We start from the raw sequence: 288,358 nt of genomic DNA, 5'->3' as shown, positions 1-288,358 counted from the left end.
GCCTCACTGCACCTTTGTGCAAGTTAATGCCGTGGGCCTTAGTCAAATGCTGTTATGTAAGAGGTAACGAGGCATCATCTAAAAAGCCTTTGACCCAAAGCAGGTCATTCGAGCCTGACGCATGCATAATGCTCTTCTCACATAGCAGACATTTACAGACATAATAGGATAGTAAATACTGGGGTAACAGCTCTAAACAATCTTGAGGGAAATATTCTGTGAATAGAAAGGACTAGATGAGGTGTTTACAGCAGCTCTTCCTATTTTGAAACCTTGGGAAACCAGTTAAGGTTCATTGTTGGGTTTCTTTGCCATAGGAAGCAGAGCCCTGCATGGTCCTGTGGCATGGCTTGTGTTTTCTAAGAACACCGCTAGAAAGCGCAACAGGGGAGAGAAGTACCTTTCTCCCCATTTTGCACAAAAGGCTGGTAGAAGAAGTTTCAGCACATTCTCCTTATGCAATAGCCCAGGTTGAAAGACCCCCTTTTCCTCTGGGGATACCCCTGACGAAGGGAAGGGGGAAGCTGTGAGACCTTGCTCCCTGTACAGAAGAAAGTGGTGACTGGGAACGGACAGAGGATGGGAGTGGGCTGTGCGGTTAGTTACATGCCTTCAGCTGAGTTGTGGTCTCTGTTCAGGGTTCCCAGGCCGTGGAGATCCCAACAGGAATAAGGATACATGCCTAGAGGTGCTTTGGCATGATAGGATCAACCCATTAGGAACACGCTGCCTCCCCTTGCACTGTGCTGCTGAACTGTGACTGTATCTGTGACTTCTGGACAGATGTGCTAACTTAGGCAACGCTACTGAGGCTGGGCAACTCTAAATCACCTTAATCCTCCCCCAGTAAATATCTGCTTGGGTGGTCTGCTGGGAATGAGCATCCGACATTCTTGGTTTATTTCTGTGCTGCGCCTGCCTGCCACAGGATGCCCCATGCCCTGCTCGGTGCTGGCTGTTGCAAAATAAGGGTTTAACTCCCAGTTGCCTTCTTCTCCAGGCTCTCTGCACATGCCTGCAGCAGTCTTGTTCACTGTTTTCCTGGCATGCCTCTGGCATAGCCTTTGTGCTTCTGGAGCCTTGAATCGGAGCTTGTTCCACCTCTAGGGAAGATGGGCAGGATTCCTTTGTTGACTCTTGCTCTTTTCTCCCTTTGTGTGATAAAGAGTGTTTGGCTTGGCCACACGTTTGAGCTTTTTGTTGCCCACATTCAGCTCCTTTCGGTAACAGTTGCTGATATTACTGTGCCTGCTTAGAAAAGGAAACACTGACAGGGGGGTGTTGTTGTTCTTGGTTTATTTCATCGGTACCCAACTTCGCAGGTTGCCAGGAAGTGGGGTATTTCACAGCGTCATTTAGTATAATCAAGATAGGGACTTTAGGTACATAATACTCTTGATTTAGGGTAAAGGAAATTGTGTTTGCCACCACGAAAGGTCATCTGTTCTGTGCTGGCCTTCTCTCCCTGAAGCAATGCAGTTGTAGGGGTTTTGTAGGCCAAGGCCCTTTCCCAGACAGCACATGGTGCACACAGCAGTTGTGTCATAATGTAACAACTACCATCAAATGACATTAATTGAAACTAGCAGGGAACAAAACAGAGTTACTGAGAGAAACAGGCTACTAAGCCTAGTTTCAGCCTTTTCTTTATACTTGCCATGTTTCTGTCTCTAGGGTCTTGTTAAGATTTACTTTGTTTCAAAAAGAAAAGAATGTGGGGTCACATCAGGACTACTTCCAAACAGTACTTTGATACATAGGGTACATTTGATTCAGACATCTACTTCAGCCAGGCTTCATGCTTTTAATGAATTCTAATTCATTAATTTTAATTAATGAAGGATTTTCTATGAGGACTAGATATAACTCACTTGTCATTGTTGTAAGCAAGGGAAGTGGGGCAAGGTATGTTTATCCAGACAGCGATGCTGTAACAGAGCTTAAAATAAAGTGGTGTCCTCTTACATGTGTTAGGAACAGTGGGTTCTGAGGAGGGGGTGAGAAATATTTCATGTGCTGTCTCTAATATAAATCTTGTATTAGTTCTTATGAGCGTAAAATATGCTGTAATGCCAGAGAATCAAACATACATCTTTTGACTCCTTAGCCCATGCTTTGTCTGTGTCTTGAAGGTCTCCCTGAAATGGGAAAGCCATCTTATCTCTTTACTCTGGATCCTGCAGGGAAGGTCTGGCAGAGGGTTTTGGGAGGGAAAGTCCCGTGTCATCAGAACTCCCGCAGGGTCACAAGATGAGTTGCATGAAATGCCAGAGTGAGCTGGGCTGTAAGACTAAGTGGTGTAATTGCTCTCTGAGGTTTGCTCAGTAGTTTTGAAGGATGTAACTGAAGAAGTAACTGAATTGGAGAGTAACATCTAAATGGAGGTATAAAGGAGGTTCTTGGAAACCTCCCTATGGAGTTGCCCATATGGGAATTCATTATTAAACAGGATCTAAAATGCCAAAGCATCTCTCTTCTGCTCATTTGAGATGATAAAGACATTATTTTTATTTTTCACTTTTACAGAATTGCAAGTGTCCCAGAGAAGAATAATTTTCATCAGCCCAATGGTCATCAAGGTTATGAACTCTGCTGGTTTTATCTAGATGGATGACAAGGTTAACAGCCCAGAAGGGGAGCTCCTTTGGTTTTCATGATGGCAGCAGCTAGTGGGGAAAGCCAGCTACAGCGGATTATCAGAGATTTGCAAGGTACAGTGCCCTGCTGACAGATTCATTCTGTAGGCTTGACTGTGTCCTCCATGTTTTAGATAGCAGAGAGTAGCAGTTGGGTTTTTGGTCATGTAACACTTGTGTGCAGCAGTTGTAGCAACATTGTTCGAGGTGTGTAATGTGCTCAGCAGAGAAGTGATTCATGGTTTTTGTGAGAGATGTGGTGTACCTTCTGCATGACCCCGAATTCTTAAATGCTGTGCATTTAAACATACAAAATGAGAAATGAGTTTTACCCAAAAAAACTGTCTGTGGGGTGTGTGATGTGAGCTGTGTTGGCATGAATAGAATTATGCTGTTACAAGATTCCATGGGAGAGAAGAAGTTCTGATTTTTAGACCCTCCCTTGATGGCAGGTTGGTGTGAAGTTGGTGCTAATGTGGAAACAGAAAGCAGCAGGAGATCAAATTGTGAATGGAAACCCAGAAGACTACTGGAAAATTGTATTCTGCTGTTCTGGCTGCAGTGGATCATGCTTTCTGTGCACCTAACTTGTCCTCCACTAGCAGTAGCCAACCTCATTTACCACAACTCTTTTGCAAGCAAAATTGGCAGCAGTTTCATAACTGATTTCCTGCTCTGTCCTAATCAGTGGCCTATACCAAGATCAAGATATTTTGCCTTTTAAACAGAGTTTAAACTTTGACTTGAGATTTCATCACTGACTGTGGATGTAGGTTTTAGGGAAGAGGAGTTGCTCTACGTTTATTTTTATGTAAATTATTTTTCCCATTTGTGTTTGTAACCAGCACAAGCTGAACCTTCCTGAATAAAGCACAGAGAAGATAAATGTGCTGACTGAACGACCATTCTCGTGTTACTGATCCCCTTTAGCAGATTACATGCTTTGTCCTTTCTAATCAGAATACTATTTGTCCTGTGGCAATACCTTGATGTGCACATGAGACAGCAAAAAATTATGTCCCTTTCCTCTGCTGAAGAACCAGTTAGCAACTGTCTGTCACCAGTTTTGCCAAGTGTCACAAGGAGGTTTTGATCTTTTTAGGGAGAAGACATCACTTGAACTCCAGTTTTTTTGTAGGTGGTCTTAAATTGCAAGTGTGTCACTAAGCTATTTGCAATTTCATTAAGACATTTTCACTGAAATAAACTAAATACACATGCCCGATGTCCAGGCAGAAACCCCATTTATTTAGTTGCTTATGGTTGCAGTGCTATATATCACTTGCAGGAGTGAACCATTTTGGTGTCTTGTTTTAAAGATGCTGTGGCTGAATTAAGTAAAGAATTTAAAGAAGGAGGGGAACCAATCACAGATGACAGTGTCAACTTGCAAAAATTCTCCTACAAGCTTGAGTACCTTCTACAGGTAAGATGTGATGTGTGTCATTTGTAATCCTCCAACACAGCTAGGCCTTTTTATTCTCCTATTGCCTCTTCAGTATGTGGGGCTTAACTGAAGCAGTCATAAATATCCATTGGAGTCTCTTTTTTTTTAGTAAGTGGACTGAAATATGTGCTGCTTATTGTACTTATTTCAAATGAAACTGACTAAACGTAATCAAAAGACAGTAAGACAGTGCTGGCAGGTTGGGTTTTTTAAGAATGTAAGGCTTTCTTTTTTCTTTCTACTGATCTGAAAGATTTGAGCTTGATTTTAAAGCTATATCCTGCTAAATTATCTCAGAAAAACTCTGGTAATGGGATCTTGACAACATTTTAGTGCAAAATAAATAGCAGTAAGCTGTTCACGATGCAAATACGATGGTGTGAGTAATTAACTGAATTTTTAATAATTTAATGTTGGAAATTAATTTTTATTGTATGTAAGGCTTAATGCAAAAGGCTGATTTTTCTATTTTAATCTGGAATGCTGCTTTTTGTCCATACTCAAAATTTAAGTAAAAGGCCAAACTGCTGGTCAAACTGAAATTCAGTTTGCGTAGTCTTGTGTCTACACACACTGTAATCGTGTCACTGACGGCAACGAAGACATACTAATCTAATCTTAATCTAGGCAAGGGAGTTTTAATTGGGTTGCAGAGGCTTCATCTGAAGAATCCTTTGGGATTGGAGCCGTCCAAGATGCATTGTGTAGGTGATTTTGCTAGAGCAGGTTTTTCTGGTACACACATGCGGTACACTTGATTGCAGGTCTCAGCAACTGGCTGTTAATTCTTTGCTCTTGAACAGCTGCTGAATCTGCTGTAAATCTTTATTTCAGCAGTTTTGAATGGATGTCTGGATTTTAATGAGACCCTGAACATTATTACTCTGTTACTCTTTGTAACTGCTGGATTGCATCACTGCAGTACAACGTCTCTTTCCTTTGTGAATATATTTAGCCAATACATTGGCTAAAACTAAGAGAAGTCATGAAAGCACAGGTTGCTCAGAGAGGAATAGAATTGCAAGTAGTTATGTAGAAGTATATTTGTATTTAGGTTACATGTAAGAGTATATTAAAGTCATATGTAAGTGTATTTATACTTAAGTTGTTCTCATTGCATTTTGTTTTCCTTGTTTAAGTTTGACCAGAAAGAAAAAAGCACATTGCTGGGGAACAGAAAAGATTACTGGGATTATTTCTGTGACTGTCTGGCAAAAGTCAAAGGAGCTAATGATGGAATCCGCTTTGTCAAGTCTATTACGGAAGTAAGTATATCAGCTAAGCATCATAATACATGGTTTATGTTTTGGTGTGTCTTTTCAGACAGCAAGGGAAACCAAAAGAAAATACACTGCTATTAACATACAGGGGGAAAAAATGTTGGGAATTTTAATTTTTAATTCTCATGTAAAGTATAAAATTATACTTTTACTGAGACACTAAATTATACAGGATTTGATAGGTTGAATCTTACTTGCTTTGAAGAGCATTTTCACAAGCGAATGGTCCTCATTGTCTATGGTTGTCCCCTGCCTTTTTGTAAACTTCGTGCCATTTTCTCTGAAAAGGAATGAAAAGTTAAGGGTAGAGCCTGCCATCTTTGGCACAGCTTCCAGCAGGACTTGCCTCCAAGTGTAAGAGGAAAGTATAACTGCATTTGACGTTTCCTAAGACTTTTTTCAGCTCGCCAGTAGAGTTGAAAAAAACTTACTGAGAGCAGCATTTAATCTTCTGTCTCAGCTTTGTTCCTTTGGGTGACCTGGCATGAACAGGACAAAAAGCTGTATTTTACTAGATATAGTAATAGAAGCTTAACCTTGTAACATCCATGTTATTCCTTCACCTCAATGAGTGTCTGAAATAAGTGCTGTGAGAAGCTCTCTGTGCTGATCCTGTCTGAGCCTATAGAATCATTTGAAGAAGAGCTTCCCTTGTAAAAGAGGTGGTGGTGTGGACCGGGTTGTCCTGGTGCTCAGTTCTTTTGTCTGTGAGCAGTGTTAACTGTATTGGCAAGTTACCATTTACAGCACATTTTCCAGTTCTCTTGACAATTCCTCCATAGCAGCTTTAGATAATGTGGGTTTGGTCCATCTGAAAGAGAACACTGATGCTCTGGCAGAGACAGGCTCTGTGTTCCCTACCTCACTTTCTTCTCTCAGCAACTTAGGCAGTTCCAAGGCAAACAATCCTCCAGATTGTTTTAACACTAGGAAGGGAAACAGAGGAGAGCCATGGTTTGACTTTCTCATGACTTCCAGGAAACCTGGAGAAGTAAGGACAGTGACTGCCCCTACAGAAAAGGTCCTCTGACTGCTGATACTGGCCCCTAAATTCTCAGTAGCAGTAGCCAATCTGATTACTTTGCAAAAGTGACTGTGCCATAACCTTCCAACAGTCTGTTGCCTATGGTATCACCTATATATGATAAAGGCTGCTCTGCTTTTTCATCCTTCTTCGGAACCTCTGGCAGTTTAATGGTTAACATGATATCCAAGATTATTGTTTGCAAGATCGGTATTTTCTAGTTCAGTTTACATTTAGCCATAGAAATTTAGCTTCTTTTAGCTGTATTACCTTGTGGTTTAGGAATATGAACTCTTAAAGTAATATTCAGTCAGCTGTTTCAGGTAACTGAGCTAGCAGGCACAGGTCCAGAAATGAAATGGGAGATGACAGAAAAACATGTTGGTTACTCCCTTTCATTAAGGTGGAAATCAGCAGCCAGTTTTTGAACCTGGCTGGGTAGAACACAAAGGTTTCCAAATGTCATTTGTCTGCTCACTGAATGGTACTTGTTGACTTTCAAAGATGGAACAAGGAGGAAAGAGTAATAGCAGTTGCTTTTTAAGAATGGATAAACATTTAACAGCATGCCTTCTCTTCTGCTTTGCCTGTAGCGCTTCTAATTTTAGGGTGCATGATATGCTAGAAAGGTGGAGCAAGGAACAAGTAGAAGTACCTTGGAAACTGCCCTGCTGTTAGTTTAACAGTGAGGCTTGTCCTTGATGGCACTGAGTGAGCAGGGAATTCTGGTAGTTCCCTTCTGGAAAAGCGATTACACTGAACACATGTCTTTACAAGTCTCATTCCTCTCACTTCATGGCAGTGGGAACACTGATTAAGGAAAAAAGCTTCTGTGTTCTTTGAGCCTTCTTTCATACTAACTGTTCAAGGAAAATGTGCAGTGACCTACTAACCTGAGCCTCATCCCCTCTCATATATTTTCCTTAGCCTCCATTTTAAAATTATTAATGTATTTGTTACATTAATTGGACGCACACTTTGGTTAGGAGTGTGGCTGACTATTGAGAATTTCTTCTCATTATTTACATTTTTCATTCCAAAATTGATTACTGACTTTGATGGTATGGTGGCATGACCCTGGCTGGAGGCCAGACGCCCACCAAAACTGCTTTATCGCTCCCCTTTCCAGTTGGACAGGGGAGTAAATACATATTGAGAGGCTCAGGAGTCGAGATAAGGACAGGGAGAGATCATTCTGCAATTACCGTCACGGGCAAAACAGACTCTACATGGATTAAAATGCATCTAATTTATTGCCAAATAAAAACAGAGTAGGATGATGAGAAATAAAACCAAATCTTAAGACATCTCCCCGCTTCCCTCCCTTCTTCCTGGGCTCAACCTTATTCCTGAATTCTCTACCTCCCCCACCCCACAAGAGGCACAGGAGACAAAGAATGGGGGTTTGGGTCTGTTCATCACTAGTTGCCTTTGCTGCTCCTTGAGTGGGGTTTTTTCCTTCTTAAATATGTTATCCCAGAGGCGCTATGACCATCGCTGATTGGCTCGGCCTTGGTCAGCAGTGAGTCTGTCCTTGAGCCAGCTGACATTGGCTCTGTCTGACCTGCTCCCCCTGCAGCCCCACCAGCACTACCAACACCTTGCCAGGAAAACCCAAAACAGATGGAAAGGAGAAATGAAACACTACTGTATAGAGCTTCACCATTTTGCAGGACAGCAAATAGTAGCTATTACAAAATGTAGTGCTGAGTTTTGTCATCTAACTCATATTGATTTATTTAACACCTGTCTTCATAAAAAGATCCGTTAATTTTGGTCCGAGAGAGGCCAAAGAGAGGTGGTCTGAAGCAAGAATTAGATTTTTATCAATTTAATGCCTAAGTATTAAGAAAGGCTTTTTGCATCTTCTAGGGTTACTGTGTTGGTGAGGATGTGTATTTGTATATGTGCACATCTTTGTCCTCTGACTTGTTCTGCCCTAAAGCTCTTCCAGCTGTGGCCAGGCACATCTTAAGTAACCTAAGCAGTTGCTTTGCTGAGCACGCTGAGATTTCGCCTTATATTGGGATTGTCCTTAGCATAGTCTGTGCTTATGTGCTCAGTATATGAGGTGATTCATTGGTCCTGTGTTGCCTTTTATATTATTATAAAGTTGACAGTAGCCAGCTGTAGATACAAGTTTGCCATTCAGAAAAGATTCTGTCCAATGACACTCTTGGGAGAAGATAATCTCCCAGTGCCAGTTCTCACTACTTCCTTTACAACTAGTGGCTTATTGTGAGGGTGTGTGGGGATTTTTTTTTGTCAGCATGTAGACTGTCCTGGCCATGTCTCTTCATGATTACAAATTATATTTAGAATTTTCTTTTCTTGTGGTTTCTCCCTTCCAGCTACGGACATCACTTGGAAAAGGAAGAGCATTTCTTCGTTACTCCCTGGTTCACCAAAGGCTAGCAGACACCTTGCAGCAGTGTTTTATGAACACAAAGGTGACCAGGTAAATAACAAAGTACCTTGTTAACTAATGGGTGTTTGCTCAGTGTGATCAAGCAACATCACTTAGTATCTATTGAAAGAAATTGAAACCCTTCCAAATGGTTGGCTTAGAGAGCTGGTAATAGGATAGGAAGGATAATAGACCTTTTGGCCTGGGTCACTGGTTCATACCTATCTTAGGCTGATAAAGATTGAAAGTTGTTAGAGCTAAATGTGTGTGGAGTGGGTGGTGCTGGTGCATTTGTATGTTCATTTCAAAGGTGACATTTCTATAAGCATTGAAAATTCTGGGTTTGATCTTCTGTGCAGTGCATCATAAGGGAGGAATAATTTGGATGCGTTGCACGAAGCCCCAGCAGGCGTTTCCATTTTTCTCTGGATTGTCACATAGAGGAACAGCTTGCCCCTGGCTAAGGAACACCAAAGATAGTTTGTAGTTGGTTGGAGAGGCACTGGTAGGGCTTTTAGGAAAAGCCAACTGTTTGCAGAGTGTATTTAACTGGCTGCCGATTTCTGCCTCTCATTTTTGATGTATCCAATGTACAGCAAATGTTTCATCTTGCCATGTTTTGCCCAAGCACCAGAGCAAAACTATACTTTGTGCAGGGGGTTCTCTAAAGCTTTCTGCATGGAATTTATGGAAGTGGTTTAACTTCATTCACATCAAAGGATGGGATGCTGGTTGGTGGGTCTGGCTGTTTTTCAGTTGGCATTTAGAATAGTATGTCATAATTTTTCTGAAGAGGGGATGAATAACAATCTTTTGGTTTTGGTGGTTTTTGCAAGTGAAACTGCTGATTCCTTTTTTTACTTACGAATGAGCGTTGCTATTTTTTTGTTTGTTATGTTTTCAAGTGACTGGTACTATGCAAGAAGTCCATTTCTGAATTCCAAACTGAGTTCTGACATTGTGGGTCAACTCTATGAGCTCACTGACATTCAGTTTGACTTGGCATCAAGAGGCTATGATTTAGATGCTGCTTGGCCAGCATTTGCCAGGTAAGATAGAACCACTTTGTCATTTTGTATTAACAGGGCCATAAAATGCCTGCTTGTTAGAGAATCTGTAAAAGCTTCTGCTTTTGAAGGCAGGAATACCTGTGTTGGAGCAGGTATACACTTCATCCATGTAGTTAGTCTGTGACCAAATGGGCCTTTTTTCTCTTCAGTATCCTGTGTACAAGAGGCCAGAGTTGATGTTCTGTGATGGAGTACTTCCAGTAACTGCAGTTTAAGGCCAAATCCCGAGCTGTTCTTCACAGGCACAAGAAGAAATGTTCTTAACTCCTTCTGTTGAAAGAGCTGAGATCTGTAGTGACTGAACAGCCAAGCAGGGTGCTTCACTTGCAGCAATGGTAGAGAAGACAGTATGCAGTCACTACAGCCTGATCCCACCTCGAAGGGCGCAATAACAAAAGCTACTGGGTCTGATCCAGATCCATTTCTGTCAGTGGGAGTTTCCCGGGGCTGCATGCTACTACTGTGTGGTTGAGCTGCCGTCACACAGCAATACAATTTTGTGGAGCAAATCTCCATTGGTTCTTGTGGGTGTGAGAAGTCAGGGCTACCAACCCCATAATCTTTACAGCTACCTTTGATATCCCTATTTTGTTTTCCATCAACTTCTGTGGTTGTTGTCCCAGACAGCAAGTGTAGTTAAGTCCTCCCCTATGAGGTAGTTACAACTAGATAAAGCTTACATGTAGGAGTAGAAAGACATGTATGTATATGCTTAGACTTCTTTTACTTATTGTTTCTCTGTCAACAGGAGGACCCTCTCCTCACTTGGGTCTTCAGCATATTTATGGAAGCCCCCAAGTCGCAGTTCCAGCATGAGCAGTTTAGTCAGCAATTATTTGCAGGTAAGCAAATTACAAATAAATGTTTATCTGGCATGGTAGATCTCTGATTAATGGCACAGTTCCAGAGAGCTCAGTAATTTCAGAGTGATTGTGACTCTTATAATGGTAAACTACAAAATGAGTTCTTAATTAAAAGCAAAGGGAATTGTCCAGTGGCTGATTGGACTGAACATGCAAATCTTGTAGAAAAAAACAAAAATATATTCAGAATTCTGCCTGCAAATAGGTGTGCTTTCATTTAATATTTTGTGAGAACAGGCCCCATTTCCTGTATCTTGTAGTACAGTAAATGCAGTGCACAACGTCACTGTGTGTTAAGGGCCTGAACTTGCTCTCGTTCGAGCACAACATTTAAATACATGTTTAACACTTCTTGAACTTTTTGGTTTTCCCCTTCTGTTCATTTAGGCCCAAGAGTTTCCCTCCAGCCCGGATGCAAATAACTCACTAAACGTTGAACACTTTGAGGGCTTTGAAGAGATGCGTGTAGAACTCGACCAGGCGGAGCTGAGGCAGAGGGAGCTTCAAGATCGTATTCACCAACTAGAAAAGGAAAATCAGGAGCTCCAAGCAGCTGTCAGCCTTCAGAAAGAACAAGTACAGGTGGAAAAGGAGAGGAGCAGTAACTACAGTGAGGAAAACTCCCGGTTGACGAAAATGATCACAGAGTTACAGAAGCAGTGTGAAGTCTCACAGTCCACTCAGAGCACTGTTCATGACCTGCAGAAGTGTCTGCATTCTCTGGAACTGAATGCAGTGGAGCAGCAGAAGGAATATTCAACAAAGCTGGAGCAGCTGGTGACCAGCAAGGAAGACTGTGCTTCAAAACTACAGGTATTGAATCAGGAGCTGGAGGCCTCTAGGGCTTTGGTTGCTATGAAGGATCTTTGCATTGATGAGCTCAAAGCCAAGCTGAATTCCACAGAACAGAAGAACCTCAACCTCCTTGCAAAAGTTGATTCTGCCTTAGAGGAAAAGGGACAGCAAGCTGCAGCACACTGTGACTCTGCCCTACAGATACGGGCCCTGTTAGAGAAGCTTCAGGAGACAGAGAAGGAAAAGGCAGATATACAGAGAATAAATGAAGAACATGTGTCTCAGCTGAAAGCAGTAAGGGAGGAGCTGTGCCTGAAAGAAGAGGCATGGAAGGAACTGGAATCCAGATACAATCACCTCACTGCTGACTCCAAAGAAGAGAGTGAAAAGCTGCTTGGGAGCCTGGAAACCATGGCAAAGGAAAGGGATGCACTTCAGAAGGCCCTGACCCTGAAAGGAAAAGAGATGACTGAGCTCCAGACCCAGGTAACGGGGTCACTGGCTCAGGTGGGGTCCCTGGAAAAAAATCTTGAGGAAGCAAGGAAAGAAAAAGAGAGACTTGAGGAGGAGTATGGTAGGAAGGAAGGAGCACTGAAGCAGGAAGCCCAGTCACAAGCAGAGCAACTTGAACTACAGGAGGGTCGCTTAACAAAGGTGAGTCAGACTGTGCGTAGCCTTGAGGAGCAGAACCAGAAACTCTTGTCTGAGAAAGAGCATCTCAGCCAGAAAGTCAAGGAGCTGGAGGAGCAGATGGAGCAGCAAAACTCTGCAGTGAGCGAAATGGGTGAAGAGAGCATGAAGCTGAAAGCAGAGAATGCAAATTTGCAGCAGTCCAAGAAGAAGATGGAAGAGAAGCTGAATAATTTGGAAGCTTCTAAAGCTTCCTTGGAAGCCGAGATGTCCAGGCTGAGAGCCTCTGAGAAACAGCTTCAGAGTGAGATAGATGATGCCCTGGTGTCGGTTGATGAAAAAGAGAAGAAGCTCCGGGATGAAAACAAACAGCTGGATGAAGACTTGCAGAATGCCAGGAGGCAAAGCCAAACTCTGGAGGAGAGGTTACAGGCTCTGCATGCAGACTATGAAGAACTAAAGCAGAGAGAAGAGACCACCAAGGAGTCTTACGCCTCACTTGAAGGACAGCTGAAGAGTGTCAAACAGTACAGTTTACAAATGGAAAAAAACTTAGGCACCTTGAAGGAAAGCAAAGAGTCTCTCCAGTCACAGCTCACTGAGAAGGAAATGGAACTACAAGGCATGGAGAGCCAATGTGAGCAGCTGAGAGCAGAGGCTGAAAGACATAGAAAGAAAGCAGAGACTCTTGAGGTAGAAAAGCTCAGTGTTGAAAAGACATGCCTTCATCAGACAAAGCTCATTGAATCCCTCACATCAGAAAAGGAATCAGTGGAAAAACACCAACTCCAGCAGGCAGCTTCTCTGGAGAAAGAGGCAAAAGAGCTGGCCTCTAGACTGACCATGAGTGAAGAGCAGTTGGAGGTCAACCGAGGTGAAGCGTCTAGGCTGCAGGCAGAAGTTCTTGACCTGCGAGTCAAGCTTCAGCAGACCACTGATGAGAGAGAGCAGATGAGAGGTGAGCTGGCAATCACAGAGACTGTCTTGGGTGAGCAGAAGGCACTTGTCCAGCAGCTGAAAGAGCAAAGTGAATTACTCAACAGAAACCATGTGCAAGAACTGGTGCAATGTAAGGAGAAAGAAGAAGCGCTGAAAAAGGAGCGGGATGCAGCAGCCCATCAAAAAGCTGAGCTGGAAAATAATTTGCTGAGCCTGAAGGAAGAGCTATCCAAGGTTAAGCAGTACTTGGAAGTTGCTAGAATGGAAAATGAAGAAAACAAAGATCTCCTCCACAGGACCAACACAGATATGGCTGAACTTGGTATTCAGATTTGTGCCTTAACCTCTGAAAAGGTGGATGGAGAAGAGAGGCTAGCCCAGGCCACAGAAAGACTCAAAGAAGTGGAAGAACAGGCAGCAGAGCAACAGGAGAAGCTGAAGCTTGACATCTCTGATCTCAGACAGGAGAACAAGAGCTTGCAAGAGAAATTAGAGGAGGTTCAAATATGTGCTGCATCTGTCCCAAGTCTGCAGTTGCAGCTGGAGACTGTAAAAAAACAGGCAAAGAGTTTCCAGGAGACCAGCCAAGAAGAGCTGTCTGCACTAAAATTTCAAATGAGCACAGAGATTCTAAATTATCAGACAAAATTCAAGGTAAATGAATGTGATTATTGTAGGTGAGGGAGCTGTGCAGGCTTTCCCCTGCTTTACCAGCTGTTGGAGCAGTTCCTGGGTGAAATCCTGAGGCTTGCGTGGTCAAGCTCTGTGACTAGCACACCACTTGCCTTAGACTGGGAATCTGAAAATGTCTCTACACTCATGACCTCGGTCTATGTGAGGCATGATAACTCTCCAGAGTTTTTGGGAGATGTATAGTGTGACCATCTGAGCACGTGGAGAGGCCACATGATACGGTGAAGCCAGCCAGCAATGGAGAGGGCAATGATTTCTTATGTTGGGTCTTCTGTAACTTCTGGTCACAGCTGTGATTTTTTTTTTCTGTTTTACCAGGAATATTCCAAGACCTGTTCCCCATACCCATAACACTACTTCTCCTTAAAACTGATTTTGACAAAAGCAAACTCAGACTGAGACCAGACATTTCTGCACTTAATTCCTTCATGTTTTTTTCCTTTTGACTGCTCAAGGTAGCAGCTGAGAAGATCAAAGTTTTGCTTCCAGAAAAATATGAGCCAGCCCTGTATATATATGAAACAACACACCTAAATGCTGATGTTTTGCATTTCTGAGATCATGACTAAGACTGGCAGTTGACCAGAGGCTTATGCCACTGGTGGTATCCAGAAATCCCATGAGTTTGAGAAAATAGCATACATCCACTTATGTTTTGTTTTCATAAAGGCTTCTTAAACCTCAGTGTGATCTCACTCATTTGAGCCAAAGCATTTTGCAACTTGGGCCTTCTTTTTCTTGAGAACTGTAATAGCCCACAGCGAGTAACAGTAAAACAGAGCTGGTCTGCCACCACAGAGGGGGCTTTCCTTGGATCCATGAGCTGGGTGGCTCTTTAGCTGTCTTCCCAGAGCCTGACAGTGGTGCTGTGTTTATCCCATACCTGGTAGTGAGAACGCTTGTGATTCACAATGGGGGGTTTGTGGATGGAGGGATGGCTGTTAGAGGAATCCTAACTCCTGGCTCAATCTCTCTGCTAGGCTGTCAGTGAAGAGTGTGGGAAGGTAAGAGAGCAACTTGAGGAGCAGAAGCGACAACAGCGTGCTGCAGAGGAAGAGATTGCAGAGTTACAAGTAGGTGCTTGATCTCATTGAAAGACAGAGGTGTTTGTGTCAGCGGGCATTAGTGTTATAACTGAGAAGGCAGTCAGCATTTCTGATGACTGGCTGTGAGTCTGAGGATGCCCTTGAATAACTAGAGGTGCTGCAGGCATTAATATTCAGCAGCTGAAAACAAGCCACTGAAACAGAGTTTATGAAAAGCACAGTGGCATTTAGGCTTTGTCCTGCTTTGAAAACTAGTCAGGCTTTAGGTAAGACATGTGCACTTCTTAAATGGGGGTGCAGGTTTAAAAGATGTCTGTCTTGGGCCCTGCATGCCCACTGCACACAGCCACACATGGGGATCCAGCTGTTTGCAGGCTGCAAAATCTGGCTGAGAAATAATCCATCCGGGAAAAAAAAGGATTTCTGCAAGGCATTTATTGAGCAGTTGGGTTAGGAGGGTCATACTGAGGCATAAGGAGTCCAGGAAGAAGAAAGTTACGCTTATTAAACCTGGCCCTGCCTGCTAGCAGAAGTAGGTACACCTTTAGATGTGGTAAGTTATGTTCCCTGAGGACTTCCAAGTTTGGCAGACTTCTCCTGAGAGGCCAGCCCTGAAAGTAGTTTTTGATTCCATTGTCCTTCATGTTCCATATAGCTTTTATAAACAGCATTTTCATATTTTTTTTTTCTTTTGGAACTTTTAGGTGGTAAAAAACTTCTAGGGCATATTCTTTTGCCATTGTCTTGGAGAGATCTTCCTTGATAAGGAGGCAAAAGCTCGACTGACATGAACAGGCTTAATACTATTGTACTTTAGAGTCTATCCCTTATTCAGTGTGACAGAAGTAATCAATCACTAGTACACAACTAATTAGTGTCTGCTTATACAATAATATCTTAATTGGTGGCTTGGCTTTGATTCTTTTAAAGCATTGTTTAGGTGTCTTGGTGATTGTCCAGTGTTTGATAAAGTGTTGGGTTTGTGTGTAAGGAAATGCTGCAGTTAATTTATTTCACTAGGCTGCAAACACGAGTTTGTCTAGAAAGCTGGATGAAACAAGAGACCAGCTGTCTGAATCAGAATCTGCTCGGCTGCAGAAGGAAGAAGAGGTGACATCTCTGAGAGAACTCTTGGAAAGGTAGGACTTTGGGTTCTGTTCACAAGCAGTTCATTGCAGACCAAGCAGGGGACCATTAACCAACTCATTTTGAAAAAGCTGTGGTTTATGAATTAAAATACACCATGGGGCTTGCACAGGGCAAAGAGCAAGTGAGCACTGACGGAGAAGAGCAGGTTGACATTTCAGATGAAAAATAAGTAAATTACACAGCATACATGAATGCAGGATTTGGGTTTTATTGCGTTGTTAATTTAAATGATGTAAAGTCATTGCATGTCTTCCTTTATGAATCTGCAAGACATTTTATAACCTCCCTTTACCTTATGGGTTAATCACAAAATCAAAACACCAATATTGCCCCACCCTTTTTTTTCCCCCCATAAGGAATGGAAACATTTTGCTTTATGACATTTTTTTTTCTCTTCTGTCCATGAAGTTTTGGGGAATCTATAAGAATTATTTGAATGGAACCAGATCCTGCATCTCTTTGTCTGGTTTTTTATCAGCTTAGGGTATCTGATGCAGGCTATGTTTCCAAGGTCTGCAATATGGATCTGTGTGATCTGGATTATCTGGCAGTCCGAAATAGATCTTCATGAGGCATGGGCTCACAGAAAGCCCATGCATTAACCAAAGCCAATGTATTTTTGCATTTTTGTGCTGGTATAATCTGTCTTTATAGGAAGACTGATGGCTGTTGATCTGTGCTGGAGGTTGTCAGCACATAATCTAACTCATCAAAATGTTTGAATTGACTAAGTGAGTTCAGACCAGCTCAGGCCTTTGTGTTGCATCACTGTAGAATTTTTGATCTGTTCCTAGGACTCACAGTGCTGAAATTGGCATACTGTCAAGCCAAGACTTAAATTCTTGGAAGCTCCCTGGGGACACTTCTTTCCATTGACTGCACAGTCTGTTAACCTTGAAGCATCCAAAGCCAGGTTGGATGGGGCTTTGGGCAACCTGGTCTTGTGGAGGGTGTCTGTGCCCGTGGCAGGGGATTGGAACTGTATGATTTAAAGTCCCTTCCAACCCAAACCAGTCTGTGATTCTATGAACCTTTGGGTTTTGAATTGAATCTGTGTTAGAAAAATAGCGCAAGGCTGGTTTGCTTCCCTTCTGTGAACATGAAGGTGTTAAGTGACACCTCTGTGTGCAGCCTGCAAATGTGGCAGCCTGTGGCTACAGGACTTTCCCCACTCAGCTCAGTTTGCAGCTGCTGCTGATTTCAGCTTCCTAGTGTGGTAGCCATCGTAAGCTTCGATGTAAGCAGGGTATCCAAGAATTGCTAGTTGCTGACTTGTGTTCACCAGGTAACGGATCTGTGTGCACTTTCAGTGATGCAGAAAACGAGAGAGATTCTATCTAGCTATTGGAAATCTGCACATTGAGAACAATCTCACTGAAACTACCTGTTCACCAGGGTGGAAGACCCCGTTCTTCCATGGGGAAGATTTGAATGCACATGAGCTAAAAACAGTTCTTAATTTTCTTTGTATTTGATCAGAATCCAAAAAGAAGCTGATGAAGCAAAAGATAAGGTCCTGGATTACAGCGAGAAGCTCAGCAAGGTGGCAGCAGACAAAGACAGCAGTGACCAGAAGTTATTTGCTGAACTGGATGACCTGACAAGAACAAAACAGTTCCTTGAAGAACGCTTGATAGAACTTATCAGGTTGGCATCAAAATGAACAGCAAGCAGAAATTAAAATCCTGTCTTAGGATGTTAAGAGATACTCCCTAGACGGTTCAGTCTTGTATTCCTGAATTGAACGTATAAGTGATGGTCAAGTTCATCAAAAGTAGAAATTTTACATTTCCATACTGCAGTCAAAAAAACATCACCCAATATTATCTCCTCCTTAGTTTGTTGTCTGTTTTGCAAAAATAAGTAGTTCTCTGTATGGCATGTATTCCTCTCCCCTCACCCCTTCCCAAGAGCTTCGGTAGGTTTCTTGGTCTATCTTTATTCCTGAAAGCTGCTCAGAAGTTACAGCAAAGCAGATTTTACCATGAAGCTTTTACCAGCATTCAAACTGAGGTTGGTTAACACTAGACCAGTACTGATATTTTCTAAGTGTTTTTTCTTTCCTTTAACTGTGTCTTTGCAGAGATAAGGATGCTCTGTGGCAAAAATCAGATGCTCTGGAGTTCCAGCAGAAGCTTAGTGCAGAGCAAAGGTGGCTAGGGGACACTGAGGTTAATCACTGCCTGGACTGCCAGAGAGAGTTCTCATGGATGGTGCGCCGACACCACTGCAGGTCAGTTTGTTGAACCCTGTTACACTGTTCAAAGGCATCATTATTTAAATCATGATATACTTCTTAATATTCATAGTTCATTGGTCAAAATTGTTTATCAAGGGTGTTGTAGAAGCTGAAAGAAGACACGAGCTCACTAGGAGATAAGAAACATTAATGGAAAGGTCCCTTGACATCTGTAAAGGCAGAGATCTGGATGCAAGTCGGACTTGGGGAGCCTGTCATTTTCTCATTCTGGAAACAAAGACACCCTACATAGTGTGTTTCTCTGAAGGACATAATATTCAATGAGATGGTTTGACTATTGTGATAGAAGTATTTCAAACAAATACAACATGTTGTGTAGTTATAAATTTGGTTACTAATGCTAGAAATGTTCAGAGATAATTACAGATTGCAGAGTAATGTTTTTAAATGGTTAATATTCCATTACTTCCTATACAATTGGTTTACTTGGAGTTATTATGGTCTTGGTGATATGTCTGTTTTGGCTTTTACTGTTCTTCATCCTCACAACCCAATTCATCATTAAGTCACCCCTGCTTTTTCTCATTAAAATCTTAACATAGAGTCATTGAGCTATACAGTGGTTTGGGTTGGAAGGGACCTTAAAGGCCATCTAGTCCCAACCCCCTGCCATGGGCAGGGACACCCTCCACTAGACCAGGCTGCCCAAAGCCCCATTCAACCTGGCCTTGGACACTGCCAGGGAGGGTGCAGCCACAGCTTCTCCAGGCAGCTTGTGCCAGTGCCACACCATCCTCACAAGGAAGAATTTCTTCCTAATATCTAATCTAAGTCTACTGTCCCTCAATTTAAAGCCATTATCCCTTGTCCTCTCACTCCATGCCCTTCTAAACAGTCCCTTGCCCGCCAGCTTTCTTGCAGGCCCACTTTAGGTACCAGAAGGCTGCTATAAGGTCTCCCCAGAGTCTTCTCCAGGCTGAACAAGCCCAACTCTCTCAGCCTGTCTTCACAGGAGAGGTGCTCCATCTTGGTGGCCCTCCTCTGGACTCACTCCAACATGTCCATGTCCTATGTTGGGGACCCTAGAGCTGGACACAGTACTCTGGATGGGGTCTCACCAGAGCAGAGCAGAGGCACAGAATCACCTCCCTTGACCTGCTGGCCACACTTCTTTTGATGCAGCCCAGGGTACGGGTGGGCATATATTCATTAAAAAGTAGTTGACAGGTTTAATACTGAGAAACTCCAGAGCAGAGAGGGTGGGAGGGATGAGTGTACATGTATGTATCTGGTAGTGTTTCTTCTTTCACTTCTGAAAATGAGCAGGGTGATTACTAAGAGAAGACATACAGACATGTTCTTACTGTCCTTACAATTAAATAGAATTTTGCTCCAAGATATTATTAAGTACCTTTGCTTCATATGTACTTAATATATATTATTTATTTGTATTGCATATTTGGGAGTATTGCTTTATGTAGTTATAGTTAAATATTCTTAAAGTATTTTTATGGGGGGTTTCTGTTTTTCCTATTTATTAAGGTAGCAAAATATGAATGTGCATTTTTGCATCCTGCTTTGTCAAGAAAACTTGCTTCACCTCAGAAGACAGCACAGTCTTGTACTATGATTTCTGTCACGGATGTAGTGTTTGGGCTTTTGCAGAGAACAAGACCATTATGACAAAGCCCCAGACTCTCTCATGTAGGTATGTTCCATGTGTATGTGGTGATATTCTAACACCTTTGGTTTCATATCTTTTCTAGAATGTGTGGTCGCATTTTCTGCTACTACTGCTGCAATAACTACATGGTGACAAAGCCTGGTGGAAAAAAAGAGCGTTGCTGCAGAGCTTGCTTTAATAAGCCCAGAGTCACTGTGGACAATACAGATGACTCTGGATCCAGTGCCAACCAAGAAGGATCACCAGCGTCATTGGAATCACCTGTGTTACCATCTGAGAGGGCTTTGGGTTAGTACATTGTTTGCTTGCTGTGGAGAAATAAGTAGGGCTCCGAGGCATTCTCTGGGAAATGATATGGTTACCTTCTGTGCCAAGGCCATGACATGTTTCCGGGGTGGGATTGGCCCCATTTTTGAATTTAATTGGTGTTACAGATATTTGCATGTGTGGTAAATGAATGTCTGTCACTCTGAGGTTTCCAGTTGGTTCTAGTAGTTGCCTAATGCTTCTGTAAGGGTAGAGGAATGGCCATAGGAATGGCCCAGTCTTCCCCCTTAAGGGTTTTGCTTGTTTGTTTTCCAAACAACCAGCTAATGTTGCTAATGTTTCTTTCCCTGTCTTTTTATGATGCAGTGTCAAGTGAAGCTTCTAAACCACCAGATGATGCAGCATTTGATATAATCACTGATGAGGAGCTGTGCCAAGTACAGGAATCAGACTCTCTCCACAATGAGAGTCAGATGGAGGGAGAGTCTCTGGGTCAAAGCGTGACAGATCTGTGAGTAAACACTGCTTCATGCAGAGGGAACTCTTCTGGGGTTTGTTCGGGGTGCTGTGTGGGGCTTTTTTTCCATTCAGTTGGGATAGCTAACATTTCCATAAAGAGAAGACACTTCTGTTCCCAGCCATGTGTTCAGTAGACCAACACAAAATAATTTGGGCCCATTTGCACAGTCAGCATCAAATCTAGTAACTCCAAACCTCTCCATCGACTCCCTCCACCTGCTGCATCACAGCACAGAGGGGTAGTTCCAGTTCTTATGCTGTCATCAGACCAGCTGTCACCATTAAAATCATCCTGCAGGCCACAGTGGATCACTTGTCATTCACCCTTAACTTCTAATAGGAGCTAAGCAATAACTCCCTGACCGAGTCACTATTACTTAATATCAAGATAGCAAAGGGGTGGGAAAAAGATAAGGAAAGATTTAGTCTTTTTATGACAGGTTTGATTGGCCTGAGTGTGACATGGCCTGTGACTTTAGGGCACCTCACTGCTTCATAGATACCAGCTTACAGAAAAGAAAAAAGAACAGGAATTACCTAGCTATATCTGGCATATGTTTGTTCTTTTTTCTAAAGAAAGTGAGAGTGAATGAAGGTTTCAGTCATTGTTTTACATCAGTTTCTATGTAAATCTGCAATAAAGAGGATCTAGGGCCGTCTAAATATCCAACCACTTGGTTTGCAAACTATGTTGTAGTATTGTAGTTATCTGTGTTTATACAAAATACTGTTTTACTATTGTTCAAATGCTTTCCAGAAATTCTGTTCTGTAAAATATATTGTCTTTAAAATCTTATTTATATTTGAGAATAATAATAAATAAAAAAAAGTACTTGCTTTGCTTCTGAGCAGAGAAGATCAGTTTCCAGCGTAAACCACATAAACCACAGTGACTTACAAAGTTGTTCATTTGGAAAACAGCCTTTTCAAAATTCTACTTTTTTGGTTCATGTTCCACGTATCCAACCTAGACACTGAGGCTGTATTCATGTTTATCATGCATTGGGCAGACATGAATGAACCGAGCTTTACAATGCTCTTTTGAAAGTAGCATTGCTTTTGTTGTGGAAAGAGACAGTTTGCAATGGGGGATTTTTGTTTGGGGTTTTTTATTTGTTTAAAGAAATAAAAAAAAGTCTGAAGTACTATGCCTTTAACTTCAAGCTGTCTGCAGGGGGGATATCACCTGTGGGTTAACATATAGCCAGGAGAAAATAAGTAAGTGTGTGTCACCGTTTGGGGTTTTTTTCAATTTCGGATTGGGCTGGATTCATCATTCATTGGAACCTGCTTTGGCAGGGGGTGTGGGACTCGATGATCTCTTGAGGTCCCTTCCAACCCCTACAATCCTGTGATTCTGTGAGCTTGTCCCATAAAGCATTCAGGCTGGGAGGAAGGGTTGTTGCTGATGACTGATGATACTATTCTCAAAGGGCACCCATGCGACACTTGTGGGTAAACTTCTATAGGCTGCCTGTAAACCCTTGTTTACAGGTTGCAGTCAGGAAAGACTGGAAACAGTGGTTTATCTGCTGTTGCTCTTGGTTATTAGAGTTACTAGCAGGGGGAGAGACCCACTGTGATCATACCCTGAGATATACTTTTGCAGAGAACGCAGACCACACCTGCCCTTCCCCATGAGAATTGTACTGTTTGAAACGTCTCACTGGCCTCAGCGCTGGAGGGGAGTGCAGGAGAGCAGCCACCTGTATTGCTCCAGTTTGCAGGGACTGGAACGTGCAGTTTGTCTCAGTCTGTCTTGGAAGATAATAGAACCTGCAGGGTTTGTTTTGTGGACTGGCTCTCACCTCACAAGGGGCTTGATCCTTCAAGCATCCGTGGGGTGGTGGACTAGAGCCCCTGTCCTTCAAAGACTGTAAAGGGTGTGTAGTATCTTGATCTCAAAGCTGCCACTCTGAGAAACCAGATGTTATGCTTAGGCAGGGTCTTCATTTGATAAACCATCTGGACACTGTCCGTGCAAGGGCAGACACTCAGTCAGCAGCCACCCTGATAAACAGGATCCTGCCCCTATCTGATAAGGAACAGTGACATGCAAGTGAGGCCCTGTGGAGGCAGAGTGCCTTCTTGCTAAAATCCTGTGTAAGGCCACTGAACGGGGTCATTGCTCCATCAGTCCAGTCAGGGGGTTGGGGGGTGTCAAATGACAACCTGGGAGCCCCATTCCCCACCGACTCATTCTCAGAACACTCTACAACTGAACACTGAATCTGTGCAAGATATGCTTGGCCTCCCTGATGGGTGGGCACAGGGACCATGAAAGATGCAGATTCAGACATCTGCACGTGCCCACCATCCAAGGACTACAACTTTATGACAATACACGCTGGATCCCTGGGTGGATCCCTGGGTGTATCTTCTTATTTCTCTCTCAATCTCTCTCTCTCTCAACTTCTAACCTTATTCTGGGCACAGGTAGTAAGAGTGTTTCCAGTTTTGCTAAATTCTACTCATGTAATCCATTGCTCCGACTATAGAGTGTGGTGTAGTTTTGTTTGCAAGCTTTATAATCATACTTGCTTTTAAGTAGAGTTGTGCTTTGCTTGGACCTCTTGGGTAATTGTTGTTACTCCTGAGTAGGGGGCAGAGGATCATAGAAGCTCATCTCAGTGGTGTGGTTGTTGAAAGAGATTAGCTAAGAGAGGTTTAACTTAGCCCCTGGGGCAGGTAGAAAAGGTTAACTCTACATGTACCCATCTGCTGGGACAGGACAGACAGGTCCAACAGATGGGTTAGATCCAGCTGCTCTCCTAGACTCCTCTCTGAGAAGTTTAGAAAGCAAGGGGCCCTGGTCTGCATCTCCCTGGTTTGCCTGCCTGGTGGGACGTGACACAGCTTCAGACGGTGGATCACTTGAGCATTTGTGTGGTTTTGTGCTTTGAGAGAGATGCAGAAACCAATACATGAGTTAGAAGATGGTGTCCCACCTGTGGTATGTGCTGAAAAAAGAAGGCAGAGCACAGTGTTGACAATGACAGCAGGCATTTTCTCACGTGTCTGTGGTGAGCAGGCATACCCAAAGCCCCTGTGGTAGCGCAGCGCACGAGCCGATAGTGCAGCACGTGACCCCGCGGGTGTTTGAGGGTAAACGTGCCGGAACTGATTAGCTGTGAGCGAAGATTCTACTAACCCTCTGTCCCCTTCCTTGACAGCAGCCCATAGCAGATGATCTGATAGGTTTCTAATGTATCTTCACTCTGCGTTTCAGGGACTTTTTGAGCTACTCTTCTCACTGCTGCACATTTCTTGGCCTTACTGGACTGGGGGACCACCTTGACTTCATATAGACCTTTAATATAATTTTTTTTTAGTTTTTTTTTAAAGTGCCTCATTCCTGTTTGGAGACTTCAGGTAGTCTTGAAGTATACACAGTAATCTAATGGCAACCCAGTTATGTTCTCTTTGCATGGAATCAAATATATCAGGTAGAATTTGCTTTTGTATTGTGCTGGGGGAAGACAGAAAGGATCCAAGATTGTGTTTTCTAGATGCATGTCTGAGGAATGCTTACAAATAAGTCTGTTTTCAGACCAGACTTCTTTACTGGGATTCTGCTGGAAATAGTCCCAGCTATTTATTTTTTGCCCACGATTTGAAGTAGTTGGTGCAGTTCTAAAACAGAGGGAGAAAAGTAGCCAAGAAAGGGAAGAGAAGGGATGCTGGCTGGTCCAAATAGAGATCTGCAATAGGCATGCTATGTTGACGGAGTTTCTTGTGGCCTGACTTTGAGTGTCTGGATGAGGTTTTCATACTGGCCTTACTTTACTCTGGGTGTCAGTCCTTGCTGGACAGGAAATGGGAGCTACCACTGGAAGCAGTGAAGTCTCTTAAAGCACATTTTCTTTTCTACTTGTCCCTTTGTGGGACTGTTACTATGTTTTTTCACTTGTTCTCTTTACTTAACTCTACCCCTGTAGGGTTTTTTTCTTCCTTGAAGGGGGGTGGAATGACTACAACAGCATTACTTTGTAACATCAGCCTTTTGAGACACTGCCTTTATTGGTACAGCTCAGAACAAAATAAAACTTATCTTGGTTATGAGCTGCACAGGGGTGTGGCAAGGTAAGATGGATGTGGTACCAACACAGCTCTGACCTTGAAAGAGCTCTTTCATTACGGTTAGGATTAAGCAGCGGTTGTTTCATGCTTTCAGGTCTGTTCTGTGAGTTTGGAACAATCTGATTGAAATTCTAATGTGAGAAGCCGAGGCAAAATGTGCAACTTCAAGGCTCATGGGTTCTCTTTGGAAACATTGTGTTTTTAAACTTTAGAAATAAAAGCATTCATGTTTGTAGACTGCTTAGCACAAAGGTCAGAATATTGCATAGCAGTGGGTCAAAGTCCCCAGGGTACTGTATTTCTGTTTTAATATTTCATAGAAATTACATGCCTGCTATAAATGTTACAGCAGCAGAAGCAAGTTCATAGACAGCAGAAGTGTTTAAAAAATAAAAAAAAAATTAATGAAATTAAATTTAAAAAAAAACCCACACCAAACCACTACCCTGGTATGGAAACAAAGAATTTGTTCACACCTTTTGATACTGCTTTCAGTATCAAAGGACATCTTGGCCTTGTCTACAGGATGGTTGCTTTGTTTTGTCTTCTTTTTTTCTTAATGTCTCATAACACTGTTTCCTGACCTCATTACAGCTCATGTCAGTGTACCAGCATAGCTAAAACCAGCAGCTGCAGGAGGTCTGAAGCATTTGCTGCCCTGCACAAAACCAGCTTGGGGGAGGAGCGATGGGGGACAGGAGCACCTCTCGACACCCCCTGCTAGCAAAGCCTCCCTTGTAGCTGTGTGTTGGGATAGCAGCTTTGCTTGTCACACCAACATGAAGGCACAGCACGTTCCTTCTAGTTTTATTTTTAAGGATATTGCACCATTTCATTAGGAGAGAAAGGAGATTGTGTAGTAAGGGAAGAATTGCCTAAGCAGCTGTTTCAGAGGTGAAAAAGGTGACATGGACACAGTGGTGCCAATACAGGCCAGCTGTATTTCTGAGCTGCAGTGATCTGGTAGGAAGGATTCAGTGGTAATGTGGAGAAAAGGAATATCCAAAGTGAGTGGAGTTATTGCCAGAGTGGTTTGAAACAGGTTAAATCTGGTATTTCAGAGCAGTCATGCAAGGACATTCAACCTTTGGGCCAGACCCAGCCCTGTCTTTATTTATCATAGGCAGCCCACAGCTGCATAAAGCCCTCCCTCCACTCCTCTCCAACATCCTTTCTTTCTTTTCTGTAGTCCAGTTTCCACCCCTGTTCTGCTACTCTCTGCAAGAGATTTTGCATCCTTTCTGCCCCAGTCTGTGCTGCCCCTGGGCACGTTTTTGCCTCCCACTGTGAAGTAATAAGACCAGAGGTGGAAAGGAGGGACTGCAGGAACAAGGGAGGAAAACAACTGAGGAATCCAGAGTTTCATGGCAAAGCAACCAGGGTGTCAAGGGGATGCCAGGAAAAGCAGACTGGAAAGATGTCACGGTGCAAAAGATGTGTGAGAATTATGGTGTGAGAGTTTGTGTGTCAGAGTAAGCACTGATCAAGTTTTTGTGGCTATGCTTCGTGTGATATTCCATCTGTTGACAGGGAGTCTAATAATCTGGCAACACGAGCTCTGTTATCAGAGAAAGACACAATGATGTGTATGGGAAACTCAGACCACAAACCTTTTATTAGATAGAAGGCAAATGAAAATACTGCTGTATTACAGCAATTTTAGGTGAATGCTAAAGGATTGTGTGTAGAGACCTTTCCCAAATAGAAAAATTTAAAAAACCCACAAAAACCCCCAACCACACAAGACCCACCATGAAGATTGAAATGTGTATGTTTTAAATCCAGGAATTCTCATTAAATGAATGAGCTGAACTAAACTCTTTAATATCTTTGAAGCAAAACTCATAAATGTTTTTGTTAACAAACACCTTTCATGGAAAACCAGCAGGCCAGAGGTTTGGTGGATGTCTCCAGAGGGGCTGGAGTCATGAAGTCCAGGTTAGCTTTATGTCCTGAAGAAGGGAGTTTTATCTCATTGCTTCTTACATGTTTTGAAGATCTTCTGCACAGTTAACTCTTACCAGTTTGTGGTGGTTTAGGACTGGCTGGAGGTCAGATGCCCACCAAAGTCAATCTATCACTCCCCTTTTTAGTTGGGCAGGGGGGAAAATATATTTTGAGAGGCTTAGAAGTCAAGGTAAGGACAGGAAGAGATCATCCTGTCATCAACAACATGAGCAAAACAGACTCAACACAGAGTGAAGGAAAGAAAACTAATTTATGACACTACACTACACACACAGTTAAACCAGATTCGGATAGCGAGGAGCGCAACCAGATCCTAAAACAATGCGACCAGATCTTAAAGCACCTTCCCCCACCCCTCCATTCTTAGCAGACTTTAGTCAGGATTTTACTCCCTTCTTCCCTCCCGCTGTGGCACAGGGCAGGGTAGGGATTGGGGAAGTGGGGTTCTCGGTCACTTCTTCATGAGCTGTTTACCATTTCCAGGTCTTAAAACACCTCTACCTCTCCCCCCCAACTCCCTTCTTAGCAGACTTCACTCTAGTCATGATTTCACTCCCTTCTTCCCCCCCACCATTGTGGCACAGGGAGGGGCAGGGACTGGGAAAATGGGGGCTTCAGTCAGTTCCTTGCAAGTTGGTTTCCTTCTTGGCTGGGGGTGGGGGGCCATTCATTACACACACACACACACACACACTGCTGCACTGTGGGGTCCCACCCACAGGAGACAGTCCTCCACGAACTTCTCCAACGTGAGTCTTTTCCCACAGGGAAAAGTGACCGTGGGTCACTGCTATGGTGGGCAGTAAAAAATCACAATGTCTCTCAGTCCCAGTCCTCCACAGGGTCACCAGCCTCCCGCCAGCAAACCTGTTCCAGCACAAACCTTTCTCTTGCTCAGCTCTGTGTCTCTCTCTCTCTCCATGGGCTGCAAGTGCTGGCAGGGGCTTGCTCAATCATAGGGTCACAGCATCTTCTCTATGTCTCCACCTGCTTCATCCAGCGTGGAGCCCCTCCATAGGCTGCAAGTGGGGTCTCGGCCTTTTCCATGGGCTGCTGGGGGACACCCACTCCACCATGGGTTTCTCCATGTGCTGCAGGGGCATCTTTCTCTGACACCTGGGGCAACTCCTCCACGCCCCTCCCAGGCCTTGGTGTCTGCACAGCTTGTTACATCTTCTCACTCCCTTCTCTGGTGGTAAAATGCAGCTCCTTGCATTTTTTTTTCTCCTATATGTGATTCCCAGAGGTGCTGTGACCATCGCCGATTGGCTCGGCCCTGGTCAGCAGCAGCTTTACCCTTGAAACGGACGATGTTTACACTTTGGGGCCTACAGGGAGCTTCTGGCTGCTTCTCACAGCAGCCATTTTCTGCAGCCCCCATTCTCTCCCAGCACCCAGCTGCACAAAACTGCGACACAGCTTTATCTTGGGATCATCTCTGACTAGGAAAAGCGGGAAACACTGATGTATCATAATTTAGATAGGTTGGCCTAAAGCCAATCACAGTGTCGTTATTCTCCTCTTTCATGTAGGCTACCCATCTCAGTATTTAAAAAAAAATAACAATGAAGAAGCTGTGAATATTCGCCAGGTGCTCGGACAGTTTCATAGGGGGTGCATGCTCGTTGCATTATTTGATGCAGTAAAAGTTTTAGAGCCTTCCTCTTCAGTGATTTGCATACGTTGAGTCATAACTTGGCATATAATGCATCTTGAGTTTTTCATAATTTTCTGTAAGTTCCTCTTGAATCTCACCCCCATGAAGACATAGAGAATGGGGTTAAGACAGCCACGGAAATAAGCAAGAGCTTCTGTTACAATGATGGCACATTCAAAGCTGCTGTTTAAGTTAACGCTCCAGTCCACTGTCTTTATCAGTCTCAAGAAAGTATAGGGTGACTGAGTAAGAATAAAGATGGCAACCACAGAAAATATTTTTTTGAGAGATTTGTTCTTTTGAAAACTCCTGGCATGCAATAAGGTTCTAATAATTAGTGAGTAGCAGATGATCATGGCTAGCATGGGAACAAAATAGCCCAGGGTCACTTGGATCACTTCAACCAACAGTTCTGTGCTATCATTTGGGTATTTTTCGAGACATATTGTCTTATCAAAACTAATCACATCACTAAAAATAAACTGTGGTGCCGCAAATGCTAGTGAGATCACCCAGTTAATGACACACATTAACTTGCCCAATGTCACTCTCTTGGTTTGAAACATATATGCTTTGGTGGCAAAAGTAATAGCAATAAGACGGTCAAAGGCGATAGAGGTTAGAGTTAACATTGAGGTGTACAGGTTCAGGATGTACAAGCCCCGTATAATGCGACATGCCACGGTGCCAAAAGTCCACTCCTTGGCAACAGAATGTGCCCAGAATGGCAGTGTCCATAGGAAAACCCAGTCAGCTATAGCCAAGTTCAGCAAAAATATATCTGCCAGCGTCTTCTGTTTCTCACAGAAAACTAGAATGACAAAGACCAGCGTGTTTCCTATTAGCCCAATGGTGAAAACAAAGGAGTATATACAGGGCAAGAAGACTTTCATAAAAGTGTGAAAATTCTTAACTCCATTCTCCTCGGAATCAGTGATGGAAAGGTTATAATAATAGGGTAAGTTATAATAATAGTCATCAGCATCTGTAGTTGCCATGTTGCCTTCTGTTTAAAGGGAGCCTGTAAGGAGACACATTGAGATTATTTACAATTAAATCCTAATGCATCCAGGAGACAGACAAAATCCTACATGCTAACAGATAAGATCTGTAGTAGAACATCCAGGACTCGACAGAGAAAAGCAAAAACAGCCCTAAAGAGATTTGCCTTGACAGTCACGACCTAATCACAACACCCGGTGGATTTAAACAGCTTATCTGTTACCAGATTTGCACTGAGGGCAACTCAAAAGATAAACAAGACAATTCCAGAGGCTTCTGAAAACAGAGTAGGGATTAAGCTTTCAAAGACATGAGTGGTTTAGTGTTTGGATCGAGGGGTTCTGGAGGAGCCCGTGAGAGAAACAGAATTTGTTTGCCCATTTCAGCCTTTAGGCTCAGGTTGCAGGCTATGAGCGTCAGAGGAGTTCGCCTTGGATTGGACCTGTCTCAAAAAGTAGGGTTCAAGTCTCAGTGAGTGAGCGCTTTAAAGCTTGTGGTTCAGCCTTAGCTCGTTGTTCAGAGGATAGTCAGCTCATCACCTCATCTTCCTTTCCCCTGCTCAAATGACTTAATGGAAACACAGAGGAGTTTCATTAATGTCTCTTCCCCGTTTGATTTTATTTGATCTGTTTCAAACATTTTGATCACTTCTCTGCCAACCCCACTCCATCTCACCCCCTCTCCAGGGCTTATGGAGTGTATCTGCTCTCCAAGGCTGTGTCAGCACATCAGAGTAACAACAGACAGACTTGCAAGCTGTTTACCTTGTAAATGAAGTCTTTTGTGAGACAAGTTAATAGGGTTTTCAAAGATTCAGCCTAAGGATAAATACCTTCCCTCTTGTGCTATGAAGAGCATGTGTCTGTGGGACTAATAGTGCTACAAGATACTACTCAGCGGAAGATCAGCAGAATTCACCTCTGAAGCATTTAGATTGGCAGTAAGGCATCACCAGTGTGCCTTATGACATGCAGTCGATTTAACATTACATGAAGAAGCTGTTTCCACGGAACCCAGAAGCAGAACCAGTGAGGTCTGTTAGTTGCCCCTTTGAAAAGTTACTGCTTCTTTATACGATACTTCTCAGTTCAGATGAAAGCCAAGCGTGGCATGAAGATGACCTGCTGAAGTAAGTTACACTCAGCAACATCAAGGCAAGGCATACTGAAACAGATGAAAACACTGCCTTGTACTGCGTTTCTTTCTGCTTTCTTGTAAAGGGAAGGTGTTTTCCTCTGAACTGAAACAAATTACACTTCTCAGACTTTAGCTGGTCTCCTAAACTCAGAATTTACAGATAATATTTTAGGAAGGAGGTGAGGTGACTGATACCATCAAACAGGGAAGAATTAATTGGAGTCCTTGAAGGCGACCTTTCAATTTATGCTCCAAAAATTTATTCTGGTGTTATTTTCCTGTGATTGTAAAGGTCTTAAGTTTTCTTTCTTCTTTCTCCTATTTGAATATAGCCATTTAAGTTCCTTCTTTGTTTGACAGCAGGAGAAATGAGTCTCAGTTGCCTGACTGATTACCAAACCCTCTGGGGAAAACTACAAAAAAAAAAAAAAAGGCAAACAAATTTCTAGCCTTTTTTTCCCCCCCTTTTTTCTCCTTTTTTATTATTATGCTAGACAGCAAAAAGGAGCTGAGAAAGAGCTGCTAAAGCACAATTTAACACAACTGTTGTGTTCCAGACAAGCTGAAGTTACAGCTCAGCATTGTCCAAGAAAGCTCTTCCTCAGAGGCTGATCCTGTATTATGATGCTGAACAGTTTCTGGATCAGCTGACCACCTCTGCCAAATATTTTCAGTCTTTGCTAATGAAAATGCACTGCAAGGGAGTGCATCCTTAGGGAGGGATCCTTACTTTCTGCAGACCAGCCTTTCCACTCCACTAAAACACAAAACAGTCTCTGCTTTTTTCTCTCTGCCCCTTACCCCTCTCACCCCCCCCAAAACCACAGTGGATGTCAACTTTTAAGAGAAAGAAAGCACAGCAATTTCCATTAAAACAGTTTCATTTGCTCATCATGGGTTGTTATTATGTTACCTGATATTCTCTTAGCCAGAAGCTCTTAAAACATCCAGCCTGTTACTCATGCATCTAAGTTAGAATCCACATTGTAGCTGTCTCAGACTTCAGTTGTTGCACCTTGTCACACTAGTCGTTCACGGAGGTATTCAGCTTCCCTGAAAGGAAAGAGCAGTAGTAATCTTCTTGCCTGAGTTGAGACAGTGGGAAAGCGTTCTGTTAGGGGAGGGAGGAGGAATAAAATTCCCTCATCGGGAGAATAGCAAGCAGGATGAGTTTATTTACAGGGAAATGTTACTGTATGGACTGACTTTAGGTTCTGAAAATATTTTAAAAATTAATTGAAGCTTAAGTTGGGTAGGAACAGCAGCATGGATAGAAAGGTGAGAGAGCCATGCAACATCCAGTGTGTTAATAGATGATTTGCTTTGAGGTCCAGTTCTGTTAAAATTAATGCTCAAATTAATGAATGGAAATGCAAGCAAGTAATGGAGAGTCAGAACAAGCTATTCTGGTTTGCCCAGCATAGATTCCCCTGTTTCCAGAAGAAGGCTACTTATCATTTCCAACACTCTAGGAATTGGATATCATGGGAGCCGGTAGTCTCCGTATTGCAGGGGTCTTCCCCCTGTTTGGTCTCCAGGGTCTAATTTCTGTTGTGCTGATCAGCTGAAAAAACAGGGTGTAAGAAGCAGTAATAACGATCTTGCCAGTTGTTAATTTCTACTGTCTCAGGGTTCCAAACAGAAAATCCAATATAGATCAACACTTTATTAAAAATAAATCTGAAGAAAAGGAATTTTAGCATGTAATAATCAATAGCATACTTCGGCATGAAGGTAAGGACAGGCTGTAAACAGAAAAAAAGGAAATACTGCTCATCAGCACTGTGTGATACACCTTGCTTAGAAATGAACCGATTTCATTACAAAAGGGTTGTGAGACTGTAATCAGAAAAGGTGTTTTGGAGGAGATGAGAAGTTTTCAAACACATACTAGTTGGAAAAACAGATTCTAGAGCATAAATGGCATATAAGCAACATACACCATCTGAGTTCCAGATATCAAAAAAATTTGTCTAAAGAACTTTACAAAACTAGCAAGTGTAAAAAGCAAACCCAGTATCTTCAGCAGTCTGAATAAAACCCTGCTTCTTCTCTTAAACCTTGCGTGTCAGGATTGAGGATATGTCTGATACTAACACAATCTTTCAAGCTTGATTATTTCTAAAATGTAAAGCTTTTGGGTTTTTTTTTTTTTGTTTTTTGGGTTGGGTTTTTTTTTTTGTTTTTAAACTATCTAGCTATTTACAAGAAGTCCAGAAGACAGTCACTTACTTCATGATGTCTCAGGGGAACGCAGTTGTGTCTCACCTTTCAAAGCAAATGTGAAAGCAGTGTTTTGCGTTGTCAGTGCTGAAGCCGGCGCTGCTGCCTCCCAGCTCTTCACACTTTCAGAGTTGTGGGTCAAAGCAAGATTATATGTTCTCTAGGATCAAGTCTAATCATGATACTACTACAGACAAGATAGTATGAACAAGCTTTGGTCTCGTGACCTCGTTCCAAGGGGCCCTTCATCTGAAATGTCCCGAATCAAATTGATTTTTAAAAAATGTTTACATGATCTGGGAGTGAAATAGTTCTGAGGACGCTCTTGAAGGTTTAGGGAACATCCTAAACATCTTCCTGACATCCACTTGCCCTTATCCATACACGAGGTACCCTGGAATCACCTCTGTCCAACTTTGAATTCTTTACCAAAGAGGAGTGCAGTATCAGCAGCATCTGACCCTTTATAGAATCATAGAATTGTCTTTCAGATCATCGATTCCAACCATCACCCTAACCTGCCAAGCACCACTAAACCACCTCCCTCAGCACCGCATCTAATTGTCTTTTAAATACCTCCAGGGTTGGCGACTCCACCATGTCCCTGGGCAACCTGCTCCAATGCCTAACAACCCTCCCTGTGAAGAAGTATTTCCTAACATCCAACCTAAATCTCCTCTGGAGCAACTTGACACCATTTCCTCTTGCCCTATCAGTTGTCACTAGGGAGAAGAGGTCAGTTGAGATCAAAAGAAACTCAGAGGTATTTTATTTCAGCTTGCTAACCTAACTAATTTGACTTGTTTCCACCTTTGTTTAATAAACTGTTGATGCAATATCTTTTGATGGCTGGCCTGCTCCGAGGAGCCCTGTCCATCTCCATGGGAATGGTGAGAGCTGCTGCTCTGTGTGTCTGCATGCTGCATGCCTGTAGGTCTGTAAGCATGGACAGCCCTCCTTGGTTTGCCTGCCCACTACAGCATGACTGAATTAACACTGTAACCTAAGAATTATGGCAAAAATAGAGGTGGGCTGTGTGAGTTTTATCTCAGGAAAAGGGCTGAGAGAGTAGCTGTTACTCCTGGATGGGTCAGCCTCGGGAACCTTCAATTGTATAGTTGTGAAGCCCGCTGCAAGCAGAAATGGCACCAGCTTCAGGGAGCCTGCAGGTTCTGGGATGGAGCAGCCACTGCACAGGTACAGTCTGGGTGTTGAGGGCTGGGCAGCAGTGCTGCTGAAAGGGACTGTGGCCACTGGTGAGTAGTGGTGTAAACCCAAGCCAGAAACTGCCTCCGCTATACCTCTCCAGTAATTCTACCTCGGTTTCCCTGTAATAGCCTCTAAAGAACTTCACAAGGAGAAAATGGAAAGCCATCTAAGAAAAAAGCAGCTCGTTTTTGGGAGCAAATACCTCACAACTGAGGAACAGCTAGGATTACCCATAGAGCTGGCTGTAATCTTGGTAACCTACAGAGTGTACAGCATTGGGGATTTTGGGGGCATCAGCTTGCCTGTATTGCTGGTGTTGACTCCGCTAGTCATCTGTTTGCTGCCTCCTGCTGGGGATGGGACTTGAAAGCACCCTGGTAATCCTCAATTGCTTTTCTGAAACCTATTATCTGAACCTCTTGCAAATGCAGCATTTGGCTGATGGCTGAAATTTGTCTTCATCTCAGAGGCTTTGCCACACTTCTTCCATATCACAGTACTAAAAGGAATCTCAGAGGATTTTGCATGTTGTGACTTGGAGCACAGAAATATCCCTTGGTCATGATTGTTTCCTTATCTTGCTTTCTCTATGCACCAGTTGCCTCTGCTCTTACAGAGAGACTGTAATCAATTTTAAGGCAGGGGAGTCCTTTTGAGTTTTGTAGGGGGGGTGGTGGTGTTCTCATACAGGATGGGGTTTTTTGGTTTGGGTTGTTTTGGTTTTGTTTTGGGTTTTTTTTTTTGAGAAATGGTTGGGATTTGTGTATGTAGGTCACCTGCAGCACATAGTGGTGGATCTTCATGTCCATCCATTTTGTTTTCATCGGCTGCCTGTGTGATGCTGTCCCATCCCTACATATGTCAGGGTTTGCCGGTGACCCTGCCATCCCCTTTCCACCCATACGCAATCCGTATCCCCCACACTCCATCTCAAATCATGCCCATGTTAAGGGCTGTCTGTGAATCCTTGTTTCTGATCACCATCTTCTCTCTTATTTTTCTTTCTCTTTGTTGGATTAGAGGGGAAGGCTGGTAACTAACTTAGGGAGCCTGAGATGGATCTGACCTGCTAGGTAACAGCAGGCCAATGGAATTGGTGGTGGACTACAGCACAGCACCTTCGATTGTTTCCTGGCATAGTTGACATTTGCAGAGGTGCTTGCTGGGCTAAGGAGCTGTTAGGGGCTCCGCACAGACTCCACTCAGTTTCAGGTTTCTGGCCCTCAACAGTTTGGGGGAAGCTCTTGATGACTAAAATCTCTCCGGAAATCATTGCACTGCTGGTAGGCAGATGGCTTATGGGGTTTCACTGCTCAGCCACATGAAGCAGATACCTCAGACGTGTTGCTGCAGCAGCCACAGCTTGGGTGTTTATGAAAACAGAAAATGGTTGAGGGCAGAGTTGAAACAGCCTGCCTCAGGTTTTAATTCTGAAAGGGACTTCTTAACTTCGAAAGCCCTCTCTGGTCTTAGTCACGGTATTTTTAGTGCCATTTTTAAGAAATGCCTTCACTATGTAAGAATAGGCATGCTGCACCAAACCATCCAGCTGAGGGACAGTAGCCAACAGCAGATGCCTGAGGAAGAGCATAAGAACAGGACAAGTGTGAAGTAATACTTCAAAAGGCTCCACCAGCCTCCAATAATCTATGTTTGAAGTATCTGTTGAACCAGAGCTGTTCTCTTCTTGCTGTAGTATCTTTTTCCATGCTTCATTTCTTGCTTTTCAGCCCCACTTCATCTCACTTTTAAAAGAAAAAGAAGAGAAACAGTCTGGATTTCAATAGATGCACCAGAGACTGTGTGTCCATAAACTGGGGACCCTGCAAGCCGCAGGAACACCCTTAATGCTGCCACCTAATGTGAATAGGTCATGCAAGAATAAATTCTTCTGTCTGATGGACAAGAGCTCCAGTTAAATTATGAGACTGCTTCTTGTATTTTCCACACAGGCTACCAGACCTCACTTTAGACTGATGGACTCAATGGGATATCATACAGAGGAGGAGGATGTGATTTATGATTAAGAGAAAAAGTAGGAGACTTAGTGTTCCCTTCATCTATAGTGAGTAGGTGCAGCAAATCTAGTGCTTGAAGCAGCCAAGTGGCAAGCTAACCACCTAGCTGTGTGCTAGGCTGCAGCAGCAGGAATAAGGCAAATCACCTTACCTTAGAGGAGAACATGAAAAATGCTTTGGTCCTGGGATTTAATTTGTGTTTCAGGATCCCAAAATAGAGGTGAAATTACTAGATTAAATAAGGAACTCTGATGTCACTGCATATTAAATCAGGGAGTTTGACACTTCTGGGAAGCCTAGAGTTTGCTTGGTCCCTATGAATTCAAGGCTGTGAAATTAAAGCTGTGTAACTGTCACGGTGGGAAGGGAGACTTCTGTGGATCACAGCATGAAGTCTCTCACTGTTCCCACTGTGCAAACAAAATATACACGTAGGTTTACAAACTATAGTTTAGTTTTCTAGGGTGTTTTTTTTTTCAGAATCAGCTTTCTTGCCTAGCTGTATAAAGGTAGATAGCAATGAAATTATTTGTATTGCTTGCTAAGTATTTGCATAGATGTTGTATTAACCCTTGACTAACATGTACTGTCATTTCTCCATTTCAGGCAGGAGGTGCTATTTGGTTATAGCTCAGGCTTTGGCACTTAGTCACAGGTTTGAGCCTTCCCTACAGGTCACAGCTCTCTTCTTAGGGGTTTAGCAGCAGTGATACTACTCTGAAGAAGTCAACAGTTACCCAAGAGGCTACGGGAATAAGAGAACATGAATCCCACAGATAACAGTGCTTCATGAGTTCAGGAAATGTGTAGACAGTGGGTGCAGTGTAATTTGCAGTCATAACAGTGAATTCTTCCTGTTCCAAACCAACAGAATCACCCCACTAAACTCACACATGGTTGCATGTGCTGTCACATTGTGGAAATGTTTTCTCTGACTCAGCATTACTGCTTGTAGAGCAGGGTCCCTTAGGATTTAAAATAAGAGGCTAACCTGTGCATTGCTTTTGAAAACTGATCTACAGTTCTTGCTGCATGGTTACACCTGCCAGTTCAGGAGCCCATGTAAGTGATAGTACATTTTATTAAATTCCACTAGTTTTTGGAAGGAACCAACCAGTTGGTTCCCTGTGTGTAAGAATCCTTGGCATTTCTCTGGGAATAACAGCCTAATGGTCTCAGTTACCAACCTGCTGAGATGCAGAGAAACAAAGTTAGGTATCAGTTAGAGAAGCTCTAACTAACTTGCAAACTTATCAGCATTTGTTTACTGACTATCAAACTCATTCTCTTCTCTGTATCCCAGCACTGTAATTAATAGCTGGTGCCACTGCAGCACTCACTGAGAGCATGTACACTCTTTGAGGTAAGGAGTGGGTGGTGGATTCTTCCATCTACTTCCTCTGCTCTCCTGGACACATCAGTGGGGAGGAGGCAGCCTGCTTTGCCATCCTCTAACAGCTGCTTTGGTGTATTCCTGTTTGAATCATCCAGTATTTCTTGTATGAGAAGATACAAGGTAGTGATTGTACAACAATAAAATATGTTCTGTGTACCACTGTCAGAGGAAGGGACTGGATATTGTATGTTTTGTATGTTTTGTAACACATACTAAATGTCACAGATTAAATCCTGGGCAAATGTCATATCCCTGTGCAAGCTTTAAGGTACAAGTCCAGACCCTTTCACTTGCATCTGCCCTCCGTCAAGATTTTTACCTGCCAGGGAATCTTTAAAACCTGGCAGCATCTCGATAGAGAATTTATCTTAAGGCTGTTGAAGAGATGTTCTGGACATATGGATTCCTCTTAGGAGATTAAATGAGGAGAGGAACAGTTTTACATTTGTGCAGAATGGGGCTGCAGTTTTGCCCAGCAATTTTGTGACTGGAATGGCAAAAGAAAAATCCTAGAATATGGCATAGTGACTATCAAAATGTTTCTGGTTTAGGCAGGCATCGGCATGCAGATGGTATTTATCCACATAATTATCACTCAGAGAATAATGCCTCTCCTTTTTTCCTTTTCCTAGAAACAGCACATCTTCAACCTGTGATGAATCAGAGGAGTGGCAAGTCGCACAGGATGCTGAGATATGCTTGTTGAAGTCAGGAGAAATCATGTAAGCAGAACAGTTTTGTTGCTACCAGGCTGAAAGAATAGAGGCTGAGCTCAGGTATCAGCTGTGTGAGCACAAGTCTTGCAGGCTCCTGGAAATGCTGAGAGCCTGTGTCTCACAATAGAATTTGATCTGAAGAAGAGCAGAGTGTAACTCAACTACATAGAACAGCAGCAACGAGCCAGGTCCTCTCTCTTCAGTCCAGCAAAAATTTTAGTACAAGGTGGGAAATAAGAAGGAAAGATTTGGGTCCACATGACATCAGAAAACCCTCCTTCCTGTTCTTCCTGCAGGAGGAGCGGTGAACAGGCAGGGGGCTTAGAAAGCTGTGAGGTTCTGGTGTCCACTACAAGAAATGGAAAGGGAAAGGCAGGGAGTGCTGTGCTAGTCAGACCTTCGCAGGGAGGGAATTCATGGCCTCATGGAGCATCTATCTATTTATTGGTGGCTTCAGCAGAAAAATTCCACTTTACTTATTCTCCCCTTAAGCCTAGCTTTGAAATTTTGACTTAATTATGGGGAAGGTTTTAAACTTTTGATTGCAGGGAGACAAATCAGTCAATTTTTCAACCTTGCTGCTGCTGCTCAGAGAACCAGAGAAATGAAGCAGTAACTAAAATCATAGCTGGGCTTTAGGGCAAGACCAAGAGTGGTCATTAAGTTATTACAATCAAAGATCACTTGAGACACCCCAGCAGGTACTTCAGCTAAGAAGAAAAAGTAACAAGATATGCAAAATTTAACATAAAGCTTCCTCTCTGGCCAGAGTACGAGAGTTGTAATAAATCATCTGTGATCCCTAACCACCACATAGCCATGGTTGAAGAGTGAACTCCTTACTCTAAAACAGCAAATCATCATGGTGACTTGTGTGATATCTTCTGGTAAATGTGCTGATTTTTGATAGCTGATGACAAACAGATCCCAGTACCGTGATTTACTGTGAGCTCCTTGATTTGGAAACAACTTATGTGGCCCAAAGAGTGATATATTAGATTAGTTTTAGTTAGGGATATGTAGGTGAGATCCACTCTTTGAAGTTACAGGTTTGCCCTGAAGAAAGCAAGCAGCATTCCCCTGTTTAAGGGCCTCACTGTTTGTAGTCTGAAACAGATACCAGCTTGAAGCAAGCCAGTATGATGCTTTAGAACTCGGGATCATCTAGGTGCTAAGAACTTTCTTTTTAATTGGAAGTACTTTGAGCCAGCTTTTGTACAGCTTGCTTGGGTAAAACAGACCAAGCTGTAGCTGTAGCATTGGGTGCTTCAGAGAATCCAGACAGCTGCTGTTCCTATTCCATCCATCTGTCTCCTCTGTATTCCTGATCCATATTTCTTATAGAAACGATACCTAGAAAGGTGAATAAATGAGCTGACTGGGGTTTAATTTTTTTCTTTAAGAAGAACAGTAGAGGGCAGCACATTCTTTAGCATAGTGACTTTAAAACTATTCCAGCACTAAGTTTTTCCAGTTGAAATGACATGAAAAAGTAAATAATCTCTACATGTGCCAGAGCAGTGAAAGTGCTTGATATCAGCCATCTTTTTGGTGGTTCTTGCCTTCATCCAAGGTGGAATTTTCCTGTATCTTGTGGAGTCTGCCTCAAATAGAGGAATGGAAAATAAAAAGCAATGATTATTGTTTGTCAGAGTTGGGTTCTCTTCAAGTAACTCTATTGTTCTCCCTTGCAGGATCAAATTACCCCTGACAGTGGAAGAGATCTTAGATTTTGGAGAAAGCAACAGAGAGCTGTTCATTAAGTCCAGCACCTACAGCATCATTCCCATCACCGTTACAGAGATGGGGCTAACAATTAGCTGGATCTTTTCCTCAGAGCCTAAAAGCATATCCTTCAGCGTTGTCTACCAAGAATCTGAAGACACACCACTGGATCAGTGCAAAGTAAGGCCTTTGCTTCCTTACTACCTTAGAGACTGTAGTCTGCTGCAATCAGCCACCTAGTGCAATCAGCAAATGTAGCTGGAAGCTCTCCACAAGAATATTAGTTCCTGTTCCTTTAAGGACTTGTTTCTCCAGTTAAGCTGCAGTTCAGTGGAAGGCAGAGCCACTTCTTTGACTATTTAATGTTCCCTGCAAAAGTTGAGTTGAAAAGCACTGTAGTTTTTATTCATTGCATCTGAAAATCATTCACTGTTATTAAGTGAATATAAAAGTCCAAGACTGCAAAGTGCTTATATTTTTCCCCTCCTCAATATTAGTTCATTTGTAAACTGTATTGGGCTGATCTTCCCAGGCTCTTAAACAGGGAGCACCTGTACTTCTTACAGTGGAGCACATATTTCAGCGCCTTGACAGTGGGCAAAATCACATTGGAGGTGCCCAAAGTACCACATTTTCTGTGTGCTGAGGATAGAAATCCTATTTCATGAGGATTGTGGGTTAAGTGAATCCATGTTACTCACTGCAAAGTGTAAATGAAGACGAGGCAGCTGCTGGTTTAACCCAATTCACTCTGGGATAACTAACTCCCTGTAAAATCTCCTTTTTTTCTTCAACTGAAGAGTGGATGTTGCTTTTGTCTTGACATATCTATTTGATATACATTTGGAGTTTATAGGGTCATCCTTGATCTACATCAAGGATGGTCTTCTGTGCAGAGGTTTTGCAGCAAGATAGATGGTCACTCACAGTTTTGCTGTCAACTTAAATAATTAACATATGCTGAGAAAGCTTATTTTATAATACTGGGAGTATTAAAAAGCATATATTAAGAAAATACATTTAGCTAAGTCCTTCTCTTGCATATGTTGGTATAGATGTGTTATAGTGCTGCTGATGTTAGTAAACTGGCGTGGATTAACAGTAAAAAAATCAGGATTGGATTCTGTCTGTGAAGCAGAGATTTGTAGCTGTAGCTTAATGCTGTGAAGAGGCTGTCAAAGGAAAACAGATGTCTCACTGTGAGACTTTAGTTTGGGTGAGGTTTTACTGCTGATCAGTGCAAATAAATAGTTTTGCAAGCACATCTGCACATTGGGAGTTTCAAGATGGGTCTAGCCTAAATATTTTTCTGAAGGCAAATTTCGGTTTCTCAAGCAAATAGCAAGTCTTGTTTTGATTTTTACTGAATTCCAGGTCCTCATTCCTATGACTCGCTGCAACTCTCATAAGGAAACTATCAGAGGACAGGTCAAAGTCAGAAACCCTGGAATCTACACACTGATATTTGACAACACATTCTCCAGGTGAGTGTTAAAGGTGAAATAAGCTTGGTTTTACGGGTGGTGGAACTGGTTGGATGTACCATTATTCCACCATTCAGAAGCAAGCATGAGAAACTGGTCCCAGCTCGTGCAAAGATCATTTGCCTGAGTTTTGGTTCTTGTTCTTATTTGGGTTTTTTGTTCCCCCTGAAAGCAGAAATCTGCTCTTCTCTCTCAACCTCTGAGAAGTTAAACAGAAGCAAGCAAGTTATTTGTGACTATTTCCAAGGCAGTTTAGTGAGGACTGCCATCTTTTTAACAACAGACCTGACAGCCCTTGCGCAGGCATGCTTCTTTTTAACCCCAGTCTTTTTTTTTTTTTTGCTTGAGTATAAACTAAAAGATTTGAATACACTTTTAAGGCTTCCTGTCTAGCTGACTTCAGCTGACGTGATCATCTTGCTCTATTTTTTTTTTCTTGACAGGTTTATCTCAAAAAGGGTGTTTTATCACTTGACTGTTGAGCGACCTGTCATCTATGATGGAAGTGATTTTCCCTAGCCTTGAACATACCCTGTTCTTTTCATGACTTTTTTTTAAGAAATGCTATTATTTATGTACCTGTAAGCAATATGGTTACCACTGTGTTTGGAGACTTTGAAACTATGCAATAGCTATGATGCACTTAGAGAACATGTATACACTAAGAAACGGAAGCCTTTCCAGCAACACTAACGGTTCTGTACTGTGTACAGATTGCTCCAAAGCCATGTTCTTTGATTTAACAGGTCAAACAATGTTCCAACCAAATCTTATTTTTCTTTTCAGTGGGGAGAAAAATAAGCCTGGGGGTATCTAAGTGCAAACTGAAATTCTCTACTGAAAATTTAATTACTTTTCTTCCAAAAAATATCCTTCAAAAGGAAGTTTGAAGAAAAATGTGGATCTTTCTTGACCACTAAGGAATAAACACAGCCATTTCTGTTCTGCACTAACACATTTGCAGTCAGAACAGCAACTATGCAATACTTCGGTCTTCACATCCATGTAGGGTTTTTAATCTTTTCCAACTTTTATAAACAGAAAACAGGGTTTTTTTACATTTGGGGGTAAGATTTGGTAAGTCTTACCCAGCTTTTACAAATGCCTTGGTATTGAATACCAGTTACAAAACAATACAAGACGAAGCAGCAACCCCTTTCACCTCTGCTCACCGTGCTCTGTCAGTTGGTCGGCTGAAACCAGCTCTTGCGGTGAGTTCCAGTGGCAGAACCCGGAGTATCATTTGTAGAGTAAAGCACTGCTCACTGTGTGACATTAGGAAGAGGAGCATCCCTTTTTCCTGCTTTAGCACCTTAGTCATCAGCACTCACAGTAAAGCACAGTTTCCAAGGTCAGCAGTCTCCCTCTCGACTCTGGGGAAGGTGGCAATAGTGCTTCAATCAGTCTCCAAACGTCCATCCAAAACCGAACCCGTGCACACCCTGATGAGGTCTACACCCAGTGTTAGTGGATTCTGCCCCTAGCCCTTCTGGTTCCTTAGCCAACTGCTAACTTTCCATCTCAGATCTGGGGACAGAGCTGGCTGTAAACACTGCCTGTCAAGGAAGACTCTGCTCTTGTTTATAGAAAATTTCCATGCAAACCCTCTGCTTTCCATACAGAATTTCAACTTTTTGTCAAAATATCCAAACTCACATTTTCCTCTTTAAAAAATCCAGTCTTCTGATGGACAAGCAAAACATTTTGGCAAGAGGAAGGAGTAAAGTTCTTTCTCCCATCCAGTCCTCATCATCATTTTAGGTGTGTCTGATTTCTAATACCACTGTTCTCTCAAGGAATGCTCGGACTTGGAAGGCTTTAGCCCTGCACTTGGTAGCAGACCAGCTCAGCCGGCCAGCAGCCCTGTAGACTCTTGGTGACAGCTGGAGCTGGTGGGCAGGGGTCATGGTGGGAGACAGAAAATAAAACGTGAGGAGGAGGAAGAAAAAAGGGCAAGCACAAGCCGAAGCAGATGATTTTCAGGAGGGGAAAGAAAGCTCAGGGGGAAACTTGTAAAAACAAGGGCAGGGATTTGGAAGGGTCGGCTCACTAGCGCCGGGAGTTGGGAGAGTCCAGCTGGTGTTTCTCTGTTGCTGTTCCAGCCCGTTACCCGTAGGGGATCTCCTTCTTCAGCAAAAGGCTGGTTGTTTAAAAGACGGAGCTCACGAGTGTGGGACATTTGGGTGGTAGCAGCTAGGGCAGAGAGAAATTTCCGATTACCGGAAAGAAAAGACTACTGCAGATAAAGCTAAAGGTTGCTCATCATTCATACTGTTGTTAACACTATATAAACACAGTGGTCTTGAAAAAGACTCTGACTGCCTTTCATGGAGCACCTGGATTTCAGGTGTCTGGCTCACCTGGCTCACAGGTAGCTTTCCCTTCTCCTCAGACAGCTCTCTCCAGTATTGGCAGTGTGCTCCCCAGGCCCTGCCAGGCAGAGGGGCCACTGCAAGCTGGTTTACCCCCTTGGAGGTAAACAAGGGAAAGGAGGGAGGGAATGCAGACAGACCCTTACCTGGCTGTGCACATGAAAATGAGACGGGTGTGAGACTGACGTTGGCAATAAATGGCGCACAGATGAGTTCATGAATTCTGGCATATTTCAGTGTTGAAGCTATGTTCTATATTTAATTAGGCAAGGAGAGATTATTTATTGCTTAAGAAATGGAGTACTGTGTACCATATGCTATGCAATTTCACTGAGATGTTACTGAAGGCTGCTGCAGTTTTCCTTTAAGCTTTTAGGTGTGGTTTTTTAAAAGCATTTTGCTGTTGTTTTAGTTAGGATACTAATCTTACTACGATATCCTTCTTAAAATGCCAAATGTAAGGTAAAGGGACACTGTCAAGTATCTTAGGCCAAAATAGCACAACTCTGCTCAGAAGCATTTAAAGTATCTCCATTCAAAATGATCTGACAGACCTGGCTCTGAATTTCCTCGCAGCATCCCAGCACTTTGCATTTTTCATCCTGTGGCAAATATTTTGAAGCCACTCTTTATGTAATTCTTAAAAGAATTGGCTCCATCCAGCAAGCCAGATGTTTCCCTACACGTTTTTTTGTGTCCTGAGACTGGCTGAAGCATATGTTTGGGAGGAGGGGAATAAAACCACTGGATTGTTTTTATTTAGTATTTGAGTCTTTACGGTACCTTTTCTTCAGGTTTTCCTGCCCCGTGAGAGTAGTTTTATGGCTTTTTTGCTCCCTGAAAGAGGACTAAGAGTGGGAGCCAGAACCTGTAGTTTAAAAATGAAAAGCTTTGCTTCTCACCAAGGAGAGTATTTAAGACAGAGAAAATGTTACGAAGGAGGAAACACTCAAGCCTGTTAATGCCCCACAAGTGGACAGGAGTGCGGCTGTTCAAAGGAGCTGTTCAAGAACAGGAATCCCATCGCATCACCTAGAAGAGGGAGTCTTTCCCACCTCTGAGGCTGTGCAGAGAAGACAGTAAAGAACCTGACATTTGTACCAACCTCTTGTTCGAATGTCCCAGGAGGTTTATTTCGGGAGCCGTGGCAACCCAGTGACGGACGTAGCACACGCGCAGGTTTGTACAAGAGGTTATTTCATTCAGGCACCTTATGCCTCCATTCAGAAAGCCCTTGTTGACGTGAGCTGTGCCAGAGACACTGGTAAATCTGTTTGCTTACACGTGCTCAGGTGATTTGTCGTCCTGAGCCTTTTATTATCTGCAGGAACGCAATTAAAGGAAAAGAATTTCTTTAATTGATCGTGAAGGAAATGGAAGGGGATGTCACGCTTGTGGGACAAAGAGAGCACACAGTCAGCATAAGCCACTGGATGTTTTTCCTGCATTCTGGACAACGGAGGGTAATATTTTTTGTTATGCAGAGGTTTCTGGGAAGGAAAGAGCAGAGTTGCTTTAATAAAATGACAGTGTTCCTTTACTCAGCGTTACTCAGTGTTGCTTTATGAGAAATCACAGAGATATATTGCACGAGAGTGTACCACATCACAGAATAGCAGAGCTACAGAAGCCTGACTTTGCTCCTTTTTTTTTTTTAATTGAATTGCACTATAGTTTTAATTATGCTCAATCACCAAGATTGCAACTTGTTCAGAAGCATCTTTTGGTCTTAACTGCCAAAGAATCACAAAACCCCCTTGACATCAAGCTTCATGCTCCGAATGGGGGAAAAAGAGATTTATGTATACCAGCATCTGTACAGCTACAGAAGTGTAGACGGTTGTGTACTGGAATGTTTCTTGATGCTTTTGTTTTCTTTCCTTTTTTAACCTCAGGAATTAAAAAAAATTCTATCTCATTAAGAATGCGTGTCGTTTTTCTGCCTCATAGAGACAGCTTGGTCTGGGCGATAAATCAGCTGTTTGTATGATTTACTTCTAAGCAGGGAAAAAAAATTACAAAATAAGGAGAGCAGAAAATAGTCTGTTGTGCAGGTGGACAAAGAGTGCGTCTGTACAATGAAACAGCAACAGCAGAGATCCTCAAGTAAGTATTAAGTGAGCCATCCCCAAGCTAGAGGAGATTTCACCAAGTCGTGGTGGCTCAAAGCAGCTGGGCCTCCCCCAGCGAGGGCACAGTCCAAGGAACACCCTCATCCACCTCCGCTTCCCCTCGGAGGCAGAAACAAACCTGCGCCGAGGATGGCAGTTGCACCCACTGGCATCCATGGCACCGAACGGTGCTGTCCTTCTGGTGTTCCCCAGGCCCTGGCCGGGTCTGTACACCTGTTGCATGGCTGTGGGAGGGAAAGAGTGACACACAGGCAATCTTCACCCGTCCCCTCTGTGCTTTTCATCCATACTCCCAGGCTCAGGGCATGTGGTAAACGTGCAGGCCCATCTGAGCTGCTGGGGCCATTGGAATGGCATTGGGAGGACAACAGGCCCCATCACTTCTTTTATCCATTATTTCTGTTTCCTAGCGGGTTCTTCCTGCTGGGATGGAGGTCTAATACTTCCCATCCCCGCCCCTCAGCAGCAGCACCAGCCCTCGCTCCACACTCAGTGGTTTTATGCTAGGACAGAGTCTCCAGCAAAGCCCAGTCTCCAGTGAAGCCCAGCCCACAGGATAAGGGACCTGCAATACACCTGTCAGCGACTGTACCTCACTCCTGAAAACAAGGTGTGGGCAGCCAGAAGCCACTTGCACTAGCATGGGTCTGACTCCTTCCTCCTGTCACACAAGGTCACCTACGCAGACACAAGGGTAGATGCCCCTGCAGGGAGCTGGGCTGGTCACAAAGCTCCATCTCACTCTCTGTGTATGTTGAGAAAGGTGCATTTGACTTTTTTAATGATGCTGAAAGTTGTTCCAGGCTTGCATTCACTCAACAGAATGTGTTTAGGCTTCACTATTTTAAACAGCTCCAGTGTCCTGGTTTCAGCAGGACTAGAGCTGATTTTCTTCCTAGAGCTGCCACAGCGCTGTGGTGTGGTTGTAGGGAGAGAGTACTGTTGGTAGCACACTGATGGTTTAGTTGTTGCCAAGGAATCAAGGACTTTTCAGTTCCTCATGCTGCCCAGCTAACGAGAAAGTTGGGGCATCCAAGAAGCTGGGAGGTGACACAGCCTGGACACGTGACCCAGGCTGACCATATTCCATACCACATGTCATGCTCTGTATATAACTGAGTCTGAGCCAGGAGGTGGCACAGCTCAGGAGCTACCTGAGCATCAGCTTGGGATGCTCAGGAATTGTGCAGTGCATCACTTGTTTTTGCACTAGGCTTTAGGTTTCAGCAGGATAACCACAGCGATAGGAACCAGAACAGCTCAGGTTTGCAGCACGCGGGGCAGTAACACTGAATGCAAAAATCTGAGTGCAGAACAGGGCTCCTGAACACAGGTAGGGGTTACAGAGCTCGCATATAGGTGCACGCTTAGCCTTTCGTTACTCTTTTAAGAGGCTCCCACGTGTTTTGCTCTCCTCCATCCGACCGCCAGCACTCCCGTTCCCCGGGGACTCGCCCAGATTCAAACAGAGCGAACCACCCCAACAGCGGGTCGGCTCTTTTATTTCTGATAGGCTCAAGAAAAGCCAACAACCCCCCAAAAAAACCTCAGATGCTGCCAAACCCCCTCTGCGCCCCCCGCCCTCAGCCAGCTTCCAACACCGGCTGGCTCCCGCCTCCGCCCATCGCCCGGCCGCGGCGCCCAGCAGCGGGCCTCGGGGCTGCAGGCCGCGTAGGGGAAGGGGCGGAGAGGGTGGGAAGGACGGCACTCCACACCCGCCTGGCCCCGCTCCGCACCGTCAGGGCGCCGGGGCGCGTAGGGTGTGTCAGTGGGGGGGCGCCGGCGGTGGAACCGCGGGGGGAAGGAGGGAGGGAGGGACGGCGGCGGCGACGAGCGCGGCGCGCAGCCCCAGCTCCAGGGCGGCAATGGCGGTTGCCCCGGGCAACGGCCGCCGCGAGGGAGGGGCGGCTGGGCCGCAGCCGCGCAATGCCGGGGGGGGCGGGCGGTGAGAGTCACGTGAGAGGCACGCCGCCAATAGGAGGGCAGCGTGGCGCTCGCGAGGCTTCGTTCTCTATGGCAACCGCCAGCCCGTAGTCAGGCGCTGAGCTCGGCTGCTGTCCGAGCGCCGGCGGAGGGGCCGCCATGGTGAGTACCGGTGCCGCCTCCGGCCGTCGGCTTCTCGGGTGGTGCGGCTGTCTGGCCTGTCTTGCTCCCCAGCGGGGGGCGAAGCCCTGCCGAGCAGCGCCGTTAGCCCTGAGGAAGTTCTCCTCGGCCGGGGGGCTGGTCAGGGAGGCGGCCCGGTGAAGTCCCGCGGGGCAGAGGCGGCCCCCGGCGTGCGGGGCCGCTCGGGGCGGGGGGGGGCTGCTGCCGCCTCTCGCCGTCTTGGGCATCCGTGCCGTCCCGGTTGGGCCCTGCTGGGACTCGTGGGGCTTGGGGCCATCGCGGGAGGTGATGCCCCGGTGGCTTCAGTGCGCTTGGAGAGCCCGCGCGGCTCTGGCCTGAGCTGCGTTAGTAGCTAGTAGTGCTAGCTCGCTGTCCCTCTGTAGCTCCCGTCCGCTGGTTTGTGAGATCCCAGCCCTGGCGCCGGCATGTGCCGCCCTTCCTTTCTGTCCGTGGTGCACAGAGTCTTTTCACCCGAAGAAAACCCAGCCCCAGCAGGGAGAACGTTGACGAGCTTTTCCTGCGCTCGCTCCTTTGCCAGCTGTGGGAGACCGTGTTGTTATTTTATTCGCTGCTGCTGCTGTTTCCTGTGCAGCCGTTAATTTCCAGGCAGCCCGTGCTCCTGTTTTCAGCACTGTGCATCCAGGTATTCAGCACTGCATTTTCGCTGGAGCTGCCCAGCGCAGTGGGATTAATAAGGACGAGGGGATCATAATAACTGTTTTGCTTGAGTTGCTACATTGCTGTCTCTGACAGCAATGGGCCAAAAGAAATGGTCTTCACCTTTCATTGCATCACCTCTCCAGGGACTGCAGTTATCAGCTCCCATTCATGCCCTGCTGTGCCTCCTTGTGACTTCTGCTACCTGCAGGAGCAAGATTTATTTTCATGTGGTTGGACGTGTCAGTAGTCCTTTTGAAACAGAGAGATACGTAAAAGGGCTAGTTAGCCAGATCTAAATTTTTTTCCTTCTTAATTTGCCCTGGGAATATTTGGGTTTGGGCAATGTGCTGATGAGAAACAAGATTGTCACTTAAGATTGTATGGAAGTCTCAAGATACTACATCTAAAGTAATGAAGAAGTGTAACATACTCTCCTGTGTATTTTTGTCAGTACATCTGTAAAAAGTACATCATTCAGCTGCATTATACATGTGTGCATGTAATACAAAGATTTATCCAAGAGCATCCTTTCCCCTACAGTCCTTCTGGCTCTGGCAGGGAGGTTGGGCTAGATGATCTTTCAAGGTCCCTTCCAACCTGTAACATTCTGTGATTGTGATCTTCTGACTGCCTCTGACTTTGTATGCCTTTTCCAAGGGTACTGGTCACTTGAGGACTTATTCCAAGTACTGGTGCTTTTCGAGGGGGAGCGCCTAGGTGAGGTATGTAGGGATTGCACAGGAAGATAGGGCAGCTTTTAACATGCTAGGTAACACACTAACCATGTGAAAGGAAGCAGTCAGAAGGCAAGTGGTAGCTCCTTTATAGCTGTTTCAGTGTGTGTTTATGTTTGTGCTTACATCCCTATCCGCAGGCAGAGCTGGGCCTTAATGAGCACCACCAACATGAAGCGATCAACTACATGCGCTTCGCTCGTTTCAAGCGTGGCCTGTGCCTCAAGACGGTGGATTCTTGCTTTCAGGACCTTAAGGACAGCAGGTACAGGGAGCAGGAGCTGTGAGGGTGGGGTTCTGAGCAAGAACAAAGCTAGCAACAAGTGCAAGCTTAAATTTTTTTATGGGGTGACTTGTCCCTGTTTACATTTATATGTTCTCAGTGAGGAAGAAAGATACAATAATTTTCCAAGTGTTGCAAGTCAAGTCCTTTTAAAACTAAGTTGTTCCAATTCTTAGGAATTAGCATAGGTATTGACAGCATGGCATTACTCTATAACTTGATCCTGCTGGCTAAATTTGATGTAAGGCTGTAACAGAAGTAATATTAGTGATTTTAATGTTTCCAAGAGAAAATTTAAATACAGTAACAAATATAAATACAATTCGTAGTCCCATGGTCATCTAGTGCCTACTGGCAGTGGATATTTTCATTAAAACATTCCTTTATGTAAGAGTAATACCTGTGTAGTGAGGCCTGGTGACCATGCAGAATTGTTACTCTTACCATACCCGCCACATCTCAGTGGAGAAGGACCTGGGAGTCCTGGTTGATGACAGGTTGGCCATGAGCCAGCAGTGTGCACTGGTGGCTAAGAGAACCAATGGGATCCTGGGGTGCATCAGAAGGAGTGTGACCAGCAGGTCAAAGGAGGTGATCCTCCCCCTCTACTCTGCCCTGGTCAGGCCCCACCTGGAGTATTGTGTCCAGTTCTGGGCTCCCTGGTATAAAAAGGACAGGGATCTCCTGGAGAGAGTCCAGAGAAGGGCTACGAAGATGATTAGGGGCCTGGAGCATCTCCCCTATGAGGAAAGGCTGAGTAAGTTGGGACTGTTCAGCCTTGAGAAGAGAAGACTAAGGGGGGACCTAATTAAAGTTTATAATTATCTGAAGCAGGAGATGCAGGGGGAATCAGCCAGCCCCTTTTCAGTGGTCTGTGGGGACAGGACAAGGGGCAATGGCTGCAAGTTGGAGCACAGGAAGTTCCGCACCAACATGCGGAAGAACTTTTTCCCAGTGAGGGTGACAGAGCCCTGGGACAGGCTGCCCAGGGGGGTTGTGGAGTCTCCTTCTCTGGAGATATTCAAGACCCGTCTGGACGCCTATCTGAGTGATATGTCCTAGGGAGCTGCTTTGGCAGGGGGGTTGGACCCGATGATCTCTTGAGGTCCCTTCCAACCCCTACAATTCTGTGATTCTGTGATTCTGTGATCTTGGCTGCTCCATTTAGACTCGTGGAGGAGACCTTCACGGTTGATGAGGTGATAGACATGCTGGACGGGCTGCGGACTGTTGTGCACAGTGAAGTGGAGTCGGAGCTGATAAATACAACCTACACCAATGTTTTACTTCTGCGGCAGCTCTTTGCACAGGCTGAGAAGTGGTACCTCAAGTTACAGACCGACGTCTCTGAATTGGAGAACCGGTAACGTATATTTGACTACACAGAATGCTTTCCAATAATAAGAAACCTTCAAAGTGTTGACTGTTTGCATTGTTTTCCTAACCATAGAAAGCTCTTTGCTTACCAGCAGATTGGTGATAGGTTAGTTTCAAGTCTTCCCTCTGTGAATGAACAAGACACACAATAATTTCAAATTTCTCAGGAAGATGTTTTTATTGGTAGTATTCGTGCTTAATTAATAGCTTAGGAGCAGCTGATAGGATTTGATTGAAAAGCCTTTGCTGTCTGGGCAAATTATATTTTGATCAAGGATGCTAAATCTTACAGTTCTGATGCATGTACCGTATCACTGCATGACATGATCTGTGGTGTTTATTGCATTTGCATAGGACTTCATTCTGTACTTCTAATGAGAATCTTACGTGCCATAATGAGCACAGCATCAGCCTTGTAAAATGTGTTTTGTAGCATAGCTGTTTTGGTAAATAAATGCCTCCCTTTATTTTTTCCTTTCAAGGGAATTGTTGGAACAGGTTGCTGAGTTTGAAAAGTCAGAATTCACATCTTCGAATAAGAAGGTAGAGCTTTATTTTAATCAAATCTTAACCAAATGTCATACGGAGTCACAGCAGAGGTTTAAAATACTTAATACTGACTCTTTGTGCTTCAGAGAGAAAAACAAACCCAAATCCCCTCCCTTTTTCAAGGCAATCTTTTAAAGCCTCCAAGCAGTAGCATTTTGCAGTGCAGCACCAAGGCTCACACTGAATTGCCTTGGCTGTTTCCACATTGTGGATTCTGCACACCTAGGGCATTCCTCACAATCCTCATCCCAAATTCAGCTGGGCCAGGGATGTGAAGAATGAGTTGGAGCACCTGCCCCCTGATTCCCTTCTCCCCTGGAAACTGGGGTAAGGCTGGGACATTTGCTTGTGCCAAGACTTTATCCCAACAGAGAGTCGGGAGATAAGAAAACTCGTTGATATAGCTAGGACTCCAGCTTATCTTGTATAACTGTGGTTGCACCTTATTTGGCTTGTAGTGTAAATATATCTTTAGTTTATATATGTTGTATTTTAATACTTAGAATAAGAAAATTATTTTGAGCTGTGTACATATTTTTACTCTGATATCTATGCAAATATTTTTTTCTGTTTCCCTTACTCATTTTTGTCTTTGGATTGTTGCAGCCTCAGTAGTCTTTGGTAAATTCAAGTTTGTGACTTTTTAAGTCTCTGTGCAGTATTTCTGTTTAACTTTAGCTGAAAGCAAAGTGTGTAACAAGGTACCAGGAAAAATTAACTTTAAATAAATGGGCATTCATTTACTGTACAAAAGAAAGCTGACTTGCCTGTCAATTGTTATTTCACAGCCTGAAGGAATGCTTCTTCCTAGAAACCCGTTTAATTTAACTTTTTAACCGTTATTATTTTCATAGCCCAGTGCAGATCTCATTAAACCAAAGCTGGCTCCATTAAATGAAGGTGGGTCCGAGCTGCTAAACAAGGTAAGAGCTTCTCTCTTTGTGCAGTTGTGGTTAATAATGATTCTGCTTATTCAGATGAACTGGCTAGATGTACAATAATGCTTCTATAATGTGCCTGTTGCTATATAGACATCAAGGTAGCATCACCCAGAATGTAAATTGAAATGCTAATGAGTTAATAACCATTATAAAACATCTTAAGTTTATTGCACAGTTACGATCTCAAATGTGTATTGTGATGCCTACCTTCCGTTTGCAAAGACATTTTGGGCCTTGTAATTTGTTTTGAGGTAATTTGAGGTAAAATGAGGTAACTTAGTAGCAACCAGTATTCAGTTTGTGCTGTGTGGCTGCTTTCCAACAAGGAAGGAAATTAATATATTTAAGTTCTTTTGTTAGTTGGTTAAATTCCTCCTAAAAAAAACACACTTAAAGGATTTGGAATTCACTTGTTTTGAAAACATCTCATTTCCCACTTGCTAGAGATTTTCTGGATTACCATACACTTTCTAGTATTTAATGCTAGCATTAGTTCTCCCTACGTATTGAAATCATTTAGCTTAGATTAACTTTTCTTAAAATGCCACACTTCTTAAAAGGCACCTGAAAGTTACAGGCAGTCAAGATATTTAACAAGGAGTTTAATTTTCTGTCTTCTAGCCTGCATTACCAAAAATGATGTCAGTATCTGAATCAAATTGTTACTCCTTAAAACAACTAAAGCATTCAAGAATTCAGACTTGCATTTTCCTTACAGAGCAGTGTAGCTCTCTCAAAAATAATTTCAAAATCTATTCCAGTTTTTGTTGAGTATGTGCATCCAATGTCTCTTTTTTCTGAAAAGTAATTCAAAGTGTATATGGTGGACTTAACCATGCTTTTATCAGACAAGAGTATTTCCTGTGACACAAACAGGACATGCAGTAACCTGTATCTGTCTCTCTTAAACAGGAACTATGAATAAATTCTTGCTTGCCTGTTGTTATTGAAACTACAAAAGATGAGCAGCACTGAGATTTGCATCTCTGAACATGCGATTTTCTTTGTTGTGGATCTTGTTAGTATCAAGATGATGAGCTCACTCATTTCAATTCAGTAAAGCATGTCCCAATTTTAAGTGAACAGTCCTAGATATTACAGCAGAAGCAGAGACTTGAATTTCTCACTGATTGAGGCAGAAAACACAATACATAAATACATTGTTGATTTCTTAAGAAGGGCATTTTTAAAAGCGTTTAGAATCTTGTTTGCTTTCCTAAGCTATGAGGTGCATTTTCTTACCTGAAATAATTTGGAAAATTTAAAATAGCCATGAGTGTTCACAAGCTTTTTCATGTTTGTTAATCCAAAGACAGTTGCTTGTCTCCAAGAAGAAAATGAAAAATTGAAGATGAGACTCAGGACCATAGAAACACAGGTAAATTCCCTGTAAACTTGAATACTTAGTGTTCTTTACATACTAAAAATTATCTACATACGAATCCCATTATTATTATTCTCATGTTTTGAATTAAAATGTTTCTGAGGTTTTATGGGTTTGATGTATCACAGGCTACAGCTGCACTAGATGAAAAGTCCAAACTAGAGAAGTCACTGAAGGATTTACAGATGATCCAAGGAGATCAGAAGGTAAATACAATTTATATTTTCCCCATCACCACCCCCATATAACACAACTGTTGCTTGTACATCTAAAAAGTTGGTCTGTATGGTGTGTCTCTCTTCTGGCAAATACAAATCTTTGAGTTCATAATGGTGTGTTCCTGTTGGTCTGTCAGTCAGCAGGTAATTCAGAACATTAGTTGATTATATGACACTTATTTTGTGTCACATACAATCCTGGAATAATACTTTCTGATAATAATTTATCATGGTCTATTATGAGGTAGTATCCCAGAGTTTGTGTTCTCTGGGATGAGATATTAACAGATACAAAATTACTTTGGTTTGTTTCTTCCTGTTCACTAAAATAGCAAATTATATCTAACCTGGTTTTTATAGCAGCAATAAACCACTGGTTCTTTCAAACTCTTGTCATGCTTGATGCTGACATGGACAGGCCAGACATGCTGCTTCTCACGTCAGGCTTTAAAATCCTAAATGCTTATATGTAAGTGCTGGGTGTTCTGTAGTCTTAAACAGCAGTTGAAGTTTTGCAACCCATGTCACTGATCAAGGGTCTGATGACATAAAAAAGGTGTTTGATTTTATGTCATTCTACCCATATTAGTATACTCCCAAAAAATGTTCCAGGTTTATTTTTATTTCTTAAGGTAGTTAATCTTTTTTTACGTGGTGAGTTGCTGCTGCCTTAAAAAAAATAAAAACAACCATAAGAAGCTAGAAGTCCTGCAGGTTGACACAGATAAATCTGTTCAGGTCAGCTTAGTGTTTTTAGAAAATTCTAATTATTGACAAAATAAAGTTGGTTCAGGTGTGATTGTTTCTTCACTTTAAAACTTCCCAGATCAAACTTTTAGCAGAACTAGAGCACTCTAATCCTGTTATTTTGAGAAACTGACTTCTTAGATTCCTGCAGTACTTACAGACTCAGAAGAGAAGTCCAATATCATAAAACATTTCTATTTTCATTTCCATATTTTAATCTTGATTTCTTTTTATTTTGCTTTCTGTCTGGTTTATGGTATGTACTTGGCTTTTTTAATATAATTTTATCTGGTATCTTTCAAAATCTTTATTTAATAATATAGTTCAGTAGAGAACTTGATTTATCAGTCATGGCAAATATTTTATCTGCTTTCTTAAGTCTTACATGATTAAGTCCTGAATGACAGTGTTTGTAATTTTAAAAGACTGGAACCGAGTCTTGTCTTCTCTGGTTAGATGTGAATTTGCTTCACTATCAGGTCTGGTGAGGATCTTCACCTTCATGACTTAATTTGCTCTCTATAATTTGCCGCTTTCTTCTCCAGCTTTTACATTTTCTATTTGCAGGCATATATGTGTGGTTGGACTTACCTAGTAGATATAGTGCTGAAAGGTATTAGTTGTTTGGAGAAAATGCTAACTTGTAGCTGGTGTCATTCCATATTTTTATAGGATGCAGTCCATAAAATCCCATGAACCCAGTTGCTCATTCAAGCAGTAGTTTTCCAATTCTTCAGACAAACAAATGACTGCCAGATCACAGTGGTTCTTAGGGACCAACTGTTAGCTCAGAAGATTTCTAACTTTTTATTTTTCCTGGATTTTGTTGTTGGTTTTAATAATTAATATGGTTCCACACACCGAGTGTGACCACAGATTGTGAGTAACTGCTGTTTTGGATGACTTTAACTTAACAATTTATAATTTTCCATAATTAACTTATGTCACAGTTTAGAAACATGATTGTTGTCTGTTCTGGTCTGAAGCATGATACAATACAGTGCTTTTCAGCACTTCAGCCTTGGGCTCCCTCTCAGAATTCAAAATCAGCTTTTCTTCTGTATGGGTACTATTTTCAAGTGGTTTCCTATGCTCAAATGTCACCTTCCACATAGAAAAAGCAGCAGAGCTTCCTTAGTTTTAGATTTTTGTTCTTTTTAAGGTGCTGCTGGTTCAGCCTCTTCCTGAGTCATTATAGTTTTGAGTTTGACCTCGAGCTTTTAAACCCGACTGTGTTTTTGTAAATGGAAATCTGTAGAACATTTCCATGAATTTAATGTTTTGTGACCCAGAAGTGATGTCCAGAAGAGTTTGGGTTGTTTCTTCTTGTGAGGAAACAGGAAAATTGCTTCACAAGCAACTGTGGAGGCTCTTTTTGTTATGCATCTGGGAACAGTGTGATATTAGTACCAAATAGGAGCCTTAATAGTTTCATCCTTTCCTACCTGTATTACACTAATAGCTTTTGAGATGCCTGTGATGTTTTACCTGCCTTAAAATCACATTCTTGCATAGACATTTAGATCTTAAACTGTATTTCACTACTTCTGTATGGTAAATAACTTGTTGTGGTATGCTTCATCCTGTGGCTTCACCTAATTACTAAAGAAATAAAGTAACAACAATGTGAAATCTCAACTTGGCAGGGAAGACTCTGCATCTTTAAAATGCATTTGTTTTACAGCAATAGTGTGAACATAATTATTAAAAATTAAGGATCAGGTTTTAAATATTTCTTTTCTTGAATTTGATATATTTTAAATATTCTTCTTTTGAAGACTAATGGAAACCAGGATATCACTGAACTGGAGAATAAAGTGGCAGCTTTGAAAAGCCAGTTTGAGAAGACTTTGAATGACTCTACTGCAAACCAGAAATTCTTGGAAGAGAACTTGGTGACAACAAAACATGACTTGCTTAAAGTTCAGGATCAGCTATCCATGGCTGAAAAGGTTAGCATTTTATTTTAGTGTGAAGATGAGATCCACACTCACATTTCAACTGATCGGTAATTGAACAGGCATATGCTACAGGACGCAGAGCTTACTGGGTCACACTTGTGCCCTTTTGTTATTTCAGTGGAAAACCATGTTATATGTAAAATAGCAAATCCTCAATTAACTAAATGAATGCTTAAAAATTGCCCATTTGTCTGCATAGACATTTTTCAATGAAAAGTATATTCCCAGTCTTTGGAAAACTTTTAGATTTCATCAGAAAATGAAGCCTGTGTTTCTCTGTCTCTCCCAGTAATATAATTTGAAGCTACTAGCTGACTTCATCTACATTTGAATAAATTAGAGAAACTGCTAGTCTGTAAGTTGAGGAGGAAAAGCAAGTCATCTTTTTTTAGAAAGTATATTAGCCTGGTTTTCATGATGCTGACGGTGTTGTCATGTAGGAATTGGAGAAGAAATTCCAGCAAACAGCTGCCTATCGCAACATGAGAGAGATTCTCACGAAGAAGAACGAGCAGATAAAGGATCTACGTAAAAAGCTTTCCAAGTAAGTGCTGCTGTGCTGCCATTCCAAACAGGGTCCTCCTTCTGGAGCCATGTTCTGCTCACAGTTGCTTGTTACACATGTGAAATCTCTATGTCTCTATGTCAGACTATAAATTCTGCCTTAAGAAGAATTTCTAGCAGGCAAGTCCCTGATTTTTGACAAGCCAGTCCTTTCCATGGGTGCTGGGAGGTGAAGAGGACTGATGTCTGCAACAGCAGCTACTCTGTGACAAGTAATGAAGGAATTTAGTATGGAGGGGGTACAAAATATTCATGGGAGTGGGAGATAAACCCTCAGGTGCTACACACAGGGATACAGGTGGGAGATGTACCAGGTGTGTTGGCATTGTCTTATTTCTTCCACACTTGTGTAGGGAATGAGAAGTGCACAGCGAGTAAAGAGGGGTAGACCTCTATTGAGTAGAGGAGGATGCACCTGGGCCATTATATTGCCTAGAAGACTGTCATTCTGTGAATGTCAAGTAAGCTTTGGCAACATGGATGCCTTAGACCTCTGCTCTGGGAGGGTAGAGGTGGGACTTAGCTTCTCTTTAAACTTCTGTCTGGATTTTTGGGTAGGTTCCTGGTCATTCCCTCATTCTAGATTTTGGCAGTCTAAAAAGTGTGTGCATTTGTCTGTGCCCTCAGTCATACAGTGAGCCTTGACAGGAACACATCACTAGTGGGAGGAATTTATTACTTGGTTTCATATTTTCTTTACAGACAGAAAGTCTCTTGGGTATCTTCTACTGTGTTTTAATTATTTTTAATTTTTTTTTTTAATCATCAGGTATGAGCCAGAGGACTAAAACACAAGGAACATCTGATCTACCAGAGACTGCCACAGAAAGAAAATGTAGAGCGGTATTATTTTTAAATAATTTTTGTTCTGAATGGTATATTTTTTGCTGCTAGTGCTTAAAGTAACTTTTTTTACTAATAAGATGCTGAAACTCCACTCTTCCTTATCAATTTATAGGTGTTAATTTCTGTAGTCATGTTTTTAATCATTAAACCACTGACATTCCTTGAGAAATAGTAAACCAGAGCTTATTAATGGAGACCATTCTCTGCAAAGAAAGGAGTTTATTTTTGTTAAGAAAAGGAAAACAAAAAAACCCAGAAAAAAAAAGTATTCCATTTTTTGGATGTCATTGAAGTGGAAACTCCAGTTGTTACTTCTCTGTAGTTCATGTGTAGCCATGAAGTGGCGTTGTATGTGAAAAATGCATCAGTGGAAGTAAAAGGTGGGAGGAGAGAAAAGAAACACGCTGATTCTATAATGTTACCTCACACTGGACATCTTGTACCTCAGCAAAATGCTGTCAGTGACGTTTTGTTGGAGGGTTTGCACCAGCCAGTGAGGTAAATGTGCTTCATAGCAGAAGCGCTGGACCCTTCCATATAAAGCCACTAATTGGAGTTATACTTTCTCACTTGAATTTGTTTGAAACAAATTTCAACCTCAAAATACAGATTCTAATTTTGCCAGTATTCTTAACACTAAGATAATCTGAAAAAGCCCTGGGAAGTTGCTAATGGAGCAGCTTTCTTTGGGAAATAAGTTATTTTAGATGTTTTTGTCTCCTTTCTTATTGTAACCTCACCAGAAAACAGCTTACTTCTCTCAAGTCTTTTGCTTGTAATCCTCTGCCTTGCATTTATCTGGAAGCCTCTCAATAGTGCATTCTGCTTGTTTGTCTGTCCTTGTTCATATGTGTGTTGTATTTTACTCCAAATAAAACCATTATGTTTTCAAACAATCTTTAAGAAGCTGAGGTTTTTTATAGGAATGTTTTATATAGCTGCTTTTTTTTTTCCTTTCCCCAAATAGCTGTAGTAAGGAGTGACAGATCAGTAAAGAATCTTGCTAGAAATGCTAACATATTTGGGCACAGGTTCATGCCCAAAGCCACACCACTTCAAACAGCTGTTTAAAAGAAGAAGTGTGCCAGAGGCTGGGAAAAGGCTGGTGTGTGTACGCTGCAGACTCTGGCATTTAACAGCGCTGGTCTCGGGAGCTGCTGGAATGGAAACGGATCATGTTTTCCTCATTCTTTCTCAAATGGGCAAAGCTGTTCAAGTTGATCAAGCAGTGATGCCCCAGCCCAATCTGCCATCCATTTGTGGTCTAGAAGTCCTTTTCCTGTCCTATTTCCCCCCTGGCTAAGCAGGTTTGGTTTGGGATAAAGGCCTGTGCATGTAGCATGGTGTTATTGCTGTAGCACGATAGTAGGGCTTTACGGGGTGACGTGCTCCTCGTGCAGTGTCAGATGAATTCGTGATGGGTTTTGTTTTGTCCCTTGTACAGTCACTAAAATGTTAAGTTCTTAATAGGGATGTACCAAAGTGCTTTCTGGCCTGTGTTTGCTCAGAGCAGTTGTGTTGATGCCAAGGGGAGCACTTGTCTGGATCAGTATTGTGTTTTTCTATGTAACAATACTCATCCTAAGGAGATCAGATACTGTTTCTAAAATGGCAGGTACAGGATGCAGAGAAGCAGATAATCTCATAACTTTTGGCTAGTTTTTTTCCTTTCCTGAAGAATATTTTGGCTCTTCTTTTTTTAGCTAGAATATTGTCTCTGCTAGGCCTTCGTTATCTGCTTTACAGGCTGTTTCAGCAAGGAAGTCCACAGTCAACCTCAGCATATGGACAGATGTCAATGAAATCAAGTTGGCTGTAGGCAGGTGTGGTTACAGACCTTGTTACCTGCTCAAACGAGCAAGGCAAGTCTTGTAGGGAGCTGTGCAGTGCAAAATGGAGACACTGACTTCAGTTACCTGCCATTTAGTGAGTATGAGATCAGCATGACACTGTTGTTGGTTTGTGTTGCACAGCAGATGGCTAAGGTAAAGGTTTTGTGTGAAGTTCTCAAGGAAAAACACATCATCTGTCAGAGATGAGGAACCTGCCAAAGCAGCGTTACATCTCTTTTTGTTGAGTTAGGTACAATGTTTTGAAGCTGAAGATGACACCTGAACCTTTCCTGACTGTGTCTGAATTTTCCAAAACTTCACTTCTTTTCCCTGAAGCCTACATTCTAATTTTGTTTTTACCAGCCTTTGTTTTTTGGAAGTCCATTATACTGCTCAAGTAGACATCATCCATTTTTTCCACTTCAGCTGTTAATTCCCTAGTTATGCCTGAAAGGAATGTTTAAAAAGAAATTTCTCTAGAACTGGCTGATCTGAAGGAATCAAATCTCTTTCAAGATGGGTGCATTGGGTTTTTCTGTTCTTTCACTTGCAAACTGAAGCATATTTTCTGCAAGAATGACATCTGGGCAGCTCAGCTGTGCTGGTATTGATTGTGTCAGTGAACAACCTGCTGTAAGTCTGACTTGAATTCAGTTGTTGGTCATTGTTGTTTAACCCCATGGCAGCTAAACCACCCCGGTGGGATGGAGGAAGAGAACTGAAAAAAAGTAATAAAACTCGGGGTTTGAGATAAAACCAGTTCAGTTGGACAGAAAAGGAAGAGGATAGTGATAAAAGAATGCAGAAAACAAGTGATGCACAGCACGATTGCTCAGCAACCACTGACTGATGCCCAGCTAGTTCCCCAGCCAACTCCTCCCTGCTCATATACTGAACATGACATCATATGATACGGAATATCCCTTTCACCAGTTGGGGTTGGCTGTCCTGGCTGTGTCCCCTCCCAGCTTCTTGTGCAGAAGGCTCATGCCTGGGAAGCTGAGAAGTCCTCTGCTTAATCGTAAACACTACTCAACAACAGTGGATAAGAGCCCTTTTTTTTTTTAATGTGCTAAGATAAATACTAATATCTAACAGTTAAATGGCAAGTGCTCCTCTTTATTTGATAGACTGGTGTAAAGACAGCTGCAATTTGGACATTTCCCATGTACCTTGCTGTTGGGGAACTCACAGTCATCTGACAAGCACTTAGATTTCAATCCCACTAAACTGTTCTTAAGAGTCCTCAGTTTGATTTCCCCCTTCTGGTAGTATCAGCAGCTGCATGATAATAAATGCTGCTAGTCCACACCCAAATGGTTCTCGCTGCCTCAGGGAATGAATGTGAATCATCTTGGGGTGTCAGGTAGCTGAACGGATCAAACTTTGAAAGCTTAAGCCATTCTAGGATACTGGGCCTTTTAAAACACATCTAAAACAACTTGAGGGTAAGTTTGTATGTGAGCAGGTAAGAATTGCTATAGAAATCATCATGTTAAGAGTTCCTAACGGGCTTTGAGCAGGGGACAGGGGACATGCCCACAGCAGTTACTCTGACTGTTAGTTTTGATGATGTCCCAGTGAACACACTGCTCCGGGATTCCTACCCTGCAGAACCCTTCCTGAAGGCACCTAGATGTGCCCTCCCTACCTCAGACATTCCCTGAAACATTAAGTAGCCTATTTGGGTCAACTCTTCTCCAAATAAAGGTAGGTAGATGCATGACATGCAGGCTTAATACCTAGAGACTTTGAGGGGTTCAATATTTTTAAAATAATTGTATTTTGGAACCTGTCATTGTCTTGTCTTGGAGTGTCATAGTGGTGGTGATGCTGAGTGGTTGGTGCAGGACTCTGACAGGATGGCTCATGACTGACAGCTGCTGGTGAACAAGAGAGCTGCCCAGAGACCTCCCCAAACAAGCTTCGACAAGAGAGAAAGTATGAGCTGGCAGAAGATGAGGAGGAGCCCTGACTGAATAGGTCAGCTACCCTTTTGATTTTAGGCAGGTGCCAGTTTGTGGCTCTTTTGTTTTACGGAGGCCAGTGTTTGAGGCCTGGGTGAAGTGGGTGCAAGCCTGCATCAGAACTGTGCTGAGGGTCCCTTCATGGAGGGAGCACCCTAAACAGCCACGGGGTCTGAATCTGGGTAGAGCTGTGGTGCTAAAGGCAAGCAAGGATGATGAAAAAGGGGACTCATCTCAGGCTGCTTTTCGTGGGAGACTGAGGTAACACCAAACAGTTTAAAGGTGATGAAGATAGGACTTCAGGATACAGACCTCAAGGACATCGTCCATGGTTTGGAGCTAAGCAGCAAGTAGTAGTGATGAGCTGGAAGGAGTAATAGAAATCCTAATAACTACTTAGAGGAGTAACTTTAATCTCCAATTACATGTAGAGCAATCACCCAACAGCTGCCATGGCCTATGAATTGTCAAAGGTCTGGAAAATTTGTTCTTTCTTCCAAAGAAAGGAAACATGGAGCTTGGAATAGCGACTGTGAACAGTGAGTCCAAACAGAAAAGCTGTATGTGGGAACTGCTACTCTCTCAGCTGTATGTCTGCTTCCCTTGAAAGATCACTAAACATCTTCAGAGGCTGTAGAGACTCCTCCATCGCTTCCCTTTGGTAATCACTAACATGCTAACAGCCAGCATGTTACCATTTGGAAGGGAGTGCCTCCAGCAGTGGCCAATACTAAACACTGGAGCTTGTTCCTGCTGACACTTTGTCCCCCTCCTACATATCTGGTTCAGCAGGGAAAGCCCAGAGGGTTTATTTTTAAATCTAAGGGTTATAGTCATACATGTTGGATGTAGCATAATGCAGTCCAGGCCTCCTGGTGGAATTATCTCAGCATTGTCTATTCCAGCTTTCTTCCACTGCTGCTTGTTATTCCTCCCTTGTTTCTGTCTCTTTTGGCAATAGATCTGTTAAGCTTTTCTACCAGCCCTGAATCGCAGTCCCAAAAGTGTTGCTTGGACTCCAGACTCCCTTTTTGTTTCCATTTTAAGCAGCTGGGAGAAGCTTCTTACAGTGGTGGCTTGAAGAGGTTCAAGCCCAAGATTTTCGGTCAGTACCTTCACCTACGTACTTCCAGTTTTCCTTCAGTGAGAAATGGGATTCTCTGCTTTGTTTACCAGCTTCTGATTGGGTTTACACAGGGCAGGTCTCATGCTTACCCACCAGTCCCAGGCCTGCTGTGGAGCTGAACCCCTACTCTTTCTTACCCACCTTCTTACCCACTTCCCCCAAGCCCTGTGCTCTCAATGTTGTTAAGTACTTAGGGGGAAAATTCTTTAAGCAGTGAAATGATTGAAAGTTCTTGCATCTGTCTATTAGAGGCTCGTCTTTGTCCCTGAAGATAAAGCCCAAGTCCTCCCCCAGCCCAAATGAAGGAAATTCAGAGGAAATAAAAACCTTGAGTAGCATCAGACACAGCATACTGATTGTCTGAGGCGTGCATGGAACATCCCACAGCCAGATTTCCTGAGTGCTACCTGGTTTAATGTATTTAAAGCCTGTCTCTCAAGGAGCCACTGGATGACAGGCACTTTGCTGGGTGCCTGTGTCCACCATCGAATTTAAAAAACCCTTTGTTATGTGAGGTGCTTATGAGGCTTCTCATCAGCCAGCCTCTTTTCAGTGGTCTGTGAAGACAGGACAAGGGGCAATGGCTTCAAGTTGGAGCACAGGAAGTTGGGCACCAATATGAGGGTGACAGTGAGGGTGACAGAGCCCTGGGACAGGCTGCCCAGGGGGGTTGTGGAGTCTCCTTCTCTGGAGATATTCAAGACCCATCTAGATGCCTCCCTGTGCGACCTGTCCTAGGGAACCTGCTTTGGCAGGGGCGGTTGGACATGGTGATCCATGGAGGTCCCTTCCAACCCCTACGATTCTGTGACTCCAACATTTGTGAGAGGCAAGGATTCATTTTGTTGCCTCTGAACTTCCTGACCGAGCCCGACTCGTGCCAAGGACAGGACGCCGCTCCGCCTGCGCAGCCGCCCCAGTCCATTAGTAAACTATTCTGAAATGTAATGGGAAAGAGGTACAGAGCCAAGGGAATGTTTAACTTGATTATGCTCATCAAGAGCAGTAATCTATTCCCACCGAAGCATCCCGGGTGCTAGCGATGGGCTACCTTGAGGTCTGTCCTGCCTGTGAGTTATTAAACGCTCTCAGTTATTTATAAGCCTCATTTATAAGAAAGCCCCCGGTCAGTGATGGGCACTTAACTTTTTGATAACCTGCAAATGTGTGAGGTGGGACAGATAACGTACCTGTAGCTTCTCAGATTGTATCCCTCAGTTTAAAAGCTTATGGACCTAAAACTACTTACTTTGGATTTTTCCTTCCAGCAGAGCTGAGGGTTACCCATGAGACACATACCCAGGGCCAGCAAGGGGAGAACTGTAAGGATGTTGCAGAAGAGCCACGAGTTCCCTTGCAGCTCTGCTCTGGGAGGGTTTGGCAAACCCTGGTGCTTTTCCAATGACAGCCTCCATTTCTAGCAGCACTGAAACACACCGTGAGGAATGGATTCACCTATGGGAGATGCATAAACCTCTTCCAAGTCGGCTTTTCTAGGACAGGAACCAGCAGCATCCCGCTTTTTGTGACCTTGCTACTGCAGGTGGCTGGTCAGCAAGCCCACCTGAGCGGTTCTGTTCGGTCTCAACAACCCTGCGTGATGTTACTCTGCAGTTTGGGCTGGTGTCCAAAGGCCCCATGGTAGGGGTTGTCACCTGTACCCACAGCTGGATGCCTCGGCTCTGCCAGTGCCTGCCGGGATGCTGGAGCAGCACGCACAGCGCTGGCAGGGAGCGAACTGCTGGCCCTGGAGGAATGTGACTGACAGCAGCTGAGTGGCTCTTACTTATAAAACAGACCTGGTACTGGGTGGGGGGAAACAACCAACCAAAACCTGTTTAGATGGAGGAAAGAAATTGAATCTTTGGATTTGTTCAGCCCCTTTTTTGCTGCTACAGCCGCTGCTGGTAGCCTCCTTTGCTGTGAGACCCATCTGAAGAGGTTGAGCTCAAAGTGTACCTCATCAGGAGCCTTGGCACACAGGGCTCAAGTTCAGACCTGGCATCTCAGTGTGTGTTCAGATGACCCAAAGGCTTCTTAGGTCCTTCTGCCTCCACAAGGAGCCACAGACACCTTTTCCCAGTGACCTTCATGTGTATTTGGTCCCTGCTGCTTAACAATGCTTTAGAACAGCAGCCCCTGAGAGCCCATCTCCTGCAGTGGGGTTTGAGCATGAAGGTAAGTGGAAAGAGACTGGGCTGTTTCACACCCTCACACACATAGAGCACGTGCAGAAGGGAGGGTAATATTCCCACAGGATCAAACTTGGGAGTTTTACTCAAGGCTGCAGCAGGCTGGGGACCCGCATGGCTGCGAGGGACTGTTTCAAGGTCACTTTTGGAACTGGAGAGTGTGCTAGGCTGGCTGGGGTGAGCACCAGGGTGCAAGTGATGGGATACTCATGGACCTGTTTAGGGAATAAAAGCTGGAACTGACACTCACTAAGCCCGGTCTTAACGGTGCGGGAACCCCTCCCCAGTGCTGTCAAATCCACGCCAGTGCCTTGCACACACAAATGCCACCCCTGGGAGTTCCCCCTTTTGAATACCAAGCTGCAGCGCCAGTGTTGTTTCTTCCCTCTGTCAAGCTGACACGTGAGCTGGTAAAAATCCCTGAGCTCACATCCTTCCCAGAAATGCCAGTCAAAACCCGAGCAGCTATTCACCCAAAGTACCAATTTTATAGTTCTGTGTGTCTATAATCTATTTACCAGCATTCCTACTTCAGTATGTGCCTGTTAATAAGATTAGTAATTAAAAAGCTTGATAGGAATTGGCAAGCATAGCTTCTCCGCCTTTCCCTCCCCTCCAAGCCGGGCTGGCGTGGAGTCTGAGGCAGGGCTGGCAGAGTCCCTCAGGGAGCGAAGGCAGGAAGGCTCTGCTGAACCCTCTGCCGGCAAGCAGGCAATGGAGAAATCCCGGCCGCTGTGGGACAACCCCCTGCAGTTCGTTTTCGCCTGCATTTCCTATGCTGTGGGGCTGGGCAATGTGTGGAGGTTTCCATACTTATGCCAGATGTACGGAGGAGGTAAGTGCAGCGTATGTTTCTTGCTTCCCCTGAGGAGGAGCGTGGCAAGCTTTAAACCCCAAAATATGTTGTCCACTCAGGAAGGCCCGGGGCAGAATAGGAGGTCAGGCTTTCTGCTGGTGTGCAAGCTCTTCTGCTGCTGCTTTGTTGTACATATTGCACTGGGACAGGCTGCCCAGGGAGGTGGTGGAGTCTCCATCTCTGGAGATATTCAAGACCCGTCTGGACTCCTATCTGAGTGATATGTCCTAGGGAGCTGCTTTGGCAGGGGGGTTGGACCCGATGATCTCTCGAGGTCCCTTCCAACCCCTGTGATTCTGTGATTCTTTAGCATAAAGCTTTTACCTGGCAGCTGTCCCCAGACAGCAGCCTTTGTTCCCTGGAAGTGCAGTGAAACAGTAGGAAGGCCCATGTTTTCTGACAGGATGGAGGGACAGTCAGAGATGTAGATCCCCATGGTATTGATTTGTTACTTTCTTCCTCATGGAACCACTCTGAAGGCATCAGAAGCTAGTTCAGTTCCATGTCAGTTCACTTGGAGCACATCGAGGGAGGGAAATGCTGCTGCTGATTTAATTTAAGGATCATCTCAAGTTGCTGTCATTAACGTGCTTTTTTTACACAAAGCCTTACTTTAGGAGGTGGTAATCTGTCTGTAGACCTGCCTTGAGGTTGTCTGAAACTCCTTAATCAACAGGAGTTCCGCAGCTAAAGCCTCCTGGGAAGCTCTGAAAGCAGGGAATAAATGGGTTTGGGCTCCAAAAAATAATACAAAAGGAAGTTCTTTGAAAGTTTATCCTTCTCCTAGGTCCTAACTGAAGAAAGTACACCACCGGCCACAGATATTCTTCCTTAGTAATCAAAAGTCAGTTAATTAGATTAATTTACAAAAAGACACTAATCATCTCTTCTAGTATACAGCTGCCACTGGTTACTGACCAGATTTTGAGGGATCCTTATAAAAAGCCTCCTGTTTTAAGACATCCCAGCTTTACACTGCTTCCCACACTGCATCCATTGCCACAGTGCTGGACCCATCTCAGCTGTGCATGGAGTGACATGACGAGCGTCTGCCTCATTTGCTTCTGCTCTGCTTCTGCCCCCTCTTCCTCTCTGGAAGAAACATGAGATGTTTAAGTGCCTTTTGCTTGTTTTGTTGGCTTGTGGCTTGCTTCTGAACGCACACGTGGTGGTAGGAGTTGGATCATGCTGGTTGTTGAACAGCCAGCCCAGTGCTGGGACAGCGTCCGAGCTGCTCTGGGGGATCAGGTCTGAAAAGCCCAGGTACTGCACCAGGGAAGTTACAGTAGAAGCAGGATGCTGCTGTGGCTGGAGCTTTCCCAGATGTTTCAGAGAGCAGGAGTGAGAGGTGTGCAGCACCTCTGGGTGTATTCCCCCACGCAAATGCTCTTGAGGGTAAAAGGACGTCACGCCTGACACTGAACTCCAGCGCAAAGCTGGAACTGGGAGTGTTTCTGTGCACAGTTAAACCGGGCGGCGTTAGTGCCCTGGCAGACAACCTGGAGGACAGCAAAACTCAGACACTGGGGTCTTCACAGGGTTTAATCCTCTTCTTACCAGCTGTCAGTAGTGTAGCAGGTGGTGGAAATTCTCTGAAATGTAACCAAAGCTGGAATGCTCAGTTAACAATGGAAATACATATATATATTCAATAAACCCAAGTATTTTCTGAAAAGCATGTTTTATAAGAGTACTTTCTCTACTTTTGTAAGTCCTCCTGAGTTAAATTTCCCAGGGGAGAGGTGGCTCTCCCTCCTGTGAGATTAAAACTCCTGACAGCAGGCTTTGCTTTTCTCAATTGTTTTTCACTGCCCTCTTAAAAAGGATTCAGTGGCTTTCCTGGGGTTTGCAAAGCCTTGTTATCAGGAACTTAAAACCTGGATACAGCAGGCACTGGGCTTAAGAGGGATGCCAGCTACTGCTTTTGTTCGACATCTTCCCTGGAGAGATGCAGAGAGCCAGTCCCTGTCCTGCCCAGCTGTGCAATAGAGCTCTTATCATTGATGATACTCATAAACAGGGTAGTTTCAGACTTTACGACCTCCTGCTTTCTCCTTCATCAGCATATTGCCCCTCTCCTTGCTCACCTTCAGAGAGCCTGACCTGAACAGTATGGGGGTGGGTGGGTGTCAAACCTCATGGATGCGTTTGAGTCTGTCAGTAAGAAAGCTGAGCCAGGCTTAAATGACTCTGGGATGGGTTTACAGCAGGGCAGGTGCTCAGCCTGCAGCAAGGATGTCCCTGAGCACCAGGAGGGAAGCTGAGCAGATGTGAGGGTGTCGCTGGCCTGGTACCTTGGCAGGATCCGGGGCAGGTTGGATGGGGCCCTGGGCAACCTTGTGTAGCTCCAGGCCTGGAGGTTGGTGTCCCTGCCTGTGGCAAGGGAGTTGGAGCTCTATGATCCTTGGGGTCCCTTCCAACCCAGACCATTCTATGATTCATTGCGGTGCCGACTTCACTGTGGTGCCAGCTGCAGGGCTCTGGCCTAGGGCCTGGTTTTTGGAGGCAGTTGGCAACCGTAGGGAGCAATGCTGTGTGTAAATGTGCAGGGAGGTCCACGGAGATGCAGCTGAGGAGCTGGTTCATACAGGTGCCCTGAGTCGCTTATTTATGAGGCATTTTGTTTGAACCCTTCATGAAAAGCAGTGTCAGGGACAAGATCTGCTTGCAAACTGGGTGTGGAGCAAGGGACAGGGTGCTCAGCCCTGGCACCCCCAGCTATGGAGGCCTTTGGGGTGAAAAACAAGCCTGGAGAAGCTCCCCCTACTTGCAAGGTGGCAAAGCCAAGGACAATGCTGCCAAGAGGGTGGGAAAGCCTTCACAGAGCACCTAATGCTGATTTTCCACCCCTTTGCCATGTATATGGCAAAAGTTCCCTTGTACCCCCCCCTTCCCGGAACAGAGCAGCTGCCAGAGCTCTTGAACCTCTGACAGCTCCCTTGCAGGGTAGGAAGTTATCTAACAGCCTAACAAAGGGGTTGTTAATAATGACAGAGCCAGGAGGTGGGAAATTAATTCCCAGAATAAACCGGATTATTTCTCAGTGTTTATTTCCAGTTCTTTGCCTCAGTCACTGCCTGGAGTTCATTCCACCATGGAGCTGCACCAAGCCCATCACCAGGAATGTTAATGCTGCAGATTAAATCCTAAATAAGAGATATTTACGTAAATATTTTTGGCTTGCTGCAAAAAGGGAAGCAGGAAAGCCTTTGCAAAAATCCAGTGCTTGGCTCAGTCAGCAGCTCCTTCTAAAGAGAGCCCCAAGTCTAGGACAAGGGGTTTATTCTTTTTCTGGCAGAAATTTAAGCCGAAGCGCATCCTGGTTTGCTGGGTGGGAAGGTCCTTTTCCCCTTCCCTGCTGTTCTGCTTCTGCAGGAGCATCCCCACACCCCTCCGTGCTGGGGCAGCGAGGGCAAGCAGACATGGGGCAGGAGGTGGCTGTGTGCCTCCGTCCCAGGGTCTGCTCCTCAGCTGGGACATTGGGTAAAATCAGTCTTTACCCCTTTGCTGGCATTTGGGAACTCAGCATTGAGGTTTTTTTGGGGGGTTGTTGCAGTTTAGGGTTGGCTTTGCTTGTTTTTTCTAAGCCCAGCCAGCCTTCAATGTTACCCAAAACTTCATCCATGATGACACAGCTGTTACCCTTTTATTAAGCGCTTTGGTGCTGCTGCAGAACACGGTGCACCCGGTCCCCTTGTCCCTTTCTCTCATTATCTTTTACAAAGTTTGGCTGCTGGTTAGTTACTCGTTAACAGCCCCAGCCCCGAACATTGCTCAAGCCGCCCGTGAAGCACCTGGGCAACCCCTCAGTGACAGGGGAGGTGGCAACCAGCACAGGCACAGTTTAACAGCAGAAATCCCAGCACTGCCAAGCGCCCGTGGAAAATCGCCTGTGCCCAGGTGCTCGGTGCCCACCAGGATCTGGGATGTCACCTGAAACCCCACGAGATGTCCCTCAGGGTTGTACCACACCCTCAATTCGCAAAGTGGCCAAACAGGAGACGACTCCAACCTGCCTCCTGGGACACTGATGGGGCGGTGATCTGACCAGAAACCTGGTGTTTGTTCAGCTGCTGGAGGCTGCCTCTTGGGTTATTATCTTTTTTTGTAGGTGGCTTTTTGATCCCATATTTTATCATGCTGATCGCCGAGGGGATGCCACTGCTTTACCTGGAGCTGGCCGTGGGGCAGCGCATGCGCCAGGGCAGCATCGGCGCCTGGAAAATAATCAGCCCTTACCTCTGCGGTGTCGGTATGTTCTTGGCTTCCAGCTGTATTTTAAAGTGCCCCCGGGATGGGGGGGGGGGGGGGGGGGGAACATGGGTGATTGTTTTTTTGAATGGAGAGTTTTGTCTTTCAGTGAAGAAATTGGGTGGGAACTGGGGCTTTACTGGGTCTCAGCAGACTGAGCAGAGTTTACCCAGGCTCACACCTCCCCCAGCCCCCCCCACCCCTCCCACCCCTCCCCAGCATGCACTCACCCCATCCTTCACGGGGTGTTGGGGACAGACCCTGTCTCGCTTTACCAGGTCCCTGGGTACAGAGATGTGAGTCTCCCTCCCAAAATCCCAGTGTGAGGGCCAGCACTTAACCCAGCTTCTGGGGCTGCCCACGCTGGGCTTTGACCCCAAAGTTTTATCATCTTGACAAACTCCGTGCTGAGTGATAAAATGGGGCCTTAACTTCCTACCAGCACTGCCTACAGTTCACCAATCTCTTAGCTACGTTCTTAAGTTACTCAGTTCCCCTGATGCCCAAACCACTTCTAACTTGCTCACACACACACTTTGTTTCTCACAAGATGCTGAACATTCACTCCCCAGGTGCTAAAATATAAAATCTGGCCCAGGTTCACCCTGAGGAGGGAGGCTGTGGCGACAGGGCCATGGCCCCTGCACAGGACATTGCTGGGCCCTGGGTGTTTTGGGGTTTTGTCACTGACTGAGCACCTCCCTCTGTGCTCACAGGTGTCGCCAGTGTCGTTGTCTCCTTCTTCCTCTCCATGTATTACAACGTGATAAACGCCTGGGCCTTCTGGTACCTCTTCCACTCCTTCCAGGTAGGTGGGTGCCCGGTGGCACAGCTCAGCCCCTGCTGTGGCTGCAGAAGGTCATGGTGGCTTTGCAGCGATGCTGGATGTTGTCCAGCACCATCCTCAGCTGGGGAGGAATAAAAAGCTCCCAAAACCCACACACAGGGCTTTTCTGGGGTGAGAAAATGAGGTTAGTATGTCACTCTCCAGGGCGATGCCAGGGGCATCAGGGTTTCCTCTCTAGATGCAAAGCACAATGGGCTTACATGGGCCTCAGTGGCCAGTGTCCTGCACCCTGAGGTGAGCCTGTCCAAGGGCAGGGGAGGGGATCAAGAGGGTCACCCCCAGGGAAGGGAAGCAGAGGGTGTCTGTCCATGGGGAGAGGGTCATCCCCGGGGGAGAGGGACAGAAGAGATCATCCATGGGAAGAGGGTTACCCCCAGCCCCAGCAGCACAAGCTCCCCTTCATCCCCCACAGCGCTCAGGCTCTCCCTTCCATGCAGCCGGCGGGCACTCACCCCATCTCCCTCCTCTCCCTCGCAGGACCCGCTGCCGTGGGCCACTTGCCCCCTGAACAGCAACCGCACGGGCTACGAGGAGGAGTGTGAGAAGACATCGTCCACCCAGTACTTCTGGTACCGGCAGACCCTGAACATCTCTCCGTCGCTGGCCGCCAGCGGGAGCGTGCAGTGGGAGCAGGCGCTCTGCCTGACGCTGGCCTGGCTGGTGGTCTACCTCTGCATCCTCAGAGGCACCGAGTCCACCGGCAAGGTGAGAGGCAGGGGGCAGCCTCGCAGAGCCCCAGCAGGGCGCCGGGAGGGTAAAACACCACAAAAACGGCAGCAGCCGCGGCTGCTGTTACCTGGGGTTATCCCAGACATCCCCCTCGGAGCAGCCGCCCTTGCTGCCTCTGCTGCCCTGTTAAGTTGCAATTAAAGACAACTTATTAACAGTTAATGATATTTAGGAAAAAAAAAACCACCAGAAAAGTCCTTTAAACTCAGCCACCTCTGCTGCGAGACCAGCCGCCAGGCCCTGGGGAAAGGCACCTGCTGCAGCAGGAGACGCTTCGGGGTTTTGCTCACTTTTTACTCACAGAAGTTATGAGGAAAGGGGGGAAAAAAAGGCAATGTCTCAGCTGAGCCAGTGCTAAGAAGCAAGCCGAGGGCTGTAATCCCCAAATCGTCTTACCCAAACACAGACAGCCAAGAGGCTGTAAACTAAGAGCAGCCTCTTAAACTTGGGGCAGCTGGCTGTGGGGGCAAAAAAGGAAACAATGAATAGCCAAGGAGCAATGGAACAGCATTTGTGAAGGCAAAGGCTCATGGGGGAATGCAGGGGGCTTCCCCTGCATCCCTTGTGCAGGACCAGACACAGGTTTGGGCAGGAGGCACAGGGATGGCTGGGGAAGGTGATGCTGCTGCATCTCCGGGTCTGTGACAGGGAAACACAGCTGGCAGCACAGGCAGGTGCAGGTCAGAGGAATATTTGGTAACAACCCAGCCAGTTCTCTGCCTAAGGGCTTGGGAATGCATGGTTTTGGTGAGTTAGTTTCTGGGTGAGCCATCAGGGTACAGCCTCTTATTTTTCCCTCAAGGGGCTTTTTCCAAGGTTTGGGATTGAACATTTAGATTCAGCTTCAGGGGTTTGATCGAAAGCTCACGGAAGATGACTGAAAGATTTAATCCCCCCCATCTGCCATCTGGGTTGCATGAAGTTAAAGTTTTTTTCCCCCACATTTTAATTAAAATAGTTTCATTCAAGTTTGAATTTTACCTTTTATGAGGTCCACTCTGCTTCCTCCTAGAGCAGATGATGGGTGACGTGTGCCTGATGCGTTCTTGATGGATGGTGGCAAACTGGTGTTGCAGCACTAAATGCTGCAGAACTGAGTTTGCAAATGCTGCAAATATTTGGGGGGGAGAGGGAAGAGGGGGGTGGTTGTTCTTATATTTCCAATCAAAGTGAAGACCCCAGGGAAAAATAGCGATGGCCCTTTATTAATACAAACTTGTTTCTCTAAAACCTAAACCTGAAGTTAGATTTATCTGAAAATATTTCCTTAAAGATTAATGCAAGGTGGCAAACATGATAACGGGGATTATTTATGTGAAGGGAGAGAGAAAGAGATAATCTGCTGTGCTCAGTTCTGCGTTTTCTTTAGACCAAGGAATCTCCCCTCCTTCCCCAGGTCGTCTACGTGACAGCCTCTCTGCCCTACTGCGTTCTCATCATATACCTCATCAGAGGGTTAACGCTTCATGGAGCTGTGAATGGGCTGGTCTACATGTTCACACCAAAGGTAGAGGAAAAAAAAAATAACCACCTCAAACCCAGCCACACACCGATTTTTTTCATGAGGTGCTGTGAGTTACCCGAAGCACAGGGCTTTGAGAGGTGCTGCTGCTCCTGTTCCTTACACTGGGGTATTTTTGCAGCAGTAGCTTCTGTCAGACAGCTGGAAGCCCAGGTTGGGAGTGGCTGTTCCACCACGGCGCCCATGAGATGCTTCCTTTCTCCCACCCATTAACAACCTGTGACATGTCACTTCCAGACCGAGTCGTAACCCTGCCCAAAACCCACCCTGGAGATAAAAGGGGTGTAGGGAGAGGGGGGGCCCATCCCCGTCTCCATCCCTGCAGGCTGGAAGGGGCAGCGCCGGCCACCAGCACACGGCTTCACGCTCCCGCTCTCCCCGTCTGGTTTTTGCAGCTGGAGCAGCTGTCCAACCCCAAGACGTGGATCAGCGCCGCCACGCAGATCTTCTTCTCGCTGGGCCTGGGCTTCGGCAGCCTCATCGCGTTCGCCAGCTACAACGAGCCCAGCAACAACTGCCAGAGGCACGCCATCATCGTCTCGCTGATCAACAGCGCCACCTCCATCTTCGCCAGCATCGTCACCTTCTCCATCTACGGCTTCAAGGCCACCTTTAACTACGAAAGCTGCATAAACAGGTGGGAGCCCGGCCTGCCGCTGCGTTTTCCACAGCGAGCCGCTCTGGGGGAAGGCGAGGGGTGGGGGGACCGGGGGGGGGGGGCAATGCAAACAGGTACCACCACGCCTCCTGCCTCCGGGTACCACCGCGCAGCGCTGCCCGGGCACCAGACCCGATGCTGCTCTAATCAAGCGCAATTCAAAGCAAGGCAGAGGTGAAAGGTCACAGCTGATGTGCCTTTCCGAACCTGGGCTGGGTCCAGAGGATGAGTTTGCTGGGGAGTGAGTTCCAGCTCTTTTCACCCCACACCCAGGTCCCAGCACATGCTTTGGAGGGGGTGTGGTTAATAAAATGCAAGAATGCTCAGATCCTCCCACAGCTTTAAGGCTACACCCCGTGCAGGGAGCTCAGCCCCCTGGGCACTGATGCTGTGGAGGTGCCCTGCAGCCTGTGGGGTGGTACCCCGAGGCAGGAGGCTCGCACACAGTGCCTGGCACAGGGCCCGTGGCAGTTACACTTTTACTGGTATTTTTACAGCTCTCAGTCTGTCTGTTGATCAGAGGAAAGCAAGCTGCAAATTCCTGCTCCTTGCCAAAAGGCTTGTTAAAATGGTGGGGTGTGGATGTGGGACCAAAGGGCAAAGGGGAAGTGATGCCAGCTGGCATTGGCCAGCACCCAAAATACCCACCTGGGAGCAGCAGTGTGGGTGCAGGAGTGGCTTCTCTGTGGAAGCAGAGATGAGCAGAAGGCTGCTCGGATCCCAACATCATACTGGGAGTACCACAGCTCCCACCTAGGGAGATGGGAGCCCTGGAGCCAGCAGAACATCCCTGTGTGAGGGCTGATGGAGGAGGGGACAATGTGTAAAACCAGCATCAGTGTTACTGCTTGGCCTGAACGCCATTCAATTCCTATAACCTTTCCCAGGGTGATCCTGCTGCTGATGAATGCTTTCGACCTGGAGGAAGGCTCTTTAACAGCAGACAACCTCAACGAGATGAAAGAGTACCTCATGGCCACCCACCCACAGGACTATGCCCAATTATCTCCACAACTTAAAAACTGCAGCTTGGAAGCAGAACTAGATACAGTGAGTCACTGCTTTGTGCTTGCGCCAGGGCTTCACTCTCCCCTTTACTCCCCACTGAGCCCTGGCAGCCCCTCAGCCCTACGTGGTCACATCCCATCCTTCCATCCCCCCCAAACCCAGGAGCCACCTGGCCAGATGGTGCAGTGGGTCTCGTTTCTGCACCTTGGGAGGGACAGGGGGCACTGGCTCAGCCCAGCAAGGGGCCGGCTTGGCTGGTTAGCGACCGAGCTGGGTGGTGATGCAGCTGGACTGCTGGCTGTGGGACAGGGCAGGTCCCACAGGTAGGAGGCAGATGTTTTCACTACAAGTGGGCCTGTACCTGTTTCTATCCAGTCTGAATAAACCAGGGAAGATCTCGTCTGCTTCTGCTGTGCAGAACTGCCACCACGGGTGTATTTTGCTGTCATGGAAGGTCAGTGTCATACCGGGCTGAGGAGCTGCCCCCCTAACTCAGTTCTCTCTCCTTCCCACTGGCAGGCCGTCCAGGGGACAGGACTGGCCTTTATCGTCTACTCTGAAGCCATCAAAAACATGGAGGTGCCCCAGCTGTACTCTGTGCTCTACTTCGTCATGCTGCTGATGCTGGGCATCGGCAGCATGCTGGGAAACACCGCCGCCATCCTCACGCCGCTGACGGACAGCAGGGTCATCGCTGCCCGTTTCCCCAAGGAAGTGATCTCAGGTAAGCACCTGCCACGAGCAGTGAGAGGGCCTGCAGGGAGAGAGCACCATGTGCATGCAAAAGCTTCGGTGTCCCACAGCTGTCCTGGGTCCCTCAGGTGGAGCAGATGCCCTGCAGAAGGGTTTGGTGCCGGCGCTCGGGAGCTCCTGCCCAGCCAGCACTTTCCCCAGGGAGCTCTCCAAGCAGCAGGGCTGTCGTAGCCGTGTTTTCCCAGACTTGCCAACACCCCACAGCTCCTTCAGGCTGGTGTCTGCTGAGCGCTGAAGCTCAAAGGGCCAGGAGACATGTCAAGACAAGCAAATGGCTCTGCAGTCACATCACCAATATCCCAACTGTAAACGGGCTCACTCTTTGGCCCAAAAGCGTAACACAACCCTGTTTGGACATGGAAATCAGTTGTCTCACCTTAAAACCCATGTTAGCCGGATGCCCAGCAGTAACAGCCCAGCGGTAACCGCCCAGCAGTAACAGCCCAGCAGTAACAGCCAGTGTGAAGCCATAGCTAAGGCTGTAGCTAAGCCTTAGTTGTCTTTGCTGTGCTGAAGTGCTGTGATGGTGCAGGCCTAAGGAGCAGCAGTGTAAGGACACACCAACCCATTCCCACACCCTCACAGAGCCAGGACTTTTCCAAAAGGCAAAAAAAAAAAAAATGACCTTTAACCTCTGAGAAAGCTGCTCCCCACAGAAACCAGCAGAAATCCCACCAGCATTTTAGCCCCCAAGGACTACACAACAACTAGATTTCTGGGTGTAACTCAGGGTCCTGGCTTTATCCATACAGGTGTCGTGTGTTTCCTTAACTGTGTGATCGGGCTCATCTTCACCATGGAGTCCGGAAATTACTGGTTTGACATCTTCAACGACTACGCAGCCACCCTCTCGCTGCTGCTCATCGTGCTGGTAGAAACCGTTGCTGTGTGTTACATCTATGGGATAAGAAGGTAAGAGCCTGGACCCTCCTTTCGGCACCGGCCAAGCCACGGGGCCAAGAGTGGAAACACCACCTTGGGGGGCGTGTGGGGGGGGAACATTTCTCCTATGCTGCAGTGTAAGCAGCGTGCACCTCCCCCACCCTGCAGCCTGTGCTCCTTTTTCTGCTCCGAGGGGTTTAATTCGGTGGTGGCTTTGCAGCAGCTGGGGTTAAGGTATGGGCTGGGCACGGGCAGCTGTTCCCAAACACATCTGGGTTGTGGTTTTGGGTTCTTTTCTGTTGAAACGCAGATTCGAGAAGGATCTTCACACCATGATCGGACGCAAGCCCAGCTGGTACTGGAAGGTTATGTGGGCTTTTGTTAGCCCCTTGCTAATCGTGAGCCTGTTTATATTTTACCTCACCGACTACATCCTCACAGGGACACTGCAATACCAAGCGTGGGATGCTGCACAGGTACCGTGGTTTTGGTTTGGGGTTGGTTTGGTTGGGGTTTTCTTTTAAAACTCTCCTTAACTCCTGCAAGGGCACAGCCTTCCTTCCCAACTACATCGCTCCGCGAAACTGCCTCCTGCAAGCTTGCAGCTGAAGTCAGGGCAACTCCTTAAATTAGTGGAAAAAGTTGGGAGTACAATGGGAGTAATTTCCCCACTAAAAATCTTAATTGATCCTTTCAAATGGCAAAAATCTAATTCAGGTTGGTTGAAGACCCTGCTCCCCCCATATCTGGAAACCACTCTTTGAACAGAAAAATTTGTTTCCAAGTGTAGCATTTTGAGTGAAATCAGGGAAGTGGGAGAGGGGCTGTAGTGACAGAACCAGGGACAATGTCTTCAAGCTGAGAGGGCAGGTTTAAGTTAGATGTTAGGAAGAAATTCTCCCCTGTGAGGGCGGTGAGGCCCTGGCACAGGTTGCCCAGAGAAGCTGTGGCTGCCCGCTCCCTGGCAGTGTCCAAGGCTGGGTTGGATGGGGCTTTCTTTGGGCAGCCTGGTCTAGTGGAGGGTATCCCTGCCCATGGCTGGGGTTGGAACTAGAAAAGGTCTCTTCCAACCCAAGCCAGCCTGTGATTCTATTTACTGGCACTCCAGCTGTGCTGGAATGGTTTTCATGACCTGCTCTGGGTTTTATAATTTCCATCAACATTTTTCTTCGTGGCCAAAGCGCTTTTGTGTGAACACTGACCCGCGTACGTACCCCGGGGGCGTTACTGCTGGGTAAGCGACCACCCGTTTCATGACCTTTTGGGGAACATTCCTAGCTCACACAAAGAAATTACACCTATTGTTTTCATGTCACTGCTGATTTGGGACCCGCCTGCCCTCCTGACTGGCTGTCAGCAGCGAGCCCACAGGCTCCAGGAGAGGAACACAGGGACCTGACAGAGGTCAGGGCCCAGCCAGCTCGTTAACAAACACAAACCGAGCCAACACCAAAACTTGCAGCAAATTATTCCCCAATATTTTTGTCAGCAGCTCCCTTCTTGTCAATTTTAAGCTTGCAGGACTTGACAAAGCACTGAGGCTGCTTCAGCCAGCGAGTGCTTCTCAGCTGGGCAGCTTTGCTCCAGGCCTGGCTCAGGACACTGAAAACCACAGCTCCCACCTTCTCTCCCTTGCAGGGGCAGCTGGTGACAAAGGACTACCCGGGCTACGCCCTAGCAGTGATCGGGCTGCTGGTGGCAGCATCCACCATGTGCATACCACTGGGGGCACTGCTCACTCTCATTCGGAAGAGACTGAAGAGGGAAAGAGTTTCAACTGTTGCATGAACGCTGCTGGCAGCCGGATTTGTGAAGATCTTACCCCCATCGTCAGTGAGTGGGCGCTTCTGGAAGACAGCAGCGACCATTATTTGTAGCAGCTATTTATAGAGTTGAGAATCGTGGGTGCTATATTGACCAAAAAGTGCTCTTAGGGGGCTCCACCAGGGTTTGGGGGGAAAAAAGGAAAAACAAACAAAAAGCTCTTCTGTATCCAGATGAAGCTTTGACATGGCCTCAGTATGAGGGGAAAGACAGAAGAGCAGCTCACAAAATATTAGCTAGCACAAAATAACCTGTGTATCCACCTGTTACACAAGGTTAGGTAATTCCTTTCCACTCTGTTGTAGCGCTGCCTGTGTGGAAACACGGGCAACCAAGCGTGTACCTGCACTGAGTACTGGCAAATACTCTTGCCATTAAGAAAGCCATGCTCAGGCAGGCGAGTTATTGGAGATGACATCTGTATTTCACGGACAGGCAGAGCTGGTGGGAGCACTGCAACCCGGATGTGATAACCCCTTGCCTACAAGGGAAAGCCAGCAGGGTGGTATTGGATATAGAGGTGGCCATCATTGCTTCCTACCTACCTGTGCCTAGCACAGCAGGTTTTGTGGATAACGTGAGCTGCACAAGTTCTCATCTCCAGAAGAAGTAAACTTCCAGTTCCTGCATGTAACTGTGCGACACGCTGTACTTTGTCTTTACTAGGGATGCACTTTAAGTAAGTGATGAGAAGTCTGTGACAACAGCTGCTTCACAAGCCCCACCCGAACAGAAGTATGCCATATAATTAGCGCTGACAAAGTTCATATCCAGGTATACTTTAATCACGAGATGTAACAATCCAGCAGTCCCACAGAACTGGTTCACTTCCCCGTGTGAAAGGCGTGTAAAGAAAGCAACATGTTTAAACCGCAAGCTTCATGTAATAGAAAACAGTAAAATCCTCATCTCTGAGCTGTAACGAGGTCGCTCCGCAGGACAACGTGAGAGACGCTCGTGTGACGCCGTTTCTTAGTAGAGAGTCTTAACTGCGTAACTGTTAGAAGAGGGCAGGTCCCTTGTAAGAGGGGGGACTCATCTCAAACAAACATCCTTACAGCACACCAACACAAGTCTCGCTCTGCAGAAAGCAAGAGGGGACTGTACAGCCTTCAGGGGGTAGGTGAAACCTTGACAGTGATAACCCACACCAACAAGACAGGCTTAGTTTGCAACAGGCTCTAAAACAGTACCTGCCTCCCTCCCCAGCCTTCACTATCAAAGGAAGGACCACTTTTTCACATCTCAGTTTATTAAAAATGGATACCATAAACAAGACCTGTACAAAAAAATATCCAAAATTGCCCAGAATTTGGTGGCTGTTGCATGGAGAGAAGTTACCGCCTTGGGCCTCCTCTTCCTCTGCCACGTCCTCGGCCTCTGCCACGACCTCTTCCACGGCCTCTTCCAGCAACTTAGCAGATGAAACAAACAAACAAAAAAACAGTATCAAGTGAGACCCAGGAATACTTTCACTGTGATTGATTACAACGTTCTGTATCAAGCATTAATTAAGAACATAACGTCTCGTTGCAGGAAGCAGTAAGCCAGACACTGAGCTTGTTCATGCTCAGTAAGTTTCACACAGTATTTTCATCTTTCCTGTGAGGTTCCTCAGTATAAAACTTCCACTGAAAACTGTCTTGGCTTCGCTGCAGAAAACAACGCGATACAGCGTTGCAGTGGGCTGCTTCCAAGCGCTGCCAGTCTGGCAGAGAACTAGGATTCCTCCTCTTTCAATCTCACTTTTCAGGCATCAGGAAAAGCGTACACATGACAAAAGCATTCTGTCACTATTCGTTACAGTGCAGAAGACACTCTTTTAGCCCCAGCACACTGCGGTTTGCAGAGCCCTCTGCTAAAGGGGAGCCGATTCCCAAGCTCAGCCCCTCTCGGGCACGATGTGGAAGGACAGTGCTTGGAGAAGATCCCACCACCAAACAGCTCCTGCTGTTTTCAATGATGCCTCTGCCCGTTTCAGATGTGGTTCTCAGGCCAAGGTCTTGGCCGTGTGCTCCCACTTTTAAATACTGCTATTTAATGGCAAAGGGAAGAATAACTCAGGCTGCAAGGAACTGCTGGAGGTCATATGATCCATATGGTGATACCATGTCACTTTACCCCTTTTTCCTAAAGAAACATGACCTGTCCCATCAGGTGGCACCGCCACTACAAACTTTTGAAATTACTGGTTAATTTCAAACCAGGCTGTCAGGGTAAGGCTCAAAAAGATACCAACAAAAGAAACTTAAAGCCTTATGGAAGTGGGTGGCTGGGCAAGAGATACACCCTTGCACCCACATTCAAGAAGCAGCCCGTAAACATTCTGTTCCATCGGATGGCAGGTAGGGCAGAAAGGCAGCAAGGACAGAACAGAGGCATAGGACAAATTTTGAGAAACAAGGCATCATTTGTTTTGCTCGTAACAGGTTGACTCCTTGTCAAGCACCTGGAAGCATCAACACCTGACTCAAACGATTACAGCATCTACATGCACCAGCAGACCCACGTTCACTAAGGGCCAGCACACCAGACTGAAGGCACACGCACCACGTATGTCTCTCACCCTTTCACCCACACTCTCACTTGCCAAGGACATGTGATGTGCTACACACTTCTGAAGCCCCAGGGCATTTATAGGTTAAGACACAGTGCAGCACAGAGCTGTGGAGTGCAAGCGCTTCAGCGCACAGCAGATGCAAGGGGTATGAAACCAAGGTAACCACTGCTATCACAGCTCCTTTTCTTCTCCAAAGTTATAAAGAACTAGTGCTGTTCTTGTTCACATCACACCACGAGGTTCAGAAAAGAAGTAATCCAACCATACTGCAATTTCCCCACGTGGTCAGATTATTTTTAATGAACGTGAGAGGAGCAAAACGCTTCCAGGAGCTTTATCCTTATTCTCTATAGACAGCAGGCGTAACACTTGCACTCTGAGACACACGCACCCGAGGGCTCCCTATAGCGTTTCAGCAAGGTAAGCACACCATTCCTAACAAACACAGGGACCAAAGACCATGGATTCAAATACTTAAACACTAATTACAGGGTAAATGGTGTGACATTATTTTAGAGCACAATTAGCTTTCACTTAAAACCTATCATTTTATAGGAGCTGCTTAACTGCTGAACCAAATATATACTGCCTGAAGACAGACGAATTTTGTGGGGTTTACCAGGCTATTACTCTTCAATAATGCAGATTAAAGCTGAATTTCTCTCTACAGTGTTAGACTTCCAAGGAACAGGGTTTTGTTTAACAGCCCTTTCAAAAAAAGTTCCAGGAAGAGGGCAGAGCAGAACACTGCCGGAAGCCCAAGCTAGAGAGCTGCTCATCAGAATACAGCCTGGACTCCCTCAGATCCTCAAGTCTCACAAATTAAGTTCTCCTGACAGATTCTTTCTGCCCACCACCAAGTGAGGTTTCAGTGAGGCATTCAGCACTGCTCAAGAGACTGTTCTGTCCTTTCCTGTTAGGCTCCGTGAAGCTCCCCTTACAAACTGAGGAACCACTGCAGGCATTTGGAGAACAGGAAACGTGAATCTCTTTGGTGTCAGTGGTGAGACTGTGACAGGTTAAAGAGTCACTCAAGCTTAAAACATTTTACGTTTTTAAAAACAGATGTATGAAAAGCCATAGGCGTAATGTCACATGAAAGCAAGCTCAGACCCTCAAAGGTGACAGAACTAGCTGCCAAATTTAGACACTCGGATGTCTTCAGATTCAGAGTAAGAAAACACATACAAACACAAAGTGGGAAAGCACAAACTAACCTGCTTCTCTTTTCTTGGATTTGACTTTTGGTTCAACATCCACTAGCAAAGTATCCAGAGGCAAACTGTCCGGCAGAATGAAGTATCGGATGTTATTCCCTCGAATGCTCAGTGTCTCCAGCTGTACAGGTTCTCTGTTCTTCAGTGTCATTTTCACTGCTTTGAGATGCGTATTCATACTGACATCCACTCCTGAAACAACACGAGTCTAATTTCAGGGATGAGCGCCTGTAACATGGTCCCTATTGGCTATTTCTACACATGCACACAGTTCAAGATTGATCCTGTTCAGTAGTGCCTGCTTCTGCCATTCATTATTTAAGCCTCTAACTGAAGGAAAGCACACCTTCTTTCTCTCTTAAACTAGGCTCATTTATCAATTGCTGCATTCAATGATCTGTGGCTACAGACCTTTATCTAGGGCTTAGGGACAGTAGCAATTTTGTAAATGGTTAAAACAATTCCTTTGCATAACAAAGTGCTGCTTATTACAGAAGTCCAGTACTAGTCTTTTGATTCTTAAAAAAGAACAAAACCAAACCACTGAGGAGGAGAAAAAACCTGATCACTTCCACTTTCCATAAGCCTTAGGAAAAGCACAACTGCCACAGAAACATTCACTTGCTGGTCAGATCCATCTAATACAAACCAGTACCTTCTGTAAGAGCATGTGAAATACACAGCTGCAAGGAGGGATCACTGAGGCTACAAACTCCATGAACAGCCAGGATGGAGAATGTGTACAGCCAGTCCCGTGCACACTACACAGCGCTAAGCGCAACCCAAAACTGGGGACAAGTCTCAGCTGAAGGCAGGTATTGAACCCCGAGAAGCATTAAAAAGCACCCAATACTCATTTTAATTTTGCACATCTCAAGTCTTGCACAGGTTTTGATCTCAAACCATGAAGATCAAAATGAGAGTGACCTTTTCAGATCAAGCATTAAGACAAAAGATAGAAACTGTAGTTCACAAGAGCACTGGAATGGGCTGCCCAGGGAGGTGGTGGAGTCTCCATCACTGGAGATGTTCAAGACCCGTCTGGACGCCTATCTGTGCAATATGAGCTGGGGAGCTGCTTTGGCAGGGGGGTTGGACCCGATGATCTCTCGAGGTCCCTTCCAACCCCTATGATTCTGTGATCTGCTAGTTCAGTGACAGGGCATCCACATGAGCAAAATCTTTTGTCCGTTAAAAATTCTGTACAAACAACCCTTTGTGGTCAAAGTTATTATTGTCTCGTTCCACAAACACCCAAAAACAAGCCATAACAAGTCTTACCAATGTAAATAACATAAATAAGCAGCAGGACAGAACCAGAAGAGCCACTGAGCTGCGCTCATTCCCTGTTATTTTTCTGTCCTCTCCCCTCACTGAGCTCCACCTGACCTGCTCCTTGCTTTGCCTAAGGTATGCACTGTGTGATACCTGCCCCTCCAGCATGCCTGCTCTGCCCAACCCGCTCCCTGGGAGGAAGAGGAGATTGTACCACCAGCACAGCAACCCTGAGCATGGTTCACACACCAGCATAAAGGGAACTGTCATTTCACAATTATGGATTGCATTCAAACTTTCTACAGGTTCTTAGCAGAAAATTAGAGAGGCTGTGCTCTACAATTAAGCCTGCAAGAGCACCAAGGTCAGGAGACAAGGAGTTTGTTTGCTTCCTACCTAGCTGGGTTTGACAGAGCGTGCTGCAATCAGATATCAGGGTGGCACATTCAGGTCTAATCAAAGCTGATGGATCCTGCTGCAAAGTAATGCCAGTTTTTAGCTGCCCAATCTCAGCAGGTTGCAACTGGCCAAAAAAGCCCCTAAACAAACCCCTGGAATACTACCCTGCCAAATTTGAATTTTAATTTTAACAAGTGTCTGGGCAGAAGAGCTTTTAAAAATAGCCCAGGGTGAGCGAAGGAAAGCACATTCATCAACTTAACCATCGGGGTTTGCCCGCCTACATATCTGATAGTCTCTAAAGTAATGCCACGTGAATGTTCCCAGAACAGCATCACTAATATTACTAAGGCAAACAAAATACCCTGCACATTTTTCAGCACACAAAAGCAGCATGTAATCAACCATTGAGGCTTTTCCTGCAACTCTCAGTTCAGGGGTACAAAGAAGCACCCCCCAGACACTAGCACCCACGTGACAGACCTCTGACAACACCAGGGGAGGGCACCCGTATCTCCAATCAAGGTATCTGTTTGCAAATTACTTTCTGAAACCAATGCCAGTACATGCAAAGACACATTTCCATATAAGTTCACCTTAACCTGAGCTGAAACATGCTCAACAGAAATAATTTTTACATTAAAATTGCCAACACAGAGAGTTTAACTGATTCAAGACCACAGCAACACTGAACATTTACCATTTATCTGTAGTACCCTTAAAAAATGTCCCCCCTCTTCTGGCAATTCAGCTGTAATGTTTTTACACGACTACAGCTTATTACAGTTTCACAAGTGAAAATCGGATGTACTGACACAAAAATTTAGCAGCATTACAGTTTTGATATGTCAGTAAAACTACCTCATTGGCATTACCTTGCTGCTAAAATTCCAAGACTATACCATGCTTACACCAGTTTTGCCAAAGGCCATTTACTTCTTCCACCCCCCAAGCCTGTGTGCAGTCAGGCCGAGAGGCTCCCAGGACTACACCAAGTTTACTTCTGCAAGTGTCACAGAATCACAGGGGTTGGAAGGGACCTTCAGAGATCATCGGGGCCAACCCCCCTGCCAAAGCAGCTCCCTAGGACAGGTCGCACAGGGAGGAATCCAGGCGGGTCTTGAACATCTCCAGAGAAGGAGACTCCACCACCTCCCTGGGCAGCCTGTCCCAGGGCTCTGTCACCCTCACTGTGAAAAAGTTCCTCCACATGTTGGTGCAGAACTTCCTGTGCTCCAACTTGCAGCCATTGCCCCTTGTCCTGTCCCCACAGACCACTGAAGAGGGGCTGGCCATTTCCCCCTGTCTCCCACGCTTCAGATATTGATAAACATTAATCAGATTCCCTCTCAGTCTTCTTTTCTCAAGGCTGAACAGCACCAGTTCTTTCAGCCTTTCCTCATAGGGGAGATGCTCCAGGCCCTTAATCATCTTCGTAGCCTCCTCTGGACTCTCTCCAGGAGATCCCTGTCTTTTTTTATACCGGGGAGCCCAGAACTGTCCAGCCTCTTCTGTAACAAAGACGCCTTAACCTCGCACATCGTTATGTGAATTTAAAAGAGCATTTCTCGTGCCTTACACAGAACGTCCCCACAAGAGGGAGTGCAAAACAAAAGACCTCGGGCTGCAGACAGCGAGCGAACAGGCGATACTTTGCTGCAGCCTCCCATCCTGCCATACCTGTGATGGTTCCGTGCACCTGTGTCCCATTCTTCAGTTCAATGGTCACAGTCTCATGGCTCAGCTTCATTAGAAACCTCGAGATCAAAACAAAAAGCACCCGTTCAGTCCCCTCATCAGGCCTGACACGTTTAACACCCCGTTACGGGAAAACAATATGCAGGAAGCATTCCATTCATCCCGAGCTCCCAAACGCAGCCTCCCCGGAGCTGAGGGATTGATTCTCCTGGAGACGCTGGGCAAAGCACCGCATGAGAGCACAAACACCCGAACAAGCCCCGCGTCCGGCCTAACCGCCGGGAGCCAGGGCGCCGGAATGACACCCTCTGGAACCCGTGCGCAAACGCTCGTTATGGTACGGAGAAGAAAACGCCTTAAAACTCGTTAATTCCTCAGGCGGGCGATTCTAACCAAGACTGGTCTACCGGGGGGCGGGAGGGCGGGGAAAAGGGCGGCTTCATCCAGCATCCCGCGCCGGCCCCTGCCGCACAGCGGTGCGAGGCCCCGGGCCAGGGCTGAGGCAGCGGTTCGGGAGAACAGGGCCTCCCGCCGCCAGCCAACCCCGCGGCGCGGCCCAGCCCCGCAGAGCGGACGGCGCAGCACCACCGCCGCCCCGGGACCCGCCGGCGGCCGCTGAGGGACGGCGGGGAACGCGGAGCGGCGGGGAACGGGGGCAGGGGTGGCGAGGCGGCCGTTCGCGCGGGCACGGCCTTGGGTGCGCGGGCTTCCCCGCCGCCGCGGCCGGGTGCCGGCAATCCACCTCCATCCGCTCACCTGACGAGCTTCATGGCGGCGGGAGGCCGGCGCTGCGGCCGGGAGGCCTTCGGCAGGGAGCGGCGGCCGCTCCGCGGGGAGAGGGGAGCCCCTGGGCGGGAAGGACCCGAGGCGCGGGCGGTGCGGAGGCCTCCTGCGAGCAGGCCGCGCCGCCTCTGGCGCCAGGAAGCGGCGGCCCTCGATAGCGATGAATGGCCGGAAAGCGGCGGCGCGCGCGGAGCGGAAGGGGCGGTACCGGCGCGCCGGGGAGAGGACCGCGCATGCGCCGCGGGGCAAGCTGGGCTGCAAGGGGAAGGGGCTGGGCGGCAGAGGAGTGGGACCCTCCCGCCCCAGGCTGGGGCTGGGGAAGGGGCTTTTGGTCGCGTCACTTCAAACAGCCCGTGACCTAGCACGGCTGCAGCAGCGTCAGAGGGGCGCATCCCCGCTCCTCCAAGCGCGTCACAAGTCGGCTCTAGCGCGGAGGGACCAGCCCCTCACAGAACAAAGGGGAGAACAACACAAACAAGAGACAACTTGAATTTTCACCCCCCACGACTGTGGTCAGTAAAAGGCCCTGAAGCCCTCTGACCAGGGACTATCCCGTGAGAGGCGATGCTTTGGCGAAGAGAGAAATCCAGCTGCAGTAGAGGTGACAATGAGTGCTGGAATGTGATGGCAGAGCCAGCTCTTGCACCGTGCCTGTGTAAGGGCAGCAGTGTGATAGCAAGAGCACAGAATTACAGAACGACAGGGTTATAAGAGACCTTTAACGTCAAGCCCAACTGTTCCTGTCCTATCCTAAACCACATCCTTAAGAGTAAGTACCTCATCTACCCTTTTTTTAAACACATCTGGGGCTGGTGACTCAGACATCTCCCTGGGCAGCCTGTTTCAGGCCCTGGCAACGCTTGTAGTGAAATTTTTTTCCTACCATCTAATCTGAACCTGCCCTGGCACAGCTTTGTCACTGAAAATCTTTACCTGCAAGGAGCAGAGAGAAAACCAAAGTATCTTCCTGGTGAGAAACAGGCTCCTAAGGAACAATTTGGGAACATTCTCCTCCAAAGCAAAAAATGCACCACAGACAGCACATCTAGAAAAGCTGAACAGTTTATTGTCAGTTATGAGTACACCATTTGTGATCCTAGACATACAGACTCTTTGCAAAGCCCTGAAATACAGGTGCTTTCCAACTTTTAAAACCTACATCGTTCCGCCTTACAGACCTTTTGTATTAGCAATTCAAGTCTGGTCTTTGCTGCAACAAGCTCTTCACCACGGATGCAGATTTAATTCCAGACTGCAAGACAACAAACCAAGTTTCAAATACCACCAACCAGTGAGGCATAGAAACCATCACTCAATAAACAAGTTACTGATGTTCTTATATTTTGTGCCCAGAATGGAGTTCACCTTTGAAAATTTTAAGTTAGAGGCTTTTCCAGTTAACTGCCAACTGGTTATTTCCATTATCTAGAAGCAAACAAATATGTTGCAGGTACTAGTGCCTGTGAATAGGTTATGTTTACACAAAACCCAGAGGCCTCCAGAAACATTCAAGGTTAAAATGAACCATTAACAGTTGCAAAAAAACAAATCTGTACATATTTTCAGTTGTAACACAGGGAAACACTGCTGTACCAGTGTTTTGTGTTCTAGCTTCAATAGTGACAACTGTGCTAGTCCTCATATTCTACATGATTCTCCCTTCCCCCCCATTTAAATTTTATAATCGCAATCTGAATATACAGCTGTACTTACAGGAAATATTAAACAATGCACAGCGCCTTAAGCAAGTTCCATGTCTGGTTCTGAACAAACCATATAAAATAAGTGACAAAATAGTTTAAAATTGGTCCTTGATTAGGATTTACTTATTTTTTACACAGCTTGGAAGCACTAAATTTAAAAGACACACATTTATTATTAACCAGCACAAATTATTCTGTAGCTTTTTTCCTCTTAAAAGAGTGTGTTACAGTATCATGCATGAAAAGCAAGCTGCTGCTCCCAAGCACAGACATTGAGTTTAGACTAAACACTTTCTCCTCAGGTTGTTATTCCTTCTTCCAGAAATTACTTTGACATAACCAAGAACAGAAGCAGCTGACTAGCAAAACAATAGGAAGTTCACCTTTTACATTGTGACCCATTCTTAAAGTAATGGAGTACTTTGGACCTTTAGCATAAGGAAGGTTCAATAAACACTGCAAAGGATTTTTACATTCTTTGATTTCATTTACATATTTAGAAATGAAAATTCTATATTTTAACTTGCTAACTAATGAATCATCATCTGAAGACTGTAGTATTGAAACAGTGCAAGACATCTGCAACTTCAGGAACATCCAATTACACCGTCCTTTCACCCAAACAATGATTAGTAGAATATTGCATCAGTCCTAGATAAACAAGACAGGACAAAAAGCTCGTTTCAGAAGAGCATGAGGATTCAAAAAAACCCTTTCATATTTAGCAAGAAGAATCCACACACAAATATGCACAAAGGACTCCATAACAGGGACTTCATCACAACAAATGTGATCCAGCTGTAAGCCTTGGAACTAGACTTTTTATTGGTATGAAGCCATATTTGTTCAGAGACCACAATTAGAAGCTCCATTATTAATGCTTCGACATCCAGGCTTCCTGACACATGAACAGCATCAGAGCTCTCTCCTGTCAAGGCAGAGAACAAAGATGCAGCTCAAACAGCCCAGATGGTCTGTAAGCTTAAGAGGCCCACTTTGGCCCTAACAAAATTCCAGACACCAAAAAGCTGCCTTTCATCTTCACCTTACCTCAGTAAGAGTGGAGCCCCCCTCCACTAATGCAATATTCCAGAGACCATTGCAACTAAGACTGGCAAGCCAGGTCTCAGTTGAAAACGACCACCAAAGGACATGGTTTTCTTCGCCCCCACCACCACCCCCCCGCACGCTGCCAAAGAAGAGTATTACAAAGGTCACTATTCGGTGTGGAAAGCCGATCAGTAGAGACTCCAAGTGTGGCTTGAGGAATCCTCACTACCAAGCCGCTTTCCACACACACAAATTCAGTCCATCTTCTCTTTCTGGACCAGCTTGGGCGCATCTACAAAATCTTTGCCGTTGTAAAGGATGATAGCGAAAGTTCCAAAACTTGCACTTCCCCAGAACAGCACGTAGGCCAGAGTCTCAGTCCACGTATCACCTGTTTTAAGAAGAGTCAGGTTAACATTTTAGTGATCACCACTAAAATCAGGGGTTGTTGGGGGTTTCAGTACAAAAGCAACATATTTCAAGCCCCACCCCATCAGATCTGCTGCCAAATAAAGTTAGATAAGGAAATAGAAGTCCTTGAGTACTGGTGTCTTCTAAGGTAACTGTTCACCACACAGTTCTTGAAACATTTTGAGCAGACAGCTACAGAAGTCAGAGATAAGATCTCTACTGGCATTAATGTTAGAGAACTCAAGGCAAAAGCAGAAGGCAAAAAGCCTTCCCAACTCCCAACATGGATTCAGATTTAAGGGGACACCTATTTTAATGGGCTTACACCTGACTCAACTGTCTTTCTGCCCCGAATTAGGTAGATAGTGTTCTGGAGATTCATCCAGCCCATAACAGTAGACATCTAGCTTTATTAACTGCCCTTTAAGTGGCTTCTACAGAAGTTTTAACATTGTTTTCTAAAGTATCTCATGGTTTTCCACAGTAATGACAGCACTAACCCTCAGTTTCCAGATCCATGCTCAAATACCTATCAGTATGACTGAGAAGCAATTTTATACCAAGTAAGTTTCTGGTAAGCATTTCTAGAAGAGTCTATGCACATGCAAGCTAATTTTGTGAAGTTAAACTGAGTAGTGACTTACCAGCCATTAGCAAGCAAATAATGCACATGGAGAAAGCAACCACCATAATAATAGGCAGCTGGGGAAAGAAAAAGAATAATCACTTGATATAGTAAGTAGCACATGTGTTCCTTAATTTCCTTTCAGATGAGCTGTACTACAGTCATTTACTCGCTTTGCAATAAAGTTGCTTTAACTGCTGATTCACCTGATTTCCGGTACAGCTACAATTTTGGGTAGTTCCAATATTTGGAAGAGTGTGCTCCATAACTAGCTTAAAAAAAATACACCCTCCACCTATCAAAAGAGAGGTTGAGGTTTTAGTTTGTTTTTTTCAAAAAAAACACCAGCCACCAATTAAACCTGTAGTGTCCCCAAATCCCATTTCACAAAATAGAAGTGGAAGGTGAAAAAAAAACCACCCAAAAAGTTTTGGTGCTACAGTCTATGCTTCTGCATGAAGTACAAGGAGATCTTCAAGTTCCTTCAGCAGAAGGAGTCAGACATTGATGGTGACTAGTAGAATTTCTCCCTTCCCACTTGATGAAGCAGATAAAAGAGCAAGCAGGAGGGTTTTTACCAATACCTCAAGGACACTCCATTTTCTGTCAAGGGAATAGTCTGGGTTTAGTCCTACAAGCAGGCATCACAGAAACATAACCAAATTATAGGGATGCTTCATTACTAGACAAGTTCTACTTAGTCACACAAAGCAAGTGACTAGAAGGCTGTACGTGTTTTCTCCAATCATGAATGAAGTCTTTATACTCACAGCTAAGAACTTCCAATCCTTCTTGACATGCAGAGGACTAGCAGGCTCTACTTCATCCACTGAGTAATTTCCCAGAAAAAGATCAATTGCATCCTGGACAAGAAGCAGAGAGCAAGATTTAAAATGCACAGCAATGCCCATCAAACACATCTCCCCACAGTTAAAAGCCTGACTTACTTGTCTAAATCCATCAGAAAAGTTATTTTTGTAGTAACGTATTAATGAGTTCCAGCCATCCATTATTAAGCCCCACTGAGTTCTCTTCCCAGTTCTGTGAAGAGAAGTTTTGAAAAATATTTAAAATACATTTAGGAATTCAGGAAGATAATTTCAGATACAGAGTTTTTCCACTGTTCAAATGTGTACTATGCTTAAATGTGTTTGCATGCAGGTATTCATTAGTGTTGACTCTGCATTGCCACCACACACACCCATAACAAAGCCTGAAAGTAAAATACACTTCTCTCCATCCCACAATAGAAATCTGCCTGACTTGAAAAGGCACATTTTCTTGGTTTTATTTCCAGACAACCTTTTCTCCTTGCATGTAACACCGCTCTTTCCTGTGTTTACGTAGATTTTAGTCTGACATTTTACCAGTGAAACCAGTGCAGAACTCAATGGCATAAGCTCCCAATTAGTAACTTTCTCTGATAAGAAGACTTCAACAAAAAAAAAAATCACACACATGCCCCAAAACCCAGAAGGCCTTTACAAGAAAGGCTGACTTGCCTTGTGTAATCTGTCTTTAAGGCACCAGTTCCAGCATATTGTTTGGCACAAGCATTAGCATTATCAGCCCATGCTGCAAATAGGAAAAGATTAAGAAAGATTAAGGAAGTTATTTTCTCTGTTTAGGAAAAAGGGGGTGTTTAAACACTGTAAAGAGCCTACCATTTTTGTAGATTTTCTCAAAGTCTGCTTGCTCTTCAATTCTCTGTCCAACATGCAGCACACCTAGCCTCTAGAAGGAAAAAAGGCATATTGAAGCTTACTATAATAGCTTGCTACAAAAATTAGGCTTTGCTTTCAGGAGAAGAAAAAGAGGATGGATTTATTCAACGCAAGTCTGGCCAATGCATTTCAAGTAAGTAGTACAATAACTCAGGTATGCAAGCTCTCACTGAAGTGTTAAAATTACATTTCTGTTCCAATCTGAAAGCCTCTTTCTTCTTCCAGCTTTTAAAGAAGAGTAAGATAGGTACCTGAAGCTGGGCTTGAAGAGATCTGCGTGCTAACAAGCTCTGGATCACGTTAGTCCGATCGAGGCAGTCCATGCAGTTACTGCGGAATATCCCTTCCTGCTGAGTCACAGTTTTACCATCGGAATCAACTAGAAAATAACTAACACATACAATCCCCCTAAGCATTTATAGGTGACAGTCCATATAAACCACACATTTTCAACTAGTAAATATTCCAGCAGCTAAAACACAGTTGTCTTGAGCACACAGAGCTCTCAGCCATCTCTCGGAACTCTGATGCCTCCCTGAACCTTCCCCTCCCACACTGAAAAACAGCATCAATATATGAACATTTAGTAGTCTCAGGGCAGTATTATTCACTCTTGGCATTTAGACAGTCAGTAACACTGAGTTATATGCCACTGGGAAGAGCTGCTTCTGCTGCAACATCAGTGACATACTTTTTTTTCAGATATTGAGGGGCGCTAGCCCCACAGATACCAAACCTCTTAGCAGAGTATAAGAGCAGAAGTAACCAGATCTGTATACACCTGGTTCAATCCAGTCACTGCTGCATCTAAAGTCACACAGGCTACCAGGCACGCTTCTTCCAGGAAGGCATTCAAATTTTAAAGGCCACTACTGAAAAATCTGCTACTGTCACTTACATCTGGCAGAGCCAAATGTTCCCTCTTGTAACTGCACATGCTAATTGTTACCTCCAGTTTTTTCATCAACCAAGCCAGGTGTTTCTAGTAGTTGATAAACAGATCACTTTAAATACTGAACTGCATGCATATGCTCTGATAACTGAGCTGGTAAAACAAACATACCCATCAAGTTTTCAGCTGGAAGCGTGAATGGGACAGAACTGCACCAGTCCTTCCGCCACAGCATTAAACTTCCAGTTGCCTACAGATTTACAGCTCATTCTCTAGATTAATTTACTCCATTCTGTAATTATGAACTGATTGTGGACTAGTACATGATTCACTGTTACTGTACAGCACTAAGTACATAGTCATAGATTCACGCAGCATTGAAACAGTCAAGAGCCTTGGAAGCATAGACATTTACTTTGCTCAACTGCACATTATCAAGTCCCATTTTTGTCATTCTTTGAGAACTAGTTTTGTTAAACCAAGTTTTACATTGTTGCATGATTAAAAGACACAGTAACACCTGGGAAATCTATCCAGAATTGGCTAATTAGTGCAGACTTTTCTGGGTAATAATATTGTTTAAGGCCAAACAAAAGCAACCACCACCACCCCACCAAACCACACACTTCCCTCCCACCCCTCCAAAACCCAGCAAGCCAGCTCTCATTTCTGACAGGTCTTTTGCAACAGTGTTTAACCTGCAGGAAACAGTTGTTTACTTCCCTCAGGGTTGCAAAACTATTTCCTAAGACCAGCAGAACTCAGACTCTTCTGTTCCTATTTAAGCAATAGTCACTCTAGATTAAACAAAACAAGGCAAGGTAGAGGCAACCTAATCTTGAGGAAGAGCTTCAACTTCTGTATCTTGTTTTAGTGATACATAGCTTGCCCCCCACCCTCATTTCTAGGAAAGATGGTTCTTTAAGTCTCCAATGGCAGGGGACAGTTAAACTCATGATTGAATATTCATTCTAAGACTAAAGGTTCCTTGGCTGCATAGGCAACCAACATGGTTATTTCTCCTTATCTGAAGTGCTCAAAGCCAATTTATTCTTCAGCTCTTCAGGTGGGTTTTTTAGGCTTTTCTATTTGGCATCCAGAGAATATTCACTGATCCATTTATACTATTCTCACAGCCTTCATTCTAGGCAAGAGGTTTTGTTGAGGAGACTCCTGTGTTGATGAGACTGAGCCTGAAGTTCATGTTTTTTTAGGTTAGAATATACCACTGCCAGTTTTGTAATGTTTTAGCTGATCTCCTTTATGCTGCAGGCACAAGGCTTTAGGGACAGGAAGGAACAAATCAGAGAAGCAGAACAAAGTGAAGTTTCCCTAACAATCTACATGTCTATGAATAGCAAAGAGCTAAAACAATGCTACTGTGGGACTAAAAGATTTGAGTTGATTAGGACATTTAGTCTACTACTATATGACTGAACAAATGAGAATGTTTCTCTAGGGGTTACTTATGTTAGCATGGTCTAGCCATCAGTGCCCAGGTTTGGTGCCACAAACTGTGTTAGAGAAAACACTTTTTAAGAGGGAGCAGGTGTCTGTGGAAGGAGCAGAACAGTTTGCTGTCAACACAGCACAGAATTAATCTTTGATGAAGAAATAATCACCTAAGGAGACTATTTTTTTTAATAGCTTCAGTCAGATGCACACTCATTTGTCTAACCTTTTGCTCAAAGGTACAAAGGCAGCTCCTGAGTCACCATGCAGGGTTGCCACAGTTCTCAAAACAATTTTAATGGGACATAAAAAGGACTCTACTTACTCACTGCCAGGTCTCTAATCTTGCACATGATATCAGCAAGACATCAAGAGATATGGAAACACTAATACTTATGAATGCATCATCTTTATAGAGGATTACAGGTCTATTTTACTGTGCCTTAACTCAAGGTAAAAAAAAACTATGAGGAAGATGGTCTCATTTTCATAGAATCACATAATATCCTGAGTTGGAAAGGACTGATAAGGATCATCAAGTCCAACTCCTGGCTCGACACATAGCCAGCCAAGTCAGAGCATGGGACTGAATGCACCATCCTCATGCTTCCTGAACTCAAACAAGCTCAGAGCTGTGTCCACTTCCCTGGTGAGCCTGTTCCAGTGCCCGACCACCCTCTCATGAAGAGCCTCTTCCTAATAGCCAACCTAAACCTCCCCTGTTGCAGCTTCCTACCATTCCCTTGGGTTCTATCACTGGTCACCAAAGAGATCACTGCCTGCCCCTTTGCTCCCCCTCATCAGGAAGCCATAGACCATGATGAGGTCTCCCCTCAGTCCAGTCCAGAAGAACTGCAGAGACTTACCTGAACTCATCTTGCTGTTCTGCAAGTTGATCCATCAAAATCTGAAGTCGATCCCACCTCATCCGACTGCACTCTTTATGGAAGTCAAACGCTACGTATCTGTTCAGAGACACAAGGGTTTCAGGTTACATACACACTGCAGTGAAGGTCTCTGACAACCCCACCAGGAAGGGCCCCTCTACAGCAGGTAGTGACAGGGGATTTGTTTTTCTTTGGAGATGGCTTCCAGCAAGTATCTGTGGATTTTGTCAGTACTCCATAATCTTCCCAATGCGGCACCCTTAGCGCATATGGTAACAGCATTTACATTTCTCTACAAGATGCTGCTAGGCTGGGGAAGAATTCACTTCCAAGTTATTCATTCTACACTCTGGCTAGTATTTCTCCTTCCAGAAACTACAGAATGTATAAGCATCTGATTTTATCTTTTTTTTTTTCTTCCAACCCAGGATTCTTTTGCCCTCCTCTCTTCCAAGTAACTGCATTAGGAACTTCAGTTCACTTTGAAAGAGACACAGGTGTTGAAATGCATCTTTCTTTGCTGGCATGCACCTGAATTCCCTTGATAGCTCACTAGAAACTTGAGACAGATTCTGTTTCAACAACTAACCTACTCTGCCATATGGAAATGAAGCAGCTACTGACTTGGAACAAGACTTTAACAGCAGATTCATTTCCAGTAAGAAATGCTCCAGATGAGTGTCATTTAATTCAACATTTACTGATATACACATTGTCTGTGCTTTACAAGGCATTACACTCCTGCCCTCAAGTATTCACAATCAAAAAGTTATTATTTGCCAAGTTTTCAGGACATTTGTGTCTAGACACTGAAGACTCAAACCATCAAAACTATATTAACCAAACCTCCAAAAAGGATTTTGGCAGCAGTAAGAAAGTGAGGCTGACAAAGCAGCACTTCAACATACAGAAATGGCAGCATCTCTAAAACACAACCTGACAGAATTTTACATCTTTGTTTCCACTCCATGACTTCACAGCAAAGATGCACAGAATTCCACAGGCTTTGTACAGCTAAGATATCTTTGCCAGCCTAGGTGTGAGTGAGGAAAGAGATCACCTTACAAGCAGCCTTTTTAAACTAAAAAAATCCACGCCCACACGCCACTACACACACAAACACAGCCCTGAGGATAGTAAAAGAAGCAGATGGAAGTGAGACAGACATCTCTAACTACCCTGATGGGGTAGGGCAGGATATCACACAAGCAGACAAAAGCTTGGGAAAAAAATAAATCAAAGTATGTCAGGATTTAAAGGCATCTTGACTATACTCCTCAAGTTACACTTAGAAAGGAGTGAATCATTATCAAAACAGGATGCCTTTGTGCTCCCAGCTAGGATTTGGTCCTTTGAAAAACACAGGTGGCAATACAGCAGTTTCAAGCAAAGGACAGGAGGTAAATACCTGTGGGAGCTGAACGCCAGCCCACCCTCTACAAGTCAGTGAAAGCAAGCACAGGCAGGTTAGAAAACTGGGGACCGCACTGAACATTCCCAGAGAGAGGAGGAATTTCTCTTGTGATTAAAGTGCACCTCTACCCCCTTGGCCCACTGTTACACTGAGGTTCAGGCATTTAAATTACACACACCCCTTACCATTTCCTCCTTTATCTCAATACTGTTTGGCTCACACTCAGCACTCCCCTACTAAGTTAGCAGTGTAACCAAGCTCTTTTGCCAGAAGCTAGTCCTACAGGGCATAAAATGTTTCTCCTTAAAATGCAAACAGTCTCCACAGTCCTCACAGCACACTACTCCAATACTGGCATTACCACTGCCCCTGAGCTCCCTTCCTTATTCTCCCTGTCTCCTCTGTCTTGTATTTGCTTCACAGGCTCATTTCTGCTTAGAATGTAAGCCCTGAGGTAGAGGTATTGGTCACGTGCAAGTTACTTCAGAAAACAAACCAGACAGCTGGTAAAAGGCCCCAACAGAGCTGACCACTCCACAGGTCTGGAGGCAATGTTCAGCTTAACACAGAAGGGATCCTTTCACTTCACACGTACCTGACCATCCCGTTTGCCATGCTGTTTACCATTTTTGCAAACGTTTGCTCAAGAGGCTTCTCTGAGCCTTTTTGGTTAACCTGGGAAAGAGAAGGAAAATAAAGAGACAGTATTACTCAAAAGGGTACTTAAAAGAACAGCAGCTCTTTCAGGAAGAAAAAGTGAAAGCATACCAAGTTGACAATCATTTGTTTTCCATAGCTAATTATCTGTGAGTCAAAATGTCTTTGGAAGCCATCCATCTAGAAAAGAAAGGAAGTGTGTTGAGAGATGTGCACTACTGTTAGGATCTGTGATTTACAAGAAATCTCTGCAATAATAGAGGACACCACACAGGGATTTGGTTTTACAACCATTTGGTGTTCCCTATTGTGCTAATACTTTTCTTTCATCCCCCTAGTCCATTCAGCCTCCTTATTACATGAGCCACAGGTAACAAGTGCTATGCAGCTACTAGAGCTGCTGCAAACAAGAAACTTTGCCAATGATGTCTGGATTTTCTTCAGGCTCTGAACTCATCTTAAGGAGTACAAGGCTTCATGGTACAAGCTCATTCCTGTATGGCTGATTTTTATTCTTCTGATTACTCTTTGTTGCCAGATCACACAAACATGAGCCCAGAAATATATTAAAACCCCAAAAAGCAACAAAAACTCACATACATGATTAACTGACTTGCTGATCTGTGGCTTTGGTTTATACTTGAGGTTTGGTCTTTGAGACCAGAAAAAAGGAATTGATCCACGGGTCTGTAAAAGAAAGGAAAGTGGGATTTAAAACAGAACTTTTGAACTCACTTGCCATTTAAAAATAAAGCAACCTTGGTTAGTTGCATGCATGCACAGCTTACACAACTGATATTTAGGAACAGAGCTATGTATCTTAAACCAGTGAACAGTTCCTAACACTGACTTTACCTGAACAAACGATGCTTTGCTCCCCTTGTAATGCACAATTTGTTCTGTTTCAACAAAGTTGGCAGCGTGTCCTTCTGAATCAATACCTGTGTAGGAGAAAGACCTCGTTAACCAGGTCACACTGGCTGCAGAACAGCAAGAGTACATCAGCAAAAGGCTTCCTAACCCTTCCCTTTTAAGTACTCACAGAAAGCATGAAAATATCAGAATTGTCCAAAGACAGTAAGTTCAATACACCTTTGGCAAAAGTTTAACATGATCCATACTAAGTTTAACTTGAAGAAGCACAGCTGTGCTTAACACATATTAGTATTTCTAGTCTTAGAAATTGGGTAGTTTAATACAAAGAGTGCTTCAACACTGAAATATTCAAAATTCAATAGCAATGGTACCTCTGAAACACATCAATTTCTTCAAAAGCATGTACGCTGGGAGTAAGAACAGAGAAAGTAATATTTCCTTGTTCAGTTTTTAACTTTAGTTAAAGACCACCACTACTCAGGGCTTCCCTGCCAGTACCAGTGATGTTCTTATCCCTTTTGGCACAGCAGTAAATTAAACTACAGCTGTTTTTAATGAAGTTAAATGCAAGTGTGTAAAGTGTTAACACCTACAGAACTTTTGCAGTTATCTCTAGGAGGAATAAAGAAAAGTCAGTTTTAATAAATACTAGCACATGCTTTGATTCATCACACACGTTCCTAATACTTTCTTTGGAGTAAGGACCTTGAGACAAACTGTTACAAGCATTTTTTTTCAAGTCATTATGCAGCAATTACTCTTAAAGGCAAGTCACATGTATAGATGGAATTTATATTATTTTAAAATAAATCAAGTTGCTGTTTTACCTCTTACATAGTAGCGTACACCAGCCCTGAAACAGCTTCTTCTGGAAACAAGCAGCCAGTCAAAACACTTGCCATTAATAGAACAAGAGTGCATAGTGATAACTAATGAAAAACATTAAGGAAAAAACCCTCAATTTCATTGAGATATTTTTACATATCAAAGAGGTAGAAAGCATCAAGGACCCAAGTGACCACATTCAGTGAAACTTGGAAACATTTCTCACATTAGTAGCAGTTGAGCATTAAACTTGAGTGAGTAACAATATTAGAATTGTCACAAAAGGACAGGCTATGGTGATGTCACTGATGAACACACATTAAAACTGCTACAATTTTGAGAAAACAAGATTAGTCTGCTTTTACAGTCCTATATATCTATCATTAAATGAACTGACTTCTGAATTTCTAGTCAGTGCTGCCTCCATCTCATCCATAATTTTATTAAGCTATCTCAAAAGTTTCTTGCCCCTATTGCTTGTAGCAATATACCTTGCTCTTGTAAATTCAACATCACATTTGCAAATGCCAGACCTAGCAGTTAGGCACAGTGGCTTTCAAATCCATGCCAGGAGAGAGAATGAACATGTACCAAGTCTCCAGTGGGAGCTTCTTACATAAGAAAGCTTTCTTGCTCAGGGTGGATACCTGAAGTGGCAGATACACCATAACCTGGGCCTAATCAACACTGACAACCAGCTTCAGTTTTAGAGTCTTGTTCTGTGCTGCTTATAACTGCCCCCATTTAGACTCCAGTGAGCTATCAAGTCTAATAAGAGGCCAGCATTCATCTCGAGTAACTTCTCCAGGTAGATTCAAAGGCTTTCAACCTTTGCCCATAAAAACTAAAGCATACAACTTGAAAGCAAGCACAAGGTAAACATGGTCAACTTCCACAAGCTGCAGTACTAGTACACTGCAGCCTTCTCTTCTTTGAGCAACCTCTATACTTAAAGGTTGGTAAGTAAACAAAGATGCATTTCCTTTTTTAAAGCAGCACATTTTACAGTGACTCTATATTTATAACTCAAATGGGACATGAAGCAACTGCATCATTTGAGCACCTAAGCTACGTTAAAGCGCACGCTGACTGCACCCGTGGAACACCTTGATTTATGTGTTTATTTGTTCTAATACTGCCTGTTAAAAAACAATTAAAAACACCACACCACAAAATCAGCTCTAAAATCCAGAATGTTCTTGCAGTTCATAAGTTAGACTGTGAAAAAGAACTGTTACTCTGCTTTCCTGGAAAATTACCGCCAGGTTCTACACCCTTTAACCCAGCCCTTGTACAGCTAGTCCAGCCCACATAGTTGAGCAATATGCTTATATGGGGCTGGGGCAAAGAATCCATGATTTTACTGAAATAACAGTGCTGTAACAGTTCTGCTGAAGGCTGTTCCCAGTTTATTCTAATTCCTGAGTTTCCTAATGTGTTTGGTTAGCACTAGAATTACAGCAAAACACACGCTATTTATACTAGTTATTTGTACAGTGAAAGTAGGACACAGGAAGATCACAGAATTATTAGGCTGGAAAAGACCTTTGAGATCGAGCCCAACCGTACCTGTCCTCTACTAAACCCAAGCACCTCATCCACCCGTCTTAAATATACCCAGGGTCAGTGACAACCCTCTCCCTGGGCAGCCTGTTCCAATGCCCAACAACCCTTTTGGTGAAGAAACTTTTCCTAATGTCTAATCCAAACCTGCCCTGGTGCTGCTTGAGTCCATTCCCCCTTGTCCTATCACCTGTCACTTGGGCAAAGAGACTAACCCCCACCTCTCTACAATGTTCTTTCAAGTAACTGTAGGTGGTGATAAGGTCTCCCCTCAGCCTCCTCTTCTTCAGGCTAAAAGCCAGTTCCCTCAGCTGTTCCTCCTAAGGTTTGCCCTCCAGCCCCTTCACCAGCCTGGTTACCCTTCTCTGGACACACTCCAGGGCCCGGATGTCTGTCTTGTAGCAAGGGTCACAAAACTGAACACAATATTTGAGGTGCAGCCTCACCAATGCCAAGTACAGGGGCACAATCACTTCCTTGGACCTGCTGGTATGTTAATTGCTGTCCACCAATTGCACTCCACACAGACCTTACCACCCATGATCTGCAGGATTGGGTTGCTCTGACAGTTCCCTTTTGCTGTTCTCCCTTGCTCCTCCACCTACTCCCACAACATTTTCCCTTAAATGAAGTCACAGAAAGGGAGGACTGGAGATTTGCCAGCTGCCAGCAGTCCTACCAGGAGAACTGATCCAGTCTGGGAGCTGTTCCCTGCGCACACCTGAGGGGCCTCTGCAATGGAGGAACTAAGGAGGACGCCGCATGAGTTGCTCCATCCATCCTTTTCATGCTGCCAGTCCAGGAGCACCTGAGACTGACTGGTGATCACACACTGCATGAGGAACACTGCCTCCAGAAAGCACCAAGCTTATTCACAGCATACAGCCTTTCTGAAAAATAAATTCATGACTGCTTTACTAAGAAGGCTGTTACCCAAAGCGTTGGTGCAGGAAAAGCAGCTGGCTAGGAGAAGTATTCTAGGAGCCTTCAGGAGAACTCATCCTTTTATTCATCCATAAGTAGTCCTTCAAGTCAAAACTGTTCTCCCTTTATTTAAAATCCAAATTAAATGCTAAGTGAAGGTATCCTTATAGCAAGATAAAAGGGACTAAGAGAAAGCATTTGCCATATTCATCTTAACCTTCAATCCCACTGAAAAATAGTTACTCAAATCATGCCTGTAAAATTAAATACATTAAGCCTTAAGAGCAGAATATTCAAGTGAGTTAACATATGAGTGGGCTATCAAGTAACACGTAATGCTTATATCTGAACAAGCTACAACTTAATTCTGACACTGTGTTCGAGGCTATAGTTGCCAACATAGCAGCTGCATCAGCAACCATTTTGCTGTTAGGCTGCCATATTCAGCCCTGGGCTCTATGATGTAAAAAGGATACATCCGTGCATCACAGGCGTAGCAAACCTATGGATCTGAAACACACACAAAATACATGTTATATTGAATAACACGAGCCAAAAGGTGAGTGGCTATGCTTTGTTTATGAGGTTTTTTTTTGTCATAGTTTTATATACTTTATATCCTTTACTTTGTTTAGGGTGCAGTAATTATTTCTAGGGAAAAAATAATCAAAGAAAACATCAACATACGTAACATTTTTTAGCAGGAGGGAAAAAGTGAAAGTTTAATCCTAATTAAGTGGCCTCGACAAAAACCACCAAGCTGCTTAGTCTTCCTGTATATAGCATTTGCTCTTCCACAAACATGACATATAAAGCAATAGATACCAAAACCCTTTTGATGTGGTAGCTGCTGTACCTCCACAGTAGGACGTAAGCAGAGACAGCAATAAGCAACACAAGGTTTCAGTAAGGAGTATGTCTGTGCAATTAATACTTCAAGGGCTTGTTCCAGGGTTTTTGCCCATCCCATCACTAAATAATTCAGTCTTCCAAAAAATTTTAAAATTGAAGTTTTCTAGTACCAGGAGTCAGAAATACCATCTCTCATTACCCGAAACTGTTACTATGGCAAGCCACCTGCAGTCAACATTAGGTCACGTTTCCCCTCACCTATCAGTTATCTCTCTGCTCAACTTCTGTGTTCTGCCTCCTATGTCTGTTTTCACCACCCAGCCACATGTGGCTTTCTTGCTGTTCCCACCACAGCTTCTCCCTCATTTCCCAAGCTTTGCTTGCTCTGCGCTATCCAAACCATACACCCAGTCATATGCCTTGGGAAGAGTCACAACAGCCCTTTGCTAATTCATATCTCCACATTCCAGCAGCACTGCACAACGCAGCCTTTTGGAACAGTGTTGTCTCTGCAGAGCACATCTCCACAGGTTACCGAGACAGAAATAGCAGCAGTGCGTCATTCACTTCGATAAATGTGAAGAATTGACAGAGAGAAAAGGTTGCTGTGGTGCAGGCTGTTTGAGCAGTTCAACACACATCTGAACCTCTAAGAGGAAGGAGCCTGAATCAGTCTGGCCACTGAGATAATACAGTGCCATACAGTCACATACTTGTATTTGCTGCATTAAGTGAATTTAAAGGTTTCACCGTGCTAGTCTTCATTTGAAATAAACTGAAAGGATATAACCTGTCAGTCTCACTCTTCATTATCAGTTTCATTCCTTATTCACTGGACAAATGGAGCTTAAACTGCATGCATGAAGAAAGATGCTAGTCAATCCTAGAAAAAGCAATGAGCTGAACCTTGCCTATACCTCAAGACAAGTAAGTAGCTAAACTTCAAAACAGCTTGGGAAGTACACACTGCACAAAGCAGCTTTTCTTTTAGTTTATATGAGCATAGCCTCAGTACAGTATCTTCAAATTCAAAGATTTCCAAAGTCAGCGTTGCTGTACATACTACTGAGGATACTGAGGTAAAGTTGGAAGTTTGAAACCAGAAGGCTGTCACTGTGCTAGACTGGAATACGAATAGCCACGTTACACTTGGTTCTGGCTGTCTGAACCAAGAGACAGAATTACAGGCAACTTGTATTCTTACAGTAAAATTACCATAATCCTCTATTAATACAATCATTACAATGGGTTTACCTCTGGTTGAGCAGCAAATTCTCTCAGAAGATGTCCATTCCATACAAATCGTGGATCTGCCTGCAGCAAGAAAAAAGCCAGCATGCTTTTAGAGACCAACTGTTCTGCTGGAGTAGACAAAGGGAAGATCATAGTATCCATGCATTACACAAGACTACGTACATCTGATCACCTGGAAATGAAACATCCTTCTTTCATCAGTACCATTCATAACCTCAATTATAAATCTAAATAAAATTTAAATAGCTCAGGCATGCTGAGCCATTACCAACTGAGCTGCAGTACAGAAAGAATATTCCAGTCTTTGCCTCACATAAACAGGGCTTGAACAGATTATCCAAAATTTTAAGAACCATAGTAAGGCAGGACTCCTAAAATGGGCAGATGCAAGGAGTCCTGCATACAATAATCAGTAATTTTGAGAAGCAAACACTAAATAACACTTGCAGCTTAAAGGACAGAAGCATTTATCTTTTTCTGCATAAGTTAGCCTCTTCAACTTTGCATGTTTCCTATTCCTAATTCACCTTAGAAGTGTCTTCAGCAGGTTGGTGAGCACATTCCAGAAAGCTATCAGATTAGTCACCAAAGTGACATTTGCTGCAGAACATAGTGCAGGCTCAGGGGAAGTGGCATAAATCTCAACTTCAACATGAGGCAAGCAGACAGTACATCACTGGTGATGAGGGTTAGTTCTAGCTCAGTGTTAGAACACTCCTTTGTCTAAGCAGAAAGCAAATTCAACTATGTGACAGAAACCCATCTAATCCTACTTGCAACACCTTGAACTAGTGAAAGTGACGTAATACTTTGATGTCCCTATATCAGGGCTGTTTCCTTCTATCAATACAGCTTAAAACAATCCAAGCAAAAAGCCACCACCAACAAAAGCAAAGACAAATATCAACCCAAAACATCCACACAAACAGACTGGGATTCTCTTGTAGAGGTGAACCAGAGATGCCCCAAATCGCCACTATTCTGTTGTTAAGCCATTACACTGCAAACACATGAGTATAAGATTACATTAAAATCTTTTTAACCACCTAACATCTGAATTTACTTGAACCTGACACCTTTTTGCTGTACCTTGCCTTTCAAACAGCCTTCTGAAGTGTCACAATTTTGAGGCAAACCAAGCCTTTTATGTCAGCAACTGCTCTCCCTGGCAAGGGTACTGCCAGAGCAGCATTTGATAATGCTAATTAGTCCTCAACGATAAACTGATTTTTAAAGCTTGGAAAAAATGTATTGCTTCCCCAGCTTAGAGAGCTTCCATAACCAAGAGACAACATCTCATTACTCCACTGCCACCTCTTTGACAAAGGAAGAAAGTGCCATTGACCTTCAAGGTTTCACTATTTCAGTGCCCTAGGCAGTGTAGACCTTGTTTATGCTGCAGTACCCTAAATTACCAGACTAAGGATTCCAAACTCTGGAAACAGAAGACAATTTCAAGCTCAAATTGCATTTGGCTGTGCAATTCTGTTTAAAGGAAAAGCAGCAAATTCATGCCTCAAAAATAAGAAATAGTCAGTTTTGATAGAATGTAACATCCTAGGTCCACAACAGCCATAAACCCCTCAGTTCTGTTCCACTTTATCCTGGAAGAGAATTTGAAGCCAAGTGCCATTTATTCTACTTTGGATCCACCTTGTCTGTGTCCCCCCCCTATTATAGGTCAGAGGAATTAGTTGCTTTCTCTCATTTTTCTACTTAGCTCCTCCTTGTTGACTTTAGTATTAAACACTACTTGCAGAGGCAAGCTTTCATTTATTTTGCATTAAAATCCATTTTAAGCAGACTTCAGAAAGTACTTTGAACTGCTCCATCTAGAAGCCTGACATCACATATGAACAGATTTCTAGAACTTTGTGCTAGTCACAAGCTGAGATTTAAGGAAGGGTGGACTAATGTGCTCAGCCACAAGCTGTAACAGTTTCAGTAAAGCGTTGCAATGCTGAACAAAGTCCTGTACTGAAGCCTTACAGACCAGTGATACCCACCCATATTCTAAGCACTCTATGAAAAAACCTCAAACTGTAACTTGACTCCATGTGCTTCACACACTTGCTCAGTCGTTTCTTGTTCCTCTCACTGTCAGCTTCTTGTTCTGAGGCAGTTCTCTAGAACAACTCAATTGGCAAGATCAGAGATAGCCTAGTTACACAGTTTAGCAATGCAGTGCTATTTTTTGCTAGTTCTATTATAAGGATTTGCATCTAAGCAACACAGAAATCTGTTTCACTACTTTAACAATTATAATAGTAAAGACATTTTTAGTTTAACAGGGGACTACAAATGCTTCAACAGTATCTGCTACCATTTAGCATACCACTTCAATTGTAAAAAAAATGTTTCATCCCAAGTAAAACGGGACCACTGATTCCAGCAACATCATCCTAAGCTTTATGTAGAGTTTCCTTTAGCTTGCTGCAGTTTGACATCATGTACACATCAGCTGCATGAGCACACAGAACTGACTGGCAATGTCTGAGACAGGCACTAAGTAAAGTGAGATCCTTACCCTCTCCAGCAGGCTCATTTCCTGGAACTCTGGGCTCGTGTTGGCTAACCGCTGCAGAGTGTGCGTCAGGTCGTACGTCGTTGAGAAGTAAAATCCATCTACGCTCAAGACATGACTGAGCATTGATAAAAACACTTTGTTGTCCTGCAACTGTTCAGAGGGGAAGAAAAATTAAAAAAAGGACCTAAGTGCTGTCATTTATTACCATTGAAATGTCTTACCCTTAAGCTACTGCTACTTTTGAAGCGATGTGATGAGCTTTGCAAGTGCTCTAACACATGACATCATCTAGATATTACCACACAAGGAGGAAACCACAAGATTGCAGTTCTGATACCAGCTCACAGATAACTTAAAGCTAGCACACTGCAACCAAATTCTGCAAGAACAGTATTCCTGTGATACAAGCAGCTATTGATGTTAAACTAATATTAACAACTTCCAAGCAAAAAGAGGAAGCCATCAGATTCCCTGAAATCCATTCAAAGAAAACAAGACAAGATGGCAATAAAAAAAGAAAATATAGCTTCCTGTTAAGATTGCCCCAATAACTAATGCACATTCTGCTTTGAGTTTTGATTTATGTCATACTTTTTCTCAAAGTCCAATCAGATTCCCTTTCAGCTTCATTGGTTATACACCCTTACCTACTCTACTGATCCACAACATATCTGTTTTACATAATCTCCATCCTTCCCCTCCCCCTCAAAAAAGAAATCAATTACTCCCTTCTGGATAACTATATAATTGAGTAATTCCATAAATTAAGCAAGACAGATAACTAGATAACATCAAGGCAGCTTATTGTAGGAGGTATTAGAATAGCAAAGCTGCAAGAAAGGCATGAAGTGCACTGTGATTTTGTGGACTGGCTCAGGGAGTCTGTTCTGTAATAGGGTGCATTTGCACATCTATTACAGGGCAGCACTAAGACACCTCTGCAGCATGCCAGGCAAGCAAAGGCTTCAGGAAGGTCCTCAGAGAAAATAAAACAGGATTTAAGAACAAGAACAGCGACACAGTAAGACAGTTCACCCCATCCTCCCATACTGTACTACCTTAAAAGGAGGAAAAAAAACCCCACAATATGCAGATCAAACTCTGGCAATGGTGTTTTAAGTCGCACAGTGTAAGTTTGTTACCTTTAATGCCATAACTTTATGTACATCTCTACTTTATGTACATCAATTATAATAGACTGAGAAAAATCAGAGAAAACACATAAAATAAATAATTTTTTTTTAAAATATGGTTTTATCAAATTAGATCCTGTAGTAATGTATGTTAACATAAAATAACATTCCCCCAGGCTCCCTGCTCAATCCTCCTACCTGAATATCAGTTAAGTGCAGCATGGTCTTTTTGTAGGACAGGATGTCGAAGTCTGTTGCTTTCCAGATTGCATGACTGAAAATCTCACCTACTTTTTTCTTTTTTGTTATTACAATTAGATATGTGCCTGTAAATCAGAAAGAGCAGTGTTAAAGAAAACCAAAACAAACAGACACATATATTAAGCAAAGCAGCCTATAACAATATCAGAGAACTAAAACCCTTAGTGAGGTTTCCTTACTTTACATTTTTAACAGTAAGGGGCTGGAACAGAAACAAAATGCACTTACTAAGCTACCCACTTCTCTGCTCACAGATCTTGAAATACTTAATAAGCTTAAGGAATTTTAAAAAAATGGACAAGTGTCAGTCAGAGCTGAGACAATCTGAAAGTCTTGAAGCTTGCAAATGCAGGAAGAGGCCAATGGTCTTGAGTGTGGTTTGGAAGGCACAGAACAAGTCAGAAACACACGAAAGGAAGCCTGCTTCAGAACCTTAAAAGGCTATTTATCTTCTCCTAAAAAAAATATTTATCCTAATAGGTTCAAAATGGAGCAAAAAGGGAGTTTCTTCTTGTGATTTCAGCCAGGAAGTTTGCTGTTTACATAAGCTACAGAAATGGCAAAGCCACACAGCAATCATGACAGTTCACTCACAGCAATTAATTTACACTTGCTGGTAACTTATTTCCAAGCCTATCCTATTTCAGTGCCATCTTGTTTCTGAAGAAAAGATTACTTTATTAAACCTGATACTGATAGATAAATATGTCTCACTATCTTTGTAACCAATAAACACTTGCTTGCAACTTCAGCAAGGCAAAACAACAAGCAGGCCACACACAAATACAGAAGCAGAGATCAATTGCTTTCATACTAAAGCACACAGAGAAGTATAAATGCCAAAGCACACACAGTTCACATCGTGTGTGGTAAGTTTATCTGTAATTACTATAACTAGATATACACCAAGTTTTATGGACAGGTGAGTATTACGTCAGGTATCCAGTCTACATAGTCAAAGAACAGGTACCATCTGGTTTTTTTACCTCTGCAGCTCTAATGTTACACCTTTTATTTGGGTGGAATGTTCAAACACTTGAGATGCAAAAAGTAACAGAGCATTCCTAAGTTTTAATTATTGCTTTTGGTTGGAATGTCACAAGCATCCAGGTACTTTGTAAAAACAGCATATTACATCCATAACTGTGCCACAAAGGTGCAGCACAAGCAGAGAGATATAGAGTATGCAAGCTTCTGTTCAGATTTCAGAGCTTCAGGTATGACTTAAGCAGTTTTTTTTCCCCTAATACTGCAACAGGCAAAGAATATTTATCCTTGTTAAAGATGCTGCACTGCTAGATATGGAACCTGCTTTACAGATAACAGTGAACTGCCTAACAACGCTTTGCCAAACATTAACTGATACCATCTTTAGTTTGACAGCCCTATACTAACAATCAGTCAATGCAGAGCTTGGGGCGGGGGGAGTGCTAAAAAAAACCCCAGGCTATTAAAAGAACTTACTTCTGTATTTTTGCATTTTACATAATATTCAGTCATACAAGTGAAAGTCATTACCAAGCCTGGAAGCTGTGAAAATTCCTTTTGGGCAGTTCAGTTTTAAAATAATCAGGGCTTGTAAAGTACCTACAACAGGTGCCCGTTACAGCACTCATACTCTGCAAGATTCACAGCCCTTTAGAATCTGAGCATATAAAGGTCAGTGGTTTAAGATTCTGACAAAAATTACTTCATTTAACACAATATGTTGCTTCAGTTGAGAATACTGCAGTGAGTGAACTTAATTCCTTTTTACGTATGGAGACTTCTACTTGGTATACATGTTCCTTATTGCATCATTTCTCAGACTCCATTAGTCTCAAACTCTAAAGTCTACCCACAAAAGATCTTCTGAATAGCAACACTTATTTTCCTGCAAGCATAGACTTTATACATCAGGTTTGAGGTAGTGTCTGTTTAGATCCTAACACCACTGAGATACTTAGAAGATGATGACAGTTTACTCTTGCCTTATCCTACAACTCCCTAAAATTTAGAATTGTTCCAGTCTGTCCTTCTCATGCTGAGTTTTCTTTGTATTTGTAGGGTAGCTGGAACACAATCATTACACGAACAGCTGCATCTACTAGTCAGTCTATCACCCTGTCACTTTCAGTGATTTGTGTACCAAGATTATTGATTTAAAGTCAAATTTCACAACCTAGTACCTGACTGTTGCACAAAATCCTGCAACTAAGATTAAAGCAGTTATGAAGAGTAAGTAGATGAAGTTCTTTGCACACATTTTAAATGCATTCCTTAACAAGCTGTCAGTTAAACCTGAAGCTGCTCTAAAGGCAGGGTTAAGAGGTGTACAAATCATGACAAACTCCACTTGGATACTTCCATCCTCTGGCAGCCACAAGGAAAGCTCATCCAACTGAAAGCGCAACCTCTGATACTTGCCCATAATGGCTTTTGTCTTTAAAGCTTCTTTAGCAATACATTATGTTTAAGTATTTTTAGAGAGCACAGTTCCATTTTCCTTACCTGCCACCAATCGGATTGTTCCCAAGATACCATATATAGGCCTTGTAACTGCTGAAGGGGGAACATCTTTCTTAACTGAAAAGCAGAAAAAAAACATCAGGGTGTCAGATTGCTTTCCTCATTCCTGTATTGAACAAAAAACCTGCTAAACTAGGTTTGTCAAAGCTCCTTGGTCAAATCTTAAGTGTAAGAAGCAACACATCAGAATTCCAGAGCCTGATGCCGGGCTGGCAGGGGTGGGGGGAGAACGGACAGATATGGAAGCATTCTAACCTGATTTCTCATGCTTAGTCAAAATATTCAACTGAATATATTCAAGCTCATTTACATGATAGTACAGCAAGCAGACTCCTCAATAATATATTGTCCTGACAGCTTCCAGAAACTTTGTTTTGAAACCACCAAGACATCAAGGACACACAAACCACAAGTGTTTGTGCCTCCCTCCCACTTCTGACTGTTGCTCCTGAGTTTCCCCTTATTTCCATTTCAGAAGACCCAGTTTATTTTTTTTGTCTATCTCTGCAAAACCACCACCAACAGCAGAGATATGGGAAGGGATACACTACTCCAAACAGCACACCAGGAGAACAATTAGGTATCAAAATATCACTTCAGGTCCTAGTAAGTTAAAATTTTTATCCAATCCATATTTCTAGAATAGCAGAAGGTTTTGTTTGGCTTTGTTTTGTTGTTGTTTGTTTTTTTAAACACCTCCAAAACACTCACACTGGAGTCAGGCATCTTCCCAGAGCCTGGAGAACAAAGAAAGATAGCACTTGATTTTTTCCTTTTCTTAAACACCTTTCAGGCTCATCTGATAAAGCACCAGTAATGAGAACAGATGAAGATTAATAAAAGACTTGGGACAGCTGCCTTTACAGTTTTGAGGGGCCAATTTTGAAAGTGAAATTGAAATATTATACTACAACACCAGAATTACCAGTGGGATGGACAGTATGAAGCATACTAAAAGGAACAGAATGATTGCTTCACTGTTTACATTACTGTAACATTTCTGTCTGTTTAGAGATTAGTAACACTGAGGTTCAAACTCCTTCAGTATCAAAAGGGAAGCCACCCACCGCCTTAATTTCACGTTATATAACCTAAATTCTTTGACTGTTTTCATACACTAATTTCACATTCTTAAAAATTAAACTGAAATTCTGATGACCTCAGCATCAGAATGCTTAAGACTACTTGCACTGCCATTTAAATCCAGATTTGCAGCAGAACTAGATTTACAGTGAGGGTTTTACTGTTCCTGTTTCCAGAGGCCTTAAGGAAACTCTGGTATCAGTATAAAAGACAACAATGACACAGTTTAGCAAAAGCTGCAGAAGCCCAGTGTTCAATCCTTCCCATATTTAATATCTTGTATTTGTAGCCTCCATGCTGATTAGCTTGGATGAGTCTGTTCCTACTGTTGCAATGCACACTCTTACCAAGGCCAGACAAGCACTACCACCCTGGTCACCCAGAGCATCGATCCTGCAGTGAGGCAGCATTTCAAGCAAAGCCCTTTGCAGGACAGAACACAGACCACTTTAAAAACAGTAACCAAAGATAAAAAACAATTTACTCAGTATCATTTTAAGGTTCTGGGAGTGCCTGCAGTGAAGTAATAGGCAAGAGAGGCCTATATTGAGAAATCCTGTTGAGGGGAATACCTGTAAGAGTGACTTCCGTGGAGACTCTATCAATAGCAAGCACATCATCTGCTCCATCATCACAAGCTTCCACGTAGAACTTCTCTGGTGTTATATGCCTTTAACAGAACAGATAGGAAAAGGGGTTTTGTTTAGCAACACTTAGTTTGAGGTTCTTTATTTATACTTAAAGCTCTTCACCAGGTGAAGATAGAGCATTCTTAAACCTTATTTCAGCTGCAAAAAAATCAAAATCCTCACTGGATTACTTCCCAACAGCCAGTGACATTGACAGAGCATGAAAAGCAGCTCACACTAAGGAATTACTGTAAAGTATGTGGCTTGTTCAATAACCTCAATCCTTATTTCATACTGAAAGTTAGAGAAGTGGAAGTGACTTTGCATACACAGTGGTCCACTGCATAATTCATGCAAGTTCGAACTATGCCTCTTAGTCTGATAAGACAAAATAAAAAGCTTTTTAAAGAAATACTTTCCAGTAGGTCAAAAACTAATGCATTACATCCCTGATGCAACTAACACACACAAAAATGATGTCCACAGCGATGAAACCACCTATATGACACTAGAGTGTTCCAAGTATTGGAAGAATCCACTAGAAAACACAGAGGAAGAAAAAAACAAACAGAAGAGTTAAAGTCCCACACTAGTTTTATTGACACAGGTGTCTCAACTTTACCATCCCCCAGATTCATCAGCCTGGTCTAGGTGACCTGTCCCCTTGCCATCAGACACATTAGACAAACCACACACTAACATCAAGCTCAGACTTCGTACCTCTGTTTCCTTTATCTAAACTGTAGTACAACACTAACCATAAAATTAAGAAGTTTTCAGAAACATTCCTTAAAAATACACCTGTTGAGATCCCCACAAGAAGCCAGATACATTATACTGTGTGACAATACAAGAGATATGCAGAAGTGACCAGTAGCTACAGGAGTAGAAAGTAGTAAACAAATAACCAACCCTGAACACTGGGGAACTAATTTTTTTAACTCATGATTTTTCTTAGTTTTGGGCTTGACAAGACTTGGGGGGTCAGACTTTTAAACCTCTTTTTCTGGAAGCTTATTCTACAGGATATTTTTAGGCTCCTTCTCCCTAAATAGATCACATACATTTCTTCACACCCTCTATGTTTTTTGTTGTTTTGGGGTTGGGTTTTTTTTTTAATCCTTCAGAAAGCTGAATTAGAATCCTATTTCAGATCAGAAGAGTCCTTTGAAAGCTGTCTAGAAGTCCAGTTTTAACATGCCTAACACCCCACCCTTCCACCCACTAAAAGCAGGGCCAACTTCAAAGTCTATCCAACTTCAAAGTTAAACCCTATTTCTTAAAGTGTATTTTGGCTCTCCCCAAGGATGGTGATACTACAACCTCTGAGTGATTACAGGAAAGCCAGAGACCATCCCATAACTATTTACTGCTTTACAATTTGTCATGTTAAGTATTCATTAGGTAATGTAACTTCTTAAAGGAAATTTAGTCTACAGGTCCTAAAATGGGAAACACAACCCCTTGTAAATCAGCCTTCCTAATCTCTCATGTACAGGTATGAAATGCTGTATCTTTGAAGCTAAAAACACCACAGTAACAAACACAAGCATGCAATTTGTTGGACACTATAGCCTTAAAATCCCTACTTGGCTTTCACCGCTGCTGGTTTTGATGGAGTGTGCATGTGCACCCTGGCTCTTTAAGGGGGTTTCATAGCAATAATGCAACTCATTTTTAGCAAACAACCTAGCTATCTACACAGATAGAACAGGCAAGACAAGCTCAGAGGCATTTATAAGCCCTCAGTTTGTTAATGCATTTAAGAAGAAATCAGTACATACTATTTAAAGTGCCATCAGAAACCCACTGCTAGTTGGCACAAGCCAGTAGTAGGCATTTTTCCACAAGAGAAAGCTGCAGCTACGTAACTTCTCTTGGTTTAGGTACAGTCAGCTTTTTCTGGGAGGTCAGTTGACATTCGAGACTAAAAAAGCGGGAAAAAAGACACTGCAAAGTTTAATGTTTGACCTGTCATGCCTTCAACACAGAGCCTTTAGGCACTTCCTACTCATCTATCTTAGAAGTAAGTTGAAAAGAAAATATTTTAACGTAGGTTATACAAATGGCCAAAGTAGGGAGAATGGTAGTTTCAGGTTTTGAATACTCTGTATGAAGGAAGCAGAGACCCACACTGACCACAGAGAGCACAACTAAACACTTCCCTTTGTGACCTGTGTTCTTGAAAGCACAGTACTGAGTACAACATGGCCATGACACTATTACTGTACCCCCTCCATCATCTTTGAAAGGACATGGAGAATAGAAGAGGGCTAAAAGGACGACCTAGGAAACCACAAGACAGTCAGCCTCACCTCCACCCCCAGAAAGGTAATGTAACAGCTCATTCAATAAGCACATGGAGGAAAAAAGGGTTATCATTAGCAGTCAACTGATATTGATTGACCAAGATTCACCAAGGGAAGACAACCCTTCACAATCTGATAGCCTCCTGTGATGGTGTGACTGGCTGGGTGGAGAGCAGTGGATGTTGTCTACCTTGGCTTCAGTAAGGCTTCTGACACTGTCTCCCACAACGCCCTCATAGGTGGGCTTGAGTAGTGTGGGTGAGGCAGATGGACAGTGAGGTGGGCTGAGAACTGCCTGGATGGGTTGCCACAAGCAGTGCAGAGCCCAGTCAGATGCCTGCAGCAAACAGGGTGTCCCAGGGCACCACACTGTATCACCACTTGTTCAACCTATTCACCAGTGACCTGGATGGGGGGACAGAGTGTACCCTTAGCAAGTTTGGTGATGATCCAAAACTAGAAGCAGCTGATACCCCCAGAAGGCTGCATTGCCATTCAGTGGGACCTGGAGAGGCCAGAGACTTGGGTGGAGAGGAACCTAAGGAAATTCAACAAGGGCAAGTGTAGGATCCTGCACCTGGAAAGAAATAACCCCAGGCACCAGTATAGGTTAGGGGTTGACCTGCTGGGAAGGACCTGAGAGTCCTGGTGGACAAGAAGCTCTCCATGAGCAAGCAATGTGCCCTCATAGCCAAGAGGGCCAATGGTGTCCTGAGGTGCATCAAGAAGAATGTGGCTGTTAAAGTAGAACATAATTTAGTAAAAATACTATGTTAGAGTAAGTTGATTATTGTTATGAAGGAATAGTATTAATAAAGTATTTACAGCTGTGCAATCACAGGTGGTTTTAAACAATAAGCTCTAACCATACTAAGCTGCCTCAGTGTCCCATGTATAGCCCTTTCCATGGAGGAGTTAGTCCTCAGCCAAGTTAATCAGGAGATAGCTATGAAGGATTGAGTAGGGTAGGCGCAGAAATATAAACTAAAATGCTTTACTCATTCTCCTCTTAATAGAAAAGATTAAGGTATTTTATGGTTAAGTAGAGTTCTAAGAATTAAGTTATTTTATGGTTAAGTAGAGTTCTAAGAATTTAGATGCTTAACACTGAATACTGAAGCCTTGGGAAAGAAGAGACAGTGACCTCCAAGACAGATAAGCAGAATCTAAGATCTGAAGCAGAATGGAGACTGAGTAGCCACTGATACCCAAAAAAAGACAGAGGCAAATGATGGACTTTCACTTACAAAATGGGGGACTTCATCTATGATGTAACTGTGTTAAAAAGAGTATGTAAAATCATAAACATAACATTTGGGTTGCCACTCACAGAGGTGGTGGCCCAACTCTGAGCTGCTAATAAGAGCAAGCCTAGAGTAACCTGAAGTCTAGTGAAATTCTGTAACAGTGGCCAGAAGGTCAAAACAGGTGATTCTCCCCCTCTGCTGTGCCCTGGTGAGCCCACACCTGGAGTTCTGTGTCCAGTTCAAGACAGACAGGGAGCTACTGGAGATGATTACATTCTGTGATTCTATGACTGTATTATAGTCTCAGCACTGAGGTTCACTTGCAGATTAGTGAAAGCCTGTTTTCATAGAACTAAAAAAAGCTCACAGGCATAGCATATTTGTCTTTTAAACAAGCTTTCTATTTGCAACACTCAAGAATAATAATTTATCCATGAAGAACATGAAGTCTTTTGCCACAAGTTAAGAAAAATTAGCAAATTAAGGCTGCCAGTGCAAGTTATGCCTGGCCTCTCAATACACATAATTCACCCTGCTTCGCCAGACACGTCCCCAGCATTTCCTTCTCTCAAATCCCAGCCCCTACTTTGTCTCTTGTCACTACCACTGCCTTCTTAACGGCTTTTATCACCCTTATCTCCTCTTGAGCAACACCCATACATTTCTATCTTTGCTTAAGCTAGATTTTACCCTCAACACACACACAGAAGGAAGCTTTGCAATCAAAATTCTCCTTCCTACAGTCCTATCCACAATCAGATTTGTTAACAGAAGTGCCATGGAGAACATAAGGTGAGTGATCCCTGTTTTCAGTTCAATGGACTAAACCAGCTCCAGGCTTCAGCAGCTTCCAATACACTGGAGCAGTCTTGGCATCAACTGTTTTGGAGGTCTTTTTGGAGGGGCAGAAGGAAATCAGCTTGCCAGTCTATGAAGTTGAGAGAACTTGAACAAATACTCCCCTTTTGGGATCACCACCAAGAAGTATGTAAATACAGCTGCAGAACCCCACAGACTGAGAAGTCCAATGCCCTGCAGAATATGAAGTCCTTGCTTCAGAAGTGGAGAATTAGTGCTCTCTGAAGTTTATAATATAAAGATGATTCTCTTAGACCTTGTTTCATTTCTGTAATAAGTTGGGTTTTTTCTAAGAGAAATATAGTTGAAGAAGAGGCCCAACTCAAAGAGGCTTCAGCCCAAATGGTGATTTACAAACTCAACCAGTTGCCAGAACCAGGCTAGCAGGCTCCTTCTCATTGAGATGAAGCTTTAAACCGTAATAAGCTTGCTATAACCAAGATGATTGCCTCCCACTTCTCTTTCAGCAAGGAAGGTGATGAAAACTGCATGCAAGAATAGTATTTTTCCACAGACTATTCAGTACCAGGTCTGTATGTCTACCACAAGCTTAGAAATGTAACACACACACTTATCTTGCTGATCTGAGAAGATATTGGAATGCTGAGCAAAGGACCATTCACAATGATTAGGAATCTGCAGACAGATAAATTCTGTTCTTTTAATGAAATAAGGAACATATGAAAGTCCAAGTGCTAGTGTCATAACAAAAGCAATAATAAAGAAATCAGTATTTTCCAGAAGCCTATAATCTCTGTAGTTGCTTCTGAAACTAGTTTTCATATACCAGACAATACTCTGCTTTTGTATAACCTTCATAATTGACACTGGTGTCTGCCTTCTCCTTGGATACGCTGTTGCTGCTGTCTATAACCACCTAAAACATCAAAAACTCCTAACAACAGTATCTCCTTCCATTACTGCACAACAAAACCTCCACAATATCAGAGATCCTCTCAGATACTTTCTTTTTTTTTTTAAACCTGACCACCTTTACCACGGAATATTTCTCAATGTAGCTAAAGGATCAAGGTAAGGATAAATGGAAATAGCTGCCACTGATAGCCTAACTCACGGGAGCCAAGACTAAGAAAAGCACTGAAGCACTGCAAACACCAAATTCAAGCGTTACTGAAGGTGACTTGGATCTTATTTTTAACATCTTCTCAAACTGAAGCTGGGTGGATTGCTGCCAAGAGTTAAAGCAACTCATTCAGTAAATTTCATCCCTACAATTCAAAGCTGAGGGGGAAAAAAAAAAAAAAACAACCCAACTATCTGCAAGTGATGTAAAGATTACCTAGAAGGAAAATACAGCACAGTCACACAAAATACAGCACAGGTTGGAGTTTGGGGCTGGTTTTTGTCAGGGTGTGGGGCTTTGTTTTGTTTAACTAAAGGCCCTTATTATTTCAAGCTTATGTTGCTAAAGAAGCAGTGAAGAAGAGAGATCCTATGTAAAAAGCGTGCACAGAGATTATAACTAGGAAATGCTTTCAACTATCTTGCCTTTAAGAAGCAAAAGGAAAATTCAGTGGATCTCTCACTAAAAATGAAGCCTTTTGATTTTCAAGTTTCTTTAGTTCAGGCATTACCACTCTTGTGAAATCATTCTGGTCACTGACACAAGTGAGGGCACCCAGTAGCGTAATAAAACAAGGGAAAATTAAATGGCTGTCATGAAGTTAGTCCCCACATCCTCCAAAACCAGCCTAAGCACTGAGTTACAGTGCAAGGTTTTAGATGCATCTTTAATGTCCAGACGAGAGACTGCTCCACATGGGACTGAGAAGACCAAAAGGGACAAGAGCATCTCTGGCCAGTTTGAATCTGAATGGGAGCTCACTCAATATCCTATTTTGTCATTATTTCAGTAGTGTCCAAGTCAGGCTTTGACTAAAACATGTTTTCCACATTTATAGTGCACATCTGAACAAGGTTGGTGTTATGTCACTGCAGTTATAAGTCACACAGGGTTTTCCACCAAAATCTGCTGGAAGTACCTACAAAAGCAAAGATACTTTGAAATTACCTTAAAGCAGGAAATTTCACAGCTTTTGTGGTTTTTTTTTTTTCTTGTTAGCTATTTACATTATGAAATATTCTCTTTTCTTCTTCAGTCAACTCCTGCTTACTGTATTCCTGTGCTTCACAGGAAAGTAACAGAGGAAGTCATCCCACCTCAACACCCTTGAGCTGCATCTAAGGCTCTAAGAAAAAACACCTTCTGAGGTTTTAACAGACCACTTTCATGGATGCCTCTTTAAAGACATCACCTTTTCTTTTCAAGCTATCAATCACAGCATCTAATAATCCAAGGCAGAGGGCCGCCTTACAAAACAAAAAGTGTTGTTTCCCAACATAGAAGAACAAACCAAAGCCACAGCTTGCTTACACCACGTATGAAGTCAGCTTTATTTAGTTAAGTGTGATTGTACTTTTTTAGTTCACACGTTTATGGTGAAGTTTCACTTCATTAATTATATTACAAAGCAGTGCTGTACATCATGAAGATGATGCAGAGTTGCACCCCACATTGGAAGACCTACCTAATCAAAGACAAGAATATTCCTGTGTTCATACACAGCATGGAAGACCCGTCATGCCCTAATGGCAACTAAAGATAGTACTTCACTCAATATCACTTAAGCTGTCTAGGCCTCAATAGCTAAATCCTTACTTCAGTAATTGATTATTTCACCATAAATATACTTAACGTTGCTCTAATGCAGGAAACTCTTTGATGTCAGCCTCTAAACACTGCAATAAAGCCAGCCAAAAGCACATCCCGTACTGCACAGCAGTGCATTTGCTGTACTCAGGATACCAGAGTGGTCTGTAGCGAGACACAGGGAGCCCATCAGCATGTGCACGGTCCCAGCAGCGCGTTAAGTAACAGTGCCAACGCGCCGCTGGTTTCAACACCCCTGAGATTCCAGATTTTCTAGGTGAGCTAATTATACGTCTACAATAAATGTTTCTCCTCAAGCAGAACCAGCTCAGGAACTGGAACATCTCCCACGGAGCAGTAGCTGTTCCAGGGATGAAAAAGGAAATATAATTCCAGGATTAAAAAAAACCAAACCAACCCACCACCAAACCAAAACAGTAAAGGAAATACCATGTAAAAACCAAAGAGAGGCACCTATTAAAGGCTTAGCTTCCTAATAACTGTTTCCAGTGAAGTTTGACCTGTGACAAAAAACTTACTGCATACATTAATGCCTTCCTCAGCCAATATCCCTGAGCTTCACCTCACCTTTAGAGCTGCTTGGGTTCACAGGGGTGGGAGAAGGAAGAAAGAAAAAAAAAAAAAAAAAGATGTGTAGATGTTTTCTAGAACTATTACCATCCAAACTCTGAAAATCCCATTTGGAAAACAAGCAGGAAAAACCCCAACCTGAAGACAAGATGCACTTCTGGACCTCTCCCCAAACACAAGACAGGTGGAAGGCACTGTGTTCAAGCCCAGGGGCTGCTAACAACTGACCAGTATGTTCACAAAGCACACAGGCAAAACTGTGGGTGAGAGGACCTCAATTTCAAACACAGCTAGTGTCAGAGACCCCGGGATAATGAGAAGGCTGACACTATCAGCAAGATAAGTCTTCATGCAAGCACAAAGAAAAATGTGACTAAGTAAACCAAAACGACAGACAGGATTCTGTCTGTTCTGAAGACAGCTTTACCAATCAGGTTTCATTGATTATTGGGTTGGTACCTTCACTAACATTCACTAGCTTGGTACCTGCAATAGCTGTTTGAATTTTACAGCTCATTCCTGAGGCTGCCAGTTAAACAAGCACAGCAGCGACACAGATGACAACCCTGAACAGCAGTTTGCAAGTTAATAATTCTCCCCAGTAACTGCTGGTGTAACTCACATGGTCCCAACAGCAGCACAGACAGAAGTATTCCTACCAGTATGGCCCCACCTTGACTGATGACACTAACCAAAGCATAGAGGTCACTACCACTGACAACACCACAAGAGGTGTGTGCTCAGAGCTAGAAACCGCAATTGGATGTACAGAATGGGATCCCAGAGAGCGCTACAATCAGTGAGGCTCCTTACAGAGCTCCTTACAGGTCACTGGACTTCAAAGAAGAGGTGCAACTGCAAAACCTGCCCCTTTTCGTAGTCAGAAGTCACACACACACACACAAAGAAACCCACCCACTGTTACCACTAAATCCCCAAACTGAAGTCCAGCCTGGATTGCTCAGAGGAACATTCTCCTTTGGACCTGGACAGTCTAGTCAGTTTGACTTGTGACTCAAGTTACGTCCTTTATCTTAAAATGCTTGGTAGAAAGTCTGCAGGCATTACCATAACTTGATCTAACAACAGTAGAAAAAAAACCCCCATTTCTCAGAACAGAAAACAATTCTGTTTTCAAGTTTATAAAAAAAATTCATGTTAGGCTACATGTGACACACCCATGTTCCAAAAACATCAACACTTACTGTTAGTTAAGATTAAGCTTCAAATGATAGAATTCTTTACTAGCCTGTGTCTAGAAAAGGGCTTTTACTTAAAACTTTTTCAGTGAGGAGGACTGCGTACTACAAGCCACACAACTGCTACTCATACAACTCACCTTTTCTCCTCTGCAGGCAAAAAGATCACAAGTTCAGCTTAAAGAAAGACAAACATCGTTTAGGAGACAGCAGGAAGGGGAAAAAAAAAAAAAGCTCTTGGCCAAATAAGCAAAGTCTTTCAACCATCACTGATGACCTCACCCTTCCTTAACACTCAGCTATCTCCAGTGCCTGTGCACCCTCACGTAGCTACCCAACCAAAAGAAGGAAACAAAGGCAGTGATCTTGAAATGTGTAGCAGCATCACGACAAACTCTTTGTACAGGCACCCAGGAAAGAAGGATCTAGGCAGGCTTGCTCTGAATCCAAGAGATGACTACGGAATGAAGTTTAACAGAGCATTAAGTGCAGTTAAATGGGGCTAAAAAAAAAAAAAAACACTTCAGATAGTGAGGCCGTTTTCAGGCAGCAGTAACTCACACAATTTCAAGCCAATATCTAGAGGTCAAAAGCCTGGGAACGCCTTTAGGACACACAAGGACACTTCAGGGCTGGCTGCAGACAGCCACGAAGAGTCCCACGCTCCGAGTAATTGCCTTCAGGAGTCTGAGCCAGCCCAGTGCGAGGGATTACGATGGAAACCGCCTTTTCGGCTTCAACTGTGCATCGCTTTGTTTATGCAACTTCCTTCGGTGTATAAAGGCAGCAACCAAACATCTGGCGTGTGCCAGCGCCAAGGGGTTACGTTCCCCGCCAGAAGCTCTCGCTTCCTAACCCGGAGGTGAGGAGAAGGTGAGGAGCCACGGCCGGCACCGCGCAGGAGACCCACAAGAAGTTCCACAGCAGCAGCCGGGAGCGAAGCCCGGCCACCCGCGGCTGACGGCTCAGGACGCTTCGCGAAGCTCCTGCTGGCGAGTGCACACGGGGCTTCACGCTACCGCCGCTGCTCCAGCGCCCGCACAAGTCACCAAGCGAGCAAGGGGAAAAGGCAGCCGAGGGTCCCCCGCCCCGGGCGCCTCCTCCTCATCCCCCACCCCCCCCCCACCCCCGGCGGAGCGGCCGCTCGGACTCGCCTCTCCCGCTAAGGCGGGCGGCGGGGAAGACCCGCTCGCGGCCGCCCCTCCGGCACACGCCGCGGGGAGGAGGGGGGGGAAGAGAGGCGGCAGCGCCTCCGCCCGCGGCAGCGCTCTCGGATGGGCGCGGAACGGGGATCCAAAGTCCGCCTGCCTCCGGCCCCGGGCTGCCGCCGCACGCAGCCGCCGCCCCGGGCCAAGCCCTTCGCGCTGACCCAGGAAGCGAAGGCGAGGCGGCGGCCCCGCCGAGGGAACGGGACCGGGCAGGACAGCCGAGAGCGGCAGCCAGCCGCCGCAGGGCTGGCCCGGCGGGACCCCGCGCCGGCCCGCGAGGGGACAGCGGGACGGGCGCGGGGGAGGGGACGGGACAGGACAAGCGGCCGTCGCTCCCACAGCCGGGCCGGCCCCTCCCCGCCCCTCCGGCCGGGCCGGCAGCGGCAGGTGACAAGAGCCTCGTCCTCCCCTCCCGGCGGGTCACTCACAGCTTCAGGCTGCCGTAGGCCGCCGCCGCCGCCGTTCCCGCCGCCGCCATTCGTCCCCCTCCAGCTGTCTCCGGCCGCCGCCGGCTCCACTCAGCGTCGCCCCCTCGGACCCGACCGCTCCCTCCCTTCCAGACTGACGCGTCCCCCGGCCTTGAGGGGACGGGGCACCGCACAGGACAAACCTACTCGGGCACGCTAGCGAGGACCCCAGGGCGGGGCACCACCTATGGAGGAAGGGGGAGGGCCTGGGCTGACTCTGCGGCGCCGCGATTGGCTAAACCGCGGAGCTCTCAGCCCGCCCCCCCGGCGCGCCGGGGGCCAACAGGAGATCGCGAAACAGTGACGCGTTACCGGGGGCGAGAGGGGCGGAGGCGTTTGAACGGAGCCGCTGGGGATTGGCCGGCGCGCGGGTGGGGTGGCGAGCCACGCCCCACGGGAGCCGCTGGGTGGGGCTGTGGGCGGGGAGGTCGCGCCGGATTGGCTGTCCCGCGCCCGGCGGCCTCGCCCCCGCGCCAGCTGCCTGTTAACTGCTCTGCGGGGAAATGAAGCACCACGAGCAGGGCCAGTGGCGCAATGGATAACGCGTCTGACTACGGATCAGAAGATTCTAGGTTCGACTCCTGGCTGGCTCGGCTGCTCATTTTTTTTTCGCCCCTCCTTTCCCCCTCACAGGCTTTTTGTCCTTTTTCCCCTCCTGTTCCCCAGCACAAGGGTGCTGCCTGCACCCCCTCTGCCTCCGGGCAGCCCCCCACCCCAAACACCGTTACGCGCCCGGCGTGGGGGACCACCAGCTACAGGAGCCTCCAGCACCCCCTTCTTGTGAAACACTGTTGATGGCTTGTAGCCGCCTGTGTGTCCACTGCTGACACCATGCTGGGGATGGCTGCTGCAGGGGAGGCCGGTGCCCGCCTGGGCTGTAAGGGGGACCCTGGGTTTGGGGGTCTGGCACAGAGCAGACCTGAGCAACTTCCCACTGCATCCAGCTTCTTGCCTCACAGAGGTGGCCCCCTAAAGTATGGCTACAGGTAATCTTACTCACTCACTTCAACTGTAGCTGGTAGCTCCATGCTGCTGGGGTGCTGCTCAGCCAGCAGTACTCTAGCACCCCACCACAGAATGTTCAGGGTTGGAAGGGACCTCTGGAGATCACTTACATCCAACCCCCTCTAGCAATGCATTTTGAGAGGAGTGGGTTTTGTGGCCCACCCAGATTTGTTCCTGACCCCCATATAATCAGGCCAGGGGAAGGCAGCACAGACATGTCAGTACGCAGTAACAGGAGAGACGATGTCTGTGAGAACACGACCTTGCAAGACAATCCTGCAAGAATGTTAACAACTGCCTTAAAAAGGAACCACGTGACTGTGTAGCCGTAACCAAGCATTAGCAACAGTGAGAAGCATGTAAGCCAGGTGAATGGAGCATCTAACCAATAGCAATGTAATGTAACTCGTGTGCTGATATGGAAACCTTTATAAGCTGTGTGTGTGTTTCAGTAAACGAGCTCAGCACTTGATCACATTGATCCGCGTTGAGCCCGCAAAACTTCGGCTCCGGCAACCCCCCTGCCAGAGCAGGATCACCTTGCACAGGACAGCATCCAGGCAGGTTTTTAATATCTCCAGAGATGGAGACTCCACAACCTCTCTGGGCAGCCTGTTGCAGTGCTCTGTCACCTTTACAGTAAAGGAGTTCTTGTTTACATGGAATTTCAAGTTTACGCCCACTAGCACTGGGCACCACTGAGAAAAGACTGACCCCATCCTCCTGACACCCACCCCTCAAGTATTTACAAGTATTATAAATATTTATAAGATCCTCCTTCAGTCTTTTCGTCTCTAGGCTGAGAAGTCCCAAGTCCCTCAACCTCTCTTTGTAAGAGAGATGTTCTAGTTCCCTAATCATCTGTGTACCCTCTCCAGTAGTCCCCCATCCTTCTTGAACCAGGGAGCCCAGAACTGCACACAGTATTCCAGATGAAGCCTCACCAGGGCAGGGTAGAGGGGGAGAAGAACCTCCCTTGACCTGCTGGCCATCTTCAGAGATGAGGCATCACAGTTGCTCTGAGCAGTGAAGCCTACGCTGTAGGAACTCTCCCCAAAATCCTCCCCACCAACGCTGTAAAGGAGACGCCTGTGCTGGGACGAGCCCCTGCTCCCACACATCTCCCCCCAGCTCCTCACCCAAGGAGCAGGGTGTCCCTGGAGGGATGCCAGAGCAGGATGGCCTCAGCAATTCCCAGCGGCCTACGAAGGACTGGAAATCCCCAGTGAATCCCACTAAGAGGGTTCCCCCCCCAGTGCCAGTAGGTGCTTCAGCTACTGAGGCAGGGGGAGAGGAGAAAGGCAGAGGCTGGGAAACAGTCGTTTGCAGCGAACTCCTTCCTGTGGGCTTGGGGTGATGACGATCATGGGAATTCTAGGAAAGACTTGACGCTGAGCAAAGCTTTATGGTATTGTCTTTAATCACCAAAATCACAAGAAGGCCAGCGGCTTCGGCCCTGCTGCCGGCCTTCCTTGTTTATAAATATTTAACAGCAGGGAAGAAAAGAGGGCTGTGTTCACAGGTGGCTAAGGTTAGTTAACACCGGCACAAATCCTAAAATACTCTCTCCTGGAGTTTTGAAGGAAACATAAACAAAATCAGTACCGTTCAGTATCGTTAGCCAGGCTCTAGATCTGCTTTCCGGACACGGAAAGCCCCAGCCTGCGCCTGTGCGCCCGGGTCCCCGTCTGGCCGTGCACCGCAGACCTGCTGCGTGGGGACGGGGGTCGGTGGCAGCAGGGCTGGGAATGGCAGCCCGGGCATCCCTGCTCTGGGTATCATCCCCATTCTCTGCCTTCACTGGGGCTCTACGCCACTTTTGTTTGCATGGAGGTATTTTTTCTCCCCATCTCTTGTCTCATTTTGGTGGGTTACTGATGCATATTCCCACGCGAGGTCCTGGCTGCCCTGGAAGAAAGCAGGGGGAGGATTTTTGTTGCTCAGAAAAGGTTAATTTTGCTTCTCCTTCTGGTGAGGGAGCAGCTCTGGGCTCTGTCTGGGCTCAGGGAAGACGTGCCCGATCGGTAGGCACACCTTGTGCCACTGCAGCCAGTGAGCGGCAGGACATGGAAATGGAAAAGAAAAAGGAGCAGCCAAATGCAGCGTGACGGGAGAGGCACCCACCCTCCCAGCTTCTCCCAGTGACGCAGGTGCTGGGCCCCAGAGGACTGGGGCGAAAGGGACATGCCTCTGGCCACTGCCCTTCCCTGCCCACAGGCAGTGACTCCAGCAACAAGCCTGGGTCAACTCGTCCTTGCATTCATTCCCGCACAGAAGGCGGCTGGGAACGCATCCCCGCTCAGCACGGGCACAGCGGTGCGACAGGCAGGTCTCTGGCGGGCAGCAGGTGCTGCACGCCCACGGGCAGGGTCCCGGAAAGCAGGCACAGAGCACGCAGCCGAGGCTGACACTGGAAAAGCAGGATCCAGAGCAGAGTCTGCAGGTGTGCTTCCCCTCAAAACCCACCACAATAAACGCACAGGAACACGACAAACTAGCAAGGAACCTCCCTACCACCGCCTCCCCTGCTCTCCCTAATCACCTGTCCTCTTTTCCCTAAAGCTGCTCTATTTTTTTAAGTAACATCCTCTCTTTCTCCACGCACTGCCACCGCTTCAGTATATGTATTTTTTGATTACTGGAAAAAAATCTTGGCAGTCCACTCCAGTGATGGTCTCGAGGCAACTTTTACACTGCCACAGATTCATCCTCTGGTAGGTCTCACCTGTAAAAAACCCACTCTGCCCTTGGTCCAACACTGGCCCTAGGTCTGCACATTGGCTCTCACGTAGGTGGCAAAGCCTTACTGGTTTCAGTGGGACTGCCTGCTGTTGCACTTCAAGTTTAACGCAGATGGGAGTCCTCCAAGCCATTTTCACAGCAACGGCAGCAGCAGAGTACAAAGGTGCCACTGCATCGACAAGTCAGGTAATTTGGAGGATCACATCAAAGCGTTCCAGTAAGGATGGAGAGCGTGAGTCTACTTTTCTTTGAGCAAGGACCCGGTTTTGCTGTGGCTGAAATAATAAAGCAGTACAATTTCCAGGGAAGAGGAAAACAGGGACTTAATTCATTAGGAAGCGCGTGCCTGCGGCTTGGTGAAGTCACGGGACAGAGAGGAGGAGGAGGTGGCAGCAGCGCTTATGAGCAGACCCAAATACTGTGCTTCAGGGATGCCACATCTTCACCCGGTGCTGAAAATCAGCAGAAGGAGAAAGCACAGGAAGGTGTTTACTTTCTTCTCTTGGCAGCCAAAGGCATCCCTTCTTTTCGAACGGCCAGCCTGACCCGTACATGCTCTTAGGAGCCCAGTTTCCTCCTTTCACATCTGCAATAGCAAACCTGATGCTGATGAGACTCCGCTGTTTGCAGACCAAGGAGCTCTGTTCACTTTGTAGCAAAGAGATCTACCAAATTAAAACAGGCATTTAAACCCTGAAAGACCAGAGAGGGGGCGAAGGAAACTTTTAAAAGCCCCCAAATGGACCTCAGAAACTGAAACTCAGAAGCCACAGATCTCATAAAATGCCAGGGTGTTTGAAAATGCCATTCCCTGTGTTTTATCAGGGCAGTTTCCTAAACCACTTTGATCACAAGTTTTCCTTACACTTTAGATTACACATAAATGTCTGCCCCTTCTACAGCTGGGGCTTGCCCTCCCCCCCACCCCCCGGGGCTTTTATGCAAAAAAATCCCTATTTAAATGAGTCTCCATAATCTAAACAATAGACATTTAAAAGCACGATCTGAATGAGAAAAGCTATTCAGCTCTGGCTCCTGAAAACGAGTTTGAGGGAATTCACTTAAATATCTGTTTGCATGCGAGTTACTCATTACCAGCACAATGGGACCTCCAAAGGTCCCTTACCCTAAAACCAGTCAGAAGAGCACGCTGGGGGAGGAATTAGGACTTAACTTTTTGTAGCACATTTCAGCATCTCAATAAATAAAAAGACGCTTCGAGTGAACACCAAGACCCAATGCGCCTCAGCCAGGTGACTGGCACAATTAAACAGGATTTTGGGAGTTCTTCTGCAGAGCAGGCACAGCTGCACCCCTGGTTCCAGGGTTACCTGCCAGCCGGTTCTGCGGGCTTCCAGCTCCACAGATGCTTGTCAGGGAGGGGGGCTGGGAGGAGAACAAGCTTCCCCTGTGCAGGATGCCCTTGTCTTCCCTTCTCCCGGACCTAGGTCAGGCTCCGGGGACAATCAACAGGGACTCGGGACACCCACAACCTAGGAGAAATAACGATGAGCTGAAATGAATTCAAGCTCCCGAAGGTAGAAGTGGTGCAAGTTAGCACACACACGGGAGGAGACAGGGCAATGCAGCAGTTTCAAAAGCCGCAGACTCAACACACTTCGTTTTCAACAGCTTCACATTGTCGTTTCTGGCTCTCCCTGAATAAAGGAGAGCAATTGGCACTTAATAATTTATACAGGACCTCAAAACTGAAAGTAGGGCACAGCCTTCGCTTCCCCAGCCGAGAGTCAACTTTCCGTTGATGCAAAGGAGGCTCCTGCATGACAGCTGCCTGCAAACCGGCTGCTGGAGGCTTTCCGCAAGGGAAAATCATCCTTCTCCCCCCCTCAGCCCTTGCCTCCTAGTCTGGGGTTGTGGGGAAGGCTGCAAGAGCGAGATAGTAGCTAAAAATGAATCTTCAAAGGGAAACAGCAGCCCTGCTAGTGTTTTCAGAACTTCCTAAAACGAAGGCCAGAAAATGTGCGGGAGGGGCTGCTCTAAAAATCAAGAGCTAGCGAAAGCACGAGCCACGTAGAATCTCCTTAGGTACCTCCCTGCCTTCGTGGACAAGGCTCAGGGAGGGGAACCACCTGCCCAGGACTGTCTGAATTATTCTCCAGGGACACTCAGTGGGCGTTATTTCCCACCTCGGTCCCTTCAGGCAGTCCCAAGATCACAGCTGCATCTTGAGACATCCCTCCTGGGCCCAGCTGTGCTGCACGACACACGCTGACACAGCAGTGGGGAGGGGGAAGCACTGCAGGATCTGCCCTGGGCATTCTGTTGCCCCCAACCCTCAATGCCTAGGTCCACGAGGCAGCACCCATCTACCTACATCCAAGCTATGGGAAAAGGGGTATGGTTGAACCATAGTGGGTTCTTGGCACCTGCTTGTGTCGGGAGTGCCAGTGCTGCTACTTGGCTAATTAATTGTAGATTCCTCACTAAAAAGAACTTCAAGAATGTCATCCTATCTAAAAACTGAATTTACATCTTTAGCATGGATACATTAGGATTTAACTAGTTTTCCACACAACATGTCAGAAAGGGTAGCTAAACCCCCGATTGCATCCAAGACTTTAAGTTAAAAGCTTTGTTCTAAAACAAAAACTGCACCCTGTACACAAGGGGCTGCAGAGGTTTGGTACCTACAGAACATGCACCGCAGGCACATCGACCTTACACATACTGGGGGAGCAGATTTCTTTGACTATGAAGCAGGGGCAGGGGGGGTCAAAAAGAGAAAGGATCTGCCTTTCTGCTTTCTCAGCAGAACGGAAAGCAAGGGCCAAACTCGCTCACCCCTTGCTCAGATAAGCTGCTATTATTCGTGGGAGCAAATCTGTTTATACCAACATACTCATTTGAGTACAGGTTGTGGAGCCAGGCTCTAAATGCCTGTGTAACAAAGCCTTCATAACTATCTCTAGTTTGTTCCCAGAGCTCTAAATAAGCACCATTATGAAATGGCTTTGTGCTGGGTAAACACCACAGGAAGGAGTGGCTGGGGGGGAGGGAGAGGCGGGGGCTGAGTTCTGGGGACAAGCTGGAAAACTCAGGCTAGTGTCTGCATCCAGAGAGGTTTTTTCCAAAGCAAGTCCTGCAAGCAAGAACAAGGCTGGACTTCCCCCTGTCCACACATTCAGCATCCCGACCTTTCCTCTCCAAACACAACCCTCTGTTCAGCCTCTGACACAGCAGATTGGCCACGGCGTATCGTGCTGACACAGAAGCCCAGACCCCAAGTCAACACGGCAGTTTAAGCCTCGCTTGTTCCAGTTGTTTGTTCTGTTTGAAATGGGATGTCATCAGCCTCCAGCTGCCAGCCAGCACGCCTGGGCCGTGCCTGGAGAGCCGGTGCTTTCTGCAGCCAGGCTTGTATCAGAGTTCAGGGAATTAACTGGAAGGTCTGAGCACACCGTTCCACACAGACCCATTCCTTTTCTTGTCTTTTCCTAAAGAATTAATAAAAAGAGTGTCTGAAAACTGGTATTAATGTCCTTCAGGGAATCTGATGAAGTGTGCTCGTCAGGAAGACGGGATGTCCCCGGCAGGCAGGCAAGCCAGCCTCTGGCTTTTTAATTAATTGTGCGTGGTACGATCTGAGTTCACAGGCACGACAAGCAAGTTGTGCTTTCACTGAAGAATCTTCCCAAATGAGCCAAGAGGAATCTCCAGACAGCAGAAAAAGGCACATAAAAGTAAACCAATCAGTTTAAGATACACATGCCACGTTCCTGGGCAAGTAGAGGTGGCCTGATACAGCTGGAAGTCACAAACACACAGTCTCTAAGAATCCAGGGAAAATATCTCATATCCCTTTACAGGAACATTGCCAACTGGTGACAGATATGCACAGGAAGTCAACTGAGGGTGGGGAGAGGGAGATCACGTAACAAGTCTTCTGCCCAGACCTTCCCATGTTGGCCGTGCTGGCTAGTAGTGGGGCTGGTACACAGCTGCTGGGCTTGTGCCGTTCTCTATGTGTTTCAGGTGGCAGGAGTGACAAAGCAAATGTTCGTCCAGCGGGTAACAGCGATGCCCGTCTTCATCATTCAGTTCCATCCTGCAGTCCTGTAAAGAGAGGCCGTGCAGATGATTAGAGCCTGGGTTCATCTTCCAGCATCAAGCAGGGGCTGGCTTCCAGGAGGGAGATTTTGTGACAAGGAGAGAAGACACCCAGCTCCCTCCTAAAAAGTTCAACATTTGCCATGAGAAGGAAAACATCTGCAATAAGCGTTTTGAGGGGCAGCCTTGTACAAATTTGTCCTATGCAGCCAAGATAAACCTATGCAGTTTATCTTGTAGTGAGGTGCAGCCCTGTGTATTTTAAACGTGCTCTTGTCTCCTTACGCTTTCAGGTGGGATTCACCTCTTCACATTACATTTGCTGCAGTTGTACTGATGTGAAACCGGCCTGCCGAGTCAGGCCTTTTCCCACTGCATATGAGCACAACGAGAGATGACATTTATTTCTTTTAATTCACAGAGCAGAAGTAAGAAGTCTCTCTGGGAAGCCCTGCACAGAGGCCAAACAGTGTTTGGCTGGCATCTCTTGGGATTTTTTTTTGTGCAGACGTATCCTTTCCCCAGCCCCAATGACACATTCATTTCCCATGAGAGCGAAGGAAGGTAACTTACACCAGGCAGGATCAGTCGTCACCTTAGCATTTTTAAACAATCTGACTTGGAAATCAGATACACCAATGTGACCTGGAGCTCAAGGCTTCTGAAAGGTAGCAAGCCTCCACGTTTCTCTCCTTACTAAGTCTCCATGTTTCTTTCATTAACAAATAAAACTGCCAAATTTAAAAGCAGTCATTACCTCTTTGCCCATAATTCTATGGATAGAAAATGAAATCATTGTTGCAAAAAACTTCTGCTGTCAAACTGGAAATTTCTCAGCTGCTGACAGAAAGGGTCACACAATGCAAGGCTTGAATTGCTCATCCACCACTACTGGAAGTGAGGAGACTTAATCTCCATCTTAAAAATAATAGTAGCTATCACTCGCTGAGAAAGCTGCTGACCTACCTCACAGCGATAACATTCCACGTGGTAATCCTTGTCCATGGATACAACCCGAATGGTCTCATCAGACCCCTGTGAGCATTGAAGCAAAAGAGAAATTACAGAGGATTACAGCAGGATCAGACAGTACAAGCACTCTGTAGATTGCTTCCTGCAATAATGTGAATATTGAACAAATGCGTTTGAGCTGCTGGTCAGATGCCACAAATAAATCCTGCCACCTGCAGTTACTGTTACAGTACAGCTTCATCATCAGCTGCAGTTATTCTCTACATGGTAACACCAGAAATGTTAAATTCTCTCTGTTTAACAGGCACATCTATCCCAAATCAGGCATTAAAGATTTAGTTAGTTTCCATGTATCGCATTTCTCAGCATTTTAAATTGCCCAAGATGCATCTCCTGGAAGCATTCAAACAAGTTCACCCTGGAGGTCATCCATGAGCACCACCACCCTGAAGATAAAACTAACAGCAGTGTAACACTGCAGGAGATGAAAAAACCCCCAGCCTGGATCAGCGGAAATAACCTTCATTTCGGAGCAAGAGAAGAGTCACATCTCAAGGGCAGTGTGTAAGCTCAGGTCAAAAAGCTACGTGCTGGAGGAAGAGATCATCTCTCCCCATTCCCAAGGAGATTTGTCTCGACATAGGGTCAAGTGTGAAAGAGAGAAAGATCAGAGACATGATGTTCCCTCCCCCAAGGGGATATGGACTAGAAGTCTCTCACCTCGGAGGGCAGAATGGGAAGTCCACACGCTGCGCACTTGGGAGCCAGAACTCTGGAAGAGCAATGAGAAATTGACGTAGTTACAGATCAAGACCAAAACAAATCGAGGCCTGTATGTTCTCCAGGAGAAGATGAAAAGCTGCAGCTGTAAATAACTTATCCACAGGAAAGCTCCGCATCCTGAGATCACAAATTCATTTTAGCATTGATTTTAAGTAATGTTTCGCACATGATGCTCAATCAGGCAAAAAGAGACCTTACACTTTACACCTAGAGCCAGAAAAAAAACCCCAAATCCTACTGTAAAATTCTTGGCTGCTACTGAAAGGAACCAAGCAGGATCATCCCCAGAAAAACACATCAAAAGAAGGGGCAGTCTTGCTGCTCAGAGAAAATACCACGGGACTGTATGGTTCCTTAATGCCTTAAAACACAATGTAACGTGATAAATAATTAAATTAAGTTAAATTCCAAGGAAATATGCCTCATTTCAGTACAACGGCAGCATACGGAGGTAACTCTAATCCTGGCCCAACACCAGTTCCAGGGGCTGCCTGAGCAACACTTAATACTCTACCTAATACTCTGAAAATGGAGCAAAGAGCAAAGCGAGCCAGATGGACACTCAAAACGTATGCAGCTCTAATATCATAACTACCAGCTAAGAGCCCAGCCCTTTTATTTTACTGTCTAAACAAAAAGTGATTTTTTAAAGTGGATTTGGTGGTTGTTTTGTTTAGAGCTGGGGGAAAGTTTCGCTTTGCACGTTCACTGGTGATTTCTAAAAGCATTGAAAAGTCAGGCCTAGCCCTCCAGCCACTCAGAAAGCAGCTCACGTTGATTTCAACAGGCATTCACAGTCTTCCTGTAGAGAAGACTAACTTCTTGCATCACTGACCACTTCACAAGCAGAATTTCTCACTGCCTCTGCTTTGCAGAAGGAGCAGCTGAAGCCCAGGGATTAAGTGACTTCCTTAAAGTTACACAGGAGCCAACAGCAGGGCAAAAGTCGAGACATTGGGAATTTCTAGGGCCTAGCCCCATCCTCAAACTTCTAGCTTCTAACCCTGTCCCTATTTAACTAATCCACACTCCCTAATTAGCTGAAAAGCTAAATTATAGGCTGGTTGGTTGGAACATCTCTGCTGGTTTATTTGGTCCTTACTTGTGGTAATCTCTGACACAGTAGATTTTGTTTTCAGAGTCTACAGTGAACGGCACACCATCCAGACACTCGTTGCAGACCACACATCGGAAGCAGCCTGGATGATACGACTTCCCTAGAGCCTGCAGGATCTGCAACAAACCAAGAGACAGGAAAAGTGCACATGAGCAGCCAATAAAGGTGAAAATAATAAACAGACTGCATACTCATCAGCAGGGCTAGGTCATTTTTCAGGTGCCTCATCAGGAAAATGAGTTAACAGGGATGGAAGGAGCAGCTGGAATCAATATAGATCACCTGCTTCCAAAGAAATTAATTATTAGCACGGGGAAAGAAAACAATTTAGAGTCTCAGTCAAGGTATTTAGCATTACAAAGTATAGAAGTGATAGAATTTACAGGAAAGAAAATAATTTCTGAAGCCAACAGCTGCAGAATACTTAGCAGGATCACAAGGCAAGATGTGCCAGGCCAACAAAAGGAAATACATCTTTACATTCTCCATGAGAGGCTAAAATACTATTGCTAGGTTTTCGTAATGCCTTAGATACCAACGAGCTTTGTACCCACTAGCCTGGCTTCCCACTTAACACAGACTGTGGAAACTGTATTGAACTCAACAGCTGAATTCACTGGCTGGCTTTGGGACACAGATTACTACCTGGAATACCACGGTCTATCAGCCAGGTGATCAGACTTCTGAGTATAAAATAGCTCTCCCAATTGTAATGCTTTCCTGTGTAAGCAGGCAAGCAGTAATAATTAGTGACAAGCATTAGAAAATCTTGGGTGGCATGCTGTGAACTGACTGCCCAGAAAGTCCTCATTTTTTTTGCCTCAGCTGTAGCTTTACACCTCCAGCTACAGGACAGTGGATCTGTGTCCCTCTGGATCAACCACAACCAAATGCTCCCCAGTTCTGGTAAAGGCCAGTTGACCCCCTAAGCTGTGACACACTCTGTTCTCAAGTTGAATGGATGATACCTGTGGTAGGTTACTGAGAACTACCTGCTGCAGCAGGATGCCCACAAAGCTACTGAAGGGTTTGCAAGACCTTGGGCAGATCTGGGTCACCTATTCTGGGTCAAACCTGTTCCCCAGGTTATCAGCACCCACAAAGAGCAGCAACAAGACCGTAACTTCACCCTGAAGGTACATGGGAGGCCACAGCTTGACTACAGGAAAGACAGGGTCAGCAGAGCTGCAGTGATGTCCCACAGGAAGGGAGCACAGCAGAGCCACAGCCCTTCTGAGGGAGAGGCATCGGCAGGATTACATACACAGTTCAGGGAAGGCCATGAGGGGATGAAAGAGCTGAAGGCTCTGCTCTCCAACTTGTGCTGAAAGCAGGCAGCAAAGTCTCTGCACCACACACAACAGGGTGCCAGCTTCACTTCCCCACAAAAATCAACAAAAGGCTCAGTGGCTTTTCTTTCTGCTACCAATCTCACCCTAAGCAGACTGGCAGCTGATAACAGACAGAGCTTTTGATGCGTTCTTCTAAAAAGCTGTGGAATTTTTTTTCCCCTAAAGCAATTATCACTTACCATGTCCATTATCAAATGACCACAAATGAAACACCTGTCAGCTGACTGCTGGAAACCAGAATACTGCAAGGACAAAAGAGAATTGGCTTAAAATTTCACACAGTTAGTCAAGCATAAACAGCAGTGTATTGTGGGGCGTTATTTGCTCGGACTTTTTGTACTCCTTACACAAACTAAACTTCCCAGATCTTTTTTTCAGTACATGAAGCTGTGGATGGGTCCCCAGAGGATTGTTTGACCACATGAATCTACAAGACAGGAACTTACTTGTGTTTATTACACATTCGTATATTTATGGACTTGGAAAGCCAAATTCTACCTTTGGTTACACTGTTACAGATATACTGAAGCTTCTCTGAGGTCAGTGGTATTGCAGTGTAACATTCAAGTTTGGCTCAAAGCACCTTTTATCTTGCTATTGCTGAGATCTAACCATGAGGAACTGCCCATCATGTCCACAACATGCCCCTCAGGCACACCCCATCACCTGATAAGGTTTCGGTCCATTCTGAATGGTGGAAATGCAGACTGGAAAAATTAAATAACTTAGATGCATTTAACCAAACTTTCCATTTTCAGCCTCTGCAGAATGTACTGATGGGAACAAAGAATATCAACTCACTACTTTCTAGTGAATCACTAGACTTCCCAAGCAAGTGGTCAATTTTTTTCAAGTCTCAGTGAAGGCTTCATCTCCCAAGGTCTCTGGGCCAGAGGGTATTTGGCTTTTTATCTCTACCAGCCAAGGACAGGACTGGTGGGGGGGGTGTGTTGCTTCATGCTCAGGTACATTCACACAAGATCCATCAAGTGCAATGGAAAGCTATCTGTTAATTTGCCCAAGCAAAACCAGCTCATTGAAAATGGGAATTCACACATTCACTCTTCTGTAGCCATTCATCTCGCTCCTGTCTCCATGGCACAGCCACAGACAAGCTTTCAAGGAACCATCTCCAGAGGTTACGGCTTTAACTGCTGGCTCTGTGCTGCAAAACCACGGCCTCTCACCTGGCTACTTCCAGCACCACACATGGGCAGCCACCATGGCTGGGGCTGGCCCTCCCTGGGTAAATGGTAGAGCAGAAAGGACAGGCAGGAGGCTGGGCTACAGCCCTGTGAAACATGGGCAAAGCTGCTAGGCAGAAAGGCTGCATGCCTGCTGGAGAGGCTGAGGCATGCCTTGCCTGCACAAGGGTCAGCTGTGTGCTTACCAGGAAATCTTCTTCACAGAACACCTTGCCATTCACAAAGTAAAAGGCTTTTCCTCTCAGCTTTCGACCTGAGGGAAAAACACAGAGAGAAAAGAAAGGTGAGCAGGGAGCTGGGAAAAAAATATGAGCAAAACCTGGCTGCTGAGAAGCAAATGAGGATGAGGACGTCTGAACACTGCTGCCACACAGCTGCAGAAGAGCACCCACCAACCCCAGCATGGGTGTTCCCAGCCACCAGCCCAACTAACCCCATCTCCTCTTCCACCGGTGGTTGCTGATGAATGCCGATCGCTGGATCTGGACAACAGTCCCACCTCTGGGCAGGAGAAAGTAGCTTTACAAGCGTGGAGCACCTCCTGGCACCTCACAACATGAAGTAAACCTGGCAAGAGGGAGTGAGGGTACACTGACTGACACTGGAAAACACCTCGGGAGAGGAGCAAGGAGAAGAAAGGACATGCAGGGGGTGACGTCTACTTGACATCGTTCCTCAAAATGTCAGCACCCATGCTGTTTCACTAGAAGCTGCCTTCAACCAGCAACTGCCAGATCAGCCACTGCAACACTCAACTACCCAGTCTGCCTCCAGCAGAGTGCAACATCGGAGCACTCAGCACTTCTCTGCTCCCACCAGCACATTCCTTATTCCAACCACCCACAAAAGTTCGGAACTATTTTTAAAAAAAAATAAAGATTGTTTTTTTTCAAACCAGAATATCCTAACAGAGACAGGATGACACCATTTTTCCAAGAAAGGGCTCTACATATGGGGAAGATTTATGTTTACTGCAGTCTTTGTGTTTATGCCTCACATTTGCTGTCTGTTTTCAGTTCCACATAACTTCAGCAATGCATGCTCACGCTGCTGCCGCTTCTAAACGCCCTGCCTTCCCACTCTGCCAGAGAAAAGGGCTAAGTTTTGGTTGGTTTATAAAATGCTGCCCCTACTTCTTTGCAGCCTGGCTCCCCTATTTATCCAGGGATTTGAACTGTGGCCTAACACTGGAGCAGCTCTGTGTGGCCAGGGAGCCTCAAGTGCATAGCTGGAGGCAGCACCTGGGGCAGGGGGAGCAGCACTGCCGGGTGCACTCAGAGCGGGACCTGCTGCAGGCTGGTTTCAGGGACCTGCCAGGCATCGCTGGAAGGAGATCAGAACCAAGATATTGTGTCTAGAAGGTTCCCACTGTTTATACTGTAGGTATCAAGCAGCATTTGAAATGTTAGCATCAGGTGGTGGGTGTAGAAATGCGGATGACACCAGGGACTGGTGTGGAGCTCGCCCCTCGGAGCTTTACAGCACGCACCTCCCTGGCTGCCTCCGACAAACAGCCACGCTGGCTCCAAAACATTAAGAGAAGGAAAAAGCCAAATAAACCGCCTCAGGAAATGAAAATCCTTACCCTTACCATCTCCTGCACCCTCCAGAGGGCACTCTCCGGCTGGGAAACAACTCCCGCTGCTCCAGGGGAGATGGAGATGCTCCGGGGAAGCTCCCAAGTTCTGCCAGTGAATTTCACCGGTAGCCCTCAGAGCCCTGCCAGGGATCCAGCCGGCTGGGCAGACAGAGATGGTGACAATCTCGCTGCTTGAGGAACAAGCCCCGGTTCGCAGGAGCAACAGCTCCCTAAGCTGCAGGTGTTACTCAGAGGCATGGGAGCCAGAAGCACATTGCCCCGCTCTCCTCTAATCCCTGCTGGGGACAACCACTTTAACTGGATGTGAGGGATGACCCAGGGCGCCAGCTCATCCTCCCACCAATACAAACATGTGGGAACCCACAGTATTTATATTAATAGTATTATCTGTAGGGAAACACTGGCTGGAGTTATTCTCAAGGGAAAGAAGTAACAACCTCAAGAACGCTGATGCTGAGAGACATTCCAGGATGCTGATGCTGAGAGAGTTGATCTTCAGAGAGGTGTGTGAAGAGAAGAAAGAACTTAAAGCTTAAAGTTTAAGGTACATGAATACAAGGCAGTACCCTATCAGTGAACTGCTGATAGCACAGGAACATTTTAGCCTGGGGAAGAGGAGGCTGAGGGGAGACCTTATCACCACCTACAATTACCTGAGAGGAGGTGTAGAGGGGTGGGTGATGGTCTCTTCAGACAGGTGACAGGTGATAGGACAAGGGGAAATGGCACAAACCTGCGCCAGGGCAGGTTCAGATTACATGTTAGGAAAAAATACTTCACTGAAAGAGTTCAGGGCCTGGAACAGGCTGCCCAGGGAGGTGGGTGAGTCATCATCCCTGGATGTGTTTTAAAAAAGGGTAGATCACGTACTTAGGGATATGGTTTAGCATAGGACAGGAACAGTTGGACTCAAAATCTTAAAGGTCTTTCCCAGCCTTGTAATTCTGTGATTCTGTGATCTTGCAAAAATATAAAGCTTGCATGCATGTAATTAATAAAGGTCTCTGGTCTACACCCCACTGGAGTTTGTGCAATTAATCTCAGAAGAAAACCTAACAAACCCAAAAGCATCCCCCTCTGACTTCTCACACCCACCCTGACTCTTTGCCGAGGTTGCCAACACCCACCTGTCCGCAGGTGAGCCCAGCAAACTCGCCAGCAGTTGCAGAGTCCCAGCTGCTGAGAGGAAGGAGAGGCACAGGGACATTTGGGATCTGCAGTACCATTGTCAACACTGGTCCTAAGTGAGCAAACAACAAAACTAAGGCAGCAAGAAGCATCCCTGAAACTCTCCTGCTGATTTAAATAGAGAATTGGGATTTGTCACTCCTAAAAATGAAAAAGAAACAAATAATCCAAACCCACAAACTTTTAACTTTGATTTTAAATTACCTGGTAGCACAGGCTCTGGTTTGGTGAAACAGGAAGGTGCCCAAGTGACTTTCCACCTGTATGCAATGTCTCTCCCTTAAAGGCAAGCTAGCAGCAGTGAGAGAAAAAGTATTTGTGAAGCCACACAATGAAGAGACACTTCTGTGGCTGACGGCCGGTGTGTGAGATGCAGCCGCCACAGCAGAGGGGATGAGGTCTGGCTCGCTGCCACCACGTCGTTCTTCCACGGTGACAAAACCAGCTTCTACCGGCCATTCTGCACCCGATATATTTTTAACCTTGTGACATTAGCAGGTCAAGATTGATGGCAACAGACCTTCAGAGAAGGTGCCACAGCCAGTGTGCTGTGTCTGGGATTCCGCTGCAAGTTCATTCAGCAGAGGGATAAAGCCTTTATAAAGGACTATATTATTTGACTGTGGGCATTACATGGGCCTAGGAAGAAGATGTGCTGACACCAAGAACTCTCTGAGGGAAGCAGGGAGATGGTATAATTACTTTCTTTAGGGAAGAAGTGGTCATTCTGACTATTTTTAGCTCCTCTCCACAACCCTCTGTAAGTCCCTAGCAGAAGGCTAAAAGGAAATTGGCCAAAACCAAGTGATCAGGTGCCCTTGCAGCTGCCACGGGAGCAGCGCAGGCAAACAGAGCCCACTTCTTCCTCTGCTGCTCTCAGCCTCTCCCTGACCACACTGGGATGGACTTCTCCTCCCATGGCCCCTTTCAGGTGAGGACACATCTCACTGTACACATGGGAATCATAGAATCATAGAATGGTCTGGGTTGTAAGGGACCCCAAGGATCAGAGAGTTCCAACCCCCCTGCCACAGGCAGGGCCACCAACCTCCAGGCCTGGATCTACACAAGGCTGCCCTGGGCCCCATCCAACCTGGCCATGAACACCTCCAGGGATGGAGCAAAAGATTCAGGAAAAGCTCATTTCCCCAGGCTGTGCTGGGAGCCATCCTCCTGGAGCTGGGAAATGCATGTTCTGGCTGGGGCCACCAGTAAAGCAAACAGCACTGGGAATGCCCCATAGTGCAGAGTGGGGTGGCAGCAGCTTCTGCCCCTGCGCTGAGCCACGGGACAGTGCCTCACATTAAACAAGTCCTTCTCACAAGCAGTCCTTGGGACTGTGTGTGCCTGCAGAGGCTGGCACTGGTTTTGCTGGAGCACAAAGATGCTGTGGTAAATTCACCAAAAGGAAGGACCGAGAACTCAAACAGCATATAAGGAATCACATACTGATCACTGCCCACTTTAAATATGCTTCACCTTAAATATGCACCATGGGACTACAGAGGTGATATCCTTTGATAAACCCCAGAGTATTAACGCATGGATTCCCACTTTCAGGATCAATTGCTCTACCACGTCTTAAGCTGCTGGCTCCTGACTGTATTTCCATTTCCCTTCACCCTGCATTTAGCTAATCTCTCACCTGAAAATATTCTGACAGTTAAGATTCTTCAGCATTTCAACCCTACCACCTTCACCTGTCGCTACAGAATTTCCTGATCCTCCTCCTGACAGGAGGTCTGTGCTTTGATGTACTGCTCATCCCCAACAGGTCTGCCTAACGAGTTTAGCTGTGGGACCTTCAGGATGACCTCGAGGTCATTTAAGCACCAATTTCAGAGTAATTCAAGCTTAGTCACTAGTGCCTGTGTGCTAACATAAACACGCTTTGCTTAGCAGCTGAAAATAGGCACACCACCAGGCTGCACCCCCAGGATGCTGGGGCTTTTGTCCATCACTTTCTCAAATGACAGCTCTCTCCTTTTGAAGTCCATACCAGGAGGGGTTACCAGGGACTTGCAACAGCCCAAGGCGGATGCTGGGAGATGCATCATTTCCTTGCTGGGGAGCTGGACCCAACTTTCTCTTTTGAAGTTGCTTTTCCATTACTGATTAAAAGGACAACAGGGTCACAAATCCATGTTCAAAGACAAGAGGATTGCTCTTGATGCATGGAAGGGTACAAGGCCACATCCAGGTTCCAGGGCTCTATGGCAATGCATGACCAGGACCCTGCATTGCAGTGAAAGCAGTGTGGACATCACTACCTAAGTATCATGGAGATCCCTGTAGTACCTGCACAGCACACAGGTGAGAATCACTGCAGACTGGCAGCTTCTCTCAGGTCCTCTCCATGCTAACAGTCCTGGGCCTTCATCATTACAAAAATCAGTCGTTCTTAAGAGTGCCACAGGTCCCCTTTGCTGATGGAATTCAAATGTTCTTCTTTTTAGGGAAAAACCCCTAGAAGCTTATAAATTCAGAGGTAAGATAAAGACACCCTGCAGCACTATGATCTGAGTAGTCCTTGCTGAGGGACAGGTTTTCAACCCAGTGTTCAGTGGCACTCTGCATCACTCTGGGGATGGCTGCCCTGTTCCCCAAAACACACCAAAACTAGACAGCCATTCCAGCTGGCCTCCTAACCCAACATTCACTGTCATGGAAATGTGTGGCTGCTCAGAGGAGGAAGCAGGGGGAGGCAATCCCTGTGTCCTCAGCAAATGTGACTGCACTGAAACTATAGAGCAATTCTTAAATTTCTCTGGGTGTGCAAGAGGCCTCAGTGCATCCTGAGCTATGGCCCAGAAAATTATTCATAGGTACCAATATGAGAAACTCCCCAAAATCTTTAGAGCACAATTAATCCTATGCCTGCTCTTAAAAGAAAAAAAAAATCAGTACTTTGAAGAAGATGTTATCAAATAAAAAGACCAGAAAGACTGGAAATATATTCCCATAAAGGTTTCAACCTTTTTTGCTCCCATTGTTCTAGCGATTTCAGACTTTCAGCCAGAGCTAAGGCACACGCAGTCACCACAAACCACTAGCATGCTGATACAACCCTGACTACGTCTTCCATGTTTGAGCTGAACACTGATCTTTCCAGCGGGGATGTCTCCTGAGGACACCTGGACCATACCAAAGTCTCTTCAGGACAGACCCTAAAGTGTTACCAACTCAAAACATGGCCAGAAAAGGAGCAAGTACTGTCATCCTTTGGTGAAAGCTGCCCTGGCATTTGTCACCTACGTAGAGCACTTCTTGTGCCAGACAGTGGATTTCTCACCTGCAAGCTGAGAGACTGAAGACAAAACGTCAGCAAGAGCAAAGCAGTAATTTAGACTGGAGCAGAAACACACGCTGGTGCCATCCCTGTGTTCCAAACTGTTGGTAAAGCCAGGCATGGCTGAATCTTCCCTGAGATTACTTTTGCTAAAAAACATAAATTGGTGACTACACTGACTCTTGCTTGCTGATTTCATTAAAGGGATGCTGAGGAAGGATTATCAACAGTATTTTGCCCTCTCTGCTTCAGAGATCTGCACATTTCTCATGCGTGTCATCACTAAAGCGGTTTTATATCTGATTGCAAGCAGTAAATTCTGCCTCCACCAGAAGAGCTGGTAATTTCTGCATCTGAAGAAAACCACACAGACACGACTGCCACAGGGAAATTCACTGGGCAAGGCTGTCTGTCCTGCGACCCGGGATTTAGTCACACTTGCAGAAAAAGTTGACCATTTGCAGTTAAAATGCAAATAAAGACCACGGCCTTGTTGATCCAGAGGTTATACACCAATACAGAGTGTGCTTATTCAACACCATCAGCCCAAAGACACCAAGACCTGAATCACTGAAGTCGCCAAGCTTTCTTGTCACTGCAGCAGGACTAATTAGCCCAAGCAGAGGGCTACGGTTGCAGATATGCTGCTTTGATACCGTAACTACCTTGTTGAGTAAATAATTCTTGATAACTCAAAACCACAACTACATTGTGAGATATTAATAAAGCAAAACATACATATCTCCAGAGGGTGGCAAGAGACAGCCAGCTCGTGTTGTTTCAAACCCTGCCCCCCAGAGCAGCAGCCTGTTGCCCTTACACAGATATCAACATTCATCTCAGTTTACCAAAAAAAAAAAGAAGTAATGTAGTGATGTTGTCATGTCAAAGGTTGGATTCTGTAACCTGCAAACATGCAAGGTTTCTACCTCTTTGTAGTAAGGGGTCAAAATCTGCTCCTTGTTTTGGACCTTCTGCTGCAGATCATGATTGAACCCTCCATCAAACCACCTTGCAATCTGTTCTTGCTTTCGGACTTCCTTCCTTGCATGCTTATTTCCTTCACAGTCATCTGTGACACTTCCCTTGCACTTTTTTAGCTTCCAGATTTCCTCTGAGGACCAAGCGGCTCAAGTACGAGACCTTTATGCTCTAAATTACACTGCAGGCAGAGCTATAAAAGGTCTGTTTGCCAGGCAATCTGCGGCAGATGGATGTAAGCCCAGCTGAATCCTTGAGAAAACACCAAAATGGAGTAGAGCTGTACTGCCTAGATAAAATCTGCATCGTTTCTGTGGTCTCCTTACTACCTTCAGTATCACCGTCTGGACACACCTGCAGTTTTTGTGTTCCGAGGAGGTATAAACAGGTGATTGCACTTCATGGTTAATGTGTAACAAACCATTCAGTAACTTCAATTGTTTGACCCACGAACTGAAAAAAAAACAACCCCAAGCAAACAGGACGGAAGCAGACACCTCGAGCTGGCAGGAAACAGCCCTATGAGTTTTGAGGAGGGTTTTTTTAACCTACTTTTCGTGGCCCTCCTGTAAAGCAAATATAATATATTACTAATCCCGCAGAAAGGGCATGGAAGGGGTTTTTTTTCTCCTCTCCCTCTCTGCAAAAAGCTGCCTTGTTTGTGCCTCTGCCCTGTAACAAACAAGAAGATAAATGAGACCTTTATGCCAAAGTAATCATTCTAAATCTGTTGTTTTGACCTCTAAGCCAAATTTTCTGCATTACATGCCAGTGGCTCAGAAAAAACGGTGGATTTATTTTTTTTTTTCCTGAGAACTGAACCCTGTAACGTATGGGTAGCTCTGCTCAACAAACTGCTCTGTCATTTGCCTCAGAACATACATGTACCAGGAAACAGACGTGGTAGGAAATTTGGCACCGTGAGGTACTAACCCCTCCCTCCCCTCCTCAGACCCTCTTCTCATTTTTCTGTCATCTGGGAAACTAATGCACATTTGGACACAAATCCAACTACGAGCAAAATTAGAGATCCTCACTAAAGTGAAAACAGCAGGATAGTGGATATAAATATCTGGAGGACAATATGCTTTACCTTAATAGGTAATTTTGTATATTTTATTTATTGGAGTGGAGATATTCAGCATACCACCAGAGCAGAAATTTTACGATTGAAATCACGAGCAACCTTGACTTCTCGAAGACAAGATTATACTGGAGAGTGTCCAAAATGAGCTTCACTTGACTTTAAAAGCATTACTTGCTTTCCAGCTGGAAACCAGAGTTTCCATACAAGCTGCTCAAGATGTGCTTTGCAGCTAGACAGGCAACACTGTCCGGACAAGTATTTACTTTTTTGGCAGATAAAATAGTCCCCTCATACTTGCTGCAGTGACACAGATGACAGCAAGACTGCAGAGAGGCACGTGGACCCTCTGGGTAACCACAGAGCTGTGTGCCTGTCATTCATCTTGCGGCCGATGGTCTGGGGGTCTGGGAAATAACCTCAGTGTGCAAAAAGGGGGATTGCCCTCTGGTATGTTTCCTCCGTGAGTGCAGGGCAGGATTGCATGTACCACCCTAGGCATCAGTTCAGTAGCAATGCAAAGAAGCTCCATCAATCAGAAAGTCAGCCCAGCTGTGCCTTTACAAGAACAGCAAGTCAGGCAGCAAAGCACACTGCTGCTTGGGAGGCACGGGGAGGGTGTTTCTTCTTCCCCCAGAAGAAGAGAGGGGAAAGAAGAAACAAACTTGCAACTCCTACTTCTTCCCCAAGAAAAAACATGCTCCCCATGCCTCCCAAGCCCCTCGTGCAAACGGCTTCTGTGTGAGACCACAGTGACAGCAACGGAAACCACTCCAGCACCAGAGGGTTTCTTGTGAGCCCTGCTGCTTGTCGAGGTATGTGCATGTGAGGGAAACACCACTGTGGCAGAGGCCTCCCTCTGCCACCACTCTCCTGCAAGTACCAGGAGCCCCACGCCATTGTACACCCTCCTCTCCATCCATCCATCCATCCATCCATCCATCCATCCAGCCAGCCAGCCAGCCAGCCAGCCAGCCAGCCACACCAGCCACCACTGCATCCAGCTCTCAGTGGCTTGGTACAGCCACTGCCCCCATGGGAAGGACTTGAGCTTTCATGACTAATTACTCCCCAAGACTCTTGTTTATACTCCCAGGGTCTCCATTCCCTTTGGTTTTTTTTTTTTATCTCACATGGAATACAGTAGTTTTTACTAAGAGGAATATTACTATTACTCCCCTCCTTTCTTTTTCTAAACTAGCATTTTTACTAGGTTTTGGTTTGTCTTGTTTACTTTCCATCTGAAATCCTTTGCTCCAGCACATCTCCAAAGAGATTCCTCAGTTACATCCTGGGTAAGAGAGAAAATGGGCTTCACTTTGCTAAACTTAGTTTTTCTGTCTCTCTAGTCTTTCCATCTTGCACTGGAAACCTTTAGAAAGGGCTGTCTCTTAGAATAAGCGGCAAATAGCTACTCTTTTCAGTCCTCACCAACCCACCTCATTAGAAATGGGACGAAGCTTTTTTTTTTGACCAGACACAGACAGAAGTAACCACTGGTACCTCTGCAACCACATGTATCTCCCTAGCGCTGGCCTCCAAATAAAGATGGCAAAAGGAGCATCAAAAGTGTCTCTTTCTAAAGCACCAGTTGCACAGTAGTAATTTTAGAAATTTAAGACAGCTCGAAGCTGCTGCTGGATTATTTTTAACAGTAGCTTTGTGTACATGGGCAGTTTGGACGCTGCCCGATCACGGAGGGCAAGAGGTCCCTGAAGCAAAGCCCCAGCTGCAGCCAGGAATCCTCTCCACAGGAGAAGATTTCAAATTAATTTATAAGGGAGGACAAAAAGAGCGAGCTGATGACTTCTAAGCCTTTAGGAAACTGCCACCATGCCTGAACACCCCTTTATCTTCTCAGTTTTCCCATCTTCGGTCAGATGACAGTGAAATGGTCTACCGAAAACATAGGTGAGGCAAGACAGCTGGTGTTGGACAGCTGGGAAATGGGCAGAGTTCAAGGTTCAGCTATTATTAAAAAGCACACACATCTTTCTATATTTATTCCCACTTTACAGCTCCAAATAAAACATACGCACTCTTGATGAGTTTACAACTCTAAATACAGTGCAGGAGAAAATCCCTAAAGCCCAGCTGGGAAAAACAAACTGATTGATACAAAAGCACCAGCAGGATTAGGATATTATTGTTATTGTTGTTGTTATCATTATCATTATTATTATTACTACTACTATTACATTTTTACTGCTGCCACTGATACAGCTACATTGCTAAAAGTATGCTACTAGGCCTAGAATTAAATGTAACAAACACAGGCACGGTTTGAAATCAAGCGGCCCCATTCCTCACCCCAGCTCCATCATGGACCTCCTCAGAAATCCTCTCAGGAGGATCCATACATTGCATACATTGCAGCATGCCATACACTCCAGCAAGCTTCACGTGTGGGTCTGACAAGCAGCAGGGAGCTCAGCAGGGCCAGCTGAACTATCTACCCCACTTCTCAGGCAGACTCCACAGGCCTCGTCATTGCTGCTCCCAGCCTGATAGCTCTGGCCCAACACCCAGCTCCCTCCCTGCAGTAACCAGAAAGCAAACCAGCAGAGATATGCCCCTTGTCTCTGGGGATGGCTCTGTTTCTCCAGAGAAAGAACAAGCAAGATGTGTAACCCAGGTCATTCATGCACTTGGATGCTTGGGCCGGAGGTGCCTCAGAAGGGCAACACGGTTACCACAAGTAAAGGTTACGCACGCGGTGAAAACGTTGTGACCAGGCCGACCAGGATGGCTCTAAAGTCTGACGTGACAGATGGAAACCCCCCTAACTGCCAGACAAGGCATGTTCACCGCCACTTTGAAAAGACACTCCTATAAACAGAAAAACCTGCGGTTGTAAGGGAGAGGCTGGGGAATGAAAACAACCATCCCCCATAACAGAAGGCAGCCAGCCAGCACAATCCAAAGTATCTTTTCTACCTGTCTTGCCAGAACCTGTTCAAACACAAACAGCAACCACCACCACCAAGACAAAGTTGTGGTAAAGCGTTCAAGAATCAATTCCTTTTTTTTAATCTCCTTTGAACCAGACAAACATGAAGCCTGAAGAGTTTGCCCCAGGGCCCTGCTCCAGCGGCACTCCTGGCAGGCCAGGCAGGGGGGTTACCTTGAGCCACTAATTTGTATATATAGCAGCATCAAGGATTTTCTGAAGGCCCTTAGTGTGCCTTGCTAGTCTAAAGAACGTGCTAACAATTACTACAGAAGACAGCTAACCCTTAAGCATCTGTTGTACATAATGATAAGGAAAAACAACCAAGCATTTAATTAACTCAAGGTCCTTTTGTACACCAAGATGTACCCTTCACTCTCTGATAAGGAAGACTGAATTATTCAAAGAAACCTTCCTATCTTCTTCAAGAATTTGGCAAGCTAGGATAACGGCTGTCCTTAGATGCCTCAATACCTTAAAAGGATAACATGAGGAAGGGTTTCTCTCCACCAAAGACCATGTGTTTGCACAGAAGTGTTTTGCCGATGCAGCAGATTTTAATAAGCAGGTGCTAAAAGGTTATTTGGTCAAGTTAATGAATATGCAAACATAGGTGGAGACTGATTTTCTGTGTGTAAACATATGCTGGAAACTCCCCAAAGGTGTCCTTGATTTGTGAACTTCTACCTAGTACACAGCACTGATTAAAGCAGTATCTCCCCTCTAAACCTTCTTGGTTTTGAGACTACTGATATTAGGTGACAGGGGTACTTACTGCAGGCTCCACAGGTGAAGCAGCCATCGTGGTAGAGGTTGCCCATGGCTTGGCAAGCCTGATTGGCTCCATACACCCCCTTGTTGCACTTCACGCAGGTGCCTGGAAGGGAGACAGACAGAGAAGGGTCAGAAGTGGGGCCTGGTGGGGTGGCTGGGGCACTGGCTGGGTGACCACACATGGAATTCAGTGTGGTGGGTCAGCAGCGTAGGAGCAGGTGGTTCACTGTAGCTACGAAATGTAGGTGACATCAGCATCACCCACCCTGGGAGATGCTGCTAACAGTGGTCACAACAGTCATCAAACCTTCCTAGCAAAAGCTTTGTGCAAAAAGGTAAACAGGACAACAGCGGCTCTGTTTGTCTACAGCCACATCTCCTTCCTTCAGCCATTCATTCCCACAAACTTTTACATACATGTAAAACCACTTAATGACCCTCCCAAAGAGCCTGAGCAGCAGTAAGTGGTGCACAGGGCTGTTCACAGACCAATAGTTTCTGCTACTTATCACATAAAATAAGCGTGATTGGTTGCAACCAATGTGAGGAAAACACACCTCTTCACTCAGCCCCTTTAACACCTCTTCACTTAGCCCCTTTAAATCTTCATCCCTTTCAGGCCCTAAGTCTGCTGAAAGCTCCAAGGACTTCCCACCAAAACAGAGCTGGACTGACTACATGACAACCTACCTACCTCTCCTCCCTCTGTCAGCCACATCTAAACAAAGAGATGCAAGGTAGGCACTACCTACAGACCATGTCTCCTGCCCAGCCATTCTTCGTGCCTCTTGCAGGACGAGGCAAGAAGGAAGTTGGTTTTAAGGAGACGATACCTGATGGCAGCAGCATCACCAGCCAAGGGGGGGAGACTTTCAGGTGGCCATTGGGATGAAGGAGACCCAGAGCCAGCACACAGGATCAGCTTCTGACTACAAGCTGTCCCAAGTGCAAGTCCAAGCTGCTCCTCACCCCCAGGCTTTCCTGATGCCATCATTGCCTGAAGACCAGGGTCAGCTCTGGAGCTCAGCTCAGTCTTGTTGGCACAACCAAGCACATTTCCACCAGCGCCCACCCCAGTGTGGGGCTCCAACCCAGGACCCAAGCCAGGCAGTCAGTGCTGGGTGAGGATTTGCACCTCATGAGGAAAACGCTGGTACCTTCCAGGCACAGACCTGTCTGATTAGGGCTGGGAACGGCGGGAACGGGGTAGATGCATGTGGTGGTGGTGGGGAGGGACTACAAAAAGAAGACTTCAGCACTGCAGGTTCGCAAAGGGAGCTGTGTGTTCAGCTAGGGCTTCTCAAACCTCACCACAGTTCCACATGAAACTTTCTTAATAGTGGAGTAAGAAGTGATAACCGAGTTTCACGCTTTTGATGGCATCCGCTAGCAGGAGCTGTTCCCTCCACCTTGCAGGAAGAAAGGCAGTGAGGCTGCCTAAAACCACTATTTGTGGTTGGGGAGAGAAAGTCCTTGCCCAAAGAAAATGACACGTTGAGCCAGTTTACTTACTTCAAGCATCGCCCAGTGACTGCAATAGATCAGTTTTAAAGCAGCATCACCCTTTAACTGCCTCTAAATGAGCAGCTTTAATCCATGTTGAAACAAACACCAGTCTACCCAAAAAGGGCAGTATGAAGGACAAACAGAAGATGTGCCTCTATCTCTGGTCCGTGACGACCCCATGGATGTGACTTTGCCTCCAGTTCTCTCCTTCCACTGCTGCTCAGTCCCATTCACCCCAACTCTTCAACTCGCTGGAGCAGGGATTGTTGGTCCTACCGGCCCAGGAAGAGTGACAGCATCATCTTGCTGGAGTTCCTTAGTCATGCTGTGGTTAACAAAACTCCACTTCTTCTGGGGCCCTGCAAGCTCCAGAGTAATTGGAAAGGTCTGGTGAAAGTTGGGAAGAAACCCAAGGAACTTACGACAGTGCTGGAAAGTAACTCCTGCCTCGGGCAGCACCACGCTGGCAGTCCCAGGGTAACGACTTCTTCCCACAACCAACAGCTACAGCCGTGGGGTTTTCACAGCACGGGGGTAAAAACGCTCAGGAGCCCTTTGCAGCAGCACAAACACAGCTGCTGAACAGCCGATCACTTCATCATCCCAGAGCAAATCTCTGTGCTACAGCCTCCTGTGTGCATTCAACTGGCAAGCTGAAAGCCATCCCAGTGCTGCTCCAAGCTCCATTGCGCTCCGAGCCAGAGTCCAACCTGATGTAAACCTGGAGAGAACGCTGCAGAGAAGAATGAGTTACCCTGTTTGGTCCAAACTCAACCTGAGCTGAAATGCTAGCTTGGTAGCTTGGCTGCGGGCCCACCCCAGCACACAGACTGGCAGCAAATTAGCAAAACTTGCTGGTTCTTTTTAAACCCAGCAGGTTTCTCTCAGTTATTCATCGACAGAAACATTTTAAGAAAGCAAAAGATAGATCACGCAGAAATTAAAAAAAGAAGAAGAAAAAAAAGAAGAAGGAAAAAACCAAGAAAAAAGAAGACAAAATAAGACAAAGAAAAGAAAATTTGGCTTTTAGAACAGAGGTGTTCTCCCAGGAAGGTGTACACTCAGCAGCAGCTTGAGATGCTTTGCAGTCGTCTGACACAAGAGCTAAGAGCTACCTCACAAAATTCCCCCTCGACTACAGGGATGCTGTGCTGCAGAAAGGAGAGCAGAAAACCTTCTGATTTTGCTGTTCAAAGTCTTTTTTCCACAGCTTCCACCAGCCTCTCCGTCACAGAGCTGGTGTATTTATTGCATCGCAAGGGCTGCACTTTTCCTGTCCTCCCTGCCAGCCAGTGGCTGCTCCAGACAAAACCTACCAGTGTGCTGCGATTTCCTCCTTTCCAGAAAGCAGCTGGGGCGACACTGAATATGGATGAGCAGGAAGAATAAACAGGAGGCAGAAGGCACAGCAGCTGCGTGCAGGCACAGCACACGTAAAGATGCCGGCGGGCACCTAAAGCCACTCCAGAATACCCTTACACAAACCCCCCCGGAGAGCACATACAGCCCCCACTGCTTCCTGTCCATCCCATTTAATTTTCAGAGCACAGGCAGTGCCTGGATTTGCCCCAACAGGACAAACAGTCCGGCTGGAGCCTACAGGAGCTTCTCAGGCTCTCGCATCCTCTCCCAAACCTTTCTCCACCTCCTGCCCCTGCCATCCTTCCCCTCTGCTTTGTCTCCAAGTATCCATTTCGTTTCATCCCCTGCTTGACCCTTTTAACAACTTCTCCAAATATTTAGGCCCTTAAAGCATGGAAAACGAGGTCATGGAATGAAAAGGCTTTTATAACAAATTGACAACGTTGTCTGTAAAGCCTGTAATGTGCTAAATCACTCAACTACACAACAACCAACCATGCTATAGAGCTTTATAGATGTCCTGTGGCAAGGCTGGCAGCTGACAAATGGCATGACGGCAAATCTGCGGACGGTTTACGCTTCTACTTGTATCTGCTAAATCTTATTTGGAAGCCAATTACATCTTGGTAGCACTTGATGTTATTTTAGAAATAAGTCTTTACTTCTCCCAAATAAAACATTCTGAAGTACTTAAAGCCACATACTTGAGCCCTCATCTCTGACTCTTAGCTGAACTGGCCTAAAAAGGGGATTTTTTTGTAATTGATTTTTTTGTTTGTTTTGCTCCCTGCTCACTCCCTGGTGCCACAATAATCCTGTCCCCTCAGCTTGAGACGCCACAGAGGAAAAACAATACCTGTTGCTGATGAGGGTCAGTCTCTGAGCTCACCCACACCTATGCAAAGCCAGCCTGACAAAAGGCAGCACAGGTGACATCCAACTCCATCCTGCCTCAGAACGGGCTCCGTGCCCTGCCCCACACCAGCTCCAATGACTGCTTCCCAAAACAGTGTCAGGGTCCAATGACTGTTTCCCAAAACAGTGCCAGGGTGTAAAGTGTCAGCAGCATCGGTCCAGCCTCACATGCAGCTGACACCAGTCAGCAGCTCTGGGTAATCTTCTTGGCATACAGCAGCTTTTAACCAAAAAACGTCTCCCCTTGGCTGGAAGCAAAGAGGGATCCTGTGTAGCCAGGGCTCAGCAAGACGCCAGACTCCCAGACTCGGTTCCTTTGCTGCACCTTCCGAGCACTCAGCACGAGCGCTGCTCTGCACAGTTATCCCCTCAGCAATGCCGGGTTTTAATCCCAGGCTGTGTTACTAAGCAAAAAGGAAGGTTTGCTCTTTTGCCACCAGGATGACAAACCCGAAGCACCACAAACTTGCGGCGCCGGTAAATTCACGCTTGAGCGCGCCAGCAGAACGGTGGCCAGATCTGGAAAGGGAAAGGGATGGGAACTGCTGATTTCGGCTCAGTTTCTGCCGGCAGGGCAGCCTGGTCCCGGACAACAAAGAAATCTCTGTTCTCTTTGACATCATGTGGAAAGCAACCGCCCGCGCTGCAGCTGAGCGCCTGAACAAAGGGACTTCTGGGGCAGAGCTGGGACCGAAAACATGCCCTGTAAGCCGGTCCCAGCGCTCACCATACCCCATCACGGCACTGCAAACCAGAAGGGGGGTGACTACTGGGAACAGCCTCACCTTACGTGATCAAACAGGTCCGATGCAGACCTCAAGAGCTGTCAGAAACGAAAGCAAACCCGGCCCAAAGTCTGAAATGTCAGTCCCACCTTCAAAGTTCAACAAGTGCATCTCCATTCACCACCAGGCTCAAAGCCTTTAGAGAAGTTTTTCTCCTCTGAGCGTTGCTACTGCACTCTCACCAGAAGGAGCTCAGATACTTATGACACCCCACTCGCTAAAAATGCAATGCAAACCACCCTGAGCAGCAGCATTTGCAGAGATGGGTTGGTATGATGCCTTTCCACATGCCAGACATCATCTATTTGGTTTATCTTTTTTCCCCTAGAGCATCTCCCATCTGTTCAGCAGCATCCCTGCTCTCAGCAGCAGCCAGGACAATCTTTCCTACATGTGCTCCTGGTTGTGTTTGCTAAGACTGTTGTCTAATTTTAGAGGGCTAAATGTGTTGCTGTGCTGCTTCAAATGATGAGATTTCTTCGCCATGTCAATCAGTCCCTGGATAGGAAAAATGCAGTGACAGGATGGGGGAAGAGTTTGGTCCTATGGATCTGCACATGTAGCTAATCCAGAAAGAGCACTCGGAGGAATAAGTCTATTCTATCCCTTCCACTTACTCCACACAAGCCACATTTTCCACCATCAGCTTGACTCTCCTTCAGCACACCTAAGTGATTCTTGGCCCCTCCTCACTGGAGGCTGGATTTATGCTGAAGAACCACCCCCAGCTGCATTTGAAGAAAACCCCAGAACTTTTGCACATAAATACCCCTGGGATCATCTTTCCCATCTGCCCAGGCAGGCCCACCGACTAGTCCAGAAGCAGACCCTGCTGCCCCTTGGCAGCACAAAGGTCCTCCCTGTCAGAGAGGGAAAGGGGAACAAGGCAAAAGGAATGCTAGTGTATACTCTTGCCTGAGAGTTGATTTCAAAGAAATCTGGAGGCCTACGTGAGACTGAGTGCCTGGGAAGCCTGGCTTTTGCTCAGTGGTGGGAAAGGTGTACAGGTACTCCCTGCCCAAAGAACCACAGAGGTGGAGCATGAAGTTTTCTCTACCGTTTTTGCACGCCATGTTCTTGTCCCACAGCTCTTACTGTAGCAGTCATGCACACACTGCCAGCAGAGTACAACTCAGCCATCCGGCTCCCTTCAGTGAAATCTCAGTGATGTCAGAGTTTACGTTAACTCCCGTGCCAAATGAATGAGGCTCCTTATCCCTTCCAGTATCCTGGTGGAAAGCCCTATTGCTCCTCTGCCTCACCTCCTTCCTTTCCCTTTCCTTTCGGTACATTTTTTCCTTAGCTTGCAAACCCAGCGTAGCTCCCACGAGGAAGGGAGGAGAAGCTCACACTGCCGCAATCTTGAAGAGCCGTATCCCAGGCAAATATTTATTTGCTCGGTTCCCTGCAGTGAGATAAGCTTTGCAGTCTGCACACACCCACCACCAGTTCACGTGCCGTCACCCTTCCAGCTTTCCTTGTTCCACCAGGACCCGCCTCGTCCTGCCTTCCCCTCCTCTCCGCTGCAGGCAGGCATCTCCTTCCAGCTGCAGTGTTCCCCCAGGAGCAGACAGCGAGGGGATGCCTCCGCTCAGCCCCAGTAGAAGCGACACCGTAAGCATCATCTCTGTACCAAACAAACCTCAGAAGAACTTTTATTTACACAGGAAATTCTTCACCCAGCAGCCCTGGAATTACCGTTGCTGCTGCTGAATCACCCCGGTGCACCGTCATCGCTGGGGTTTGGTCGAGTCCACAGGGTACACATACAGCCTTCAGGTGAAACAGCCTTGTGGTTTCAGCAGCAGGGAGCAGCTCACTTAACCACGCACAGGACTCTGAAAGCCCGCCCCTGGCCTCCGAGCTGTTCAAAGGCGCTGGGGTTCCAGATCTCCACAGGGTTTCAAGTGACTCTGCTACCGCCCTGCTTCTGCCCAGGGGAAGAGAAATCTGCAGAGTTCGCTGTAAGATCTTCCCTGCCTGGCTGTGGGGAAGCACCCCAGTACTTCGCTGCAAAACAAGATGGCTGGGGCCCTCCTAAAATACCTGCAGCTTATCGGTTCTGCTCTAAGTAATAAGGCAGGAAGCCAGAACTCAGCACCTATCAAATATTTATGACAAGGAAACCATTTATAAACATCATTATTTGTAAAAAATCTCTTGGTAAGGGTGTAGATAGTCTTCATCAGATGGAGATTTCCATTTGGTTATATGAAATAAGCACTGGTAAAAAAGTGCTACACCTTACACCTCTAAAAGCACCCAGCTGTGCCTGTGGACCAAGGACCTGCCTGTTCCCACAGGTTCTGCTAAAACGAATGGCAAAACCTCCCTGCTAACCTCAACACCTCCCAGCCAGGCCTCTGCCCTGCCAGACGCCTGGTTTGGTTGTGCACCTGCCCAGTTCCCACTTGAAAACTCCTCAGGCACCAGCCCAAAGGACGGTGCCACCTCACCCAACCCAAAACATCTGTGTTGCGCTGGGTGGTGCTCAGAGAGGAGCTGCAGCTCCCTCGGTCACTCTTATTTAATTAATCTTCCCATTCACCAAGTGGAGATGAAGGCTGGTGCATCCAAAGAAATGCCGGGAGTTTGGGCTGTCCCAGAAATTCCATGTGATTCAAGCACCTTGTTCCCAGATATTCCCTGGAAACGGTACACCAAAAATGGGAATACAACCCAAGGTGGCACCCCCTGGGACCTGGGGCCCTTTCTGTGCTGCAGTGGGAACCAGGCTCTCCAGGGAGCAGTTCCACGATTTCCCTCCCCAAGCACAAGTCCCGGGCGATACCTGAGACTCCCTAAGTTCTCCTCCTCCTCCTCAACAGCCCACATAAATCAAGTCAGCACTTCAAAAGCACTCCCCGACAACCCAAATTCCTCTGGAGACACGTGCAGCCCGTGCTGCTCACACATATGCTGCTATTTAAAAAAGAAAATCCTTGGCTTTGTTTGCTTCTTTCACTTGTTCCACATACACTGAGCAGACAAATGGATTTTGTACAGCAAGCTGGTGCTGACAGATAAGCAGATTGTTACTCCTCAGCAGAGCATCCTTCCTACGTTATGCCTACTCCTGAGCTTACCCTTCTCAAGGCTTTGATTTACACTCAGTTTCACACAGCTAAGGGAAAAGCAGCTCCTTCACCGCGATCAGAATTAATTAACCATTCAAGGATAAATACCTGGTTCAGCCTGAAGGACTGTATGTTACCAAGACAGGCAGTTTGATGTGAAAAAAAAAAAAGAAAAATCCCCTTGTTTACAAAAGCAGCACCCAAAATCAGAAGAGCCGAGAACATTTTAGATCAAAAAAAAAAGCCACCAACTTTGGTCATTTGTGCTTCAGTCCTGGTTTCATTTCCTGGCTGCTGTGTACAACGAAGCTCCACCACTAGACTTCCCTTCACTGGGGGAAGCCTGTAATAAAACCACTTTTATCACTATTGCATAAAAAGACACCTTTTCCATCCTAACGTTTGCTAGCTTGTGGGTACGGCACAGCAAAGACAGGCTCAGCCTGCCAGCTGGGCTCTTTTCTCCTCCAAAGGAAGTAAGGTGACTGAGAAAAAAATGAAAACAAAAGCCAGAAAGAGAGGGGGAGGAGGCAAGAATTAAAACACGTCGGTATTTGCCCCCTTCCTGCTCCCTGCTCCTCCACAGGGCAGACAGGCCGAGCCCCCCAGCACAGAGCTGAGGCTCCACAAAACGTCACTTCTTCCTCTGCCATGACTGCAGCGTTTCCTCTTTCCCTTTCCCTCTTCCCAAATATCGCAGATGCTACAGACCCCGGTGTAAAATCTCTTGCAAAAGACCTCACGGGGAGCCAGGTAGCCCCCTTGTCTCCTCCTCCACAGGGCTCACCGGTACTGGGCTGCCTGACCAGCAGGCCTCTCTGGGCTGCCAGAGTAACTCCTGCTCCTACACACTGACCAGGGGACAAAATCCCTGGTGCTACTGCCTGTTTTGTGACAAAAACGTGAAAAATAACCCAACCCCCAACTACACCCCTCTGCTTTCTCCTTCCACCCCCATGCACAGTTTGGAGGAGGTACAATCCAGCCGGTTCACCTGCACTGTGAGCAGTGGCACGCAGCGGGCTCTCTCCCTGACCCCTCTCCAGGAGAGCTGAATAACTACCTCCAGCAAAATGCTCCCATCTGTGAGCACAGCCTCCCAGGACAACGCTGTCCCAGCCAACCCCATCTCCATTATCAGCCCATCATCACACCGGGCCGTCCCCAGCCCAGGCTCCCTGAGCCTCTTCAAACCACATGCTGCCTGCAGACAGAGGTGAAGTTCCCAGGCGCGTTTACACATGGCTCCTCCGTGAGGAGAGCAAAGCAGGCGGCTGCCGTGCCACAAGGCTGCATCCAACCTCAGATACTGAGATAAGCAACAGCCCTCTGCGGGCGAGGACCGCTGCCTGCCGCCAGGAAACACGGTGCTACGCAGTTTGCCACTGAGCACTCGCTGGTGCCTCCAGCCCCGGCCCCTTGGCGTGAAGCCCAGGGCTGCTCCTGTGTGCACAGACCACCGCTGAGCTGCCCGCTGACCCCGCCGGGCAGCATCACATCCCACCACACCTGTGCAGCCTGAGACGTAAAACCTTCCTCGGCACCAGGCTGAACAGCCTCATCTGCCCCTGCTTCTACGACTGTGGGTCTAAAATCACCAGGCAAACCTGTACGCCAGACCTGCTGCCATCGGTTGTTAAATGAACTGCAGAGTTCTCAGCCTTCCCTGCAACTGCACGTTTCCTTCTCCCAAAAGCTCAGCTATCTCATCTGTTCTTAAGCTGCAAAGTGGCGTGGCAGGGAACGGAAGCGCTTGATTTGCCCCTGACCTTCTGCCACCTTGGGGCAGTAAATCAGTTTAATCCAGCAGGTCATTTAATACTCCCATTGGGAGAACCTCATATGTAAGCAGTCCCTCTCCGCTGCCAAGTGCCAGCAATAACCTCTGGTGACAGTCTGGACTACTTGCAGACCCAAGATTGAGGGAGGAACATGCCTACCACTCGTTTTCCTGCCATCTTCAGGATGCACTGATTCTTTCAGAGCTGATGTGGACCAGCACCCGAGGGTGGGGGGGAAAATCCTGGCAATTTTGGGAAACCACCACCAGTCCTGTCCCCAAGCAACGACTCTTCAAAACATCCCTCACGCTCACCCAGCCATGGCTGCCCTCATGGGGGTTACCACCGAGTGACGCCTGCCGCTGCCTCCCCCACCTCAGCACCCTCCTCCATGCCTGCAGCATCGGCAGGGGTGCCTCCTCCGCGGGCCGGGAGCCTTCCCACTCACACGTGATTGAGCAACGTACTTCTAAAGAAGTGGAGAACCACGAGTACTGTCAAGCAAAGTTAAGTGCCTCCCCGCCATCAGTAATAATTGCTCATCAAAAGATGCTGCTCCAGCTTCTTCTCAGCACTGTCCTCCCCAAAGCTGCTACGCTATCCCTGCTTTAGAATTTAAGAGGTGGGATTAAAGAAAAAAAAACCCATCACAGTGGGAAGAGCCATCAGTAACAAAAAAAACCCAACCCCTGAGCAACTGAAAGCCTGCAACCAAGCAGGCATACGGGGACGTGCAGCCTGCAGGTGCAAGCCCTGCAGCAACACTTTGCAACAAACCCTTTCCATGCCAACTGGTGACCCCCTCCTTACCGAAGTAATCAGCTTTTGGCCGAGCATCCATCTCCTGCTCCAGGCGCTGGGTCAGTGCCTCCAGCTTCAGCTCAGCTGCTGACGGCCCTTGCTCCGGCTGGGGAAGGAGGGTCTGGCAGGGCAGCTTCACCTTGGCTGTGCTGGAGCCTTCCGGGTGCCTGGTGTCTGACCGCGGGCCGTTTGTGCTTTCCAAGAAAGGTGTCTGAGGAGCATCTGGAGCCATTGGCCCACGCAAGGCCAGGTGCGAGGAGCCTGGCTCGGAGCTCGTGATGCTGCCATTGGGCCGGTGGTTTTGACCGTGGGCCACGAAGTGGCCAGATGGGCCAGGATAGGCAGTGGTGTGCTGGTAGTCCACGTTCGGGGCGGTGGGCGCAGAGCTGGAGGGGAAGGACAGCGGGACACCCTGGTACCACAGCTGGCTGCCATCCCCTCCGGCCCTGGGACCGCAGGGGTCAGTAGAGCCTGAAAACTCCCGGGCGGGCTGCACCGAAGGGGCTGAGAAGGAGGAGGACCTCTGCTGTGGCAGGGCTCCTGGAGGCCCCTCTTCTGTCCCCACTGAGGATGCTGGGGGGGTCCGGGCATGTGAGAAGGAGGAGGACCTCTGTTCCCCGACGCCCCGCCTGCCCTCGCCGCTGTTCTCCTGCCTGTTGCGCCAGGGCTGGGGGTCACCAGGACTCCCGGCGTGCTGCTCCCCACGCCCCACGCTGGGCCGCGAGCCCCCCGCTCTGGGGATCCTGTCGGGCTCTGCTTCCCAGCCCCGGTGCCCAGCCTGGATCCCCGGGGGGGCCTCGGCACGCGGCCCGCTGTCACCGAAGCCGTGCTCCCCTCCATCGTACGGCCTCACACGTGGCCCCTCTGCAGCAGAGGCCGGGGGCGGCTTGGCACCCCGTGTCGCCGTCAGGCTGGGCCGGGGGGTGTTGAAGGTGGCCCCTCCGTTCTGGGCGGCCATCAGCATCTCATCCTGCTGCTGCTGCTGCTGCTGCTGGAGGTGGATCTTGGCCATTTTGGTGGCAAAGACCCTCCTGGTCTCCTCGAACTCCGGGTTGTTGCCAGCAGCTTTGTCCACCCGAAAGAGACCGTCCTTGGAGGCCTCGTACATGTTGAGGTCTTCAATGAACTTGCTGGCTTCCAGACCCAAGTCGTCGTACTTATCCATCCCGCCCGGCTTAGCGGGCAGAGCCCCCCTCGCCTTCCTCCTCTACCGCCTCCTCCTCCTCCTCCTTCTTCCCGCCGCAGATCGGGACGCTGCCGGCCGCGGCGGCCGCTCCGTCCCGCCGCGCCGTCTCGCTCCCGCCGCGCCTGTCCCAGGCGGGAGCGGCTCGGGGGAGGGGAGGGGGCGGGATCGGCAGGCGAGGCATCCGCCCCCGCCCCCCCGCCTGCCGATCCCGCCCTCCCAGGCGCTCAGGGAAGTGGCGTCCCGCCTCTCGGCGGGAGCGACGTCACGCTCGGGTCCAGTGACGCAACGCGGCCGGCCCCCGGCCGTGCTTGGGAAAGGGCCAGGGGCTTGGAAAAGTGACGGGCGCGGAGGCTGGAGTCGCCCGGATGATGCGAAGAGGGAGGTTTCGGGGGGGGAGGGTTTTCCACCCCCCCCCCGCCTCCTTTTTCTCGCCGCAGTCCCCAGAGGAATGGCCGTGACGGGCCCCAAAACGCGGGTGAAAACGCCTCATGACATCCCGCAGTGAAAAAGCAGCCTCCCCCTCCCCTCCCCGCAAAGCTGTTCATAAAAGCCTTGTTTCCTCGTTATTGCACCGATTAACCTTGAGTAGGAGATTGTATGAAATGCCTTTATATTGAGTCATGGAATGGTCTGGGTTGGAAGGGATCAGAGAGTTCCAACCCCCCTGCCACAGGCAGGGACACCAACCTCCAGCCTGGATCTACACAAGGTTGCCCAGGGCCCCATCCAACCTGGCCTTGAACACCTCCAGGGATGGGGCACTCACCACAGAATCACAGAATCACAAGGTTGGAAAAGACCTTTAAGATCATCGAGCCCCATTGTTCCTGTCCTAAGCAAAACCATATCCCTGAGCACCAGATTTACCCTTTTTAAAAACATATCCAGGATCAGTGACCCAACCACTTCCCTGGGCAGCCTGTTCCAGGCCCTGACAACTCTTCCAGTGAAAATTTTTTCCTAACATCTAATCTGAACCGGCCCTGCTGCTGCTTTGTGCCATTTCCCCTTGTCCTATCATCTGTCTGAAAAGACCATTTCCCACCGCTCTACAACCTCCTTTCAGCTAATTGTAGGTGGTGATAAGGTTTCCACCACCTCCTTGGGCAGCCTGTTCCAGCACCTCACCACTCTCTCTGTAAAGAACTTCCCCCTAATATCTAATCCAAACCTTCAATCCTTTTGCTTTAATCCATCCCCCCCTTGTCCTGCCATTATCTACCCTTTTAAAAAGTTGATTCCCCTCCTGTTTCTCTGCTCCCTTCAGGTACTGGAAGGCTGCAATGAGGTCCCCCTGCAGCCTTCTCTTCTCTAGGCTGAACAAGCCCAGCTCCCTCAGCCTCTCTTCATAGGGGAGGTGCTTCAGCCCTCTAATCACCTTTGTGGCCCTTCTCTGAACCCTCTCCAACAGCTCTACATCTTTGCCCCAGACCTGGACACAGCACTCCAGATGGGGCCTCACGAGGGCAGAGTAAAGAGGGACAATCACCTCCCTGTCCCTGCTGGCCACCCCTCTTCTGATGGAGCCCAGGATACCATTGGCTTTCCCCACTGCTTTATATGTACATAAAATGCATACACACTATATATATATATAGTGTGTATATATATATGTCTATATACATAGACATTTATATTTCTTAGGCTCTATGCTGTATGGGACCCCAGCTCCTTGCAAGAAGGACAAGCCCCCACCCTGAAGAACAAAGGAAACCCCTGGACTGCTGACACAACACAGGTATCCCAACACCTCGGAAACATCTCCTTCCCCAGCATTGTAGATACTGTAGCAATACCAACTCTGTGGACATCTAGATCAAGAAAGTATGGATGGTGACATCATAAAACTATAGTTGCTTTGCAAGACAGCGGCATGTGTGTTAAGTAGCAGTTGGTCAACTCATGTTGTACATGAGCCCTTGAAAAGGGGTAAGAACCATCTGTCCAACCACGTTCAGGGTATCCTGATGTGAGTGGGTCACCTCATGTGCATGAATGGAGATTGACCCTTGTGATTCGGTACTTTGTGTGACCACCTCTCTCTTCCCTCAGCATGGGACAGTTGCGAAATTTTCGTGGTAAAACCCAGCTGAGGGTACCCAAAGGTCACGGGGCGGGAGAGGCAGGGCTGTGAGAAGATCTCTGCTGAGGTTGGGAGAGGGACCGGCTTGTGGGGAGCTGTGGTGCCTCTGAGTAAATCAACTGATGCACTTGATCCTACGCGCCCGGGCACGTGTCCTGCATTCCCGGGACTTGTTGTTTTATTCTTCCCCAGGCTCCAGGAGTGTTTAGGCCAGATGTTTAGGAATGTGGAAATTCACCACCTTTAATAATCATGAATTGGGCTGTGACCAAGACATGTCAGAAACAAACAAAAAACCACACCCCCTCCCCCTTTTTTGACTGTCCCCTGTTTGCCCTTACAGAAGCACTGCAGAGGCCACATCTAAAATAGCCCGACTCTTCCAGCAAGTTTTGGCCCCCAGTGTGCTTAAAAACCATGGCACTGAGAGCCCCTGGCAAAGTCTTCTCTCCAAGCAACCACCAAACAAGTCTGGGAGGCTCATCCCTCCAGTGACAGCCTTGGGCTCCAGCTTCAGCTGATAAGCTTTGGACCTGTAAAAATTAGCTTGGCCACAGTGCAGGGTTAGAGAAGGGGTTTTATGGTCTCTAGGGAAGGTGGAAAACCCATCACAGGGTGAAGCAGAGCAGTGGAATCTCCCCTAGACCCCCAGTAGTCAGAGAAGGAGGATCCCAGCATGTACTGCCCCTAACCATGGCCTACAGAGTTTTTTAAGGGATCAACAGTGCTGGAGCTTTCACAGTGTGTCAGGAAAACCTCCCACCCATCTGGCAATACCATCTATTGAACCTCTCTAAGCCTTCCTCTGATGTGCAGGTGAGGGAAGGAGGGCTGTCATAGCCACAGTGACCCCCAGGAGCTGCTTTGTGCCAGGCAGGTGCAGGGTCAGCCCAGCAGTGACCGAGTGACTACCTCTTCTGAGGGCCTTGATGGAAACTGTTGAGCCTGAGGTTAAGTTCAGCCAGGGCAGCGAAAGCTAGAAGGGAGTTTTCTATGTCTAAGGAGCATCCTCAGGAGGGGCTAGCACAAGGCTGGTTGTCACCACGCCTGCTGTCACTGAGAGATGAGTTGCTTGAATCCGTATTCGTGTGGCCTGAGAGGATGACAGGAAGGAAATGGAGCAGCAGGTAGGTGAGGATGGGAGCGGGAACCCAACCTCTGCTTCGCTCGCGGGAGGAATCTGCCATGTCAGCAGACAGAGAGCAATCAGAAAGGAAACTAACTGCACATCACTCTCGCGCCTTCCTCCCTCCTCCTCACCGAGGGATGTGAAGTTACTGAAGGGAAGGCACGCTCCTACCCAGCGTGTCAGAGACCCAGCCCGGGTCTGCTGGGGAGGGGGCTTTTTCCTGCAAACACACCGAGATGAGGCTCTCCAGACCTTTGGGAAGCAAACCCTTCAGCAGAACAGCCCTATTTGGGAATAGAGAGATTTAATCTCCGCTTTCCAACCAACCAAGGCAGCACCTTCCCTCGGGCCACGGCTCTTCTCTCACTCTCTTTTCTAAGGCTCACATGTACATTTTCTGCCATTACTTTTTCTCTCACATCCGTAAGTCAGTTGGACCTGCAGGAGTTTACCACCTCAGGGCGGGAGGGGGGGTGTGTATGGCGGGTGGTGGTGGGGGGGGGGGTTTGGGGGAGGGAAGCAACCTTCTTGCCGAACGGCTGCTCTGGCTGCTGCTGACCTTCACCAGCTATGCAAAGTACATTTCCTTCCTATGCCAAAGGATCAAATCAGCTGTCTGCAGAACAATGCTCGCACGGACGACATGGAAAAGGCTGCTGAAGCCCTTTCGGATAAGGAACCGTGGCGCTGGGCTTGGCCTCCGTCCAGGCTCCGCACGCATGAGCAGACACTTTGATGGCGAGCGCCTTGGAAGGGGAATCTCAGCCCAGCGATCCAAAGGCATTTTGGTGTTCCATTCGCAACGCTTCCAGCTGCCATTAGGCAGCAAAAAGACCTTTGAAGTCCGGCGCTTGCATTTATTCTTTCTGTGAGGCTTGGGCTAGGGGTATTCCCAAGCAAGCAGATGATTAACTTGAACTTTCTACCAGTCTGGAGGTGTAATACTACGCTGACTTGCAGACCCTTACGCTGCAATTAGATATGGTCCCAGGGTATTATAGTTCCTCCGAGTTTTACAGCCCATGCCTATTAGGAGCGGAGGGGGGTCCACGATTGCTGGTCATAGCACCGGACCGAAGTCTAAGTGCAGATTTGAATTAACTATCCCAAACCCCGTCCCTTGATGGAAAAAAAACCCCACCCACAAAACACCATCGCCCATTTAATCTGTTTTTGTTCCTGTGGGCAAGGCTTACACCCTGCACTTACTCATGCAAAATAACGCTGACAGCTCCTAACCCAGCCCCGCTCCACGTGGCAATCGCAGCTGCCCGTAGGGCGGAGGGAGGCAGCAGTTTGGGGAGAAGTAGCTCAGGGCAGTGTTCCCCAATTTCAGCTGTCGTGGTGGAAGCAGCGGGCACATCGCCACGGCCTCATGCTTGGACGGCACAGCCTTTTGGGGCTGGCAAGGTGCCGTGGCTGCTGGCAGGCTGGGGCTGGGCTGAACGGGGACGGCTTGAATGAGAGCAGGGAGGGAGGGGATGGTCTGCCTTCATTTCTTGCTGCCAGGTTTGGCTCTGGGCTCACGTTGCAGAGAGTTGGAGAAAACACAGAGAAAGCCCCCCCCACGCACACACATCCCCCTCCCAGATCATTTTTCTGTCTGGGAGTGAACGCCCTCAGATTCTGAGGCATGACAGCAGTGTGGGGCTGTACAGTTTGTGGAAGAAACACAGGTAAGATGTGCCTGGGTAACAGCTTACAGCTAGATCTCTCTCCAAAAGCGACTACTGTATACTTAGTATTTCAAAGCAAACCAGCATGAGGAACCAGTGGCTGGCAGTGCACCAGTTTCTCTGTGGACATTCCCAGGTCTAATCCCTGGTGCCCGTGTCTCCCTGGGGCTGTAGCTGTCCCAGGCAGGTCATTTCCCGCAGGACCCTAGTCTACACATACCACCCTGGCATGCCTGAGATACGTGTCCTGGTGTCTCTTGGCAGGATAAATGCTTCAGTGTTAGAATATAAACAGAGAGAACAACTTACAAGGCAGAAGTTTTGCCGGGGTGGAGCTGGCGTGGTTCTTGCAGGACCAAACGCATCTCTCGGTTCTCAGCAGCAGCCCTGAACTCTGTACGGGCTGAATTGCCCTGGGAAGCAACGCATGGTCCCTCCAGCTGTCTGAGAAGGATTTCAATAAATGTTCAGCTTATCTGCACCAGCCAGGTGCTTTACACCAGGAAGGTGATGTACAGGGCTGTCAGGTAAAGAAGAGGGTGATGGAGGGAACTGGCTGTGGGAGGTGAGCCTGGGGGTGGCTTTGCGCAGGAAAGCTGGGTTCAAGCCAGGGGGCAGGGGCTGAAAGGGGTGCAGTGGGGGTGGAGGTGTGGAAGCTCAGCCTCTGGCTTCAGAGAAATTTGCAGGAAGGAGGCAGGATAGGGCTGGGAGATGCCTGCATTTCCCTGGATAGGCTGGACACTGCAGGCAGGCCGGTGCCCTCCCTTACTGCCTATCTGGGTTCATGCATACCCTGACACCCAGCATCAGGGCAGAAATGGGCCCAGACTTGGATGTTTTGCTTCTGTTGCAGCATGACTGCCTGTTACAGGGCACAATCTCTTCCAGAAATTACACTGACAGTCATTTAATTAACACTAACGGCACAAGAAGGGCCAGGGCGATGCTGGGACAGCTTTCCAAACTGCCTTTCTGGAGCAGTACGGACACTTTGCAGACAGGCCTTCAGGGTCATGTTCCTCAAAAGCCCACCCCCTGCAGCAGCAGTTCAGTGGGGATGCTGCAGGACCTGCTCACAGGTGGGTAACCTGAGGAAGAGAAGGGTGTCCTGGCAGGGCGCATAATGGGGAGGCGAGAGAAGCCATAGGGAAACTCCGAGACCCCAAACAGGAGCCCAGGCAGCAGCAGAGAGAGAAGAGGGTGCAAATCCCCAAGCTGCAGCAGCTGAGTCTCCCCAGCGAATGCCAGAGCTGGGTGCCCAGCATTTGGGCTGCTGCTTCTGGACAGGCAACACCCTTTCTCCTTGCTCTCTTCGGTGTCTCCAGGTGCCAGCAGCAGTAGCAGAGACCCCAGACTCTTCACCATTAGTCCACCGTGCCAAAACCTGGCATCACAGTTGCACCCGAATAACGCAGGTGGCTTCAGTGGTTTCCTACCTCTGCTCAAAGAATATGGAGTAGTTTTGCTTTCTCCATTTTCTACTAAAAAGAGCCTCTTTTATCAGGCCAAGAACTCTCCTGGAGAATTTTCCAGCTTTGCTCCCCTGCTTCTGTATCAGCGCCACGTGTTTATTAACACAAACAGCGCCGCGACCTGTTTCACCACCGTACGTGGCCTTTGGTCTTCCTCAGCTGGAAGCACTCCACGGGTCAGATGACATCCTGCCATCGGTCACCGGCCTCACGTGGCTTGGTGGGCTTCGAGTGGACCTGCCAGATGCAGTCAGTGCACCCACCCCTCGTCGTGGGGCGAAGCTCTCAGACCAACAGATGTCTTTAAACGCCCTTTCACATGGGAAAGTATATATTTTTATTGCACCCTTGCTATTTCGTCCAGCCACGCAGATCTCCAGGGATGGAGACGTACTTAGGAAAACTATTCATTTCTAAAAGCTTCTGCAGCTTTTTCTTTCCCCCCCAATACTTTCTTGGCTTAGCCAGCCCAGCCAAGCACAGTCACGTTTCCCTTCTGCAGCAATTAGTAAGATTTGCTCGTTCCACCGCTGTGTATTTAAAGACAATTGATTTCCCTTTGTAGCAGAAAACAATTTCCTGTTATACCAATTCTCTTAATCTTCATCAGAAACAACCCCGGGCTGCCGGTGCCAGCAACGTGTCACGCTCCTTTATTAAATCGCTCTCTTTTCTGCCCCGGTTACGTGTCCTGTGTTTATTATTCCTGGTCAGTGCACTGGATCACCTACAGCTGTTATGACTACATGTATTTTCCTTCACATTATTGTTGGCACCAAGCACAGTTACTGGAGAGCAACTCCCCTCGCTCGGTGGCTCACGCTCCTGGCCCGGCACTGGGTGGGTGTGCTGGGAGAACCCCTGCCCTTTTCTGCTTGGCTTTGACCCAGTGGGGAAAAGAATCACAGGTAGATGAGCATGTTCAGAGCCTTAGATGTGACTGTGGGCCTTCCCCTTGCAACCAACCCAGATGACATTTCACAATGAGGGTGACAGAGCCCTGGGACAAGCTGCCCAGGGGGTTGTGGAGTCTCCTTCTCTGGAGATATTCAAGACCCGTCTGGACACCTACCTGTGCAACCTCTCCTAGGGAACTTGTTTTGGCAGGGGGGTTGGACTCGATCTCTGAAGGTCCCTTCCAACCCCTACCATTCTGTGACTCTGTGATTCTGTGACATGCCTGTGTGTAAGAGAGTGAGCCCAAAGGCACAGCACTGCTGTTCATCTAAGTGTTCACGTGGTGCTTAGCGTTACGCCAAAGAAGATCAGGTGGTTCAAATAAAGAACGTCTTATGCCCCCAGATGTCCCAGGCTGATGTCACAAGCACAAGCAGAGAGAATATGGATATTTAGTGCATTGTACTTAAGCCTTTCCCATTTACGTTTCCTTTGCTGAGTGAGCAGTTTGGCAGAGAGCTAATGAGCATGCTGGGGCAGATGAGCATCCATGGAAACCTCCTGGATGTTCAGTGTCACAGCGTGGTTTTTTATGAGATCCCTGTGATCAAAATCCCTCATGGGTTTGGGTCACGTTCACCTGACAACAAGCCCAAGCATCCGCCTGACTCAGACCAAGTTTCCAGTTTCTTGCTGCCAACGTTAAGGCTGGCAGATAGAACCAGGGCCATCAGGACTCCTCTCTGCCATCTCACTGCACCCGGGTAAAAATGCTCCTATTCAGAGACCCCAACAAGTTACAAACCTGGGAAAACATGTTCAAACTCTCTGAGCACTTGCAAAACTCGACCTAATTTCATATGGAAGATGATGCTGGCTTGCAGCTCTCCAGGGCTAAAACCAGACCTGAGCTTACCCAACCCAAGGCTTACTGGAGTGAGAGAAGTGCCGTGAGACACAGAGGTCCTCTGTGACTCGGGGCCTCCTGGGACAGACTGAGTTAGTGAGTCACAGAATGCTTCATGGTACTAGAAAGTCACTTTAATCAGGAAAAGGACAAAAAATCCCACTTTTCCTCCATGTGTCAGGAGGAAAGGTCAGGCAAGATCTCTTTTATCATCAGGGCTGCAGATGAGAGCTCTGATCCCATTCCCTCCAACATGAAGGTAATGCTCCAGTTCAGATTGTCTCTTGCTATGGCTGGGACATGCTAAAAAGTCTACCTCTGATCTACTATGATCAGCTTCATGCCACTTCTTTGAGACATTAACCCTATTTCCATTAAAAACCCACAGCTGTAGTTCTGGCAACATTTTTTGAAGTCAAAAGCAGACACCTCAAGTGCTGTGTCCAGTTTGGGCTCCTCACCATATGAAGGACACTGAGGTCCTCGAGCAAGTCCAGAGAAGGGCAACCAGGCTGGTGAATGGGCTGGAGGGCAAATCATATGAGGAACGGCTGAGGGAGCTGGGGATGTTTAGCCTGGGGAAGAGGAGGCTGAGGGGAGACCTTATCACCACCTACAGCTACCTGACAGGAGGTTGTTGAGTGGTGGGCGATGGTCTCCTCATCCAGGTGATAGGAGATAGGACACAGGGAAATGGCACAAAGCTGTGCCAGGGCAGGTTAGGAAAAAATTTTCACTGAAGGAGTTGTCTAGGGCCTGGAAGAGGATGCCCAGGGAGGTGGGTGAGTCACCATCCCTGGATGTGTTTGAAAAAAGGGTAGATCAGATACTTAGGGATATGGTTTAACATAGGACAGGAACAGTTGGACTTGATGATCTTAAAGGTCTTTTCCAACCATGTAATTCTGTGATGATCTGGACTGGTAGAAATCAGCAGGTACTAAGTATATCACCTCAGTATATATATACCTCAGTATATCACTCTGGTTCTGGTGACAGGCCTGGCTTCACATGCAAGACTTCTTACAGCATAGTCCTTTGACACAAAATTGGTTCAGATCTTAACAAGAGGGACCTGAAGAAATAAATCATCAGAAAGCAAGCATCCAGCAAACCCAGTGCGTGTCCTGTTCCAAGTCGGTAAATGTAGATAAATAAAGCCAATACCCCCTCTGTTAACTGCAGTAAGTATTGAAAATTGAGGGGGGAAAAAGGCAGTCATTTCTCCCCCCCACCCCACCCATCATTTATAGCTGAACTTTAAGAAATATCTTACATGCTGCAAACTTCCCCGGGCAGGAACTACCAGCAAAGTGCTAATTTACATTCTTTCTGGTTCATGTTGCTTGTAAAAAGTTTAGAGAGGAGGAATAGCTTTCTGTGAGGCTGAAGGAGAGACAAAGACGACTGTATGACCTGCGTTATCTGAGGAATTTCCCCCTCCAGAAGAAACAAACAGGCTTTGACACAGTCTGATCAGAAAAAGCCACCATTAGCCAGATGCCAGTGAGCTCTGAGGCATTACTTCAATCTGGTAAGTCACCAAGAGAGCACAGAGGTTTTGTTTTTCACCCAATCTCCGTGTTTGGGATCTGATGATGGGAGTGGAGAATCACACCCATGTTCAGCAATGCCCTTGTATAGGGTTGGGGTTTTTTTTTCTAAGCACAGATGGGACAAGCCTGCTAGAGAACAGCCTCAGCATCTAAGCAGTTAACACCAGCCCTTAATGTGATGTAAAAAACACCCCTGTTGCCTCACTGCAGTGCAGCACTGGCATGTCCATGTCATCTCAGTCACTGGAGGTGGCTATGAAACACCCAGGACTACTAACACGTTCTGTATGGTGGTGTCTTCCAGCATTTCAACAACCCCATCACCTGAGATCCTTCTCCTGACATCAGTGGCATTGGAAGAGTATTTGGTGACCTTTCAGGGCTTAACCAGTTTTTATTCTTCCAGAATCGAAGTTTGAAGGCTGGACTTTTTGGGCAAAAATTCAGTTCCATGAACATTTTTAGGGTAGAAAGTGTGTCAGGAATTCTTTTTTAAAATATTACTTAGAATAGAAATCTGATAGAGGCTGGATCAGTGCCCTGACCAGTCTTCTGTCTCCCAGAGTGACAGGGTGCAGAAAATGTCCCTTCCTTGTCGCAGATTCATTCCTCAGAGTAGTTTGCCCTGGGTCTATCTGCTGGGTTTAGCGAATCTCCCACCCCTTTGGCTCATCACTTGGAGTAAGAACGGTGGCACCATGTCCTCCTTAGTATGTGTGATGAACACATGCAGGGTGCTTTGATCGGTCTCCCATGGTCACCTTTCCCTCTCACTTCTCAAGGCACAGGCCAAACCTCTGAGTGCCAACTCCAGTAAGACAGATGGCCATCGTGCTTCACAGCACCTCGACTTCACGTGCCACAAAGATAATTAGAGGGCTGGAGCACCTCCCCTATGAAAAGAGGCTGAGGGAGCTGGGCTTGTTCAGCCTAGGGAAGAGAAGGCTGTGGGGGGACCTCATTGCAGCCTTCCAGTACCTGAAGGGAGCAGAGAAACAGGAGAGGAATCAACTTTTTAAAAGGGTAGATAATGGCAGAACAAGGGGGAATGGACTAAAGCTAAAGGAGGGAAGGTTTGGATTAGATATTAGGGGGAAGTTCTTTACAGAGAGAGTGGTGAGGTGCTGGAACAGGCTGCCCAGAGAGGTGGTGGATGCTCCATCCCTGGAGGTCTTCAAGGGCAATCTTGTGTAGATCCAGGCCTGGAGGTTGGTGGCCCTTCCTTTGGCAGGGAGGTTGGAACTCTACGATCCTTGGGGACCCTGCCAACCCAGACCGTTCTATGATGCTATGATTCATGAGAGGTTGTCAGCAGCTGTCAGGACAACTGCCCAACTCCACAGCTGGCACCTCTGCCATCTTTTAGACACATGCTTACCAGGGGATGATACTGAGCCTCATCCCTCTCACTCACTTTTCTGTATCCTTCAGACCACGCTGAATTTCAGCCTCTGGCATGGCTCCTGACCACATGCATGTCATTACCTTGCCTTTTCTCAGCGGGGAGGAGAGTCCATTCCTTATTTTGATTTTTGCCTGAATCACCAAGTGACATCTACAATCCACTTCCTCTGGCAAGAGCAGATCCCCGCCAGCCCAGCGCTAACAGCAATAAACACTGTGGGCTGCTGCTCAGCCCTGGAGTGACTGCAGCTTTTGTTTAAAGGCACTGTAGGGCTGCTGAGCTTACAACATCTTTCTTCATCCTTGTGCATCTTAAAAAAAAGTTTTTATTTACCCCAAACATGTCACCTTCCCCTCCCAAAGAAAAACTCTCTTTAAAAACGGCACCACAGGGTGTGTTCAACTTTTTATACGGGAAAAAAACAAGTGGGGCTGCGCTGGGCTGGGCTGTGGATTTTGCTTTGAAGGATCTCTTTCACAGTCCTTCTGGGGGCTTCTGAACGGGAGTTTCATGGGTTTATAACAACATGTGTGTCAGGCAGACACTGGAATTCAAATTATTTTAACTCCAACTAAAGGCCCGTGGTCGAACGTCTGAATGCATTCCTTTGTGGCCGAGGGGTTCTGAGTCTCCAAACTGCACAGGCCGTATCTTCACCATAAAACCTTCCATTCCCTTAAGTCCTCCTTGTGCCAAAGGATGGCTGAAGAGCCAGTCTGCACCAGCGTGCTCCGAGAGGGAGGAGTTCTGTCGCAGGAGCTGGGACGTGCAGAGCCGCAGCTCTGCTGGCATCCCTGCTACGCAGCGAGATCTTCGGGTCCGGGGCTGTGTGACACCGAAGTGACTTGTGGGGTTTTGCTATAGCTGGCGCTCAGGCCGCGGCGCGCTCCGCCTCAGCCCTCCCCGCGCTCCGCCTCAGCCCTCGCCGCTCGGCATCTGGCGGGCTCGCTCGTGGAGGGGCTCGTTGGCTGTGGTTTCATTTAATCTGACACAGAGCCTGGCCGAGCGCTGGGCTGGGCTGGGCTGGGGGGGAATGTGGATTGAATTTGTTGTTTCCATCCGCGTAGCGGGACCTTCCTGCCACTTCTCTGCTGTCAGAGTGGCTCATAAGCGGCCGGGTTGTTGGACCGCTTGGTGCAATGGCTGCTGAAGAAAGGACATTCTTGCACAATGAATCCTGCAGTCGTCCCTTTGGAAAGCCTTTTTAAAGCATTTGCTAAATACCATAAACAGTTCCAGGTGGCTGTAACAGCAACACAGTGAGCAAGTCTCACTAGAAGGACATCGAGGTCCTCGAGCGAGTCCAGAGAAGGGCAACCAGGCTGGGGAAGGGGCTGGAGGGCAAATCGTATGAGGAGCGGCTGAGGGAGCTGGGGATGTTTAGTCTGGAGAAGAGAAGCCTGAGGGGAAACCTTATCACAGCCCACAACTACCTGAAAGAAGGTTGTAGAGAGGTGGGCGATGGTCTCTTCAGCCAGGTGACAGGAGATAGGACAAGGGTTTCCCCTTGTCACAAAGCTGTGCCAGGGCAGGTTCAGATTAGATGTCAGGAAAAAATTCTTCACTGAAGGAGTTGTCAGGGCCTGGAACAGGCTGCCCAGGGAGGTGGCTGAGTCACCATCCCTGGATGTGTTTAAAAGATGGGTAGATGAAGTACTTAGGGATATGTTTTAGCATAGGACAGGAACAGTTGGACTTGGTGGTCTTAAAGATCTTTTCCAACCTTGTGATTCTGTGAATTAAAATGGTTGAAATGAGACACGAGAATGGCTGCTTTACTGAAGTCTGCTTGAGTTTTAGAAACATGATGGCTATTTCCACTTAATGAACCCCTCAGGGAAAAGAGAAAAAGGATTTCAATTCAAGTTTTGCTATCTTGTGTTTTGGGTTTGCATGGTCAGGTTTTGGTGGGGGGACACTACAGGGCTTCCTTCTGTAAGAAGATGCCAGAAGTTTCCCCCATGTCTGACAGAGCCAACACTGTCTGAGGACGACTCACACTGGAGAAGTTGGCAGAGGACTGTCTCCCATGAGAGGACCCCACACTGGAGCAGGGGAAGAGTGTGAGGAGTCCTCCCCATGAGGAGGAAGAGAGTGGTAGAGACAACGTGTGATGAACTGACTACAACCCCCATTCTCCATCCCCCTGCAATGCTGGAGGGGAGAAGGTAGAGAAATTGGGAATGGCGTTGAACCTGGGAAGGAAGGGGTGGGGGGAAAGTGTTTTCAGATTTGGGTTTATTTCTCATTACCCTACTCTGATTTGATTGGTAATAAATTAAATCAATTTTCCCAAGTCGAGTCAGTTACACCCATGATGGTAACTGCTGAACGATCTCTCTCTGTACTTGTCTCAACCCACAAGCCTTCTGTTATATATGCAGCTGAAAAGGGGGTGACAGAAGAGCTTTGGGGGGCACCTGATGTCCAGATAAGGTCAACCCACCACATCTAGGCACTATGAGAACTAAGAGCAGAGGCAAAAAGCACCCTGTCTGCTTTCCCCCACTGCTGCATTTCTAGCAGCTGACTCATACCTTTCTTGAACTGCCCCCCACCCCAAAGTGTCCAAGATGCCTCATGCCTAGGAAGTAACTTCCATTCTGTTCTGCACAGAACCAACCCCAGCACTTTGCTGAAGTTGAATGTGTTGTGTATGAGCCAAAAGAAACATGCCAGTGAGGAAGGAGGATCCTGGCTTCGGCAGCACTTGGCTAAATAATCTGACCTTATCCTTGGCTTGGCTCTGAAACATATGGGAACTGTATCAAAGCGCCCTATTCTGGCCACCTGCTGTGGCCCAGGCTGGTGCTAAACAAATCCTTTTTCAAAGTTCACACTCTGTAGTAACCTTTCCTTACAAGCTGAAACGTTTCTTAACGGTAGGGTACCCCAACATGAGATACAGGGAGCGAAGACTGACTGCAGCACCCCTACCACGTGGTGTAGCGCACGCTCATGGCAGACGTTTAGTCCTGGGATGGTATTTACAGCTCTGCATTTAGCCAAGACAGCTTTCCAACGGGATATATCCCCGAGGCTGGGACCACAACCCCACAACCCCTGTGCTTTGTGTCACTTAACTGCTGTTATGGCCAGTCGGTTCTTCTGCACATCCTTCTCCTTCTCCCAGCCATCACAGACAAACAGCATCTCACCATCACCTGTGAAAACACTTTAATTCCACGCTTCTCTCCACGCTGAAAGGAAGATTTAGCAGCACCCTGATTTTAATCACTTTTCTTCCCCACCCTGACATGAGATTTGAGTAACCACAACTGGTACTTTTGAATTGGCTTCATCTCGGGAGATTCCAGTTCCCTTTTAGAGCCCTTTGCTATTCCTGCACCAAGAAGTTGATGAGGGCAGTTCTGGGAGAGAGAAAGGCCTTCTTGATGGTCCGTCCCTGGAGGTGCTTGAGTCCGAGCTCACTCTGAAGAACCAGCTCGTGGACTTCTTCAAAATTGCGGGCCGCTTGCTGAGGCACAGAGACTTTGCCACAAGATTTGTTATTGATCTGAAAGAGGAAGAAGAAAAGAAAAAAAGAAAACAAGAAAAACGGAAGTTGGACTGGTTGACGCAATTGCATTTCCTAGATCCAAGCCATCTCACTACACATTAGGGGAAAAAAGTAGATCAGACTCTCTTTTCTCTAACAGCAAACTTTCCACACAGAAGATAAAAGTTCTCCATTCCTCCCGTCCTTCTACCATAAAAAACCAAAATGAAACTCTGACTCAGGATACTCAGGGAAAATTGAAGGAGCAGCCCCAGGAAGGCTTAGTTTTGAAGACATCAACAACAACGTCACTATGCAATGCAATGGGAGGGAAGGTTTACGTTAGATATTAGGGGGAAGTTCTTTACAGAGAGAGTGGTGAGGTGCTGGAACAGGCTGCCCAGAGAGGTGGTGGATACCCCATCTCTGCAGGTGCTTAAGGCCAGGTTGGATGGGGCCCAGGGCAACCTTGTGTAGATCCAGGCCTGGAGGTTGGTGTCCCTGCCTGTGGCAGGGGGGTTGGAACTCTCTGATCCTTGGGGTCCTTTCCAACCCATGCCATTCTATGATTGTGTGATTTAAGTTTAAAAACGTGATGGCTACACAAGCTGAATAATGGGACCAAAGGTAATCACTTGTCAGGTGGGAATCTTGGTTTGTATGTATTCCAGGCTGCAATGCGGATTCCTTACAGCTAAGGGATTCCTGGCAGAGCTTCTAATGCGAGACTTATTAAAATAAAGGTGTTTGTGGCTGAAAGGGATTTGCCATGCCTCACATTTAGAAAAGCAGCCTTTAACTCGTTGTGTGTTACATGGTGTGAAATGCAGGACTCACTACGCCAGCACTGGCTACAGAGGCGTCAGCCACTCGCAAGGTCACGCTCTGCGGCGCGAGGCTGGTGTTCAGAGCAGCTTCCCTACCGGGTCAGCGGCAGCAGGGCAGGGCCATGTAAGTCAGTCTGGGTAAGGCCTTCACTGGGAATCATCGCAATGCCTGAATTTATAGATCTCTCCTGTCAGCCAGGACGGGTAGATAACGGATAGAGACTACAGGGCCTTACTGAACACCTTTCTTTCACTATTACAAAAGGTTCCAGATTTACATGGAGCATAAATGTGGATTCATTAAATGAATGTCCATCCCACTTTTTAGCAAATGAGACAATTACAACTCTCTAATCCAGTTCAGTCAAATTATTTCCATAAAAACCTGCTGCAGGTACTGCAGATCTTTGACCCCTACACATCACTGTAACGAGTTTTCCATCATCTGAAGGCAACACATCTGGCTTGGTACAGTTGGATATAAAAATGCTCCCAGCTTGGTTTTCACCTGGGCTTTATCCAGGATACATGCACGCAACAACCTATGAACGAAACAGACCTACTTCACTTGCCTAGGTTTGTATTTTATTGAAAACAAAACAATCTCTGCGATTCTCAGAGAGAGGAAGTTGGGCCAGATTTTTAAGGAACAAGATGAAGTCTCAAATGCTGCTGGGTTGAGTCATTTCTGGTTTGTGACTAGACTTGACATTGGTTTGCAGTGATAACATGGGGAGGTTTTTAACTCTTCCTACATGCAACCATAAAGTTGTATCATAAAAGCCTGGCTCTGTTAAACTTTGCCTTTAGCACCCTGAGCAAAGTAAAGCCCTTGGAAGGACACAGAAGAGTTCGTTTTTAAAGCTTTTTGTGAAAAATAAATACAAGTAGTTCTTTTTGACACGGCACTTCAGCGAAGAAACACATTCCACAGGGAAAAAAGAAAACAGTAAAATCCAAACAGATAGTTTTAGTGAGGACATAAAGCAAGCCTGTGAGCTGGCTGCTAGGACACACAGCCTGCAGTTCCAAACTATGCCTGCTTAGTTAAAATGTCACTCACTGTCCTCCGTGATGCAAATTAATGTGTCCCAGTGGATGGATGCTGGCAGGGGGAAACTCGCCGCAACTGGCCTATCTGGGGCTGGTCTCAACAGAACAGCCAAGCTGTCTAAATGTACTGAGCCAATAAATGACTGCCAGTGCTTGTGTTTTCTTAGCAAGGTCGAGAAGCCCCGGCGCCCTGACGTTGTGTACCTTCCCACTGCACCTCTCCCCATCTTCCCACACCGCCACGCGAGCTGAGTCCCACAGTCCGGCTGAAGGGCAGACTGGCTGCGACTTCAGCACGTGTTTGCATCGTGGCTTTTGTTATACTGTAAGTATGGTGACACAGGCTTGGGGGAGACTGGCTGGAGAGCTGTCAGGCAGAAATGGACATGGGGGTGTTGGTTGACTGCAGGCTGAGTATGAGCCAGCAGTGTGCCCAGGTGGCCAGGAAGGCCAATGGCATCCTGGCTTGCGTGGCCAGTAGGTCTAGGGAAGTGATTGTGCCCCTGTACTCGGCATTGGTGAGGCCACACCTTGAGTACTGTGTCCAGTTCTGGACTCCTCACCATAAGAAGGACATTGAGGTCCTTGGACAAGTGCAGAGAAGGGCAACCAGGCTGATGAAGGGGTTGGAGGGCAAATCATATGAGGAACGGCTGAGAGAGCTGGGGATGTTTAGCCTGGAGAAGAGGAGGCTGAGGGGAGACCTTATCACCACCTACAACTACCTGAAAGGAGGTTGTAGAGAGGTGGGCAATGGTCTGTTCAGCCAGGTGACAGGTGATAGGACAAGGGGAAATGTCACAAAGCTGTGCCAGGGCAGGGTCAGATTAGATATTACGAAAAAAATTTTTACTGAAAGAAGTTGTCAGGGCCTGGAACAGGCTGCCCAGGGAGGTGGCTGGGTCACCTTCCTTGGATGTGTTTTAAAAAAGGGTAGATGAGGTACTTAGGGATATGGTTTAGCAGAGAACAGGTATGGTTGGTCTCGATGATCTTAAAGGTCTTTTCCAACCTTGTGTTCTCTCAAGGTCCCTTCCAACCCCTAAGATTCTATGATTCTATGATTCTAAATATGCAGGTTGAATTACATGCTGTGTGTGTAACAAGCATCCTATTCACATACTCTGTTAGTTGAGGGGTTGGATTCTCAGCAGGACAAATATTTCTCCAATGCCTCCATCCCTCCCTCTGTATCTCACTAGGCGAGCGCAACCTTTAGCAGCTCCAGGTGAAAGTGCCAGCACAAGAAATTCGGGTGCTGGCAGAATTGTTTCTCTGAAAATACACTTTGCAAACTGCAAGAAGGAAATGAATGAGGCTGGGGTCCTTCCCCTGAGGAAGAAAGCCATTGCTTTTTCTTCTTTTTTTTTTTTTTTTTTGATTTTTGTTAAATATTTGACATTTGGGACTATTTTGCATCTAGAGGAAACAAGAGAGAATGCGACAGGTTATGAGGGGTGAATTGAAATCACAAAAGACTGAAATAGAAGCACCCGGAGGCTGCTGAGAGGAGTTTTTAGTTCAACTCAATATTTCTGAGAAGCAGAAAGGAAAATAAGTATCTGTGCACTTTTGGGCCTTCCTCATATGCCAAAACAAGAAGAATGACACCAACTCTTTTTCTTAATTTAGGAAAACATCAGTTGTAAGACCACAGCTGCTAACACATCTGCACCACCTAGGAGGAATGCCAGGAATGTCAGTCAGAAGTCTGTTCACAGGACAAAATGCACACTACCTTCAGGTCAGATTTTTCACAGCGTTAACAGCACACAGACCAATTAAAAATACTCAGTAACGTTTAGAATAATAGATGCCATCTACACCCAGTGAATTGAAAGGTCTGTCTTGCAGGCAATCTGCATTGTATCAGCCAGCGACGCAGTGAGTTTGTTGCTTTTGCTGCTTTGGGTTAAATATGGAAAGATGTAACTCCAGCACAGACAGGAAATAATGAAGTATTTTGTGTCAGGAGAAATAGATCCATAATGTCTCAGCAGGCAAATGCCTGGCAGCCCCAGGCAGTCTGATGTCTTGAGAAGAATAGGGCTGTGGCCTGAAGGCTCGGTGGGACTGTGCAGCCTTGTGAAGAGACAGTGCCGCTTTGCGACTAACCAGTTCCTCCTCCCTGTGCCGGGTGGTTCTTGGTTTAATGAGGGCAATTTATCTTTACAGCCATACAAAACCCTACAGTGTTCACAAGACTTGAAAACAATCACATGTATGATGATTTCTCCTGCTCCTCTGTACTACCCTGTGGCCTTACTCTCACAGTAGAAAGCCAGGCACACCCCCTAGGCACTGTTTTTAGATTTATTCCAAATTTGATACAGGAACTCGCCTCTTAAGTCGCTTTCTTTCTTAGAACTAAGGAAGGTGTTAATATCTGTCATATTCTTCCAAGAATATGGAAAACACGGGGGTTGTTTTTTCTCTTATTACAAGATTTCCACTCAAGACTATGGCTTTGAGAAAGTCAACCAGGAAAAGAAAAAAACAAAAATTTTATAACCATTGTTTAAAGCAAAACTGATTTCTAGTCTTCTGCTTTTTTTTTTTTTTTTTGGAGAAGGAGGCTTTAACGGGAGCAGAAAAGTATCAGTGGAATGTGTAAGCATTTCTATGCTCAGTTGTACAGTCTACAAAACATTGAGTTCAGATTTACCCCTGTAATGCTCAAGTTTTTATTTTAAAGGTTTATTTAATAACGTTTGCTTGAACGCCAATTGCAAAGAAGGTTCTATAACTACACAATTCCTCATGAACTGAACACCAGGATTTGAGATGTTTGCTAGCTGTGCTTGAAGTTGAAGGTTTATTTTAAGCTTGAGCAAAGTGATTATAGCCAAGTGAAGATTTCTATGGATATGTAACTTTTTTAAGGGAAGAAATGAAAATGAAAACGAAAAGGAAAAACAACAGTGAATATTGGGCTAAGTCTGCTATTAACCCCAGTGGCACTTCAGTCCTTCTCCTTGGTTTGGGAAAAGATGACAACTGAAAATTTCCCCCAGACAGACATCCTCTGTGGCCTCTGCTAAGCATGGGTGTTGAGCATTAGAAAAACAAGGCTTTTAGCAGTGCTTCCCAGTCTGTTTGTGTGGACTGTGACTGACAGATCTGGCAAGATCTGTGAAATTATTTGCAAAGGTACTTTGATTAAGGAAATCTACAGCAACACACCTTCCCGTAAATCCATCAGGTCTTCTCTCCTCCCTCCTCAAAAATACATCTGAATAAAAATAATTGAAGTTACTCCTCCTAGCCAAAGGAGTGAACACACCAAAACAGGTAAAATACAGATAAAAGCACTGCTGCTGGTCCCTTGATGCACACACAAAGTGTGCGGTTTTGAACGACCACGTGACATTTCTTCCAGCAGCTCTGGAATGTCCATTCAACGTCCAGAAACACAAAAAGTGCTTAAGCTAAAACATTTAAGTTCAGAATATCTGCAGGGTATATTATAGTTTATTCTTTGGTGAGCACTGGGAAAGGCAGGAGCCCCGCAGGCCTAATAGTACACAACTATGTAATTGCAGACTAACGTAATGCCTGAGCGTGAAGAGCTTGAATACACATTTTCAGCCTGGAGAAGGGAAGGCTCCAGGGAGATCTTATAGTGGCCTTCCAGTACCTGAAGGGGACAACAGGAATGCTGGGAGGGGACTTTTAGTGATAGGACAAGGGGGAATGGTTTTAAATTGGAAATGGGTAGATTTAGATTGGATATTAGGAAAAAAATTCTTCACGATGAGGGTGGCGAGGCACTGGAACAGGTTGCCTAGGGATGTGGTGGATGCCCCCTCCCTGGACGTGTTCAAGGCCAGGTTGGATGGGGCCTTGAGCAGCCTGGTTTAGTGGGAGGTGTCCCTGTCCATGACAATGGGGTTGGAGCTTGATGATCTTTGAGGTCCCTTCCAATCCAAAACATTCTGTGATTCTATGATGGAAGAGCTGACACATGGATCCCACCCACTGGCTCCAAGCTCCTCCATAGCCTGCACTAGCACTTGCTGCTACTCTGCTCCATGTAACAATAAAGCTTAATGATGCTGAATACTGACCTGTTAATTAGAGACATCAGAAAAAACGTGTATGTGTGCACATATGCATTTTAAGAAATTACAGGTTAACTAAATGTAGTTTTACATCCACTCTTCCACTGAACTGCCAGGTCTTTCCCTAGACCACAAAGGTGTTAGAGCTCAAAGAGAAACAGGAAAGCAGTTTTAACATTAGGAAAGACACCTGGCTTTCCTCAGCCTCATTCCTGCAAACACACTTGGCTGAGATGTGCCAGAAGTTCTCCCTGGGGCAGACGGGGAAACATCGTTTGGCAAAACTCACAGCGACTTGACCCCGCTCGTGATAAATCGTGTTAGGCAGCCACAGCACTACAGGTGCCACAAGGAATGTCACCTATTTATACCTTTTATACAGGGCCAGGAGCATAAATATACCGACAGGCACAAAAATCTGGAGGGACCTGTATTTTGATCACAGTTTTGACTGTACCGTCCTTGCCCACAGCTGTTCACTGGTCAGATCTCCGCAGGTACTAATACGCCGCCACTCAAAAAGATTTATACTTAGAGCATCTCCCTTCTCAACCTGCTGCATTTTTTTCCACTTAGGAAAACAGTTTGCTCAGCACGACGCTAATTGCTGCTTCTGTTCCATCTGACCTTTTACTGAGTTACCAAAGAAGAAGGGAACTGACTTCCACAAGAGCAGAAATTCTGTCATCATCATCTGAGCCCCTAGTGCAGTAACTGACCACCACTGAAAATAAACGAAAACGCTCTTACCAGAACAGCCATCTCCACAACATCTGGTGGCTGAAGGTACTCTGGGTCTACTGTGGGCCAGGACTGGTGCAGCACGTCGACATCCCACTGATGATGAGTACAGAGTTTATTCTGCATATGTGCCAAACCTGGGAAATGAAACCAGTCCAACAGTCAGCGGCACTGTAACCAGGACAGCCTTTAGAATTTGATAAAAAAGATGGGGATAAAGTTGACTTAAGGTAACTTTCCATAAAAGGAAACATCTTAGCATTTAGCTAAGATATTTATCTTAGCATACAGCCCATTACAAACAGAAAGATACACATCTCTGAAGAGCTTGGCTTGTACCATGTGTAGAGATGCTAACGTGAAGATTGTGGGCCCATTTTTGATTTGGATTAGAACTCCCAAACTCTGTCAGAAGCACAGAAGGCTGCTGTTTATTATTTAAATTGTAATACTGCAATGCATGCTGACCTCTGCTTCTACAAGTCAATCATAATGCTGTGGGGTTTTTTCAGTAACCCCACCGGTTTGATTAAAATTTTACTAACAGCTTAATCACAGTGATGCACAATTTTGGTTACTATTTTACCACTTGGGTAGTTTCTGAATCTTCAAGTAAAGCTACTTGCAAGATTTTCTCCTATTTTGTGAACTATCTATTTTTTCACAAGTTAAAGGGGCCACACAAGAATACCTTGCACAACTTGTTCTCTTTCTTATGATATGTACATTCTGAGATGCCTTATTCTTTGATCTCATTTTTTAAAACTTTTAAAATGGCTTTAGCTGATCTCTTTTTATTAAATAGGCTTTGCTCTCTCCAAGACAATTCATTCCTGTTTTGTTTCAGGAACAGGAGAATAGGATGCAATTAATTTTGCAGCCGCATTCTCTGACTGAATAAAAGCTTCTGAGTTGGATTTATGTTGCTGTTTACTCCAGCTGTAGGGCAAAATAAAAAGATTTTGCTGAACAAGAGGCTGTCAAACATGATCAATATTGATGATGACTGCTCTTGTGACTCTCACAAAGCCGGGGGATTTTTAAATTAAAACCATTCTCTGTGTATGAATAAGAACACAGCCTAAAACTTTAAGTGCACGCTTCATTCCGAACTGCAAAATGTATTTGGAATCTCATCTGGTTTAGGGAAACTTCTGTGAGGGCATAAAGAAAACCCAGCAACACAAGATTCACCGTTGAGAATGACGAACCTGACGCCATTCCAAACACAAGGGCGACGTGGGAGCAAACCCAACCCATACGTAGAGGAATTTACCTAGCTGGGTTGTTGAGACTAACACAGCGAGTAACAACAGCAAACAGAGACACACAAAGGGAAGGAAACTTCCTCCAGAAAAATCTGCCAGATTTTTGTCAGCACGTTTTCAGACAAAGCACTTTGGTAAAATGACACACGGCCTTGCTATTTGCTGAATGATTCAGAAAGGGGCAGCGGGGTGGGACGGTGGGAGCTGTTCCTAATGGGAAGCAAAGACAAGCACGTTTCCTAAGAATAACAACCAAGCCACAATCTCATTAGGTTAATTAATTGATTAAAACATTTTAATGGATCTGGATTTGTGTATGTTTTTTTTCTCTTGTGACAGTAGAGAAGAACCAAAAAGACAGGAACTCAAGCAGAAAAAAAAATAATCTTTGCATTGGTGATTCATTATCACGTTGACTGTATAGACAACAGCTGCTAAATTCTTCCCTTTTTGGCTTTCAAACATCCAGATGAGCTCATTTATTTCCAAGTGATCACATGCCTTGTGGCAGAAGTATGCATACTGGCCACTCCTTACTTTCCTGTTGAAATGGATTCTTCAAACTATTCCCCACTTTCTGATAGAAGTCAAGAGCTTCCACCAATGAAACCAAAACCAGGGTCACTTTTAATCCTCGTGGAAGCTGCCAGTCCTAAAACATCTACTCCTAAAATCAAAAAAATGTATTCTGAAGCTGATAAAGTGTGACTAAGCACCACATTGAGCTTCTGGTTCGTTTTCATGCTACAAAATGAACTGTGACCTCATCCATATTAAAAAGAAAAAGTGTGAAGGTCAACAGAATTAGTTTCAGAAAACAGAGTTTGACAGGAAACCAAAATGAAAGTTGTAGTTATGTTGTCTCTTTGGCCTCCTGCCTTAATTCACATTTTCTGAGCCGCAGAACGCAGAAAATGCAATGATCTGCTTTGCATTTCCAAAATGCAATACACAGACCCAGGAACTTCATCCCCATGATGGAGAATGGCAATGGAGCAGCTCTCAGGACCCAGGCAGAAGCTGCCTCTAGCCCTCCCACATAATTCTGAGACGTTACAGACAAGCGCTCTTCGAGAAGTTAAAGAACTGACCGTCTCACAACTTCTAACATGAAAACATTAAAAGCCTGTTTCACTGTCTTAGTGTACTAGAAAGTGCCTAGTAAAGTGCATATTGTGATGTAACATGTATTTGGCTTTGTATTTTTTGACTTGTTTTCTGTTTATGGCTATCCATTCTCTCCTAGATGTAGGACAGAAGACCACCGAGTACACTTTTACTTCCTGTAAACTGCATACAGCCATCTTGCAGGACAGATCGAAGGCAACACTTGTGCTCAATCTGAAGGCCTGATCCTGCAATTGGATCTGCCTCAACAGGCTGCACTTTACTTCTGAAAGAAGGTTTCCCTAAGCAGCATCTCACAGCATTGGAACTTGAGTTAAAACACCAAGTTAAATGCATACTTCAAATACGCGAGTTGGGAGACTCACAGAACAGTTTGGGTTGGAAGGGACCTTTAAAGGTCATCTAGTCCGACCCCCCCTGCAATAAGCAGGGACATCTGCAATGACATCTAGTTGCTCACAGCCCCATCCAAACAGGCCTTGAATGTCTCCAGGGATGGGGCATCTACCAACTCTCTGAACAAAGGAGAGAACAGGACAGATTTGATGATATTTCAGCCAGTGGCAATGTTTTATTACCTATTTCATTAACATAATACTTCCCCTAAAGCACTATTTGGGGAGGAAGAGCAGATCCTCATTTTAATGAGATTTAAGAAGGAAGATGCAGAAGCTATCGTGTTAGGTAAGTTAGGACAAGAAGGTAATTCTAGTCTTACAGGAAAAAAGTACTAGAAAAAATGATCTGTAAAATTCCAGCAATGGTGCACCTAGTTTGACTCAAAATTATGTAGGTCAGAGAAGATGATGTGATTATGGAGTAAACTGAGTAAGAGCTGGCATGGGACAAGCACCACCACAGAGGGGTTAACAAAGCAGAACAGCGGGGAGGAGGAAAGCCTCAATGGGAGGTAAAAGGAAGCTAATGGAGGTATCTGAAGCAATGCCAGCATCAAAGGAATAGGGGTTTTCTAACAGGAGATACAAGATGATCAGAGGGAGCAGTTTAAGGTGACTAGAAGGTGTGATATCCAAATATTGCTAACTTTCAGATTTATCAAAACCAAACCAATAGAAATCTGTGTTAAGTAAAAGCTACCAGACAAGTTTTTAAAAAGCTCACACCAGAAGTGCGTAACAGTAAGTGGAGATGCATTCTGGGTCAGTATCTTACTCGCCTCTGCAGCCTCTTCCAAGGGCAGGATTGTTACCATATTACTCTGCTCTTGATGTGCTTTTTTACTACTTAATGAATCTCCAGGCAAATTGCTTCTCCAAAATACCTTTCTGCAGCCCAGGAGGAATATGCCTGTCAGCTGTATGTGGAACAGTCTGCAGTCTCCAAGAAACCGCAGCAATACAGTAACAGCTGTTTCCAGACAGCTGGGAGAAAAACTGTATTACACTACTTGCACAGTAGTACAGAACTGGCTAAAGTCAGGAAAGTTTACATTTACTCAACAGAGTACTAGGGGATTCACTTTACATGCTCCCTAGAGACAGATGTGGAGCACCAGTGAGGGTCGTGAAAAGCCTGGGGTACTAAAAACTAACTCTGTGTTTCCAATTCAGCAAACTCCAGGTGAATCTTTTTAACCTTCTGAAGATTCTCTATCTGCCTTCCTCCATCTGGACAGACACACTATCTGTCACTTTTGGAAGTTTGTTTGGGTTTTTTTTTAATTCCAAATTGTTTTTCTTCTCGGATTTGTGAAGAGGGACATCTGCATTCAGATTTTCAATTAAAATCTGCAGCATCAATTAGCTTCTACTCAGCTCTATTCTTTCCAAAAGCCTTCTTGAGCAAGGACTGAATTCAGACAATGAAATTCTTGCAATAAAGCTACTGCAATAGCATTTGAAATGTTACTAAGACAATTATCCCACTACAAATTCCACTCATTATGTTCCATTGCAACGCACCCTAAGATGTGTTTATCATCAGTGTATATCTTTCATGTACCATCTCCAATAAAAACGTAACAACTCACAATAAGCAGTTTCATATCCTCGTCTGGCCGGCAAAATGCAGGAGTACTGCAAACAAACTTAAAAAAACACACAACTCACACGTCTCAGATGGTGTCTGTATATTCCTCAGATACAAGGTTTCAGGAAGGAAACAGATTTCCTCATCCTGTTAGTGTTCATAAACTGCCAAGATATCAGCCAGATGAACTCTTCCCACACCGAGGGGCTACAGTCGCTTGCTGTGCTATTGAGCAACACACCAGTGTACTCCCTGCACAATTAAGACCATTAGATTGACACACCAAAACGCCAAAAACCTGTTCCTCCTCTATGCAGGGGAAAGGACTCCTTCACACAAAACACATCCAAGCGCTGGGTTGCTATTGATCAGCGGCTGAAAGGCGAGGCACTTACCGAACAGCGTCCAAGCAGCTCTTCACTCACACTGGAAACATTTACTGCCCATACTTAAGTATCAAATGCTCTTCACCCAGCTCACAAAGGAACCAAACTCTTCATTCCTACCCAGTGCATGAAAACAAGGTGGTCCCATATAAACTAAACCCCACGGGAACACGATTCTTCAGCTGCAGAAGAACAAAAATTGCCCTATCTTGTATCTACCTAATTTTACTTCAATTGCACTTAGAAGTTGAACATTGCACCAGAAGCATCCTTGGGATATCAAAATGAAGTTCTGAGTTTGCAAAGTTTATCAACAAGCTGGCAAAGAAAACACAGAGGATTAAAAAGTTAATGAACTTTGAGCAGGACAGCATTGTTACAACCAAAATGAATTAATTTTCATTAGTTGGTAATCATTAAGATGGACTGGTCTGCAGTTCAATCCAGCTGTAAAGAACTTTTTTGCTACCCAAGAGGATACCTACATACACTTGTATACACTAAGTATTAATTTTTACAAGCTATTGTATTAGAATTAATTTTTTTTTACATCTCATTGCATCAAATAGCTTGAAATGCAAATAAATTTAAATGCAAAAAAGCATTTCTGAAGTTTAAATAGAAATGTGTTCAGAATGCAAGTATTTTAAGAAAATTTGTTAGTTAAAATATATCACAAGTTTTGCAGTTAAATTTTTTTTTCAAGCAAAGGAGAATATTTCATGTAATTACTGAATAAAACTCACAGTAACAGATATTTTTAGACATAAGATCCTTCAATATTTTAATATTTATATATACTAGCCTCTTTTTCCTTGCTTTTTATTCCAAAACTAGAGAAAAGGTTAGCTGATTTTTTTCAACCTTCATCACACCTGTCATTTAAAATGAAAAAAATACTATTTGCACCTGCAGAAGAGCTTCCAGTAGTCAAAAGTTGTTTTATTACCTTCACAACGCCTCGTTACAGGTACTTAGCCAGAAAGTGCTGTGGTTTAATTGTTTTTAAATCTTTGGCAGAATTAATATATTAAGTCAGGGTCCGGTTGTAGGATGTCATTATTTCACATTTAGTTTTATATTCTATTGTAATTTCTCTTAAATATTTATTGATCATAATCAATGATCAGCAAAGCATAAAAGGAGAGATTACAATGTGACAGTGAAAGTATTATTCAGCTTGTGAAGCACAATTCAAACAGTCAAAATTAATGAGGATGCTCTTTTCTCCTCTCTAAGGCCACAGTAAAGTTAATAGTAGGCATATCTGATTATGTAGCAACCTTTCTAATGAGAAACCCTAATATAAACCAAAATCCTTTTTCTTAAAAAAAATAAAGCTTAAATACACAAAGGACCTTAATGTTCATAGTTAACACAGCCATAGTTACTTCTTCCTACCAGTATTCCCAGTCAAATGCATTATTATCTGTTTAATATTAATGACAGGGCTTCAAAATTTCCTAGTTTCATTTTCCCCTGTAGGAAGAACAAGGCTCTTTGTTTTAATCATTAAACCAGACAAAATGCAAAGGCTGCATAGATGTTATTTTAGAACCAAATGTCGGTATTTCATTATAAATACGTTGCTTACGTGCTGTTTGTTACTGGCATTACAATAGCAGAAGCTTCCATCAAAATGTGGGGGTCCACTGCTATAGGTGCTATTTATAGAGCTAACAGTATACAAAGTCCTTTTCCTGACTATTTAACAAGAGAGGAAGCAGCACTATCCTTACTTTTTAGATGCAAAGCCAAGTTACAGAAAGAGTGACTTAGTCTGAGTGCGTGGGGAGAACTACAGCACAAAGAAAATGAAATAGAGCATTTAGAAAGCTTCATTTTTATACTGAGATTATTAAAAATAACAAAGCATCATCCCTTGTACTTAATAAAGATTAAGAAACTGATTACATCAGCAAAGCAATGAGACTTGGTGAAACCAGACTGCAATTCAGAACATGAACTTGGGAAATCTGTCTCTAAAATATAGTTGGATATTTTTAAGCAGAAATCCCAATCCCAGGGCAGAATTGCTAGACGTTGGCTATTTCAAAACTATACTGTCTTCTAACCCCAGTGCTGTAGTTAAGCGTACCTATAAAGTTCTTTTACAACTTTGATGCAGCATAATGATGCTCAGACTAAAAGAGATGGTGTTTTACATGCTTTGTCATAAAATCCTTCAGGTGATAATCACCACCCACTGTCTCTGTATGCTAGTTGCACTGAATTACAGTGCACAGTCTTTGGACTACACAAGCAAAATTTTATTTTATATGTAGACAGGAGCTGAGGACAATACAACACTCCCCATTTTTATTATGCTTCCTTTTCATTGTCATGTCAGAGACAGGTCCAGAAAGTGTTTATCATTCTCATTCTCCAGTGATTACTGCAGCAGGAAAAGACCTCCTTCTCTAACATTTGAAACATTACAGGATTAAGGTTTACATTGGATGTCAAGTTAATTAATACACCCTAGCGTTCTTCTTCATTTTGTCAGGTGTATTTCATATTTCTGTATTCCCCAAAATGTATTTGAATTTTAAGTTGACAAGGCACTGTATGTGTAAGTGGACCTCTTCTGCCTCCATCTCAACCAATGAGGGAAAAAAAACACTGAGGCGATGACTTCCATTTAAGTATAATTTTAACTAGATGGTACTTCATATTTTAGGAGAATCTTGACCAGAAATAGCTTTCTACAGATGGATCATGTCTGATGCTACTTTTTATTCTAAACAATTAAACTTTTATTAAGATGTCTTAGAAACACTGGAAATGAAAACACAGGAAAAACCCGCTCTCCCCAGTACATCTTGCTGTTTCCAGAGTCTGTGCCCCTATATTTTTTGGTTTGACAAGAGCTGCCTTTCTTTGGTGGTTGACATTATTGCAGGGCCATGCACAGCTCTGAAATAGAAGCTATTAAGCAGCTCTGCTCTGTAAACACTTGAATGCCCAAAGTTTTCGGATGACTCTTGAAAATGCAATTGTTAAAATGGCATCCAAAAGCTAACACTAGGTCTAAAACCACAAAGCAATTTGTGGCCAGTCTTAATGCAGAATATATTCCTATCTTCCCCACACTGGTCTTGGGATTTCTCCCATTAAACCTTAAAAGCAACTGGTGAACCCTGGCATGCACATCCCTTATTTCACAGGCTTTAACTGTTAGCAGCACCATGCAAATTAGCCCACCTGGGATTCAGACCTCAAGGTTTACAACCATGTTAGATCTTAAAAACAGATTTCCTGTCCACGATTCTCACTCTCTGAGAGGTTAATTTGCAGCGTAACATCCCTCAGTCTGTGGAGAATTTTACAAGAGTAGGATTTTTACTGAATGATCCTTCAGTCTCTTTACTGCACAGTCCTCTGACATGAAGAAAATAGTTGTAGTTCAAAGACTCTGAGACAGTTCTTTGAAAAAGGGCTGTTTCTACCCTCACATTCAGCTTTTAACACTGTTGTACATATGGAGGAGCAACTAGCAGCTGACATAGGAGTCTGTCATGCAAGCCCTGTCTTGAACCTTTCTTCCTTCTCTCTTTCTCTGCCTGGTCTCAAGAAATCCACCTTTGTAGGCATGGGGAAAGAAAGAAGTAAGAGCAGAAAGAGAGCTCTGGGAACATCACAAGTTTCAAGTTTAGGAATTACAGCAGAAGGTCCCAAGATAGATGCAGAATTCAGGGATAAGTGATGCAGGTACTACCATAAAGGCATTTTTTTTTCCAAACTTCTTCATCAATGAAATGTTTATTTCTAGAAATACCTTTCCACATCTCTGATGCAATGTGTGGGGCCATAGGTGCAAGCATGATGCAGTGGGCAGCCAGAGCATCTTCAAATTCCACGCTGTGGAGAATAACAGGCTGAGAAGCTTGCTAAGTGAAAAGGCAAAAGGAAAAGAAAGCTGTTAATATAAATATTTAGGCAATGGGTGGGAAAGTAGTTTAATTACAAAGGAAATGCGGTAATAAAACCTAAAATCAATGTCCATGCTCAAGACAGTGCAATTTAGTAAGTTAGAAATTTAGGGAAAGTTCTGGAGAATTAAAATCACAACTCTTGGTCACAGAGTGCTCTCTTGCACTTGGAAGCTAATCCCAAATAGGCTGGGGGATCTGCTCTGGTTCGGGAGTCTGAACACAGACCTGGGTGGACAACTGTGGCCTTCAGAAATGTTTAGTGTGCTGCCATTTCTAGAAATGCAATCTTAGATAAAGTCAGTGTTATCTAAGAAACGGTGAAGGACTTGTATAAAAGGGCCTAACTGTGATGAATGAGGCATGGGTTTAGTTGGGACAAGGTTCAGTTTTATGGGACCCTCGAGAGGCTTAAGTAAAGCTGAACGTAGCGACCAAATGAGGTTTTAGAGGCGAAGGGAGGTTTGGGAATGAAAAATGCAGCACAGCCTTTTGCAGTTTAACGTTCAGATACCTTTAGTAAAGCATTCAGCTTCTCTAGCACAGAAAATTTTCAATTTCTTGCAAAAGTTGCTAGACTGACAAAATATGAACCTTCATTCCTCTATTTATTGTACCTTAATAGAAAAGATATAGCACTAAAAGTAGCTGGATAAACTTGTTCTTTCTTTGCCTTTTCTCACTCAGAGAGCTTACGTCTCCTGGTAAGTTCAGATTCTGTGTTTATTTTGTAGTTCACCCCTCTAATGAGAAGCAGTAGAGCACAGAAGAATGTCAATACACGTCAGCTTATGAGAATTCTTTGGTCAGCATGACGAACACCCGTTTCTGTCTGCTAGAAAATTCTCCAAAACGAGTGATCTGTTGGACACAGACCACACTAAAGAGGTCAGGGCAAACTAGATTTGAGTAAGTTTTAGTAACTACTACCTGTTTTCTATATTTAATCTTTGCCCACCTCCCTATTTCCTCCTTTCGAATGGGACTGAAAGAGGAATTGTCAGCACGCTATACGGAAACTTGTTCTTCAAAGATACTGTGCTGACTTCTTTGGTCAAGAAATGTGTCAGTGTTTAAACATCTGCCTGTCTGTAGGACGCTGATTTTTTTAATTTTTTTTTTTTTTTAAACATTCACACATCACCATCCACCAGCCTCAAATACATACAAATCGCCGAGCCGGAGATAAAGAACTGTCTGTCACCTTTCCAACACCTCACAGTATCCCAGACTTAAAAGTTATCTCAGGACAGCACTTGTGCACACTCTATTTTAAACTTTTTTGTTAAATTCCTTGGGTTTACCTTATGGAATCCATAAGGTATAGAATGGTATTTCAACAAAGAAGTTGAAAGCCCCAAATTTTTATTTGATTTCTTGTCTAGATCAGGTTACCCTTATATGCTTGAAGGATTGCACAGCCAGGTCTAAGAGCAGTAATAAATATAATGATAATAATCTTTCATTATTTTTGATCTATTGTCACTGGCTGATAAACAACAATCTAAATGAAAAGTGCTAAAGACTTAAGTTATTTTTCTATTTGTTTGAAAAAGGGGAATTTGCAAACTCTATTACTAGCAGACAGTTCAGTGGTGGAAGCTGTCTCTGAAGAATGTAAAATTATCTGTGATTCTAGAACAAGGAGTAATACCCCTTTTCTTTAAACTAGGATGTTTGGTAGTTCTATAATGTACTACTATACCTCACTAGGAGAACAAAGAACAGGACTAAACAGAATGTATCCTTCGGGAATTACAGGATGCAGACGTAAACATCAGAACCTGCCGGCTCCGACACCATCCGGCTCTTCCTGCACAACTGTGTACCTCAGGGTGACAGTGATACTAGAATGTTCTGCTTTTGAACTGCCTAATTCAACAAGGCGCTCGACTTCGTAGCAATGTTTACGACAGGAAATGACTTATGGGAAGCTGGACCTATAGCTCAGGCTATATGTATACACATGAAGCTCCTGCTTTGTATAAAGACTGAGAGAGAAAAATACTTCCATTAACATCACGTACTTACATGGAGTATGTTAGTGAGGCTCATCAGTCGGGAAATAGCTGCATTGAACAAATGATCCTTTGTGAAGTACTCTGTTACCTGGTATTAGAAGGAAAGCTCCATCACTAATTACTTAAAATTCTCAGGCACACACCATCGAGTTTTTAAATAAAAAAGAACTACTGATAATTGATTTCAAGTGTTGAAATATGCCCATCTTACCTCTCACATGAAAATCACATATACAATCGCATGTGTGCATGGGAAAATAATAACCATAAAAATTTGTTTGATTAGTTTCCCCTCTGTTTCAGGATTTTGAAAGCTGAAATCAATGGCAATGAGACCTGTGTATGAGCAATCACCCTCTCTTTCCGTTAATAAAATACCTTTCCCTTGCCCCTCTCAGGGGCCTTCATACTTGTAAATCCAATTATGCTGGTGAAAGCTCGTCACAGATTGCACAGTTAGAATTCTAAAGCCTGTTAAAAGACCTGGAAGGTCCCTCACCACAGGGTTTAAATCAGGAAAAGTTTTTATCCGTAGAAAAGTAGTTTAATTTTGCAGGTATTTATGTCTCCTCCTGAGTCTTGGATAATTGAGTTAACACTAATCACAGCATGAGAAAATATATAACAGATCAACAACCATTTCATAATTTAAAAAAAACACATTTAGGATATGCTAATATACTGTCACCACATTTTTTCCTATATAAAACAGCAGGCATGATAATGAAGTGTGAAGCAAACAGCCCAAAATCTTTTGTCAGGGATAACTCACCTACAGCTTTGCTACTGGAAATGGAGTTACTCAAATGCAGACTGAGAACATTTTAATGCCATAATATTTCACCCTTCAAACGAGGCACACAGCAAAGAAATTTTGCCAATCTAAGTCTCACTACTTTACAAAAAAGCTGTGTCCCACAGAATTTCTAAGTAAATGGAATTACTTCTACAGATAATAATTCACTTTAAAAATATGAGCTACCCATCTGGGGAAAAAGCTTTTGGCTCTATAAGCCAAGCATATGGCTTTAGCATAAGCAGCAACTTATTTAGTCATTTACAAACTATGTAAGTGTTTCTTTTAACCTCAGAAATCACCAGATTCTTCTGCTCCCAGATCTTTCTGGCTTCAGCCTTCTCTTTCTTATTCAGAAGCTCGGGATTGGGCATGGTTCCTGAAGTCCTTGCTTCAATAAGTTTGGTTACAAGCGTCCAGAGGCGTGTCTGCCATCTCTGAACGCCTGGCATTGCATCAGCTGAGATTAATGAGAGATTGCAGAAACAAATTTCAGTTACAATGAAGGAATCCAAAACTTTGAAGAAAAGCAGAAAGCAAACTAAACTCTACAGTTAAACACTTATAAAACCCCACAGCCCTGTACTTTAAATAAAAAATGTCAGTTCAATTAAAAACGCTTTACAAATAATGCTGAGTTGCCTTAATGGAAAGAAATCAATAGGATAAAAGTATTTTCCTGCAATGACTTTAAAACATATTATGGCAAGACTATTTGATAAATCTGTGAAACAATCTGTGTTTCTGTGACCTAAGGACTGTGCTACAAGGAGGCCCCAAGTGACTCCTGCCCACAGCCAGGTCCTCCGTATAAGGGTGGTGCAGAGCCACAAGTGAAGGTATGGTTGACACTGGCTCTGGCTCTTTCTTCCAGATGTGTCATGTTTTTACTAGACTGCACAGCACTACATCACACTGCATTGCAGAGTATCAGCATATCCTAGGATGTCCTAACAGGCAAGAGCTTCCAGTTGTGCTCCAGCAACTGCACTTGAAAAGACTGCCAGGCCTACTACTAAACTGGGAGAAATAAAAGACATGGAAGCAACGGTAATCCAAGTGCATTATCTGTCTGATAGCACTCGATGAAAGACCTCCTGCACATCTGGGAACAGGAAAATACAACCTGACTGACTATGCCTTCATGATCCTCTGAAACTCTCACAGATGGGATGGGGATCATGATGGTTTCCCCAAATTTTCCATCTCCTTTTCATACCAGAGCATGTAGATCATCTAGACATGGTAGGCTTGGCATTATCCAGACCATAGTAATGGTGTAATAAACTGCTGGGTAAGTCTGACCACATTTGGCCCTGCATAGTCTGGAAGACTACTTGCCCACACCAGGGGAGAGGAGGAGAGAATGACAGGAGCCCTGCCTTCATATCCACCACTGAAAAGATGAGGAATCCAGTTTGGAGAGCAATCCTCAAAAAGCTATCAAGACACATCCAGAAAAGAGCAGGATCATGGCAACTGAGAACCAATATTTATATTTTCCAAATAAAACAGTTTACTGTATTTGGTTTGCATGGCTGGGTTTTGGTAGCAGGGGACTACAGGGGTGGCTTCTGTGAGAGGATACCAGAAGCTTCCCCCATGTCCGATAAAGCCAATACCAGCCGTCTCCAAGACAGACCTGTGGCTGGCTCTAAGGCTGAGCCCATCAGTGACATGGGTAGTACCTCTGAGATAATATATTTAAGAAGGGGAAAAACCACTACTGTGCAAGGTTTTGCCCATGATGGCAACTGCTGAGTGATCTCTCCCTGTCCTGACCCACGAGCCTTTTGTTGTATTTTCTCTCCCTTGTACAGCTGAAGAGGGGAGTGATGGAGCAGCTCTGGGGGGGCACCTGGCCTCCAGGTAGGGTCAAACCCACAACTTCTTGATTTCTTCAATTTAAACATTCACTATTTTGTTATCATTAAGAAATACAGACCGAAGCTTAAAGATTTAAGAGATGGTTTTCACCTACTTTCTATGTTTTTCCTCTGGAATTATTTTTAGGTTGCTTCTTTTGTTCACACTTTCCAATGTTCTTTGAACACGACACGACTACAAAATCTTTCTTTGTATTTCTCAAGTGGTAAACAGGGTGATATGAATGACTAAAGGCATTTTTGCTGTCATTATACCTTCATGTGCTTAGCTTTCTTAAAAACCATGTTGAATGACCAAGCTCTAGTGTACTTTACTATTTTGTAGCCGTGATTCTCACACTGATTTCATTATTCCATTTTCAAGATGGAAAAACATGGCAAAAAGATTGTGCATGACTAAATTAGCTGCTTCAGAGAGAACTATGTACCTGTGTACTGTAAGGGATGCAGGAGCTAAAGCCTGATTCCAAGCCATTATCTTTTTTGAACAGACATTTTCTGTACTGCTGTGATGAGATGGTGACAGTAAAAGCCAACTGAGGAGTGTCATAAACCCCACTTCTCCAGTACATACAATAGTGCAATAACATATAAATGATCACATAGGAACATGAAGGTGACAGACACCAACTGAAACAATGCTTAGTGCAGGCTGAACTGAGTAGCAAGAAACTAACACAAGAAGGAATGAAGTAGTCCAGCTTTTTAAACCAGGCATAGGGTGTTTTATTAAAGCCTTATGCAACAAGAGGGCTAGATTTAAATGTAGTCATAAGACTACATTAAAATGCATGAACCACAGTAGATAAAAAGAAATTAAGATCTGTCAGTATGACAGATTGTGTGATGGCAGTAAATAAGTGCGTAGGAGCGTAAATCTCGATTTATTCAAGAAATAAGCTCATTAAAATGTCATGTGTGTACAAATACTAGTTATTAGCCACTCTGATTATTTTCTAATGAGATTCTTCCAAGAAGTATTTCATAGTCCAAATTACAAAGGCCATGGCATACATGGCATAAAGAAATAGAAATAATATTTCAGTCTGACCTGTAATCTGATATAACTAAAAAAATCAGCTTATAATGAAAAAAAATCTTAAGATAATCACTTTCAATCACCTGCAACTAATAAAAAATAGAATGAGGTCCAAGTTTGAAGAAGAAAATACTAATTAAGAAGTGCTCTTCATAGATGCTTTTAGTTCACAGAGCTAACACACCGAAGAAAAAACAACCCACAACAAAACAAACAACAGAAAATTCCAACTTACTTTTAGTATCCCACAAAATATCTTGTTCTGGAGGAGCAGCGAACAGAATGTAAAGACGTAGGGTGTCAATGCCATACTCTTTCACTAATTCTTCAGGATCTATCCCATTGTGCTTAGATTTGCTCATTTTTTCCCAAGCAACTTGGAGCTTCTCACCAGTTTTTAGGTGAACTGGTTCAGTTCCTTAATATTAAATATATATGCAAAGTATTAAAACAAATTTTGCTCATTTGTACCAGCAATTTTGTTCCCTAAACATAAGAAAGAACTATTTCTTGTGGAGCTTAAAGATGAAAAACAACCTCTTCCCTCCCAAATCTTTCCTACTTTAATGTTTTATCACAACTAATAACACAATGCTTCCATTACATCATGACAGAAGATCTCCTTCTACCATTTGGAAGCTGTATCTGGCACTCATCCTATGTGCTACTTTGATAGCCCCTGAGATTTAAGCACCATTAAAATGATGACATTTAAAACTTCCTAGATAGGTGCACTGACTGGGTACAATTCTATCCTGCACTTAGCTTTTACAAACACCAGATGTATAGGTATAAATTGCAGGAAGTTACCCTGACCAGAATGTACTTTCTGTTGCAAGAATTTAGAGATGGAAAGGGGCATTTACACTGGTAAAGGTGTAACTGAGCAAAAGCACCTGCTACAAAAAACCCCTAGCTTTTCTGGAAGAAAACAGGAGAGCAGAAAGAGGTATATGTAAAGGGGTTGGTTTGCTTGGGGTTTAACTGACTTATGGGGTTTGTATGCAGGAGAAGACCAGTGAAAATAAGGTTACCTGAGAGGAGTGCTTGAGGGAGGCAAATACAATGAAACCACTCCTGTTCTTACAGATCCCCAAGTCAGGACCTGCTGCTCCAGTCTATGCAGTGTAGGCACTGGATGGAACTTGAGAAACAGCACTTTTCCCTATACATCTTTTACATTCCTACTGTCTGCTGAATATGCCAACATCTGTGTTAGCTCTGCCACGACGTTTTTGTAGGTTGCCTGTTTGCTGGGACTACTAGCTCCATTCAGCAAGATGCTGAGCAGCATCCTAACATAACTGACTTCTGATCTTTTGGACCATGCTGGAGCTAAAATCATACCACAGCACTGTTTCTGCGTTTGGATGCAATTAAAACCTGCTGGATTAGCAGGGTCTCTGCACATTCAGCAGTGCATATGAACCTAAAACTCACAGAAGTTGCTCTCCAGTTTAAATATAACATGGATTCATTTCCTCTTCCAAATTCTCCCAGTTCAATAATACTTGAACACCAAAGCAGTCTGTGACTTTCTGGGTGCACCAATGCTGACTTTCCCATGCAGTCTCTCTTACCAGTGAGATCAACCTCCTCTCTCTTCAAACACTGGCCCGTTGTTGCTAGCCTGAACGTCTGATTCTTGATAAGACCTTGAACCAAGAGCTTATGGAAAGGCTCCCTAAGGATGGAAAGAAAACAAAACCTGTCTGTTGAAAAGAGCTGTTAAAAGCATACTTTATGATAAGCCTCAGGTGCTGAACCAATCAGGCACAATTATTTAATGAAAAAAGAATTTCAAGTCGACTACACATAAATCGTTGTCACCTTAGAAAGAGTACTTTGTGCATTTATTCATGGAGCCTGGCTGGCAAGAGTAAGTATTTATTTGTATTCTGCACACATTCTTGCATCCTGTTCAGTATCTAGTGATTCTAATGCCACTTTTCAAATTAGCATGTGGATAATACACAAAAGTTTCCAGGCCAGCAGTGCCATTTCACTAGCTTCACACTAAATCCTCATCCACCTGGCCTTTCACTGTCTTTCAAATATTTACTCCTAGCTTCTCTCTGAGGAGCACAGTATTTTGAACAGATCGAAATCTTGCTGCACATTTCTCTCTCTAAACAGAGAAGATAGCTTCACTAATGTAAGCACTTGCATGCCTCCTCCCTTTGCAGAACCAGCCACGAGGACACAGCTGTAAGAAAAAAGTAGAATAGAAAAATGGAGATCCTGGAAAGTTCATATGTCAGTGGATCAAATTTTTAGCATCTTGAACATTAAAACTTAATTTTTCTAGCAAATTTTACATCAGGAAGAGTAAACTCTCAGGAAATGTGTATATGACAGAGCTGAAGAGCCTTAAAAGCACCAAAGCTAAGGGCAGTAGTGCACTTGGTACAAAATAAAATCTACATAAACACTGCTCTGGTTGGCAGATACATCATTGGGGCCACCTCCTTTAACGATTTTGCATTTCTAATTCATTGAGTCAGAGGCCTGTCACTGTTTCCACTGAAAAAGACAAAACAAAATTAATCTCTAGAGGTTTTGGTTCCCACTCAGTAGGCCAGGAAAGTAAGGCAGTTCTAACAGCAACCCCACGAACAGCAGGGGCCAGGGAGGAGGAGGTACGGAGCGAGACCCAGGAGGCAAACACAGTCTGGGGAGTCTTCTCATGGCATCTTCCAGCGCAAAGACATTGGTGACCATCACCTTTGAGGACGTGCTAATCAGTGCTGGTTACTGCTGACTTGCATCTCCTAATGCTCACACGGGTTCTCAACATTTAAGCAAGCTGAATCCTCCACAGTTCCACCTAGCGAAGCCCCACATATCTATTTTTCAAAAAGCTGGAATAAATCCATCTAAAGGATTGCAAAACCAGACTTCCACATTTTACTTCACATGTAGAAAAAAGTCATAATCCAGAACACTGCTCTTTTTTAGGGAGTTAAGTACTTTACATTATTAAGAAATATATGACAATTTATCTTGTGATTTAAACCACAGTAATTTATATAATGATATAGTTAAATTACTATTAAATGATATGAAAATTATGCATATTTTAATGAATTTAAGCAGATCTCTTCCACATACTAGTCTTTAAACCCTTCTGATTATGCTGAAGTAATGAGATATTTGAAAGAAAAGCCTTAAACTGAAAGTGACAGGCTTCATACTTTACCTTCAACATATTCATGTTTGAACATGAGCTTCCTTCTTTCCGTATTTTATATACCTCTAAATATTGTGCAAGTACAGGCACATAGCAGCCTATCATTCACTGAGCAGCACTACCCACACCGTGCCACCTGGTTTTATCAACAATGTGGAGTAGCAATTCAAGTATCTCTATAAATAATTTTTACACAATTATTTCACAGTTTGCCTGAAAAAAACTGTTGTTTAGAAATAAATTAAAGGAATTTAAGGAGATGGGAACTGAGGTTAAGTTTAGACAGTACAAACAAGAAGAAGTATTTTAAAAATACTCTGTGTGTGAGAAATATTTGTGGTGAGGCCCTGGCACAGGTTGCCCAGAAAAGCTGTGGCTGCCCCGTCCCTGGGGGTGTTCAAGGCCAGGTTGGATGGGCAGCCTGGTCTAGTAGAGGGTGTCCCTGCCTGTGGCAGTGGGGTTGGAACTTGATCTTTAAGGTCCCTTCCAGCCCTAACCATTCCATGATTCTATGATAAAAATAGGAGTCAATAGCTACCTAAAATATCAAATACTTATCTGAAATTATCCAAATTAATTAGAAGATGAAAATTTGGAACAAAACCCTTGTAATACTATTGTCAGCAAATGGTAGAAAGATGCTTCATGAGGTAACTGTTCAGGGTACATTCCTTCTACAAACTAAAGACATCACACCAATGAAAACTAGAAAGAGCTTTCCTCTCTATCACTTAGTACTTCAGTCTGTTTAAGTTCTCAAACAGTCATTAGAATAGCTACACTTGCTGCTATCTAAAATAAAGCTAATGATGTCGGCAGAACATCCCCATCAGACGGGGTTCTCCACTGGAAGTGATTTTTCAAGGAACACTTATTTTTAATGACAAGGAGTGAGTTCAGATCATACACCAAGTTATTAAAAGCTGAACGCAGGGATGAGCATTTCCTATTTTTGTTTATGCTGACAGAGGCTACAAAAATGCAACACAAAATACATTACCAAGTATGGGGAAAAAAAAACCCCGTGGTTTCCGAGTGGGAGACCGCAGGAGAATGGAGACATGCCCAAAATGAGAAAACCAGAGCCTGTCTAATAAACAGAGGGCTCAGAAACAAATCGAGCCCTGTACTGAATTCTTCCTGACGTGCAGTGACTTTGTCAGTGTTGTGGTGGCTCCATCTTATGGCCATATATAAAGTTACACCTTGATTTGCATTATTAAATCCCCTTTGAGGAAAGCAATGTGTTTCTTGGCTGAGGAAGGGGACTGCAGAGACACCACAGCACATCAGGTGTGATGCAATCCTGATCGAAACACGGCAGCACCCACTCACGGCCTGGTGTCACACATGCTTCCTGAGCCACCCCACTGAGCACAGCTGAAAGTCAGCTGTGTTCAGGCAGACAGGCTGTTCTGGTACAGAAAGCAAAGAGGTGGCTTGAGTTTCTCTGAATGCTTGATCACAGTTCAAGTTGTAAGGGTGCTGGAGCAGGATACACCTTCACCCACCTGTGTGTTTGTGCAATGGGCACTGTGGCCTTAGCTGTGCACCACTTATGATTGTGTTGTACATCAGACGGGGCCCCACCTGTGAAGTCACCTCCAAGAAGGACCAGCTGTGCTAGCCATGAAGCGTGTAATCAATCTTTTTCCTTTCAGTAATCTTCATATACAGGTTAATTCATATGATTCACCTATCTCTCAATATAGGACCATGCAATGGATGAAGAACACGCGTGAATGATAAGTCAGGAACTCCTGCTTAGGGCCACGTCCTCAGGCTCCTTGCTCTGCTCCATGCAAGGTGACTAGTGAGACTTTCAATCCAATTACAAATGACCTGGCTGGAAGGACTCTGTGGAGTACTTCAACAGTGATGAACAGTGGACTCAGAAGAAGGGACAGATCTAGCACGGGAACTCACTGCATTTTTATCCTACCACTTCTGGAAAGGCTGAGGGAGCCCAATGCTGTGCCCTACAGTCAGGACAAGACCTTGGTCAGTCACTGTCAGCTGAATTCAGGTGCTTGTGAAATGCATAGTTAGAGATATTGGTAACAATCTGGGAATCTGTAGAAAGCCAGAAGCCACTGGGGGGTGTGGGAGCTGATCATTTTAGGCAGAAAAAAGACCAAACAATATTGAACACTCAGATTTTGCACAGTCGATAGCTGAGTGATAAAGTCCCTGATGAAAGCTCCAACACCCTTCCTTTACAGAACAAGCTGTTTGTGCCACACATACTTTATTCTGCAGTGCAGCTGCATAATAACAGTGCTGTTCTTCATCAACAGATTTGCTCAGTCAAATCTGCTGACTTCAGGGCAACAGTAAACTCTTCTGTTGCTTTGTAACCCTTCAGAGACAGTGTGCTCAACTCCATTTCCAATTATTCACCAGACAGAACGGATTACTGAAGCCTAGGGAAGAGCCAAATTCTGTGTAACTCATACTAACACTGTTGAGCAGGTGTAACTGAGTGTGTTGGTGGATTAAGCTGGAAGGGATGAGGAGGCTGCTGGCCCCAGCTGCCTACCTGGCCCCTGTCCCAGTGGTGGCCACAGCTGGGAGGGCTGACTGGCTTCTGAATTAATTCCAGCACCGATGCACTTTACAGACCAGATTGCTAGAACAAAATGACATCAATTTGGGCTTAATCTGTTGTCACATGTACCAATACCCAGAGGGTGCTATTTATTCTGCCTTGTCATTACTGAGGAAATGAGCAGCATTTGCCACCATCTCTGGTTCAACGCATTTAAAAAAATTACAAATAAAAGATCATGCCCCATCTTCAGGGGGTAGTTAAACTATATTGGCACCCTTACAATTTTAGATGCCTATGAGCATTGCACTTCTTCTAGAAAAGCTTGTGTGACATCTGTAAATGGGTGGCCTATGGTTCTGTTGTAATAACATACATCGTGTTTGAAAAGATTGCTTTGACAATCTAAACAATGACATTTTAACCTTCTGGCTTCAACTTCATTATTATATTAATAGCCATCAGGACAGAATTAAAGACTATCAGAAAATATTTCCACAGATTTGAAAGTTAGAGGATAGGAGCCAAACAATGAAAAATTCCATGAAGAAACCCCCTCAAAATAAAAATCCCTACAGATTAAACAGGAGAATCATAAAAACTTGCCAGAATACTCAATAACACTTTAAATGGCTGTGGCACTTTTATTAACAGAGGTGTGGCAGAGCTTTACTAATCTGATCAGTGAACAAGACCTAAGCTACTGGAAATGCACAAGAGGGCAGTGTTTTTTAACATTTTAATGTTTTCCCTTAGAGCTGTGGCCTTCAGCACCATGTCTTAAAGCTTCCTAACTAAAGTTTGCTGTTTCTAATCACCCTTTTCAGAACTCTCAGCCCAGCCCTTGAGCAGTGCTAACAGAAGACTGAGCAAAAGTGGCTTCTGACCAAATCTAAAACATATTTAAGACGTGGTAAAATTCATAAAAGACTTGAGAGATTTACTTATCAAAACATAATCCTAATTTGACTTCATGATTTAAAAGAATGCAATGCTTTAAGTGTGCAGAGCTGCAGCAAGCATTTTTGCATTCGATGATGAAATTCTAACAGTCATCTTGCAGTCTGAAGACGTGTAGAAGGAGTACATACAGCAGGACCATGGGGCAATGCTGTAATGCATCTTCACATGTGCAACAGTTCTTGAGATTGTACCTGGCCTCCAAGGAATTCTCCAGAGTCTACAGAAAGTAGAAGGTGTTTGCAAGTGAGGGAGCACTGGCACAGACTGCTCAGAGAGGCTGTAGAGTCTCCTGCTCTGGAGACATTCAAAACCTGCCTGGATGCGTTCCTGTGTGATTCAGTTGAGGTGATCCTGCTCTGGCAGGGGGAGTGGACTACATGGTCCCTTCCAACTCCTAATGTTCTCTGATTCTGTGAAAGCAGCTTTGATTTTCTCTACTATTCTCACAAGGCACAGTCAGTGCTTCCTGAGCATTTTTTTCATTTAAGAGGGTTTTTTTCTGCAATTTAGTGTATTTAGAGAACTCTAGGCACAGTGCTTTGGTGTTACAGCTCTGTCACAGTGGAGAATGAACACATTCCAAATTCACAGACTGCTAGGTTGGAAGGAACCTTTGGAGGTCATTTGGTCCAACCCCCTTCTCTAAGCAGACCTAACTTCAGGTTGCTCAGAGCTTAGGCCAGCTGAGTTTTGAAAATATCCAGTGATGGAGATCCCAAAAACCTTTTTGGTAAAACTGTTCCATCACCTGTCAAAACTATCCTTCTGTTCAGCTGGACTTTGCTGCAATCTGTGACTGTTACATTTTCTTTCTCTGTACATCTCTGAAAAGAGTCTCCTTTATAATCCTCTTTTAGGTAGCAATAGACTGCAACTACATTCTCTCCTTAGCCTTCTTTTCTCCACGGTGAACATGCACAACTCCCTCAGCCTTTCCTTGTATGTATTCCACAGCCCCTGACTATCTTAGTGTCCTTCCACTAGATCCTCTTAAATTTAATAATGTCCCTCACACTTGGCAGGCCTCAAAACTGGATACAACATTCTTAATGTGCCTTCCAGAGTGACCAGCAGAGATAAGCAAAGCTGGACATGTTCTGCTAAGACTCTCATGCCTACCGCTGACTCACATCTAACTTGGTGTTCATCAGGACCCCTAAAGCCCTTCCCTGCTGCAATCCTCCCCACATAGTTGGCACAGCCCTGTCTGTTTCTGTGGGTAACCTGCTCACCTAGTCTTTCATGTGCCTAAAAATTACCACCAGGTTTATTTCCTTTAAAATATCCTTTGGACAAACGTGAGGCTGACTGGGCTACAAGTACTTTGAATTCTCCTCCTTGTCTGTTCCTGAAAATGAGTTTTGCATCTGCCTTTCTCCAGTCAACAGGTGCATTCCCTGATCATCATGACCTTTCAAAAAAAATAAGACAGCAGCCTCACAATGGTAAAGGCCAGCTCCCTCAGCACACTTGGATACATCCCATTTGATGCCATGGACTTGTAAGTGATCCCTAACTCAATCCTACCCTACAGAGTGGCAGTATGTCAAACTCTCCAACCCAGCACAGACCTTGACAGTAAAGGCCAAGGCAAAAACTGGTTTTTGTTACTAGGGTCTTTGTCTGATTTTTTGTCAGGCCAACATTTTCCCTAATGCTCTTGTCAAAGTACCTGAAGAAGCCCTTCTTACTGCCTTCACCAGTTTCAATTCTAGATGAGCTTTGGCCATTCTTAATTCCATTCTGCCTACCCAGCTAATGATTCCACATTCCTCCAGTGTTAGTGCATCCTTACTTCCACTTTCCATGCACCTCTTTTAGTGCTTAAACTCATTCAGGAGGCCCCTTTTGATACAACTGTCTTCTTTTCACACCTCCTCATTTTCTTGCACACTACCATGGACCACTTACTTTGCAAGCAATGTCCCCTTCCTTGTGCTGACAGATTACAGTGACGATACTTCAGCCACCATAGGTAAATGTTTTGGGAGGTGGAAGAATTTAACCAGCAAAAGAACATTTTGCTGCTGTGTGTTACTGGTCCACGAGATGGCTATTAGATAGGACTGTAAAGTCTTTTGTAGAACTGATAAGCCTGAAATTGCTTGCAAGGAAAAGCTCTGAAATTCTTTGCTTAAAGGAATAGTGTCTCTTACAGAAAGGATCTGCTTTGAGAGGCCCGCTCCCTCAGAGAAGGAAGAGCCTTTGTGTTGCAGCTGTGCAAGCTGGAAACAACAGCGTGAAACACAGCCACACAAACCATCCACACACAAAATCTCAAATACAGCTTTCACTGCAGACTGTTCTACAAGGCAAGAATGAGTGATTAAAATGCACTGCCTGTTGTCACCAAACAATTCTGAAACAACTTGGAGATCTATTCCACTAGCTCCACTCACTAGCCCATCTTTTTCTGCTGCACAGCTACTTACATTCTAGTTTTGGAGAAGAAACTGCTGCATTCATGAGTTTAGTGCTTTGTATATGTAGATTCCTATTTTACATGAAATGTTTAGAGTGGGTACTAGTAAAGAATGAATGCACATGAGTTGCCAGCTGAGAAACTGCTGAGCAGTTCTTCCCATGAGATCACTCATTTTGACTCAGTGCATTTAAATGCCTCCGCTGATGGGAGAACTGGACAGAGCACGGGGTAGTGTTTCACTATTCTGACACCCATATGGAGCCTCCCTGTTGAGGCATTCCTCTGATGGCATTTAGGGTACAAAAAAGAGCAGAATTGCAGTGGAAATGGGGGCATCAAATTTGGAATCTGAGAGTGCAAAGAACAGAACGTCAGATGACTCACCTTCCTGCCTCAAACTTGACTTCTAACCAAAGCAAAGGACAGTGAATTAGGCTACAGCAGCATCAGCAAAAAGAGTAGTTAAAAAGTAATTATATAAAAGTCATTAAAGAATAAGCAAATTGACAGCAGATACATTTACTGCTTTTGCTTATTAAAAACCGTTTTGCACTGTCCAGCTCCAGTACTGCAGTGAATTACAGGAGTGTTTATTTTCCTACATGGGCATGGTCCCACTGAAATTGATGGTATTACTGTGCATGAAGTTACCTCATTTAAAATAATAGCACGACTCAGAATGCCTGGAGTTACTAGTTTATGCAAGCTTTTGCAGGCTGAAAAACCTACAGCAACATTTGATCACTTGCTCTGAGCCAGTTCATGCTCACATGTAATAAAAAAGCTGTGTATGTGTGCAAACAGAGCCTCCAACTGACTGTGAGGAGCCAAGTACCTAGCCAAGACTGACAAGCAGGAAAATTCAAGGCTTATTCAATGTAATGTTCTGCTGTCAGAACAATGGCCACTCCTGCTCTTGCTACTCAAATGGAACAGGAAAGATTTTAATAGAAATATGTATCTCAGGCTTACTTGTGTTTCGTCATCTTTAGGTTATGGCAAAAATGGCTGAAAAACCTGGCATAGAATAAGTGCATAACTGCATGCTCCTTTCCCCCGATGTACAAATCCACAGGCATCCAGTAGTCTGCTAAGTCACTATCAAAGGGCCTGAAAAAAACAAGGTTATAGAAAAAAATACGAAGTTAAAAAAGGAAAGATCAGCTCTACTCAATTAGCTTCTCATACTCGACCGGACGCCACTATATACTGAAAGTTAGACATATGTAATAAACCATTTATTTTGCTATCAGATCTATTGAATTTTTGAGAAGCTTAATAATTTGCTTAGCAAATTACAGACAAAATTTTAATCGCCTCTGAAAAGCGGATCCACACAAATATTATTTCCATATATTGTAGGGAAGCAACTAAGATTTCACACCCTTTACCTGAGAAAGTGGTGAAAATATTAGCTTTCTCTATAAATGTTTTTTTTCCATAAATACCCTGCAGTTAGCCTTTACGTTTTTTAGCATTTATCAAGTTTTACATACAAACATATTATAGACAAAAGATATGACCACTCAAAAACTGCTGGCTTTTTTTTAAATGGGAGTTTTGCATTGTTGCCATTAGGGGGCAATGAAGCCGTTTACTATAAGGTTCGAAAACATGTTGAAGAATCAGATGGGTCATTGTACCCCAACCGTAGGATACTCTGAATTTACAGTAAATTTGTCATTTAGAGCATATTGACTGTGTCGCCAGAGGTCACCTGCATGGTTTCCTAGCATTGCTCACTGCTTCATCAGATATTGTTATGTCTCCTGCAAGGGGCTCCTGCCTTCAAAACGCCATTTGTATGCATGTTCTTCTGTAATGTATGCTTTATGGCCCTGTTCTAACAAATTTACTTGTTTTGTCAGCTCGTTTGAGTATTCCCTCTGTCATTTTTGTAATAGCAACATCTTTTTTCCTTCTGGTGAGCCCAGAAGCAAGTTGAGGATCTGAGATTCATGTTGTTAGTGGGAAAAAAATCAAAACAAACTTGTTCACAGCATTCCAAAATCAACACAGTAGTTCTCCCAAATTTTAGACCTGCAAAATACAACTTGAGGAAATAAAGGGTCTACCTATATGCAGCTTAGATTAAAAAACCAAACAAGCCTAACCAAATAAATCAAATGGAGGTAGTGGTCTAGTGCAGAAATCCATAAAAATGTTATTTCAGTGTAAAACAGATTTAGCTCCAGCAAGCTGTTAGAGCTGGATGTTACAGTTGAGAATTTAATTTTCAACTTCTGGAAAAGTCCCTCTTGTCTATGTACAAAAACATATTTTAAACTGCCACTGGAGAGGAAGCAGTCTGCAAAATTTAATAATATTAATAATAAATTCACAATATCATTAGAAAATAATTAAAATTAGGGTGAAATTAAAGTAGTATGTACCCAGATGCTGCTCTGAACAACAAATAAAAAAATTCCCCCAAAGCACTACATGTTGTATAAATATCTAAAAAAGCAATTCTTTCTGTCTTCCTCAGACTACGTAGAAGAGCTGTTCCCCTAATGCCTCTTTGCTGCTATCAGCAGCACTACTACAGGCGGACTATGAAGCAGAAAAACAGCTAAATAACACCATCTATCTTCCCACACTCTCCACACTGCTGTCACTAATGTAACAGCATGTAAAAAAATCTCCTTTCATTAATTATGCATATAGCCAAAGTGCCAACACAGCGGGAGCTTGCTGTGGTGCCTCTTCACTTTAGGTCTGCGCACGATGAAGTAGGAGAGTTACCAGAATTCGTAAGGAGAGAAATGAGGGTGATGCTCTGGGCAGGTGGATGTTATGCTCCTCTTACTGGTGGAAAAGCACAGAAACACCCAGTGTACTGCCAAGGGAGGGTCTGCTCCATGCAACTCCCCGCAGTCTCAGAGAGAGTCATGGCAAGCTGCCATTCATTCTTCATGGCATTCATCACTAACGTTTTAGGTTTTAGTGTGTCAAGGTGGTAGAAGAGGTACTACAGGGGTAGCTTCTGTAAGAAGATGCCAGATGCTTCTCCCATGCCTGAGAGAGCCAATGCCAGCTGGCTCCAAGATGGTCCTGCTGCTGAACCCACCAGTGATAGTGGTAGCACCTCTGGGATAACAGTTACGAAGTGGGGGGAAAAAACCCTGCTGTGCAACAGCAGCTGGAGAAAGGAGTGAGAAGATGTGAGAGGAACAACTCTGCATTCACCAAGGCCAGTGAAGAAGGAGGGGGAGGAGGCGCTCCAGGTGCCAGAGCACAGATTCCTCTGCAGCCCCTGGAGAAGACCACAGTAGTGCTGCTGATAGCACTGCTTTTCCAGAGGCGTTAGGGGAACAGCTCTACTACACAGACCACAGTAAGCCAGGCTGTCCCTCTGCAGCCCACGGAAGGCACAGTTGTATCTACACATCCTGCTCTTGTAGATCTCCTGTCATGGGAGCAACCAAATGCCACACTTTTAGAGCAATTCCTAGTCCAGCTGGTGCTGCGCTCAGGCTACAGCACGGGCACAAAATCAGGGCAGCAGAGGGGTTTAAGCAGAGTCTGGCTGCTTCCTTCTGCTCTGTTCCCTTCAGTGGGCTCACCCACCCAGCAGCCCTGCACCTGCAGCCCTCACCTGTCCGTGTTGCGAGGGTCAGTGTACCTCAGGTAGTACCAAGCGGAATCCACAAACGTGTCCATGGTATCGACTTCCCGCCGCGCTGCTGCCTTACACCTGAGCAAGAGAGATGGGCAAGAGGAGACGGACAAGAGGTCAATTTTTAGGTAAGGGACAAGCTTGGAAAAAACCTGCAACTGTGTATAGCGAGGTCACAAAGACATTCAGATTGAAAACTGAACGGGTCTGAAGACTGACATGTCCAGAGAAAGTCCAACACTAGTAACAGGGCCCACTTCCCTTCCCAAGCCAAAACAAATACAAAGCAAAAAGAAGCCTAGGCAGCTATAATGCCAAACAATAGCAGAAGACAGCACTGCAATGGACAGCCCTCTCAGTTGTATGTTTCTGGAATATTTTAGGATTGCCATTTTAAAAGACACCCCCCCCCCCAACAAACAACAAAGAAAATCTCAAAGCACAGACAAGTGCACTTGGCCATAAAATTAATAGGTACTGAATATATATCACACTCATTAGGTACCAGCACACAAATCATCTTATAGCCATTCAGCAGTAGCAGCAGTGGTTGCCTCGCCAATTGTCAGTACAAAAAGGTCTTTGCAGATTCCATTTATCATCTCTAGAAAAAATAAACTTAGTTTAATTTCAGCTTTCACTGAGATGTAGCAAATCTCTTCCAGACGTTGTAGCACAATTTTAATATGTGATTAGGGCAAATGACTTTTTGCCTGGAGTTATATTGGCAGCCCTGAGAAACACTTTTCCAATAAATTTTAGAAGCTCAGGTTACTTTCTGCTACTTTCTGCCTGAGAGTAAATGATTTGTTTTAGAGGCTAATGATCACATTTAATAAACTTTCATTAGCTGCAAAAAAACCCCCTCTTTAAAATTCTGTTAAAACAATGGGCTTATTGTAATATAAATAAAACTTTGCAACCTGTGCCATACTTGCAGTGTGGAAATACCCCTGACTATATGTAACAAATGTATGCAATTTATAAATGTATGTAAATTTAAATATATGTATGTGTAATAAATACACATAAAAATGTGCACTGGCTATTTAGTATTTTCTAGCTGCACATTTAGTCTGTGATGAAGCTCAATGAGGGAGCTGCATCATGTATCTGCCTATCTGCCTGATATTTCAGCTTGGCTTGCTGAGGCAAGTTTTGGAGGGTAAGACCACTTAGTGTTTCTCTTCATCTCTGCCCCAGGTCCTTCACTACCAGCAAGTTTTCCTTTCAATAGGAACAACGTAGTAAAGAAATGTTACTTCTAACTTCTTTTTGAATACAGAGTTTTATTAAGTTGTATGTACAAGCTGAGACTCGGCCGATGCAAGATGATCCTGTTATTATACTGAAACAGAATGGCTTGTCAGTTAAAAGCAAGAACGCTTTACAGTCGTGGAACTGTGATGCCGTCTGCTTCGTGCCTCTGATGTTGCCTGTACTCTGAACAGACATGGCTCACTAAGACACAGACAGCAAGGACATCTTTCAAAATTTCCACAACAGGCACAATTCTGTAATCTCATTAGACGATCTTCAGACAACTAACGCGATTACCTGGACTTGTATATCGATTAATAACTCGGGCATCTCCTCCCATTTACGACTGCTTACATTATTGGCTCTCAAATACACGCTTTTCTATCTTTCCATCTTGCTCTCCTTATTAATTCTAGATATTGATTGCAACTAATGAAAAAAACAGTATTACCGAAGAGAAGGACTAAAGGAAGGGACCGTGTAACTTCACAGAACAAGGAAAGCAAAGGAAGATTACACAAAGGATTTGAAACTAACAGACTTATGGTGAGCAATACTGAAGGTAGCTGCCAAAAAGGTGAGGATTAAGAAGCAAAAAAGGGTGAAAATTAAAAACAAATAGTTCATTTCAGCAAACCACCACATTTTAGGCTAAGAAACCAATCCTGTACACCTTTATTTCAGACTAAACAAATGCCCTTGATTAACTTCAAATTAGGGCAGACACAGTAACTATCCAGAAACCATGAGGACATCAAAAGTACATTGCTGCCTGGTAAACAACAAAATAATTTTTGAATTAAGGTCAGAAAGGAGCCAGGAGAACAGACAGTGACTTTTAGTCACATTAGGGTATTTTTTCAGTTGAAATTAGGAATTGCAGACCAAGGCATATTTGGGGATTTTACTAAACCTCTGGATCTTGTTTAATAAGGCTTCCCTGCAAGAGTCATGCTTCAAAACACACTACCGTTTGTAGTTTAAATAGGTGTATCTGAGAAGAAATTTCCTATGCAGAAACATGGAAGTGAATATGTGCTTTATGTAGAATACATGTTATCAACAAAGGTCGAAATGCACATTCCCAGGGAACTGCTGTGTGTAAACTACCTAATCTGAAACCAAAACCGCACTGATATTCTGCCCTGCAAAGCTTAAAATAAAGGGAGAGGTTATGAAAGTGCCACAGTATCAATGAGAGCCCTAACACCACTTCTGTATCTGACTCCCCTGCCTGGCAGCCTGATAATGTACTTCCCATTTGGCCAGTCTGTTGGCAGCAGCACTGCTGATGAAAAACTTGTCAGGTATAACTCATGTTCTACCAGTTCCTCTGCAGAACCTGTTTGCAAATCCTAGTGTACAGAATATCTAAGTAGCCCTCAAGATTAGAAAACCAATTTTCATGACATATCTCTCACTACTTAATTTTGTCTGCTTTATTCCTTAAACAGTTGGACTATGAACAATAAAGATTACAACCCTGACAAGATATATATATATATACTTAATATCTCCTTCAATCTGAATTACATGCTGTCATCTCTAATAAACAGTCAATGTGATTCTCCATGATAAAGAGTTATGTATCTGAGGAAACACTTTAGTGTCGGACTAATGCTAGGAAAATGAACACAAAGTTCACTACTTTAACAAAAGGGAAAAAAATTATAATCATTATAAGCTTTATATGAACTCTGCTGGTCAAAGATAATGAAAGTTCCTGGAGTAAATGATGGGAGAAATACTGTTAGGAAATGGAAGGCAAGGAGAAAACAATTATCTTTCCCTTTCTGCCCCCCGCCCCCTTCAACTTAAAAACAGGGAGCTTTGCTTCAGCTTGTTTATGAAGAAATAGCAGTGGGTGTCTGTGTTGAAAAAAGGGATAAGAATAACCTGTGCTGGGTCAGACTAAACTTCATTTCTGGAGCAGTATCCTAGCTCAGACTGGTCAACTGCCAACACTTAGAGAGAAAAGAGCACAGGAGCCAGGCAGGTACGCAGCAGTCTTTCCCAGCCTGCAGTAAATGTGGCATTGGCTTACCTCGGACAGGAACAGTTCACCCATTCTGAAGCATCTTCTAAAGGTGAGGCTCCCTTTCCTGTGAAGGTGGTGACATTGGGCAGCACCACAGGTAACTCTTCATAAGGCACAGGGACAGGGCCACATGTCCTGCAGTGAACGATAGGAATAGGCGTCCCCCAGTACCGCTGTCGAGATATTAACCAGTCCTTTAACTTGTCGCTCGTTAGGTCTCCGCCTATCCCTTTACTTTTGGCCTGCTGGGTAATAACTTCTAAAGCCTCCTGGCGAGCCATGCCTGTGATCTGATTAAAATAAAAACCCAAACAAACAACAAGGAAAGACAGAAAAAGAAAGAAAAACGTACATTTGCTGTCATTGAAAATGCAAGAAGAGACAAAAAAAGTCGCAAATGCCATTTCTGAGAGTCAAAGTTTCTGAGCCTCATATTAACCTTCCCCTTCCTGCTGCTTAACGTCCTTCTATCAGAGAGACTACTCACATACCAGTTACTTGATTAATTTAAACCCCCTTAATCAAAGGGTAATGTTCTTGATGGCCTGAGCAGAACAAGGCTTAGAAAGAGCCCTGTAGACCTCTGCAGCTTTTACTGGCTGACATCTGCATTTACTGGCTCATATTTTAATCAACTGCTGTATGCTGAAACTTCCAGAATGTCACTAAAGCAAGGTAGAGACTGAGGAAACGTGGATGGTGAAACAGCTTGCTTTTTGCTCCAACTCATTTGGGCTTTTTCTATTCTTGCTTTCAGATACAGTCTGCTATCAAATGCAGTTTTTCCAAGAGCTATAACAGCATATATGTTTTATATTTAAAGGTAAGATTTTGATGTCACTTCAGGCAGCTAGGTTACCAGAAAGGCTTACACCAGATTTCAATGAATATGGTGAAAGAGGACTAATATATTACTATGTAGCTTAAAAATGTCTTGAGATGGTGAAGTAAGAATCAACTTTTAACACACGATCAATTATTCAGCTTCCTTTAGAAAACTCAGACCAATATTGTAGCTTATTCTCCAGCACAAAAGGAAAAAAGCCTCATTTTATTGCTACAGAAGTGCAAACATGTTTCCTCATTAAATTATTCCTAGAAATCTAGTAGCATAATCCTGGCTTGATTTAAAAAAAAAAAAAGCCTTTAAATGTAGAAATTATTTGGCACTCTTGAGAAAAGAGATTTGGTTTGCATTGTTATTGTGAGTTGGAAAGAACTCCGTAGTTGTATACACACCTCCCCAGAATTAATAACTTTCTCCAAACCATTTGGCAATGTTTCAATGACTTCAGTGAAAGAAATGCCCAGATTCTTAGCTACTGCAGCGTCCTCTGCACTTGTATTAGGTATTCCTGGGGGAGGGGAGAGTAAAAACAATTAAAAATTAGTTCTGGGATTTACTAACATGGATATCAATTGTCAAACTGAGGATAAAACATTTTATTTCTATGATACTCTCTCTATAATGGCTTATGTTGGCCCAAAGGGGTTTAAAAATCTAAGAGCAATAAAAATGATTCATGTTCTTTAAGCAGTGAAATCCAAGCAACAATAATCACAAACACATTTTCTCAGTTTCTCTGAAATCCAAGTATTAATCAATGTCTTGCTGCAAAAATAGCTGAAAATTAGACAGTTCAGAAAAAGCTCAAATATAAAGCTAAAAAATTTGGATAAATAATAAACATTTCAATACAATTATGTTATCTAAATATAACATATATTTAGATACTACAAATTTAAATTCTATTTGCTAATACAAATTTGCAAATACTAAACAAACAGCCTAAATAGTGCTCTTGTTTCAACAGTAAATTTAATCTCTAATTTCATAGCTTATTAGAATGCACTGCTATTCCTTTCACCCATTATGAAGGACATGATTTGTTTATTATCTCAGGAAAACATTTCAAATAACATAGTTTTTCTATTTGAAACAGAACTCCTGAACTTCACCTGTTGCTCAGGTCAGTTACAGAAGTCCCTGATGCTCTCTTTCCCTTTTGTATCTCATTACTTGGGTCGGCCACACGTCTTGAATATGAGTTCCTCTTCTAAACCACGTAATTTCTTTTATTATAGCAATTTACCAGCACCATAAAATGACAGAGTACCTTTAAATATTTCTTATTCATATTAATAGATGATGACACCCTCCCTCCAGTTTTGCTGCATGTACTTTGAATGCCACTTTGTCCTGCTTTGGAGGACTGCCTTGCAAGGTAAGGTAAGAAATTTCTCTACTTTATTATCACCACGTAATTTATATTCAAAATAACATTGAGATGCTAACAGATTTATTATTTCCACAGGGAGATGCATCTTTCTGCATGTTTTTTTTCCTTTCAGTGATTATTTATTTAGTATTGTGAAGAATCTTGGCCCAACTGCTGTCATCTTCAAAAGGAGAAGAAACACATTTCAACAAGCCAGCACCGACATGAGGTTGGGGATAGCTTCAGACAAAAGCTCTCTCAATATTGCTGAGCACATTAGGATTATTAACACAGAAACCACTTCACTCAAACCCAGTTTAACAACCATTTTTCATTCAGACAGTGAAATGCCTGCTATGCATTAACTCTATCAATATAGGAAGTTTGGAAGCAGACAACTACAGAAAACCAAGGGAAACTTCCCTGTGACAAACAACAAGCAAAATACAGACTCACTATTTTATCTTTCCAGCAGATGTACACTCTTGCCATTTCAAGGCCTTATTATAGAATAACTTATGTATCTTAATTTGCCAGGGAGCCTGGCAGCCTGCAACAGGTGGCTTCACAATATGCTCTAGAAATGAAAAAAAAAAAAAAAAAAAAGTGGGCCCTACTTTTTGGCCTTCAGTCTTTTGAAAAGATGCTGCTATTAATGTACATTCACAAAGCTCAACAGCTGGCATCCAGCACTTCCCGGGAAGAATTGGACTGTTTCCAACAGACATGAGGCCATGGTATGTGCCAGTGAGCACGCTGGAAGTTTTTGATGAAAAATGTGATTAGGTATCTCAATTACTTGGCTTCTTTTACATGAGCAGAGGTTCTGGTTCTCAAAAACAGATCCATTCCTAAAGTGTAAGGTGCAAGCATGTTCTCAGTAAGGTACAGAGCACAAATGAGTAATTTCTATCAGCCTTGTGAGGGTCATCCAAGACATTTTTTCAGTGTCAGCTGGTTTTACCCAGTCCAGTTGTGCAGGAACAGCCAACATCAGCAGTGATGAAGAGTAGAAAGGAGTAGATCCAGAGCAGGAAAAAAGTATCCACAACAGGGAGGCAGCAAGAAGGATTTAAGGGATAAGGATGCAGTCGAAATGGGGAAGAAGAGATAAGAGACTATTTCCTATAAGGGCTGGCACAGATCATTGCCTACCCACTGCACCTGAGATAAAACCACAGCAGAACACAACAGTAAACAAATGGCTTGGTCAGTGCTACTTTGCCAATTAAAATGGAGACAATTTTTAAAAGTCAGTCCAATTTCTAATTTTACTTAGAAGGACAGTCACATCATCTCACCATCCTTAACTGGCTAAGTTGAGAGGCTAAGCTCCCTATACAAGGAAGGAGTAAGACAAGCTGCTTCACAGGGTGACTTTCAGAAGAGACGCTGACTCCAGGCAATACAGAAGATCCTCTAGCAATGCCCAATGCCCTTCCACTGGTGGATACTCAATCCTAAATTATGGGAACACTTCCTTTCAAGATAAAGGGTCCAAGATAGCTGTCCAAGGCTACGTGAACAGAATTATTATTTATTCTGATTTATTTTAATGTTGTCAAGACAAGTATTATCAGATAGAAGTCAACCAAGTTTCATACATTCACTGTCTGAAACATTTCCCTGTAAGACAAAAAACAAGCTAAAAGTTTGGGTTGTCTGCAAAACGCTTATATGAAACAATGGCATAGATCTGTTTTGATTAAGGATGGTAGAGTCAGCCAAATACACATGCACTGTAGGTAATCAATCATCTTAATATATGCAGATTTTCAAATTTAGCTTATTAAGTGTGCTAATTTTATAATATTTCCATTAAAATTTATCATCCTGTAAATCTCTCCCCCAGACAGATTCCACATAGCTAATTTTCCCCTCCTTCTTCTACTAATGAAGAACAGTAATGAAGAACAGGATTCCCAAGTCCAAGAGAGAGCCATTGTGTTCGAAGACTTAATGCAACAGTATCTGGTGCTCCAACACAGCAACTGAAAACTGTGCTGGTTCATTTATACGTTAAATCTCACGTACCGATTTTAGTATCGAGATAATTCTCAAAATTGTTTTTTGCTGAGATGACTACAGGAATCTCCTGGTTGGTAAGCAAATTCACAGCTGTCACTGAAGTGAGTGAGTCTGAAAGAAATGTAATGATCATGGTAAGGAAAGTAAGGCAGAAAACATGCCAAGAACACTACTTGCTATTAAAGCTCAGTTTGTCTTAAACATGCATGAAATTTGATAGTATTTTATTTACATAAGAAAGAAAATGAAAAGCCTAATTACATTTCTAGAAAGTTCAGTCATATTAAAATCTTCAGTGAGATAAATTTCCACAATTAGAAAACATACTTCTAACAAACATCTGAATAACAACAGGGTAAGATTTGGACTGTAATTAAAAAACCCTCAGTGAGTCCTTGACCACTATTTGTGTGCTGCAGGGTTGTATGAATTTGCTTTAATAAGCCCATAATTATATACTAGCAGACATTAAAAATTTAAGGGAAAAAACAAAGAATAAAAAAAAAGAATCCAGTTACTCAGATGAAATGGAATGGGATTGTATATACTGTGATTGTGCTCTGGCTCCTCACAGTAGAACTACAGAGCATGAGAAATACAGAGCAGCATAAAGAAACCTAAATAACCAATTGGTTTCCAAACAGAATATCCATATGCAGATTATAGATAAAGAACCTCATATCCACAGGGGAGGGGAGAGAATAAAGGGTGATAAACTGAAATTGATTTACAATGTGAAGCTGCGGTGGTTTGTCAGGAAGCAAATCAAACGTTAACACCCAAGTTTTGAGAGTTTCTAACTGTTTCTAACTTCAGTGCCTTTAAGTTGATGATAATTAATATCATTAAAATACAGACTGCTAAGAGCTTCCTTTCATCTATCTTCGTAGCTAAGCTTAGGAAAGTCTCAGTCATGTACTGCTATGCATAAAATCTGACTAAAATAAAACAACAGTGTTTTAGAGAACTGGGCTACTATACCTCATCGGTCTTGTTTATGCAAACAATATAGTTGTTTCTTATTGATAATTTTTCAAATTTCAGGTCTCCAAGATATCCATATTCTAGATAAAATTTTGCATGTTCAAACCACCACACATAGCTTTCCTCCTCTGTTTAAAAAATGTACAAAAGGAACTAGTTCACTCTTTAAAAGCAAATAAGCCAAAAGCCTCACGAACAGGATGCTGAGTGGGTGGGATAGTCTGCTTTTAAAAATAACTTCTCTTCTACCCAGCAATAATTCTGATTTTATGCTGGACTCAAAATAATAACTCTAGTTTCTGAAGACAGGCTTACTTTTGCTCATTTGCTCACATCAATATTAAAATAGTAATAAAGAGATGATATTGCAGTTAAAATGTAAAAAAACTACATGTATGCATGGTATTATAATGAGATGATGGACAATGGAAGGATCAGATCTTTATCTCAGATACCTCACACTGACAAAGCTAGAAGACTCACCAGGTTCTAAATTAACATAATTTTTGCTAGGCTAAAAAAAAAGAAGAAAAAAAAAGAATATTTGAAAATTGTTTGCTCACCTCTATATAAATAGTAACAGTCGAAAATACAGGGCTGTACTCTAAGAGTAAAGGTATTAGAACTTTAAGTTACTTTGCCATACAGATTTTATTGTTAATTATATTTCCAATGTTGGCCCTTCATAATACCATGGCTGAAATGTAAATCTGAAACTCCATATAGAAATTCTCCTTTATGTTCTCTTCTTTGGAAAATAGCAGTCTGTGCCTTAGAAATGCTCACAAAAGAGCAAGAAATACCAGCCAATTCCAAATGAAGATGCATATAAGTATATTTACAAGAAGCAGGAGTACAGAACAGCAGCAGAGCTGCAATTAAGGAACTGTGTCTGCTTTAAAGCCTCTTTTTCAAGGTCTTATGGTTGTCTTTATTCTAGATGAGAGGTTCTTTAATTTAGCTCAACCAAAGGCTAATTTTATTGTTGAGACACAAAAAGCCTTTCAATATTTTCACATTAGAAAAAAGTTTAAAAAATAATTACAAAAAATTAGTAGTCCATTAAAAAGAAGTTTTGCACCTGTGTGGTTTGGCTTAAAGCACATGATGCAACAAAGATGCAGGCACGTACTTGGATGTGTGTTCATGGGGTTAGCACAGAGATTTAGCTGAACTGTAAGAACTCTAAATTTCTTCCTTTGTTCCTTCGTAAGAATTCTCCAAGCTTTGCTCAGCTCTGACACAAGAACTCTACATACTCAACACATTCAGGACCTCCTCCCCCCCCCTTTTTTTTTTTTTGCTAGCAAGCCAACTTTATTAAGGCTACAGAAATGAAGCACTAAATAAGCAGGTTCCGTTCAACCATCACAGTTTCCCACAAGAATCCTGATTCATTGCTGTTGATGTCACACATTATAGAGACAATGAAGGCACATAGGTACCAGTGAGGAAAAAAGTACATATTGAACACCAGCCTTAAGTGGAAACAAAAATATTCTATTCTATCTATCACTGATCAACTTTGTATTAACGGTCTCTCGCCCTCTTCCTATATGATGGGAAGAGATCACCATTGGTGCAAGAGTTGGCTCTGCTGTCTTTGTGCTACCAATACATCTCCATGTAGCCAAGAGATGCTCCAAAGGGGTGACAAAGTCAGAGTTGGGCTGTTCACTTCTGGTACACGAAGAATAACAAATTTGTTCCTTTTATATATATATATTTATATACTATATATATATTATATATATATATGTATATATATATATATATATACACTATCACATTTTACAGGTATTATAAAAGGAAGAATTCTAAAGTAGCTGCTGCTACTGTATCTGAAAGCCAGGACAGGCTGATGCAATATTCGTTGACATACACAAAGAATCAAAAGACCTGTTCCCTCTCAACAGGAACAGCTCATGCTCAGCTTGACACGCGTTCTCTGAACATTGTTCTGTAAAACTGTTAGTCTTCTACAACAAAAGGCAGTATGAGAAAAATATCACCTTTCCCTGGAATCAACTCCCTCTGAAAGACTTCCTTGAGACTGCTATCCCCATGCACCAGTCTGTGAGTTGGTAAGATATATAAATGGGAAGCTCCATAAATGGCTTCAGGCGTGTAGGTATAAGCAGCCAGCTTCTCTTCTGTTACTTTACCATTAACCTGAAAAAGAGCAGAAAATATCCCAAATTAATTTATACTTTTCTCCATTGCAAGTGCAGTGTTTTCACATTCACCTTCATTTTCATGCAGCTGACAAATACGCATCACCCTGTAGAAATATACAACCCTGAATAAGAAAACCAGGAGCATTACCACTACAGGGAATTTCCAGAATCAAATCTTGGCAAAATTTACTTCTAAGACCTTGAGAAAGTTACTTTACAATCTTGCTGCAGTTTATCCAAATATGTATACGTGTATATGTAAAAAAAGATTTCAAAATTCATTATGTAATATTACATTGTGCTACTGAGCTAGGTTCAATCCCTGGTTAGGTAACCTGGAATCCTTCTATTCCCTTTTCCATATGCATGCTCTGTTTCCAAGAAACAAAAATGAGATGCTGCCTCTGAAATCTAAAGAGAATTAAAGATTCTCTCAGCTACCAGGCTTTCCAACACACTTCTCTGATGAAGTCAGTGCTGCAACTTACGTACAGGAATAAAATAATAAAGGTGGCACAACATTAAACCAACTGGATGTATTCTCAGAAGGCTGCTTAAGAACTATCACCCAGCACTATCAACAGGCTTTGTATTTCAGGTCAATTAACTGTGGAGTGTATGGGGGTCTTAGACGGAGATTCTTCTACAGCAGGTATTGATATACATTTTCAGAAACAACTTAAATACAAAAATGCACCTCTAGCAGTGTGCAGTTCAGTGGTATTAAGATGTCTCCATTTGATGTTTGCAGAAATTTTAAAATAAGAAGTCACTCTAGAAATATCAGACCAGAGTAAACAAGCACAACAAAGCCCAAGGGCTGAAATTGTACCAAAGTCTCTCTGAAAATCTCTTCTGTCATTATCACATTCATAAACCCTTTTGCATCTCTTTGGAAAGACTTTGAATTTTACCATTTTTTCTCTAGATAATTATAATTCTCTTAAGGTTTCTCTTTCCTTCCTCTCCTTTCTTCCTATCCAGATGTCTCTGTAGCTCCATCACTACCTAATTGTCTGCTTTTCATTATTTTAATGACCTTAATAAATTAAATAATGAAAAAACGTCAACAACGTGGCTTGCCTGAGGTCAGCTGGGGTCTGACAGTACAGGTGCAGAGTGCAGCCAAAGCCCAGCTAGATCCCAGCTGACTTGCACAGTGCCACTTTACACTGCTCTTCATACTGCTCCCCTAAACGTCTTGGCTTTCAGGAATGTTTACTGGTGTGAATGTATTTTGGCACAAATACACACAGCCAGTTTGCATCTGATGTTGCACTTGAACACACAACCCTCTCCCCTAAGGAGGACAGCAGGGAGTATCTCTTCAACCCATAAGAGGTGTTCTTCAGGATCTGTGCTGATATATAATATATGCTATATATAAAATATATTAAAAATACAATTTCCAGAGACATAACGGTCTTTTTTAATAGGTTTCAAGCTTTTTAGATCTGAAAATCAATTCCCATCACATACCTCAGGGGTTGTGGTTAGCCCAATCAAGACAGCAGCATTGAAATTTCCAACTTACCTTTAACAAGAAGTCAAGAGAGCATCCTACACAGTCACCTATCCAATTTGCTTGCATTTCTTTTATGCCATACCACTCGGGGAGTTCGGACAAAGCATCAAACATAGCCTGGTGCAATCAAAGAGAGAACATTCAGCCTTTGTAAGCATACAAATTGAGGCTATGAGTTGATACTGCTGCTGCCCCAAATTCATCTCTTTGAGCACAGAGTTAACATGTCGCAAGCCAGAGGTACGACATCTCCAACTGAGATCCTATTGTTATGAAAAGAGGTTGCTAAACCTTAAACACAGAACTAAACAGGTGAAAATAAACACAGAAAATATTCCCAATGGGTGGAAACTGTGAGAAGCGTAAGTGACATAAAGAGCTGAACACAACTACTGACACATAAGAGATGTGCTTGCAGGTATGAAGCCTGCATTTGGATCAGTTGTTCTAGACAGTAGAACAGCCTGGAGATGGCAGTCAGACAAAGGTGTTGGCTCCTTCATTAGCCATAATGTCCAACAGCCAACCTGTAACTTTTATGTATACTTACACTCAGCAAGAGATACATCCATATATTTATGTATTTTCTGATGTGTGGCATGGAAACATAACAGAATACTCAAAGCACACTAATACTTGCTAAATCCACTCGAACAGTATGTTTTCAATCACTCTATTAGAAAAGTAAAGGAGAAGACATACAAAGGGATGGGTAACTCAAAGCTCGTCTCACTTTTCACTTCATAACACTCCACATTTGTGTTATGAATACTCCATGACTGTCCAGAATCTTTACTTTGGCAGAAGCACAGCCAGAGGCATGAGTCACTCAGACAGATGGTGGATATGCTGAACAATTACAGTTAAAATGTAAGAATAAGGCAACGTGTTGAATAATTTTCCCTTCAGCTGTAACTCCTAACATCAAATGTACAAGCTCTTCATTATCTCACTAATTGCTAACAACTTGCAAGGATGGACAGTAGGTACTACATGCTGCTCAAATTAAATAGCGGGTAGTTAGAATATGCAACTCCGTTTTTTTCAGCTGTTGTGCTTTAACTCCATTCTTAAGTGTTTTCAGAGTAAGATGGATAAAAGACATCATAAGGATTACCTTCCAGTTGCTGCTGTCTTGTATATCTATCATCCAAATTAGAACAAAGGGCATGTCCTTCATAAATTGTATTACACCGCCACCTGGGAATATTCCTGCTTGCTACATCCTTAAGAATCAAATTAATTTTCTGATGATTTATAAATAAAGGAATGGTAAGGTTTTGGAAGGTTTTTAATCATACTGTGACTTTAATCAGTTGCAGCTCACAATTACATTATAACACAGAGAATGCCAAATTCTCATTGTTCTCATTAATTTCAGTCTTCAAGACACAACTGAGCTTTATCTCCCATGAACAACCCACGTATATATATACATACCTGCCAAAGAACAACAAATAACTGGAGATACAGAAAGATGTATATGTAGATACAGAGATACAAAACTACATGATACTTAGATACATTCTTTGTAAGAATTTTATGCATTTTAGAAAGAATGAAAACGGGCCAATGCACAGAGAACTGGCTGGACACATTAGTAGATTTTTATAAATCCTCCTGCTTGGATATCCATCCCAATCTACGTTGCATTTTGCTGGCAGAAGCAGCTGAACAGGCATGTGCTCTACTGAAACTGTACAGTCTGGAACTGCTTCCTAGAAAAACTTTCTAGATGGCTTTTTGCTGCAGGATTAATACATCAAGATCCTTAATGCCAGTGTGATGATTTTCATTCTAGTTAGATGGCCTTATTAGTAACTATAGGCTAATGTTTGACTTAGCCCAATTCCTCCCTTGATAATGCAATTGATTCATGCAGCTAAATAGGGGATCAGCTGAATGAAGATAACATTTACTCTGCATGATGACACAACCTAGCTGAGTTTGCAAACACAAACCCTTCACATCTTAATATGCACATGAAGCATAGTACAGTGTGATAAGAAAAAATCCCCAAATACCAAAAAAAAAAAGCCCTTTAGGATGTTTCAATATGGAATCATGGTTCTCTGCTCTTTGTACTCAACACACTTCACTGGTTTCTTGTCAAGGCTATGAATAGCAGCTCAAGTAGAAAGTGAACAAGATGTAAACCACAAACACATCATGTTACTTTGGCAAAAAAAAAATATAGTATTTATACTGCTGGTATCCACTGTTTCTGGATACTTACTAACAGAAAGTAGAGAAGCAGACTAATTCTTACATGCATCAATGCATGTACATTCACATTCCATCCACGCAAATTAGGAGGGTTTTTAAAAATTCCTTAAGGGAAATCCTTTAAAAAACCTTTTTGTTGTCAAATCCAATTGCACTACACCCTGCAAAAGCATAAATCTATAAGTATATGTTAAAACTACTACTAATTTTTTAAAAGTTATATGTAGCCTGTTTAGGTATACAAAACAAACTGAAGCTGATCAACACTAGCACAGAAATTCCTGAATATTATAAACTAGTATATTAAAAGTTAAGTATTATTTCCATGTATTTCCATGTTCTTTTTTAAAATCACTGCTATGTTATTCTCATTAATTCTGCCCAAACTATTATTTTCTAATTACTGACACGATTCCTTAAACAAAAACTTTGACCCTTAAGGGTATGTACATAACTCCTAGTCATTTCTGCAGCAAGAAGGTTCCCAGCACATAGGCAAATAAACAAAAGTAAAACCAAGTTGAATCCTGCAAGGGGTAAAGAACAAAAGCAGCATTACAATCCAATAAGCTGATAAACTTATCAAATAAATTCCATTTTCAAATTTCTGGTGATGACTTGATAGTGAGAAACTTGGAAGCATTAAGTTAGCAGAGTCTTTCTGCTCTCACTGTTCATGGCTCAGGAAGAGACGATAAAACTTAAAAAGCAGACGTCTAATTACAGGAGAAATTACTCCCATCTTAATTAAACACTAGTCAAGGCAAAGCATAAATACATTTTGGCAGTCTTTCAGATCTAAAGATAGACAGACTCAGGAAAAAGCTAAAGAAATCAAAGCTACACTCAGGGATGAAAATCACTTCAAGGCTCTCACACCTTTAGGAAAGTTTGACTTAAGTGCTGAAGAAGTTGAAGATCCAGGGTTAAACTAATGTTTCACAGGACTGCTTTAATCTTTCAGAACACCTAGAAATTCTGACATAGCTTGAAGATGAAAGTCAACCAGTTCAGATGATCAGAGGGTCACAAAATCAAGACGAGTTTGCTGAAAATTCATCACACACAAAGATGACCGAGCCTGAAACTAGAACTAAAGCATCTGAAAGTAATATTCTAATCTCACATACCCAGCTGTTTAGTCTGTCAAAGATTCAGAGAGAAACAGAACTTTAGTTTGGCAAACTTCAGACAGAAAAAAGTACTTAAAGTCAAAGAACAGAAATGCTTTATAATTTCCCCAGAGTATCTCAACTCCAAAAGCCCCCCTTCTGCTTGTAGTTCAAAGAGGGAGGATTCTGCTGAACACTTAAAAAATCCAGGCTCTGACTTCAGGAACTGGCATGACTGGCATGGTGGATGAGGGGAGAGCAGTGGATGTTGTCTACTTTGACTTCAGTAACGCTTCTGACACTGTCTCCCATAACATAGGTAAGCTTAGGGAGCGTGGGTGTGGTAGGTGGACAGTGAGGTGTGCTGAGAACTGCCTGAATGGCAGAGCTCAGAGGGTTGCCACAAGCAGTGCAGAGCCCAGTCAGATGCCTGCAGCAAACAGTGTGTCCCAGGGCACTGCACTGGGTCCAATCTTGTTCGACCTATTCACCAGTGACCTGGATGAGGGTACAGAGTGTACCCTCAGCAAGTTTGGTGATGATACAAAACTAGAAGTGGCTGATACCCCAGAAGGCTGCATTGCCATTCAGTGGGACCTGGAGAGGCCAGAGACTTGGGTGGAGAGGAACCTAAAGAAATTCAACAACGGCAAGTGTAGGATCCTGCACCTGGAAAAAAATAACCCCAAGCACCACTACAGGTTAGGGGTTGACCTGCTGGGAAGCAGCACTGCAGATTTGGACCTGGGAGTCCTGGTAGACAAGAAGCTCTTCATGAGCAAGCAATGTGCCCTCACAACCAAGAAGACCAATGGTGGCCTGAGATGCATCAAAGAAGAGCATGGCCAGCAGGTCAAAACAGGTGATCCTTCCCTTCTGCTCTGCCCTGCAGAGGCCACACCTGGTCCAGTTCTGGGCTGCCCAGTTCAAGACAGACAAGGAGCTAAAATAAAAAGGTCATCAAAGGGTTTCATTTCAAAAGCATTCAACTCATTAGCAAATAAGGTTGTCTTCTAATAAATTAAAATAAAATAAACCCAAAAAGTCCTGCTTCTAAGAAAACACCAAAGAAATATTGAAGATCTGTTTGGATTAAAATGAAAAGTTTCATTTTATTTGATTAACCCTCCTAAAAGAGTAACCAAATATAAACTAAAGATTACACAAAATCATTTAATACAACTTAATATATTAACTAAAGTACGGGAAATTAAAGTTAGAATGCCCACTGTTTTATTTTGCACTCTAGTGCATAGTTCCAACTGTGATTATGCAGCACAGCTTCTGCTGGTATTTAATCTTTTCTTGCTTTTTGGTTGTGTTTTTTTGTTTCTGGGGTTATTTTATTATCTTCCTTCAGTAGCTTCTGCCTGTACTATTGTTGCTCACTCTTTGACTCTTATTTCCCATGTGTGAAGTACACTGAAAACATATATTAAAAAGGAGAAAGACATACTGTGCGTGCTTAAAATTCTTTCTTGTAAATGTCTGAACAGTCAGAGGTTTTTCCCTTTCTTTATCATATAATTTATGGTCAACAAACACCTTCTGGTTTGACCTTGTAGGCAAAGAAATGATTCCTCAAAAGCAAAAAGTAAAGCCAGTGTTCTTTGCCAGATTTGCTATCCAGAGCTCTCTCACTGTAGCAATTACCAAAGAGAAGGTATTTCCCTTCCAGTATAACGAAGCATATATTTGGGATACGTGAGTAGTCGATTCCATAAACATTAAAGCTCTTTAAAACATTTGTTATCGCTTTTAGTAGTACTGAGCATTCACTGTTTTGATTAATGCAATACCAGCAGGAACTTAAATTTGCATTACTGCAACAACAAATGAGATGCTGCACTTAAACAGAGGGGAAGAGATCAGCCTGGTCTGGATACCCACAGACAATTTTCTCTCTTGCCAAGATGACGAAACAGGTGTCATCTTTTTTATTAATGAAGTGCTAAGCAAGCTGTGGAGACAGCACTCTTGGTCCCTGTCCAGGAGAGAGCTCTCAGCTCCAGTCAGAGGAAGAGTTTCAAAGTCATGTTTATTAGGCCCATTCAGTAGGAAGAAGACAACTCTAAGCTACACCCCAAGTGTGGGAAGTGAAAAAAATTTACACATAAGGTATGAAAATCTACAGAGCCAGCATTTCTGTTCTCCTCAATGATGAAGCATGCTATGAAACCCTAAGTTTTGTCAAGACTCCTAAAATGCAGTACTTCAGTTTCACTACATTTTGTTACCATTCTGCTTAATATCTCAGAAATAACATCAAATATTTTTTTTCTTTAAATCAAGCAAAACACAGATATGTAAAACAATTCCAATTCTATTCAGACTAGAGAAAATACTGTCAAACCCATAATAAAGCTGGAGAAGAACTGGTAGATCTTCTGTTGCTTTCCCCTTGCAGATTTAGCACCATGCTAAACATCTAAGTTCTACACTTCACAGAATGTGAGAAGGAAGGATTTGTCTGTAAATGTCAGAATGAAAGAAAAACTCTATAAAATAAAATATTTTAAAAAAATTATAAGATAAAGATGACTTAGATGTAAATTAAAGTGGCAGAACTTTACAGGCCCTTTCACTTCCCCCAGTATTTAAATCAAACACACATACACTATGCTACTGCTGTGCAAAAAAGGCAAAATTATTTAAGGCAAAACTTGAAGTTTCAAGTTGCTTCTCTTTTATTTTCTTCAAAAAAAAAAAAGAGATAATTTTCTGGATATTTGGGTGATTTTTGTAAAGTTAAATATGAAAAGATACTGTATACAATTAATTGATGAAGACCAGGGACTATTTTAAGACTAAACATACAGATTCTCATTTGAGGACTCAGTTGGCTGTGCATAAAAAAGCATGAGGGCAATTTACAGGTACACACAGAAAATACTAACATTTACAGATAGATTTTTCCAATGAATCTGCCTACAGATTCAGCTGGGTTACCATAGCAACTAAATGTTTTAGCTTAAACATCTTAAATGCACAGACAACAATTTGAATAATAATGCCATCAGTTAGGCATTCTACTTTTATCAAGGAAATCTGTCAAAAGAAAAATGACAATTAAAATGTTCTTTAAAACCCCACAAAAGCTGCTAGACCCTTTCATATGTACTTCACAGTGTAAAAAATGGGCTGTGATTACTTTATTGCTTTACATAACCAAAATGGTTTCTGCTAAGCATTTCAATCATGGTCAATATTTTTGCCCTCTGAAAAAACCTCATTGCCAATGGTAAATTGCCATGTGAGCAAACAGCATTTTGTTTGTTTGCATCCTTTGCTTCAAGACAGGACTATGAGCTGGTGCAGTAACAGTAAACAAATCAAAGCAAACCCACAGAAGATGATTCCTCTGGACACATGAGAAATCTATGGAATAGCATGTGTAGGAATGAAACACTGACTCCTGCAATGCACAGGATGATTTCACAGCCTATTACTGATCATGTAAGTCCTTGTTAATTTGACTAGGAATTTAAGCACTGCAGATGAAGATCACCCTTACAAGTATTTATTAAGGTTGTGAGATGCAGGAGAAAACCTAAAATAACACGTGGGTGAAAGACAGGAATACAGAAAGGTCCTCAATATGCAGTAGACATAGGTTGAATAGTTACAACAAAATAATTTGTGGCTGCACCAGGTAGAAAATATAATGTAAGCCTACATCCTGGCAGTAAGGCCCAAAGACCCAAAAGCTACTCTGTGCTGACAGAAATTATGGGTCTTTGCATCAGAATGATTTGGACCATGATAATATGGCACCATCTTGCCTTGAATTTCTGGACACCTTCAAAATAAGCAGAACTGGACAAAACATGTTTAGCAGGCAACTGACTCAGATATTGGAAATAAAGACCTCAGGGCCAGACAAGTTCTGGAAAGGCAAACTTCTGTTTCTATTAGGTTTTTCAAAGAAAAAAAAAAAGTGAACCATGGATTTAAGACCCCCAGTCTCATTAAAGATAATATTTAGAATGTCCTCTCAGATTTCCCATTTAGAGTCTCACATAGAGAGTACTGTCAGCAACCTTCACTATCTCAGCTCAACTTGGATAAAAATGCTCTCTACTCTGAAGCATCCTGAGCCTTCAGGTGCCTGAAAGTAACTGCAGAGAAAGTACTGTATGCATATTCATGATGAGCCCTAAACAACTGAAGAAAAAGGAAAGTGAGATCCACAAAGAACCTACCTAGTATTATTCTAGAGAGGTATGTTCATTGGCAAGCTGTCAGGTAAGGGTATAAACCACCCTAATTGTTGCACTCATTAGAAGTACAAATATCTGAAGTGTCTGAGCAGCAAAGACTTTGAAGAAAAGGAAATTGTACTGGTAATGACTCTGGTCTGTGATGTCAGCCAGGAAAATCTATTTATGGAAATGTGTGTCTTCCAAGATCAAGAGGCATGAAACAATCTCCCCTGCTGAAGTGAAAGTATTATCACCACTAATGTTATCATCCTAAAATCGTATTAGTGATTAATGATCTTTAGGTTCTTAAGGTTAAAGAGCTGCCTTTATCCACCACACCTACTGGGACTAGATCTGTAAAATCTGAACCCTCCAGTCCAAGAAGAAAGGCTCTCTAGATGATGAAGGTCAATGAACATCTCTCATCAAAGCCCAGTCTCCCAGCAAGGGCTTTTGAAAAGAGGTGGACAAGAAGACTCGAGGATTAGACTGGGAAGAATATCTGCTAAAATCATGGTGTTCAACACTATGTTATTTAGGACAATAGGGATTCAGATCAACTGTCAACAGCCTGAATCCAAAGAAAAAGTATACAAAAAAAACAGGTTTAGAAGGAAGGACTCATGTTTCTTACCACTCCTTGAAAAGTGCTGAGATGACTACTGTAAGAATGAAGAAATGTGTGCAAAGTTGTGTTTTGAGGACAGCAAGTCAAGATATTCAGAAAGAGGAAGCAAACTTGTAGCAATTAAGATCTCTAATTTGCTTCTGGCAAATGCTGAGGGCATTGTGGTCACAGAACTTAACAGTCTTCCTCCAAAGAGTTGTAGCTTGCATGGACCATTCAGACCTGTATGACAAAATAGTCTTCTTCAGGAAGTAAGGCATAACATGCTATGCTATCTAGGAATTTATTTACTTATTTATTTATTTGATCTTCCAAAGCATAAAATCAATCAAATACCAGATAATGGACTTAGAATAGCAGAGTCTGGTAATCTGCAATTCTTATTTGAAGGTTTGGAGGGGAAAAAAATAAATAATTCCCCCTGTACAACCAAATGTTTAAAACCCTTGCCAAAAGAAGCAAAGTGAGACTGTTCAAAATGTGCCAGAACCACAGCAACAAAAATGAGAGTCAGTGGAGGGTGAGTAAAAAGGAAAATCCAAACCACCTGCTGGTACTTGGTAGCATCTGTCACTGAACAAGAAGTGGGAGCACATGAAGGCAATGCCTGCCAAAGCACTTGAGCTAGGAGCAATATGGCATCATTCATCAACCTGGTTGTATTATCTTGCATAGGTCCTACAGAATATCAATCATGTACAGACTCTATCTTGGGAAACCTTTGCAGAGATCTGTACTCAGGTGCCCTCTGTAGTAATGCTAAAAGGTTTTGTAGAAGTTGATATAAATGTACATCAGCAAATGAAAAGTAAAAGCAGCTCTCAAAAATGATGCCATGAAGATGTTCAAGGGCAAGGGGTTGTTTGCATTTTTGACCTTCATGTAGGCACGGGATATGGTAGTCACCTGAAGTGAAAATTTGGGTGCTGTGGAGGCAAAGTTCCCTCTTGTAATCTGCTGGGCCTACTTACTGGAGAATTATACATGGGAGATGTGATCATCCCAAGAGGTGATGCCTTTCCTGTAGAGACATTTCTTAGATCAGGGAATACAAGGCAAAAGATAAATCATCCTCCCTAGAGCAGGGTGCATATTGAGCAAGAGACAATAATCCCACAAGCCAAGGGTGTTTTCAAGGTTACTGAAATGCTCCTCAGTCTTGTCTTTTTGGTCTTTATGAGAAAAAATTAAAGGCTGATTCACCCTTCTTAGAGGGAGATAACTAAACAGTGATTTGGTACAAGTATGGATACAGCCCAGAAATACCAGTCATCATTTCCAGAACCTATTAAAAGCAAGAGATAAAAGATGTATTAGCACAGGTAGACACTCCAGCGAAGTTCCAGCCTCTAATTGAGGGAAACAGTGAGTTGGGGGAGATACTGAAATATCACAAAGGTCATCAAGAAACCTGGCAACAAGATTACCAAGAAAAAGCTCAGAACATTGTGATCATTTTTTGATTGCGCAGACATGCTCCACTTTTCCTTCAGCTATAGCAAATGTTCCCTCCCTACTGCCAGAACAGGCAGCACGATCAGAAAACATCCATCTCAAGTACCCTCTCTGTATGAACGTACCTAGAGTGAGACCTGAATTTCTTCTTCTTTGGTCTTTTGTATCTGAGACACAGGAAAAGGGTCAAAGATGAATTTTTAATATTTTCTTGGGAATAGCCTTCTTAATCTGTACTTGAAATCTCAATACAGAGAACACTTGGATGGAATGAAAACTTCACCCAGACAAAACTGTAAGTCAACACTTTCATCTCAGAGAGCATAAAGCCAAAAATCTTGTTGAAGAATTCCTCTATGTGGAAGCTGTGATGTTGCATCACAATCAAAACTCGAGCCCATATCAAAATAGGATGTTTAAATAATTTGAAAATATTTTTTTTACTTAGATAAAATAAAATAGAGTACAAAGTATAATAGAAAATGAACACTAGGTGACAGGCTGTACTCCATTGCTTATACCATGCCTGTAAGTTCAACAGGTTGACTAGGCAAACAAGTTTCTAGTTCAAAAGCCTGCACAGCTGTACACTCAAAATATGCAGAAAAGCACTTAATGGTAAATATGGGATGACAATATGTGAATTCATTCATTCACCTCTAATTTATGCTTTTTGATTTCTCCAAAACTTAATCCCACACCAATTACTTGGAATTCTTAAGGATGTAAACAGAAAGATAATAATTTTTATACACACGCACAAACACAGAGGGAGAAATCACATCTATTATTATAGAATTTACATATAAAAAAAGACCACATTCAGTTTGATGAGTATTTCTGGGTGAGAAGTCACCTCTTAAGTGCTACCATAATTTGAAAGAACTGCATTCTCATACCTTTGCATAAGCAGTAGTTTTGATAAACCACTGTTTGAGGTATTTCTGTTCCACTTTTGCTCCCGAACGCCACGAGCAACCATTGTCATCCACCTGTTCATTGGCTAGAACAGTCTGATCCACTGGATCCCAATTAACCAAGGCCTAAAAAAGGTTGCAAGAAGAAAAAATATTTTCAGCAGCTATTTCACAACCAGACTTATCTGGAAACATTCATCGGGCCCCTGAGTTTCCTAAGTTTGTGTAACACCCATTTGAATTAGTGACACGGACTCAACTGAGGATATTTTGAATATTCATCTTCTCCAAACAAAAAAAAAATCAACACAAGCAGTTGGCAGCATTTGCCTTGACTGATCATGTTAGTGGTAGAGGCTGACACTTGAATATTAAATAGATAAGTGTTCCAACTGACTACACTGCAAACTGCATAGTTCGATGCTTAAAAGCTGTCCACCACTAATCCAAAAGCATTGAGTCAGACTAAGGGGGATGAACAACTGAGGATCTCCAAATTGAGAGGAGAGAATCACACAGAAGTATTATAGTGGTCAACTTAATTTCAAGTGAAAGAGTTGGTATTCTCTGCACTTAACTTCTGTCAGCTGTGTGGATTACATTTGAAATCATCTTTCCTTATCAGTATAAATACATCAAGGAAAATTTAAAGTTAAATAAATGTTGGTGTTCAACTCTACAAACCTTGGTTTTTGAGGGCTAACTAAAATAACAGACATAACAACCCCTACAATTCTGTGATTCTGTGAACATACTGGGTTGGAAGAAGAAATCAAACTGACATTCCTCCCCCCACTGATGAACAATTTAGCTCATCATAAAGAATCTAAGACCACAAAAGAATTCTAACAAACATTCCAGAGTTGGTATTCAATCCTAGACATTAACTTGAAAAAACAAACAGAAAGAAGAAAAATAAATTAATTAAAATTATAAAGTAATAAATTATTTTGAGTGTTATTTAGTACTTGAGCTAAATCGAAGTTAAATCTGCCTGAGTGAAGAAGAGCATCTCCAGCTCCATAGCATTCTAATACATGACATGTTATTTGACGATTTCAAATGCATTCTTTGGGTATGGGGACAGCTTAGTATCTCAACCTAAAAACTACTCAGTCCTCATATTACATTAAATTTTATCTATCACTGATCATGTTCCAAAATGCCCCAGTTTCCAAACAACTGATACAGCTTAATTTTAAATATGCTACATATTCTTGGAAATAATAAGTATCACAACCCTTTTATAAATCTTGTGGTGAGGACAGCAGAAAGACAGATGCATGGATCCTCTTCCTTAGGAATACTGTTGCTGGTTTTCTTATCAGGGCGTGGATTATTTGTGTATGCATGCACGAGTCTGTGCACAACGACTATGTTGATTTATACAAAATTTATTATAACGAAGATCTTCGATAAAAACAAACTCACTTTCAAATGAAGCTTGTGTGAATTCAGTATGTCATTCAAATTTAAACTTTTTACAGTTCGCCTACCTTTTACCTACCAGAAACACCGCCCTGTTTTTTTATGAAAAGCTTCTGAAAATTCACTGGGAAATTAAAAGCAGTCAGTATCTTCCACTACTACAGCTCTATTTTCTAGAGTTTCAGAACACACAATTTCTTCAGTACTGATACAACACATTGTGAAGTTGGCTCATAAGTAATGATCTTCTCATTTATAAGCCTGGGAAAAAATCCACCACCACCACAAAGTTAAAGTAACAGCTAAAGAGAGATAAATCAGATAATATTAAGAAGTAATAAAATGTCAGTTGCATAAAGTGGTATTAGTGTATGCTTGTATTAAATTGGTTATGACTCAAAGTTGAGGAAAAAAAATGCTGTTTCTGTTTTGATGATAGTGAATCAAATGAATGGTAAGATTTTAGAAGGTAAATGCACTGATCTATCTGAGTATAATAATTTAGTGTAACATATCATCATGATTCATAAGGGGAAGGTTTATCTAAATAAATCATGCAAAACAAAGCAGATACATATTTAAGAAATCCGTAGCTGAAAGGTCTTGTCTGTGAATTTTTAGAGGTGCATTTTGTTCCTTCCATCTCTCACAGCCTTTTGACTAATATCCAGAGGAGGATATTCCATTAAATCCATTCAATCCTTAGTTTCTACTTGTACCTCGCACGGGCAATTTCTTGGCACCGACAGCCTCGGAAAGTCCGGCCCCAGTAATCTGCTAAATGTCATCTATGCAAAGAGAGCACAGCACTGACACGTAGAGAGACCAGCAATATTTGAGTCTCCTCACTAAACCAATGCAGACCATGTGCTTTTAAGGTAGGATTTATCTCATCTACCTTCACGTATCTATAGCATAAATATCTGTCTCCAGGTTTGGTGCCTATGGTTCCGCTACAGCCTACAGATACCTGATCAAAATAATCAATAGAGTCTAGGAAGAAATTAATTCCAACCTAAATAACACACCCACATCTGGCCAGGTCAATAACCTCTACAGTACACCGACTAGATCAGTACTGCAGTAAGAACAGAGAGGACTTTTCTACAGTGAATAAAGATGCCCTCTCTGGATGCTGCAGCGTGCAGACAGACGCTGTTAATGCTCACTAATTCCAGCTCCTGGACATACTCAGTCTGTGTCTCCCTGCCTGGGTAATTTCTGGCAAGACAGACGTACTCCTGTAACAAAGCATCCCCTAGACTAACACTCTATATACATTATTCTTATCGCCACAGTAAGGCTATGAATTATCTCCTTGTACCCAAAATGAAATTGTAAGACAGGAGGCTTCAAGCTGTGCAAAAGTAATGCCTAACATGCACTGCAGGTAGGCTGAAGTCATGGGATAAATATATGCTTTAAGCATACATGACTGTTTGAAGGGACCAACCCATGGTTATGGGCTATCTCTGCCATCTGTTTCCTGCTAAAAAGCAGCTCGCTTATATCCACCAGAGATTACATGCCTACAGGTTGACAGATGCTGATTTAAGTCCTCAAACTGATCCTTGACTCATAAGAGGGAAGCAGATCCAATCACCAGTACCCAAACACCTCCAGGATCTCACGGTACCAGGACCCTTTGTCCAAATGTATTGTGTGTATCTTCTAACAAAGCAGCAAGCCTTGTGCTTTTCAGAAGTGCCCAGGATCACTCATCAAGCAAACAAATTTACAGATAAAATGTAGCTGGTTATGGCAAAGCTAGGGGTTAACTGTTTATTACAAACACAGAAAATACTTACAGAAAAGAAAAAAAAAAGAGCATGCCCCCCCCAACCCAGTATGTTAGGACAAATCCAATATTGAATCATTTTGCTGCTTATCATTTAAGATCATAGAATATACCTTGCCTGTTGAAATAGGGGAAGTAGCTCAGTAACACCCTGCCATTCCAAATGCTACCTTTCACCATCAACCTCAATCTCTGGGTTAAGAAAATAATGAGTACATCCCTAATTAGATCCTATAGGGTTTCCTGGTTTCTATAGAATACAAATGAAATTTCAAAGCATATTTAAGAATTCCTCATTTCCATTTTAAGTTAGAAACATTCATTAACTTGCAGCTTTGTTTAAGTGCAACTGTTCAGGTATTCTGGAACTGCATTGCTGTGGCTCTTCAGGATGCTCATTAACATCTTCATTTTACCTGAACCCTTCCTTTCTCAGATAGCCTGATGTATATTACTTACAAAATATTGTAAAGGCAAATATTTTCTTTATGTACTCTGAAAGAAAAACAGCTGTGATAGCCTTATAGTGCAACATTTCTATAACAGTTTAGAGATCACAAACAGGGTCTGAGAACTGGACAATTAGGCACAGGATCTCCACCTCCTCTATCCCACTCTTTAAGTTCGGAGACAGCATCCTGGTAATGCTGTATAGTTAAATAATCTTGCTGCTGAAAAGGCTTCTCATAAGCACATTATCCCATATGTTTTCATGAGAGGGAAGATAAGACGTAGAAAATTCTATATTAAAGCCATGAAATAAACTAACAGTAGCTATGTTCTGATCAGTGTAAATATGTATAAGTTTAATTATATTTTGCAATTATTTAAAACCATTGGAACACAATCCACTTAAGGAACGTGAATGGACGATCCAGCAATGTACCAGTGACATAATGAGTGACTTCGAGTTAGTGGATCTGCAAAACATTAAAGGTCAAAGTTTGTACCTACCTCTTTTTGATACACTATCCCAGCTTCAAAAAGCTTAAGAAAGAAATATTGCGTCCATTTGTAGTACTCTGGTGAGCAAGTGGTTACTTCCTGTAGAAATAAAATAAAATTCCTCAAATCATTCTTAGTATTTTCTTACAGTATTTTAACTTAAACAATGAACTCGGGCATATATATATCACAGAGAAAACACGAACACATTTTTTGGGCAATGTTTATAATAAGTGGTGTTCACCTGTACACAGAACTAAAGAACTTTGTGCAGGTTTGATGCACAGATTTTCCTGTTAACATGGAATAAAAGAACTCTGTATGATTAATGCTGATAGATATGAGAGCACAAGATGAATGGAAATGACCACAGCTGCCTGACAAAGGAACCAGCAAAACCAGAAAAAAGTAAAACTCAACTGAAGATGTCATCTTAGCCATGCTGCCTCTCCTTTGAAGCTCAGCAATGGAAAGCAAAACAGAACCAGTTCGGAGGCAGCAGGGAGGTGGCTGCTGAGAAGCAAGACAACTGGAGGAACCTACAGCTGAAGCAGTAAATGGGGCAGCAGAACAGCACCAACAAACCAAGGCTGTTGGCAATGTGTAGGACAGTGGAAGGAGTATGGGGTAGGACTCCCAACTTCAAGATGAAAGACTAGCCAAGGATATCTTGCAATCAAAGGTCAAATAAGGGACTGTTTTAAAAGGCATGCAAGCTCAAGGTAGGAGAATAATCTGTGTTAATTAGCGGTGAAGAACAATTGTGAAAGAAGCCACAAAATGTGAGGGAAATAAAGTCAGATAAAAATAAAAGACATCATAAGAAGAAGCAATCAGAGAACAGCAGGTTAACAACATAATGGATAGGGTTTTTTAAAATTTGCAAACATTTTATAAGTTTTCAGTGAACCCTAATAATTGAATCCCAAACTACTTATCACCTGCTCACAAAGTTCCACACTGTAAATGATTGTTCTTAAAAAAACATAAACATCTCAGGTAGACTCCAAATTTTCTCTAGATACAGTGTTTTACAGGCACCATGGATACACATCCATTTTTACAAACATATTTTAAAGTTTGGCCAAAGTGAAAACAACTGCGGAACTCAGTATTTAAGCTCTGTTTACATCATAAATATGTTACAATAAACAAATAGTATTTCCCTCCCCAACAGCTTTCCTGCTGGACTCGCACATGTTTAAAGAAGAAACATTCCCATAACATTTCTGTTGGACCACAATTGTAGTTATTGGAGTGGAAGATGGCTCCTACGCTGAATTTCTCATCCACAAAAACTTCTATTAGAGTTACAAGGTTGACAACAAGTCACTGATAAAATTTATTCCATTTGCAAATAGTTATCAACTACCTGAAATAGCTCCAAGTGTGAAATGTCTTTCAGCCAGGCCTTCCTATCATCTAAGCTTCCCACCACATGCAACATCAGCGTCATCTGCTACTCCTATGACATCTGAAACACTCTACATAAAAATTTTCTTCTTTTTCTACAACTTTATATGGCATTGCTGAAATGCTGCTTTGAACAATTGATGTGACCTTTGAATAGATATGCCTCAAAAGTGTGTATAAGAGGCTTTCAAGACCAGAAAGAGACATTTAATGGCAAGTTTTCAGCACAGCATGTGAAGATGTAGGCACAAAAACCAGGCGCTTGATTAAAGCCCTGTGCTCTCCGCTGAAAAAAACACTTGATAAAAGTCTGATTTCCATCTCTCTGTTTAATCATTTTTAATTTTTTCCCCTGATTCCTCACACAGTGGAGTTCTGCCAGTGTGATGCCACTACAGGCAACAGAGCCTCATCACTCTAGTAACAGAGACGCAAAAGACGAGAGCCAATTCCTTCTGGTACAATATGAGATTATATGAGCACCAGACAAACAGGTAAGACAACTGAAGGGAGCTGTCAAATAAAAGTAGTAAAATTTGTTCTTTTGGCCCTGAATGGCAGTTGTGTGTTAGCTGAAGCAAAAAGAGATGACATTTCTCAGTCTAAGCAGGCATGTTTAGGGCACAGTACAAGCTAACTTCTGGGCACAGATTCTGATGCCCATGCACCCTCACAAGTCATAAATTGACATTTTTAGAAAGAAACGCAGCAGGCTGCTGTCACTGAAGCCAGTGTGATGCATGGCCACTGAGATGCACAAAGATCACTCAAGATCATTTCACTTTATAGCCACAGAGGCTTGATGTAACATTTGAAGTTAAGGAAGAACAAGAAATTACACCACTAACAAGCAAAACAAGCTGCTGCTGCTAAGCCGGCAACCTCACGTCAATCTCAAAATGTGTTTAGTTCTTTTCCCCTACCATTTAGCACATTAAGACTTACAGTGAAAAATAATTTTCCATGTATGCCAGTTACTACTGATCTTGATTAAATAAATAATGTCTGGTAGAAAGTTTCCACTAGGCTGCTATCATGTTTAAATTAAGGTGAATGCTAATGTTTCTATTTATACTTCATAAGCATGGCAAAGATTTGCAGTGCATTAACACAACTGACTTAACTGAGAGATACAGAACAGGGTTTATAAAAGGGTTTGCAAAATAGCACGATGGAGCCCTTCCACCCTGCCTGAATCTCAAACATCCTGCTTCTCATTTGTGAGGTGAGCACTAGCATAACTGCACACATACAGAGCGCCGCAGCATAAAGCGGTTCAGTGAATATGTATTAACAGGAGATTAGCATATTTCTTCCAAAGATAAAATATATACTAAAAATCAGAACCCTTTTTAAAAGTATGAAATACGCTGTGCTGCTCAGGTCTCCACTGCATGTGCTCTCCAGTGCTCTGTAACATGTTTAGTGACAACCCACCATCCCCAGCACTTCAGAAAGTGCTATGAAATGGGACGGAGAGCATCTCCTGCTCCACAATCTCAGGTTCCCTTTTTCCTTTTGTCAGCTTGCTGGTTAAAGAGAGTATCTGATACAGTCACCAATCTTCATCACTGGTTACTGTTACTGATCTTTAATCCTAAGGAATGACAATAATGAAAACAAATCATGAAAACAATTAAAACAAACGACCTTTAGAAGTGGTCTGCTTTTAAAAACAGCAGACATTGTCAAGGTACATATATCCTTACCAAAACTACCTGGATAAATCCCTTCATTGCAGCACTGGAATCTGTTCCTAACAAATAGCATGATGGAGTAGTTAGTATCTTATTTATTTTTTGTAAATAAATTTTCAGTTGCAGACTCCATAGCAGTATTACAATATAGATGTGATAGCAGGGTGACTTAGGAAGGGATAAATTCATGTTAAGGTTAAAGGGCCATTCATTATTAAAAAATCTGACAAAAAACCTCCAGCTACGAAAAATACAGGAAAACCAAGAGTAAAAAATCCTGAACAAACAAACAAAAAAAACCCTCTAACAAACTGGATTAAAGACTTTGGTTACTAACACAAGACAAACTCATTTTCAACTACCTGTTTTTTATAATTCATCATCTGTTCTAAATCTGTTCCATGCTTACAATTTTCTATCATATAGCTCTAAACTTAAAACTGGGTTTTGTTTTGTTTTTTTAAAGAAGGTTGCATCTTTAAACTACTTTCATAGCTCTTTTTTAAAAATAAAAGTAAGATTTACAGGCTTCATCAAAGTGTCTATTTGTTGTGAGATCCACCAGACTTTGTGAATAACATATAACCAGAGAGAAGATTTCCTAGTTTATGAGTAATAATTTCATTTCTAGCAGAGTCTTGCACTATCTAGAAGGCAGCCATGTTGCACTTGATACTTATTAAAAAGGTGGTAAGGAGAAAAACTCTGAATGTATTTTTTCAAAACCTATTTGGAAAAATTGAAGAGTCTTTAATCTATTATTTGCCTATTTTGGCATTAAAGGGCATGCACGACCTCTCTGGAAGTATAATTACTTGATTTTCAGAGGTTCAGAGCTAGGCCAAACTACATTTCTAAACTCATTTGAATATTTGTATTTCAAAGGCCCTTAGTTTCATGCTTTATTAGCTCCAAACGTCATGCAGTGCCTACTTTTTGGAGCACGAATCTCTTTTCTGCAAAGTATCGAGAGTTTCCTTTTTTATTTAACCACAAGCAGGGTGACTGATTATCACCGACATGTGGGTAAAAAGAAAGTTTAGCAGGTAATGCTCTATCTACTGTTACAGTTTTATGTGTGCTCAGGCAGCGCACAAGAATGACAAGGACAAAGCTGAAGAGAAAAATAACCGCAGAAAGAAAATCTACCAAGGATTTCATCTATTTCGACGTACAGAGCAGGAGGAGAACAGTACTGTTATGCAAAAAAACTATGTCACTTGGCATGCCTGAATTGAAAAGACTAAGAAATGTTGGCAGTGTGAGCTACCTCCTAGAAGAAAGCTACAGATTGATACTGTAGTGGTGAGCTGATGGCTGGCTGGGAACATGCAGCCAGTCTGACAGCAGTCCTGAGCAACAGAGAGGAAAAATATCACACGCTCCATCCCTTGTTGCTGATGATATGAATCTTTGAAGATTCCACTGCCTAATTCCCCTGAAAATCACTTTTAAAGGAAGTGGCAGGCAGTTTGCTATGATGCCTGGGATGGCATTTTGGAGAAATCTGATCACCAGGAATGCCAAGAGTATTGTTATCTTAGAAACAAAACACAAGCACAATGTCTTTTATTTTCCAGGTGGTTTTCATGTCTCTCAGAAACATTTCTTCCATCTGCAGACTGCAGCATTTTAACCCTGGATCTGACAAACATTAATGTTCAGAACAGAAGCATTCTGTCTCTTCTTATTTTTTAAAAAATCTCTCCCCAAAATCACCGAATCTTTAAAGTGATTAAAACCCATAACATTTATTTCTTGAGGCACTTAAAATGCTTACATATTTCAAGGAAAAAATATCAGATCACTGTTAGTATTCAAAACGACTCTAAAGCAAAGTTCTTACAGAGCTGCTTTATGCAGTTAATGACACTTTTAGCTAGCTTACATTTTCTGTTTAGGAGAATAATTTTCAAGTGTCTTTGTAACCTGCCTTTCTGAACTAATCTAATTAGCTTTTAATAATGCCTTATTTGCAGTGCCTTACTGGTTACATAATTTCCCTGACTGCTACAATGTAAGGACACTTTTGCATTTTGATTTCTAAGAGAGAAGAATGAGAAAAACCCAGATAAATAAAAAGAACTTGTATCCCAGGTGCACTGGGATTTGTTTGCAATTATTTTACTGAGCAACACAACTAAAATTAGTCTTCATATTCCTGGACAGGACTTTCTTTAACAGCAGACATTACTTTAAAATGGACTTTTTATTATGGACATGGTATTTAAAATGGACTTTTTATTATTTTCCTACTTTTTTTTTTCCTTAACAATTCAAAAATGGTAAAACTATATTGCAGTTTCCTTCACATCATCTACGCATATCCTCTAAGCTGGCCACAGAGGAGAGAGTTAACATAACAGGTTCTGACTTTAAGAAGGCAATTCACTGCACGCTAAAATATGGATGTAATGTAGGGGAACGGGCTCCCTCCAGCATGTATTTGCTCAGTACTATGCTTTAGCACAACAAAGGAGCACATTTAAGCAACACCAATGAAATTAAAGTAAACCCAGAACCCTGCTTTGGGCTATAGTTTTGGTTAAGTAGACTAACCCACATAAAAAGTTTTTCTTGCATTCTTCACACAAGTCACTAACATCAGTGGGTATGTTTGCCTTGTCTCAGTATTCTGTAAGCCACTGATTGAGTGCCATAGGAGTACAGAATTACAAAAAAACCCCACAAAACAATTAAAAATAAAGCCCCTTACCTCAAAAAGCTCAATTTTCACAACTAAAAATAACCCCCCTTACCTCAAAAGGCTCACTTTTCAGATAAGTGCGCTGCTGAGCACAGATGCCTGAGCTAGCCCAGAAGCAGTGCAGCTGAGGCAGTAAGATGCTCTGCCCAGCCTAATTAGCCTTGCAGAGAAGCTGGCTTGATCAGCCTGGAAAATATACCCTGCCACAGCTTAGCCGTTCCGCTTCCAAAGGTGGTTCTTCCATGGCTGGCTCAAAGAGCTGGGCATTTGGAGATCATGCAAGACAGACACATCTCCAGCATTGTACATTTTTTGCACTGAATAAACAAATCTAATGGTTATCCTTTTATCTTCAACTTTTTAAAAGGGTAGACAATGGCAGGACAAGGGGGAATGGATTAATGCTAAAGGAGGGAAGGTTTAAATTGGACATTAGGGGGAAGTTCTTTACAGAGAGAGTGGTGAGGTGCTGGAACGGGCTGCCCAGAGAAGTGGTGGATGCCCCATCCCTGGAGGTGTTCAAGGCCAGGTTGGATGGGGCCCTGGGCAATCATGTGTAGATCCAGGGCTGGAGGTTGGTGGTCCTGCTTGTGGCAGAGGAGCTGGAACTCTCTGATCCTTGGGGTCCCTTCCAACCCAGACCATTCTATGATTCTATGGTCCTTCAGGTCAGTTTTAATCCAGCTACTAAGGCAGCCTTTCTAGGTAAAATGAAATTTAACTAATAAGCTTCAAAATTCCTTGTGTTTCAAGGAACGTTTTTTACCTCTTTTAAACTCTTACTGTGCTCCCCTAAAGCATTCTAGATTATTTCAGTTACACAACTGTTCATATGAATGTAGTTGTCCAGTATCAAAGCCCTTTCCACGAGTACCCAGAGACTTCTCAAAGTTCATGAACAAAAACATGGTTTACTAGAAAAGTGGAAGCAAGCCTCAAAGAACAGGCAAAGAGATGAGAAATTACATTCCTCTGTATACTTATACTTCCTGCCATGGTTTTCAGTACTGCCAGTTCTCCATCTCTTCTTCAGAATGGAAGGGTTAAACAAAAGTCTATATACAGACAGGAATTTCTGTCAATTTTCTTGAAAGGCACTCTGCAACGTTCAACTCTGATGTGTTCCATAATACAGCCTACACATATGATTTCACTGTTTTGAAGAAATGCTGTATTACATATACAGAAAATCCCTGTGATACTAACAGTTTTAAATATAAGAAAATAATTGTCAAGCATGGGTGCAGTAAATCTTCCACAACAAACCTTTTATTTGCAGAGAAATGTTTGACTAGTGAGAAAAAGTCTTACTAAAAAGGCTTATAGTGAAAATCTTGCCATATATATGACAAGGTGAAATATGTTTTTTAGATGTAAGACATTCCCATAAACAATTTCACCTTCAAGATTAAAGAAAACAGATGGCAGGTCTCAGACTGCCAGAAAACTAATCCTTTTCCTTTTCAGATATACAATACTGCTATAAAAATCCAAGATTAGCATCTCCATCACTCTATTCAGAATCATATCAAGGTGATAAGCAATGGTTACTGATGAGAATATAAAGGTAGTGACTGACTTCTATTCAGTGGCAAATGCAGCAACCCGACAATCACTTCAAAAATTAATTCTTCTATCTTGAATATTACATTAGCTTATGTCTGATCATGTTGGTATGGTTTTCAAGGTGAACATCTGATTCTCAAACATTAGTATTTGAAATCAAATTTCTATTTTCTAAAACAGTCATGATAGGAACACCTATGAAAATGCAGACACAGGCTTCAAATTTAGAATACCAAAACCCAACCACCATTTCAAGTTACTGGCTTTAAACCCTTGAATATATTATGAAAACATACACATAGAAAAAAAATCACTCCTCAAAATATATATACCCTAACACAGTGGCATGCTGCTTCATAAATCATTATTTAGACTACTGCCTAACTTCTAACACAGAAAATTGCTACTTTGAAAGAGCTGAAAGAGCAGAGAGAAAAATTGAAATGCAAAACTGAAATTACTTTAAAGAAAAGATTCCCCTGAACCTTGAGATTATCAGATTATGTCAGTATGTCAAAAGTAAGAGGAGTTTGATAAGAAGCTTGAGAAAAACTCTATTTTCCACTTTTAAAAAATCTAATTTTACAGCTTAACAACTTAAACCTGTCAATTTTAAAGACTTCTACATTGTCATAAATAAAATGGTGAAATCCATGTTTTTCAATGATCCATCATACAATAAAGCAGTATCCCTTAAAAAAGAAAACCTTACCCTTTCCCACGTAAAAGACAGACCTAGTGCATCAAACTGCTCCCTCATGTGTTGAATATTACTGCAAAATAAAAAATTAAAACATTTATTAGCTTAAAATGCCTCTATCATGAGATCATATTCAAAACCAGGTGTTCATAAAGCTCTCAGAAATCAAAAGCACGAGTTAACCTCTAAGCACTAACTGTGGAACTCAAGGAACTTTTAGAAATCTCATCTTAAATACTTTTCAAAGTCCCTAGTGCATTCTGCTCCAGTTTCAACGGCTGGGTGTACAAGGCAAAGATTTTTCTTCTCTTGATTGGAGCATAACTGAAAAGCAAATATATTACTGCTGTTTTGAGGGAAATGCTCCTCAAGCATCCCTTCTCACTATTTTTTATTATCTTTACTGCAGTTGAGCCAAAGGGCACTGAAATCTTCACAGTGCAGTAGGATGTACTTCCTCAATCAGCTTAATCCTGCTGTATTCTAGCAGTGCTATTCTGGCTGTAGCTTGCTTCAGCTTCAGTGATGGTGTGGCTATAAGATGAGCTGAATCATCCTACCCAATCAACTGAAGACACGCCCTACAAAAGCTCTCAAAAAAAACCCCACCAGTTTTCTTGCTTCCCCCTGATTAATGCACTGATCACAACCAATACCATGTCCACAAAATCAGCAGAGCCAACATGAAGGAGGTGGTGGCAACCTTAAACCAGCTGTGAAACTGTAGGGCTAGACCTTGCCCCAGAGAGATTATATACAAAATATAAAAAACCCCCCATCAGAATATACAATGAAGCTTTAGTTTGAGAATGTGCTAAATACAGCTTACTCAAATACTCATAACTACACAATACTAACTAGTGACCCGGTGCGAATTCATTCTCACAATTTAAAATTGCTTAAAATTTCTTACAGGCTTCTAATTTCCCACTAAAATGCATGTCAGACAAAGTATCATCAATCCTGCCAGAGTGGCTAATTTGACAGTCACAAATCTGAGCATTTAATTCTGATCCAGAACAAACTGCACTACTGAATAACTGAGAAATGCAAGCATCCCATACTAAGAGTTGCAGAGCCCCAGTTACACTAGAAAAGGCCTGACAGCAAGGTTCTATCAGTGTGAGCGTCCCAGAAAATCCTCTTATGGACTCACTGCTTCCACTGGGGGAAGCCATACTTTCAGTAGTACTGCTTATGTTAAAGTCCCATTCAAAATGAACTGTACCGGGAACAAAATTTCAAATTTGGCTTTATTTTCACAAAGCTTCTGACACCACACTAACTCCTGCTAACAAACATGTCTGCACGTCTTGTGTAAGTAACTCCCATGTTCAATTTCCCATAGGTTTTTGTTTTTTTCCTATCTTTGAGAATACAAGAAGTACTAGTCAATCTGCGCTCATTTCAAATCACATCTTCAGAAAATTACGATGGTCTGAAGTTTGGTTGTTCCCTCCTGAACCCAGTAAGCTGGAATGCTTACAGTGTACCCCTGCTGCATGGGTGGCTGGCTCTGCTCCAGGGATGACTAAAATACATCAGGTTACTATCACACCATCACAGCTTCACATTCAGTTCAGTCATCCCTGCTGCAGGCAGGAGACACATTCGGGACAGGGACAGTGGAGAAAACAGGAGACAGCAATTACTTCAGTGGCCAGAACTTAAGCTGCTGGTATGATGAACTAACTCCCTTCCTTAGCATAATCAGAAAATAATATGTAAATAATTTGCCATTTGGTTGTTGTTATTGCAGTCAGTCCAGTGATGATATATTAACTTGTCTCAGTTTGTTATTACTATTTAACTTTTAAAACTAGATGACCACTCTTTTAAATACTAAGGAAATTTCCAAAGCAAAATTTCCTTCCAGTAGAAAACAGTTTGTAATTAGTAGCTGAGCTGCTTTAAGGACATGGAGCAACATGCACCTATTTACCAAAAAAAGAGGAAACCAGTAAGAGCACAGAAAGCAGCAGAAGAGAATTGGCTCAGGCTGTGCTCTGCCACGTGCTTTTTTGCTATGACCCAGACAAACTGCTTAGGTGAGACAGGCTGAGCTCACAGGGCACTTTGCTATCACAGCCTCCCTGCTCACTGCTTTTCTGTTAAGCCAATTTCAACTCAAGTCAGCCCTCAGAACAGCTTTCTTCTGAGTTCACAGGCTGAGAGAGTTCAACAAGATCTCCTACCAGTGCCTACAACAGAGGAGGGAAAAGACTGACCCTTCTGTAGTTGCAAGGGTTTCATGTCAGCCTCCTTGTCTCAAAACTACACCCTTCACTTCTTCATGCATCCTTTGTCCCATAGGTAAGGATCACAGTGACACGTTCACTGGTGAAAGTTCCATCAAGATCACAGAGTTAAAAATGAGACACTCTGATAAAACAAGTATCCAGATTTGTTTGACAGCTGAGTTTCAGTAGACTTACTGAAGGAAGACTCAAATCACCCATTTACTGACCACGCTACGCTATAATTGACAGCACACAACACACTGCACGGTGGCTTCAGGCTCTCAAAAGAACAAAACCAGGTTTTTGTGTTGTGATGGCAACTGGCTCTCATGCATATTCTCATCTAAAACATGCACGAAGGAAATGTAAAAAACTGAGCACAAATAACTCTGAATTTGTGTGTAGTGCACTCATGCATTCTCCCTGAATGAAATCACTTGCTATATTGTAGCTGGAAAAGCATCAAATATCTTAACAAGGGACCAGAAATATGAAAAGAACTTAAAAGAAACAGCATTATCAAAGACAGAAATGGATCAAGGTCCAAAAAAACAGCACAGCTAGATTACTGTACCCAGAGCACAGTAAACAGCTTAATTTAAGAAGACTGGTTTCTGAGTCATTTACAGAAATCAATGTTTACTTCTGAAACTTTCTACTCGGTTCAAAGAATATTAGGGGAACAAAACACCCAATTCTGTGATCTAACACCCAAAAATGAGTAGCAATAATGGCTGCTTATCATTTTTCAAGACCCAATCTCAAATGAAAAAAAAACCTTCTTCCTCTTTTGCACAACATTGAAAGCTGTTAATAAATCTAAACACGTAGCTCATATTTTTAACAGTGGAATTCTGTACTGAGATTTCACTCACCATAATGAAATTTTAATTTATTTCTTACTCACTGATTTGGGTGTTTGGGAAATGTCATTTCTTCAATATTCTACCTTTTTACAAGTTAAAAGCAATTCAGATGAAAAGCTGGAAAATCATCCTGATACGTTTGCTTTTGGAAACCAAATCATCTGCACAGTCCCATAAAACATTGGAAAATAACCTGGTTCTTTCTTAACCATCTTTCTTCTATGTCCACATTGGTTTTGCTCTGTTTTATTGGTTTGTGGGGGTCACAGTAGAGATATTCACAGTGGAAATGTCGCACTACTTCAATTCATTAAAAACTACCTCTGTGTCCAGCTTGCAGGGTGAAGACCACGTTCAACTGCAGCATTTTCTGCTGGCAACCCAAATGCATCCCATCCCATTGGATTGATCACCTGTAAGCAGAAAGGAAAAACAAAATCTTATGTAACTTCCTGGAATGGCCTCAACAACACACAGGCTTCTAAACAATGAACAGTGTTTTGCATTTCAGCATTTGCTTTGTCTGAATTGAACCTCTTCAAAACATGCCCACTACCGCTAGGTCTGTTTGAAAGGATGAATACGAAGCACACTTGCCATCCACAATGTGCTGTTAGTCAGACTTTAAAGTATTATGTAACAAATCCTCATAACTATTTGTAAATCAATCCTTTGTGAACTGTTTGGCAGTCAAAATTAGCAGTTGATGCTACTACTAAACAGAATCAAATACTCACCCTAAAGAAAGAGAAGAAGAAAGCAGGCAACAGTAGTTGAACCAATGGCTCCTGCACCTGATGTGTAGCCTACCCTTTCCCCCCCCCCCTTTTATTTTTAAGAAAAAATAAATACAAATACTCTCTGACAACAGATAATTAAGAGGACAGGAAAACTGTTTTGGTCAAATTTTACTAAATTACCTTTTGTACATACAGACTGCAGAATGACAAACTGTATTACATGATGACAAATACAGGCACAAAAATTTTTACTACGAAATATAATAGATTGTTTCTGTTGAAATATGTATCTTTCCTATTAACATGCAAATTATTTAGAAAAATCATCTAGCAACACAGTAAGTATTCAAAAACCCTGTTTGATTTTTTGGAAACAAAGGCCAATACTTCAGATGCTGTCATTTTACCACACTTAGATACTGTATACCTGATAATACCCATTTCTTACCCCTACAAATGTGCTATAAATTCAATAACTACGATTAAAGTTACACAAGTTTAACAGCAAAACCTGATGGAGTAACGTTTTATAGGTTGTAAGAAATCAAAATTTTCTTCCCTAAAAATATGAAGAACTCATTCTTTACTGGCAGGTAAGCAGACAAGCAAGAAGAAAGCAACTCCAACAATACTAATCTCATAACCAATCTCCCTGCAAAAAAAAATCTGTTTGTTTCCAAAGCATAAGAGGTACTTTTGTCACTGACCTGAATTATTTTTATTCTTCTTTGCCACAACCTTCCAATCCTCTGACTTCAATGGATTCTTTCATAAAAAATGTTTTATAGCCGTGTTTATAAAGGTGCCCTAGGCACCAACTTGGTGTAAAAGCAACAGAATTCAACAGATGTGACTCCTCAGCATTCTTGTTTTCAATACTGAGCTATAACTAAACCTGCTGCATATCATTACTTTACTGCACAGCAACAAAACCAAAGGTTTAACCTGTGATCAACTGATTCAAGCCAGTACAGTAAGGGTCCAAGTAAAGCACATTTTAATGTATAAATCTCACAGAAATTGGAATGCTACGCTGTCTTACATATTTTCCTGGTAATTAGATAGATATTGTTCCTTGTATCACAGTGTCAGAAAATGTAACAATCTGTTTTTCCAGCTCCTCACTCCCTCACATTATAAGTATTACATGGAAAATCACATTTGGAGCCTAAACCACTTGTCAATACCCTGTGGAAGCACATCTCTCTCCAGCCTTCCTCCTCTCTCCCCCCACCAGTAATCAAAACTATTGGTGTAAAAGAAAGGAAAAAAAAAAGAAAAATAAACTTTCTATGAACTACAATTCACAATAGAATCTTTTAAGGACACACTAAAGTACCAGTTTCTGCAGCTCAGCTCTCTCTCTGACTGCTACTACTGCTGACCACCTGTTTCTGGGCACAAATGATGAAATAAACCAGATTATTGTATTTCACATATAAAACATATTTTCTCTTATCTAAACCCCATTTGTTTAAACGAATGCCCTACATTTACATCCCTACAAATTCCTTCTTTTACTGCAAGCTGATGCACATTAAGTGAGACTAAAAAAACGACTGGTCTTGATATTTTGTAAAATTTGACTTCCAAAAAAATCTCCTGGATATAGAACAGGCAGCCACAAGCAAGGCACAGTCTCACTCCTCACACTCATAAGCAAAATGATGTGGGAAGAACAGCTTCTCTACTAGCTACAGGCTCCCAAAAAAGGGCTAATTGATGCTCCAGACAGTTAACATGCAGACATTTTATCCCTGTGCCATCAGCGCTAGCAGGAGTTATCTGCTCACACAGATCTTCCCAATTCTAGCATGTATATTAAAAATACCATGCAGTGTATTCAGTTATCACATTCCAAAGACAGTTCCATTTAACAGCCAATAGCATTCCTCAAGTTAAAGGACTGGAGAAATACGCTAATTCAAGTTTCAATCAGAAACCTGAATTTAAAGAGACATTAAAAATATCCTCAAATTAATCTCCAGGATAGATCTATTTATGTAGTTGCTATAGAGATGAATGTAACACGCACAGTGGTTTAGAAAATTATTTCAAGTTTATTGTCTCTTTTACTTCTCTACCGTGAACGGATTTGAAAGGTTTGTGAAATGCATTTGTCTAAACAATAGGTCAGCTGCTTCTGGCTGGAATGCACAGCGAAAATGCCACAGTCTCCACGCAGCACTTGGCATTACATCTTAACTCTACTTAGCCAACATAAATCACAAGGCTGAGATTAACCATACAGTCCTAAAAAGCACCAGAAATCTCAAGAGATATGGAAGGGGGGAAGGAAATACACTACTGACGTGCCAGAAGTTGGCACAAAGAATAAAGGAAAGGTTCAGTCGTTTAAAACAAAGAAAAGATAGGAAGAAAGCAATTCTGAAGACCAAAAGGTATTCCTGGTAGCTCCTTGATGGGTTGATCATAGGCTCTAACTAGCAGAAAACACAGCTGCTCCCCCCAACATTACTGACAAGCAAAAGAAAAGGAAGAAAACATATCCACTTTCTTGAATGCTGACTTGATTGCTTCTGACAGCAGTCTCTAAACTTTATGCAACTCAGGGATCAATCCTGCTCACTACAGTGACCATTCTTCCAAGCCTTCTCTGGTCTGACAGTATTTTCTCCAAGGTGCAAGGAGAAAGGAAAAAGCAATGAGTATATTTTGTAGACAGAGGAGGTCTGCATATGTCTGAGAATGTTTATACCTGGTAAAAGAAGGCGGGCTATAGTTTCTGTCAGTTTCAGTCAGCACAAACCAGGACTATCTCCAAAGGCCGGTGTTCCTGGTCTTCACAATGAAGCAGGTTAAAACTAGTAGGCTAGTCTTGAACACAGAGGGCTTAGGATCCTCTTAAGCTCACACGATCCGGCAGGATCAAGCATGAAAGACCATCATTTTCTACTACCCAACATGCTGTGTTTTGAACAAGAGACCGTGGCAGTTGCAGGGAACTGATTTACTAGCGTGTGGGGAACAGGGTGCCTGGTAACTACCACAGTGGGCACTCTTTTTCAGGAGCAGATTATTATAAAGGTAAACAGCGGCATCTTGACACATTTTAGATCCCAAAGACTCTGACTTCATATTAGGTCAAAGCACAGTTGTAACAATCATTTCACAGCATGGTCAAAATACCTGTCCTTAGCGACAGCTACAGCTCTTGATGTGATGGTGGGATGAAGCAGAAGACACAGGAACTCCATTATTTCATTCCCAAGGTCTCAGCTCTTCCTTTCAGAGACGTTTCATCTATTGGCTGCCGTAACAATCGGCACATCACAGTGACATTAGTGGGCGAGATCAGCAGGCACCACATCACACAAAGCTGACAGTGATCTCGTACCACTCAGTTCTCTGCCTCCATCAATACAACCAGGACAGATGATTCGGGGAATGCTCCTTTATGTTCATAAGGAAACAATGAATTTGTCTGCTCTCCAGATGTGCTCAGTATGTCTCAAAACCATGACCAGGGAGCTGATGAGTCTTTCTTACACCCAGATCGATATACTCTAGGTTTTAAGACAGCAGAATCAGTGGCAAACACGTTTGCAAATAAATATAATTATTTCAGAGAATGTGTGATAATAGCAGCAAAAATTAAAACGAAGATGTTTGCTGTCAGATTAGCCATTTGACAGCAAAGGCGACATTCCTGTCACTAGTTATAGCCCCACAACACACTTGAGGTGAACTAACCAAAAAGACTGACAAAATAGGTGATCTGTGGTCACAAGTGCCAGCTGCCAGAGAACACTCCTGGCTGCAGCAGCAACTTTGTAATCCTCCTTGCACTTGATCTGACAATTGCACAACCCCACACAAGCGAGGCAGTATAAGGACACACGGTTGGAGAGGGGAAAGGAGGGGATGGCTGCTCCTTCCACTGATTCCACCTGCAATCAGGCTGAACCTGTTGAAAATGAGTTGTCAACTGACAGGTTACAGATAGAACGCATTTTAAATACAAGAGGTCCACCTGCACGCAGCCTAGACTGTCTGTTAAGTGTGCTAAACGGTAACCACCATCATGCAACAGCTAAAAATTACCACCATTGCCACCTCCAAACAAAAAAAATCCCAAGCAGACAAGGCACACCTGCAAACAGATTAAAATAATGAATTTTTGGCTACTGTGTACATTCTAGCAAGGACAACTTCAATGCTTCTCTGCAACAGAATGCTGCCTATTTGCATTCTGATAAGGCACCTTCAAATTAAAAAATAATCAACCCACACGGATTTCCATCAAAGCATAACTCTGCTTATAAAATGTTCTAATGTATCTCTTGTTCTCACAAGATATAAAGTGTAATAAATTATTCTGCATCCACACTCTGCTGCAGACATTTAGAAAACAAAGGTGTCACCTCAATCTTGCATGTATTATGTAACAAGAATGGAGCATGTCAAGAGGGAAACAAAACTGGTCAAGGGTTTAGAGCACAAGTCTTGTGAGGAGCAGCTGTGGCTCAGAACTGGGGTCGGCTATCCTGGAGAAAAGGAGGCTGAAAGGAGACCTTCCTGGTCTCTGCAACTACCTGAAAAGGAGTCTGGGTGTGTGTTGGTCTCTTCTCACAAGTAACAAGCAACAGGACAAGAGGAAATGGCCTCCGGATGTACCAAGGGAGGTTTAGATTGGATGTTAGGAACAATTTCTTCACTGAAAGGGTTGTCAAGCTTTGGAAGAGGCTGCCCAGGGCACTGGTTGAGCCACCATGCCTGGAGGTATTGAAAAGACCTGCAGACCAGTGGATGTGGTGCTTTGGGACAAGGTTTAGAGGTGGACTTGGCAGTTAGGTGAACAGTAGGACTTGGTGATCTTAAAGGTCATTTTCAACCAGAAAGGTTCTAGGATTCTCTGATTCTAGCATAACTGCACTTAAAATAATATCTCATTTTCTCTCTCTCTCTCAGAGAGCTCACAGAATGAGCTGATTAACACTTTCAGTGCTACTGGAAAGCTAAATTCAAATAATACTCAATTCACATAGGATACTTGTAATATTTTCCACTTGTTCTATACCACAGAAAATAACCTGGCAAAAGGACATACCGGCTTCACACACACAGAAAAAATATGGTGGAGAACAGCAGCTAATGATGATCAGGAAAAAAAATGGAACTGCATTGGAATAATTAATCCTATTGATGAATTCACTATAAAGTTTTAATTAAACTTGCCTGTCTTTCTTCAATACAACTCACTCTTGCAATTTTTAGAGTATTAAGACTCACTGCTGAAAAGGAAAACAATTAATGAAAATAAATATAGTTTTAAAAAATACATTCTGGATAAAATGAAAATGCTCTCTAAGTCATTTTGGAATATTGTGGAAATATCATTGATAATATTCCAATCCCATCTATCAGGAGCCTCTTCAGGGTAAATTAAGAAATCTGATCCCAGTGTATGGGAATTTCGTCCTGAATTGTCCAATTATTGCTCTCCTTTCTGTACAAACTGCATATGACATCCTTCCTGGGGTATCAATTACAATTCAAAATTTTATTAAAAAGATATCACAGGAACTATTGAACTGAATCACTCTCTGTTTACTGATTGCTAAGGGAATTATTCTCAGTCCTCTGAGAGGCACAAATTACCCACTCTGGAATTTATCAAAGACATGATAATGATAGCATGATAAAGCAATGATAAATACTTTTTTTCCCCAAGCAGCAGCAGACTGGAAATCTGCCACGATGAAATTCACCATGTGAATATCTCCACGATTTGTACATGGCACTCTCAAATAACGAATCTTTTAACTTCTTACAAGACTCATACACTTCAAGTCACAATATGCATGTAAATTTACAGAGAAAACACCAGAAACTTCACAGTTTAGTTCTGGATCGGTTTACTAATAGATACAAAATTGTCATTTAAAATACAGAAATTAGGTTTTTTCATAGCATTTTTAAAGAAATATGTTTGTAATAAAATTTGTGACTAGAACTCTCCATACACAAAAAATATCTTAACTGCACTTCAAGAAAAATATTACCCTTAACACATTTTCAGAAGAGACTAGCTCACTGTGTTCATGGTAAGTTATCTATATGGTTTACAGTTCCCACGCAAAGGCTTCAAGCTTCATCTTCACTAATTAGAATGTAAACAGCTTATCTTACAACAGATGTACAATCATTTACCCAGCAATCTAATCCAAGCACATGACAGAGTTTGCTTCCCATGCACTGCCCACAAGTACTTGAGGAATTTGGGAATAACACAATGTTTCGCTGGTCAGAGCTTCAGGTAAAACAAACAAGACTTCACCACCCCTCAGCACAATATTGCTGGCCCTGTAACAACTCCAGTGATTACCTCTGTGTTGGAACACAAACATTCATGCACCTCCTACTGAACACTCTGCCAAGCTTATTGCTCATCAGCACACTGAACAAGTGTTTGCCCATCGTGATGTTATACTTGATTAAACCCCACCCTTGCACATCATTTAATAAATGACAAGCCAGTCATGTAGTACAGAAAAGTCTGCTGCTCATTAGGTAACCTGCTCTATTTTTGGTGTCGTTGGTCACCAATATCATCTATGGCTTAATGCTGAAGCAGTATTTCTTTCAAAAACAAGCGGGGTAGGTGTGCAGGATGAGCAACAAATATTTATTTTCCAAGTTAAAACGCTGGTGTAGTACATGTTTCTGACAAATACCAGCAGATTTCAGTGCATATTATCTCTCTAGAATATTTTAATTGAAAGAAAATCAGATCCTATCCAGCTAGAAAAATGAAATACTAATGTTCCATTTTAGAAAAACAAAACAACCCAGCATCCAAATGATTTAACACTTCCAGAGTTAAGATTTCAAACTACCTCCAATATGAAGAAATTACATTAATGCATTCCAAAGAATGCTTCCAATTTACTAAAGCAGCTCTAATTCCTTTGTAAAGGCATTCAAGCTTATCCTTACTTATGTATTATAGCAAATAGGAAGATTCTTGCCAGTTCAGACTAAATCAGTATGAAACAAATGCACTATGTTCACATGAAGGCATTCTCTAAGAAAGACACCCCCATGTATATTGATGTATATTAAAAATGTATTATTCACTTAACCATATATACTAGTCCACTATGTACACACCTTATACATTACCCTGATTTTTCCCTTCACCCTTTACTGGACAATAAATGCAGACAGTAGTCTGATGTTTTCCCAGGGAACTCTAAGTCTAATGTTTTTGCCTGTATTTTCCACAGTAACAGCCCATCATTCCTCATTGCCTTACAAACACTTTCAACCTACCTGTATTGCTTCTAGCACCGTTTTATTACTTGCTAACCAAAGTCAGTCCTAGATCTATATGTAGAGAAGTAGTTCCCAAGACAATTTTCAATGACTCTTCCTTTTTGGTGGTTTGGAAATGATGGAAGCAATTACTGCTCAAAAATATTATCCTAAACTTGACTTGAATAACAGAACTGCATTCACTTTTACTTAGAATTCTGAATGGTAAAAATTAGCAGTGCCTGAATTTTCAAGCATGCAATATTAAAGTTGAATTTTCAGAAAGAAGAGAAAAAAAATAAAAAATTGATAGAATAAAGTCAAAATTATGCATACTAGTAATTTTAATTTCTAAAGCATTCTTTCTTTTTATGTACTGAAGAATCCAAGTAATTCTTTGAATGAAAACATTTTTTCTTGGGTATATCAAATGTTATGTATAATAAGACATGACCCTATCATAGCCTAGAACTGTGATAATGAAGAAATCTTTTACAGGTTGGACAACTGTGACAATGGCCAGCAAAAATATCTAGAGGTTCATAAATTAACTGTGAAGAGAAAAATCAATTATAAAGACTTAAATTCTAAGTGATGGAGAAATTAGCACGGCCAAGAAAGAAAAAGAAATTCTAAGGTAAATATAAGTTCCAACAAGTTAATCTCCATCACTAACACAACAGCTCTTAGCCTGACACACTCAGAAAATCTTTTGAGATCTGCAATGTCTCTTAATTGTACATTAAGATTAAATTCTTTGGCTGCCCACCTTCAGTCACAAACAGATGTTCAAAGCAGTTAAAACAACAGAAGATGTATGTATTTATAGAAATACAGCATGTTCTACAAGCACTCTAATACCTTTCAAAGTAATTTTTACATAGAGTGTCGAAAAAAGCTGAAATGCAGGATTAAAAAACTTTAAAATACTTCCCAAAATTTTGTGGAAAAAAAACAGGTAATCACGGAAATAAATACTTGCTTTCATAATGGCTCTTGCATTTCATTGCAATTATATTATCTTTTCATTTTCTCCAAAGGCTTCTACTAAGGGTGCTTACTTCCCTCATTTTCAAAAGCTAACACCTACAGCATCCTACTGGGTGTAGATAATTATTTTCACTTTATTTCAGCTAGTAGAAGAGGAAGCGTGTTTTCATCTCTCTCAACAGAAATTTAACGGGTTATTGATGAGAGATGAGCTATGCCCTAAAATAACATCTCTGGTGGAATCAATATCAAGCAGGAATCAAAAGTCCCTTCAAGAGGACATCCCTTCAGGTTGTTTAGCCTGGAGAAGAGGAGGCTGAGGGGAGACCTTATCACCACCTACAATTACCTGAAGGGAGGTTGTAGAGGGGTGGGTGATGATCTCTTCAGCCAGGTGACAGGTGATAGGACAAGGGGAAATGTCACAAAGCTGTGCCCGGGCAGGGTCAGATTAGATGTTAGGAAAAAATTCTTCACTGAACGAGTTGTCAGGGTCTGGAACAGGCTGCCCAGGGAGGTGGGTGAGTCGCCATCCCTGGATGTGTTTAAAAAAGGGGTAGATCAGGTACTTAGGGATAGTTTAACATAGGGCAGGAATGGTTGGAATTGATGATCTTAAAGGTCTTTTCCAACTCCGTGAACCCAGTTGGCCCAATCATTTTAATGAGATATAAGCTCCAGTCATTCAGAGGAGTTCAGAAAGATCAGTATTAGAACAGACATTGGGTTTTTTTCCTCATTTAAAGTCCAAGGTAGTTATTTCTTTTTCCTGTAATTTCAAAAGCATGAGAATGCATTTCTGTAAAGCAACAGCACATATTCAGTGCAGGGTATGTTCACCACTGGCATAAAACACACAGTATTTGGAAAGGCAGCACGCTGAATAATTCAGTGCGAGTACCTTTAAGAGTCTTATGGGTGGTGATACATCCAGGAAACACCACACTCCTGCAGCACTTGTAGCAAGGAAATTGCACTTGGTACCACAACTGACAATTAACATTTCTTTCTCCATTTCATCTTCTTTGCACTATTTTGAGGGTCTGATTCCTATATTCTAGAACTGTTCCTCCTTTCTTGTACATTAGAGAGAATTAATTTATGAGTCTCATCCTAGATTCCTGATTGCAGCTATTTCTTTCCTTTTACTCCCTACCCTAAAATTGGGTAGCCTCCCATATTTCTCCTTCCTGTTCTTTCCAAAGTTCTTAATATTTTCCTCTACCAGACATCTTATGATTGTCACTCAGGCCACAATTCTCCCATGCCTTCCTCACATCCTTCAGATTTTACCTGCTAGAATATACTGCAGAACATCCACCTCTAGAACACAGGGACGAAGCTCTCACCTGCACCTTCTGCCTACCGCAGAGAGAGAGAGGGCAGCATGGGGCAGACCTGATGGCACAGGCATGGGGCAGACCTGATGGCTGGCATGGGGCAGACTGAGGAAGCCAAGGAACACAGAAGGGGAAGTGGGGTATCTCCTTGCAGATATGACAAGATGTCTTAGCCTTATATAACTTCAAAGACTTGCACCCTCAGAGACAGCATTTCACACATATGAGCAAGGCTAAAATACACAACTCAAGGGGGCAGCCACTACAGAAGTGAAACTTGTAGTTACACCCAGGTGATGTGTGACATGAGCCCTGACTTCGAGCAGCCATGAGAAAGAGTTTCACTCCCAGCTAGCACAGAGGAGCAGGGTGTCCCCTCCAAGTCTGTCAAAGGACATCAATTGCTTGTCGGGAGCAGAAGTGAATGGAATTGATTTCTGTGATGTCTCAGTTTTCTCTTGCCAACTACATTTTTCTCCCATGGTCCCAACTAGATGGTCTTCAGTTCATAGAAATGGCGTGGCCCACACATCTCACCAACACCGTGCCATACATCAACAGATTCAGGTAGTGGGTACAGCATCAGCTGTATCATTTGAGATAGTTTCTAATGACCTCCTGTCAGCCAACAGTTCTGACCACAACCTATTTTAACTAAGTCTTAAATGTCAAATCTCCTCAGGTCATTTCTCTGTGCATCTGTACCATGTATTCCTGATAAGCCTTCACTTTAAAGGATTTTGAAAAATACTAATTTCCTGAAGAAATTATGTTATTAAAACATAAAAAAAACCCTCCTACCCAGACTTAGTGCCAATCTTTTCTTACCTGCATCCCTCTCATTTTCTGGAACCGAGCTACTGCATCACTGATGGTGTAGACACGAACATGGCCCATGTGAAGTTTTCCAGAAGGATATGGGAACATAGAAAGCACATAAAATTTTGGTCTTGATTTCTAGAAAGAAATTTTTAGAAAGTTATGACTACATGAGTTAGCATTTCACTGAAGTAAATACATGCACACACTAAACTACCCAGTGCCAGGAAAAGCAACAAGGTTGTGCTGGAACTGATCCAAGTGAGCACTGACAAAATCCCCAGCATCAAATTCTTTGAGGCTGTAAATTGGAGATGCTTTACCAGACTTTGCTGCCATCTCATCAATTTATATTGGTATTTATGTGACACTTGTCAATTGCTTTTAATGAACTTCTCCTCAACAAAAGATATATTAACATAACTGCAGCTTTACAAATCACCATTCCCCAGCATAGCGTATGTCAGTGATTATCTGTGTGCTCCCAATCTGTTCCACCAAAAAGTGGAAATGTGCCAGATTAAATTATCCTCTTAAGAGTTAAGTAAGTGGTTTGCTTTGTATTTACAACAAGCATGGTGCTCACTCAGGGCCGGTTGCTTTCTGTCAGCTGAACTGCAGCAAGGCGCTGAGTGACTGACTCAATCCTCTGCAATTACAGGAACATCCACCGAAGTGGAGCTGCTCGGTGTCACTACCTATGCTCAGATCCAGAGACATCTTACAACCAGCATCTTGCACAGTGAAATGGAAGTTAAAAAAAAATCATCTAGATAGGTCTGAGCGAATTGGCAAAAGTCACAAAGAAATCAAACATTAGCTCTCTCACATAAATTATCCCTAAAACATCTCGATTACCACTGAATTTATCATTGATAGGCACTTGGTAAGTTCCCACATCGCTTTTCTTACGCTAATAATAGTAATGAAAAAATATATGGGCAGCTTTTATTATTCTGAAGGAAGCTCTATTCATATTTATCAAGTATTACTTCTTTATCTCTTGTGTCCAATAGAAAAATTAGACATACTCTAAATATTTCTTTGCAGCACTATATACTACCTGCCTCTTACTACGAAATGTTTATTTCAAATTTACTTCTGCTGCAAGGATAAAACAAAAATATCATTAAAAACATCAATCAGAGCTTAGCAGATGTATGGTATGTATGTGTTGTCGGATATTAAAGAGAGAAGCCCAAATTAAGGCTCTCCGGGCTATGTGAATGCACACATGCCGTTTTCACCCATTTTCTTCCTCAGAAACAGTGAGCCCCTTTTCTCTCTTCAACACCTGGATGGGATCTTTTTGTTGTTGTTGGAGAGGGGGCACATTTTAGGAAAGAACATGCAGGGGGTACAGATTTTTTTATACCTATGTGACTGAGCATAACTGAGAAGGCAAAAAGAGTCAGAGACCGAGATGACAATTGTTTTCAAGATCTTTTATTGCATGGGGGAAATTGCTGGGGTTCTTTTTCCCCTGCAAGCCACTCATTATTTCTAAGACACTGTATACCAGAAAATATTCTTAAAAAAATCATCCCTTAACGCAGATCTTAATGAGTCACAGTGTGCAGGGTAATAGATTTGTCATAGCCATTGGGAAAGTTATCTGTTTACAAAAGTTACGAATACAGGGGATGTTTCTTTTAATAAATAATTCATCCCTAAATGTGGTATATTATAGAAAGATTGCTTAAACACTTCCTAAATTTACAAGCTCATACTTTGCTGTTTTTCCTCAAGATTCTTTGAAAGTATTTTTCCACTTATTTTGACTGCTTTTAATAATTTACTATCAGATAAAAGTATTTTCCCCTGAAATGTAATATACAGCTCATCATAAGCCAACTGCACTAAGTAGTTTTCAATTAGTTCTGTTCTGAGAAAACAAAATTATCAAACAGGTAATTGCTAATGCTTACATCAAATTCTGAAATTTTGCAGAACTGATCCTTTATTCTTGGGAGCCACCAATTTTCCACTCTTTTTCTGGTCTCCAATCCATAGCTTTTTTCCCATTTCCCTGTCTCACTGTAAATAGTTCTGACACAAGCAGGAACCAGTCTTCTCTGCCATTTAATTAATCCCAGGAAGCCGTTTTGTTGTCTCTTCAAGCAAGAGGAACAAGCAACAACTCTCTGACAAACCAACTCCATTCTAAAGGTTATGATATCTGAAAAAAAAAAGACAAAAACAATATATAACAGGAATTCAGTGGTGGTTATGATTGCACAGAAGTTTGGTAGCTATGAAACACGTACTTGCATTTTATTCCCATGTGTTTGAATTACAAGAACAGTTAGTTTTTAGCCCAAAGAACTAACTGTGTTCCTTGCACAGAGCAAAACTGCTAGATGACTTCTCTAATGTACGACACAATTGTTGCATTCAGTCTCTGATAGAGGCAGGATTAGTCAAGTGACAGCTCAAGAAACTCAGCTGACTGAACAGAAGATGATGGCTAACAGGGTGTTAGTAACGATTTAGAATGAAAGTAGGGAGAAGAGGAAGTTGCATGAAATTATCCTGTAGAACTACTGAATTTGTCATCACTGAAAAGAGATGGGGGAGGAGGACTATAATTAGTAGACTTCAACTGGATATTCTAAATTGAGTATTTTGCTAAGGGCTTCCTCATCAGTATAGTTTTCTGCAAGAACTACATGAGAAACTTACACTGTTCAGACAAGATATAATTTAACAACTCAGGCATGCAAAGCAATCCAGTTCTCTTTCAACTAAAAATCCACTTTGAAAAACTCCTCATATGCTTTAGAGCCTTCCAAAATAAAGCTACACAGACGTGAGAAAGACCAAATGGTTCACAAGTTCAGCATCAATCTCAACAGAATATTTACTGATTTTACTTCCTACAGTAGGAAATATGACACTGAAAAAACCTAAACCCTAAGTTATAGACATTTCTTCCACATCTTCACCCTTAATCAATTTTTTAAAATCTTATTTATTTATATCACTATGTTCTATCCTCTACAGTTGTTTTCAAATTTTATCTATAGAGACCTGTTGTACCAAACTAGCTATTTTTCTGCAGAGTTACATCAGTAAAATCTCTGTAAAGAACTCTGTATAAGAAACTGTTTTATTTATTTCCCATGTGATAGCAACATTGGTAGTAATTGCTATATCACCTAAATAGATCCCCAGCATAGCTAGTGGGAGTAATAATTCCTTAACTTTCACCACACATGCATACACAAGTCCTCCTTGCCTGTATCATTACACATCTAAAGAATTTCAGCTTTCCTCTGTTCCTTATCAAGGAGGCTCTTTCAAGCATTCTTCATTAACATAAGTCATGCCATTGCCTTGAATTTTTTGTGGTTAGCCTCTAAAATCTCTCATATTTGCAGTAATAACAAATCCAGGACTTCACTCAGGATTCCTGGTGAAGGTGCTCATGAGTAATTCAGGAGACAATTTCCCCTCCTCCATAACCTTATACTTCTTCACTCAGCTCACAATTAGCAAGAACATTGTAGAACTTCACCATTTTGCTTATTTCTAGAAATTATTTCCTTATTACTTATTTCTATAATTTCAAATTCTTCTACAACAATGAGCACTTCCCTTTCTTAGGGTAAGACACTTCCAGCATTGCTGATTTACAAGATACATATTTTAAACCACAGATATTACATACACATGAAACCTTTGCTGAAAATGGAAAGATACAAGCTAGACACAGCACCCTGCACACAGCTCAAGAGAAGCCCACCTGCCAATGTCACATGTGCCGGGGCAGATTTGGGTGATCATTTGGTACATCAGGCCCTATGAGTCACGTGAACCAGAAGTCAGAGCAGCAGATGCAAATGGGAAAGGGGTTGAGGCCTGAGCAAAGCTCATTTAAACACCTGGACTTCCAGGACTGGATGATGATCTATGGTCTCTTTCCTGCTCCCAGGCCCTCTCGTGCACAAGATGTGATGATCAGCAAGTCACATATTGGGCCAAACACGGACAGCGAGCACACCAAGAAGATGTAGCCCAAAGTGGTTTTGCCTTTACAGGCTTGAGTGCACAGTCAAGAAGGGTGCTCTTACCAGCCCATTATGGGCATCCCAGCCCAGTGCTGCGTGCGTCTTTGAAGAAGCAACTTACAAGCCAAACCTGCCCAACTCTGCAAGGTGTGTGCCAAGAAAGGGGCTGGAGCGATGGAAGAACACAAGCTGAGACTCTGCTTTGGAACGATGCTGTAAGCACATGGGAGAGGAGGCCTTCACTAAATTAAAGTACTGACAACTGCTTGGTAAGGGCCAACATGTTTCACTCACCCTACAAGCGAGAAGCCAGTCAAACTCCTTTTCCTTGCAGCTAAAGCTTTGAATTGACCGAGCAATTAAAACCTCCCTACGTTTTTCCGCCTTGCAGCTTATTAGCAGGGGCCTTATAGGCACGATCCAGTAACGGAGGAGCAGGCACGGGAGCAAGCAGCTCCCTCAGCAGGAAAGCAGTCACGGCGAGTGGGAGACGGGGAGGGCCGCTGCGGGGCACGGGGAGCCGGCTGCGAGGCCAGGCAGCCAGCCTGACGGAGCGGGCGAGGGGAAGCGCGGCGGGGCGCACGGCTGCGGGCGCCGGCGGCAAAGCCGGCCTGGTAGCGAGCGTGAAGAAGAGCACAGGCCACGGGACCTTTACCTGTGCGGGGGAGCCCGCTGCTGCACCTCACACACCCTCAGCTCCCCTTCCCCTCGCTGGGCGCCGCCATCTTGGGGGGGTTGTAGCGCATGCGCCGCCTTCCCCCGGGCCCCCCGCGCTTGCGCGGTGCCCCGCGGAGGCGCGGTCTTGCCGCGGGCGGGTGAAGCGAGTCGGGGAGTTGGGGACTTTGGGCTCTCGTGTCAGGGCTGGGTGGGTGAGCGGGGAATTTCCTGTGTTTCTAAGCCCCGAGTCTCACGGTAGGCAGGCAGGCAGGGAGGGAAGCATGGCCCTCCGGGACGGCAGGCTTTCCAGAAGCCACCATGTGGAGGCGGGATCCCCTCAGAGCCTTGTCCTGAAAAATCTAGGGCAAAACTCGAATTTCCATAGTGACGCGCGGTTGCTAACTTACCGCTTTAATTAATGGCTTTACGTACAGCTACGCATTTTAAAAGGCCAAAGAGCACCCCACCTCTGAGCATGTACGCTACATTTACACGTGTGGTGGTTTGACCCTGGCTAGAAAACCAGACACCCACCAAAGCCACTCTCACTCCCTTTTCCAGCTGGACAGTGGAGAAAATAAATATTGAGAGGCTCAGGAGTCGAGATAAGGACAGGGAGAGATCATTTTGCAATCAGCAGCATGGGCAAAACAGACTCAACACAGAATAAAGAAAACTAATTTATGACACTGCCCTGCACACCCGGTGACACCAGAGCTGGGTAATGAGAAGCGCAGCCAGATCTTAAAGCACCTCCCCTCACTCCTCCCTTAGCAGACTCAGTTTAGCCATGATTTTGCTCCCTTCCTTCCCTCATTGTGGCACAGGGAGGGGCAGGGAATGAGGGAATGGGGATTTCCGTCAGTTCCTCACAAGTTGTTTTCTTTCTTAGCTGGGGGTGGGGGGCATTCATTCCTCACACCCATCCCCTGCTGCACCGCGGAGTCCCACCCATGGGAGACAGTTCTCCGTGAACATCTCCAATGTGAGTCCTTTCCCACAAGGCTTCAGATTCGCAACAGCTGCCCCAGCGTGGGTCACTTCTGTGGGGTGCAGTCATAAAATCACAGAATGTCTCTCAGGCCCAGACTGCTTCAGCCTGGTCCTCCACAGAGTCACCAGACTTCCTCCCGAGGAAACCTGCTCTGGGGTGGATCTCTCTCCATGTCTCTGTCTCTCTCCACTGCTTGCAAGTGCTGCCAGGGGCTTGCTCTAATGTGGGTTACAACATCTCCTGTATGTCTCCACCTGCTTCAGCATGGGACCTCTCCATGGGCTGTAGGTGGCCATGGTCTCGGCCTTTTCCATGGGCTGCTGGGGGAAAACCTGCTCCACCATGGGATTCTCCACGGGCTGCAGGGGCATCTTTCTCTCCTGTACCTGGAGTGCCTCCTCCCCCCCTCCCTGGCCTTGGCATCTGCACAGTTTCTTGTATCTTCTCACTCCTTTCTCTGGGGGCAAAATGCATCCGCTTGTGGTTTTTTTTCCTCCTGTATGTGATTCACAGAGGTGCTGTGACCATTGCTGATGGGCTCGGCCTTGGTCAGCAATGACTCCAGCCTTGAATCGGCTGATGTTTGCTCTGTTGGGCCTGCAGAGAGCTTCTGGCTGCTTCTTGCAGAAGCCACCCCTGCAGCCCCCCCCAGTCTCCACCAGAACCCGGCCACGCAAAACTACAACACATTACACAGGCTTACAGAGATCAGTCTCATACTTGGGGATGGTGGGGCAGGGGGGTTGGAACTCTTATTATCCTTGGGGTCTCTTCCAACCCATACCATTCTATGATTCTATGATTCTGTGGTGGCCTGGTAGCTCTGAAGTCCTTGGCCTTTTGGTCCCCTAAACATTTCAGCAGATGTTTGATGAGGAGCGCAGAGGATGAAGGCAGCCTGGTAACCTGAGTAACACCTGAGTAAGTGCACTCCTAAGGGTCTGAAAGATCTTGTGCTGGGTGGGCATCACGAGGCTGGATTTCTCACTGCAGCATTATATCTCAGATACTTAACTTGCAAACCTAGGGAATCAATGGTAAATAAAACAATTAACTGGGGTTGAATCTATGTGTAAGTTGCACGGCATCTGATTAATTTTGCTCACCTCCACAGCAGTACAAATATTCTGTAAAGTGATCATACAGTTTAGGGCTAGATCTCAGTAGCATTTTGTCTTCAGTAATTTTATTTCCCTTTTTTTTTTTGAGGCAGATTCTGAAATAAAGCCAATAGTTGTTTTGTGATTTTGTTTTGACTAATGAGGGAAAAAAAGCAGAAGTCAATAAAGACAATCTAGAGCAGCATAATTAATTCTACCTCTGCCTGGAAAACATCATCTTACCCAGTTGTCAACACTGTACAATTCAAACTTGTTTTTAATTACTGCAAGTAGCTTTTAGTAGCCTCCAAGGAACAAGAAATACTTTTTTTTTTTCCCCTGGGTGGATTGTGCCATTCTGCTGCTGGCAACTGTTGATTCTTTTCATTTTTAAACCTTTTTCTTCACCGTTATGTTTGCAGAGGAAACCAATAATTGGTTTAAACCAAGACATTCTGTTTACGCAATGCAATGTTGAGAATAAGGTGAACCTTTTTGTACTCAGGAGATGGGGGTTTCTCATATGACTAAAAATAAGTATTTATAGAGTGTAGGTTTTCTGCTCACTTGTGTGTTGTGTGTACCTGTCAAGTATACTTAAATTGCAACATTTCACTGCAAAAACAAAGTGTGAGCAGCTCTGATGTTTACCTTGTAAACTGCTGTATTTTCACCAGGACTGTGCATGAGTTTGCTTTGCTTTCCTATTGATCTCCCTTTCAGCAAGTGATGGTGACTTTATTCTAATGCCCCTTCCCATCCCAAACCTCCCTCCAGATTTGCTGCTCTGCGAGTTGCTGGGCTGGTAGAGACTGGGGTGTTTTGAGTGTGAAGGAACCAGCAGTGTGGTCCTTGGCTGAGACCCTGGCCCGGGATAAAAGAGAGCTCATTGCCAGCTGGGACATGTCACATTGGAGGATTGTTTCCCTCATGCCAGTCCTGATCTCTGAGCTCTACGGATTCCAGTGGGATTGTTTGGGGGCTTATGTCCCCTCTCACTCTCTGCCTTCTGAAGGGGTCACCGCCTGGTGAAGAGAAACAGATGAGCAGGCAGTGTATCCAAGCCCTGCCTGGCCTATTGAGATGAACCCTTGTAGAATTTAATTTTCATTTGCATGGTGGGCTGTGAGCCAGGGCAGCTCACAGCTCCGATTCATGATCCCTGTTGAATTCAGCTCAGGCGCCTGAGACATTCCTACTTCAAAAGAGAAGGGACCTCATGTTTAGTAAGAATTGGCTGTCCTTGTTTGCAAATTAAAACCTCTTTACTTTGTGTGTGTAGTGCTTTTCACCTTGGCTGGGGACAACATGGTAGAGCTCAAACTGACAGGAAGTATCAAAACACCAAGAGAATTATTTTATGTTGTCTTGAAAGCATTTGGAAAGTCCAATCACTGTCCCAAACTTAGATTTTATTTTTTTAAAATACATTTAAATCTCTGGGCTGTTGAAATATTTAATGTTAAACATATTGACCTATATTTCTTATGCCATCAAGATTATAGTTGATTGAGTAGTCAGACCTTTGTCTTATCTTTTTAATCCATTCATTTCACTAAAATATTGCTTTCTCCTCCTGACAATCTTCTTATGTATTTCATTTGCTTGAAGCTGAGGATAATCTGTTTAGGTTAATACAGAATTAATCGCAATCTTAAATACCTCCAAATAAATTACATGGATGCTATACACAAATGCAGACCTGCCATACCTGAGGAGCGCTTGGGTTTGGCCCCTGTGAAGCTTCCACACTTCTCTGTTTACCATATTATGCAACAAGCCAAACTGGGATTGGTTAATTCAGATGGTGATACTGCTGGCACAGGCACTGCTAGTGGGGGCTGTAAACAGGCCGTGGCACAATATCATGCTGTGTCTTAGCTACAGGTGCCATTTTGCACCCACTATTTTAAAAAAAAAGAAAATAGAGAAGATTTAAAAACCAAAGAATATTGTTTGCTGTTATCCCTTATTTTCTCCTGGGAGGACTTGCCGGTATCATTTTGATGAGCTGCTAATGAAACCAAGCCAAGCACATTGGACACCAGTTTGCATTGTGTGTTATTTCAGGACACACTGTCCTCGAGCAAGTCCAGAGAAGGACAACCAGGCTGGTGAAGGGGCTGGAGGGCAAATCATATGAGGAGCAGCTGAGGGAGCTGGGGATGTTTAGCCTGGAGAAGAGGAGGCTGAGGAGAGACCTTATCATCACCTACAACTACCTGACAGGAGGTGGGCGATGGTCTCTTCAGCCAGGTGACAGGTGATAGGACAAGGGGAAATGGCACAAAGCTGTGACAGGGCAGGGTCAGATTAGATGTTAGGAAAAAATTCTTCACTGAAAGAGTTGTCAGGGCCTGGAACAGGCTGCCCAGGGAGGTGGGTGAGTCACCATCCCTGGATGTGTTTAAAAAAAGGGTAGATGAGGTACTTGGGAATATGATTTGGCATAGGACAGGAACGGTTGGACTCAATGATCTTAAAGGTCTTTTCCAACCCTGTGATTCTGTGTGACATGGCGAAGATGACTTCTTTCCAGATGCTGCCAGGAACTTAGGATATATCAAACTCTTAATCTGTGTCACTTCTCCATTGATTTTATTGAAGCTCGTTGTGCCGTCTGGCTTCCGACTGCGAGGAAAGCAGCCAGTATCAGGTGAAGCTAAGCAAGGTGGAGGATTATCCATAAACAGAAATTAAAACTTGGTGAGAAAAACTGAGACCAACCAGAAACATACTCAGAAGGAAAGAAGATTAAAGGTACTTTGAGTAGTATGATAATCCACAAAGATCAAAACACATGCAGATACGCACTGTTATTTGGCATTTGGGCTTCTTTATTGCCTTACTTAGGGTAAGAGTAGAAGCAGGTGGCCTAGCTGTTAAACACTAATTGTTGGGCATCACTCTTTTAAAAACACCAAGGTCCCACATCAGCAGCGAGTCTCAGAAATCATGGTTGTACCATGGTGTGAAGAGGACAGCCAAAAGCACCCCAACGCTTTCCCCCACAATCTGACACTGCCTTTTTTCTGTGGGCTCTCCCAAATCTGCTAACCTCGCTGAGGTATTTTCTGCACCCACTAATGGAAGGTTGGATTTTCCTGTCTGCTGTGCCCTCCCTGTGTATTTGGGTGGGTGGAAGGTTGGCCAAGTTGTGAAAGGAAGGTAATTCTCCTGCTATATGTAGGACAAAAAGAGTCAGTTAGAAAATGATGGGGGGGCAATTACACCCTTTAAATGAGAGGGAGCTTGAGATACAGCTGAAAATTACAGGGAGCTTAGAGGCTACTATGCCTCTGCTTTATTCTTTAATATCTACATTCAAGAGTGTCCAGATGTGCCAGGGACTCAAGACAAAATACCAAACTATGAACCCCAGACATGGTGGGGTGTACACTAATGGTAAATATACAAGAGAACCTCAAGCTTTTCCAAACAGGGGGCCTACCCCCATGATCTCCACCTTCCCCGTGTGAGTTCTGCTTGTTAACCTGGGCTGTTTGCTCAGTCTCCTCCCATTATGGGAAATTAATGATAAAATGACATCTATATTTGCCTTAACAATAACCTTGGTAGTAAACTATTTTCTGTAAGGCTGATACTCCCTTGTTTCCCTTTGGACTTTAACTTCTCTGTTAACATTTTTGTTAATTGACACAAAGCCTGGAGATGATTAAGTAGTTAGGTAATTCATTAGTTCCTGTATGGGAAGTGTGCAGAAGTGCCCCACTCGCCTGTCACATAAATAGACATGCTTCCCAGATTTCCATGCAGATATAATTTTGCCTTTGCTGATAGTTACCAGAATTGATGCTTGTGTTTCCTGGCATTGCTCTTTTGCTCTACATCAACAACATGACTAGTATGTTTCCAGCCTCCTACAAAAAGAGGATTAAAAAACAGCATTTGGAGTACCAAATAATCTTTTATCGCTTGCATACTTCAAATCCCAGCCCCATTGCATGTAATTAAAGAGTTGCTTGGAGTTTTTTTCATTCAATTCCTTGAGAGTGGCTTTTGCTTCTGAATTTCATTTTGTCTTTGTTTACATAAGCATGCATTTAGAGGTTTTAGGTTAAAACTCAAGGTCAGATAAAAAATGCAGGTAATTGGATTGCAGGGATGTGAAGAATAGCACTTGAGAATATAAAACCCCAAGAAATTAATAGACTAAATTAAAAAACCCCAACAAACCAACCTCTTAAAGCCATGTCCACCATCTGAGCCAGGTTTTCAAAGAGCAGATTGCTGAGTGACCCTATGAACATCAATAGAGGCTTCATTTTTACAATAGATTTTGTTTTAAAATCACTCAAATATTGTGGTAATGGAGTAAACAGGTAGAAGAAGAGGGATAGAAAAGATTAGGAGTGGAGCTTAACTTGCTCATAGCAGGTGTTACGTGATGAGGTTGATGCTGGCTCCAGCTGTGGACTGGCCTTCATGACAGAAGAGGTTCTTGTAATCCAAACCAACATGTGTTCATCAGCCTTTGGTTTTGCAAAGGGAAGCAGAACTCACACTATGTCTGAAGAGATCAGCTAAATAAGAAGTCAGTAACACACATGCACACCCTCCCTCCCCACACACACCCCCCCCACACACACACCACCCCCTCCTAATCCAGGCATCTGTGCTCAGTGTCCAGGACAGCCCCATCTGGTAGGAAATCCATGAACCTGTGCATGTCCCTGTGCCACTCATCAAACCACTGAACGATACAGAAGGATTTTGAAAATATGCAGGAGCCACACTTAGTGGAATTGTATTTACCAGCACTGTTTTGGCAAGCTGACGTTGGCCCCTGAGCGGGGAGCTGGGATGTGGGGCCGGGTCCCTTTTGAGTTCTAGGTGAGGTGACACCTGTATTGTGTTCGGTGTTTGCAGAGGGATGCATTTAACCCAAAATGCACATCCTCAGTGTTCCAGGTGAAGGTATCAGACCAGTGTCTGTGACAGCTAACGGCTTCATACTGATTCAGACTAAAGTCTGCAAGTAGGTATGTGGATGTAGGTGGGGAGAAGTTATCAAAATCAACCTACTATTCCTTTTTGCCTTTCAGCAACAGTCCAGTTTTCAAGCAGCGCAATCTGTGCTGTATTTTCATCTTTGCCATCATCTTCTAATTCACTAGCACAATTTTGCTGTTGATTGGAGCTAGTTATACCCACTGGTGAGCCAAATTACCCCTTTGTAGCATTCAAAGCTCTATGTTTCTTGCTTTTAATCTGGAAATAAAACCACCTGTAAGACTGTTTAAAGTTTCGAATTTACAGCCAGGGAGCTAAGAGCTCAGTCCTCACAAGCTGGTGGACTCTGGTTATGGTGATACCATATTGTCCATAAGTAATCCCCAACTCAGATGCATCTGGGAACATCAGGTGTCTGTATTATAGATAGGAATGCAAATTTTGGAAACCTGGGGATTCGTTCTCTTCTTTCTTTGAAGCCTGTCATTTGAGATGGCAAGTCAATTGTGTACTAAGAAGCAAGTGATTCCAGCTGCTTGAAGCCATGAGCGAAGGCTGCTGCACTGATACGGTACGTACCCTCTGTACATAGGTGAGGGAGAAGATTGTGCATCTGGGCAGCCACCTGCTGGGCCTCTCTTCCCCAAATTCCCAGCAAATTTGCATATTACAAGAGTGTGTGCTACCACATCAGAGAAATAATAATAACAAGGCAGATACTCATTAATTAAACCCTTGTTGTGTGATGTTTCTGTCATTAAGAACCAGGCTCTTGTGTCTAAAACAGGTGATGAATGGCCGTTTTCCATTCACCATGACCATTAAAACAGCTTTTTACACTGAAAGCCAAACTTCATCATTGCAATTATCCGACAACTGGATTGCACTTGCACTTTGTAATGATACCTGACAGCAGGAAACAATTTGGGTCCTGGGTAAAATCATCCTGCACGCTGGGTTTGTCTCCTTGGCTGTCAACTGGATCCAGTGGAAGAACTGGACAAGAACAAGAGTACAATATCTGCAACTAAGAGTATTAATTGATCTTCATTGTATGGAAAAGTTAAAATGCTAAGATTTACTAAGAGGCTCAGTGCAGCTTAGAAGCTGTTATATACACGTTTACATGTATGTGTATATATATGTGTAAATACATAATGTGTATCCACATACACATAGGTATATGCATGTTTTGTATCTACACACATAGGTATATGCATGTTTTCTACCCATACACATATCAGTATGCCCCAGATGGAAATAAATGTGAAGTGTGTACCTTCCTTTTATTTTTCCCCTGTATTTCTACACAGAGTATAATTACCAAAGGAAAAAGAATTATTAAATTATTCCTTCTAGTTAAAGAGAAAACAAGATGAAAGGAGCCTGGGTTTACCAAGGGAACATGGTGCCAGAATAATCTGATAGCTTTCCTTAAACGAGATAATGGATTTTCCAAAATACAAAAAGGGGTAAATCTCATTTGGACCTTAGCAAAGCACTCGATACACTCCTACATGGGAAAATATTAATGAAGAAAAAGAAGATGGAGGTTAACAGAGGACACAAAAGGTTAGGAAAAAACGACTGTTGGGAAAGGGCAGAGGCAAAGGAAGAGAAGAGTAAAGAAGCAAGTTGCTATAAATTCCTCAAGGGTCGATTTTAGGACCATTTCTGGTAATAGTTTCATTAACCGCATTAGCATACGGAGCTGGTGTGCTCTTGAAATCTGAAGATGAAGAGAAACTGCTAACATGGAGACTGTTACAACCTTTCTGACTGACAGATAAATGAGAAGAACTGTTTGATTAGAGCAGAGTGTCATGGTGTGTACTCCAGGGTTTCTTTAAGGGAGACAAGAGATGACTCGGTTGGAGAGAAGTCTCCCTGGGTGTCACAGATGATCACAAGATGACCATGAATTGGCCTTGGGATGAAGCCATGGAGATGACGTACGTGCTCACAAGCATACAACAGGCAATGGACATGCATGGCTGAATGCACATATGCAACACAACTCCTGTTACCTTTCTGTAAGAAAGATTAATTAATCTGGCACTGGTACAGAGAGGTAACATAAAGCATGTCGTATAAGAGATGATGTAAAGTTATGCTTAGTCTAAAAAATAAAGGCTATGACAGGATGCTGATTTCTTTCTTAGAATATATTGGTTGGCCTAAGACCAGGAACAGAGAAGAGCTGGTTAAGGAAGAAGATACACAATCCCAAGTAATCACACTACATTTAGACTGGAAAGCAAGAACAGGTTCTCATCAGAGGGGTCCTCAAATAGCTGTAGCAACTTTTAGGATGAAAGCCAACGTATGAACAGAAAAGATGATGTGCCATGATCTCTGTGGAGAGCCAGGGTCTGCTGTAGGTTTGATAACGCAGGTGGCCGCTTCAAATGCTGTGACTAGTCTCTTAAGTCCTCATTTCCCTGGAAAAAATTTGAACTTACCTTGTGAAGTAACATTTAAAACGGGAATCTTGCTCACTAGCAGTTAGCTTTGAATCATGAAATAAGGCAGGCGCAGGCACGCTATCCATCCTGCAGTACAGTGGGGAACCTGAAGGTCTCATCGATGGAACGCAACGTTGACATGTCTGTGAGCCACTGTCTGCTCCCCCTTCAGAACTCATTATGCCTTCAGAAAAATTAAAATCCAAGTTTTGACAGGAGGAAGTTTATTTTGCACATTTTTCAGCAGATCTGCCCGCACAGCTTGCAGTCAAACAGTGGTGCTGGACCAGCTCATTCAGCATTCCTTTCTCTCATCGTAATGGCTTGCTTGAGTCATGCAGGAGAGGATGTCCCCATGCCTTCCTAGCCCAAAAATCAGGTTCAGGCAAAGGATGTGCGATTTCAGTACAGGATATACCTTGATTCATACTTTATTGATGTAAGAGTGACCTAAGCCCAGGAACAATGGTCATGTTGGTGACTGAGCGCTGTTCTCCATCAGCTCTGTTTTCACAGATGAGCCGTAGCAGCTCCTTGCTGTTGGGGTGATAAAGTGGGTAGTGCAGCGAAGGACAAACGGACTGTTTTGTTGTGCCAGGACATTGTGCCCGCTTTGTACCTAAGGTAGCCAGACTGTGAGTCACTTTGTCCCCAGACCAGTGAGGAACCGCATGTGGGAACTCCATCTAGGGCCCTGTGGTGCCCACCCCTGGCATGGGGCTGGGGACATGGTTCATTTTAGGTGAGGAAGGCTTCTCACTAAGGGCTAAAGGTCATCCACTGGCAACACTGGGAACCTAAGTGAGACCCCTGGTCTCTTTGTTGAGTACAGAAGGAGCAGAAGGGAAATGGCCTCCCTTAGATTAGCTTTTGTCAGCACCTTGCCCAGCTGTGCCTTCTGGGCATGGTGCACTTTTGTAAAGATGTAAAGGCTGCAGGATATATCTGCATTTTAAAATTAACTTTTTTAGTTCCTTCCTGCTGCTCCTCATGATGCTGGGACAGGGTGGGAAAATCTGCAGAACAGCCAACAGTGGGTAAGAACAGCTTGATAAATTGCGTGTGAGAAATGGCACCAAAAATTGAGTGTGAAGTTTTTGTCCGAATCTGTGTGCCGCACTCTACTGATACAGTAAGGACTTCATCATCAACATGAAGATGATTAGAAGGCTGGAGCAGCTCCCCTACAAAAAGAAGCTGAGGGAGCTGGGCTTGTTCAGCCTGAAGAAGAGAGGCTGCAGGGGGACCTCATTGCAGCCTTCCAGTGCCTGAAGGGAGCATATAAACAGGAGGGGAATCAACTTTTTAAAAGGATGGATAATGTCAGGACAAGGGGGAATGGATTAAAGGGAAGATTTAGATTACATATTAGGGTGAAGTTCTTTACAGAGAGAATGGTAAGGTGCTGGAACGGGCTGCGCAGAGAGGTGGTGGATGCCCCATCCCTGGAGGTGTTCAAGGCCTGGTTGGATGGGGCCCTGAGCAACCTTGTGTAGATCCAGGCCTGGAGGTTGGTGTCCCTGCCTGTGGCAGGGGGTTGGAGCTCTATGATCCTTGGGGTCCCTTCCAACCCAGACCATTCTCTGATTCGATGAGTCTATAATCCTATAATCAAAAAATGCTAGAGATGATAAATAGGAAGGTCCTAGGAGGGGTGCAGTTGCTGTCAGAAGCCAGACTCTCAGCCCAGGATTGAAACAGGGAAACATATTGGGCTGTGAGCCCCAAGTCCCAGGAAGTGTTCAGATCAAATCTAGGAATGGTGAAGGCTGAGTGGTGAAACTGGGGGAGCCCAAGCAGCACCAGCAGTGGTAGTTATTATGCCCAGCAAGCCACTGTGTCAAGCAGGTTATGCCCAGGGGAGAGAGGACACCTGCTCACAGACCTGCAGAGCGACTTTATGATACGGCATGTATCACAGCTGGGAAGACTGGGACCTTACAAGGATGCCCTGCAGTCTCATGCCATTGCTCATACCTTCTGTTCTCCATTAGCACTGTTTGCAGCTCTAAGTCCTGTTAAAGGAATTTTTAACTTAATTTTCTTTGGAAAGGATTAGTAAAGCATCATGGATGCCGTTTGAAGTCTGGCAGCCTTTCCTAATGATCATCTACTATGATTTAACTTTTGTCGGGGGGGGTGTTGCTATTTTTATTAATTTACTAATGTGACTATCAAGCAGATATATTTAATGCCACAAAGACTGTGTAATTCCATTACACAAAATGGGCTTGGTTGTAAGCTAGAATGCAAGCACTGTTCAAATCCATTGGTACTAGATGGAAATCCTCTTGCTTCCCAATGATTAGATAACTAATAGGAGGATTGCATGCTCTGGACTGCAATTCCTAAATACCAATTAACACCTCATTTTCAGGATTGGATTTTATAACACCTGCCACTCATTTTCTCTTTGTAGATGAAATTATAGGAAAAGATGTCACAAAAACTGTATAAGAAAGTGGAGTATGTTCCCTCTTTGTAGAAGATGTTTGAGATTTATATGATAAATCTAAAGGAAAGAAAAATATATCTTAAACATTAAGTAGTTATATTTCAACAATGCAGGGCTTTTTACATAAGTGCAGCTTTTCTTGTTCAGCAGTTGATGGTGTCTCTTTGGAGAGTGCAGCTCACTTTGGATCCTGTTGCCATAAATAAACAAACTCGACAATGCCAAATTATATTCTGGAATTCAAGGCAATTTTTGCTTCTAGCCATGCAGACCCACAGCGATGCTGAGGTGACCTGTCCGTACGTACATCCTGTCATTGTGTCCTACGTGAGAAGGACAGGGTTGCTTCAGTAGCCAAATTCCACTTATTTTTTAGTTCACCCTGTACTTGTGATGAGGAATTTGCATGAAGTGAACAAAGTACCAAAACACCAATTAGGTACTGCGCACATACAGCCTGTACAATCAGATTCCTACTTTTAAGTCTTCTTACCTCCTTTATGTCTTCTTTCTGAATGTGTTTTTTTCCTTGAACATTCCCAAGTCTAAGCAAAGCACGTAATGTTTGCAGCTTTAAATATGTTTTGCAAGCCCAATACTCATACTGTTACCTTATGATAATTTTACATCCAGTGTCACAAAGGTGTGTTAGCATACCAAGAGCTTCCCATGGCAGGGAGCTGGCATGATGCTGACAAAGGGCAGTGAACGATTTCTCCAAAACCTCTTCCTAATGCAGTGGACTTTCCGGGAGCTTCTCTGTGTGCAGAGGGAGGCTGCAGCTGGGAGGGAAGGTGGAAAGTCAAAGTAGTACAACTGCTGGCTGCAGACATGTGTTGGGAGATGGCTACCACAGGTTATTTTACGTCTATGACTCACAAAATTGCTGGTGGGAAACCAAATGTCAGTGCCTTCCTGAGAGAAGCCTACTAGATGACTTACCCAGAGGTTGACATTTGTTCAGTGGCTGTCTCCCTATCCATCTGGGCTTCAGTGAAACTAGAGAAGACCAACTGAGAAGAAAAATTTACCTACCAACAACTTTCCATAATTCTGGAAGAAGCAATAGAGAAACAAGTGGGTAAAAAGGTGTATAAGATGTCTGCAGCGTGCCTGTAGACATGCCGTTAGAGAAAAGAAAAGTAATTAGATACTTGATAAAAGTTTGGAAACCTCAAACTGCCTGTGATGCAAATGCAAAAGCTAATTCAGGGGAAGTTCAGCTCAGGATCTTGTGAAGGAAGTACCAGCTACAAACTGAATGCTTTATATCTCCTAGACAGTCTTGGCTTTCTGATTACATAAAGCAATCCATTCCTGCCTTAATGCCTCCAAGGGTTTCATATCTCCAGCTAGACTCTGTTTCAGTGCTGTACACTGGCTGTTTGGGGGCTGCAGGCAAGTGTCGTTTTTGGAGATTAAATTCATGTTTTAGGAAAGAAAAGGAAGCCTTTGCCTGGTGTGTTGGGTTGTGGTTTAAAACTGCAGCTACTCTTCATAAAATGGTGGTGTGAGCAGCCACCATGTGCTGTGTTCTTATTGGTGCATGTTGCTTTCCCAGGAGAAGTCAGGGGGCCAAAGGTCCATGATAAATGGAGCATATTAGACACTTAGTTGGTTGAGTAATGACTTACATTCTGGAAGGAGCGTAACTGAGAGTGCTTTTTGTTCTGGTCTCCTGGGTATCACATGGTTAAAACTGACCACCAGGTCTTGTGAAACATTAGTCATGTTCTGAAGGGTGTTGGCTTCTTCATCGCTACAGATTCCTTTTCTATTTCCCTTCTTTTCCACAAAATTCGGGAGCAGCAGCAGATTTTCCCAATCTGGAATGGAGCAATAAAGCAATAATTCAGGATTTTCTCAACCACAAAGATCAAGAAATAGAGGAAGGACTTGTCTTACACAGATGCTGAGAAGGGGCAGCACTGTACATCATCCCTCAGAAACATGGATGCTTTCCCTAACCCTGGCAGTAGTCTGCAGGATGATCTCACATTAGTTACTTCACTTTTGGGTTTCCCTCTTACCTAATTTGTAAGATGTCCCCCATACCCAGTGACTTCCAGCTGAAGAGTTAAGACTCCATAGAACTTAAAAAGAAGAGAGTGAACTACTCCAAATTCCAAAACTTTCCCTGAGTCCATAGGAACACGTGAATGCCTTTACCAGCTGGGGATTTGCAAAAGCTGACCAGGCTTTGCAAAAGCAGTTAGTATTAGTATTAGGTCTCATCTGAAGTAATTTATTGGAAAACACCTTACATACAGCAAGGGGGAAAAGATCTTCTCAGACATGACAGGATTTTCTTTATGTTTTGATTCTGGTTTTATAATCTGTAGGAACTAGTGCACAAATTAAAATGCCAGCCAACCTCTTCTGGAAATCTGGATTCTCACGAAGATAGACATGTAATGATAGCTTTGCTTTTTGCCCAAATTGGCAGCTTTTCTGTCCCGTTGTTTCTTGCAGTCCCTCACCTCCTCACTGAGCTGCTTCTGCTAAACCCTTTCTCCTCTTAAACTGTTTTGACAACTCTCTCCTTCTGATTAAAAATTATGATAGGAAAATGCCACCTTAGAGCAGGAGAGGCTCCCCCATGAGTTACAGACAAGCAGCGATGGTTTCTCCCCCAGAGATTACAGCTGGGAGAGGCAGACCAAAGGAAGCAGTGGCAAAGGGTTTTTTTTCCCCACTAATGAGTCTGGAACTACAAGAAATTTGATTTACAAGGCTTGCACAGAGGAGATAAGTTCACAGCTTGAACCCAGACCCCCTGACATGCAGCCCCGCTTATAACTGTATGGGCACCTCCACTGTTTCTTTGTGGCTGCCAAACACAGGGGTGTCAATCCAAAAAAGCAGCACTTTCAGCTCCCTCCAAAGTAAGTAGGACACAGAGGTGCTCAGCCTCATGTTGCCCTCAGCAAGAAGGTGTCACCGGCCCTGCTCAAGGCCAGTGCTGGTTCTACCTCCACCACCCTCAGGCTCTGCTACCTGCCTGCGTCAGCCACCTTCTCCTATTTCTCATATGTCTTTAATCCACCAAACACACGTGTGGGAGTATCTAAATTAAAAATAGCAGCTCAGAAAAAAATGCTGTGCAGTCAGAGAGCTGATTTGCAGCTGAATTATTCATCCCCATGTATCCCTCTCATGCCAGGATGATAGTACCGGGGCTGCGCAGGTGCCACCCGGCTTAGGGACTGGCGATGCCAGGGAGAGACAACACCTGTGTGGGTGTTTCTCTCCTTGATCCCTTGTCAGCCAGCTGAATTCCCCACTGGTCAGCTCACCTGTCTTTTTATACCAACTGCTACATGAAAACACCTTAAGACACCGCCCCGCTCCCCTCTACGCCATCTCCCATCGCTTATCACCCATTAACCAGACTAACACGGCTCTGCTCTCGCAAACCCAAACAACGGAATTAGTCTAACCTTTTAAAAGGTTGTTGGAACATCCTGTTCCATTAAGACCAAACTGTAGCAGAGAAACACATGAAAGATCTGTTCCCATGCTCTTACTGGCCAGGCCCGAGCCGAGGCACTTTGGTAGGCTGCCAGCAGGCGAAATTGCAATTTGTGAGAGACCATGAGTGATTTTGCTCATGGATCTGCAGGACTGTCCCTTGGTTTTAATCAGCACTCTGGTAGCTGGGATTGCAGTGAGCATTACAAAAATTGCCAGCAGTTAATTGTCACTTTTTTTTTTTTGCAAGGAAATTTTGTAAATAACATTTTCATTCCCACAGAGAATCATTCAATTACCAGAGCAACCATAAAAACCTCAGAAGTTAGAACATCCTGAGACATGAAAGAAGGGGGAAAAAAATAAAGAAGGACTTAATTTCAAAGAAGTCTTCACAATTTCTGCCTGGCATCCTGGTTCCCTTGCATGGTGTGGTGTATTTGGCACGGCCTCTCTCTCTCTGCCATGGCTCCAAGTTGGAGCCTCGCGGGACCCCCCTCAAGCATCCTCCCTGAGGATCTGGCTCTGCTCTGAAACTCAGAGGAACAGGAAATCTGAATTAGTTAGTAATAAGAAAAAATCAGGCATTTGGTAGTGCCTTTTTGCTTCTGGCAGACAAAACCTCCCAATTTAATTGGTAACGTAAGAAAGAAGTTAAAAGTTTGTATTGTATAAAACACAGCTCAGCCCTGATCTCCCCTGGGCAATGAGGGCTGCTTTCCACATCCGTGGGCTTCTCTCCATTGACTCTTCTGCTGTAGGGCCCCAACCCCATTTTTAATTCTTCCACGGTTTCTGTAGGATACCTGCATGGGGCGTCACATTCCCTGTCTCATTCCTGCAACCTGGTTTCACAGGCCACCACCTCCTTGATAATCCAGCTGTGGCTGCCTTGGAGCGAGCGAACCTTCTCCCTGCAAAACTGCCATCTCTTCATTCTGCAAGACAGCAAACTGTAGTCCTTGGAAACATGTAACGGAGCCGTGAGCCCATGGAAGGATGATCCCACCTCGTTTTGCTTCTGCAGGCATTCCGAAAGGAAGATAGCAGCCGTTGTCTCTCCTCAGATTCTGACCTACTTCTGCAGCGCAGGGATATGGGAGACCGTGCCAGGCATCAATCTAGGTGCTTGTCTCAGGGTTTCAGCTTCGCTTTCCTCTAGCGGTTGGCACTCAGCAGCAGCATCCCTTCACCACATGGGGCCCGTTTCTTCCCAGTGGAAGCTGCTGGGAGCAGGGCTGCTACTCATACACACCCAGGCATCCTTCACTGGGACGTAACTGGGCACTTCCAGAGTACAGCCAGAAAGAAGCCCTCCAGTTTCCTCAGCTCTCTATTGCTTTGGCTAGATTGTGTATCACCTTGTCTTTAGCTGATAAATCTCAGCTGGGACGCAGCTGCTCACTAACCACTGAAACGGGGTCAATTTCTCCAAAAACGGGCCATTCGGAGACAGTCCCGCTACTTCTTTCTGTATTCATGCATCCCTTCCATATGCTTCATTTCTGCAGCTAAACATTAGCTTCGTGTGAAGATCTGCTGAGTAGTAGAAGAGAAGGCAGGCTGGAGAGAGGAGAAGAGAGCCAGAGAATGCTATCTGTATGATGTCAAAAGAGCACCAGATTTTACTGTTCTCTCTGACGAAACACTGAAGAGCAAGGGGAGAAAATGGAGATTTGTTAGCACTGGTCATAGTTCCTCCCTGGCTGGACTCACAAAACAGCAAGGATTAGGCAATGGAGAGAATTTTCAGTGGCATTTGGCTGTCTATTTAAGCATGAATCATCCTCCATCTATTGCAGATCCTTTTTTTTTTTTTTAAACATACTCAAATTTTCATGAAGGAATAGATGAACTTTTGCTACAGCAGATGTCATCTTAGAGGCTTTTGGGGTTTTCTTTTTGTAATATCTGACCATAGCCCCAGTATAATAGGCACTATTGGGTTTTCATCTTTCACCAGTGCTAGCTATAAAATCCAGAGCAGCTGATCATTAGCATGCATTACTTGAGAGGTACAGCACTCAGTGAGTCAGGCTACAGACCAAGAATTAATTGCTGAAGAAATTAAAAAATAATCCATTGAAGAACAGACACATTTGAGAATACTGCAGTCTGTCCAGACACCAAAGAGCCAGTGTACAGTGAAGAGAGCTGTGGTAATGTGCTCCCCTAAAGCTTCCCTGAAGGGATGCAGGGAGAGTTAGCTTGGAAGTCAGCAGCCAGTAGGAATATAGCCAAGGTCTACAAGGTAAGTTGTGGCAAGGCACTGCAATGGGAGTATGGAGGGTGAGGTGGGACTTCCAGCTCCAGGCTTGAATTTCTCTAGGAGAAGGAGCCACTCACTGAGCTGAAAAAGGCTGAGGTGGCTGCTGGAGAGGGGAGCAAGAGCTGGCCAGAGCGCAGGTTGCTGTAGCCACTTTTTAACAGGCTGCTGAGGAGCAAGCTTCAGTTTTAAGAGCCTGCCAGTATGGACTGAACCACCTACAACAGGTGCTGTGGAATATGGCACACTCATGCTTGGAGACCCATTGAGAGATGCTGAAGATCCTGTGCTCTGTGGCAGCATCCTCAGCCAGTGCTGAGCACCCAGGGGATGAAACAGCCTTTTAGTGTCTCCCTGTGTGATTGCCCTGCTGAGCTTTCCTTCCAAACATTTAAACCTTGCCCGAACAACTGGCTTGGTGGCAGAGCCTAACCTCTGCCGCGCTTTCGGGATGCTGGGAGTTCTTTGTGGCTATTATTATTCACCCTGCTGCCCTCTGTGCAATGCTGACACTGCTGCTGGTGTATCTGCTGTATTTCAGGGCCCTTTCTCAAGACCTTGGGTTCCTGTGAGAATATTTGTCACTGATGTACGTGGGCTGTAGCAGAGCAGGCCAGTAGGGATGGGGACAGCCACACAACCGGCCTCACAGGCAGCATCGCGAGCTGTGCTGTAAGATGCCCATGAAAGAGCTTCCCCAGAGATCTGGGGTTTTTTGGGGGGGTAAGAAGAACAGGTCCAACCAGTGGAGATTGTTTCTGTCTTTACCTGGAGTAATTGTAGAGTCCAAACAGCCAGGATTTCTTGCCACTTTCTTTGATGAGGTCATTACTTTGTAAATAAATTCTTTTCTGACAACCAGCCAGCATTTTCTTCTGCTAATTTTCCACAAATTTCTTCCAACTCTCTCCTGTACTGCATCATGTGTGTGCTCTCCAGATTACACTCTCCAGCTAAGTCCCTGCTGCTTTCATGCCTTTTGCAGCTAAGGCAAGTCACAAAAATCAACCCAGACCAAACGGATCTCAAATCAGACTAATTTAAAAGCTCAGATCCTGCCATCTCATGCTCACTCCCAACAAGAAGTGCCCCTGAAGCCCATTCACCAGTGCAGTTGCCTGGAGGATGCTGTGCCTGCAGCAGAGCACAGGTAACGCCCCAGGACAGTTCTCTTTAGCTGGCTCTGCAGTTGGGTTGCCTCTGCTCAGCAGACTCTCTGCTCAGAGTCCCAGTGTGAAAACTGTTCCCTTTTTGTTCACTAGATTGGCTGTAGGAGATGCATATGAGTGAGGCTGACAGTTTGGTAGATAGAAATTGATTCGGCCTGTATGTGTCCTGCTCTCAGAAAGCAGAGGAGTGCTTCACATCATGTTCTCCCTATTAGCTAAGATGACAAGATTATTTTCCTTCTGCAGACTTTGTGAAGTACAAGACTCCAGAACTGCCCTGCTGATTCCTTACTGGGGGTGGAAATGGACTCTCCTTAAGCTCTTGCCACTGAACAGGGGTCTCCCCTCCAACATAGGATATGGGAAAGTGTTTTCTTTGTTTTCAGTGCCAGTAGTAATTGTTTTCTCTGATCCAGAAGTCCATGTTGCTGGATGTTTCTGGTGACCGCTAGAAAGCCAGAACTTTTAGAGTGAAGTTTGGCCCTGTCTTAAAACCTACCAGGAGCCTTAAAGAAACCTCTCAAGTTGTTTCCCTCAGACAAACCAGAAATGAGGCACTCCTGCAAATGAAGGATTTCATTCATCAATGAGACTTGGTGACTAAGTACAACAGTAGTAGAGGGTTAAACGGAACACGATTTACTGCTTCTCATTTTCACAAACGATAACTAGTTGACCTTTTTATTGCCTTTCTGAGAGGTTCCTGCCCCGTTTCTGACCCCTGCCTCCTGGCCACAGGTCTCTGCCCTATCCTTTATGCCAGAGACTGAATCAGAGATCTTTTTACAGCCTGTCTCTAACAGAAGGGACAAAAATCTTGTCCCCTTATGGGTTTGTGGGAAAGGATAACTGGCAGTTACTGTTTGTGCCTAATGCATCACTGCCCAAGCAGCATTTACAAAGATAACAGCCCTGCCTGAAGCTGAAGCAGGTATTCAGCTAGGAGTGAAAAAAGTCCCACCACTAGAGCAGTATATTAAGAAGTTGGTGCAAATTTAATTGTCTCTTGGTGGCACGAAAGACCTAAGTTCTAAGATGAGACAGGAAGAGGTGTCTTATGTTACTTAACTGATGATAAGGTCTGATTTACTGTTGATCAGTGATTTGCAAAAGAAGGTCTGTTGTGGCATTGAGAGATTGTAAGGAGGCTTCAGTGCCTGCCCAGGTTCGTCCTACGGGATAAAGAGACAGTCTGACCCTGCCCCTTAATATAACCCATGCCAGCTTTCCCTTCCCATCTCAGCAGCTTAGCTGTCCGTGCCATTCCCCTGCCCATAGCTACTGCAGCTCGTCTCTGCATTGTGAACAAAAGGGAAGTTCACACCTCCTCAGAGCTGAATGGAGCTAGGAACATTCACTGGAAACCCTCAAATCCTTCTGAAGGATGGTTGACACTGATGGTCCCAGCGCTGTTGTGGGATGGTGGTTCCAAAGCTGTGTTTGGGGTGGGAGGAGATTATCATCCCTCTCCATGCCCAATGGTATTTGCCTTATAAAATATTCACAGATGTGGGTTATTTTCTGCTACTAACTGGAAGAATAGTTTTAAAGCTACGTGTCACTCTCCCATTTTACTTTTAGGAGACAGTGCTTATTTTTAGAAGAAATTACTCACAAACAGGTTTTCCTGGTCATATCCGCTGATAGAAAAGTCTGTATTGCAGATGGCAGCATGTCTAGTCCTCATGAGATGAATTTCCTGGAACGGAAGGGAAGACAAAGTGTGAATATCACAGCATCATTTAAGGAGCCGTGCCTGCTTAGTGGCAAATCAGTCAGCAATACAAAGCAATTATTTAAAAAAGCAAAGTCTCAGACATCCATTTTACATTGCACATAAACAGCTCGATCTTTCTCAACCTAGCTGTGGCTGCAGAAGGCACACAGGGTCATGAAAACATTGCTTTGAGCTGGGAATTAACAAACAAGTTATCTGCTAATCATGGAGATGTTTCTTCACTGGCACAGCTAGACGCCCTCTAGTTTCTTTTCCTTCTTGAACCACTATAGTAATAAGACAAAATAAAAGCTATTACTCTTCGGGGGAATTACTAGCTCAGGACTAGCCTGCAAGACAGCAGAAGATGACCAGTGTATTGAAGGGCCTCCTGTCAACTTTCTTCTTCTTCAAGCTGAGTGGACCAGCTACTAACTCTCACAGATGGGCCACCAAAACAGCCAGAGAGAAACACTACAGCTCTAATAGTACATGCTCACTAGTAAAAGGCAGTGCCTGACCAACAGAACTATTTTGGATCAGCCTTTGCTATGTAAGGATATTGTAGGAAAAGACATGTTGAGAAAAAAATGTAGCAGAGAAATAAAACTGAGAGATCAGGACTATAATGCTGGTGTAAAAGGCTTTCATATTTGCCTCTTAGTACTGCTTGATAACTATGAACTTGAGAAGAGAGGGAACCAGGAATGCCCAAGCATGACGAGCACATTTGAAAACAAAGAATTAGCCCAGCTGATGCGTTTCAGAGTGATCTGCTTTTCAGTGGAGAGCATGTGGGGGGACTTACTGGCACAGTAAAAAGGGAAAAAGGATTTAACTGTATCTGAGGTAAGCATTCTTTGTATCTCTAAAGAGACCCAATCCTACAGCCAGTCTAGAACGTAGCACAGGATGATAGAGGAAAAGCTTCAATTCTTTTCCTGGCTCCATCTCAGCAGGTTAGGCATCTGTCCTTTAAATCCCACTTTCATATAGTGGAAGGGGACTGAAACTTTTCTTCCTTAGCTGTTCTGCTCTATGTCCTTTCCTGTCAGGGGTATTTGGGATACCACAGGTGATCAGGACTGCTCCCAGTACATGCATGAGAAATATTAAACCTTTTGCAGTACAGTCTGCCAGCAGAGGAAACAAAACTAATATATTTATGCAAACCGGTATATTCAGCACAGATAATACATGACCCAAAGTCTCATTTGGCTTTTTTATGTGTAGCATAGGTAGGCAGAAGGTTCCTCTGTGTCGCCGACAGAGCAGAAAGACTAATGACTCTGGGAGAAAAGGGAGGCAGGATGGACCAAACATGGTGGATGAGTCACTGGAGCATGGCCCTGAGGAACACCCAACATCTCAGGGCAACACTACCAGGAATGCAGAGGTGCCCTGCTTGTGAATGGGGTAGGGCTGCTATCGTTTCTCTTACCTAGTTTGAAAAAGGAGATAAACTGCTTTTTTTTACAACTTTTAAAAATCATTCCTTTTGTGAGATACTAAACTACAACTGAAGCCATGTGGAATACAAAGGAATCGTACAAGGCTGAAGTTATCACACCTTTCTATCAAAAATAATTTCCACATCCCTCATACCATTTCAGTTATGTCCTTTGTCACTACAGTGAATTGCAAATGCTTCTACATGTCTCCCTGCATAGATTCGCTATATATATATGTGTGTGTACATATATTTGTTTTATAAAAGATCCATCTTCAAATTAATCGATGGTTTTCAGCAGTTCTGGCTATAGGCTCAGACCAGAAGGCTGGTGAATCTAGGTCAGGAGAAAAAATCAGATTTTTAAAGCACGAATCCCTCTTCTTGATGTGTTCTGTCACCAGGATATCTCACATTTTAGCATACTAGATTCTCTGTGGGGTGAAGGCTGGGCAAGGGGACATGTGAGAATTATCTCTGTGTGCCTGAGCAAACCACAGCCTGCAGCCAGGAGCAGGAAGGATGCCTAGTGCTCATTCAGCACGCCAGCTTTCTTGAAAGAAGAATATTAAATCAACAAACCTCTAGCTCTGAAGGCGCGCTCTCAGCTCGCGCCTCTAATATTACTCCAGTCACCTCCACAGAAACTATTCCGTCCAAGCCTTCTGCATTAGGTGTATGGAAAAGGAGCTCTTCTGACCAACGCAATTAAGCACCATCAGAATTAATATGTATTAAAACTTTTCTGGATACAAGCACCAATGGTGAAGCCCTTTATAAAACTCCTCTCTGTGACAAAAAGAGAAAACAACCTCTTGCCGGTCACTCGTCTTGCTCTTGCTCTACACCTGCCCCCATTTCCTGGGTATTCTCTTTGTCCTCCAAAGGCTTGGGTTTACTCAGCATTTCCTCCACTGACCCACATGGAAGTGTGCATGTGGCAGGCAAGGTTTTGGAAGTAATTAGTCACTTTTAGCAAATGTTAGTGAAAAGAATGGGGAATGCCTTTTCAGACATAAACACAAATCTCGGGGAAGATGGGAATAGTTTTTCTTTCACCTATATTGAACTGTTCCCTGATCAGTAGGGGAAGAGCTTCCACACATAACACATCCATTTCTCTGTTCTTACAGTTTTTTGAAACAAAGGCCCCCTGCTTCCAAAAGGCAGAAGCGTGCCAACGGGATGATGTGTATGGAGAATATTTTCTTTGCTGGACCTGGGCTGCATATAGGCAGACCAGAGTGCCTCCCCGCAGCCTCACCTCCACGGCCTCTGTGGAGTCTCAGCCACAGTGGGAAAAGCTGCATTTTGTCTATCCCACTGAGAAATCTTGTGATTCCCCTTCGCATTTCGCACAGAAATGGTGAACTCAAACCATGGCACTTCCAAGGCCGGAGTGTCTCACTGCTCTTATATGAATAAGCTATTACAGGGTACTCTTTCTGGAGGAAAAGTGCTCAACTAGTCCACAGGTTGCCTTCCTATGCACTAATCATCCACACTTAAATCCCCACAGTAGTTTGCATCACCACGTGACGGTCTCTGGAAATGAAACCTTTAGTGTCAACGCAGCCCCAAACAACGCTCCGCATGCCGCCGGTGAGTGAATGCGAGTGTCTAGCAAGAGGACTGACTGTAGTGTTTGACTCCTGAGCCCCAAGTGCTGCTGCAAAAACGAAGCAGGCAGCAAAAGAGACCCTCAATTAATGCCACACATAGTTGCCATAAAGATAATAGCTGGCATTTGAGTCTCATTGGCCAGTTAAGGATAGCATCCGCGGTGCTGGAAAGGTCGCCATACCAGGCCCAGGATTTAGAAGCGAGATTAGAGGCAGCTGTTCCTTTATCAGCATAAAGATGAAAGCTCAGGGTGTAAAAATAAGATGCAACCGATGCACTTTACTCAGAGGCTGTAGCCAACTACAGCAGTGGCTCGTGCCTCAAGCAGCAGTGGCGGCATCGTGGTGTGCCTGTGCTGCCTTTTGTGGAGGGCACTTGGGACCACATCCTTCAGCCCTGCACAGTGGCTGCTGGTGTCTTCAGGGGGACCTCCCAGTTGCCACTGCTTGGTGGGTCCGTGGAGGGATGTGCACCAGGGAAGGAAAGCTGCCCCTACAGAAAGACTTTGTTTGGAAAAGCTGTGCTGCTGAATAAACAGCCATGAAGATTGTTTGGAGCTGGGACGAAGGGTGCCTGCTTTTGTTTTAGTTTCATAGCATCGTTTTTCTGTAGAGCAAAGCATCCCTGAAATTTGCAGGTTGGGAGAACCATCTTTCATCTTGCTTCTAGCCTCCTTCTTGGGGGTGATCAGAGCTCCATGCCTGAGGTGATGGGCTTTACCTGAGTCCTAAGCACTGGGGGACAGCCACCATGGAAATGCTGAAAATCGTGCCCTGTGGGCCCTGGCAGACAGAGCAATGCAAACATGAAACAAACTGTTAAAAAAACCCTGATCCTAGTGTGCCTTCATACGGGTAAGCTGTTTTCTTTAGGGCATAATAAATCGTAACTGTTTCTACAAGCTGTCCTATGCAAGGAGACAAGAACAGAATACAAAACGTGGGAGAAAAATTTCCAAACCTTAATCCCAAGTAAGGGTACTTTTACACACTGCTTATAATTTAAGCAGCATTTTATGAATCATTTATTAATGTGTCATATGTTTAGAAAAATCGGGTTATTCAAACCAACATGGCTTAAAAATTTGTCTTCAGTGAAAAATGTTTTCCCTCTGCGAATATATCAAATTGCCATCACCAAGTTGCACAGTGAAACATTTATTGTTGGCCCTCAATATTTGAGATGCTGAGTTACATGTACCCTCTGAATTCTGCCCCTTAGCCTGTATCACCATACTTTTCCCATCAGCAGAGATACTGCTGTTAATCATACAAAACAGCGTGCTGATGTAACACATTCTTCAAATGAAGGTATGAGGCTAGAAAGATTACAAATATCTAAAGGGAATCAGCTTCAGGGAGAGACCAAGCAATTAAAAGCTTCATGCCCCAACATGATTACATCAGGAAGTTACGAGCCCCTCAAAATTGCAGACCTGAAAGACACCTTCCTAAGCTACCGATGCCTGATTTGGTTTATGCACAGTCTGATCATCTGCCTTGAGAATGTATCACCACTAGTCATAAGTCATAAATATTTCACTGTGTAACTGGGACGTGCTGGTTTTTTAGACAACCCAATAAATGATTACCAGATTTCTAGGTAACTGACTTTCTTTTAGCTGGCACTTAAGTAATTTGTTAAAACAAAAATGGCCGTATCGTGTCAGGTAATTAAGAGAGCGATACTTAAATCCTCATTTTGGTTCAGTTCTTACGCTGGCCTTCATTTACTAATATTCTGAAAAGTCATCAAATCTTCCCTTCTCAGTTTTAATGATATGCGAACTGACGTGGTTGGAGTTATATATTGGATCATTCTGTAAAGCTCTGGAGCCCTCAGCTCTGCTGTCGTTGGACAGCTGCAAAAAAAAGTTTGAGCACTTTCTGTAAAATACTGTGAAGCTTTGTGGTGTATGTGTGCTAATCTCTGGTCTGAACATCAGAACAAGCAGGGAATCGAGCAGAAAAGAAAAAAGAAAACATCAAGAGTGAAGAATCTCAGTCAGTTAATTCTTCATAGGCTCTTTCTTGCTTGTAAATTAGATTTAGCAGAGTGTCTCGGTATGTAAAATATACATGAAAAGAAAAGTCTTGGAATGGGATCAGCAATTGTAATCATCCTCGTTTACTTATTGCTTTCAACTAGTTAGAAATTTCCAGGCAGAGGAGCAGGACCGTTGCTAGAGGACCAGCAGATAGATCTGCTGCACGCCCTGGCCAGAGCAGTGGCTGTGTTACGCCTCGGCAGAGCTGCCATGCCAAGAAGCAGGGGATCAAAACGTGCCTTCCATTACTGAGGTCCCTGCTCGACCCGGTGACCGTGTGCCATTTGAACAGAGTGAAAACCTATTCGCCTTGTGTGCACAGTGCATGCAAAAAAAGGTGCCATAAACCAGCTGAACTCCCCAGGTTTGATTACCACTTGCATATTTATGCAGATCCTCCTGGTGACTTCTATGGAAGTGACACAAAGCAGAAAGGTTTCCCACAGTTCGTCTTGGAGGGGTGTGTGTGTATGGGGGGGGGGGGTGGTTCTTGTGTAGTCACCCCAAATTGATGAAGATACCGAGGCACTTGCTGACAGTGGGGCACATCACCTCTTCCACTGGACTCTGCCTGTACTAAGGAGCATCTTCTTCCTCTTTCTCTGCAGAAAATGGTCTTCCCTGCGCTAAACAGCCCACTTAAGACTGGTGCTCATCTGTCAGCCAGATGCTCTGCCTCAGTTCCTTTCCTGCCAGGTAGACTGGTATATGTGATCAAGACTGTACATCTTAAAACAGCATGCTGGAGCCCGTGCTGCTCAGCACTCTCCAAACGTTAGCTCATCGCCGCAGCAGCAGCCCAGCCCAGCACACGCCGGGGACCCGCGCTCTGCGCTGATTAGGAATTCGAACGCACAGGGAGGAGCGTGGGGGAGAAAGAAGCAGCGATAAAGAAAAAGTAGATCACATCAGACAGGCAAGCAGGGAGAGAACAACCAGTGGATAGAGTCAGGAGTGTTGGGGATGAAGGCAGTAGCTCCCAGAGGATGCACGAGTGTTACAAGCTGGAGGACGGGAACCAGAGGGTTTGATTACTCTGTTCTGAACGCTGCTTGCACTGGCTACTGCTGCAGTGTGATGCTGCTGCTGGTGCCAGTGTGCACAGTAGCAACTGAAGAAAAGACCAGGAGATGACAGGAACAGCCTGTTCAGAGATGACAGCACACCCTCTGACCTAAGATGTCTTTCAGCACGTAACACATATGTCAGGCTGGGGGAAGAAACAGGAAAAATGACAAATACCTCAATAGAGACTCAGTGGGAGTCAAACCTGAATGCATAGCTACAGACAGTCACCCACCTGCCTGTCCTGCCTTCCCATATGGGCAG

At 43.9% G+C, this 288,358-nt stretch overlaps 8 protein-coding genes across 8 annotated transcripts; 3 read left to right on the top strand and 5 right to left on the bottom strand.

The window, feature by feature from the left end:
- The first annotated feature begins 2,607 nt into the window (after positions 1-2,607).
- Positions 2,608-41,807, top strand: FYCO1 (FYVE and coiled-coil domain autophagy adaptor 1). Its single transcript, XM_084279908.1, is given in 19 exon segments — positions 2,608-2,711; positions 3,956-4,062; positions 5,223-5,348; positions 8,739-8,845; positions 9,700-9,843; positions 10,613-10,706; positions 11,115-13,745; positions 14,765-14,857; positions 15,851-15,969; positions 17,459-17,626; positions 18,063-18,212; positions 19,946-20,151; positions 20,497-20,641; positions 35,079-35,130; positions 37,939-37,947; positions 37,949-38,061; positions 39,750-39,960; positions 41,155-41,264; positions 41,708-41,807. Coding segments are annotated over 19 exon segments (4,719 nt in total). The 5' UTR covers positions 2,608-2,653; the 3' UTR covers positions 41,784-41,807.
- Positions 28,303-29,352, bottom strand: CXCR6 (C-X-C motif chemokine receptor 6; the record flags this gene model as incomplete). The annotated part of the gene is made up of 1 exon (XM_084260920.1): positions 28,303-29,352. The coding sequence occupies one exon, from the start codon at positions 29,350-29,352 to the stop codon at positions 28,303-28,305; it is 1,050 nt and encodes a 349-aa protein (XP_084117046.1).
- Positions 41,808-47,764: 5,957 nt separating the features above from the next.
- LZTFL1 (leucine zipper transcription factor like 1) lies at positions 47,765-57,273 on the top strand (the record flags this gene model as incomplete). Its single annotated transcript, XM_084280306.1, has 9 exons — positions 47,765-47,853; positions 49,406-49,530; positions 50,717-50,911; positions 51,408-51,468; positions 52,329-52,397; positions 53,728-53,793; positions 53,928-54,005; positions 56,543-56,716; positions 57,166-57,273. Exons 1-9 carry the CDS (start codon positions 47,851-47,853, stop codon positions 57,271-57,273), a joined length of 879 nt encoding a protein of 292 aa, XP_084136432.1. The 5' UTR covers positions 47,765-47,850.
- An 8,693-nt stretch (positions 57,274-65,966) lies between these two features.
- Positions 65,967-78,546, top strand: SLC6A20 (solute carrier family 6 member 20; the record flags this gene model as incomplete). The annotated part of the gene is made up of 11 exons (XM_084260860.1): positions 65,967-66,087; positions 70,220-70,360; positions 71,076-71,167; positions 71,684-71,911; positions 73,332-73,442; positions 73,853-74,094; positions 75,003-75,165; positions 75,643-75,847; positions 76,629-76,788; positions 77,069-77,234; positions 78,397-78,546. 11 exons carry the CDS (start codon positions 65,967-65,969, stop codon positions 78,544-78,546), a joined length of 1,779 nt encoding a protein of 592 aa, XP_084116986.1.
- Positions 78,547-79,816: 1,270 nt separating this feature from the next.
- SNRPD1 (small nuclear ribonucleoprotein D1 polypeptide) lies at positions 79,817-86,678 on the bottom strand. Its single transcript, XM_084260241.1, has 4 exons — positions 86,488-86,678; positions 85,714-85,790; positions 82,360-82,551; positions 79,817-79,996 (listed from the first exon to the last, which is right to left on the bottom strand). The coding sequence occupies exons 1-4, from the start codon at positions 86,499-86,501 to the stop codon at positions 79,920-79,922; spliced, it is 360 nt and encodes a 119-aa protein (XP_084116367.1). The 5' UTR covers positions 86,502-86,678; the 3' UTR covers positions 79,817-79,919.
- Positions 86,679-89,455: 2,777 nt separating this feature from the next.
- On the bottom strand, positions 89,456-122,371 carry SACM1L (SAC1 like phosphatidylinositide phosphatase; the record flags this gene model as incomplete). Its single annotated transcript, XM_084280392.1, is given in 21 exon segments — positions 89,456-89,521; positions 89,525-89,658; positions 90,323-90,380; positions 91,074-91,166; positions 91,251-91,344; positions 91,806-91,878; positions 91,968-92,037; positions 92,279-92,417; positions 95,238-95,336; positions 97,268-97,347; positions 97,441-97,509; positions 97,930-98,016; positions 98,185-98,270; positions 99,033-99,134; positions 101,994-102,027; positions 103,624-103,683; positions 106,151-106,300; positions 107,482-107,609; positions 110,035-110,109; positions 111,708-111,805; positions 122,276-122,371. Coding segments are annotated over 21 exon segments (1,845 nt in total). The 5' UTR covers positions 122,326-122,371.
- Positions 122,372-129,997: 7,626 nt separating this feature from the next.
- Positions 129,998-158,816, bottom strand: LIMD1 (LIM domain containing 1; the record flags this gene model as incomplete). The annotated part of the gene is made up of 8 exons (XM_084280314.1): positions 129,998-130,135; positions 131,096-131,164; positions 131,822-131,873; positions 132,987-133,117; positions 134,533-134,595; positions 135,744-135,811; positions 147,426-147,527; positions 157,661-158,816. The coding sequence occupies 8 exons, from the start codon at positions 158,814-158,816 to the stop codon at positions 129,998-130,000; spliced, it is 1,779 nt and encodes a 592-aa protein (XP_084136440.1).
- Positions 158,817-173,124: 14,308 nt separating this feature from the next.
- On the bottom strand, positions 173,125-261,346 carry LARS2 (leucyl-tRNA synthetase 2, mitochondrial). Its single transcript, XM_084260409.1, has 21 exons — positions 261,297-261,346; positions 258,560-258,810; positions 256,641-256,769; positions 245,786-245,877; positions 242,371-242,431; positions 234,285-234,374; positions 230,087-230,230; positions 219,574-219,681; positions 217,875-218,034; positions 214,885-214,989; positions 211,871-211,986; positions 210,638-210,921; positions 207,313-207,411; positions 204,687-204,824; positions 196,169-196,272; positions 194,824-195,006; positions 191,954-192,123; positions 190,878-190,955; positions 188,693-188,804; positions 180,153-180,280; positions 173,125-173,479 (listed from the first exon to the last, which is right to left on the bottom strand). The coding sequence occupies exons 2-21, from the start codon at positions 258,791-258,793 to the stop codon at positions 173,300-173,302; spliced, it is 2,715 nt and encodes a 904-aa protein (XP_084116535.1). The 5' UTR covers positions 258,794-258,810; positions 261,297-261,346; the 3' UTR covers positions 173,125-173,299.
- Positions 261,347-288,358: the final 27,012 nt, after the last annotated feature.

This window comes from Gallinula chloropus (genome assembly GCF_964237585.1).
Source record: "Gallinula chloropus genome assembly, chromosome: 2".
Classification (NCBI taxonomy): domain Eukaryota; kingdom Metazoa; phylum Chordata; class Aves; order Gruiformes; family Rallidae; genus Gallinula; species Gallinula chloropus.
Note: the sequence above shows the minus strand (reverse complement) of the source record. Positions and strands in the feature narration are given on the sequence as shown.

Excerpts from the sequence above, each read along its gene's own strand:
- SNRPD1 (XM_084260241.1), bottom strand. Across the intron at positions 82,552-85,713 it reads GGTGCACGGAACCATCACAG|GAGTGGATGTCAGTATGAAT; the intron begins GTATGGCAGGAT and ends GTGTTGTTTCAG. Across the intron at positions 79,997-82,359 it reads ATCCAAGAAAAGAGAAGCAG|TTGCTGGAAGAGGCCGTGGA; the intron begins GTTAGTTTGTGC and ends TCATCTGCTAAG.
- LARS2 (XM_084260409.1), bottom strand. The coding sequence starts at position 258,793 with ATGGAGTTGGTTTGTCAGAGAGTTGTTGCTTGTTCCTCTTGCTTGAAG. Across the intron at positions 214,990-217,874 it reads GGAGTTGATTCCAGGGAAAG|ACTCACTCACTTCAGTGACA; the intron begins GTGATATTTTTC and ends CATTTCTTTCAG. Across the intron at positions 192,124-194,823 it reads TATTTTGTGGGATACTAAAA|CTGATGCAATGCCAGGCGTT; the intron begins GTAAGTTGGAAT and ends CATTAATCTCAG.